Here is a 220,122-nt window from a genome sequence, read left to right on the forward strand (position 1 = left end):
AAAATCCTAGAAAAGCAAATTCACATTTTACAAAAGTTAAGAAAAGCCCACCAATGCCTCTACTTTCTCAGAAGAGGAAGGAAATTTGACACGTCAGCTACAAGTCTCACCAGATGCACCATAGAAAGCATTCTTTCTGGTTGTAGCTTGGTATGTCTCCTCTTCTGACCAAGACCTCAAGAAACTACAAAGAGTCATGAACGAAGTCCGGTCCATCAGTCAAACCAGCCTCCCATCCATTGATGCTGTCTACACTTCCCACTGCCTCAGAAACGCAGCCGGCATAACCAAGGAATACACACCACCCAGGCGTACACTTTCTTCCATCAGGAAAAGACACAAAAGTCTGAGGGCATCTCCACGTACTCAAACACAGCATCTCCAGTGCTGCCATCAGGCCTTTGAATAGACCTACCTCTCATTAAGTCTTTCTCAGCAAGCTACCTATGACTGTAGCACGTCATTCTGCACTCTATCATTTCCTTCTCTATGTGTGGTATGCTTTGTCTGTATAGCACAAGAAACAATTCTTTTCACTGTATACCAATACATGTGACAATAATAAATTAAGTAAAATCAATAATTTCCCGGGATGGGCAGCCACCTAATCCATCCCATGTGCTTTTCTGCATTCCCAGGGGTGACCATAGTTCCCAAAAACACCACCTGACCCTTCATTATTTTCACAATATTTTCTAATCCTGATGAAGGAAGGAGGGTTAGTAATCCATCGCACAATTAGGGACGTTTATCTCTTGTGCTTATTCATCTACATATTGGACTAAACACTCGGGTCGTGAAAAACTATTGAATCCTGTAGCGAACCAGCCCTGGGAAATGGGTGTAATTCTGGAACACCCGGGGGGGGGTAAACAGTTCCGTGTGTGCTGTTGGTTTTTGAAATTTAAGTGTGAATTTACATTGGTGCAGCTGATTGAAAGGAGAAGACCAGAACACATTGTTAATTCTTAAATCACTGAAATATAATATACCAGCTTTGACAAAAGGTCATCTGGACTCGAAACATCAGCTTTTTTCCCTCCTCAGCTGCAAGACCCGCTGAGATTTTCCAGTGTGTTTTCTTTCTGTGTTATATTCCAGCGTGCGCAGTAACTTATCTCATGAAATAATGAAAAAAAAAATTTATAATTAAAATAGACTTTAACCATATTCACATTTAATTTAACGTAACGACCTTAAAGTTTTTGCACTAAAATATATTTTATAACTTTAACACCACAAACAATAAAATCTTTTTCTGCTTTAACAAAACGGTTCCTATCATTTTGAAGATAAGATAGTAAGGGGGGGGGGTGCGGCTGGTGAGGGGTTTGAAATGAGGAACGGATGCAAGAGAGGGAAAGGGAGTGTTTGGACATATTAACTACAAATATTAAAAGCTCATTGTCCAAAAGCAGCAGCCGCCAGGTGATCTCGAGCTGCCCTTTCATCACCTGGACTTCCCCATCAGGATCCACATTCCCGTCACCCAGCTCTTCCATCTCCGTTGGCAAGTAATCATCTATGTGAATGTTCGGTGTCTGTTGGAGGGTAAAGTTGTGCAATGTACAAAACCCTACCACAATCTTTGTCACTGTCTCTGGTCCATACTGAGCCCCTGACTAGCCAGACATCGAAAACGAGACTTCAGTCCACCGATTGTCCTGTCCCCCACCTGACACATAGATACATGAGGACATTGTAACGCTCCTGTGTTTGATTGTTGGACTTGTGGAACGATATAAGTCACGTTCTCAGCGTGTATCCCGTATCACCCAGTAACCATCTTGTATTTCCAGGTGCTGTTATTTTGGTAAGAGATAATTCTGAACTCTCAAGAAAGGATGAGTCATAGCCTTGTCCCCAGAGTTTGCCTTTACTCTGAGGATATTTATTTGTGCATCAAACGTTATCATAACGTTTAAACAATGGAATCCTGTTGATAACAAGACAGTGTCATCTTTTGTTGTCTTCAGTGCAATATGGTGTTCCATCAATTGCTACAATTACCTTTGGAAAATCAACAATCCCATGGAATGCAACTGATTTCTCCTTCATCTTTGCAGGGACTGTGTCAACAATAATAAACTCAGAAGATACATGAAAAATCACGTTTATTACCTGGTGAATGGAAATCCTCGCAGCATTTTATGAAATTTACAAATGCCACTGATGGCTAGCTGAAAGGATACAGATGGAAAACAATCAGTGCTGCTATGATTTTCATCTCCACTGTTGAGGCAATGCAGCAGTTAGAGTTGGGCTTCAGGTCTTCTCAAAGGTGTCCCATTGCCTCCTTGCTGAAGTGCAGTCACCTGGCACACATCTCCTCTGGCATCATTTCATACAATGTCCTTTGCCCGTACACTCTCACAGGTGGATTTGCTTCTTCGTCAGGTAAGACATAGCCTGGCTCCTCACTGATGAAGTCTGTGCCTACGCTGAAGTCGCAAAAGTGTAACAGTGATTCTGGAGCTCATTCTAATAGTCTGAGGCTGGAATGCCTGTGGGGTATGACTCCAGATTTACAATCTGCCTAGGATTCTACATTCTTGTCAGAGAGATGTTCACATCAGAAGATTTGCAGACATCAATTAAGGCATTAAACTTTTCTAAGGCATTGAAAGAAATTACTTAGGTGTGAAAGAATCAACAGAAACTACATTATTACGTTATTTATGTCTTTCTTTACTGAGGCTTCTAAGAATCAACATAAACTACACTGTTAAATTATTCATGTACTTTGCTACTGAGGCTTGTAAGAATAATAACATTTTTAAATTATTTATATATTTTGTTATTGATGTTTGTAAGAATCAACATAAACTACCTCATTAAATTATTGATATATTTCATCACTGAGGCTTGTAAGGTCATACAGTGGAACGTAAAATAAATTACTTTTCTTATATCACTGCTGAAGCTTGTGAGGATTAACATAAACTACAGCACTTAAAATGTTTTCAAAACACACTAACCTCAAAACTGTTCTGAAAGAGATCTCCTGCTTTGGTACTCATAGATTCTAGATCAGAAAAAATTTCTTAACATAATACCTGACATAACATCCAGGCAAGCAGGCCAAGTTTGCGCTGCCTCGTTAAAGTATATTGTGCTGCTCCAGCGCAACGCTAACCCATCAGAGGTTGCATCAGAGGTTTTAAAAAACACATTTTCAGCACACGTGTGCATGCACCGGGACATCCGTGACGTTCCACGGGGCCTGTCTGGCGCTCAGTCAGCGGAACGAGGCATTTTCAGCCAGAAATTACGACCCAATTTTTTAATGAATCTACCCTGTTTAATCCCCTCTCACTCTAAGCTCCAATAAATATAACACTAACCGGTTTAGTCCCTCCTCATATGACAGACATGCCATCCAAGGAATCAACTGGTAAACCTTTGCTGCACTCCCTCGGGAGCAAGGACATCATCCCTCAGATAAGGACATTAAAAACTGCACACAATACTTCAGGTGTGATCACACAAACGCCCTGCAGTAAAACATCTCTATTCTGATAAATAAACCTACTCATTATGAAGGCCAACATGCCTTTTTTTTTACTGTCTGCTGTACCTGCACACTTACACGAGGACATCAAAGTCTTGCTGAGTATCCATCTCTCCCAATTTATACCCATTCAAGTAATAATTTATCTTCCTATTATTATTACCCAAATGGATAACCTCACACTTATCCACATTATTCTGCATCTGCTATGCATATGCCCACATTCTCAGCCTATCCATGTCACACTAAAGCACCTTGCCATCCTCCTCACAGCTCACCTTCCCTACCAACTTTGCATCATCTGAAAATATGGAGATAATACACGTTGATCCCTCTTCCAAATCATATATAATGTTTACAGTTGGGTACCTAGCACAGGTCTGTGCGGAACCCCACTAGCTACTGTCGGCCAATCAGGAAACAAGAGCAATTTATGCCAAATCCTTGCATCCTTTCTGCCAACCAGCTTTCTATCTATCTCAAGGCACTACCCGCATTCCAACGCACTTTAACTTGCAAACTAGTCTGTTATGTATTTCCTCCTCCCATTTCTCCCCCTCATGGGGAGGAGAAAATGATCAGCCATGATTAAATGGCGGAGCAGACTCGATGGGCGAATGGCCTAATTCTGCTCCTATCTCTCATGGTCTTGTCAAATGCTTTAAGTAAGCCTAAATGAACCACATCCTTTGGTTCTCCGTGATCAACTTTACTCAACACATCCTCAAAGAATTCCAATAAATTACTTTACCATGATTTCCTCTCGGATAATGCATGGTGGCTTTGTTTGATTACGCCACTGCTTTCCAAATGCTGAGCTGTGAATCGTTGAAAATGGGCACTAGAATCATAGAATCCCTACAGTGCAGGAGGAGGCCATTTGGCCCATCGAGCCTGCACTGACTACAATCCCACCCAGGCCCTATCCCCATAACTCCATGCATTTACCTTATTCATCTCCCTGAAGCTAAGGGTTAATTTAGCATAGCTAATTCACCTAACCCGCATACTTTTGGGCTGTGGGAGGAAACTGAACACCCGGAGGAAACTCACACAGACACAGGGAGAATGTGCAAACTCCAGACAGATTCCAAGCTGGGAATTGAACCCGGGTCCTTGGCACTGTGAGGCAGCAGTGCTAACCACTGTACCACCATACCACCCTAGCAGCTTCCCCAGTACTGGTGATAAGCTCACTAGTCTATTGTCCCCTATAGAGGACTTACACAAGCTGCCTTCCAATATGTAGGAAATAATCCTGAGTCCAAATGACTTTGGAAAAAGACCACCAATGGACCTACTATTGACAGGGTCACTTTCCTAAGTACTCTGTGAGGAAGATTATCAGGACCTGGAGATTTATCCAACTTTATTCCCAACAATTCCCCCAAAGCCAGTGGTCTACTAAAGCTGATATCCTTCAGCTCCTCACTTAAAAATATTTCTCACAAGACACAGAGAAATAAGCATCTGTACAAATAAATACATGTGTGCACACATGCAAACAAATGACACACACAAACACAAAAAGACACATGCATTAAGACACAAACACACATACGCAAATGTACAGACACATGTATTACAGGACAAGCATTCCACTGAGCTCAGATTCACTGTCATGTTGTATCTTTACGTATGTTATTGATAAGGTGAGGAGATGTCGAGGATATTTTGAGTCAGATTATGGTAATCTATGGAATTCTTTGCCTCAGAAGCTGTGAAGCCCAGGTCATTGAATGTGTCTAAGACAGAGATAAATGGGCTCTTTATTGGTAAAGTTTTCAAAAGTGACGGGGAAAAAGCTGGAGAATGCGTTTGACAAACTAATGATTGAACAGCGAAGTACATATGATGGGCCTAATGGCCTCCTTCTGGTCCTACATCTTATGGTCTTATTCATTTCTATACACAATACATTGATTCCTCTCATTGTCTTTCTGCATTGAACATAACTGTTAATTATTTAAGAAGCTGGATTTTGACACAATGCCACTTAAAATCAACATTTAACAACACGGCAAACTACACGCTTCCTGCAACATCACTACAGCTGACCCCACCCTACACACACAAACATACACACACATAGACACACACACACACCCACCTACACACACACACATAGACAGATACACACACGCACACACATACACACCCACCTACACATAATCACACACACCTACAACACACACACACACACACACACCCACATCCACACACACACACACCCACATCCACACACACACACATCCACACTCACACACACACACTCGCACACACACACACACACACACCCACATCCACACTCACACACACACACACACACACACTCGCACACTCAGATGCAGCCAATCCTCCTTCACAGTGTTGAAATGTTCACCGATTCTGTGTAAATGTCTGAGGCTTACGTAAAACATATTTTTACTGCAATCGCGTTTACAAGCTGAAAGTTTCGCTATGGTAAACTGGTGATATAATTTTCAAGAGTTTGTCCTATGAGATAATTTTATTTATGGATTCGTTATCAAAGGGTCTGTAAAAGTTTTTTTGATCTAGAATGCAGAGTGAACCAAAAAATTGATTCTGTAACACTTAACCCAAAATCATAAAACTGTGGCCTACATATTGTAAACTACTGAGTATCGCCCATGACCAAATACACCAAATAATCAAAGACAACAACATTTAAAGATCCAAATGTGTTTCTTGTTTCTCATTTGCAAACCCAGAAGAAACAGACTGTTTCCACTAACCTAAATTTAATTTCATTCAGGAAAGAAACAATCTTATCTATTCTCTCCCTTAGATCAATGTTGGGAAGGAGTTCACATCTCCCAGTTGAAGTTCCAGAGGAACTGTTATTATTTTCTCCCTGTTGGGAATGATAAATAATATGAAAACCGCATTATCACATCATATGTAATGTTTTTCACTACTTTAGTTACAGATTTCAGATAACTGGTATTTAAAAGTTAAAATGCAGTTCCTGATCTCAAAATTGCAAATTGAAGGGGTTAACCAAACTTGTTTGTTCAATGAGTGTAATTAATGTCTGTCTCCCCGGACACAAACTGTGTCACTGGAGGTTTCCCCTGTCAGTTTATAAGTGACAGAAGTTAATCTGCTACACCTTGGTCTGACTGAGTCAATCAGCCCAGACACAAACAGAGAGCAGCAGCTCAGAAGTGACAAGAAGTAATGGACATGCATGTGATATTCACTGTAATCGTGGAGATAGAAAAGGTTTACTATCTCATCCTGGCTGTGGTCGGAGTTTCTGGTATGTTACTATATCCTTTTAATCTTTGCTGAAATGATCAAACGTGTAGCCATGTTTTTTTTCCATGATGAGTTCACATTCAATAATTCATCCACAGCTCTGGTATTGCTTTGGGACAGACAATGTTCTATGGTGTGATATGTGATCATCTCATTCTTTCATTTTCTGACAGTCATCATTTGGAAATCTCCTCGGTCATTATTTTTCTCCGTGTGAAATAGTCAAATTTAGATTAAAAATGTTGTTTGTTCTTAAAATCTGAGCTATGACCAATTGTTAACACATAGAAATCATAGAACCCTACAGTGCAGAAAGAGGCCATTCAGCCCATCGAGTCTGCACCGACCACAATCCCACCCAAACCCTACTCCCATATCTTACCCATTAATCCCTCTAACCTACACATCTCAGGGCACTAAGGGGCAACTTTTTAACATGGCCAATCAACCTAACCCGCACATCTTTGGACTGTGGGAAGAAACCGGAGCATCCAGAGGAAACCCAAGCAGATACGAGGAGAATGTGCAAACTCCACACAGACAGTGACCCAAGACTGGGAATCAAACCCAGGTCCCTGGAGCTGTGAAGCAACAGTGCTAACCCACTGTGCTACCGTGCCCGCCCAAACATATAACAACTTTTATGAATTGTGCCTGGTATGAACATTTACATACAGTAAGAAAGGTGGACAAATTGGATCATGGAATATATCATCGGGTACTCTAATCCACCTGGCAACAATATAATAATGATGTGGAGATGCCGGCGTTAGACTGGGGTAAACACAGTAAGAAGTCTCACAACACCAGGTTAAAGTCCAACAGGTTTATTTGGTAGCACAAGCCACTAGCTTTCGGAGCGCTGCCCTTTCATCAGGTGAGTGGGAGTTCTGTTCACAAACAGGTCATAGAAAGACACAACCTTATCAAACACTTTACTGAAATCCATATACACCACACCAACTGCTTTACCCTCAAAAAGATTTGTGTTATTTGTATTACAAAATACAATATACAGTGAATGTATAACCTTCTGCAAACTGACATTTTATCATCCCTTGCTGCAAATGAGACTTATTTCTGACTGCTTAAAAATTAAAAATAATGATTGGAATGCACGTCTTCACAAGTAATCACGTCTTAAAGGTACATAGAACATAGAATGTAGAACAAGATGATCAGAGGATTAGATAGGGTGGACAGTGAGAGTCTTTTTCTTCGGATGGTGATGGCTAGTATGAGGGGTATAGCTTTTAATTAAGGGGTGATAATTATAGTACAGGCCCTTCGGCCCTCGATGTTGCGCCGACCTATGAAACGAATTTAAAGCCCATCTAAGCTACACTATTCCAATATCATCCATATGTTTATCCAATGACCATTTAAATGCCCTTAAAGTTGGCAAGTCCACAACTGCTGCAGGCAGGGCATTCCATGCCCTTACTACCCTCTGAGTAAAGAACCTACCTCTGACATTTGTCCTATAATTATCACCCCTCATTTTAAAGCTATGTCCCCTCATGTTAGCCATCACCATCCAAGGAAAAAGGCTCTCACTGTCCACCCTATCTAATCCTCTGATCATCTTGTATGTCTCTATTAAATCACCTCTTAACCTTCTTCTCTCTAATGAAAACAGCCTCAAGTCACTCAGCCTTTCCTCATAAGACCTTCCTACCATACCAGGCAACATCCTGGTAAATCTCCTCTGCACCCTTTCCAATGCTTCCATATCCTTTCTATAATGTGGCGACCAGAACTGCACACAATACTCCAAATGCAGCCACACCAGAGTTTTGTACAGCTGCAACATGATATGATGGTTCCAAAACTCAATCCCTCTACCAATAAAAACTAACACACCGTACGCCTTCTTAACAACCTTATCAACCTGGGTGCCAACTTTCAGGGATCTATGCACATGTACACCAAGATCTCTCTGCTTATCTATACTACCAAGTATCTTACCATTACCCTAGTACTCCTGTTACTTCTTCCACAGTGAATCACCTCACACTTTTCCGTATTAAACTCCATTTGCCACCTCTCGGCCCAGCTCTGCAGCTTATCTATCTCCCTCTGTAACCTGCAACATCCATCCTCACTGCCTACAACTCCACCGACTTTAGTGTCATCAGCAAATTTACTAACCCATCCTTCTACACCCTCATCCAGGTCATTTATAAAAATGACAAACAGCAGTGGCCCCAAAACAGATCCCTGAGGTACACCACTTGTAACTGAACTCCAGGAGGAACATTTTCCATCAACTACCACCCTCCAGCTTCTTTCAACTAACCAATTCCTGATCCAAACCGCTAAATCACCCTCAATCCCATGCCTCCGTATCTTCTGCAATACTTACCATGGGGAATCTTATCAAACACTTTACTGAAATCCATATACACCACATCAACTGCTTTACCCTCATCTACCTCTTTGGTCACTTTCTCAAAGAACTCAATAAGGTTTGTGTTATTTGTATTACAAAAATACAATATACAGTGAATGTATAACCTTCTGCAATCTGATCCAGCTCTAGCTAGCAAACTGACATTTTATCATCCCTTGCTGCGTAAGAGACTTATTTCTGACTGCTTAAAATAAATAATACAGTGCACGTTTATTCAGTAAGATCTACATACAGCTGTATATCATTAACTGAATTTCTACTGTATCACTTGAAAGAAATAATATCTAGATTACAAGCTCTAAGCGCATGTCAGGAAATGGCCTGTAGCAGATCTGTCCCAGCCACATTTAGCACCGTGCAACTGATTATTGTAATGGTCACTTGCGTTAATACAAGTGAGATCAGCTATTAATTAATTTCACTACATCAAGTCAACTGCTCGATGCAGTTCAGCAACAGTTTTGGCATTGCAGGTTCCATGGGGCGGCACAGTGGCAGAGTGGTTAGCACTGCTGCCTCACAGCTCCAGAGACATGCGTTCAATTCCCAGCTCAGGTCACTGTCTGTGTGGAGTTTGCACGTTCTCCTCGTGTCTGCGTGGATTTCTCTGGGTGCTCCAGTTTCCTCCCGTAGTCCAAAGATGTGCAGGTTAGGTAGATTGGCCATGCTAAAATTGTCCCTTAGTGTCCTGGGATGCGTATTTTACAGGGTAAAATATGTAGGGATATGGGGGTAGGGCCTGTGGTTGGTGCAGACTCGATGGGCCAAAGAGCCTCATTCTGCACTGTAGGGTTCTATGATTCTATACCTTGTGTTAAGTTGATCTTTCTCTATATTCTAGCTATGACTGCACTCTCTTGTTTCCTTCTCTGTGAACGGTGTGTTTTGTCTTTATAGTGCACAAGAAGCAGTACTTTTCACTGTGTTAATATATCTGACAATAATAAATCAAATCAAATCAAATCTAGTTGATTAATGCAAGAAAGAATAAGTTATGCTGCACCTTATGAAACTATCAACGGCCAATATTGGTGCAATGGGAGTATGGTAAATATTGAGAGATTCCTGACAGAGGAGGATGTTTTAAATTGATTTGCTTTATGCTTCCTGATGGATGCATGGTAGGTACGTGGTGTGAAACCAATAACATTTGTTATGAAAATGGAAACAAGCCAATCAGTAGAGCACAATCTTAGAAAGTGTGAGTGCATTCATTTTTTACTGACAGAACATGAAAGCAAAATATTTTTAAATGTGAAAACAATCATTTCTAAAAGGAAAGTGTGAATTATAAACACAGGATTAAAGAAACATGATTAAGGCACAGAAAACACCATTCATTCCATGCACCAACAAACAGTAGAAATGTCTTGGAGGAAAATATCTGATTAATCTGATTAGTAATTTGGCGGCCAACATAATTTTTTTGGATTTTCGGATAGTGAAGAGTATTGTCAGATACACGTAAGATATAGACCAGTCGGAACCTTGGGTGGAGGAATGGCAGATGAAGTTTAATCTGGACTGATGTGAGATGATGCATTTTGGAAGGTCCAATGCATGTTGGATTAATACTTCGGAGTACTGGCAGGCAGAGTGATCTAGGTGTGTATGTCCACCAATTGCTGAAAGTGGCAAATGCAGGTGGATAAGGTAGTCAAGAAGGCAGACGGCAGGCTTGCCTTCATTGGTCGGGGCATTGAGTATAAAAATTGGCAGGTCGTGCTGCAACTGTACAGAATTTTAGTGAAGCCTCATTTGGAATATTTGCGTACAATTCTGGTCACTGCACAACCAGGACGATGTGAGTGCGTTGGAGAGAGTAGAGGTTTACCAGGATGTTGCCTGGTCTGGAGGTTATAAACTATGGGGAGAGGTTGGATGAACTCGGTTTGTTCTCATGGAAGTTGAGGGCCAGCCTGATAGAGAGTCACAAGGTTCTGTGTGGCAAGAATAGAGAGAATAGTCAGGTTCTCTTTCCTAGGGAAAAAAAGTCAAGTACTAGCTGACATAAGTTTAAGGTGCTTGGGAAAATTTTAGAGGAGATGCGTGAGGCATGTTTTTATACAGAGGGTGGTGAATGTCCAGTAATCACTGCTGGGGAGATGGTAGAAGCAGGACTATTCACAGCCTTTAGGGATCATCTAGCTGAATACATGAATAGGGTGCAAATGGGAGGACGTGAACTCGGTAAGTGCATGCAGTTTTATTTTAGCAGACATCATGAATGGTTCAAGCCTGGAGGGCCAAAGGGCCTGTCCCTGTGGTCTTTGTTCTTTTTTCTATAGAACGATGAGCACAGCCCTGAACATCAAACCCACGGAACGTCACAGCAAGCAGCTTTCCGTTCACAAAAATAATCCATTAATCTTTGCTTCCTGTAACTAATCAGATTCTGGATCAGTCGCACCACTTTGCCCTGAGCCTGGATTTTGAGCAATTACCATCTGGGAATTGTCAAGTTGCTCACAAAATCAATACAGAAACTGTCCACGCTGCTACTGTCCTCATTCCACCATTTCATTTCCTGTAAATGCCCAACTAACGTATGATATTCTCCCATCTGATAATTCCTGATCAATTAATCATGTTTTCTAAGTCACCGTTTCTTTCCTCAGTTGATCACAAATACTTGCCCACTAACTAAATTCAGATTGAAAGGTGTATAATGATCCTATCCTTCGGGTGCTGATGCAGTGATCGATTTGGAGGGGAAATTGCATTTTGGTCTTTATTGCAGGTTTTGGAGAACAGCTTTTGTTTTTCAAACTTGTGGGGATTCTCTAGAATGACACCTGAATATTGGACCAAGTTGCAGTTTCTGTATCCAGGAAATAACATGCATAATTTGAGACACCAGAGAACGAGTCAGTAAATTGGTTTTGATTGCTGACTTTGTTAAGAGCTGTCTATCGAATATCAGTTACCCTCTTCAGTTTCGACAAATGAATGGCAGGTGACCACATTGCAGCACAGGGATGTAATGGGCAATTATTTGAGCGTTAGGTGCGAAGATAGTTCTTCACAAAATTGTTCTCAAACTTTGGAACCTCCCTTCCCACTCCCTCTGTCCCCTCCCCCCTCCCCCATCCCCACCCCCAGCGAATGGTATGGTCGTTCCAATGTTCAACGTGTTATGGCTGAGATCAGTTCCTATCTGACAGGCAAGGAATGTGGGAGTTGGGAAGGAACTTGAGTTAAAAGATGAAGCCGACTGCTAAAGAACAGGCTGTAGGCCATGACTGCCTCCTCCTCCTCCTCCTCCTGGGGCTGGACCCACACGTACTAATAATTCTGACTCCTCTAAATGCCATCACCACACATTTCTGGATGTTAAGATCAGCCTGCCACTTTACCACCACTGCACCAGTCCACCATTATCGTTTTAAGATCAGATTTTTTTTTAATCGTGCCCCACACATTCCCAGCCAAATTGCTAACTTGTACCAAAAACAACAAACGTCCCAACACGAAACCTTGTGGGACACCCACTTGAAACAACTTTCCGATCTCAATGCATCCATCCACCATTACCCTTTCGTTTCCTGTTACTTAACCAAGATTTGATCTAGTTTGCCACACTTGGGTGGCAAGGTAGCACAGTGGTTAGCATTGCTGCTTCACAGCTCCAGGGTCCTGTGTTCAATTCCCAGCTCGGGTCACTGTCTATGTGGAGTTTGCACATTCTCCTCGTGTCTGTGTGGGTTTCCTCCGGGTGCTCCGGTTTCCTCCCACAGTCCAAAGATGTGCGGGTTAGGTTGATTGGACCGTGCTAAAATTGCCCCATAGTGTCCTGAAATGCGTAGGTTAGAGGGATTAGCGGGTAAAATATGTAGGGAAATGAACAGAGGAACAACATAGGGCCTGGGTGGGATTGTGGTCAGTGCAGACTCAATGGGCCTCTTTCTGCACTGTAGGGGTCTATGATTCTCGGTATCTCATGGGTCTTTAAATTTTTTTACCAATCTGCCATGTGGAACCTTCTCAAAGGTTCTAAAATCCATGCACATAACACCCACTGCTCTATCATCAGCCACCCTTCTCGTCACTTCCTCAAATAATTGATTTACGTTTGTGAAGCATCATCTTCCTTTACCAAATGCTTGCTGACTGTGTCTGATCGGTCGATGTCTTTGTCCGTGACACTTACTCCTAATTTTCAGAATTGATTCCACTACTTTGCCCACCATCGATGTAAGTCTAAGTGATAATTGGCTGGTATTTTCTTTGATCCTTTTTTTAAAAAATGGAACTTTATTTGCATTCCTATAATTCTCCTTTACCTCTGTTGAATCTAGTGCGGTTTGGAAAACTAACCTGAAAGCATGTTCTGACTCCTCTCTCACCTCCTTCAGCAGCCTTGGAAATTGAGTTTATGTTTTTTTATAAGAACAGAATCTGTGCGATCTTTGATCACTGGAGCAGTGCTGACTAAGAAATTATAGTAAAAAGTCTGACAACACCAGGTTTCAGTCCAACCAATTTATTTGATAGTAAACTCATAAGCTTTCGAGGTTTGTCCCTTCGTTCACCTGATGAAGGGACAAACCCCGAAACCCAGTGAGTTTACTATAAATAAATCGGTTGGACTGAAACCTGGTGTTGTCAGACTTTTTACTGTGTTTACCCCAGTCCAACGCCGGCATCTCCACATTAAGAAATTATACACAGGCTCACTGTGACTATTGGGTTTGATTACATTCTATTTCCTCATTTTGACGCTTGTGTTTTATTTTAATTCACAGTTAACATCGTGACCATCACAATATTGTCTCAGGGAAAATGTGGACTTTCTGGTTCAACCACACGCTACCTGGTGGCCATGGCAGGGGCAGATCTACTGATAGTTATCCTGGACCTGATTTTAAGGCAGATTCCCATTGCGTATGAATTATTAATTTTGCGGTCCATTCCAGTTTGTAATATTCACGCTGTTCTGCTCTATGCAGCCACTGACTGTACCGTCTGGTTCACCATCACTTTCACCTTTGATCGATTCATTTCAATCTCTAGTCAGAAGCTGAAAAGTAAATACTGCACCAATAAAACAGCGGCCTTGGTGCTGGGGACAGTGGCTGTTTTGTGCATTTTAAAGGACACCACTTGGTATTTTATGTTGACCAAGTGGTACTGGTTGAACAACAGCCCTTGGTTTTGTTTCATGAGCGTCCTTGTTAAGGTCTCACGAGCTTGGGGAGCTGTCGAGTTATTCCATAATATTTTCACGCCAGGGATCCCATTTGTTCTGATTCTACTGCTCAATGTTTTAACCGTCAGGCAAATTTTAGTAAGCAGCAGAGCCCGCAGGAGACTCCGGGTTCAGGTTAACGCAGCCAATCGCAAGGACCAAGAAATGAAAATTCGAAAGAAATCCATAATTTTATTATTTGCTATATCAGGGAATTTCATCATCTTATGGTCAGTATTCATGGTGTATTCAATATGGTGGCGATTTTTTAATATTGGTTTTTATCTTGTAGACATGCCCTTTTATCTACTAGAAATAGGCTTCATGCTGCAGCTACTTAGTTGCTGCACAAACACATGTATTTATGCTATCACACAGAGAAATTTCAGGCAGCAGTTGAGAAATGTAGTGAAGATTCCCCTTTCCAAAATAGTATACTATTTTAAAATGTTGCATATATAATAATAAATAGAATATTGTTATCCAAATTCATAAAAAATGTCTTTCAGTTCTGGATGTGTGGATTGCTCCCTCTGATTTGTGGCAAGAATGGACAGAATACTGTTAGCTCAGAATCCATCCATTGTTCCTGCAAAATTGACACACAGAGAGACCGGTTGAAACAATACAGAGGATTGAACTACATACAGCAACGTAGAGAACATAAAGATAAAATAGAGAAACTGTGTAAGTGAGGCATGAAATAAATAGAGAAATTTTATTCTTCATCCAGCTAATGCATTCCGTGCTTTCCATGTGTTTGATGGGAAAATTTCAGTGAAAATTGTATTATATTGGAACCTTTTCTTGAATCTGCCCTGTGTGGCTTGGTGATGGATGACATCTGGATATTCATAATTCCAACTCATGATGTTATGCCAACACTGCATTCTGTGGATACATATCCAAATTCTTTTAACACATACACTCTGCCTGTTTCAGCTGGAAATGTGTGGGGCACATCATAATATATATATATATAAACGGATCTGTCTTGAAAATCATGTCATGGTTTTTCATGGTATTTTCAACCAGCTTCTGACACACCAGATGATGCCTTGTAGAGGAGACAGGATGAGCCTTCCTTCATATAGACCCACCTACTGCATTGGGAATAAATAATAAACGTGTAGAGAAGGTGTTTAATCTGTATCTACCATGTACTTTATATGTCCTGCGCTTGTTATCTTGGAGAGTGTTGAGTAGCTAACTTGTACTGCGTATTATTGGGCCTTAATTACACAATTTGGATGCAGTTTTACTGACTATCCAACATGAACTATACCTGGCATGGCAGGTTCCAAAGGACTTGTCACGATGGAGTTAAATTTTGATCATCTCACCCACTTAGCATGCTCTTGGAAATATTGTACCAGACAACATTTGCTGTACGGGAAAGGAGAGAGATCGACTCCACATAATCCAGCTTGGTAGACGTTCTGAATGTTGATTTTTTTTTAAAACAGAGAACCAGAGTTAAAGCAACTTCAGGAAGTCTAATACTGAGATTGCCTCGTGAATAGAAGAGTGTTGCTTGATGTAAGTGAAATATTGATGAAATGCGCAATGTCACCTCACACACTCGAAAAAAATAACATGCAGCAGTGTTGTGCTATGCAATAGAGGCACATATTGACATATGTAAGAGCTAAACTCCCAATATGAGAGCCAGGCACATTTCACAAATACACATAATACATGTACCAAATCCACACTGGAAAATGTACACACATTTGAACAAAGAACAACACAGCACAGGAAACAGGCCCTTTGGCCCTACAAGCCCGTGCCGCCCATTTTAACACTCAGTGAGTGCCTTATTCCAATCCTTCTTCTACCTATGACTTTTGTCTACATCTAGAGGACTTCACAATAAAGGGGGTGCAAATTTAGGGAATTATATGTGCGCCAGATTAAGGGAGGTCTAATTTTTTTTTGTTTTTTTTAAGGGAAAAGGTAGAGATTTATTTCACTGTAATTACAGTCAATTGTCAGAATAGCTGTTCAAGAAGGAACAAAAACTGCAACAGTTAAAAAAATACAAAAGTTAAATGCCTTTCACCAAGGAAAGGGCAACAAAATCCCAGGAGACAGGCAGCCTGGGGTAGAGGAAAGTCAAAGTCCTGAGGGTGGGGGTGCGATGGTGGAGAAAGCGGGGCCTGATCAGCCTCTGGACTTGCAAGAGAATCCCCCGCGTTTAATTCTTTTTCTTTAAATTAAGCCGGATTCTTCCCACTTGGATAAACCCACTGCCCAAATGTCCCTTGCTGCCCAAAGTGTTGAAGTACTGGTCACATGAGATGCTGAGGTCCAGGGGGGGAAGCTGAAGAGGGGAGCTTTAAAAACAAAATTTGAAGACCGATCCCGGTGATACAGAGTAGATGCTGCAGGACAGTTGATGCCATCGGCCAATACGCCACCCCACTCAACTCTGGAAGGTATCGGTCAGTATCTTCCCGTCGGGACGGTATTGAAGATGATCAAAAAACAAACTATGTACAACATAAGAACATAAGAAATAGGAGCAGGAGTCGGCCATCTAGCCCTTCGAGCCTGCCCCACCATTCAATAAGATCATGGCTGATCTGAAGTGGATCAGTTCCACTTTCCCGCTTTCTCCCCATAACCCTTAATTCCCTTGTCTGTCAGAAACCTATCTACCCGTGACTTAAATATATTCAGCGAGGCAGCCTCCACCACTTCAACGGGCAGAGAATTCCAGAGATTCACCACCCTTTGAGTGAAGAAGTTGCTCCTCAACTCCAATCTAAACTGCACCCCCCCTTATCTTGAGGCTGTGCCCTCTAGTCCTGAGGGCAAGAGCAAGGCACTGGCAGAGGGGCATTATCATCAATAATGGAGAAGACTTAATAATGGAGAAGAATAGTGGAGAAGACTTGCATACAATATGGAGAGTTTGCCAGCAAATCGTACTTCCCTGTTAGAGGGACGTACACAGCAAGCAGAGGCAACTATTGTGCAGTTAAGTACGCAGAGACAGGAAGGAAAGTGAAGATTTCCAGTGAGATGGAGGTCCAGTGGGGATGTCATTGAACTCCTGATCCAAGGACCAAAAGGTGATACTTTTGGGTGTTGGGTGAAAATGCCACTAGGATGTTACCTGGGATGGAGTATTTCATTCATGATGGGAACTTGGATAGGTTTGCTTTATTTTCATTGGAGAGTGAAGATTGAGAAGTGTAGATGCTCAAGATTGTAAAGGATATGGATAGAATGGATAGGGAGCAGCTCTCCCCCTTAGTTGCAGGTCAGTCACGAGGGGAAGGAGCTTCAGGCTGAGGGGCAGGAGGTTTTGGGGGATGTGGGGAATAGGGTGGTGGTGGTGATCTGCCTGGGAGAGTGGGAGGTAGTATACCGATGGACACATTGCTCTCCATAATGCATTCAGCATTACTTACATAGACCCACATATTAAACACCTGATGTTTTCAAATGTTAAATTGTTTTACTCAGAGGGTGGTGACAATCTGCCTGGGAGGGTGGTAGAGGTGGGTTGCCTAACATCCTTTGAAAAGTACCTGGATGGGCACTTAGCATGTCATAACATTCAGGGCTACAGGCTGGTAAATGGGATGAGGTTAGGTGCTCAGGTGTTTCTCACGCGATTCACATTGCACAGTGCAATTCTCTGATTCTGTGGTATCTGGTGGACACGAAGCTCACTGACATTTGGTCTTGTGTCTAAAATAATTGGAGGTCAGAGGAACAATAGTGATTTGAAAGTACATGAGTCCAGATTTGACCGAACAGATGCTGTTCTGTTCTGTGTCAATCAAATAAGGTGCCTCCAATTTAAGATGTGTAAGAGAAACAAAACTTCCGCACTCACTCAGCTTTGTAATTCCCCACCACAAACAGACAGAATTTATTCAAGCATATATAGGGAGGGTGCAACTTCAGTGAATTCTGAAGTCAACGCTGATGTTTAAATGAAACCTACATTTATTAATACCTGCCTTGCGTGTACACAGACATATTTTAAATCTCGATCTGACAACATAGATAGGTTTTATATGGCAAATCTTGCAGTCATAAATTTAACCTTGTCCATATCACAGAGACTTCTAATATATCTTAGTACCGCAGTCATCTCCTTCTGTCCGACTTTTCGTTATCACTGAAAAGCAAGGTCAGGGTGATTGGAATTCTGCTGAATTTAAGATACTAACATTCCTATCAGAGGTGAAGTTGGCTTTCTATAGGCAAGGAACTTTATCCATAATCATGTTAGAATTGTCCTATTGATCATTAATTTTCAAACATCATTACACAATCATATTCAAATCTGAAACATTGTTATTTCCAGTCGCTCACTCTCAATGCTGCCTCTTCTTTTTTACTATGTTGGCCTAGCCCAGGGTGATCAACTCAAAAGTTCTGACTGTTCCCTTTACCTTCTACACCATGGGAATTGGCCAGGTATCCAGTTGAGGTTTCTAAAGGTATGCTATCAGATAATCTGTATTAAATTAACTTTTATGACATCAACCATTAAATCTGTCATGTAGTATGCTGTTCCAATATGGAAAAGTTAGACACATTATGTATGTAATCAATATGATTTGGATTATGACCAGGATATAGGAGAGAATGTGAATCCATGAGTGTATTTGTATGTTTGAAGGTCAGTTGCACTTCGCAACTGTGTCAATTTGATCGTTATTGTACAGGAAGGCACAGGCCTGTTTCTCAATTGTGTAATACGCATTATATGCTTTCAGCTCGGTTTTGAACCATTGTTCATGTGGCAAATCTGATTTAACCCTTTGTCAAAATGTCCATTAAAATTTTCTGTACAGTTGTAGATCAACTATCCTCTCTCTTGTATAATTCTGTTTATTCCACCTCCCCTATCATTGCATGTACTAATGAGTTGAAATAGATTAATGGAACAACATAGAACAATACAGTACAGGCCCCTCAGCCCTCAATGTTGTGCCGAGCTATGTCCGAACCCAAGATCAAGCTATCCCACTCCCTATCATTCTGGAGTGCTCCATGTGCCTATCCAATAACCACTTGAAAGTTCCTAAAGTGTCCGACTCCACTATCACAGCAGGTAGTCCATTCCACCCCCCCAACCACGCTCTGAGTAAAGAATCTACCTCAGATATCCCTCCTATATCACCCACCATGGACCTTATAGTTATGCCCCCTAGTAACAGCTACATCCACCCGAGGAAATAGTCTCTGAACATCCACTCTGTCTATCCCCCTCATCATCTTATAAACCTAAATTAAGTCTCCTCTCATCCTCCTCCACTCTAAAGAGAAAAGCCCCAGCTCCCTCAACCATCCCTCATAAGACCTACCCTCCAAACCAGGCAGCATCCTGGTAAATCTCCTCTGCACTCTCTCCAATGCTTCCACATCCTTCTTATAATGAGATGACTACAACTGCACACAATATTCCAAATGTGGTCTCACCAAGGTCCTGTATAGTTGCAGCATAACCCCACGGCTCTTAAACTCAAACCCCCTGTTAATAAATGCTAACATCGTGGGCCGAAGGGCCTGTTCTGCGCTGTAATGTTCTAACACACTATAACCCTTCTTCACAGCGCTATCCACTTGAGTGACAACCTTCAAAAGATCTGTGGATATGAACCCCAAGATCTCTGTTCCTCCACATTCCACAGAACCCTGCCGTTGACCCTGTAATCTGCATTCAAGTCTGTCCTACCAAATTGAATCACCTCGCACTTGTCCGGGTTAAACTACATCTGCCACTTTTGGACCCAGCTCTGCATCCTATCAATGTCTCCTTGCAGCCTGCAAGAGCCCTCCACCTCATCCACTAATCCACCAATCTTGATGTCATCAGCAAATTTACTAACCCACCCTCCAGCCCCCTCTTCCAAGTCATTGATAAATCTAAAATACAAACATGCAAGAATTGCAATAATCAATTCCAATTGCGTGTCTTAAGACTTAGTGGCTTTTAATAATCAGATACTCATTTGTAGCTGTGTCAGCAATAGATTCGCATAGCAAATACTTTTCTAGCTTTAACATCCCAGCATGTAGATTAACTGTTCTGAACATATCTGACAATTCAGAAATTAATTCCCAATTCAGTTAAATATAAATATTTCTTCAGATGTTAATTGATATGAATTAGTTCTCTGGTAGTTTGTAAAGGGGTGGTGTATATGTTCTCAGGTGGGCATCCTTATTCAACACTCATCTTTTATGTTAATTTAAGAAGAACACAGTCTGGAACTCATTTTTTTAGTTAACCATCTTTCCTCTTGAAATTTTTCTTCAGCGTACAAACTCAGGAATTTCCTTTCTGGTCGTGCAAATTGTGTCAGGAATAAACCTTTAAAACTGACAACTAAAATGAATTCTGTCAGGATTTCTGTAATTAAAAACTCAAGGCAAGGGTAATTCTGAGAAATATAATCCCAAAACAATGGTAACATAAATCAGTAAACATAGTTTACGAATGTAAATCAACAAGACTCATTGGCCAACGAGGGTCGTGTGAGGGCTGCTCTTGGAAGTTGCTTCGAGAGTTGCCTTGTGCTTCACATCGTTAGTGTACGCTTAAACTGGACCAACTGACGGGCAACACGACAGCTCAGTGACTATCACTGTTTGCTGTGCAGATTCAGGGACCTGGGTCGGATCTCCGGCTTGGATCAATGTCTGTGGGAGTTTGCACATTCTCCCCGTGCTTGCGTGGGTTTTCTCCGGGTGCCCCGGTTTTCTCCCACACTCCAAAAACGTGCTTTTAGGCTGATTGGCTTCAATAAATTGTCCCTAAATTGGATCTCCCTCAATCTGGCGCACACATAATTCCCTAAATTTGCACCCCCTTTATTGTGGAGTCCACTAAATGTAGACAGTTGTAGGTAGGAGGAGGATTGGAATGAGGCACTCACGTTGTTAAAAATGGGCGGTGCGGGCTTGTAGGGCTGAAGGGCCTGTTTCCTGAGCTGTGCTGTTCTTTGTTCTTTGATCCTCACAAGTCATGTATTTCACCATTAACTTGCAGCTATAGCTTATTGAAGAAGCAGAACACTACGGACTCACAGTGCCTTTACTAACATTAAATGAGCAGGATCCTCCGTTGTCCTTCATTATAACTAAACGTGTTCAAATGCCTGATTTTAGAGACATCACCCACTACAGTGGTGTCGTCAGCAAACTTGAAAATTGAGGTGGAGTGGAATTTGGCAATACAGTTGTTGTAGTGTCTGCATGGTCTCCCCAATGTACCATGCTTCGGGACATCCTTTCCTGCAGTGTATCAGGTAGATAACGTTGGCCGAGTTACAAGAGTATGTACCGTGTACCTGGTGGATGGTGTTCTCACGTGAGATGATGACATCTGTGTCAATGTTCTGGCATGTTTTGCAGAGGTTGCTGTGACAGGATTGTGTGGTGTTGCGGTCACTGTTCTCCTGAAGGCTGGGTAGTTTGCTGCGGACAGTGGTCTGTTTAAGGTTGTGCAGTTGTTTGAAGGCAAGAAGTGAGGGTGAGGGGATGGCCCTGGCGAGATGTTCATCTTCATCAATGATATGTTGAAGACTCCGGAGAAGATGTCATAGCTTCTCCACTCCGGGGAAGTACTGGATGACGAAGGGTACTCTGTCCACCGTGTCCTGCGTTTGTCTTCTGAGGAGTTCGATGTGGTTTTTTGGCTGTGGCGCATTGGAACTGTCGATTGATGAGTCGAGCGCCATATCCTGTTCTTATGAGGGCATCTTTCAGCGTCTGGAGGTGTCTGTCATGATCCTCCTCATCTGAGCAAATCCTGTGTATACGGAGGGTTTGTCCATAGGGAATGGCTTCTTTAACATGTTTAGGGCGGAAACTGGAGAAGTGGAGCATTGTGAGGTTATCCGTGGGCTTGCGGTACAGTGAGGTGCTGAGGTGACCGTCCTTAATGGAGATGCGTGTGTCCAAGAATGCAACTGATTCTGGGGAACAGTCCATGCGAATCTGATGGTGGGGTGGAACTTGTTGATATCATCATATGTGACTGTTCACCATGAGTCCAAAGGAAGAAAACGTCATCGATGTATCTGGTGTATAGCATCGGTTGAAGGTCCTGTGCAGTGAAGAAGTATTGTTTGAATCTGTGCATGAAGATGTTGGCATATTGAGGTGCGAATTTGGTCCCCATGGCTGTTCCGGGTGTCTGGATGAAGAACTGGTTGTTGAAGGTGAAGACATTGTGGTCCAGGCTGAAGCAGATGAGTTTAAAATTGCATCTGGAAACTGGCAGTTGTCGGAGTTGAGTACGAGGCAGTTGTAGCAATGCCATCATCGTGGGGGATGCTGGCGTAAAGTGGCGAGACATCCATTGTGACAAGGAGTGTCCCTGGTTCAACTGCTCCATGTGTGCTGAGTTTCCGTGCAGACGCTACAACAACAGATTAATGAACATCGGCTCGACGATCATCAGGCAAGACTGTTCCCTTCCTGTTGGTGAACACTTCAGTGGTCACAGGCAAATGGCGTCTGATCTTCGGGTAAGCATTCTCCAAGGCGGCCTTCACAACACACGACAGCGCAGAGTCGCTGAGCAAAGACTGATAGCCAAGTTCCGCACACGAGGACGGCCTCAACCAGGATCTTGGGTTCATGTCGCACTATCTGTAACCCCCGTGACTTGCCTGGGTTTGCAAAACCTCACTCACTGTCCTGTCTGGAGACAATACACATCTCTTTAACCTGTGCTCAATGCTCCTTCCACTCACATTGTCAGCCTCTTTAAGACTTGAACAGCAGGTTAGGTGTAAAGATTCGTATTCTAATCAGTAATCTGTAAACTGTCTGTGCTTTATATGCTCTGTGTGAGGCCAGAACTCTCCATTCACCTGACGAAGGGGGTAACCCTGAAAGCTTGTGAGTTTACTATCAAATAAATCAGTTGGACTTAAACCTGGTGTTGTCAGACTTCTTACTGTGTTTACCCCAGTCCAACGCCGGCATCTCCACATCATGATCCGATATTCCAGGGATGAAGGTGTGAACTCTCTAACCTCATGCTCAAAACAGAAATAGAATGCATTGAGATCATTTCCCTTGCAATTCCTTATAGTTCCTCAGACCTCCTAGAATTTTCTAAACCCCTTTTCCGTGACTAATCCAAACGCTTCCGCATCTCCATTCACCGCTGGAACTATGGAGACCATCCTACATCTCTCTTGCCATTCCTCTCCTTTATTCCTAACACTCATCCCAAACTTTCAATACAGTCCCTATTGAAAGTACCATCAGGTGGAAAAGGCTTCTCCTTATCCTATGTGTACTTCACCCATTCCAGGACGTGGCTCGTGTTTCCTGGCCCATGATGCACATTACATATATACACTGTGTGTTCCCCTTGGGGGGCAGGGGGGAGCTCATGTACCTTCCCTAATGAATTTCTCATGATCAAAGAGGCGATGTGTTCTAACTTGCCAGCTGGCATGGGACATGGGTACACATAGACAGGCAAAGACAACAACAAAAACAGTTAAGACCAACAAGAAAACTGTTAAGGCACTTAGGATTCTAGCAGAGTGAAATCATCTGGTCCAGAGCACCATCATGTGGCAGAAAAGGGTATTCATGATGTGGAAATGCTGACATTAGATTGGGGTAATCACAAGTCTCTCAACACCAGGTTAAAGTCCAACAGGTTTATTTCGTAGCAAAAGCCACTAGCTTTCGGAGCGCTGCCCCTTCGTCAGGTGAGTGGGAGTTCTGTTCACAAACGGGGCATATAAAGACACAAATTCAATTTACAAAATAACAATCGGAATGCGAATCTTTACAGATAATCAAGTCTTAAAAGGTACAGACAATGTGAGTGGAGAGAGGGTTAAGCACAGGTTAAAGAGATGTGTATTGTCTCCAGACAGGACAGTAAGTGAGGTTTTGCAAGCCCAGGCAAGTCCTGGGGGTTACAGATAGTGTGACATGAACCCAAGATCCCGGTTGAGGCCATCCTCATGTGCGGAACTTGGCTATCAGTCTCTGCTCAGCGACTCTGTGCTGTTGTGTGTCGTGAAGGCCGCCTTGGAGAATGCTTACATGAAGATCAGAGGCCGAATGCCCGTGACCGCTGAAGTGTTCGCCAACAGGAAGGGAACAGTCTTGCCTGGTGATTGTCGAGCGGTGTTCATTTACCCGCTGTCATAGTGTCTGCATGGTCTCCCTAGCGTACCATGCTTCAGGACATCCTTTCCTGCAGCGTATCAGGTAGACAACGTAACCCCCATGACTTGCCTGGGCTTGCAAAATCTCACTAACTGTCCTGTCTGCAGACAATACACATCTCTTTAACTTGTGCTTAACGCTCTCTCCACTCACATTGTCTGTACCTTTAAGACTTGATAAGCTGTAAAGACTCGCATTCCATTATTTTGTAAATTCAGTTTGTGTCTTTATGTGCCCTGTTTGTGAACAGAACTCCCACTCACCTGACGAAGGGGCAGTGCTCCGAAAGATAGTCGCTTTTTCTATGAAATAAACCTGTTGGACTTTAACCTGGTGTTGTGAGACTTCCTACAGAAAAGGGTATAGCAACACGAAGAAAAAAAGCAGAGAAACTGGAGTGCAATTTTGGACAATTTGGAATTTAATTAAGCAATCAAACTGTGATCATGGTAACAAAGAAACATACTCAGGGGGACTTGAATCCCAGCAAAACCGTTCCTATACAGGGAGTCCAACCCTTAGGGCACTACCCCCCAAACCTTTATGCTGTACGCTGCGCACCTTGGTAATCTTTAACAGGATAGTGTGTGCATTCCCCAGTCAAGATGTCTCGATGCCCAAAACCAGGAAGCTGTGGTCTCTGAGCCGTTGGTCAATGAGGCCCCACACTTTCTTCCCGTGTAGAGACTCCAGGGGTACCTCCAAAAACTCGGAGATCCTAGGTACCTTAGGCACTCTTAATCGACTCGAGTATAAACAGCATGAGATACCATGCGTAATCCAATGCAAGGTCTTTAATGACTTGTGTACAGGGAGAACCACACTGCAGCAGTCCTGAAAATGTTTCTAACGTTACAGAAAAACTACTTAACAATTAGTCAGTTACAGCAAATCAGAAACAAGCAATTTTTCTAATCCTTCATTTACATACATATTCACCAATTAAATCCTGACTTTCCACCCTCTTTCATGCGATGAAAAATTGACTTCTGCCAATCCTTCATTTGCATAACGTATCCCCACATATATTAGAGCCCTGATGAATGATATGAATGTAGCTGAGGAGGTCACTGGGGTGAAGGGGTGTAAAATAGAAAGTATTGTAGTTGATACAGAGGATGTGTTGGATATTCTAGAAGGGTTGAAAATAGATAAGTCCCCTGGTCCTGACGGGATTTACCCTAGGATTCTATGGGAGGCAAGAGAGGTGATTGCAGAGCCACTGGCTCTGATCTTCAGGTCATCGTTGGTCTCTGGTATAGTACCGGATGATTGGAGGACAGCGAATGTTGTCCCATTGTTTAAGAAGGGGAGCAGAGACTTCCCTGGGAATTATAGACCAGTGAGTCTTACTTCTGTAGTGGGCAAGGTTTTAGAAAGAATTATTAGGGATAGGATTTATAGTTATTTGGAGAGTAATGAATTGATTAGAGATAGTCAGCATGGTTTTGTAGCGGGAAGGTCGTGCCTTACTAACCTTATTGAGTTTTTTGAGAAGGTGACCAAAGAGGTGGATAGGGGTAAGGCAGAAGATGTGGTATATATGGATTTTAGTAAGGCGTTTGATAAGGTTCACCATGGTATGCTTCTGCAGAAAATGCAGATGTATGGGATTGGTGGTAATTTAGGTACTTGGATCAGGAATTGGTTAGCAGATAGGAGACAGAGGGTGGTGGTTGATGGTAATTATTCATCATGGAGTTCGGTTACGAGTGGTGTGCCTCAGGGATCTGTTTTGGGGCCACTGCTGTTCGTAATCTTTATTAATGATCTGGATGAGGGTATAGTTGGGTGGATTAGTAAGTTTGCTGATGACACCAAAGTCGGAGGTGTGGTAGATTGTGAGGAAGGGTGTCGAAGTTTGCAGGGTGACTTGGACAGGTTGCAGAGCTGGGCCGCGAGGTGGCGGATGGAGTTTAATGCGGAGAAGTGTGAGGTAATCCATTTCGGTAGGAATAACAGATGTGTTGAGTATAGGGCTAACGGGAGGACTTTGAATAGAGTGGAGGAGCAGAGGGATCTAGGTGTATGTGTACATAGATCCCTGAAAGTTGGGAATCAAGTAGATAAGGTTGTTAAGAAGGCATACGGTGTCTTGGCGTTTATTGGTAGGGGGATTGAATTTAGGAGTCGCAGCGTCATGTTGCAACTGTACACAACTCTGGTGCGGCCGCACTTGGAGTACTGTGTGCAGTTCTGGTCCCCACATTACAGGAAGGATGTGGAGGCTTTGGAGAGGGTGCAGAGGAGGTTTACCAGGATGTTGCCTGGTATGCAGGGGAGGTCCTATGAGGAGAGACTGAGGGATTTGGGGTTGTTTTCACTGGAAAGAAGGCGGCTAAGAGGGGATCTTATAGAAACATATAAGATGATTAGAGGTTTAGATAGGGTGGATGGTGATAGCCTGTTTCCTCGGATGGAGAAATCTAGCACGAGGGGGCATGGCTTTAAATTAAGGGGGGGTAGTTATAGGACGGATGTCAGGGGTAGGTTCTTTACCCAGAGGGTGGTGAGGGACTGGAATGCCCTGCCTGCTGCAGTTGTAAATGCGCCTAGTTTGGGGGCGTTTAAGAGATTGGTGGATAGGTTTATGGACGAAAAAGGAGTGGTTTAGATTAGTGGGTCAATGTTTTTTTTTAAAAATAAGACTGGTCGGCGCAACATTGTGGGCCGAAGGGCCTGTTCCGCGCTGTAATGTTCTATGTTCTATGTTCTATGATGAAGGCTTATAGTGTGTTAGCGCTTATTAACAGGGGGTTTGCGTTTAAGAGCTGTGGGGTTATGCTGCAACTATACCAGACCTTGGTGAGACCACATTTGGAATATTGTGTGCAGTTCTGGTCACCTCACTATAAGAAGGATGTGGAAGCACTGGAGAGAGTGCAGAGGAGATTTACCAGGATGCTGCCTGGTTTGGAGGGCAGGTCTTATGAGGAAAGGTTGAGGGAGCTGGGGCTTTTCTCTTTAGAGCGGAGGAGGATGAGAGGCAACTTTAGTTTACAAACATCATCTTATAAACGATGTTTATAAGATGATGAGGGGGATAGATGGTCTCTGCATGTCCACTCTATTTCCTTGGATGGTTGTAGCTGTTACTAGGGGTCATAACTATAAGGTTCGTGGTGGGAGATTATAGGAGGGATGTCCAAGGTAGATTCTTCACTCAGAGTGGTTGGGGTGTGGAATACACTGCCTGCTGTGATAGTGGAGTCGGACACTTTAGGAACTTTCAAGCGGTTATTGGATAGGCACATGGAGCACTCCAGAATGATAGGGAAGTGGGATAGCTTGATCTTGGGTTCAGACATAGCTCAGCACAACATTGAGGGCTGAAGGGCCTGTTCTGTGCTGTACCGTTCTATGTTTTACATCTCGCCTTCGGTATTTGTTATTGAAAACTCTGGTCTTGCTCACCCTCTGGTGAAGGTTGAAAAGTATGCTAATCTTCACTGACTCCTTTGACGGTCTCCAAACTGATAAGCATTTTCCACTACCTGTTACAGAGAAGGCATGAAACTTTAATTCGGACAGTCCAGCTTCTGCACAGTTTAGCTCCCAAGCAATCAAACGTCAGTCTGAGCATTTTAACTTCCACAGCTGATGCCCGGAGAAGCCGCCTGGAACCCGGCCACCAGCTGCGAATTGAGCCCTTAGCCTTATACCCAATCACCAGCTGCAAATTCACTCATTATCCCCACGATCACCTCTCAGAAACAGTCACAACCAACACACCACATCGTCTATGGCACCCCTCAGACTGGACACGGCTTCAAATCACACTGTTAAGTGTGCATTAAGACCCTAACTTAACACCATCACTGGCCTTATTATGAAAGCTCATACCTGGGGAAGACACATGCAACCTGTCCGCTGACTGCACATTCCCTTCTCCCTTTCCTCATAGCTGCTGCTCAATAGCACTCACAATGTACACCCCAGGCGCTTTGGGGCACCCCTTGGATTGGACACGGCTTCAAATCACACCATTAGGTGTGCATTAAGCCCCCTCACCTAACACCATCACTGCCCTAATCTGAAAGCAGATGCCGGGCAAGGCACCAGCCGCAAATTCCATCCATCCCCAATGCTCGCTGCTCAATAGCGCTCACAACTGACACACCAGGATACCTCCGGCACCGCTCGGACTAGACATGGCTTCAAATCACACCATTAAGCATGGATTAAGCCCTTAGCCTAACACCAAAGTGCATACCTCGATGAGTTAAGCATTTTGAGTAAATTCACACTTGTTTCCAAAGTTTCTCTCAATGCCATTGAGTCTTTCTCAGCAAGAAGCTGATATAATGCAAAGTCCAACTTAGAGAGGAATCAACAGAGGAACTCCAAAAGATTCCGAAAGCCATAAACCTGGCTGTATTTTTGAGAGTGACCGAATTCTAATATAATTTTTTTGGGTTAATGAATGATTATTATATTTATTTGAACAGCATTCCATTAGAATTTTATTTTATTTGGTATGTTACCTGTTTAGTTAAAGTTCCCTGTTAGTTGTCTCTGTCTGATCCTGCCCCTGCTTTCTAAATTTTCTGTTATAAAGTCCTTGATAATGGATTGGAGAATTTTCCCCATAACCGATATTAGGTTTACTGGTCAATGCCCTGTTTTATCTCTACCTCCCTTTTTGAGTATTGCAGTGGCATTCGCTACCCTCTAATCTGCAGGGACTGTTCCAAAGTCTATAGAATCCTGGAAGATGACCACCAATGTATCCACATTTCTCGAGCCACTTGCTCAAGTACTCTGGGACGTAGATTATCAGACCCTGGGGATTAATCCACCTTCAATCCCATCAACTTTCCCAGAACCATTTCTCTACTGTTATTGATCTCTGTCAGTTCTTACCCCTCACCTAAATCTTTCATTCTCCAACATTTCTGGTATCTAATTTGTGTCTTTGAACCACAGAACGCTACAGCACAGAAACAGGCCTTTTGGCCCTTCTTGTCTGCGCTGACCCATTTTTCTGCCTAGTCCCACTGACCTGCACCTGGACCATATCCGTCCACACCACTCATCCATGTACCAGTCCAAGTTTTTCTTAAATATTAAAAAAATGAGCCCACGTTTGTGAAGACAGAATGAAAGTATATTTTCAGTTGCTCAGCCTGTTCTTTGTCCCCTCCTATACATTCCCTCATTTCTGCCTAAAGGGGACCTACATTTGTCTTCACCAATCTCTTTTTCTTCATGTATCTATAGAAATTCTTAGTGTCAGTCTTTATGCTCCCTGCAAACTTATGTTCATGCTTGTATTTTCCCCTGCTTAATCAATCCCTTGGTTCTTCTTTGCTAAATTCTAAACTGCTCCCAATCCTCAGACTTATTTTTCTTGGTCAATGTTCATGCTTCTTCCTTGGATTGGATACTATCTCTAACTTCCTTTGTAAGCCATAGATTGGCTTATAATGTAAGCAAAATATTGCAGATACTGTAAATCTGAAAGACAAACAGAAAATGCTGAAAGAATTTAGCAGGTCTAGGTGCATCTGTGGAGAGAGGATCAGAGTTAACATCTCTTCTTCAGAGCTATGTATAGTTTTGATCTCCATTTTTAAACAAGGATATAATTGCAGTAGAAACATTGCAGAGATGGTTCATTCACCTGATTCCTGAGATGAAGGGTCCATCAAATGAAAGGTTGGGCCTGTATCCACTGGAGAATGAGAGATGATTTTATTAAAGCATAGGAACTTGAGGAAACTTGACATGGTTGATGTTAAAGGTTGTTTCTTCTTATGGGAGAAGAAATAGAAATAGGGCACAGTTTAAAAATATGGCATCTCCAATTTAAAACAGGTGAGAATTTGTTTTTTTTTAGGAAGTCCATAAGCCTGTGAAATTCACTTGTTCAGATAGCAGTGCAAGTTGGGCCATTGAACATTTTAATGGCCAAATTAGTTTTACTTCTTGGTTAATGCTGGGTTAGATTGGCTCCCTGGTCAATCAAGAATCTATGGGCCTGAAAGTAGAGACCACATTCAGTTCAGTAATGATCTTCTCAAATGGGAGAGCAGACTCAAGGGGCTGAATGGCCTACTCCTGCTCCTAATCTGTATATCTGCATTCATGTGTTTTGATGATGCAACCACCCACAGCAGCAGTGTTGGGGTCTCCTCTTTCTGGAATTGAGGATTCCACCTCCCACATTCAATCCAGTTGACTAGTGCTAACCTGAAAACGCCATATTTCATGCACTTTTGCCCTCACTCCTTCCCCTCCTGGAATAGGGCTCCCCTCATCTTTACTATCCACCTCACTATCTTCAGTTTATAACAGATTATTTCCTGCCATTTCTGTCACTCCAGTATGATACCACCAGCAAACTTATCTTCCCAGCCAATGACAGCGCAATTGAAGCCAAGAATGTGTAAGAGGTTTTTTTATTTATTCGTGGAACATTTGTGTCACTGACTGACCATCATTTATTGCCCATCCATAGTTGTCCTTGAATTGAGTCGCTTGCTAGGCCATTTCAGAGGGCAGTTGCGAGTTATTGTGGCTCTGGAGTCACATGTAGGCCACACCAGGTAAGGACGGCAGATTTCCTTTCCTGAAGGTCATTAGTGAATCAGATGGATTTTTTCCAACAATGGTTTCATGGTCATCAGTAGATTCTGAAATCAAATTCCACCTTCTGCTATGGTGGGATTCAAACTTGGGTCCTCAGCACATGAGCCTGAGTTTCTGGATTAATAGTCTAGTGTTAGTACCATTAGGCTGTTGTGAGATAGATTTACCTTTGCTTAACAAAAACTCTAAGGGCAGTGGAACTGGAGGAGTGCCAAGTACAGTTAAGATGTAGATCAACTGAGATACAACAGAATAGCCTCTCTTGTTTCTTATTCCTGAACTGATGATGCACATAGCAGGAGTCAAGTTTCTAGAAGTCACTTCGATAGATCCATCTGACGGATGGAAACATCAGGAGCAGTATTCCAAAACCATTCCCTCCAAAAGGCAGCAGCCTGACCATAACATGACTGTCAACCAAAGACAACAGTGTTCATTTTGCCATTTAATCTTTATTTCAGACTCATTATAAAAAAAGTCCACACGGAATAATAAAACCCATCAAGTTTACTTAACAGAACATCAGTACATGTGAATTATTCCGATTCAAATGTTAAAACACTTGTCATAGGAACCCATCCCATTCATTTAGCTGCAACAACTTACAATACTGGTAGGGACTTGCAAATATGCTTACAGATGCTTAATTCAAAAAAAACATTTAAAATTTCTGAAGCTCTTTTTCTTATGGGGGCAAGAAAGAAGAAAGGGGTGTGTTATGATTTATCTTAATATAATACAATGCACTAAAATAATGATGGTCCCTGTTAAGTGTCTTTAGCAGACCATTTATAAGGCCATAGAAAAACATTACATTGTTATCTCTGTCTAGAAGTGAACAGCTTTATGCAACATGATACCATCATGAGCACAAATCATATGCGCTGAATTATCACAAACTTACTTGTGCCACACGCTGCATTTCACAGGACCAAGATTAAAAATAAAACACTGAAGTAGTTTATTAAGAATTAACAATAATAAAGTGCAGCCCTGAAAACAGTAATACTGCTGCAAATATGCATTTTCTTCTATAGTTAAGTCTCTTGTAAACCATACACAATGATCCTTTTGTGAAATAAAGTTACTTCAGTAAAATCCACAGGGAATAGTCTTTCTTTACGATAATTAGTATCTGTACTGCAAGCCAACCCCCAGTTTTGCAGTCTTACTGTTACAGTGTTGTGAATAAGTTCACAATAAGAAAGCATTATTATCAATGCAAATCGTTTCTTTTAGAAACCTCACTCTTGCCATGCGGAAAGTGAACTTCCTACGGCCTTCTGCGATGTATTTACAATTTAGCATAGCTACATTTAAGAAAATAGCAAACATTTTATACATCATAGCATTTACTCCAGCGTACTGCTGGGTCAAGAAGCACATCTGATTTAGTTGTTACAGGCTGGAGAAAGTTGTACTCGGAGTTGGGGATGTGTGTGTACATATGTGTGTGTGTATATAGGTGTGTGTGTACATGTGTTTGTGTATATGTGTACATGTGTGTGTGTACATACACACACACTAACACACACATCCTTACAGCAAAGGATTCCCAGTAAATACTTGCTAATCAAATGAAGTAATATCTAAGACACCTGAGATGCAACTGAAATTTGACATGTGCTCTTGACAATAGCCAGTTTGTTTATTTTAAAAAATTAAATAAAAAAATTAGTCCAATGTTATTAAACACACTTTGAAATTGTAGAAGGCGATCCCAAGCATGCTGCTGCAGTTTGACAGATGTAAAAAGCATGCCTCAGATACGCTGCTACCACCACACAATGCGCAAAGCTATGGTTTGAAAGAAGCAGTCAGCACTCTAACGCACCAGCAGTTAGTGCACACAGGCCATGGTGCTGTAAGAGAAAGCCGCTTGAATCTGATTACGCAGTTTACAATGCATCAGATGAGGCGGAGGCAGTTAGTGTCTGGTAGCAAGAGGCAGTTAAAAGTGAAAATGCAACATATAAAGGGGCTGTCCATAAAGTAAATATGTATACCAGTAGGAGGATGAGATTTCAGATGTCCTGCACAGGGGTGAGGAGAGGCTGATCAAGGTGACATGGGGCAGTCACTTAAGGGGAGTTTGAAAGAGGGATTGGTAATCAGAGTCAGTCTGGGATAACCAGAGGCACCTCACTCACAATTAATACTCACAACCAGTCACAAATCATTTATACTCCTGTTGCTGTCTTTAAAATGATCTTCCTTCCTTAACCTCCATCCTACTCCTCCAAAATTCATTCTCACATTATTTAAATGTTTCGCTGTTCTTAATTCCACTGCTGTGTCTCTGAAAGTACGGATCCCTGGCCAACGGACAAGCCCATAAGCATCCTGTGGCACTGTAAATGTGAGAGCCCTAGACAGCTAGTCAGGCTATTTAGCCACAGGGACCATCATACTGAACCTTAACTTGTCTTAAATCTTGGCTGATCTCCCATTGACTAAGGGATACTGACTGAGTCCCACTGTGGCACTCTTGCAATTGGCTGAGTGGTTACCTAGGGTAGGTGGCACAGCAAAAGGAAAGTTTCACTAAAACAATCAAGTCAGCAGTCAGCTGACCAATTTTTACCTCAGAGTGTTTGATAAAATAAAGAACTGTCTAGAGATCCCACAGTAGTCCAGGACCGCATGTGCTATTACTTATAATATCCATTTTCTGCTCCGGTTAAGTCAAACCCTGTTACCCAAAATAAAACAACATGGGATTCAAATCTATTTGGGTTTGGTGAAGTACAGAGAGGGGAGGGATGAAGAGGGATCAAAAGTGAAAGTAATTTTGGGGTACTTCTGGAAAGCGATACAAGTGGCCAACAAGTTTTTGGGAGGGACAGCAGGAAAGTAATTCCTGGCATACATAATTTACAGATGGCTCCAGACACAGACAACAGTTTTCACAACAGGCAATTCAGGTTAAAATTGACACAAATTATTCCTGCATTTCCAATTTCCATTTTCATCACTGATGATGATGAATGGGAGGGGGAAGAGGGAGGGGAAGAGGGGGAGGAGAGGGGGTGGGGGAGGGGAGAGAAGAACACTCGAGTGTGTACCTGCACAGCCCGCTCAGTAAGACCAATGGGTCACCTGCAAACAGCGAGCTCTCAGCAGCAGAAGGTGGAATTTATTTCAGAGGCTGATCAACACTGCTTTCAGAGAAGCAAAAAAAAGGTTGCTGCAGAGTCTGTCATTATAAGTCCGTCAAAGCAACGTACATCGGAAGAAGCTGCTTTTCTTTGATTGATTCTTTGCGGTGATTTTAACTTGCCCACTGCTTCCTTGAGGACTGTTTTCATTCTAACAACAGAGAAATGCATAGGCATAAATATATTGAAGCAAGTTATTAACACATGAAGATAGGATTAGTAGAGTGCACATCAAGAATAATCTTGACTGGACTTGTGCAATCACCTTATTACATTGTTTATTTCCAAGTCCTGCACTTTCCCCAAGTTCTCCAAGACAAAATTAAGTTAAAGTTAAATTATTTTGATTAGAAAATGTGCACTGTTCAGATTACACCAATGCCCATTTGTCATCAGCGTGGGTAGGAAATGAAACCAATAACTTGGGGAATGAAAACTAGAATCATTGGGGCAACCTGAAGCTAGCGGATATTCAGATTTCAGCAATTCCAGTATGCCTGCTCAGGTACACTTTAAGAGAATTTAGCATGGCCAACGCACCTAACCAGCAAGTCTTTCCGACCGTGGGAGGAAACTGAAGCACCCGGAGGAAACCCACGCAAACACGAAAGAACATGCAGACTCCAGACAGTGACCCAAGCCAGGAATCGAACCTAGGTCCCTGGCACTGTGAGGCAGCAGTGTTAACCACTGTGCCACCCTATAAGTAGGCAGCTCACAAATTAACTAATAATGAAGGAGGAAACCAATGAAGTGTAATCGCACAGAAAGATTACTATCGATGGTTTGTAAGCTCATCTGGGGCCAATGCAAACGCACATGAGGACACTGTTCAGCTCACTGTTCACATGAACAAGTCAACCTTCTTGGAGAACTGAAAATGGGACTTAAATCAACCACCAGCTTATGTTCACACTCCAGCACCGAAGGAAGCCAGAGAAAAGTCTGGAGACCTTCATTTGTGGCAGGACATGTAATAGAATCAGGAAAGATGGAGGAAAAACCATGAAGAACATATAAAGTTTAGACAAAAACTTACCAGATGATTGTTATTTACAGGCACAAAATGAAGAGTCATTGAGTTTTACAGGACAAAAAGAGGCTCTTCAGCGCGTTGTGTCTGTGCCAGCCAAACGTTATCTATTCTCATCATATTTTCCAGATCTTGGTCCATAACCATGACTTTTCAACTGCTCATCTAAGTGCCTCTAAATATTATGAGGGTTCCCGTTTCTACCACTCTTTCGGGTAGATTGGTGGGTTCATATTCCCACCACTCTAAGTGAAAATGTTATTTTTCAAATCCCCTTTGAATCTCCTGCTCCAGACCTTAAATCTATGTCTCCTCGTAACTAACCCCTCTATTAAGGGGACACATTTTTTCCTATCTACCCTATGTCCCTCATACTTTTGTACACTTCAATCAGGTTCCCCACCCCAGCCTTTTCTGCTCCAACAACCTCAGCCTCTCTTCAGCTGACACACAGCCAATTCTCAAACTGCATCTGGAAACCAAGCTCTAAAAATTTTAAGACTGCTGCTTTAGAAATATTTACATACCATTTTCCTGTTCAGCTTTGTCATGATATCTCGTGCAAGTGTGATAAATGCCTGCAAAGAAAAAGATGAATCATTAATATGTGTGTACTGCTGTTCAATGTGCCTGTTACTCAGGCAATGGAGTCAGGGTACTTCATACCACAGCCCAAAAAAAAGACAAGCTATGGTTTCCTGACTGTTCATCAGGTTATTGTGCTGTGAACTATATACTTTTCCCACTCAGTTAAATCCAGAAACAGTACAAGTAAATGTTTTCCCCAAAATCAAGATCTCACCGTGAAAGCTGCATTCTGCCTGCAGGTGATAAGGGTCAAAATGGTTAATTTCACAGTTTTCTCCACGTGATTTTACAGAAAGTGTTCAAATTGTTGTGCAAGGTGTTAACTCCAGAAGCTTGGGATCCACCAACATAACAGCGATATTTCTTTACAAGCTTAGTTTCTTCCTCAAAAATAAAACAAGTTTCCTGGACAGAAAACTTTTGACTGAAGTGTTCAGAACATACGAACAATTCAAAGGCACATTTAGAATTATTTTCATGCCCACCCTGTGCCTCAAAGTTAGAAGCAGTTGTCAGGGTGATTCTCCCACCTCGCCACGCGAGTTTTCTAGCGCAGCGAAGTCTGGGCATGCGTGCGATTTGCATTCCATTCCCGTTGCACGCGTATCTCCTGACACCAGATTCCCAGCGCCATCGGATCCGCACTGGAAACTGACGGGAACACCCGGTAAGTAATTTACATCTATTTTTAATGTCATTTTGATGTAATGAACAGCCCTGGGACTGAATTCTCCAGGCCTACTAGCCTCTACCCCCCAGAGTGTTTCACTCCAGCTGAGTTTACAGCTTTCTGGGAAATATCAGGACAACCTCTCTGGAGTGAAGAGTGGGGGGTGGGATGGGGTGGGGGGGGGAGAATCAGGGCCTCCTGCAGGATTGGATGGGGATGATGCCCACTAGGCATGGGCACAGTGCCAGCCTGGCCCCCAACATGCCCAAGGGTTAAAGTGCCCATGCCCAGGACGCATTTTGGTACCACCCAAAAGGGGCAGGGCTTAGGGGACAGTGGGGGTGGGGGATCCCACTGCCACGCGGGAGGGGGATCAATACTCCACTCGGGAGGGGGCAGGAAAGAGGCCAATGATCAGTGGGAGGGGGTTAAGGTCAGCGCAACAATCGGGCCTTGTGGAGTGGGCAGCACTGTGGGGTTCCCAGGCTGGTTACCTATTGAGTCAGCATAGGTTAGAGGGTTTAGTGGGTAAAATACGTAGGGAATTGGGAGTAGGGCCTGGGTGGGATTTTGGTCAGTTCAGACTCGATGGGCTGAATGGCCTCTTTCTGTACTGTTCTCTTGACCAGAAACCGAATTGGACTAAGCATATAAATACTCTGGCTAAAGAGATCAGGGGCCAGGAATCGCAGGGCGTGCAACTCACCTCCTGGGGCAGCAAGGTGACACAGCACCAAGGACCTTGGTTCAATTCCTGGCTTGGGTCATTGCCTGTGTGGAGTCTGAATGTTCTCCCCATCTATCTGGGTTTCCTCCACGGTCCAAAGATGTGTGTGTTAGGTGCTAAATTGCCCCTTAGTGTCAGGGGGACTAGCTAGGGTAAATATGTGGTTACAAAGATAGGGCCTGGGCGGGATTGTGGTTGGTGCAGACTCGATGGGCCAATGGCCTTCTTCTGTAATGTTGGATTCTATGATGCAAGTCAGGAATGTGATGGAATACTGTCCAGTTGTCTAGATGAGTGCAGTTCCAATAATACTGAAGAAGCTCTTTGGTTTATCCATTAACAAAGAACTGTTCTAGCAGTTTTTGGACACAAGAAAAGAAAATTTTCCTGGATGCTTATACACTGGCGATGATATTGCAGGGATGGACAAAACTGCAGGAACAGCATGACTGAAATTTACATTCACCGATGGCAACAGCTGTTTGTAAAGGGTTGGTCTTCAACGGCAAGGTATCAGGTGATAGCAGAATCTTTTTTGGCTCTACTTATTCAAGTTCCAGGATTTGTTCTGACCCCGGTAACCTCAAAAGATGCAAGGCACATGCCTACTCTCCAGGACAGAGGATTTGCAGGAATGTCTCGGATTCTTCAGCTTAGTGCCACAGATGCCCACTGATCAAACACCATCACTGGAGAGTTAAGTAAGGATGTTTTGTGTGATTGGAGAACCATCAAGATGTATTTGACTCACTTAAACAAGCATGATCAGAACAAAAATGCATTCTATCATATTACAACCCAAGAAAGGAAGTGGACTTACAGCACTTCAAAGGATTATGAGTGTGCAGTATGCATGCATTTGACTCCAAATGTCTAATGAATTGAAATCCAATCATTCAAATGAAATGCAAGACACAAACTTTGGTATTCAGTACCACAAGACTGCACACATACCTATTTGGTAAGCTATTCATTGTGGAAATTAATCACAACCCACTGGAAATTATCTGAAGCAAGTCACTGATGCGTGCACCACTCGGACTTCAGCGATTTCTAATAAAATACGTGGATACGACTTCGAAATCGGTTACAAAATGGATAGCAAAATCTTCACTACAGATACACTGAGCAGATTATTCAATCCAAAAAATATGGACATTTTGAGAGACTTACAAGTAGACATCCAAGTAGAAGATGTACTCAGTGTTAATCTGATGAGTTTTGGTCAACATACATGCAATCAACTTCAGTTGGAAACAGCAAGTGCTCCGCACCTGAAGGCATTATGGAGTCATTGTAGAAGGTTGGCCTGTTATGACACAAGTGTCAAGACATCCTTGGGTGATTTTGGCTGTACGGAGGTGAGCTAGATATTTCAAGATGCGAGAGTTTCAAAGGAAAGCAAATGCTTTTATCTGAAGCTCTTCACCAGTAACATATCGTCACAATTACACCAGGGACAGAGTGAACAAGACACCTGGACAAGATAAACTGAGCATTGGCCAGATATCATAAATAATATTGAAAAGGTAGCAAGGATGGGCAGAGCTTGCACCAACTGTCACTAACTGCAATTCTTTTCCTCTCAAAATTCCATCACACCCTTGGTTCAAATTACAATTGATTCATTTGACAACTTCCTCCCAGTCACTGATTACGTTTCCAAATCTGCAATCACTAGATAGTTGAAGGATACTTTGGGTGTGTCTGTGGCAGACACTGAGCATAATATTTAATTTTTTTTGAAGCCCTGAGTCTCAGTCCCCAATGGGTAACGTTAAGGAGAAACGGAAGCCAGGATTAAGGAACTATACAATTGTATAACACGTAGCAATCTAATTACATAGAACATAGAACATTACAGCGCAGAACAGGCCCTTCGGCCCACGATGTTGCGCCGACCAGTTACAGAAACAATGGCCCACTAGCCTATACCAATCCCTTTTCGTCCATAAACCTATCCAGAGATCTCTTAAACGCCCCCAAACTAGACGCATTTACAACTGCAGCAGGCAGGGCATTCCAATCCCTCACCACCCGCTGGGTAAAGAACCTACCCCTGACATCCGTCCTGTAGCTACCCCCCCTTAATTTAAAGCCATGCCCCCTCGTGCTAGCTTTCTCCATCCGAGGAAAAAGGCTATCACTATCCACCCTATCTAAACCTCTAATCATCTTATATGTTTCAATAAGATCCCCTCTTAGCCACCTTCTTTCCAACGAAAACAACCCTAAATCCCTCAGTCTCTCCTCATAGGACCTCCCCACCATACCAGGCAACATCCTAGTAAACCTCCTCTGCACCCTCTCCAACGCCTCCACATCCTTCTTGTAATGCGGGGACCAGAACTGCACACAGTACTCCAAGTGCGGCCGCACTAGAGTAGTGTACAGTTGCAACATTACACTGCGACTCCTAAATTCAATCCCCCTACCAATAAACGCCAAGACACCGTACGCCTTCTTAACAACCTTATCTACTTGATTCCCAACTTTCAGGGATCTATGTACACACACACCTAGATCCCTCTGTTCATCCACACTATTCAAAGTCCTCCCGTTAGCCCTATACTCGACACATCTGTTGCTCCTACCAAAGTGAATTACCTCACACTTCTCCGCATTAAATTCCATCCGCCACCTCTCGGCCCAGCTCTGCAACCTATCTAAGTCTCCCTGCAGACTATGACACCCTTCCTCACAATCTACCACACCTCCAACTTTGGTGTCATCAGCAAATTTACTAATCCACCCAACTATACCCTCATCCAGATCATTAATAAAAATTACAAACAACAGTGGCCCCAAAACAGATCCCTGAGGCACACCACTCGTAACTGTACTCCATGATGAATATTTACCATCCACCACCACCCTCTGTCTCCTATCTGATAGCCAATTCCTGATCCAACTTCCTAGATTACCCACAATCCCATACATCTGCATTTTCTGCAGAAGCCTACCATGGTGAACCTTATCGAACGCCTTACTAAAATCCATGTATACCACGTCAACTGCCTTGCCCCCATCCACCTCTTTGGTCACCTTCTCAAAAAACTCAATAAGGTTAGTAAGGCACGACCTACCCGCTACAAAACCATGCTGACTATTTCTAATCAATTCATTACACTCCAAATAACTATAAATCCTATCCCTAATAATTTTTTCTAAAACCTTGCCCACAACAGAAGTAAGACTCACCGGTCTATAATTCCCGGCAAAGTCTCTGTTCCCCTTCTTAAACAGTGGGACAACATTCGCTATCCTCCAATCCTCCGGGACTACACCAGAGACCAATGACGACCTGAAGATCTGAGCCAGAGGCTCTGCAATCACCTCTCTAGCCTCCCAGAGAATCCTAGGGTAGATCCCATCCGGACCAGGGGACTTATCTATTTTCAGCCCCTCAAGAATTTCCAGCACATCCCCTTTATCAACCGTAATACTGTCTATTTTACACCCCTGCAACCCAATGTCCTCCTCAGCTATATTCATGTCCCCCTGCGTGAACACCAAAGAGAAACATTGGTTCAATACTTCTCCAATCTCCTCCGGTTCCACACACAACTTCCCCCTGCTGTCTGTAACTGGCCCTAATCTTGCCCTGACCATCCTTCTGTTCTTGACATACCTATAGAACGCCTTAGGATTCTCCTTAATCCTATCAGCCAAAGTCTTCTCATGTCCTCTTTTAGCCCTTCTCAACTCACTCTTCAACTCCCTCCTAGCCAATCTAAAGCTTTCTAGTGCACTATCTGAGCCCTCCAATCTCATCCGAACATAAGCCTCCTTTTTCTTTTTAACCATCGACTCAACTCTTTTAGTGCACCACGGTTCCCTAGATCTACCAAATCCACCATGCCTGACAGGGACATACCTATCAAGGACTCGCAGTAGCTGCTCCTTGAAAAAACTCCACATTTCAGACGTTCCCAGTCCCTGTAATCCCCTAATCCAATCCATGCTTCCTAATTCACTCCTGATAGCCTCATAATCGCCCTTACCCCAGCTAAAATTGCTGACCCGAGGTTCATGCCTATCTCTTCCCATCACTAAGGTGAACGTAACCGAATTGTGGTCACTATCACCAAAATGCACACCAACTTCCAAGTCTAGCACCTGGTCTGGCTCATTTCCCAGCACCAAATCCAATATAGCCTCACCTCTAGTTGGCCTGTCTACATACTGAGACAAAAAACCTTCCTGCACGCTTTGTACAAACACTGACCCCTCTAGCGAGCTAGAACTATAGCAACTCCAATCAATATTCGTAAAGTTAAAGTCCCCCATAACAATTACCCTATTACTTTCACTCCTAACCAGGATTGTCTCCGCAATCCTTTCCTCAACCTCTCTAGAACTTTTAGGAGGTCTATAAAAGACTCCCAACAGGGTGACCTCTCCTCTCCTATTTCTAATCTCCGCCCATACTACCTCAACTGACAAGTCCTCATCAAACTTTCTCTCCGACACTGTGATACAGTCCTTGACTAGCAATGCTACCCCACCCCCCCTCTACCTTCTTCTCTACTCCGACTAAAGCATTTGTACCCCGGAACCTGCAACATCCATTCCTGACCCTGCTCTATCCATGTCTCAGAAATGGCCACAACATCAAAGTCCCAGGTACTGATCCACGCTGCAAGTTCATCCACTTTATTGCGAATACTCCTCGCATTAAAGTACACGCATTTCAAACCCTGCTCCGCCCCACCCCCACTATGCCGTGCCTTGCATTCCCCAACTATGCCCCCCTCACTTTCACCCCCTTTCCTCACTATCCCTCCCCCCCTCCGAATCAGTTTAAACCTTCCTGCATCGCTTTTGCAAATTTACCCCCCAGGATATTGATTCCCCTCTGGTTCAGGTGTAGACCATCCCTCTTATAGAGGTCCCACCTTCCCCAGAATGAGCCCCAATTGCTCAAGTACCTGAACCCCTCCCTCCTGCACCATCCCCTCAGCCACGAGTTCAAACTTTCCCTCTCCCTATTCCTCTCTAAACTATCCCGTGGCACAGGCAAGAGTCCAGATATAACTACTCTTTCTGACTTCGCCTTTAGTTTCCACCCCAACTCCATAAATCTTTGCTTAATATCCCCTTCCCTTAATCTCCCTATGTCATGTCTCCACATGAACTATAACTTGGGGTTGATCTCCCTCTCCCCTAAGAGTCCTGAATACTCTGTCCGATACATCCTGGGCCCCAGCCCCTGGTAGGCAACACACCAGCCCAGAGTCCCTACCCTTACCTCCAACTCTCCTATCCGTCCCCATAACTGTGGAGTCCCCAATCACGAGGCCCAATCTCTTACCCCTAACCACCTGAGGCTTGCCAATAGGCTCACCCCCAGAGACCTGCTCCCTTTGGCTATCCCCAGTTGATTTCTCCTCAACTGTAGCCTCCAGGACCGAAAACCTATTTTGGAGGGGAACAGCCCCAGGGGATTGTCCCCCCAACTGCTTTTTGCCCCTCTTCCTGGCAGTGACCCAAGACTTATTCCTAGGAGTGACTATCTCCTTATAACTCCTTTCTATGTCCTCCTCCACTTCCCGAATTATACGGAGCTCCTCTAATTCCCCTTCCAGCTCCTTTACACGCTCCTCCAGAAACTGCAATCTAACACACTTCCCACAAGTAAAATCACCTGAAACACTGTGGGAGTCCCTCACTACATACATCCCACAGGAGATGCAGCTTACAGCCTGAACTGCCATCCCTGAATCAATTACCAGCAGAAAAGTAAAAATATAAAAAAAAACTTCCCTCACACTTATAATTAGGTTAGAGGAGGTGGAAGGGTGGGATTCTCTACCAGTGTAGAGAATCGGGAATCCTCTCTGCACTAATTTATAGTGTTAGGGGCACGAGAAAAAAAAACTACAACTACCGGTAAGCGTCCTAGTGACGACTTCCGGTTTCTAACTAATTTAAAAATTTACCTCTTAAGCATATGCAACGATGAACTCCAAAAGTGAAACTGGCGAAGAACACAACTGAAGTAATTGAGCACTGATAATAGTCAATGCCAGAACACATACAAGTCAAGAACACTGAAGTAATAAGTCTAGATCTCAGGAAGTCTGCCCTATCAAGATCCAGGAGGATTAGTAAGCCACCTGTATGTCACACAGGTACTTGAAATCTCAAATGATGATGTTGTTGTCTAAAACGTTTTTGCATGAACAGATTTCACAACCAGCCTGCTGTATGAATTTTTATTGTTATTGTATTGTACATTATCATGGAAAAGGGGGGGGATGTTATGATAGCAGTGAGAATGTGGAAATTATCATAGGAGCCAGGATGTAAAGCAGCATGTGACCAGCAGTCTGTTAATGGTGTATGAGTGGTTAGAGCTGTTGCTGTGAGCAACTGTGGGTGCTGAATCCCGATAAAGGAACCAGTCTATAGCAGTAAAGGTGAGGAAAACAGATTGGTGTTCACTCTATTTTTCAGGATGGGGTGGGAACAGATGCAGCGGCCAAGCTGGAGGGCATGGAGCAAGATGAAGAAGCAGGGGAGAAATGGTGGATCAGTAGCTGTGAGGGAATAAGGAAGCTGTTGGGAAAAAACTGAAACTGACTGCAGATCTGGCATTTGTTGTAAGTTCCCAAATGAAGTCGAAAGGGAGATCGCCAATGTAAAAGCCAGGGTTAGGTGAATCATGTTGTGGACATACAATGTGACAGTATGAGCTAAGAGAAGGCATGTCTGGTAGAAATGTCCAAGTAATTCTTTATTTATTCACAAGACATGGGCACCACTGGCTCAGCCAGCATTTATTGCCAATCTCTAATTTCCCTTAAGGCAGCGTGGTGCACTGCTTCTTGAACCACCCCACGTGTAGGTACACCTACTGCAGTATCTTGATCTAGTTGCAGTGGAGGGTTGCTGCAACAGTTCCAAGTCAGGTTGGTGTTCCCATGCATCTGCTGCTTCTGTCCTTCTAAATGGTAGAGGTTGAGAGTTTGGAAGATGCCGAAGGAGCCTTGGTGAGTTGCTGCAGTACTTTTACTACCACTATGCACTGGTGCTGGAGCAAGAGAATGTTTTAAAGTGGTGGATGTGGTGCAAATCAAGCAGGCTGCCTCATCCAGGATGATAGTGTTACTGTTGCTACACCCATCCTGGTAAGTGGAGCTTATTCCATCAAACTCCTGAGTCGTGCCTTGTAGATGGTGGACAGGCTTTGAGTCGTCAGGATCTGACCCAGCAAGTGACCTGATCTTGTCGCCACATTCAGTTTGGCCAATGGTAACACCCATAGGGGTGACCCACTATGGGCATTACCACATCCATATTTGAGTACTACTTTGATATTAACAGAGACAAATTAATTTTGCATTCAACAATGATTAAACCAGTGGCTCTGAAACTCGTGTGGGAACCTCAGATGAATACTGTCAATGATCCCTATTCTAATTTCCAATACAATTATATCTCAGATAAACAGAGATATAATTAAGAAAACTATATTATAGAACAAAGATAAATTAAGTCAAATATTAAAAGTTCAGCAAATCTGATGATCTTCTTAATCTGCCAGAACCCATTTGAAGCTATTCAGCCTTCTCCACTTTTGCAACGGAGGGACTCCCAGTGAGATGTGTGAAGGTCTGCTGTCTCATACAGAATTATGAGCAATTTTGTCTGAATTTTTTTATTGTTCTATAGCGAATTCCTGTCTTTAACTGGAAAATTTGTTGGCCCTCAGGTTACAAAGCATTGCATAGGATAAATTCATAATAAATACCCAGCCATCAGACTGGAAGGATAAGATTTGTTTACATGAGGATGATTGAAGAAATTGTTCCAATAATCCCAAAATTAAACACTGCCAGAGTCCTCTGTAAAAAAAACGTATACACAATTTTCATCACAAATGTTGAAATTTAGAATGGGAACAGCCTATGTAAACTTGTCAATCCCACTACACTTTAGAATTTCAGAGGGTCATACAGCACAGAAACAACCCATCAATTCTACACCTACCACTGGAGGTGCGCTAATCCCATTTTGTTCCATACCCTTGAATGTCAAGATATTTGAATTGTTCATCCAAATATTTTTTAAAAGTTAGAAAATTTCCAGCCTACACTATCATCCCAGGCATTACATTCCAGATTTTCAGCACCTTCAGTGAAGACACTTTTTCTCAAACCCCCCTGCCCCTCACTCTAAAACTATGCCCTTTTATGAATGACCCCTCAACCAAGGGGAGCAGCTGCTCCCTACTCACCCTGTCCAAACCCCTCAATCTTATATACTACATCATGTCCCCCCTCAGCCTTCTCTGCTCTAAACCAAATCCAAGCCTATCCAGTCTCTCTTTATAGTTCAAATGCTCCATCCCAGGCAACACCTTGATGAATATCCTCTGTACCCCTTCTAGCGCTATCACATCCTTCCTATAGTGAGGTGACCAGAACTGCACACAGTACTCCAGCTGTGCCCTAACCAATGTTCTGTACAACTGCAACATTACCCTCTTGCTCTTATAGTCTATGCCACGATTGATAAAAGCACTCTCAACTATCGTATCCATGTGCTCTGATGGCTTCAGGGATCTGTGAATAAGTACTCCAAGATCAATCTGTTCTTCTGAGCTTCCCAGTGTACTGCCATTAATTAAATACTCCTTTGTCTTGTTTCTTCTTCCAAAGTGCATCACCTCACATTTATCAGGGTTAAATATCATCTGCGCTCCTCATCTGACCAGCTCATCTATATCTTCCTGTAACCATCTTCTTCACTATTAATCATATTCAATATAAACTAATTGGTTTAGTTCAGACTGCGTAAGGTGTGTAAACTTGTAAGCGTGCTGATCAATACATGAATAATTCTTCAGAATTCTTACCTCTTCAACATTTATGCTGGATTTTGCGCTGGTCTCCAGGAACTTAATCCCATAATCTATCGCTAACTGGAAAAGCAACAATAATGATTATAAAACCTCAGGTAAAAGTCATAAACTCAGTTATAACGTTGGGGCATTGGGACTAGTTCGGCGGGTGGGGGAGACACCAGTACAAACCATCGACAGGACTAAGACAATGTCTTGGTGGGAGTATTTGCTCGAGTGGCTGAGATGGGTTTAAAACTAAAATATTAGGGGGATGGCAACCTAGGTTAGAAATCAGAAAAGGGTGAAATCAAGAGCAAAAAACAAATACAGAGAAGGGAACAACATAAGTAATAGGAAAAGAAATTAAGGACTAGATTCAAGCAGGGCCTCAGTAAAAAAATAATGAGAACAGGACCAGTAGTAATGTTAAAAAGATGAGCCTAAAGGCTTTGAGTCTCAATGCATGGAACATTCGCAATAAAGTGGATGAACTAATTGCGCAAATAGATGTAAACGGGTATGATATAGTCAGGATTATGAACACACGGCTGCAGGGTGACCAGGATGGGAACTGAACATCCAGTGGTATTCAGTATTTAAAAAGGACAGAGGAAAAGGTAAAGGCAGTGCAGCTGCATTGCTGGTTAAAGAGGGAATTAACACCACACAGGGGAAGGATATTAGCTCCAACAATGTGAAATCTATATAGAGTATGGGACAAGTACTGGAAAATGGGATTTCCACAACTTTAATCATAGTTATTGTAGGTGCAGACTCAATGGGCCTTTTCTGCACGTTAGAACTATGTATAGGGCTAAGAAACACCGAGACATAAAAAACTTAGTACAGATTGTGCACGAACCACCAAACTGCAGTGCTGTTGGGGATAACATTAAGCAGGAAATTAGGGATGCATGCAATGAAGGAACATCTGCAACCATGGGCGATTTTAATCTACATATAGACAGAACAAATCAAATTAGTCACAGTACCAAAGAAGTACTGTGGAGGGCAGTATGGTGGCACAGTGGTTAGCACTGCTGCCTCACAGTGTCAGGTACCAGGGTTCAATTCCAGCCTCAGATCACTAACTGCGTGGAGTTTGCACGTCCTCCACGTGTCTGTGTGGGTTTCCCCCAGGTGCTCCAGTTTCCTCCCACACTCCAAACATGTGCTAAATTGCCAGCAGTGGAAATACACAGAGTTGCAGGGACAGGGTCCGAGTGGGACTGTTGATGCTGTAGGCTCGCTGGGCCAAATAGCCTCTTTCTGCACTGTAGGGATTCTGATCTTACATCGGATGGTTTCTGGACCATTGTGGAACCAACTAAAGAGTAGGTTATTCTGGACTGGACCATTCTAAATAGAACTTTTCATTAAGATGAAGAGTGACATAGTTGATTCTGAGACTAGAGTTCTGAGTATTAGAAAAGAAACTACAATAACATGAGGCACGAGTTAGCTTGAATAGACTGGCAAACATTACTTATAGGGATGGATTGGCAATGGCAAACATTCAAGTAATGCATGGGTGAAATGTAACATTTGTTTATTCTTGTCTGGCACAACAGTAGAACTGGAAAGTAGAACATAACCATGGCTTAGAGGGAGATGGGTGCCTGGAACACACTGCCAGTGGAGGTGGTGGAAGCAGGCACATTAGTAACATTCAAGGCATATCTTTTAACATCCATGTTAAAAGATTTTAACATCCATGTTAAAAGATTTTAACATGGATGTTAGGCAAACAAAGAGATAGAAAGCAGCGCAGGATTGATGTGCTGAAGGGCCTGTTCACGTGCTGTGTTGTTCTTTGTTCTTACAAGGGAACGTATAAATTAGCCAGAAAATACAACAAGACACTAGGATTGGGAGCAGTTTGAAATGCATTGAAGGAGTTCCAAAGGACTGATTAAGAAGGGGAAAATAGAATATCAGAGTAAGCTTACATGGAAGATAAAACCTGACTGTGAAAGTTTCTAAAGGCACGTGAGGAGAAAGATGAAGGAAGATTGTAGGTCCCTTACAATCAGAAGCTGGAGAATTTATAATGGGGAACAAAGAAATGGCTGACCAACTGAATATACATACTTTGGTTCTGTCTTTGCAAAGGGGGACACAAATAAGATACCAGAAATGTTGGGGAACACAGGGTTTAGTGAGAGGAGGAACTGAAGGATATCAATATGCTGTTGGGGAAATTGATGGGGATGAAGGCTGATAAATCCCCAGAGCCTGATTATCTACATCCCAGAATACTTAAAATAAGTTGCCCATGAAATTGTGGATGCATTGGTCATCTTACAAGATAGAAGTCTCACAACACCAGGTTAAAGTCCAACAGGTTTATCTGGTAGCACAAGCTTTCGGAGCGTTGCTCCTTCATCAGGCCATATACTCTGGAACAGTCAGTATAGGTTGGAGGGTAGCCAATTTAACCCCTCTATTTAACAAGGGCAATAGAGAGAACACAGGAAATTATAGACCAGTAAGCCTGACATCATTAGTGGGGAAAATTCTAGAATTGACTATCAAAGATTTTATAGAAAAACACCTGGAAAACAGTGACAGGATTGGAAAGGGTCATCATGGATTTATAAAATCTAGATTATGCTTGACAAATCTACAGAAACTATTTGAGGATGCAACCAGTAAAGTTGATGAGAGTGAGCCAATAGATGTGATTTACTTGGACTTTCAGAAGGTTTTCAACAAAGTCCCACATAAGAGATTAGCGTGAAAAATTAAAGTGCAAGGAGCTGGGGGTAATGTATTGACACAAAGAGAACTGGTTGACAGACAAGAAACAGAGTGGGGACATCCCGGCCTTTTTTCAAGTAGCAGGCAGCGACTACTGTGGTCATACTGGGACTCCACCTACTTAAACTATGTATAATGATTTAGATGAGGGAACTAAATGTAACATTTCCCAATTTGCAGATGATACAAAACTAGGTGAGAGGGTGAGCTGTGAGGAGGGTGCAGAAATTCTTCAGTGTGATTTGGACAAGTAGAGTGAGTGGGCAAATGAATGGCAAATGCAGTAAAATTTGGAAAAACGTTAGTTATCCATGTTGGTAGCAAAAACAGGAACACAGGTTTCTATCTGAATGGCAATAAATTAGGAGAGGAGAATGAGACCTGGTGTCCTCGTACAAAGCAAGGGTAAGCATGTAGGTGCAACAGGCAACAAAAATAGCAAATGGTTTGCTGGTCTTCATTGTGAGAGGATTTGAGTACAGCAGCAGGGATGTCTTGCTGCAATTATACAAGGCCTTGGTGAGGCCATACCAGGGGTAGTGTGTACACTTTTGGTCCCCTTATCTGAGGAAGTTCTTGCTCTGGAGTGATGGAGAGAAGATTTACCAGACTGATTCCTGTGATGTCAGAACTGACACATGAGGAAAGATTGAGTTGGTTAGGATCATGCTCATAGGAGTTTCAGAAGAATGTGGTCTCATAGAAACCTATAAAATTTTAAACAGGACTAGACAGGGTAGATGCACAAATGATGTTCCTGATTGTGACTGTGTCCAGATCCAGGGGCCACGGTCTGAGGAAACAAGGTAGACCGTTTATGACAGACATGAGGAGAAATTTCTTCACCCAGAAATGGTCATCCTGTGGAATGTGCTACCACAGAAAGTAGTTGAGGCCAAAGTATCTAATATTTTGTTAGATTTAGCACTTGAGGGCAAAGGGGATCCAAAGATATGGGGATGGGGAGGGTTGAGGAAGGTTAGAGTTGGATGATCAGCCACAATCAGAATGAATAGTGGAGCAGACTTGAAGGGCTGAATGGCCTCTTCCTTCCCCTATTTTCTATGTTTTAAGGGTGAACAATTTCTTGCAGCCTTACCTTCTCTCCTCGCTCTTTTGAAACCTGTCTTTTCTCATTCATATCACACTTGTTGCCCAGTATCATCCTTTCCACGTCTGAAGATGCATGCTAAAAAGGTATAAAGACACTTTGCTTGTAAATCTTTAACAGCAATTCACCTCAATCAATTTTCAATCCTCCAATCTGTTGCAATTAAACCAATGATAAAGGGGCTGCATAACGGCAACTTACATCACAAATACACAGCTATTTCAGAATACACATGCAATTTCAAAATATTATTCCCCCACCATCCCCTCAACCACCAATTGGGTGTCTTTTGCCCCATCTGCTTTCACCAAGGCAGGGCCAGTTCACACTACCTCAGTCGGTGCCACCGCACTGTCACAAAACCCAAAGCAAAAGAGGAAATGACTCATCTGACTATTTCAAGTCAGAAATGTCTCTACACTGATGACAGACTGTTGCTATACCAACGAGATGGCAACAAACCATTCTCTTGCCCCTCTCGGCCACTCCTGAAGAAAATGTGGCAAAAATTTATGTAAAAATGTATCACGGTAATGCTCTCTTAATGTTTCTGTGTTAAGAAAACTGAGCTTGAAACCGCACAATTGCTCCGCAGCAAACTTAATCATGCACAGTTCATATTGTAACGTGCTCAAAAGTTGGTCATCTGAAATAGAATCACCCCTATCCAATTTGTGGCATTAAAAAAGGATGCTCATTTACAGAATTGCATCTCTTTGTTAGGAAGCAGAAAAAATGTGAGCAACATGAGACCTAAATATACGAATACCATATTAAACGTAGAATATCACAGGTTAGGCAAGAAACCAAAACATGGGGATCCAGTTTGGGAGGCTCCCAATGCTGACTTACATGTTCAATTTATTATTTTAAATATTGTGCTTGCTTATTCTGGTGAAAAAATTACTTTGCAGTGATCCTGCACAAGTTCAACACTAACTGGACCTCAGTTTGGGAGCCTCCTTCAATGCTTCACGTCATATTCTTGCTTAATACATTGACCAGAAATACAAAAGGATCCAGAGGGACAATTTTTTCAGAGGGTAGTGACCATCAGGAACAAGCTGCCAGAGGTAATAGTAGAGGCAGGCACAATTTTGTATTTCAAAAAGCATTTAGACAGTGACATGGTAGGATGAATATAGAGGGATAGGACCAAACGCAGGCAATCAGGACTAGCTTAAAAAAAGGCGACATGGGCAAGTTCGGCCAAGGGCCTACTTCCATGCTATGAACCTCTATAACCCTAAATTCTGAACCACCACACCCACAACAGGAAAATTAGTTATTAAACAGGTCCAAGCATTATAAGCGGAGGTTGATCCCCCCTCTGAGAACACCGAAACGCACAAATCTACGATTCTCTCTCTCTCTCTCTCTCACTGGCACTCATAGCTCCATCTATGTCTTAGAGAAAGCATCATCTCAAGAGAGAGAGAGTTGAGAGCTGATGGCTCTGGTAGTTGCTCTACTTCTTTGTCTCACTGTCCCTTTCTTTTGTACCCATGATGGCATATCAATATATCCCACAATTGGGATTGGTCCTATGATGTCAAAACCATCATATCTAAATTTAATAGGTTTCTGGTATCTAAGTGCCTGATTCAAACTGATTGACTAAGTTCAAAAGCCTGTTGTTGTCCTCTTGATAAAAAGTGCTGCTTGGTCTTTCCATGCGAATGTTTCAGTTGGAGCTCCCTATGTACTTGCTTTTTTTTAAACTCTCTAAGCACATAAAAAGCACCACCTTTTAAAGAAGCCATGCAATGCTTTCTCCCCTAGCATTTTACAAACACCAAATCTAAATTCCTACCTTCCAACCCTTTTTTTTAATGTCTACAACTACTCTACCCAACTTCGCAACACCTCCCTCCATCCTCTTGGGTTTCTTTTTCACATGTGGTGAACTGTTCCCAGTGTGATCTACTTTGTTTTTCATTGAAGGATCTCTCTCTTTCCCAGTTTCTATTCCTCTGGAATGAAACTGCAGTCACAAGTTAGATTTCAATTTACGCAGTAATCATAGAATCCCTACGGTGCAGGAGGCAGCCGTTCGTCCCATTGAGTTTGCATCAACCACAATCCCACCCAAGCCCTATTCCTAAAACCCCACATATTTACCCTGCTAATCCCCGACACTAGAGTCAATTTTAACATGGCAAGTCAACCTAACGTGCACATCTTTGGATTTGGACTGTGGGAGAAAACCAGAGCGGACATGGGGAGAATGTGAAAATTCCCCACAGGCAGTAGCCCAAAGCCAGAATTGAACCCGGGTCCCTGGCGCTGTAAGTGCTAACCACTGCGCCATCATGCCATGTATATTCAACTGCCATCTCTGCAGCTCTTCTTGCTGTTTTAACTTTCTGTTCTGCAACATGAGTTCTTCCACTTCTGGAATTGAGAACTCGTCCAGCAGAATAACACGTGCTTATGGGATTTAGGGTTTTAGGTGGCCTAGTAGATAGGGACATGATCAGCGCAACTTGTGGGCCAAAGGGCCTGTTTGTGCTGTGGTTTTCTATGTTCTAAGTGCTTAATATGTCTTTTCTATCCTTAATGCTCTCACCCATCTATCAAAGCTGCTCGGTTTAATTTTTTCAAACTCAAAACAAGTCTGACCTGGCTCCTTTCATACATTCCTGAATCATTGTCTATACGCTTCTGGTACCAATTTGTAGGCATTCAACAGAGCCCTTCTTGCTTCTTTGCATTTTGCTGACACCTCCTCCGACAGCGCTGCAAACACCTGAGTAGCCCTGCCTACCAACTTGGTCTGAATGCTTCTTTCCACCACCCACCCGCTCCACCTCCACCAACTCCCCCCACACACCGCACCCCCCCCCCCCCCAACCAATTTGCAATTTTATCATTCTTACAAACATAAAATTCAAACGTCGTACCTCCCAATCTATAATTACTCTGCCCAACTTCACAACACAAGGAAGATATGAACAAATTACACTTCTTTTACACGTAAGTGAACCGCTGTGCTCAAACTCAAGACTGTTAACGTGATGAAATTGAAGGCTTTTTCATTGTGTCCAAGGATAGCATCAAGTAAATAGGGCCACTATTGAATAAACCAAATTCTATTCTGCCTAATGGAATTCTCACTACCATTTGGGGATTGTGCTGTATGTTGTTGTATTTCTCTTTGCTGGGTTAAAATCCTAAAACTCCCTCCCTAATACCACGTGGACTATGGGTAGTTCAAGAAGGACAATAATAGATGGGCCATAAAAATGCTGGGCTGGCATTTATGTAGAGTTGTGTGTTTTTTAAAACTAGTGTTTTAGAGATCATATTCCACAATTTAATCTATTTTCTCTTAAGGGCACAAGATGAAAAACTGAGAGAAGCTCCTTTCACTCTGCGCTTTAATTTTGCAGGCCCAAAGCTGGGAATATTTCAAACTCACAAACCTGCAGAGAGTGGGACTAAACAGTCGTTTGCCAGTTTTACGTTATTGATTCTCAAATTCAAGCAACTAATTTCATGAAAGACCTGGTGCATCATTCGAAAAGTATGACATGATGTGTACCAGAAGTCAAAACTGTAAATAATAGCATGTTGTCACAATGCTTATCGGTCCATTTACTTTAAAATCACGCTCACATTTTGACTACTTCGTCACTCACTGATAACAATCCATCAACGGCATCTTAAGTGGCTCATCAGTTAAATTCAAAATGCATTAATTAACCTGTAGAACCCTACAGTTTGCAATTGCCATGTGAATAATGCTGACAAATCTTAATGCCTTCAATAAAGCACACTCACCTCTTCAATATTCCTTATCCAGTTCTTTATATTGTCGAAAGACTTCTCATTTGTGATGTCATACACCAACATTATTCCCTATAAACAAATGAGAGATCACCACCTTCTGAAGGGCAATTAGGCAGTTAGACATTGATTATACTCAGTCCATTTCTACTCTCCTTCCATCTAAATCAGAATATTCAGTATCCTTAATGTAGTAACATTTCCCAAGCTGCTTCACAAAAGTGTTACCAAGTAAAATTTGCCACATAAGGAAATATTCAAACAGGTGACAGAAGTTTGGCTTAAGAGTTGAGCTTTAAGTTGCCGTAAAAAAAGCTCAGAAAGGGAGAGATGCTTAGGGATGGAATAGTTGCACATGAAGCTGTACATTTAGCAGCATCGCCTTGCTTTTCTTTGGTTGGTGACTAGTGGAGTGCCCCAGGGATCGGTGCTGGGGCCTCAGCTATTTACCATTTATATAGATGATCTGGAGGAGGGAGCTGAGTGTAGGGTGTCGAAATTTGCCGATGACACAAAGATAAGTGGAAAAGCAAATTGTGCGGAGGGTGTAGAAAGTCTGCAGAGGGATCTGGATAGGCTAAGCGAGTGGGCGAGGACCTGGCAGATGGAATACAATGTTGGCAAGTGTGAGGTTATCCACTTTGTCAGGAATAATAGTAGGAGGGACTACTATTTAAAGGGCAAAAAGCTGCAGCATGCTACGGTGCAGAGGGACCTGGGGGCCCTTGTGCACGAGTCGCAAAAACCCAGCCTACAGGTGCAGCAGGTAATCAGGAAGGCAAATGGGATGCTGGCCTTCATAGCGAGGGGGATTGAATATAAAAGTAGGGAGGTCTTGCTGCAACTGTACAGGGTACTGGTGAGGCCGCAGCTGGAGTACTGTGTGCAGTTTTGGTCGCCGCACTTGAGCAAGGATATGTTGGCCTTGGAGGGAGTGCAGAGGAGGTTCACTAGGCTGATACTGGAGTTGAGGGGATTGAACTATGATGAGAGGCTGAATAGACTGGGCTTGTACTCGTTGGAGTTTAGAAGGATGAGGGGGGATCTTACAGAGACGTATAAGATGATGAAGGTGATGGATAGGGTAGAGGTTGAGAGGTTCTTCCCGCTTAGAAAGGACAGCAGGACTAGAGGACACAGCCTCAAGATAAGGGGGGTCAGTTTAGAACGGAGTTGAGGAGGAACTTCTTCACTCAAAGGGTGGTGAATCTCTGGAATTCTCTTCCCGTTGAAGTGGTGGAGGCTACCTCGCTAAATATATTTAAGACACGGGTAGATAGGTTTTTGGTAGGCAAGGGGATTAAGGGTTATGGGGAGAAAGCGGGAAAGTGGAACTGATCCACTTCAGATCAGCCATGATCTTACTGAGTGGTGGGGCAGGCTTGAGGGGCTAGATGGCCTACTCCTGCTCCTATTTCTTATGTTCTTATGAAACAATGGTGCTATAGTCTGTCGATTATATACTGAAAATAGTGTTATACTGATCAAGATTATTAAGGGCAAATTCAGAAGAAATATTTATCTGGAAAGATTGCAGTTTACTTTCAGCCCCTGTAAAGGACAGTTATTCCACCAACAAAGATTAGTGGGGGGAAAACCTAATCAAAAACAGGATTATACACAATATTTAAAGAAATTAATGTACACCTTCTAGTTTAAAAAGGCCTGGCAGGCAGCCTATTCAAGACTTCAGTGAATTCCATTCAATAACTAGCTGCTAGTGAAAGAATAGAGCACTCACCTTACACTGGTAACCATCAAACAGTTAGCGGAATGCAATGTGCAGAAAGCACAGGCATGAACTTGCGTTTTGTCAGGCTAATGCACTTTACAGCAGAAGCCTTCAAGAAATACGGGGCCAGATATTTGAATTGTACCAATCCATTTTCTCCCCCCACCCACATTTGGAGGGATGTCCAACCCAAATATTAATTAACATTCTTATGAGGGCCCTTGTAACAAGCACATGGACTGTGCCTTCTTTTCTTGCATTAAGCTGATGCCCTGCCCAGGAACCATCAGAAAGTGATGAGTTTTATCACACGCAAAGCAACTGCCTGCATCAAGCAGATAAACTATTTTTAACCATGACACAGCTCCACTAGACTCAACACTTCAAATGGGATGCAATATTTTTTAAAAATAATCAGCCAGTGGAAAATGGTTTCCTATTAGTCTAGAAATCAAAATTAAGTATAAATTTATTGTTTTGTGAGGAGACACTAACTTAGAATCCAGCAGGCTGTACATACTTACCATAGCTCCTCTGTAGTATGCTGTTGTGATGGTGCGGAATCTTTCTTGACCAGCTGTGTCCCTGAAGTGAAAAAGTAGATAAAATGAGAATAGAATCATCAACTATTATATCACTGTTCCTTCACAGTCAGTGGGTCAAAATCCTGGAATTCCCTCCCTAACCACAGTGTGGTCAACGCACAGCACATGGACTGCAGCATTTCAAGTGGCAGCTCACCACCTTCTCAAGGCAACAAGGAATGGGCAATATATTGCTGGCCAGCCATAAGGCCCAAGTCCCACAAATGAATTAATTTAAAAAATGGAACCTCAACTTCTTGCGTTCCATCCTGTGCTGATTATCTAGTTACTGACAGGATGGTGATAAGTCAGAAGTCTGAGCTAAAACTGATGTCAACCTAGAGCTCCCCTACCTATCTGTCTGTGACTCTCCGTTTAATATCTGCTACATTGCTGAGTTGGCATTGCATATGCCCCTCACTCAAAGCAGTAACTTCAGCTTCTGTCTGTCAGCAGGATTGCTGGAGATGGTTGCATACTGTCTCTAGTACTCATTTCTGGAACACGTGAAGCAAGAAGACTCTAGTAGGTAGGGATATGATCAGCGCAACTTGTGGGCTAAAGGGCCTGTTTGTACTGTAGTTTTTCTATATTCTGTGTTCTATGTAATGGCAAGAGGTTATTTGCAACCAGTGCAAATTGCCCCTTAGTGTCTAGGGATGCGTAGGTTAGAGGGTTTAGTGGGTACAATGTGTAGGGATGTGGGGGTATCCTGGGTGGGATTGTGTACGGTGCAGACTTGATGGGCCGAAGGACTTCTTTCTGCTCTGTAGGGTTCTATGATTCTATGTAAAAAAAAGCGTGTTTGAGTCTGGTAGCTGAGGTCATGAAAGGCCGTGATCACAATGACTCTGTTGATTGTTTTTTTTAATGCTGATGAGATTTAATTTACTTGAGCTTGTTTGATTGGTACTGCTATTGTTCAACAAACTGAACGTAACAAACTTTACTTCCTGGTACTGTCTGTTTAAACCATAAAGAACTCTTCTCAGTTGGAGGGAGCATTTTCATCATCTAGAGATTGTGGTGCCGATGGCTCAAGTAATTAAGTTAATTAAGTTTACTTATTACTCACAAGTAGACTTACATTAGCACTGCAATGAAGTTACTGTGAAAATCCCCACTCCCCAGCGCCTGTTCAGATACGCTGACAGAGAATTTAGCATGGCCAATGCACTTAATCAGCACCCTTTTGAACGGTGGGAGGAAACCACAGCACCTGGAGGAAACCCACGCAGACAAATGGAGAACATGCAAACTCCACATAGACAGTGACCCAAGCTGGGAATCAAACCCGGGTCCCTGGTGCTGAGGCAGCAGTGCTAACCACTGTGCTGCCCCTTCATTTCTTCACCACTGCTGATTATAGTCTGTGAACAAGTGTCTTCTAATCCAGTCGTAACCAGGTTTCTGATCTTTAGTTGAAATTTCCAACTCAGGAGCTTTGTCAGTCGTTGGTTGATCTGAAGGTTTAGACTGTTTCCTTTTTATAAGTTCATCCTGCTATGCCTTGGCTCTGTTATATGTAATTCATCACCTGTGCCTTCCTTCCCAATGTCATGCAGAAGCTGTTTCAAAAGTTACTGAGTTTAATAGTTACTGCGACTGAACGTGAGCGAAGGTGAAGCTCGGATCTTACTGCTAATAGGGGACAGGGAGTGCCACAAGAAAATTTGCTGCGTAATCCAAAGCCCAACATCCACCAATGTCTACACTTCACACCCCTAACCAACCACTCATTCCCCTCTAAGGAGGGATGTTCAAGGCTTATCAATTTGTACTGTTCTTTTATTCATCCTGCTTAATTTGGTCATGGGTCAAATTTGCACACTGGTAGCAAATGTCTCACATGCCAAGTGGCTTTATTCTATTCAGCATAATTCTGACAATTACAACACAAAAGCGTTTTCATACCTTTATCCTTCCATCAAGACCATGGCATTTTTCTCTCTCTATTCCCATAAACTCAGGGCATGGGTGGGTACATGGGACTGGGATATTATAGCTACTACCAAAACATGTCTAATAGCTCAACGTTCCAGGGTACATATGCTATAGGGAAGATCGAACAGGAGGTAACAGGGAGAGTTGCACTTTTGATTAGGGAAAAACATCACAGCAGTACTGAGAGGGGATTTCTGAGGGTTTGCTCACTGAGTCTGTATGTGTAGAACTGAGAAATAAGAAGGGAGAAATCACTTAGATAGGATTGTATTATAGGCCCCCAAATAGGGAAATTGAGGAGAAAATATGCAAGGAGTTTACAGAAAGCTCCAAGAAAAATAGGGTGGTAAAAGTAGGGGATTTTAACTTTCACAACATTGACAGCCATGGTATTAGGGATTTTGATGGAGAGAAATTTGTTGAGTGCTGAGGAGGAATTTCTCATTCAGTATGTGGATGGCCCAACTAGAGAGGGGGAAAATTTGACCTCCTCTTGGGAAATAAGGAAGGGTAGGTGACAGAAGTGTTAGTGAGGGATCAATGACTGTAATTCCATTAGTTTTAAGATAGGTATGGAGAACAATAGATCTGGCCCAAAAGTTAAAATTCTAAATTGGAGTAAGGCCAATTTTGATGGTATGAGACAGGGACTTTCAAAAGTTGACTGGGGGGGGTTTGCTGGCAGACAAAGGTATAGCTGAGGAGGAGGAGGAGGAGGAGGTACATGACATGCATAGGCAGCTGGGATCTAGTGGATCCCTTGAAAAGGTATAGAGGTGTAGAGTTAAGAGAAATCAGGAGGGCAAGAAGGGAATAGGAGATTGCTTTGGCAGATGAGGCAAAGGAGAATCCAAAGAGCTTCTACAAACACAAAGGGCAAAAGAGTAATTAGGGAGAGAATAGGTCTTCCTAAGGATTAACAAGGTCATCTATGTGTGGATCCACAAGAGACAGGCAAAATCCTAAATGAATATTTCTCGTCAGTATTTACTGCTAAGAAAGGCATGAATGTTAGGGGACTTGGGAAATAAATATTGTTGACTTCAGGAACGTACATATTGCACAGAAGCAGGTGCTGGAAGTCTTAAAGCGCATCAAGGTAGATAAATCCCCTGGACCTGATGAAGTGTATCCCAGAATGTTGTAGGAGGCCAGGGAGGAAATTGCGGGTCCCCTAGCAGAGATATTTGTATCATTGACAGCCACAGGTGAGATGCTAAAAATTGGAGAGTGGCAAATGTTGTGCCTTTAAGGAGGGCTGAGGGAAAAGCCTGGGAACTACAGGCCAGTGAGCCTAATGTCTGTAGTGTGTAAGTTGTTATAAGGTATTCTGAGAGACAGGATCTACAGGCACTTAGAGGGGCAAGGACCGATTAGGAACAGTCAGCATGGTTTTGAAAACGGAAAATCACATCACACAAATTTGATTGAGTTTTTTGAAAGGGTAATCAAAAAGGTGGATGACGGCAGTGCAATTGCTAGATTCACTGTTATTTGTCATTTATATCAATATTTGGATGAGAATTTAGGACGCATGGTTAGTAAGTTTGCAGATGACCAGAAACAAAGAAAGAAAATTACAGCACAGGAACAGACCCTTCGGCCTTCCAAGCCTGCACCAGCCATGTTGCCCGACTGAATAACAAACCCCTACTCTTCCAGGAACAGTATCCCTCTATTCCCATCCTATTCAAGTATTTGTCAAGACACCCCTTAAAAATCACCACCGTATCTGCGTCCACTACCTCCCCTGGCAGTGGGTTCCAGGCACCCACCACCCTCTGTGTAATAAAAAAACTTGCCTTGTACATCTCCTATAAACCTTGCCCCTCATACCTTAAACCTGTGCCCCCGAGAAATTGACTCTTCCACCTGAGAAAAGCTTCTGATTATCCACTCTGTCCAAGCCCTTCAATCCTGTAGACTTCTATCAAGTCGCCCCTTAATCCCTGTCGCTCCAGTGAGATCAAACCAAGCTTCTCCAACCTCTCCTTGTAGCTAATACTCTCCAGGCCAGGCGACAACCTGGTAAATCTTTTCTGTACTCTCTCCAAAGCCATCACATCCTTCTGGTAGTGTGGCGACCACAATTGAACACAATTCTAAATGCGACCTAAGGTTCTATAAAGCTGCAACACGACTTGCCAATTTTTAAACTCAATGCCTCAGCCAGTGAAGACAAGCATGACAATGCCTTCTTGACTACCTTCTCCACCTGCATTGCCACTTTGTGACTTGTGCATGTGTCAACGCAGATACCTGACCATCAATACACTTAAGGGTACATTTCTGAATGGAGGGCTATGACAAGTGGCATTCCTCAGGGATCAGTACTGGGACCTTTGCTGTTTGTAATACATTTTCCTCCAAATCATTGGTTTGATTAGCATGTTTGGGGATGACACAAAGTTTGGTGGAATTGTGGAGGGCATAGCAGGATATAGATTAGTTGGAGCATTGGGTGGAGAGATGGCAGATGGAGTTTAATCCGGACCAATGTGAGGTAATGCATTTTGGAAGGTCTAAAAAAAATAGGAAATATGGCAGTGTCACCAAGATTGGTGGCACAGTAGGTTAATACTGTTGCTTCACAGTGCTAAGGACCTGGGTCTGATTCCAGGCTTAGGTTACTGTCTGTGTAGAGTTTGCACGTTTTCCGTGTCTGCGTGGGTTTCCTTCGGATGCTCCGGTTTCCTCCCACATTCTCAAAGACGCGCTGGTTAGGCGCATCGACCCGGACAGGTGCTGAACTGTGGCAAATAGGGGAATTTCACTAATTTCATTGCAGTGTTAATGTAAGCCTTACTTGTGGCTAATAAATAAATCTCATTTCACTTTATAACGGACAGTGAAGGTTATCTAGGATTGCAATGAGATCTTGATCAATTGGACTAATGGGCTGACGAATGGCGGATGGTGTTTAACTTGGATAAACGTGAGGTGATGCATTTTGGTAGATTGAACCAGGGCAGGACTTATTCAGTTAATGGTAGGGCATTGGAGAGAGTTACAGAACAAAGAAATTTAGGGGTAAAGGTTCATAACTCCTTGAAAGTGGAGTCACAGGTGAACAGAGTGGTGAAGAAGGCATTCAGCATGCTTGATTTCATTGGTCAGAGCATTGAATACAGGAGTTGGGATGTCCCGTTGAAGATATATAAGAATTGGTAAGGCCACACTTGGAATACTGTGTACAGTTCTGGTCACTGTATTATAGAAAGGATATTATTAAACTAGAAAGAGTGAAGATTTACCAGGATGCTACCTGGAATTGATGGTTTGAGTTATAAGGAGAGGCTGGAACTTTGTTCCCTGGAGCATAGGAGACTTGGAGGTGATCTTAGAGTCTATGAAAATAATGAGGGGCATAGCTCAGTTAGATAGTCAACATCTTTTCCCCAAAGATTGGGGTGTCTCAAATTAAATATAAAATGGGTCCAGAGGGGCAATTTCTTCCACACAGAGGATGGTGAGTGTCTGGGACAAGCTGCCAGAGGTAGTAGTAGAGACCGCTATCATTTTGTCTTTTAAAAAGCATTTAGCAGTTAGGCGGGTAAGATGGGTAGAGATGGATATGGGCCAAACACGACCACTTCCATCCGGAAGGACAAGGGCAGCAAATAAATGGGAACACCAGCACCAGCAAGTTCCCCTCCAAGACACTCACCATCCTGACTTGGAACCATATCGCCATTCCTTCACAGTCACTGGGTCAAAATCCTGGAATTCCCTCCCTAATGGCATTGTGGGTCAACCCACAGAACATGGACTGCAGCAATTCAAGGTGGCAGCTCACCACCACCTTCTCAAGGGCAACTAGGGATGGGCAATAAATGCTGTCCCAGCCAGCGAAACCCATGTCCCAGGAATGAATTGTTTTTAAAATTGGGACTAGCTTAATGGTTAAAAAGCCAGCATGGACAAGTTGGGCTGAAGGGCCCATTTCCATGCTGTAAAGCTCTATTACGCTATGACCAGAACCAGCTTGTTTCACTTGTATTCGCTTTATATATACACACAGTGAATTGTTTAGCTGGTTAACTTACAATTATCCATTTAAACACTCCTCGATCGTTTACTTCAAAATTTATTTCCACCACAGACCCAATTCACAATTGTGCTATGTCATTGTACCAACATTCTTTTTGACCTTCCATGCTCCATCTTACTGTCAGCAAGTGGATAAAGCACAGAAGAAATGGGAATCTGTTCAACCTCCACCAGCTGCAGGCCAAATCCAAGGTCATCCCCATCCTCTTTCACTGTACTACAGTATCAGACGATGCTTCCATCTGTGCACATCTGGAAGCTGAGCTCCAAATCACCAACACCATCTTCAGTGAGGCATATATATGAGCCTTACACATCTTTAAGACAAAAGTCCCTCACCCCCACCCTATACTTTGGAGGCCTACTATCAACAAGGATAGAAATCAATGGTGAGATTCAGGGCCACCTTCAGCACGTCAGCACAGCTTTCGGCCACCTGACAGGACCTCCGACTTAGCGACACGTTCAAACTACAAACCAGGCCTATACGGTTCAGAGATATGAACTGCATACAGCAGACACCTAGAGATCCTGGGGAAGTACCACCAGCACTCAGTCTAACATCCCCCGCATCGAAGCATTAACCATGCACGATCACCTCTGCTGGACCACATCGTCTGCTTGCCTGACATGAGATTCCTGAAACAAGTGTTCAATCCAGAGTTTTGACATGGCAAGTGAACCCTAGGAGGCAGAGGAAATGCTTCAGGAACACCCCCCACTGTATCCTTACCACTGACCCAAAACCACTCAGAGTGGAGGAAAAGCATCTGAGAAGGCGCTGAAACCTCATATTCCATCACCAAGAGCAACTGAAGTCAAGCATTAACAGTGAAAGGAACACATTGCAACCCAGGCACTAGAACTGGCTCGGTCATAGAAAACACAGTGGAAGGATGTGTTTTTATAGATGCATACATATGACTTGGAGGAAAATGCAATTGGTTTGATTAGCAAGTTTGCGGACAACACAAAGGTTGGTGGATTTGTGCATAGCGATGAGGGCCATCAGAGAATACAGCAGGATATTGTAGGAATTCTATGATACAGATTGCTTGGAAACTTGGGCGGAGAGATGGCAAATGAAGTTTAATCGTGACAAACGTATTTTGGAATGTCTACTATAGATGGGAAATGTACGTAAATGGCAGAATCCTGAAGAGTATTGATAGACAGAGGGATCTGTGTACAGGACACTGAAAGTGCCACCACAGGTGAAGAAGGTAGTGAAGAACATAGAACTCTACAGTGCAGAAAGAGGCCCTTCAGCCCATCGAGTCTGCACTGAACACAGTCCCAGGCAGGCCTTGCCCCCATATCCCTGAATATTATACCCACTAATGCTTCTAACCTCTGCTACCCTGAACACTAAGGGGCAATTTCTTAGCATGGCCAATCAACTTAACCCGCACATCTTTGGACTGTGGGACGAAACTGGAGCACCCGGAGGAAACCCTTGGAGACACGAGGAGGATGTGCAAACTTCACACAGACAGTGACCCGAGCCGAGAATCAAACCCAGGACCCTGGAGCTGTGAAGCACTGTGTTACCATGCCACGAAGAAGGTAGTCAAGAAGGCATAATGCATACTTGCCTTCATCAGCCACGGCACTGAGTTTAAAAATTGGCAAGTCATGTTGCAGCTTTATAGTTAGGTCACACTTGGGATATAGTGTTCAATTCTGATCGCCACACTATCAGAAGGATGTGGGGACTTTGGAGAGGGTACAGAAAAGATTTATCAGAATGTTGCCTGGTATGGAAGGCATTAACTATGAGGAGAGATAGGAGAAACTTGGTTTGTTCTCACTGGAACAACGGAGGTTGAGGGACAACTTGATAGAAGTCTACAAGATTATGAGGGGCATGGACAGAGTGGATAGTCAGAAGCTTTTTCCCAGGGTGGAAGAGTCAATCACTAGGGGACATAGATTTAAGGTGTGAGGGGCAAGGTTTAAAGGAGATGTACGAGGCAAGATTTTTTTTTTACACAGCGTGGTGGTGCCTGGAACTCGCTGCTAGGAGAGGTAGTGGAAGCAGATATGATAATGACTTTTAAGGGGCACCTTGACAAATACACGAATAGGAATATTATCCCTGGAAGAGTAAGGGGTACTGCCAGGGATAGTGGTGGAGGCAAATATGACAGGGGCTTTTAGAGTAGGACATGAACATGCAAGGAATAGAGGGATATGGACCCAGGGCAGGTAGAAGGGATTAGTTTAATTTGACATAAGAACATAAGCAATAGGAGCAGGAGTAGGCCATCTAGCCCTTCGAGCCTGCCCCGCCATTCAATAAGATCATGGCTGATCTGAAGTGGATCAGTTCCACTTTCCCGCTTTCTCCCCTTAACCCTTAATGCCCCTATCAGAAACCTATCTACCTGTGACTTAAATATATTTAGTGAGGTAGCCTCCACCACTTCAACGGGTAGAGAATTCTAGAGATTCACCACTCTGAGTGAAGAAGTTCCTCCTCAACTCTGATCTAAACTGCGCCCCCCCCCCCCCCCCCCTTTATCTTGCGGCTGTGCCCTCTAGTCCTGCTATCCTTTCTAAGCAGAAAGAATCTCTCTACCTCTACCCTATCCATCCCCTTCATTATCTTATACGTCTCTATAAGATCCCCCCTCATCCTTCTAAACTCCAACAAGTACAAACCTAGTCTATTCAGATGGAGTACAATGTTAGCAAGTGTGAGGTTATCCACTTGGCAGAAATAATAGGAGGAGGGATTACTATTTAAAGGGCGAAAAGCTGCAGCATGCTACGGTGCAAAGGGACCTGGGGGTCCTTGTGCATGAGTCGCAAAAACCCAGTCTGCAGGTGATCAGGAAGGCAAATGGGATGCTGGCCTTTATAGTGAGGGGGATAGAATATAAAAGTAGGGAGGTCTCGCTGCAACTGTATAGGGCACTGGTGAGGCTGCAGCTGGAGTACAGTGTGCAGTTTTGGTCACCGCACTTGCGCAAGGATATTTTGGCCTTGGAAGGAGTGCAGAGGAGGTTTACTAGGCTGATACCCGAGATGAAGGGGTTGAACTATGAAGGGAGGCTGAATTGACTGGGTTTGTACTCGGAGTTTAGAAGGATGAGGAGGGATCTTATAGAGACGTATAAGATAATGAAGGTGATGGATAGGGTAGAGGTAGAGAGATTCTTCCTGCTCAGAAAGGATAGCAGGACTAGAGGGCACAGCCTCAAGATAAGGGGGGGCAGTTTAGAACGGAGTTGAGGAGGAACTTCTTCACTCAAAGGGTGGTGAATCTCTGGAATTCTCTGCCCGTTGAAGTGGTGGAGGCTACCTCACTAAATATATTTAAGACACGAGTAGATAGGTTTTTGGTAGGCAAAGGAATTAAGGGTTATGGGGAGAAAGCAGGAAAGTGGAACTGATCCACTTCAGATCAGCCATGATCTTATTGAATGGCGGGGCAGGCTCGAGGGGCTAGATGGCCTACTCCTGCTCCTATTTCTTATGTCTCTCTTCATAGTCCACCCCCTCAACTCTGGTATCAGCCTAGTGAACCTCCTCTGCACTCCCTACAAGGTCAATATATCCTTCCGCTTGGACATCATGTTTGGCACAAAATTGCAGACTGAAGGGCCTGTTTCTGTGCTGCACTGTTCTAAGTTCTATGCTTTAATGGAAGATATAGGGGGTTACAGTATTGAAATGCCACAGAATCATGGTATAGAATTCCTACAGTGAAGCCAACTTCCATCTTCAATTCTCTCAATTCAAGTTTTCACTGGACTTGGAAATATTTTCAGGTTGCTTAGAACATTATAGCTAGAAAAAGGCCTTTTTGGCCCTCGTCTGTGCCGAACCATTTTTCTGCCTAGTCCCACTGACCTGCACCTGGACCATATCCCTCCACACCCCTCTCATCCATGTACCTGTGCAAGTTTTTCTTGCATGTTAAAAGTCAGTCCGCATTCACCACTTCATCTGGCAGCTCATTCCACACTCCCACCACTGTGTGAGGAAGCCCCCCTAATATTCCCTTCAACTTTTCCACCTTCACCCTTAACCCATGTCCTCTAGTTTTTTTCTCCCCTAGCCCCAGTGGAAAAAGCCTGCTTGAATTCACTATCTATACCCATCATAATTTTATACACCTCTATCAAATCTTCCCTCATTCTTCTACGCTTCAGGAAATAAAGTCCTAACCTACTCAACCTTTCACGTCCTCACAACACCCTTGTAAACCTTCTCTGCACTCTTTCAACCTTACTAATATCCTTCCTGTAATTAGGTGACCAAAATGGCACACAATACTCTAAATTCAGCATCACCATAACATTCCAACTCTTATACTCAGTACTTTGATTTATAAAGGCCAATGAACCAAAAGCACTCTTTACGACCCTATCTACCTGTGATGCCACTTTTAGGGAATTATGTATCTGTATTCCCAGATCCCTTTGTTCTCCTGCACTCTTCAGTGTCCTACCATTTACCTTGTATATTCTACCTTGGTTTGTCCTTCCAAAGTGCAATACCTCACACTTGTCTGCATTAAACTCCATCTGCCATTTTTCAGCCCATTTTTCTAGCTGGTCCAAATCCCTCTACAAGCTTTGAAAACATTCCTCACTGTCCATTACACCTCCAATCTTTGTATCATCAGCAAATTTGCTGATCCAATTTACCACATTATCATCCAGATCATTGATACAGATGACAAACAACAATGGACCCAGCACTGATCCCTGTGGCACACCATTAGTCACAGGTCCCCACTCAGAGGAGCAATCCTCCACTACCACTCTTGTGTATTGATAAACTGGCGACGTAAGAGGTCAGTCCTGTATTCTTGCTGAGGCCACGTGAGGCATACATTTCAACTCACTGCAAAGACTGTAGGGTTCTACGATCTATGATCACATTGAGACTTTGGGACGTGTGTTAAGAATAAAGGAGAAGATAGATAAGAGAGATGTGGGGTAGTATGCCTATTAAAAAGGGCGGCACGTTAGTACGGTGGTTAGCACTGCTGCTTCACAGCTCCAGGGTCCTGGGTTTGATTCCTGGCTCGGGAGTTTGCACATTCTCCTTGTGTCTGTGTAGCCAAACAGGCCGTCTAAAATGGCGATTTGTAAAGCACTCTGGGACAACTGGGCAAGAAACTAAACCGACAGGCTGCAGTTTAAAAACAGAGACAAACAGGCTGCAACCCTGACGAGTAAATAAACAGGATATGGGTCATCTCCAGGATGAAAAAGACTTTCTGGTCACACTGAGTTGTGTACCAGACATCGGGACACCACGAACCCTTATTTAGGAGGAAGGTATGTGACCTGTGCCTCCAACACCTACAGACATGGCCGTTGGGGACACACCAGAGATCGGTGTGGTAGCACCTGATTGGCTTCTTATTCATCTGGGATCAAGTCCTGATCAATTGATTGGCAATGGGCAAAAAGGGGCATGAAACCAAACAGGGTATAAAGGGTGCTGCACAACCAGGAATCTCTCTCTCTCTCTGACCCCACGAACAAGCTACAACAATGGTGAACATTGCCACATCCAAGGAGGAAGGAAGGAAGACCAGAGCCAGAGTGCCAAACCAGACCAAAGGACCAGACTACGCAGACGACTACCGAGACCAGTGCACAGATAAAGGCCAATATCTGCTTGGGTACTTGCCAGTCATGCAAAGTCAAGTCAAGGTCTTGTACTGGACTTCAATTCTAGTATTTTCTGTAAGATAACTTATTGTTGGTCGGGTGGGTGATTATTGATTGTGTGGGGTTAAATAAATATTGGTTGTACTAATAAGACGTCTACTCAAAGTTATTTGTCCACCATATAAGGGTTAAAACAGTCTGTGTGGCAGTCAACATCTGTGTGCGTTTCCTCCGGTTTCCTCCCACAGTCTAAAGATGTGCGGGTTAGGTTGATTGGCCATGCTAAGAGTTTGCCCCCTTAGTGTCCAGGGATGTGTAGGTTAGAGGGTATTAGTGGGTATAATATGTAGGGATACGGGGGTAGGGCCTGGGTGGGATTGTGTTCGGTGCAGACTCGATGGGCCGAAGGGCCTCTTTCTGCACTGTAGGGTTCTATGATCTATGACTCATCAACTGCTTGTGTTTGGCAGATATGGTGAGTGATTGACCAGGCACCAATAGAATCTTTACACCGCACAAACAGTAGCTACACCCTCTTTTTCTATCTATCAATATCCTTTTTCAAACTTTGTCAGCATCATCGGTGCAAAACCAACGGGCTTTTCAGATCTGTCTTCCATTAAGTGAAAAGTATTGTCCCCACACCAAAGGCAAGGCATCACACAAAATGATAATTTCCCTGTCTGGATCAAAGATTAGCTAACTACAGCAGTGCTTTCATATCCTTAAAAGCCTTCTTCTATGGAGATTCTCACTTCTATTTGGTTTCTTTGTGCAGCACGGTAGCACAGTGGTTAGCACTGCGGCTTCACAGCTCCAGGGATTTGGATTCGATTCCCAGCTCGGGTCACTGTCTGTGTGAAGTTTGCAGATTCTCCTCATGTCTGCATGGGTTTCCTCCGGATGCTCCTGTTTCCTCCCACAGTCCAAAGATGTGCAAGTTAGGCCATGTTAAAAATTGCCCTTAGTGTCCTCAGATGCGTGGGTTAGAGGGATTAGTGGGTAAATATGTAAGGATATGGGGTTTGGGCCTTGTGGGCTGGTGCAGACTCGATGGGCCGAATGGCTTCTTTCTGTTTCTAAGTGTTTCTAAGGGTTTCTAAGTGTAGCCAATGCTATAAACGGATCCGACAAAAACTTTCCATAACAGTTCACTAAGCCCACAAAATGACCACAGCTCTGACACATGCCAGAGCTTCCTTAATTGCTCAGATTTTCCATTCCACAGGAGGTGTGTCTCGTGTGATGATTCTGCAGGCTAGATACTCTACTATTTGTGTCTGGAAAATGCACTTGCTCCTTTCAGATGCAGTCATAGAAACATTAAAAACAAAGAAAAACTACAGCACAATACAGGCCCTTCAACCCACAAAGTTCTGCCGAACATGTCCCTACCTTATAAAGGGTTATATGTCAGCTTAGTAATCTCTCTTACTAAGTTCCATGTACTTATCTAAAAGTCTCTAAAAGTCCCACACTGTTAAAACTTGAGTCAGGTTGCTGAGGTGCCCTTCGTCTTTTCTGTAATGGAAATGTCACCCAAGTAGACCGCAACCCGAAGAATACCTTTTAACAGGTCATACTTGAATGATCGCCAGACTGGAGAATGTGCCAAAAATCAAACAATTGTACCCGAAAACCCATTTATGCCTGTTGATGGTCATGTACTACTTTAAATCTCCTCAAGCAAGTGTTGTTGATCTGTCTGGCTCATGTTGAGTTTTAAAAATGGCTTGCCTCCTGCAACATTTAAAGCAAATCTTCCACCCCAGGTAATGGATAGGCAGCTAACTTGGAAACCTGGTTAATGGTGAGCTTGTATCACTACCTATGTGTACCATACCAGCATTTTTTTTTGTTTTTCATTGCAATTCAATCAAATCAAGTCCAATTCAGAGTTTCAATAAGTTGAGACATTCCCGATCCAAGGTGACAAGACAGGGCTCTCACCTCCTGTCTTGGGCTTGATCTACATGATCCAAGCTGATTGAACTAGGCATAGCTCCTCCTCCAAGGCTTGATCTCATTTGCATCTTAGCCAAAAGGCCGAGATGCAGCTTTTAAAAACTGCTTCAAATGAAGCTAAAATGTAACCTAATGACGTCAACCAAGGACAGCATGTCAATACTACATTTAATCTTAGCCAAAAGGCCAACACGTGAACAATTGGAGCTGCCTGAGAAAACTGAATACACTCAATAATTTCAAGTCTTTGCAGCTGTTCCAACTCCTCCTCCACCTTCCTTCTCAAGGCATAAGGCAACTGCCCTGAGCTTGGAAAAGTGAGTCGACTGAGGATCTGAGTAAAACTTCACTGTGGTACCACGCAATATACCCAGGTCATTCTTGAACACGTCCAGATACTTCTTGACAATATGATGAAGGGGATCATCAACAGCGCTACCAAGCAATGATGCCCAGTTTGGGTTTGCCAGCGTTACTCAGCTCCTAATCTCAATGCTGCCTAATTCAAACATGGACAAAAGAGCTAAATTCCAGAGGTGAGGTGACTGAAGGATGCTCCGTGTCCACCACTGTCGTAAAAATAGGCTCTGCTTGTGCACTCATTCACGTTAAACATGCCATAACATGGCTCCTCCGCTTGTTATGAGCTGTTAGATGATGTGTAGCCAATTGAGATTTCTTCAAATTTAAATTTTCTGGCTCAGCTTTCATTTTACTCTTTGTACCCCTGCATTTCTTCGCTTAATGCCCATTCTTGCTGCAATGGTGACAAATAACAGCCATAAATTTGATATGATTCGCACAGTGTGGCCCACCACTGAACTGCTTTCACCTTTTTGTTTGCATCCTCTTTCTTCATTTGATGCAGCGCCCTGCCTGGGCACCAATATTAGCCTTCTGAATACCTTTAGCATTACTGGCAGCTGTTTTCATGCCCTGCAAAATTTCTGGAACCTTTTTTAAAATCAGTGTGGTTTGCTCCAACAACTGACACTGAGCACTGTCCCCCTTAATGCCACAATCAGCTCTGAGCACATCTTCTAAAACTGCTTCAAAATCACAAGCGATCTGAAAGCTGCCATAATTCAGCCATAAAGTTAGCCACCTATACCAACTGACCTGCCACTGGAAAATGGTTATGAAATTTACATCTTTGAAAATTCAGCGAGAGCTCAGGTTATGGTGATTTCGGACCAGAGCAATTAAATCTGCAAATAAAATCTCCCCTGGCTTCCACGGTGTGGCCAGATTCCTCATAAACCATGTCTTCGCCCCACACACACAGGAGAATCGAACGCTGCTTCACCTCACCATCTATTCGTTTCGCTAAAAAAAAAGCTGCAACTTTCTCCACATATTGAGCCCACCTTTGCTTCTCTCATTGAACTCGCCAACCATCCCTGCCAACTTGAAATGCCACTGAACAACTCCAGATGAAAACTAGCTACTCAAGGTATGCAACCTCATGTTGCCATGCTGAACACCGAAAAACTTATTTTCTTGCTGTTTTCTCCTCGTCACCAAAAGGATGTAGTGAGTTGAGACCACAAATAAGCTGGTCAAATACTTGTTTAAAAGTAGGAACTTCTTTACATAACTAATGAAACTTAACAATAATAATGCGCAGTACAGTGGTTAGCACTGCTGCCTCACAGCGCCAGGGACCCAGGCTCAATTCTCGGCTAGGGTAACTTTCTGTGTGGAGTTTGCAAACTGGTGCTCTGCTTTCTTCCCACAGTCCAAAAGACTTGCTGGTTAGGTGTGTTGGCAGTGCTAAATTTTCCCTCACTATACCCAAACAGGTGCTAGAGTGTGGCGACTAGGGGAATTTCTGGAGTACCGTGTGCAATTTTGGTCGCCGTACTTACGCAAGGATGTTTTGGCCTTGGAGGGAGTGCAGAGGAGATTTACTAGGCTGATACGGGGGTTGAGCTATGAGGAGAGGCTGAATAAACTAGGCTTGTACTCGTTAGAGTTTAGAAGAATGAGAGGAGATCTCATTGAGACATATAAGATGATGAATGGGATGGATAGGATAGAGGTGGAGAGCCTCAAGATAAGGGGGGGGGGGGGGGGGCGCGGTTTAGAACGGAGTTGAGGAGGAACTTCTTCACTCAAAGGGTGGTGAATCTCTGGAATTCTCTGCCCATTGAGGTGGTGGAGGCTGCCTCGCTAAATATTTTTAAGATGCGGGTTGATGGGTTTTTGATAAGCGAGGGGATTAAGGGTTATGGGGAGAGGGCGGGAATGTGGAACTGAGCCACGACAGATCAGCCATGATCTTACTGAATGGCGGGGCAGGCTCGAAGGGCTAGATGGCCTACTCCTGCTTCTATTTCTTATGTTCTTATGTTCACAGTAGCTTCATTGCAGTGTTAATGTCAGCCTATTCATGACTAATAAACACACTTTAACTTTTAACAGTAACTCATTGGAACAGCAATAACTATGAAAACAGGAGCACTACTAAGACAAGTCTTGCTTATAGGTCAACCTCTCGAAAAAACTGCCAAAGCCTGTACGTGCTCAGACCCTCAACAGATGCCAGTAAAACAATTACATAAAATAAAGATAAGAGAAAGGATACACACTGTACCCAAAATGACACTTTGTAATAGTCAGGTCTATCTCTGATGAAATGTTATCTTGTTTCCATTCTGTAATTCTCTTGTTGCTCTTCTATTTTCTTCAGACTTCAAATAAAACAGCTGTCGGGCCCCAGCACTGTCATCAATAATCCATTTTATCCTCATCGCCAATGTAATACCTACAGACTTTATCAGGAACACTAAGTATTTATTAATTGGGAAAAACTGTACAGAGGTTAGCAGCCCCCCACTGGCTGCCCCAGTCTCTAATATATACCTTCCAAATGTTTTCTCTGCCTAAGAGAGTACACAACACCCTGGGGTAATTACCCACTCAGTCCCAATTGGTCCCTCAAGCCAGGTGAATCTCTTTTGCTGTATTATCCTTAAAGGGACAATCCTTGCAATAGGCAAATGGAAAGTTGGTATTTATTGCAAGCGGAATGGAAATACAAAGGTGAAAAGTTATACTGCAGCTGGAGTGGCCTTGGCAAGACCAGATCTGGAAGTGTGTAAAGTGCTTATGTCCTTATTTTAGAAATATATATAATTGCTTTAGAAGCAGTTCAGAAAACGTTCATTAGACTTATGTTTAGAGGATTGAGAGTTGATTTTGTTGAACCTAAAAGATCCTGAAGGGATTTGATAGGGTGGCTACCTGGAGGATATTTCCTTTTTTGAGGAAAACTAAAGACGGTTTAAAAATCAGAGGTTTTAATTTTAAAGACAGAGTAAAATAATTTCCTCCTGAAGTGCGGTTGGCGTGTGGATTTCTTTCCCCCAAGTAATAGCAACTGAGTCTTGAATTTATTCAAGGCTGAGCTGGACAGATTTTCTAACAGAAAAGAAAACGAGTAAGAGTTATTTGGGACAGTGAGGAAAGTGGAACTACGACCACAATGAGATCAGCCATGATGTTAATGGATGGTGGAGCATGCTCGAAGGGCCAGATGGCCTATTCCTGCTCCTATGTTCCAGTTTCTTGAATTCAGTCTGACTGGACCTCAATTCAAGGCACCTTTTCTAAATCACTAACTTCTGCCACTGACCAGAAAGGAGTCTGGAACAGATGTGCAAACGAAATTGGCCCAGACGACTGCAGCCATCGACATGTACTCAACTGCATAACTGCCTTTATGATTGAAGGCAAGTATTTGGAACTACAATGCTATGTATCTCACTGCATTGAAATATGTAATGTAATTTCCCATAGCAATTTAAATGTTATCAATATCTACATCTGTACATGTTGCCAGTAATACCATGTGGAATTATAATGGGAATTCAAACTTAGCATTTCAGCGTAGCGTTGTAGTACACAGAAAAAATATGCTGCTAACAATTGATTCCTGATCATACTCTGCTTCCAGAGATTTTATGTTGATACTGCCTCCTTAGGCTAGATGCAATGTGTTCTGACTTTATGCAGGGAGTTTCTACAAAGTCCAAGTATTTCAACGCGCGGATAATGAAATTCTTAATCCCAGGGGCATCATTTTAAGCCCCACTTTAGGTAATTAAAATTTTCTTCAATATTTCAGTCAAAATAGTTTACCAAAACGTGTCCTTGCGCTAAATATTACAAACACTTTCCCACATTGGAAGATGAAAATCTCCACACTGGAAATTGAGAATCTTATTTGATGATCTGCCATCATGTAATCATGTTTTACAGAGGGAACTGCTGCTAAATGATAAGTGAACTAAATGCAAGAAATTGGTGAAGGACCACACAGAACGAAAAATGCCGAACTATTGTTCGCTTGCGTCAAGCCAACTTATTTGTTTGAATACAGCCTGTTGACGTACAAACTTAGTTGGCAACAACTAAGTATGTGCGGGAAGTGTTCCCCTTCACATTCCAGCACAAACACAATCTTTCCAATTCAGAGGATAAAGGTCATTAACCTGAAGTATTCACTCTTTCTACTTCCACAGATGCTGCGAGACTCTTGTCAACTTTTTCAGATTTTCTACATCCACTGCATTTTGTTTTTGGAGTATGAAAACTTAGTTACACCAACCAGATTGTAATAAGCAAGCATCATCTTATTTTGAGCCCCAGGATAACAGTAATCAACAGCAAATCTATCAGAATGCTGAAAAAAAAGCCATCAACATGTTAAAAGCATTTTTTTCTTCAAACAAATTGGCGAACCTGCTGAACAATTACAACATCGTTTTAAAATCTAAGATTATACAACTTAATTTTTAGATTTAGATCAATAAATCCAGCATTTGATTCATGAGCTTGACCAAATGTTGCGAACTATGAGTACTCACCATATCTGTAATTTGATTTTCTTTCCATCCAATTCTACTGTTCGTATTTTGAAGTCAATTCCTGTAAAAGAAAGTGCCAAATGAATACAAAATGCTTCACAATGGAAGTACTCCATGTTTGCCTATGGTATGTTAGCCTTTATAGGAAGGGGTATAGAATATAAGAGCTGGAGTCTAATGTTGCAGTTGTATAGAACATTGGTTAGGCCGCATTTAGACTATGCGTCCAGTTCTGGTCGCCTTACTACCGGAAGGACATGGAGACCCTGGAGAGAGTGCAGAGGAGGTTTATCAGGATGTTGCCTGGTATGGAAGGACTAGGTTATGAGGAAAGATTGAGTAAATTGGGGCTGTTTTCCCTTGAAAGATGGCGACTGAGGGGGGATCTAATAGAAGTATATAAGATTATGAAGGGTATAGATAGAGTAAACAGAGGTAAGCTATTTCCTATGTTAGAGAGACACAGTACGAGGGGCCACGGGCTTAAGGTGAGGGGGGAGAGGTATAACAGATATTAGAAGGAGGTTTTTCACAGAGGGTAGTAGGGGTATGGAATGCTCTGCCAAGTAAGGTGGTGGAGGCAGGCACGCTGGAGTTGTTTAAGAGAGTAACTTAGTCAGGCACATGAGTGGGTTGGAGACGGGAGGATATAGGAGATTGTTTTAAATAAGGTTCATCTGCATTGGGATGTCCCTGGTAATGTAAAAGGATACGGTATGATAATAATGTTTTTTCTCTTTTAATTCACAGGTTTTAAGTCGGTCTGCCTTGTTGTCCAACGAAGGGCATACACGCGATGGGTCATACTTGGGCTGCTCTTGAATGTTCGAGATTGGCCGAGTGCTTCATGTCGTTAGTGTGTGCTTAAACTGGGCCAGATGCTGGGCAATACGACAGCTCAGTGACTATCACTGTTTGCTGTGCAGACACATGGATTTGGGCCGGTGTCTGTGGGAGTTTGCGCATTCTCCCCGTGCTTGCGTGGGTTTTCTCCGGGTGCTCTGGTTTCCTCCCACACCCCAAAGATGTGCTATTAGGCTGATTGGAAGTAATAATTTGTCCCTAAATTAGTTTCCCTCAATGTGGATTGCCATAAAAACAATAGATAAGGGTCATGGGTGGAGGGGGGAGAACTGGTAATACTAAAATGGCGGCACGGGCTCGTTGGGCCGAAGGGCCTGTTTCCCAGGCTGTTTTTGTCCTTTGTTCTTCACTCAAGTAGAATCTTTCTACATGCAACCTCACAAAAAGTATCCTGGCATACAGGTCACAACACTCAGTAAATCTCAATGAAATTTCAGTAATTATTGAGTCACGATTGAGATCTACTTTTAATGACCAGCGATAATTTAGTATTCAGAATCACACTGAAGCTTACAACCCAAGCACTGGATGAAGAAAGCATTGTGGAACTACAATGGAAATTGTTAAATGGTTGTTTTCAACATGAGATGTTTGAAACGTGGTTAAAAAAAATCCAGTTCAGGTCAGTTCAAGGTTGTCATAGAGTCATGGATTGACCAGACTGTGAACTGATGGCAACTGGATTCTACGGGAAACAACAGATTAAGGGCCAGTGGCGCAGTCGTATTGTCAGTGGACGAGTAATCCAGAGACTCAGGGTAATCCTCTGGAGACCCAGGCAAAATCTGAATTCAATTAAACTCTGGAATTAAGTATCTGTTGAAACCATTTACAAACTCATTTGGTTCATAAACGTCCTTCAGGAAAGGAAATCTGCTGCCTTACCTGGTCTGAAGCAATGGCCACTCTTAATTGGCCTAGCAAACCAACAAATTTTGGCCCAACCTGCACAGCCCATGTACCAGGAATGAATGAAAATGGGCAATTTCTACTGCATTCACCCAAAATCCAGTAGGGACTCTCAGTAACCAGTTAACTTCAGCTGGAACCAGGTCACCATTGATAATTTCATGAGAACCAGTACAGCAGTGAAAACCCCTTTCTCATCCCTTCCCTCTCTTCATAATCTTTATTTTGTACTGCCTCTCCTCCAAATGCACTAGCTTTCTTCTGTTCCTCTCCTCAACTCTCCTCCCCCACCCACGCTCATTGCAGCACCTGCCCCAGTTCTCCTTGCCTACCTACCTCTAGTGCCGCATTTCTCCCCCCACCTTCCCCCTGGAAAAACACTCCCCTGCTCTCATTAGGGTGCATTTCAATGGCAAAAGTGTCTAGCATGCAGGAAGTGTCAAATCATTGGTGGAAACAACAGTGAAGTATTTAGACTGGGTGGAGGGGGAGGGGGAGGCAGGAGTCGAAGCTGGGAGTGCCTTGGCTGATTGGTATCACTCAGGTCCAATTCTGAAAGAGGGGTGCTTCATATTTGTGTAGCTAGGCTGAAGACTGGGGTGGGGAGCAGGGTGTTTCACCAGTCAAGTGTTCCTCATTTTATACTCTATATTATACCAGAGAGTATAATTTGCTGGAGTTGGCATAAGTAGTGGAGAAGGTGACAGCATTCTTGGAAGCAGAGGAAATGGCAGCAGAATCAGCAACAGTGACAAAGGAGGCAGCGGCAGCGAAAGAGGAAGCAGAGACTGAGACGGTGAAGGCTGTAGCAAAAGCAGCAGAGACAACAGCAGCAGTGGCAGCGAGTTGCCAACGGAGGCAGATTCCACAAGAGTGTAGGCAACGGTACTGGCAACAATGATGGAGGCAGGCAATGGAGATGGTGGCAACTGAGATAATGGAGGAGGCAGAGACATCTTAAGCAGATGGGGGAGTGGCAAAGGAAGGCCAGGCACAATAAAGGAGGTGGGTGGTATGGCCGCGACTGGGGCCAGACACCATGATGTAACTGGTAGGCCACAGCCGGGGCGGAGAATGAGAGTTGGTAACAGTGATAGAGGTTATAGCAAGACAGGGCACTTGGGGCTCAGAGGAAGATGTCAAGCACGAGTGACTATTTTGTATCTATGCCATCATGTCAGAAACTGCTGCCTGATTATTGGCTTATTTAGGTTTAATGGCTACCGACAAAGAGAAATTCTTACAGCCGTAAAGGCTTGGTCTAGATTTATGTAACAATAACTTAAAGTCTTCTGCAACGTCATCTTCAATGCTGACCATCGCAGCAGCACTCTGATCATGAAAAAAAAGTACAGGGTGGAATTTTTAGGTGACTGATTCTAAGTGTTCAGCTAGCATGAAAATGGGAGAGTTGCAGATTTTTTTTTTAGGTGAGTTTTCACATCCAATGCGTAGACAGTGCATAGGAAAATGGTCCAGAGCATTTCTAGCTGCTGCAGGCAGTAGGCTGGGTTTAATCTGTCAGCCAGCCTGCAGAGAGCTAGTGTACATGCACAATAGCAACCGCAGAGGGAACTATTGGGCATGCGTAGGCCTCATTCTGCCCATGCACAATTCCAACAGCAGAGTTCTGACAGACAGGCCTCTGTTTCCCATTCATGGGGGACAGGTGTTTTCCTCGCCGGAGAGAATCTCTCCGGGCAAGGCCATCAAGGCAAGCGAGCCCGGGCATTTGAGCACTGGGCTTGCCAAAGCTATTTCAATGAGCACTATAATGAATTAAATTTATTTAGCCTCTCACCCTTTCTGGTGAGAGGCTGAAGTTGCCAGAAATCCGGCTCTCATAAGATGGTGAAATTGGGCACAATCCTGATTTCTCGACTTTCATGCTTTGCCCATCAATGGAGGGGTGGGGATCCAGCAAAATCCTAGCCATAGATTTATTGGGGTTCCACATATGACCCTCAAACTCAGATATAAAAACAAACTTTTATTTTTGCTTCCAGTTGCAGAGGGTGGCATCAGCCTCTCCCTAAATTGCCACCCTCTCAGTATGAATATTGCCTTGGCACACTGTAAATGTGTCTGTATTTTAACTGCGTGTGTATGTCCCCTTTTCTTCCCCCACAACTGAATTTGCAGTTTTTACTCCAACTTTTATTCAGTGTTACATCTAGACATATTTAAAGTTTATTTAAAAGAGTCACAAGTAGGTTTACATTAATACTGCATTGAAACTACTGCGAAAATCCCCTAGTCGCTACACACTGGCTCCTGTATGGGTACACTGAAGGAGAATTTAGCACAGCCAATGCTCTTAAGGAGATGTAGCCTCAAAATCTACTGCATCACATTTATTTGTTCAGGGCACCTTCATTCACATACATGTTGGAAAGAATGCATATTTTTAGCTGATTACTGACATCAGATGATCCTCAAACCTGCAACATAAAGGTGTACCAGAAATAAATGCATTTCATGAACTACCACCTGACATACTGGGAAATTAACGCAGTTCAGTCCAATACTATTAGTTATTTCGTACCTCCTCTGGGCTACGATTTGTGAACTTCAATTAATTAACCACTTCAATTACCAGTCCCCAGTTGTACAGTAAAGTCCACAACCAACTAGATAATGTAACTGTTTGACTACCCTTCCCTCCACAAAGCAAGCAGCCACAGGGTAACTGCTGCAGCACGCCATGAGTACTTAAATGGGTGACTCTGCCATTTTCAGTTTTTATTACAAGGAGCTAAGAAGTCGGGAAACGAGAACACAGGAGTAATTAATGTATTGGTTATACATTACAATGTTGGTTATGCAGAATAAACAGGTTTGATTAATAAGGTCAGAGCTAAAGTTATGGAAGTCAATGTACAGACAGGATGGTTACAGGAAGAGTAAGATATGGGGGGCAATTCTCCCATCCAGCTGTGCTGATTTTTTAAACACAGGAGGATAGAAGATTTCAGTGGGGTGGGATTAGCATGACCCACTGAAAACAAAAGAGCGATTTACTCCAATTTTCATGCAAATCCGACACTTAGATTTTTTTTTAGGAGAATCCCAGCCATGGTTTCTCTCAGTTTAGTGGCCTCATATTCTGTTCCAGTGAAACTCAATGACAAAGATGTCAGAGTAAAAATGAAAGAGGAATTAACATTTGCAGACAACAGAAGCATTACTCAGGATTGTTCTCTGGATTTTTTTTTAAATACTAACATTGTTCTTTTCCCCTTTAATTACATTGACAATTGCCCTTCTCATTTTCAGCTTTAAAGAGCTTGTACTTGAAACATTAAACATATGCTCCCTCCATCAATGTTGCTTGACCTGTTCCTCCAGCATTGTTTGGTTTTTATTTTTCCAGCATCTGCATTATTTTGCTTTCTAAAATTATATTGCAAAATCTTTATTTTCATCACAATAATTTTTTTCTCCTCTCTTTAAAACCTTGAATCTTTCTTGGGAATGGTTCAACCAGTAGGATCTCTTACCCGCCAGTACCTCACTCAATTCGTCAGTACTAATCTCACACACAAAGAAAAAGCACAGTGCATGACATCTGAGTTGCATTGTTACCTGACACCCAAACACATGTGGTTTGACTGGTTGCTGGATGGTGCCTCAGAACAGGAAGTCTGACTACTCCTCAACCTCATAAGCAGCAAAGTCAAATGTATCCTCGCAACAATTAAGATCAGCACATATCTTCAAGTTAGCCGCTCACAGGATAAACCAGATCACTAACAGCAGTTGACATTTTATTAATTCACTCAATTCATTTATTTAAAAGAAAAGCAACAATAGAGGACTGTGCCTGGATTTGCATCTTGTGGATGATTAAATGGTTAAGGATCAGATCAGAACCTCCAAGGAATATTATGAAGTTACACTAGACTCCAACTTTTTTTTAATTTTTGGCATTAGTGTGAGGGAAAGTGTTTCATGGCTGGTGTGACTTATTGACACATTAGGAAGTTTATAACAAAGCAAATTTTATTTAACAACACAGTTTAACTATAACTAAATAATTTGGCTTAGCATTTAACAACTGAATTTCTTACCTGCTCACTGATCTCTATTAGTTTCAATTTAAGCAATATTCCTCTTATATACTTAAATTCCTCTTCAAAACCAGTTAGCACACAACACAGACTTGCATGTTTTTACCTGTTAATACTCCTAGAGCCTTTGAATACCTCTGGGGAGGAGGGGGGAAGCACGCACGAGAGAGAGGGAGAGGGGGAGAGAGAGAGAGAGAGAGAGAGAGAGAGAGAGAGAGAGAGAGAGAGAGAGAGAGAGAGAGAGAGAGACGCCTGTCTCTAGAGACTTCTTGCTTCTTTTAGGATCATACAGAAACTGCTCGCTCTTCCCCGTAAGGTTAGTTCCTTCCATTAGCACAAGACTCTGTCTCTTGTCAATCAACCGAATCAAACCCAACTGAAACTCCAGGTCAAAAACCCAAATAACCAAAAATGCATTCGCTCAGATTAAAACAAGCAGCCTAACATCTAGGATCAATTATTAGTCTGCATCCTCAGCACGTGATCTGCCTGGTACACATAAATCAACACAGTATAAACAGAGCTGAATCTTAAACATACCTCTTACAAGAAAGAGGATATAAATACATTTCTTAAAGGCAAAGTATCACCACAAAATCTACTGAAGTTTGTCACAATGAATTGTAACAGGCTTTGTTTTTTTTTTAAAAAAACGAAGCCCCAATCACTGGCAGGTAGTTCCAAAGGCAGTCTTTCATCTATTGCATTTAACATAACAGAAGAAAATAAGAAAACAAACCACATGATATGGCTGTGGACAATAATTCTCATCAACGTGCCTTCCTTGATGCATTTGTCCATGACTGTATCAGTAGGTGTGACAAATTGTAACCTCATAGCAGGGCATGGACACCCCACTATCTTACCACCAGCCCAGGAGGTCAACTCTGGTTCAATGAAGAACATAGGAGGGATGACAGAGCAACATCAGGCATATTGAGAGGGTGCAGAGGAGATTTACAAGGACATTGCCTGGATTGGGTGGCATGCCTTATGAGGATAGATTGAGGGAGCTAGGTCTTTTCTCCCTGGAGAGACGAAGGTTGAGGGGCGACCTGACAGAGGTTTATAAGATGTTCAGAGGAATAGGTAGGGTGGATTCTCGGAGGCTATTTCCCAGGGCTGAAATGGTCGCTACGAGAGGGCACAGGTTTAAGGTGCTGGGGAACAGGTACAGTGGAGATGTCAGGGGTAAGTTTTTCACTCAGAGGGTGGTGAGTGAGTGGAATCGGCTGCCGTCGATGGTGGCGGAGGCAAACTCGTTGGTGTCTTTTAAGAGACTTCTGGATGAGTACATGGGATTTAATTGGATTGAGAGTTATAGATAGGCCTGTTAGGTACGGATATGATCTGCGCAACTTGTGGGCCGAAGGGCCTGTTTGTGCTGTACTGTTCTACGTTTTATAAGAATAAGAACATAAGAAATAGGAGCAGGAGTAGGCCATCCAGCCCTTCGAGTCTGCCCCGCCATTCAATAAGATCATGGCTGATCTGTCGCTGCTCAGTTCCACTTTCCCGCCCTCTCCCCATTACCCTTAATCCCCTCTCCTATCAAAAACCCATCAACCCGCGTCTTAAAAATATTTAGCGAGGCAGCCTCCACCACTTCAACGGGCAGAGAATTCCAGAGATTCACCACCCTTTGAGTGAAGAAGTTCCTCCTCAACTCCGTTCTAAACCGCCCCCCTTTTATCTTGAGGCTGTGCCCCCTAGTCCTATTGTCTTTTTTGAGCGGGAAGAGTCTTTCCACCTCTATCCTATCCATCCCATTCATCATCTTATACGTCTCAATGAGATCTCCTCTCATTCTTCTAAACTCTAACGAGTACAAGCCTAGTTTATTCAGCCTCTCCTCATAGCTCAACCCCCTCAACTCCGGTATCAGCTTAGTAAACCTCCTCTGCACTCCCTCCAAGGCCAAAATATCTTTCCTCAGGTGCGGCGCCCAAAAATGCACACAGTACTCCAGTTGCGGCCTCACCAATGCCCTATACAGCTGCAGCAAGACCTCCCTACTTTTATATTCAATCCCCCTCGCTATGAAGGCCAGCATCCCATTCGCCTTCCTGACCACCTGCTGCACCTGCAAGCTGGGTTTTTGCGACTCATGCACAAGGACCCCGAGATCCCTCTGCACCGTCGCCTGCTGCAGTTTTTCGCCACGTAAGTAATAGTCCTTCCTACCATTTTTCCTACCAAAGTGGACCACCTCACACTTGCCAACATTAAATTCCATTTGCCATTTCCTGGCCCATTCGCCCAGCCTATCTAGATCCTTCTGCAGACTCTCAACACCCTCCGCACAATTTGCCGTTCCCCCAATCTTGGTGTCATCAGCAAATTTCGACACTCTACACTCGGTTCCCTCCTCCAGATCATCTATATAAATGGTAAAAAGCTGAGGCCCCAGCACCGACCCCTGGGGCACTCCACTAGTCACCATCCGCCAATCCGAATAGCACCCATTGACCCCCACTCTCTGCCTCCTATTTGATAACCAATCCTCTATCCACGCTATCACCCTACCCCCAACTCCATGTCCCTCGACCTTCTGCAATAACCTCTTGTGAGGCACTTTGTCAAATGCCTTCTGAAAATCTAGAAAGACCACATCCACCGGCTCTCCTCTATCCACCGCCCTAGACACATCCTCATAGAACTCCAGTAAATTTGTCAGACACGACTTCCCTTTAATGAAACCGTGCTGCGTCTGCTCTATCAAGCAATTCCCTTCAAGATGCTTTGCAATTTCCTCCTTAATGACAGATTCTAACATTTTACCTACCACAGACGTTAAACTAACCGGCCTATAATTCCCCGCCTTTTGCCTGGCACCCTTCTTAAACAACGGCGTAACATTAGCCGTTTTCCAATCATCCGGCACTTCCCCGGAATCCAGCGACGTTTGGAAAATAACCACCAAGGCATCCACTATCACCTCCGCCATTTCTTTCAGAACCCTCGGATGCATTCCATCCGGTCCTGGGGACTTGTCCACAATCAGCCCCTCCAGTCTGTCGAGCACCGCCTTTCTAGTAACAGTAATGTCATTAAGACCCTCCAGTCCTACCACCTTTCCATCGCTAACACCCGGCAAATTATTCACGTCCTCCTCCGTGAAGACAGAAACAAAAAAGTTATTCAAGACCTTAGCCATATCCCCATCCCCTACCACTAGGTCCCCTTTCTCATCCTCTAAAAGGACCAACATTCACCCTAGCCAGCCTCTTCCTTTTTATATATTTATAAAAACTCTTGCTATCCTTTTTTATATTAAGCGCTAGCCCAGCTTCATAGTTTCTCCTACCCTTCCTTATCAACTTCTTTGTCAATCTTTGTTGACATTTAAACCTCTCCCAATCCTCTTCTCGCCCACTACTCTTAGCTACTCTAAATTCCTCCGCTTTTAGTTTAACACTTTCCTTCATCTCCTTTGTTATCCACGGCTTATTACCTCTCCTCCTACTATCCTTTTTGACCATCGGAATAAATTTCCGTTGAGCACCAAGAAAGATCTCCTTAAAGATCCTCCACTGCTCCTCAACAGACCCTCCCTCCAACGCGCTCTCCCAGTCCACATTCGCCAATTCTTCTCTCATCCTACCGTATTTCCCTCTATTCAAACAAAGGACGCGTGTCTGGGAACCTACTTTCTCCTCCTCCATCTGCACCAGAAACTCCACCATACAATGATCACTCTCCCCAAGAGGATCCTTCACCACAAGGTCCCTAATTCTACCCGCTTCATTACATAGCACCAGATCCAAGATAGCTCGCTCCCTCCCTCGTCGGCTCCAACACACACTGTTCGAGGAAACTATCCCGGCAGCATTCCAAGAACTCTTCCTTGAGCCCCCCACATCCAACATGGGTCGACCAATCAATATGCAGATTGAAATCCCCCATAACTACGGCCGTCCCATTCCTGCACACCGCACTTATTTGCGCGTTAACAGCCCGCCCCATCTCCAGATCATTATTCGGGGGCCTATAGACGACACCCACCAGCGTCTTCCTCCCTTTGCTGTTCCTAATCTCCACCCACAACGATTCCACCCTCTGCTCCTTGGCTCCAATATCATCCCTTGCTACCACCGTGATGCTATCCTTAATCAGTAGAGCTACGCCCCCCCCTTTTCCCTCCTGCCTATCCTTCCTAAACACTTGATAGCCCTGTACATTCAGCTCCCAGTCCCTGTCACCCTGCAGCCACGTCTCTGTAATGGCCACCAGATCGTATCCATTTGTGTCGATCTGCGCCATCAGCTCATCCACTTTATTCCGAATGCTTCGTGCATTCAGATAAAGTGCTTTCATCCCAGCCTTCACCTGGACCCTATTTGCCGCAACGCCACCAACTATACTCACGCCCCCTACTCCCTCTATTATTGGGACATCCTCGGCCTCTTCCCTTACATGTACACTCTCCTTAACTTTAGACCTCGTAAGGTCACCTACCCTCACACCCTCCCCCCCCCAATTAGTTTAAAGCCCTGTCTACAGTCCTCTTTACTCGATTCGCCAGCACTCTGGTCCCAGCACGGTTCAAACCAACCCCATCCCTCCCGAACAGGTCCCACCTACCCCAATACTGGTGCCAATGTCCCATAAATTCAAACCCATTTCTCCCACACCAATCCCTGAGCCACCCATTCAATTCCTTAATCCTGTCAACCCTACGCCCATCTGCACACGGTTCAGGCAGTAGCCCAGAGATAACCACCTTGTCGGTTCTACTTTTTAATTCCATTCCAAGCTTTTCATACTCCCTCCCCAGATCCTCAGTCTGCATTTTGCTTACGTCGCCGGCACCCACATGTACCACAACGACCGGATTCTCACCCTCCCACTCCAGGTTCCTCTGCAGCCCAGCTGCGACATCCCGTACCCGAGCACCAGGCAGACAACACACCCTTCTGTGCACTTTGTCATTGTGACAAAGGACAGTGTCAATGCCCTTCACCCCACTATCCCCAATAACTACTACGTTCCTTTTCCCTTTCTCTTTGCCTATGTCCTGCTGCAGCACTGTACCGTGTGCAGCTTGCTCACCAACCTCATCTGCCTCGTTCTCGTCCAACTTGGAAGCAAGAACCTCAAACCTGTTATGCAGATTAAGAGGCTGAGGCCTCCGCTCCTCACCCCCCTTCCTCTTCCCAGTAGCCCCCTCTTGTCCCTGACCCTTAGAGTTAGCCAGTCTAGGGGGGGTGGATGTCACTTGCACCCCATTGACAATGGCACCCTCTCTCCCCTTGATGAGCCTCAGTGTCTGTAGCTCAGAGGCCAGCTCATTTACCCTGAGCTGGAGCTCCTCCAGCAACCTGCACTTACTGCAGACATGGTCACTGGGATGAACCCTAGGGTCCACCAGTTCCCACATCATACAGAAACCACACATCACATGCCCCTCCATTATTTACTGTAGTAGTTTTGAAAAAATTTTTTTTTTTTTTTTTTGTTTTTCAAACGAACTCACCTGGCCTTTTTTCTTTCAAGCCCTTTTTGATATTAAGCCCAAGTAGCTCACTCTGCTTCCCTCTCACTCCGCTGCCCGCTCAGACGCTGCCCGCTGTCTACACCAGGCCTCCTTTTAAACCTGGCGCTGATTTAAATCTGATGGCCCACAACTGCCTGTTAACCACTCCCTCAGAATTCTTAAAGCAGTAAATACAATAAATCAATGCTTTAAACAGTTCTACAAAGAACAAAGTGTTTTAAACTTATTTTAAACTGGTTTTTAACAGGTAAATTCTTAGCTCTCTCTCTGCTCCTTCACTCGTCTGCTCCAGCAAACAATGTTCTATGTATAAAAATGAGATTCAACCTGGTGAAGCTACAACACAAGATTACTAGCATGTCGAACAGCTTAAGCAGCAAGGAATAGAAGAGCTAAACAATTCCACAATCAACAGATCAGATCCAAGCCCTGCAGTCCTGGCACAGGCATGGTGGTGCACAATTAAACAACTCATTGAAAGTAGGCTCCACAAATATCCCCATCTTCAATGATGGAGGACTCCTGCACATCAATGCAAAAAATGTGCAACAATCTTCATCCAGAAGTGCTGAGTGGATGATCCAACTTGACCTCCCCTAGAGACCCCCAGCATCTCAAAATAGTTCTCAGCCAATTCAATTAACTCCACGTGACATCAAGAAAGGCACTGGATACCATAAAGGCAAAGATCTCAACAATATTCCAGCAAAAATACCAAGGGTTGTGCTCCAGAACTTGCTGTGCCCTAGCCAAGTTGTTCCAATACAGCCACGACAATGGCATCTACCCAGCAATGTGAAAAATTGTCCAAGTATGTGCTGTACACAAAGATCAGGCACAAACCCAACCCAGCCAATTACTGTCCCCTCAGTCTACTCTTGATCACCAGTAAAGTGATGGAAGGGGGGTCATCAACAGTGCCATCGAGTAGCACCTGCTCAGCAATTTGGGTTTCGTAAGGATCACTCAGCTCCTGAGCCCATTACAGCCTTGGTTCAAACATGGACAAAAGATAGAAAATGCTGCAAAATCTCAGCAGGTCTAACAGCACCTGTGGAGAGCGAGAATAGAGCCAACATTGAGTCAGGATGGACCATCAGAGCCGAGGACGAGGAAAGTGGGACATGATTTATATTGTGAAGGTGGGAGCCGTAATTGATAGGAATGGCATAGATATATATGTCAGAATTCTGCTGCCCCGCCCACCAGAGAATCACAGCAGAGGGGCAGACACCGGAAATGTCTGTTAACCCCGTCCGGGATTTTCCGATCTCGGGTCGAACGACGCCATAAAATCTCATCCCTAGTCTTTTTGTCATTGGTGGGAATGGCATAGACAACGCCACCATGGCAACCATATAATTCTTGTCCTCTTGGCTTTATTCTCTCTCCACAGATGCCGTCAGACCTGCTGTGATTTTCCAGCATTTTCTGCTTTTGTTTCAGATTTCAGCATCCACAGTAATTTGCTTTCATCTTATGAACAAAAGAGCTGAATTCTAGAGGTGAAGTGAGAGTGACAGCCCTTGCCATCAAGGCAGCATTCGATCAAGTGTAGCATCAAGTCTGTCCTCCATCAACAAGGCACAAGTGCGATGGAGTGCTCCTGGATGAGTGCAGCTCCAACAACACTCAAGGAGCTTGACAGCATCCAGGACAAATCAGCCCATTTGATTGGCACCATTTCCACAAATACCAACTCCTTCCACCACCTCAGTAGCAGCAATGTGTAAACCTACACAATGCGCTGCAGAAATTCACCAAAGATCCTTATATGGCACCTTCCAAACCTACAACCACTTCCATCTAAAGAGGACAAGGGCAGCAGACATATGGGAACACCGTCACCTGCAAGTTCCCCTCTAAACCACTCACCATTCTAACTTGGAAATATATCGCTGTCCCTTAACAGTCGCTGGGTCAAAATCCAAGAATTCCCTCCCTAACCCGTAGCACATGGACTGAAGCGTTTCAAGGAAGCAGCTCACCTTCTCAAGGGCAACTAGGGATGGGCAATAAATGCTGGCCACCAGCAACATCAATGTCCCATGAATCAATAAAACAAAGTTGTGGAAGATGTTAACAGCGCTATCAAATAGTACTTAGCAATAACTTGCTCATAGATGCTAAGTTTGGGTTCCGTCAAGGTAACTTCAACCTATTAAAACCTTGATACAAACATGCATAAAAGAGCCAGGGGTGAGATAAGAGTGACTGCCCTTGGCATCAAGGCAGAATTTGGCATAGCGTGACATCAAGGACACTAAGCAAATCTGGAATTGAGGGGAATTCGCACCGGGGGTGGAGGTTTTATCCTCTGCTAGTTGGAGCCATATCAGGCACAAAGGTTGATGGCTGCAGAAGTTGAAGGTCAATCATTTCAGTTCCAGAACATCAATGCAGATGTTCTTTACGGTAGTACCCTAGCCCAACCAACTTCAGCTGTTTCATCAATTACTTCCCTTCAATCATAAGGTCAGAAGTGGGGATACTTGGTTCCCCCCTGCGAACTAACACTTAACCACTCAGAGGAATGCCTCCCTCAATCTGTTAAGTGTGAGAGAAGTGGTAATATCTGCGCTTCAACTTTTAGTGGTTAAATCAAAACAACTCCCTGAGACACACAAACACACACACACACACACACACACACACACACACACACACTAAATGAAAGTCAACAAGTAACTATTTATTTATCTAACAGTGAACAGGTTAACTGAACTATTAACAAACCGAATAACACGATTCTAATGGAACGCTTAGATTTAGATACACACAATTCCCACTTATTGACAAAGAAAAAAATAAAATTTTAGTCACCTTCTAAATTACAACCAGGTTTGTCGTATCTTTGCTATTGTTGTGCAGTGTTTGTAAAATTATAAAAAATGCTAAGAGTTGTAAAATTGCGTTCTCAGTTTGGAAAAGTTTGCAACAATTGAGTTTAAAAAATTCATGCGCAAATGCAAATGAGAAACCCAAGTGAACCACTGTATCGCGAGGCTAGGCAATAATTGCTGCCAAGACGGCAGATTGTTTTTAAAGTTTGCCCAATCAATTAGATGTTGCAATGCCAGTGTTGGACTGGGGTAGGCACAGTAGGAACTCTCACAAAGTTAAGTCCAACGGGTTTATTTGGAATCAGGAGTTTTAGGAGCACTGCTCCTTCATGTGAGTCCTGATGAAGGAGCAGTGCTGCAAAAGCTCTTGATTCCAAATAAACCTGCTGGACTCCAACCTGGTGTTGTCAGACTTCTTACTGTGATCAACTTGAAATACGCATTTGAATAGTAGCAGTCTATCGAATTTAGGTTTGATGTTTTGATAGCCTGTAAACCAATCCTATCGTGAGGGATTTTTGGTATGTCATGGGGGTATAAAGGTCACAGCTCCCAGCTCCAAACTGCCAGAAGACCGCCTACCAGTGACTGCCACAGATCACAACTGGAGGGAGAGAGAGACAGACAGACAGACAAACAGTGACTGTTCTTTGCCAGTGTAATAACCATATTTATGTCTCAAAAGGTACCAACAGAAGAACTGAAAAAGTCAGCAAAGACAGAAGATTCCGGAAGACAACAAACTAGATGGCACTTTTGAGTGTGACTCAAACTTCTATTTCCTTTGATTAATAAATGGGAATTGTAATTATCTAAACAGCATTCCATTAGAATAGTGTTATTCGGTTTGTTAACTGATTAACTTTGCTGTAATTTAGAAGAATAAAGTGTTACTTGTTGCTTTTACAGATAGTGTCTCAGGTAGTTATTTTGATTTGACCGCTAAAAGCTGCTGAAATGCAAATAATCCCCCTTCTCTCAAATTCTAACAGATTAAAGAGACAAGCCAGGGAACTACACACCAGTGTGTATCACACCTGTGGTTGGGAAACTACTGGAGAAGATTCTGAAGGAGAGAATCTATCTCCATTTGGCAAGGCAAGGCTTGACTAGGGATAGTCAGCATGATTTGGTCAGAGGGAGGTCATGCCTACAAATCTCATTGAATTTTTTAAACATGTAACCAAGTGTGTGGATGAGGGTAGTGCAGTTGATGTGGTTTACATGGATTTCAGCAAAGCATTTGACAAAGTCCCACACTATTGGTCAATGAGTGTCTTTAAGACAGAGACAGATAAGTTATCGATTAATAAGGTGGTCAGGGGTTATGGGGAAAACACAGGAGAAAGGGGATGAGAAAAATATCAGCCATGATTGAATGACGGAGCAGGCTTGATAGAACATAGAATCCTACAGTGCAGAAACAGGCCCTTCGGCCCATCAAGTCTGCACCAACCACAATCCCACCCAGGCCCTATCCTCATATCCCTACACATTAACCCGCTAATCCCTCTAACCTACACATCCCAGGACACTAAGGGGCAATTTTAGCATAGCCAATCAACCTAACCTACACATCTTTGGACTGTGGGAGGAAACCGGAGCACCCGGAGGAAACTCACGCAGACACGAAGAGAATGTGCAAACTCCACGCAGACAGCGACCCGATCCGGAATCGAACCCAGGTCCCTGGAGCTGTGAAGCAGCAGTGCTAACCACTGTGCTACCGTGCCGCCCATGGGCCAAGTGGTCTAATTCTGCTCCTATGTCTTATGGAGACTGTTCTATTAAGGAGGTTAATGCGCTTGGGATACAAATACAGGGTGATCTGATAAGGTGGATTCATAACTGGCTTAGCGGAAAGAGACAGAGGGTGACGATAAATGGCTGCTTTAGTGGCTGGAGGACAATGATTAGTGGCATACCACAGGATCTGTGCTGGGCCCCCTATTGTTTGTCATTTATATAAATGTCATAGCTGACTTCGTGGGCGGGGAGGGGTGTGTGTGTGTGTGTGTGTGTGTGTGTGTGTGTGTGTGTGTGTGTGTGTGTGTGTGTGTGTGTGTGTCTGTGTGTGAGAGAGAGTGAGTGAGAGAGAGACCACTAAGTTTGCTGATGACACAAAGATTGGCCAGGTGGTTAAGTGAGGATGAGTGTCTTTCATTACAAGATATAGACAACATGATCAAATGGGCTGATAAGTGGCAGATGTAATTTAACCCTGAAAAGTGTGAGATGATACACTTTGGAAGGAGTAATTTGACAAGGAAGTATATACAATGAAAGGTCTGACACTGGGAAGTTCCAAAGAACAAAGGCAGCTTGGCATGTTTGTCCACTGATCTCTGAGGCAGAGATGGTGAAAGAGGCATATGACACACTCACCTTTATCAAGATATAGATTACAAAAGCAGAGAGGTCATGATGGAGTTGTATAGAACTTTGGTATTGTGTACAGTTCTGGCCACGTTATAGGAAGGATGTGAATGCACTGGAAGGGGTAAGGAGGAGATTCACCAGGATATTGCCAGGGATGGACTTAGCTTATAAACTTACATTTAACTTATAAAGAGAGGTTGGATAGGCTTGGGTTGTTTTCTCTGGAGCAGAGAAGACTAAGGGGTGACCTGATTGAGGTGTTCAAGATTACGAGGGACATAGACAGGATGGAAGGGGAGCAGCTGTTCCCCTTGGTTGGAGTCAGTTACGAGGGGACACAAGTTAAAAGTGAGAGGTTTGGGGAGGATTTGAGGAAAAAGCTTTTTACCCAAAAGGTGGTGACGGTGTGGTATGCACTGCCTGGGAGGGCAGTAGAGGTGGGATGCCTCACACCCTTTAAAAAGTACCTGGGTGAGTATATGACATGCCATAACAGTCGAGGATATGGGCCAATTGCTGGCAAGTGGTATTAGGACAGCTGGTCAGGGCTTCTCATGCGTCAGTGCAGACTAGATAGGCCAAAGAGCCTCTTCTGTGCTGTAGTATTCTGTGATTATGAAGGGAAGTACTTCTCTTTTAGTGATTGAGTGTTAGTTCTCAGAGGAGATCAACCGCCCCTTCATAACACTATCTAGATGAGGCTTTAAGACATAAATGAAGCCATGAGAGATCTGAGTTGAACTAAGCTGTTACTTGGCAGGTGGCAATTGCTTTTCTGCTTATTGTCCCACTGATCATTCTTTTCTTTCTGTGATGACATATCCACATCCTCTCCAATATGACTGGCCCTAGATTGTCAACATCAAATTCAAATCGGATAGTTTGCTGGTAGCTGAATGTCTGATTCAAATTTGATTGGCTAAATTCAAAACATTCAAATTGTTGAAGCCTGTTACCAAGGCAACCCTGCTGCTTGGCCTCTGATACAATGTTTCAGTCTGTATACTGGCAACATATGCATTTGCATGTTTTTTAATTTTCTAAGCACAGCAAGAACACCACCTTTTGAAAGGGACCAAGCAATACTTTCACTTCTTAGCATTTTACAATTTTTTAAATAATTTTACAAACACCAGTCCATAATTACTTTACTCAACTGAGTAATAATGATGACCCTTGACCACATTCAGTGAGATGAGTAAAAGAACAGAACAACTTGGAAGTTTCATAATGAATCATCTTGTTTACAGATGATTGTGGTCGATGCGGCGGGGGGGGGGCGCTCAGGTAAGAGAGTATAAATTGGTAGACTGTTGGGCTCTGGATTACACGGCTGATTTTTTTTGTGGTACAATGGCTATGACAAATTCTACTGGCTATGATAAATTCTCCTTTAGTGCACCCCAACAAGTGCTAGCATAACTTCAATACAGTGTGACTGTAAGCCTACTTGTGACGAATAAATTAACTTTAACTTTGATCTACCCACAATCACAAGATCAGAAGTAGGGATGTTCATTGATGATGCACAACGCTCAGCACCATCCACTCTTCCATGTCTATGTTCAAATACAGCAAGACCTGGACAATATCCAGGTTTGGGCTGAAAAATGGCAAGTAACATTCATGCCATACAAGTGCCGGGCAATGACCAACTCCAACGAGAGAAAAGCTAACCACAGCCCCTTGACATTCAATGGCATTTTCATTGTGGAATCTCCCATTAATATCCTGGGGGGTTACCATTGACCAGGAACAGAACTGAACTAGTCATACAGATAGTGTCACTGCAAATGCCGCAGTGAATCACTAAGAGTTGAGTTAAGTGGGGGAGGGAGGTATTGTTGAGCCTCGTGTTCCTTACTATCTCCACAGGTCCAATGGAGGCAACAGTAGACTAAACTTGGTGTTTGTACACCAAGTTCAGAAAGTGACGCAGAGCCATCAGGAGCAGCTGACTGGTCCAAACAATATAAAATTGAGGTCATTGTTTAAAGCTAGGGAATTACTGATTTATTTCTTTTTAAGAAGACTTCTAAAGTTTTAAAAGCAAAAGGAGAGCACAAAGCCATGGTTTGCTCTTCTTGCTCCGTGTGGGAGGCTGGGCACAATTCCAGCCACGATGTGGATATGCCGGCGTTGGACTGGGGTAAACACAGTAAAAAGTCTGACCTGGTGTTGTCAGACTTTTTACACAATTCCAGCGCCTGGGCCCAGCATGCGCGTAGGAAGTGTGTCCAGCTGCAGTTCCAAGAAAAACAAGCAGGTAGTTTAGGAATCCCCTAGGTATCACTCGCAAATCAGTGCTCCATTTCAGAGACTGATGAGGGCACTGATTCCTCCAGGGAATACAGACAGAACCAAGCTTCTGGCACCAGCTTCTGTTCACTGGAGCGGGGAGAAGGTTGCACAGAGTAAAGGTAAGCGATTACCTTTGTAAAGAATTTCGCAGGCTTTTTAACGGTATTTCTGCTTTAAAAGTTAGATAGGAAGTGGGCCACGGGGCTTTGCGGGAAGGGATTTTTTTACCTCTCGAAGTATAAAGGGAGGGTTGCAGTAGACAGCAGGCAGCGTCGGAAGCAGGCAGCGGAGTGAGAGGGAAGCAGAGTGAGCTATAAGGGCTTTGGATCACAGGGCTTCAGAGAAAAGGGCAAGGTAAGTTTAAATTCTTAACTGTGTATAGAAATCACTAGGAGACTGGGATGGAGGGGCATGTGATGTGCTGTTTCTGTATGATGTGGGAGCTGGTGGATCCCAAGGTCCTTCCCAGTGACCACGTCTGCAGTACCAGCTGGTTGCTTGAAGAGCTCCAGCTCAAGGTAGATGAACTGAACTCTGAGCTTCAGACACTGAGGCTCATCAGGGAGAGGGAGTGTAAACTGGATAATGGGTTACAAGAGAGATTCACACCCCCTAGACTGGCTAACTCTGAGGGTCAGGAACAAAAGGGTGCTCCTGGGCGAAAGCGCGGAGGGAGGAGCGGGGGGGGCAAGCGCGGAGGGAGGAGCTGGGGGGGGGCAAGCGCGGAGGGAGGAGCTGGGGGGGGGCAAGCGCGGAGGGAGGAGCTGGGGGGGGGCAAGCGCGGAGGGAGGAGCAGGGGGGGCAAGCGCGGAGGGAGGAGCTGGGGGGGGCAAGCGCGGAGGGAGGAGCAGGGGGGGGCAAGCGCGGAGGGAGGAGCAGGGGGGGGCAAGCGCGGAGGGAGGAGCAGGGGGGGGCAAGCGCGGAGGGAGGAGCTGGGGGGGGCAAGCGCGGAGGGAGGAGCGGGGGGGGCAAGCGCGGAGGGAGGAGCGGGGGGGGCAAGCGCGGAGGGAGGAGCAGGGGGGGGCAAGCGCAGAGGGAGGAGCAGGGGGGGGCAAGCGCGGAGGGAGGAGCGGGGGGGGCAAGCGCGGAGGGAGGAGCGGGGGGGGGGCAAGCACGGAGGGAGGAGCTGGGGGGGGCAAGCGCGGAGGGAGGAGCGGGGGGGGGCAAGCGCGGAGGGAGGAGCAGGGAGGGGCAAGCGCGGAGGGAGGAGCGGGGGGGGCAAGCGCAGAGGGAGGAGCGGGGGGGAGCGCAGAGGGAGGAGCGGGAGGGGGGAGCGCAGAGGGAGGAGTGGGGGGGGAGCATGGAGGGAGGAGCGGGGGGGGAGCGCGGAGGGAGGAGCGGGGGGGAGCGCGGAGGGAGGAGCGGGGGGGACCCAAAGGCCTCAGCCCCTGAATCTGCACAACAGGTTTGAGGTTCTTGCTCCCAGTGGGGACAAGAATGAGGGCTGCAAGGTTGACAAGCAAACCGCCCACGATACAATGGTGCAGACAGACACAGGACAAAGAGGAAGAAGTAAAGAGGAATGTAGTGGTAATTGGGGACAGTGTAGTTTGGGGCACAGACACTGTCCTTTGTGACAATGATAAAGAATACAGAAGGGTGCATTGTCTGCCTGGTGCTCGGGTCCAGGATGTCTCATCTGGGCTGAAGAGGAACCTGGATTGGGAGGGTGAGAATCCGGTCGTTGTGGTACATGTGGGTGCCAACGACATAGGCAAAATTGGAACTAAAGGATCTGCAGAGGGAGTATGCAAAGCTGGGAATCAAATTGAAAAGCAGAACCGACAAGGTGGTTATCTCTGGATTACTACCTGAACCAGGTGGAGATGGGCGCAGGGTAAATAGGATTAAACAGATGAATGGGTGGCTCAGGGATTGATGTGGGAGGAATGGGTTTGAATTTATGGGGCATTGGCACTAGTATTGGGGCAGATGGGGCCTGTTCAAATGGGATGGTCTTAGTCTCAACCGTGCCGGGACCAGAGTCTTGGCGAATCGTATAACGAGGACTGTAGACAGGGCTTTCGACTAATTGGGGGGGGGGGGGGGGGGGGGGGGGGGGTACGGGCGCAGGAAAATGTTGAGGATGTCCCAATAATAAAAGGAGTAAAGGGCATGAGAAAGCTAAGTAGCATTCCTTCAAATGAGGTCCAGAGAAAGGCTAGTATACAGATACTTTAACTAAATGCACGAAGCATTCGGAACAAAGTGAATGAGCTGATGGTGCAGATCAGCACAAATGGATATGATCTAATGGCCATTACGGAAACATGGTTACAAGGTGACAAGGACTGGGAGCTGAATGTCCAGGGGTATCAAGTGTTTAGGAAGAATAGATGGTAGGAAAAAGGGGGTGGGGTAGCTCTGCTGATTAAGGATAATATCAGGGCGGTAGTAAGGGAAGATATAGGCTCCAAAGAGCAAAACGTGGAATCGTTGCGGGTGGAGATAAGGAACAGTAAGGGGAGGAAGACGCTGGTGGGTGTGGTCTATAGGCCCCCAAATAATAACTTTGAGGTGGGGCGGGCTATAAACAAGCAAATAAATGATGTGTACAGAAATGGAACGGTGATAATTATGGGTGATTTCAATCTGCATATTGATTGGTTGACCCAAGTTGGACACGGTGGGCTTGAGGAAGTGTTCTTGGAATGCTGTCGGGATAGTTTCCTTGAACAGTATGTGACGGAATCAACGAGGGAGCAAGCTATCTTAGATCTGGTGTTGTGTAACGAGGCAGGTAGAATTAGGGATCTTCTTGTGAGGGATCCTCTTGGGACGAGTGATCATTGCATGGTTGAGTTTTTGATGCAGATGGAGGATGAGAAAGTAGGGTCCCGAACCTGTGTCCTCTGTCTGAACCGAGGGGAGTACAATAGCATGAGAGAGGAATTGGTGAATGTAGATTGCGAGCGCAGATTGGCTGGTAGGACGGCTGAGGAACAGTGGAGGATTTTTAAGGAGATCTTTTTCGGTGCTCAGCAGAAATACATTCCAATGGTAAAGAAGGAAGGTAGAAGGGATAACCAGCCGTGGTTATCGAAGGAAATAAAGGAGAGTATTAAATTAAAAGCTGATGTGTTCAGAGTGGCTAAAAGTGGTGGGCGATTAGAAGATTGGGAAAAATTTAAAAATCAACAAAGAATGACTAAGAAGGTGATAAAGAAAGGAAAGATAGACTATGAAGCTAAACTAGCACTAAATATAAAAAAGGACAGTAAAAGCTTTTACAAATATATAAAGAGGAGGCTGGCTAGAGTGAATGTTGGACCCTTAGAGGATGACAGGGGGGATTTAACGGTGGGAGATGAAGAAATGGTTGAGGCTTTAAATAAGTTTTTTGCCTCAGTCTTCACAGAGGAGGACACGAATAGTTTGCCGGATCTTAAAGATAGAAGGATGGTATGGGTTGAAGCCCTAAATGCGATTACTGTCACTAGAGAGGTAGTGCTTGATAGACTAACGGGACTGAAGGTGGACAAGTCCCCAGGACTGGATGGAATACATCCCAGGGTTCTGAAAGAAATGATGTGGATGTGCCGGCGTTGGACTGGGGTAAACACAGACTTCTGTGGAGAACTCTCCATTCACCTGACGAAGGGGCTAACCTGAAAGCTAGACTTCAGTGGAGAACTCTCCATTCACCTGACGAAGGGGCTAACCCGAAAGCTAGTGAGTGTACTATCAAATAAATCGGTTGGACTTAAACCTGGTGTTGTCAGACTTTTTACTCTGAAAGAAATGGCAGAGGATATAGTGGATGCCTTAGTAATTATTTACCAAAGTTCGCTAGATTCCGGCGAAGTGCCGGAAGATTGGAAAATGGCTAATGTTACGCCGCTGTTTAAAAAAGGTAGCAGACAAAAGGCAGGGAATTATAGGCCAGTTAGTTTAACGTCTGTCGTTGGAAAAATGCTTGAATCCGCCTTCAAAGAAGAAATAGCGAGGCTCCTAGAAAAGAATGGTTTGATCGAGCAGACGCAGCACGAATTCATTAAGTGCAAGTCGTGTTTGACAAATTTATTGGATTTCTATGAGGATGTGACTAGTGCGGTAGACAGAGGGGAACCAGTGGATGTGGCGTTTTTAGATTTTCAAAAGGCATTTGATAAGGTGCCTTATAAAAGGCTGCTACAGAAGGTTAGGGTGCACGGAGTTGGGGGTTAGCGTGGATAGAGGATTGGCTGTCTAATAGAAAGCAAAGAGTTGGTATCAATGGGTGCTATTCTGATTGGTGGTTGGTGACTAGTGGAGTGCCGCAGGGATCGGTGCTGGGGCCTCAGCTATTTACCATTTATACAGATGATCTGGAGGAGGGGGCTGAGTGTAGGGTGACGAAATTTGCTGATGACACGAAGATGAGTGGAAAAGCAAATTGCGTGGAGGGTGTGGAAACTCTGCAGGGGGATCTGGATAGGCTGAGTGAGTGGGCGAGGACCTGGCAGATGGAGTATAATGTTAGCAAGTGTGAGGTTATCCACTTTGGCAGAAATAATAGTAGGAGGGATTACTATTTAAAGAGCGAAAAGCTGCAGTATGCTACGCTGCAGAGGGACCTGGGGGTCCTTGTGCACGAGTCGCAAAAACCCAGCCTGCAGGTGCAGCAGGTGATCAGGAAAGCAAATGGAATGCTGGCCTTTATAGCGAGGGGGATAGAATATAAAAGCAGGGAGGTCTTGCTGCAACTGTACAGGGCACTGGTGAGGCCACAGCTGGAGTAGTGTGTGCAGTTTTGGTCACCGCACTTGCACAAGGATATATTGGCCTTGGAGGGAGTGCAGAGGAGGTTCACTAGGCTGATACCGGAGATGAGGGGATTGGACTATGAAGAGAGACTAAATAGACTGGGTCTGTACGCGGAGTTTAGAAGGATGAGGGGGGATCTTATAGAGACGTATAAGATAATGAAAGGGATGGATAGGGTCGAAGTAGAGAGATTCTTCCCGCTTAGAAAGGATAGCAGGACAAGAGGACACAGCTTCAAGATAAGGTTTAGATCGGAGTTGAGGAGGAACTTCTTCAAAGGGTGGTGAATCTCTGCCCGTTGAAGTGGTGGAGGCTGCCTCGCTAAATATATTTAAGTCACAGGTAGATAGGTTTTTGATAGACAAGGGAATTAAGGGTTATAGGAGAAAGCGGGCAAGTGGAGCTGATCCACTTCAGATCAGCCATGATCTTATTGAATGGTGGGGCAGGCTCAAAGGGCTAGATGGCCTACTCCTGCTCCTATTCCTTATGTTCTTATGTTCTTACCACAAGTAGCCTATCAGTATAGGAGGTGAAGAAGGGAGAAAGAGAAATATCAATAAGGCATTCTGCAGCCATGAGAACATATAGGCACTACTGTGGCCACCAACATGACTCCAGGATCGTGTGTTGCCTCCCTGGTGCTAGGTGGGTGTCACTGAATGGCTGCAGGGCATCCTGAAGGGGGAACGTGACATGGTCAAGGTACAATGACAAAGGTAGAAAGAGAGATAAAGTCTTGCATCAAAAGTTCAGGGAGCTAGGCAGTACACTAAAAGGCAGAACCTCTTGGTTTGAAATCTCTGGATTACTCCCAGTGCTACTGACCAAATACACAGGAAAACAGTGCAGTTGAAAGTGTGCTAAAGAGTTGGTGCAGGAGGGAGGGTCTTAAATTTCTGGATCACTAGGACCATTTCTGAGATCTATACAAGCGGGGACAGTCTACATCTGAACCACAGCAAGACTAATAACCTTGTGGAACATTTTGCTAATTCTGTTGGGAGAAATCATAGCATTCCTAATTTGGCCGCTCGAGTCTGCACTGAATCTCCTACCGAGCATCTTGTCCCAACTCCCATTGTAACCCACATATTCACCACACAATTCCCCTAACCTTGGAACACTGAGGGGCAATTTAGCTAGGCCAATCCATCTAACCCGCATATCTTTAGACCGCAGGGGGGGGGGGAACCAGAGCCCCCAGAGGCAACCAACATAGACAAAGAAAGAACGTGCAACAGTTTGCCACATTACCCTGTATCCCATGGGCTTTCATTTTTTTGACCAACCTGCCACTTGGGACTTTTTCAAATGCCTTGCTAAAATCCACGTACACAACATCCACTACACTACCTTCATCAACTGCTGCAATTGTTTAAGGCATTGGTGAGGCCACACCTGGAGTGCTATGTGCAGTATTGGTGTCCTTATCTGAGGAGGGATGCCTTGCTGTAGAGACAGTACAGTGATGGTTTACCAGGCTGAGTCCTGAGTCATGACAGGTCTAGGATACGAGGAAAGACAAAGTCTAAAAAAAACATAGAACATAACAGCACAGTACAGGCCCTTCGGCCCTCAATGTTGTGCCAAGCTACGTCCAATCCCAAGATCAAGCTATCCCAGTTGAGGCCATTCTCAAGTATGTGGAACTTGGCTATCAGTCTGCGTTGTTGTATGTCATGAAGGCCACTTGGAGAACGCCTACCCAAAGGTCAGAGGCTGAATGCCCATGATCGCTGAAGCGTTCCCCAATAGGAAGAGAACGCTTTTGCCTGGTTATTGTCGAGTAGTGGTCATTCATTCATTGTCGTAATGTCTGCATGGTCTCACCAATGTACCATGCCTCAGGACATCCTTTCCTGCAGCGTATCAGGTAGTCAATGTTGCCGAAGCTGCAAGTGTATGTACCACGTACCTTGTGGATAGTGTTCTCACATGAGATGATGGCATCTCACCACCCAGCCTTCAGGAGAACAGTGACCACGAGCAACTTATGACATTACTGCTTCCGCTACAGAAGTCAAGGCACCCTGATCAGCGCCTACGCCCCCACAATGAACAACCCGGACGAGATGAAAGACAAGTTCTACGAAGAACTAGACAGCCTATTATCAGCAGTGAGCAGTACCGACAAGCTGATCTTGCTTGGCGATTTCAATGCAAGAATAAGGTGTGACTCTGCAATCTAGCAGGAGTCATTGGGAGGAATGGAGTGGGCAAGTGTAACAGTAACGGCCTACTCTTAATGAAGACCTGTGCAGCACATACCTCCTCATCACCAACACAACCTTCCGTCTGCCTACCCGTAACATCACCTCCTGGATGCATCCCCGCTCTAAGCATTGGCATCTTATCGACTATATCATTGTCAGGAGAAAAGACAGGCAGGATGTCAGAGTGACCAGGGCCATGTGTGGTGCTGACTGCTGGACAGATCACAGGCTCATTGTCTCTAAAATGAGGCTCCGCATCAGACCCAAGAGACATAGAACATAGAACGCTACAGCACAAACAGGCCCTTCGGCGTACAAGTTGCGCCGATCACATCAATACCTACCAATCCATAGACCTATCTATAACCCCCAATCCCATTAAATCCCATACCCTCATCCAGAAGTCTTTTAAAAGACCCCAGCGAGTTCGCTTCCACCACCACTGACGGCAGCCAATTCCATTCACTCACCACCCTCTGAGTGAAAAACTTACCCCTAACATCATCTCTGTACTTGCTTCCTCTTGTAGCGACCATTTCAACCCGGGGAAATAGCCTCTGAGAATCCACCCTATCTATTCCTCTCGACATTTTATAAACCTATCAGGTCACCTCTCAACCTTCGTCTCTCCAGGGAGAAGAGTCCCAGCTCCCTCAACCTATCTTCATAAGGCATGCCTCCCAATCCAGGCAACATCCTTGTAAATCTCCTCTGTACCCTTTCAATAGCTTCTACGTCCTTCCTATAGTGAGGCGACCAGAACTGCGCACAGTACTCCAAATGAGGCCTGACAAGGGACTTATAAAGTTGCAGCATTACCTCCCGACTCCTAAACTCAATCCCTCAATTAATGAAGGCCAGTACACCATACGCCTTCTTGACCACATCCTCCACCTGCGAGGCCGATTTAAGAGTCCTGTGGACCCGGACCCCAAGATCCTTCTGCTCTTCAACACTGCTAAGACTCCTGCCCTTGATAGTGTACTCGTTCATCCCACTGGTCCTGCCAAAATGGACCACTACACATTTACCCGCATTCAAGTCCATCTGCCACTTCTCCGCCCAGTCTTGCATCCTATTTATGTCCTGCTGCAACTTCTGACATCCTTCCAGACCATCCACAACACCACCTACCTTCGTGTCATCGGCGAACTTACTAACCCATCCCTCCATTTCCTCATCTAAGTCATTTATGAAAATGACAAACAGCAAGGGTCCTAGAACAGATCCCTGGGGCACTCCACTGGTGACTGACCTCCATGCAGAAAAAGACCCATCCACAACCACTCTCTGCCTTCTGCAGGCAAGATGTGGGTATGCCGGCGTTGGACTGGCGTAAACACAGTAAAAAGTCTGACAACACCAGGTTTTAGTCCAACCTATTTATTTGATAATATACTCGCAAGCTTTCGGGTTAGCCCCTTCGTCAGGTGAATGGAGAGTTCTGGCCTCAGACAGAGCATATAAAGCACAGACAGTTTAGAGATTACTGATTAAAATGCGAATCCTTACACCTAACCTACTGTTCAAGACCTGAAGTGGCTGATAATGTGAGTGGAAGGAGCGCTGATCACAGTTTAAAGAGATGTGTATTGTCTCCAGACAGTACAGTAAGTGAGGTTTTGCAAACCCAGGCAAGTCACGGGGGTTACAGATAGTGCGACATGAACCCAAGATCCCTGTTGAGACCGTCCTCATGTGTGCGGAACTTGGCTATCAGTCTCTGTTCAGCGACTCTGCGCTGTCGTGTGTCGTGAAGGCCGCCTTGGAGAATGCTTACCCGAAGGTCAGAGGCTGAATGCCCGTGACCACTGAAGTGTTCGCCAACAGGAAGGGAACAGTCTTGCCTGGTGACTGTCGAGCGATGTTCATTCATCCGTTGTCGTAGCGTCTGCATGGTCTCCCCAATGTACCATGCTTCGGGACATCCTTTCTTGCAGGCAAGCCAGTTCTGGATCCACAAGGCCAAAGCCCCTTGGATCCCATGCCTTCTCAAGAAGTCTTGCATGGGGGACCTTATCAAACGCCTTGCTGAAGTCCATGTACACCACGTCCACTGCACTTCCTTCGTCAATGTGTTCAGTCACATTTTCGAAGAACTCAACTAGGCTCGTAAGGCACGACCTGCCCTTGACAAAACCATGCTGACTATTTCTGATCGTGCTAAACCTCTCCAAATGCTCATAAATCTTGTCCCTCAGAAGCCTCTCCATCAGCTTACCAACCACTGAGTTCAGACTCACCAGTCGGTAATTTCCCGGGCTATCTCTGTTCCCTTTCTTGAAAATAGGAACTACATCCGCAATCCTCCAATCCTCCGGAACCTCTCCCGTCTCCATCGACGACGCAAAGATCATCGCCAGGGGCTCTGCGATGACCTCCCTCACCTCCCACAGTAACCTGGGGTACATCCCATCTGGTCCCGGCGACTTATCTATCTTGACAGAATTCAAAAGTTCTAACACATCCTCTTCCTTAATATCCACATACTCAATCTTTTCCATCTGCTGCAAACCTGTAGCAAAATCTCCCAGATCAGTTTCCACCGTGAATACTGAGGCAAAGTACTAATTAAGCACCTCTGCCATTTCTTCTGGTTCCACACAGACCTTTCCCCCTTCACCTTTTATAGGTCCTATCCCTTCTCTTCTCATTCTTTTACGTTTCACATATTTGTAGAAGGCTTGGGATTCTCCTTAATCTCACCCGCCAAGGCCTTCTCATGACCCCTTCTGGCTCTCCTAATTTCCCTTTTAAGCTCCTTTCCACAATCCTTATACTCCTCTAGATCCTTAACATCTCCTAGCACCCTGAACCTTTTGTACACCTTCCTTTTCTTCCTGACTAGGTTCACCACAGCCTTCGTGCACCAGGGTTCCCGCGACGACCACAAGGAAGCAAGAATCAATGCTGCCAAGTTAAAGAACCCCACATAGCTTCAGCACTGACTGAAGACTTAGAAATCAAGCTTGCTGACCTACACCTTGCAGGCAGTGCTGAGGACGACTGGGAATGCTTCAGGGATGCTGTCCATACATCTGCGCTGAAGACACTCGGGCCCTCTACCCGCAAGCAGCATGACTGGTTTGGTGAGAATGATGAGGAGATACAGGCGCTACTTGTTGAAAAGCACCAACTTCACTGGGCCTGTCAGAACGACCCATCTTCAGCTGCCAAGAAAAATGCTTTTACCAGTGCTCGCAGGACAGTCCAGGATAAACTGCATAAAATGCAGGATGCCTGGCTGAGCACCAAGGCAGATGAAATACAGGGACACGCTGGCAGAAATGATTTGAAACGGTTCTACGAAGCCCTCAACACACTTTATGGACCTCAATCTCTCGTGAGGTCCCCCCCTCCTGAGTACAGATGGTACAGCTCTCATTAGAGGGCTCAGATCCTGCAGAGATGGACTGAATACATTGAAGCTGTCCTCAACCGACTGTCATCTATTAACGATGAGGCAATAGACAGGATTCCCCAGGTCTATATCAACAACGCCATGGATGACCCACCGGTAGTAGCCGAAGTCATGAATGCTGTCAGCCAGCTATCCAGTGGCAAAGCCCCAGGGGTAGACGCCATACCCGCAGAGATCTGACAGGTCTGCTGGTCCTGTACTTTGAGAAGCTCACCGAGTAGCTCCAGTCCTTTTGAAAGCAAGGATCCATTCCTCAGGAACTTAAAGATGCTTCCTTTGTACACCTCTACAAGAGGAAGGGCAATCGGCAAGTATGCAACAACCACCGAGGAATCTCGCTGCTCTCCCTCACAAGAAAAACCCTCGCAAGGGTCCTGCTAAATCGTCTGGTCACTCATCTGGAGCTGGGCCTGCTTCCAGAGTCACAGTGTGGCTTCCGCAAAGGTCATAGGACTATTGACATGATTTTTGCTGTGCACCAACTTCAGAGAAGTGTCAGGAGCAGAATCACGAGCTCTACACAACCTTTGCTGACCTAGCTAAAGTCTTCAACACTGTAAGCCGACAAGGTCCGTGGAGGATCATGTCAAAGTTCGACTGCCCCCCAAATTCATTCAGATGGTACGCCAGTTCAATGACGGCATGACGGCCAGAGTACTGGATGGCGGAGAATCCTCTGAGGCATTCTCAGTCACCAATGGAGTCAAACATGGCTGTGTGCTCACAGCTACACTGTTCAGCGTGATGTTTACTGCCATGCTGAATGATGCCTTCCAGGACACTGTTTCTGGAATCAGCCTCAAGTACACAGAGTGGATGGGATGAAACCTGAGGAGACTTCAAGCTATTATCAAAGTGAAGGAGACTGTTCTGAGAGACTTCCTCTTTGCCGATGACTGCGCCGTGTATACTGGCTCACAGCCAGAGATGCAAGTCAGTACGGACAAATTTTCTACAGCTTGCGACAACTTTGGGCTCACCATCAACATTAAAAAGACTGAAGTCATGCACCAGCCTGCTCCTCATGCACCGTACACAGAACCCACAATCAGAAAGGGCAGAAATTACTGGCAATGGACCAGTTCACTTATCTTGGCAGCGCCCTCTCCCAAGCAGTAACTATTGATACAGAAGTTAACTGCAGAATAGCAAAGGCAAGTTCTGCTTTCAGTAGACTGCACTCCACTGTATGGGAACGTCAAGGAATCAGCCCAGCAACAAAACTGAAGGTCTACAGCGCCATGGTACTCACTACCCTCCTGTATGCCTATGAAACGTGGACTGTGTATCAAAGGCATGCAAGACAGCTCAATCATTTCCACATGACTTGTCTTCACAGAATAATATTCATCAGATGGCAAGACAAAGTACCAAACGGTAAAGTTCTCTCTAGAGCAAGTCTACCATCAGTCCACACACTGCTGATGAGCGCGCAGACCTGGTGGGTAGGTCATGTCATCCGTACACCAGGCGAGCGCATACCCAAGCAGCTCCTTTTTTGGGGAACTCTCTACGGAAGATACTCGCACGGACGGCAGAAGAAATGTTTCAAAGACACACTCTCAAGGCCTCCCTGAAGTCGTTTAACATTGACACAGCCACCTGGGAAATGCTGGCACAAAAACGTCCTACCTGGCACTGCCTCATCCACAAAGGCTGTCAACCTTATGAAGCAAGATGAATTGCTGTAGCACAACTTAAGCGTGAGCTACGCAAGTCCAGAGCCACCAGCGCAACAACTACAGTGCCTACACAAGTCTGTCCAATATGTACCAGGACATTGGGCCTGAATTGGCCCAGTCATCTTTGGACACACCGCATCCAGCCTCAAAATGACTAATGGTGTCGAGGTCCTCATCGATGGCGATGGACAAACAACAAGCACGACACCACACAACCTAAGACGTGCCAGATCATCGACAGAGATGCCATCACCTCACGTGACATCATAACGTAGAGTCGCTGAGCAGAGACTGATTGCCAAGTTCCGCACACGTAAGGACAGCCTCAACTGGGATCTTGAGTTCATGTCACACTATCTGCACCCCCACGACTTGCCTGGGCTTGCAAAATCTCATTAACTGTCCTGATTGGAGACCATACACATCTCTTTAATCTAAGTCTCCACTCAGATTGTCTATAACTTTAAGACCTGATTACCGGTAAAGACTTGCATTCCAACCATTATTTTGTAAATTAAGTTCGCAAATTTATAATGCCCTGTTTGTGAACAGAACTCCCACTTACCTGATGAAGGAGCAGCACTCCGAAAGCTCGTGCTGCCAAATGTTGGATTTTAACCTGACATTGTGAGACTTCTTACTGAGTTATCAACATGGCAGACTTATTAAAAAAAGGCAAATGCACGTCAGATATAAGAAAATGTTAAGATGCATTTACCTAGCCCCAGCATGCCTTGACCTTCCCATTTCAGTGGATATTTCCCACAATGTGAGCTGACTAGAATTTGCAACTCCAGCTCAATTCCGCACACTTTTCCGTTAGGTTCAGCTGCTATTTATTATCGCATTGGTCTCAGTTCTTTTCATGATACTAGGGATGAAAAGTGAGTGTGTGGCTTGTGACATAGCCTCTAGTCTTTCCTTCACTGAACATTTTCCATTCACAGACTGCAAAACAAAGACAGTTCAAACGAGCAGCTTCTCATTGGCTGAATGACTCTAAATAATGAAATCATATACAGATTTTAAAATTGCACTGTACACTGGAAATATAGCATGTACACTGCAGTGCTAGTTACATTGGAAGTATACTATCTGACACCATATCAGTGAAGTCACCCACATCAAGCTAAAAGGTTGGTTCCATTGCGACTGAATATAATTCAATGGAATGCTTTTTTTTTTCCTTACATTGCATATATTCTATGAATAAATTGTTGACAAGCTATTTCACAGCATTCCTACACTGCTGACTACCAAAACCGATCTAAGCTACAAAGGTCAAGCACAATGATTTACAGATCTGACTCTGCTACACAAAGAACAAGACGCAGCAAACTATTTCTGTATCAAATGCTTACAAAGAGACTGTTAGAACAAGTCTCCGGAAAACTCGTGACAGTCAGCTGCTCTGCTGTGAGAAGCCACTCTGCGTTTTCAAGTCTTTCACAGTTCAAAATGATCAGCTGGAGCATGCCATTACAACTTCCATGTCATTTTCTCACAGCTCACGGGCCAGCTTCCTACTGCTTCAGCAGCAAGTCTCTGCTTCATCACACTCCCAAATTCCCAGCTGAAACCACAATTCTTCAAGGGTTTTTGTTAGAAACATGGATTACACTCAAGGAGTTATTTTGCTAATCACAGCCAGTTACATGCTACAAGTTATTATAAAAAGAAGAACAGAACCAGTTTGAAATGGTAATCCTTCACAAATAAGGAAACCTAATTGCCGAACAGTTTAACGTTCTACAGATAGAATCCCTACAGTGCAGGAGGAGGCTGTCCAGCCCATCGAGTCTGCACCAACCATAATCCCACCCAAGACCTAACCCTATAACCCCACATATTTATCTGCTAATCTCCCTGATACTAAGAGGCAATTTAGCACGGCCAATCCATCTAACCAGCACATCTTGGGACTGTGGGAGGAAACCCATGCAGCCACGGGGAGAACACACAGACTCCGCACAGTGACCCAAGCCAGGTATCAAACATGGGACCGTGGAACTGAGGCAACAAGTGTTAACCACTCTGCCGCCCAAGCACCATTTGACATTAATACATTGATAATATCACTTTCCACATAGTCAGGATGTCAGTGTTCCATAACAAATGAGGTGCAGTTACTGTTCTGATGTTTACTTGTAATGATGTTTAGTGGTCTAATCTAAATGATTAAGGTAAAGTTTCCCAAATTAAAAATCAGCGATTAAGCCTAGGCTGGAGTATTGTAGGCAATTCTGGAACAATGTCACGGCCTTAGAAAGCGCATAGTATAATGGTAACTGGAACAAGGGACTTCAGTTAAGTGAAGAGACAAGAGAAGCTCGGGTTATTTTCTTTACAGCAAGAAGTTTAATGGGAGATCAAATAAGCTTTTCAAAATCATGAAGGATTTTGATGGCGTAATTAAAGCAAAGATCATATTCTACATACATAATATTCTATAGCAAGAGTATACAAAGTTAAGGGAACTGACAAAGGAATCTGAGACAAGATAAAGAGTTAATTTTTTAAAAATATAACTTTAGTGAATTTGATCCAATAGTGTCGGCAGTAGTAGTAGAAGTAGATTCAATATGAACTTTTTAGAAGGAACTGGGTTAATTGAAGGCAAAAATACAATCACAGGGCTACAGGAAAAGACAGCAGAGTGGAAGTAACTGGGTGCCTCATTCACAGAGCCAACAGACACAATGGACCAAAAACCATCCTTCTGTGTTGTATACTCTAATACTGTGAAATTATATCCATTGATAGCTAACTGACGGAAAATTGAGTCACTGATGAAGCAGCGCTCTGAAAGTCATGATTTCAAATAAACTTGTTGGACTTTAACCTGGTATGAGATTTCTTATGATGGAAGATTGAACAGTCTGAAATGCTTTGTTTCACATTTAACATTAAACAAATTGTCTACATCCAGCCTGAGCTGAACTGCTGAGCATATTATTCTTATAATATGAGTTATATAATATTCTTATAATATAATACGAGTATAATATGAGTTCTTCATATTACTGTAATATGAAGAACTGAACTACCTCACACCTGTTCAGTTCTTCATATTACAATAACCTGTAACATGTAACAGGCTGCATTGCCGTTACCAAAAATAACACCTGAGTCAATGTAATCTATGTTTCAAACAAAAACCCCAGGAGAATTGTGGTCTGGGCTGTGAATATGGAAGTGTGATGGTAGAGCCTGAGTAAAATATCCAAGACGGTTATATTTCATTACCTGATCAGAATACAAGTTCTCTTTCAGAGATGGTTTCAGCCATTAAAATAATGGACTGGATTGGTCACAGTTAGTCACAAAGTTTCAAATCTGAACTTTTACTTTTGTCCAGGCTTCTGGATTACTGGCCCAGTAACTACTTCAGGAAAAATGTAGTGGCTTTAGGAGTGCAGGTAGGCTTTACGAGCATGAAGTTTCTCATCTGTCAACCAGTTGCCTGTTTGAGCACAGTGATGGAGAATTTAGCATGGCCAATGCACCTAAACCGCACGTCTTTTGGAACGTGGGAGGAAACTCTCACAGACACAGAATTTGCAGACTCCGTAGACAGTGACTCCAGCCGGGAATTGAATCGAGCTAACAGTGCTAACCACTGTGCCACCGTACTGATGTCTCTAAATCTCTTTAGATAGGAGAGGTTTAAGAGGAGTTTTGACAGATGTGTTCACAAGAACATGTACAGAAATGTGAAGTGATATGGGGAAAGGGTGGGGGAGCGGAACTCTCTCTCTTGCAATTCTATGATTCTATTCTATTCATAAGTTGCAGCCAAACTCAATTTTCTTTTTACAAGTTAATTTCTTGCACAAATCACTCATTAATGTAGCACATTAATGACCTGGGTACCATGAAAATTTAAACTGATTACATTTTTGGCTCAAGATAAAGTCTTGGGAAAAGGAAACTTCCCCATTTCAGGCTCACTGCCATCACTGTTGGCACTCCTCAGTCAGGCAAAACACTTCAACATAATACCCCTCATCTCTACCTCAACACCATTTCCTAAACCCAAACTCTGCTTCAAACACAACCCTTTCCCTTGTCTACACCACTGATCTCTGAGCCCCGCTGACAACTTAACAAAAGGACAATTTGATCATTCAAAACTATGGACCCAGATGGAAATACATAAAACTTGAAATATTCCTGCTGGCAGGAAACATCATTTGAGAAATACATTTTAAATTCTGCTGCTCCTACAAAGTAAAATTAAATAAACAAGCAAATGTGTATAAAATAAATCCACAATAAGAAATACTGGATGAATACATCAAAGAAAAAAGAACTTCAGAAAACAAGGGAATAGCAAAGTACTGCCAAATATTGGTAGTCCTTAAGCAAATGGAACCAGATTCTGAGAGATGTTCCATTGGAGGACAAAGAGGCTAACCTCCTTCTTATTTAACATCACAATGGCCCTGCACAACTTAGCATCAACCCAAAGGTCATTCCTACGCCTAAAGTAGTCCTTTTCTCCACCTCCCACCCCAAGATAGTGACATACTTGAACTGTCGACGATGAATCACAGTTCACTGCCTGCAGATTACTGAAATTCCATTTCTAATCTTGACAATTGCACGCGTCATTATGTTTTGCAATCTCATACTGGACTTGACTACAAACATATTGCAATACAGAGGGCAGTGCTAGCCCCATCTGGGAATAATGTAATATGCAGAACTTATGAGCTCCCTTTGTCTGGAACCAATATTTTTTATGAAAATTCCCATGGAGTGTGTATTCCAATTATTCAGCAGAAAGCACTGGCAAGGTCAAAAATAAAGGAACTTGTATATTCGCAGACACGCGCTACAGATTAATGCTATGTCATACATTTGGCCTCACACACATATGCATACATAGATACAAGAGGACTGGATACAGATATGATAGCACACCTTTACAAATTACAGTTAATTCAGTCTCTAATTTATATCTTCAGTCTCCCACCTGGCAGGCCAGATTTTTCCTAAGTAGTTTAAAATTATGGGGAACATAGAACATAGAACATTACAGTGCAGAACAGGCCCTTCGGCCCACGATGTTGTGCCGACCAGTTAAAAAACAATGACCCACTAACCTAAACCAATCCCTTTTCGTCCATAAACCTATCCACGGATCTCTTAAACACCCCCAAACTAGGCGCATTTACAACTGCAGCAGGCAGGGCATACCCCTGACATCCGTCCTATAACTACCACCCCTTAATTTAAAGCTATGCCCCCTCGTGCTAGCTTTCTCCATCCGAGGAAAAAGGCCATCACTGTCCACCCTATCTAAACCTCTAATCATCTTATATGTTTCAATAAGATCCCCTCTTAGCCACCTTCTTTCCAGCGAAAACAACCCCAAATCCCTCAGTCTCTCCTCATAGGACCTCCCCTCCATACCAGGCAACATCCTGGTAAACCTCCTCTGCACCCTCTCCAAAGCCTCCACATCCTTCCTGTAATGTGGGGACCAGAACTGCACACAGTACTCCAAGTGCGGCCGCACCAGAGTTGTGTACAGTTGCAACATGACACTGCGACTCCTAAATTCAATCCCCCTACCAATAAAGGTCTTGTAAAATGAAGGATTCACAGTAGATCATATGGGTTCTTGTTGCTGAATGTCTAAAACTTTGGTTCTCAGGTAACCTTTGAAACCGGAACAGTTTTTTTTGAAAAGTTATTTATTAGTGTCACAAGTAGGCTTACATTACAATGAAGTTACTGTGAAAAACATCTAGCAGCCACACTCGAGTACATGTTCGGGAACAGTAAGTCTCAACACCAGGTTAAAATCCCAACAGGACCATTTGGTAGCACAAGCTTTCAGCGCACTGCCCCTTCATCAGGTGACACTCACATTTGGATAAATGGTGAAGGTGACATTCGGCATGCTTGGTTTCATTAGTCAGAATATTGAATAAGGGAGTTGGGACGTCTTGTTAAAGTTGTATAAGACATTGGTATGGTCACGCTTGGGGTATTATGCACAGTTCTGGTCACCCAATTATAGAAAAGATATTAAACCAGAAAGAGCACAGATGCTACTAGACTTGATGGTTTGAGTTATCAGGCGTGGCTGGATAGATTAGGACTTTGTTCCCTGGAGCATTGGAGACTTCGGGGTGATTTTAGAGATCTATAAAATAATATGGGGAATAATCAGCTGGACAGTCAACATCTTTTCCCAAAGGTAGGGGAGTCTAAAACTAGCAGGCATAGGGTGGTGAGTCTCTGGAACAAGCTGCCAGAGATAGTAGTAAAGGTGGTACAATTTTCTTTTGTCTTTTAAAAAGCATTTAGACAGATCCATGGGTAAAATGGGTATAGAGGGATTTGAGCCAAATGCGGGCAATTGGAGGTGACTGGTTTTACACAAAACAGTGGTCTGGCCAAGTTGGGCCAAAAGGCCTGCTCCCATGCTGTAAACCTCTATGACTCTATGAACACCACATAAATAATAAGAAACCCCCGATTTCATATTGTAACCGCTATTTTACCAACTATAATGCTTAGCAATGCAACCAGCTGTATTCAGGTGTTACCTCTTGATTATGCCAGTTACAGAAACAGCTCAACTAAGCAGGACAGGAAATCTCATAGAACATAACAGCGCAGTACAGGCCCTTCGGCCTTCAATGTTGTGCCGACCAGTGGAACCAATCTAATGACCCTCTAACCTAAACTATTCCATTTCTGGACTTTTCACATCAATGCACAATTGATATAAAAATAGGAAAGGTCATTTTGTACAGATCACTGGAAATTAATCAATGGAAAAAAATGATGATAACGAGTACGTTTTAAATCCTGGCATGGAGTGATGGAATTAAAATAGTATTTCAATTAACTAAGGGCTATTCATTCAGCCATGACAATTTGGTGTACTTCCTCATTAAACTGTGAGCTTTAAAGCAAGAAATGGGATGAGGAATTGGTTTTAATCTGCATGGTATAAACACAACTTCTTACATAAATTCTCTATGGCTGTGTTGCATTGGAATTTGCATATAAATTATCCAATTATCTATTTTGATAGAGTATTTTATATTAATTTCAATGAAATGTGTTTAATAACTTTATTTGGATAAGGATTTTGTCCTGAATGAGAACAAATACGCGAGTATTTTACAAAATGTTGCGACTGAATTCTTGATTCAGTTAGCATGAATGTGACATTCACTGAAGCTGAATCTCACTGCATTGTAACCTTCCACAGATATCGTAATCTGTCAGAATGTAACCAGGTTAATATGCAACTTGGACAAAGTATTCATTTACCAAGAGCACGGAGCTTAGTTGACAGGATACAATATGATGGCAGAAGTACAGGAAGTGGTAAACTCTCAGACTTCGGACGCAAGTGCAACTCACCACTTCCTGTAGATGTAGCTATGTATTTTTACATTTCCAACTCCTTACCTCCGCAAGTCTAACATCTTGCATCATTTAATGAAACAAATTCAGTCTATTTTAGGCAAAACTTATTTGAAAACAGGTTGCATTAAATTGTAATACATCAGAAATTCAGAAAGTGTGAAGCTTGTTCTCTGTAAAGCCAAGGGCTGGAAAAAACTAATACCTGATCTCTAAAATAAAGCTTGCATGACGCTGATATTTTGATATTGCTGTAGTTCTACCTCTCACTTTATGATGATAAGAAATGGCAGAAGCAGACCATTCTGCCCTTTGAATCTGCTTCATTACTCAATAAATCAAGGCTGATCAGATTTTGGCCTTAAATCCACTTTCCTCCCTGCCCCCAAAACCTCCAACTCCCTTGTGGATTAATCCGTCTCACTCAGCCTTGAATATATGTAATTCTGTTTATTATCTTTGGTATCAATTTCATGAAGTATAGAACATGCTTGACCAACCACAGCACACAGGTCATAGTCAGGCCCACCAACCCCCTGTATCAGTTCCACAGAGTCACTGTTATTACTATGGGTAAATTCAGTTAAATATTTTAGAACTCAGAACAATACAGCACACTACAGGCCCTTCAGCCCTCGATACTGTGCCAAGCCATGTCCAAACCCAAGATCAAACTATCGCACTCCCGTTTTTTTATTCATTCTTCTTCATTGCCTCAGCTAGCATTTATTTTCCATCCCTAATTGCCCTCAGGAAGGTGGTGGTGAGCTGCCTTTTTGAACTACTGCAGTTCCTGTGGCATAGATACAGGTTTAACCTGGTGTTGAGACTTCTTAATACATAGATACACCCATAATGCTACTGGGGAGAGAGAAATTTATACTCAGCGACAGTAAAATAATAACAATATATTTCCAAGTTAGGATGGTGAGTGGCTTGGCAGGGAATTTCCAGGTGGTGGTGTTGCCACGTGTCTGCTACCCTTGTCCTTCAAGATCAGGGAACTGGCGAGCCGCTTGCAACCCTTTCCTTAATCCTCAGATCACACTGTGGAGGACTGAGAAAGGAATGAGTCAGTCCAAGGAGAAACGGGAAAAAAAATTGAAGATTTCAGCCCACTCACTACTGGAGTCTCATATTAGATACAGTGGAGTAATTGAGAGAGGTGGTGGTGCTGAGTGTTGTGGAATGTTCTGTGGGAATGGGAGAATGACAGAAGTAGATTGAAACTTTTAGCTAGAAGGGACTTTTGGTAACTTAAACAGTAGTTGTTTACTTTGGTTTAGGGATATTTAGGGGATTATCATAGTTTTACTTGTCATTTCTGAGTTGGAGTTTTTGGACAAAAATATTGAGGGATTCCCAGTTACACACTGTTTAAGTTAAATGTACATAATTCGGCTTAATATTTCAAATCCTTTTTCTGTCTCTGGAAATAAAAACATCAATCCTTATATTGCTCTGTCATAGAGTCAGAGGTTTACAGCGTGGAAACAGGCCCTTCGACCTAACCTGTCCATGCTGCCCATTTTTTGTTTAAACCCTAAGCTAATCCCAATTGCCTGCATTTGGCCCATATCCCTCTATACCCATCATACCCATATAACTATCTAAATGCTTTTTAAAAGACAAAATTGTACCCACCTTTACTACTACGTCTGGCAGCTTGTTCTAGACACTCACTACCCTCTGATTTAGTTTGATTAGCGGCAAGCAAATAAGGCCTTAGAGGTATCTCTACATTACTGCCAGTGCCAATTGAACACATAGAACATAACAGCGCAGAACAGGCCCTTCGGCCCACGATGTTGCGCCGACCAGTTACAAAAACAATGACCCACTAGCCTATACCAATCCCTTTTCGTCCATAAACCTATCCAGAGATCTCTTAAACGCCCCCAAACTAGACGCATTTACAACTGCAGCAGGCAGGGCATTCCAATCCCTCACCACCCGCTGGGTAAAGAACCTACCCCGACATCCGTCCTGTAGCTACCCCCCCTTAATTTAAAGCCATGCCCCCTCGTGCTAGCTTTCTCCATCCGAGGAAAAAGGCTATCACTATCCACCCTATCTAAACCTCTAATCATCTTATATGTTTCAATAAGATCCCCTCTTAGCCGCCTTCTTTCCAACGAAAACAACCCTAAATCCCTCAGTCTCTCCTCATAGGACCTCCCCACCATACCAGGCAACATCCTAGTAAACCTCCTCTGCACCCTCTCCAACGCCTCCACATCCTTCTTGTAATGCGGGGACCAGAACTGCACACAGTACTCCAAGTGCGGCCGCACTAGAGTAGTGTACAGTTGCAACATGACGCTGCGACTCCTAAATTCAATCCCCCTACCAATAAACGCCAAGACACCGTACGCCTTCTTAACAACCTTATCTACTTGATTCCCAACTTTCAGGGATCTATGTACACATACACCTAGATCCCTCTGTTCATCCACACTATTCAAAGTCCTCCCGTTAGCCCTATACTCGACACATCTGTTGCTCCTACCAAAGTGAATTACCTCACACTTCTCCGCATTAAATTCCATCCGCCACCTCTCGGCCCAGCTCTGCAACCTAAGTCTCCCTGCAGACTATGACACCCTTCCTCACAATCTACCACACCTCCAACTTTGGTGTCATCAGCAAATTTACTAATCCACCCAACTATACCCTCATCCAGATCATTAATAAAAATTACAAACAACAGTGGCCCCAAAACAGATCCCTGAGGCACACCACTCGTAACTGAACTCCATGATGAATATTTACCATCAACCACCACCCTCTGTCTCCTATCTGATAGCCAATTCCTGATCCAACTTCCTAGATTACCCACAATCCCATACATCTGCATTTTCTGCAGAAGCCTACCATGGTGAACCTTATCGAACGCCTTACTAAAATCCATATATACCACGTCAACTGCCTTGCCCCCATCCACCTCTTTGGTCACCTTCTCAAAAAACTCAATAAGGTTAGTAAGGCACGACCTACCCGCTACAAAACCATGCTGACTATTTCTAATCAATTCATTACACTCCAAATAACTATAAATCCTATCCCTAATAATTTTTTCTAAAACCTTGCCCACAACAGAAGTAAGACTCACCGGTCTATAATTCCCGGCAAAGTCTCTGTTCCCCTTCTTAAACAATGGGACAACATTCGCTATCCTCCAATCCTCCGGGACTACACCAGAGACCAATGACGACCTGAAGATCAGAGCCAGAGGCTCTGCAATCACCTCTCTAGCCTCCCAGAGAATCCTAGGGTAGATCCCATCCGGACCAGGGGACTTATCTATTTTCAGCCCCTCAAGAATTTCCAGCACATCCCCCTTATCAACCGTAATACTGTCTATTTTACACCCCTGCAACCCAATGTCCTCCTCAGCTATATTCATGTCCCCCTGCGTGAACACCGAAGAGAAATATTGGTTCAATACTTCTCCAATCTCCTCAGGTTCCACACACAACTTCCCCCTGCTGTCTGTAACTGGCCCTAATCTTGCCCTGACCCACCTTCTGTTCTTGACATACCTATAGAACGCCTTAGGATTCTCCTTAATCCTATCAGCCAAAGTCTTCTCATGTCCTCTTTTAGCCCTTCTCAACTCACTCTTCAACTCCCTCCTAGCCAATTGAGAGTGACTATAGAAAGAGGAGGATAGAGCAGATGAACACATGGTGCAGAAGGTGGGTGCTTTAGATTCAAGGGGACCAATGTCATAGAATCCTTACAGTGTAGGAGGCCATTTGGCCCAGAGTCTGCACCAATGACAATCCCAACCAGGCCCTACTCCCGTAATCCCACCTATTTACCCTGCTAATCCCCCTAACACTAGGGTCGATTTAGCATGGCCAATCAACCTTTGGACTGTGGGAGGAAACCGGAGCACTTGGAGGAAACCCACGCAGACATGGGGAGAATGTGCAAACTCCACACAGTCACCCGACGCTAGAATTGAACCCGGGTCCCTTGGGTTGAGAGCCAGCAGTGCTAACCATTGTGCCACTCATTGTGGCAGGTCTATCATATGAGGAGTGAGAGAGATCGCTTGGAAACTTATAAAATTCTAACAGTTAGACAGGGTAGATTCAGAACGAATGTTCCTGATGATGGGGAGTCCAAAACTGGGGGTCATAGCTTGAGGATAAGGATTTAGAACTGAAGTGAGGAGAATTTTTTTCACCTGTAGATGATGAACGTGTGGAACTCACTGTCACAGAAAGCAGTTGAGGCTAAACTATCGTCTGATTTCAAGACGAAATTGGATAAAAGCGCTTGAGGCTAAAGGGATCAAGAGATACAGGGTCAGGGGGAATCAGGGTATTGAATTTGATGATCAGCGATAATCGTAATGAATGGTGGAGCGTTAATGTTAACGTTGAGTTCGTTGAGTTCGTTAATCACAGATATCTTAAGCTTGTCATCTCAAAATCAACTCACAGCAGCATGCGATATTTAATCCCATGATGTATCAAATGGACTGAAGGGGCAGTTATTGGCCAATTGGATTTGTTTGCTTTTTTTTGTGGATAGCATATACCAGGGCAACGTTCCACAATTACTGGGTAGATGCCAGTATTGGAATGCTTGGTTAGAGGTGTGGCTAGTCCTGGAGCGCATGTCCTTGGTGGTATTGTGTACAGTTCTGGTGTTCTTATCTGAGGAAGGATGTCCTCGCTATAGAGGGAGTAGAGCAAAGGTTTACCAGGCTGATTCCTGGGATGGCAGGACAGAAGTTGTCTAAATTAGGCTTACAATACCTCTGCATAAATGCTTGGTAAATCAGATTGGTACAGTAGAGGACTAAATACCTGGGAATGTGTGGCGATAATGGAGACCGTTTAAAAAAAGAGCAGGACTGCTTACAAAATGTTCCTAGATATGAGGTATTTAGAAAGCTAGGGAAAAGGGAAGAGGGGGGTTAATTGTAATGATTGAGAACATTAGAGAGAGGATGTCCTGGACAGATGAGGACAGAATTTATTTTGGTTAAATTTAAGAAACGATAGAGGTACCATTTTACTACAAGATGAGCGTTATAGGCTATCAACTAGTGGTAAAGATATAGCGAAATAGATCTTCAGGGAATTGAGAGAGGGTGAATAGTGATAACAGGTGACTTTTATTATCCTGGGTTAGTAATAGTGGGCAGAGAGTTTCTGCAATAGGTTCAGAGGACTTCTCTTTATCGGTGTGTTTCTTCAACAAAGCAGGAAGCGTAGAAACTGAGAAACTAGAAGCAGGAGTAGGCCAATCAGACCTTCGGGCCTGCCCCACCATTCATTACGATTATTGCTGATCATCAAATTCAACATCCTGATTCCCCCCTGACCCTATATCTCTTAATCCCTTTAGCCCCAAATGCTTTTATCCAGTTTCTTCTTGAAATCAGATGACAGTTTAGCCTCAACTTCTTTCTGTGGCAGTGAATTCCACACATTCATCATCTACAGGCGAAAAAAATTCTCCTCACCTCAGTTGTAAATCCTTATCCTCAAGCTATGACCCCCAGTTTTGGACTCCCCATCATCAGGAACGTTCTTTCTGAATCTACCCTGTATAACTCTGTTAGAATTTTATAAGTTTCCAAGCGATCTCTCTCACTCTTCAAAACTCCAATCCTAACCAGCTTGGTCTCTCCTATGATAGATAGATCTGCCATCCCAGGAATCAGCCTGGTAAACCTTATACTCCCTCTATAGCAAGGGCATCCTTCCTCAGATAAGGACACCAAAACTGCACACAATAGCACCGAGGTCAGTCACCAGTGGAATGCCCCAGGGATCTGTTCTGGGACCCTTGCTGTTTGTGATTTTTATAAACGACCTGGATGAGAAAGCGGAGGGATGGGTTGGTAAGTTTGCCAATGACACGAAGGTCGGAGGTGTTGTGGATAGTTTGGAGGGATGTCAGAAGTTGCAGCGAGACATAGATAGGATGCAAGACTGGGTAGAGAAGTGGCAGATGGACTTCAACCCGGATAAATGTGTAGTGGTACATTTTGGCAGGTATAATGGAATGAAGGAATATAATATTAAGGATAAGACTCTTAGCAGTGTGGAAGATCAGAAGGATCTTGGGGTCTGGGTTCATAGGACTCAAATCAGCTTCGCAGGTAGAGGATGTAGTTAAGAAGGCGTATGGTGTACAGACATTCATCAATCGAGGAACTGAGTTTAGGAGTCGGGAGATAATGCTGCAGCTGTATAAGACCCTGGTCAGACCTCATGGAGTACTCACGGAGTGCTCAGTTCTGGTCACCTCATTACAGGAAGGATGTGGAAGCCATTGAAAGGGTGCAGAGGAGATTTACAAAGTTGTTACCTGGATTGGGTGGTATGCCTTATGAGGATAGGTTGAGAGAGCTCGATTTTTTTCTCCTTAGAGAGACGAAGGATGAGAGGGGACCTGATAGTGGTGTATAAGATGGTGATAGGTATTGACTGGGTGGATTCTCAGAGGCTTTTCCCCAGGGCTGAAATGGCTGCCACAAGAGGACACAGGTTTAAGGTGCTGGGGAGCAGGTACAGAGGAGATGTCAGGGGTAAGTTTTTCACTCAGAAGGTGGTGGGTGAGTGGAATCGGCTGCCGTCGGTAGTGGTGGAGGCAAAATCTTTAGAGTCTTTTAAGAGATTTCTGGATGAGTACATAGGGCTTAATAGGATTGAGGGTTATAGGTAAGCCTAGTAGGTAGAGATAAGATCGGTGCAACTTGAGGACCGAAGGGTCTGTTTGTGCCGTAGTTTTCCAATGATTCTAAAACTTCACATTTCTGCGTCTCAAAAAAAACACTAACTTATGAAGAGTTCATTTGAAACCTCTGTAGATCACATAAGTTTATTAATTATTGTCACAATGAACTTGGTGAAAATCCTCTATGATGTGTTAATATTGATTTTGTCTTTAAATATGAATAAAAATCTTCAAACATTTATATCTGGGTCAAGATCATTTACAGCAGTCATTCTAGTGACAGTAATACTGTACACCTGATGAGACATAACTGCTCAGTTACTGGAAATAATGACTGCTACAAAGTAATTTGGGAAAAGTGCACTAAAAGGTTTTTGGGATTTACATTTGTTCCATCACATATTAGAATTCCTCAAATCTACAATACTTTTATCATGAAGGATTGTATTGATCTAAAATCTTTCACAATTTGCCTGGTTTTTATCAGTTCTTTAATTTGTTTATTCAGAATTTGAACCAAATGCACTTGTTAAAATGCAGTCAGTCAAAATATCATTGTCAAAGCCAAGCTATTCTAAAATGCCCTGTTTAAGCTTTTTGACAGTGTGGAAATGAATGCATCCTGAACACATTTCCTGGTATAAACATTAAAATGAAGCCACTGTTATGGACAGAATTAAGTATTGGTAACTTTACTTAAGTATTACAATTAACTCTGCGAATTGATGGGTTGCTAAAACTACCCAAACACTTTACTGCTGAATAAAACTCTTAACCTTTAATAATTACTTCTATCATCAGGTTGCACTACACATGTAACAAAGCTCAACCATTCTAGTCACAAACCTAAATTAAATCTGCACTTATATTGCATGTATATTTTGTGAACATGTCAAAATGTTGCACCCAACTGCGGTGGAAGGTAAAGCAAGTAGCCCATGGGGTGATGGCTGAAGAAACAAGTGAAATTTGGGGAAACGTGATGAAACATAGCAAGACAGAGGGATTCTCTTCCCAAATTCTCAGATTTGGGTTTGTATTTGAAGATATAGCAGCAACATAGACAGCATCTTTTTCTCTAGCACTGACTGATGTAGTGGTTAAGATGATGTAGGGGATGTATTCCTTCATTGGCTGAAGCACAGAACACAAGAGGGAGGTTACACTGGAACTATAGCATATTAATAGAGTGTGGGTGCAGAGGAAATTTAAAGCATGGTGTCAGGAATGGAATATTTTAGCTCAGAGGAAAGACTGAATAATCTGGGTTATTTTCTTTGGAACAAAGGGTATGAGGTGAGTTTTAAGTGAGGGAGGTAAAAGTATGTGAGACAGAGACAAGTGGTTAGAAAGCGCCTATTTCTGCTAACAGGTCATTAACCAGGGAGCATAGATATAAAGCAAAAGAGTTGATGTGCTAGTTAGGTGTAGTAGTCATACTAAATTCTCCCACAGTGTACCCGAAAAGGCGTCAGAGTATGGTGGCTAGAGGATTTTCACAGCAACTTCATTGCACTGTTAACGTAAGCCGACTTGTGACACTAACAAAATAAACTTAAAAACAACTGGAGCACAGCTGTGGTTTTTGCTACGAAGGAAACTGGTCTCCCCTCTTATTGTCACTACTTAAGGACAGCCTGTGAAGAAGCATTTTAAATAGGTAGATTAGAGGCTAATTTCTATTGCTTGGGAACATTTTTTTCCTAGGCTGGATGATATTTGAATGTTTCTTGGGAAGGGGTTAGATTATAAAAAAAAGTCAGGTAGGCTTTACTGCTTAAAACAATTCAATTAAACAAATTCTTTAAGAATGCCATTAAAAGCTATTACAAGTCTGACACAAATTTTACACTGATAACACTAACACTGAGGGCACAATAGATGCAGACTTGATTTTGTGTACAAAAAGTCTTTAAGAAATTAACATGCAAAAGCATTCAGCTATGTGCGCCTTAGCCATGCGTTGGTTCACGAATATCACTGCTCTGTTGGCTACCCATTGTCTTGGATTTTCCTCTGCTTCAAGTACCTACACCAAATTCTAACACACCCAAACAAGTTTCCTGAACAGCTCAGCTGGGACTAACCAAGCAGTGACAAACTGATTATTCCAAAAGCTTTCCAAGTATAGAGGCTGAATTCCAATCTTTGACAAATTGAATGAAAACAGAAAATGTTGGAAATACTGAGCTGGTCTGGCATCAGCATAGAGAGAGGAACAGATGTTTCAGATCAATGACCTTTCATCAGAATTGCAATTCCAGCATTTTCTGTCTTCATTTCAGATTTCTATCACTTAACACAGTATTTTATGAACTTTGCCAAGTTAAAAATATGTTTACTTCTAAAGGACCAACATTGGAACGAACATTCAAAAGTGTGATAATGAAAATAATGGAAGCCAGACAACATAAGAAAATGCAACATATTTTCTAAAATTTGCTGGTAAGATTAAAATCACAAGAATTGAACTTACTTTCCATTAAAAGTATTGGGACTAACTTCTGACCAACTGATCACAGCTGTCTGGTGATTACTCTCCATTGTATCTTAATGTGACTAAACCGTAACATTCAAAGGTGGTAAATGACCTAATAGAAGTTTATAAAATAATGAGGGGTATAGGTGTATAACCCTTAGTGTTAACAAGGGTAAATACATGGGGTTACAGGGATAGGGTCTGGGCGCAATTGTGGTCAGTGCAGACTTGATAGGCCAAATGGCCTCCTTCTGCACTGTAGGGATAAATATAATTGTGGCTAACACAAGGGGACATAGCTTTAAATTAAGGGGTGGTAATTATAGGACGGATGTCAGAAGTAGGTTCTTTACTCAGAGGGTAGTAAGGGCTTGAAATGCCCTGCCTGCAGCAGTTGTGGACTCGCCAACTTTAAGGGCGTTCAAACGGTCAGTGGATAGGTATATGGATAACATTGGAATAGTTTAGGTTAGGGGGTCGTTAGAGGTCGTTCCATTGGTCAGCACAACATTGAGGGCCGAAGGGCCTGTACTGCGCTGTAATGTTCTATGTTCTATAACTCCGAAGACAAGTTTAATTTAGTTTGATGGATGCCCAGTCCATTAAGTTTACTTTATTCAAAAATAATTATTTTAAAACGATTCTGCAACTTTAAAATATATAATGTAGTGGACTCTTTTTTTGGGATATTACTTATTTCAACTTGCTTAGCATTATGGCTTATTCTTGTAAACAGGATTTCAATCATACTAACAGTCCAGTAATAAAGTCAGCAAACAAGATTCAAGAAAATCCTGTATTTAGCTCACTGGAATTGCCATGAGCATCTGGGACTGCAAAAGGAAACCTATCATGTGGGTTTATAATAAAAGGCAACAAGTACCCAGCAGCAGAAGACAACTCAATAGTTTGCGCTGTTTTTACTAACATACACTTCCTCAGTAGGTACGCCCACAGCACAGAAAGGAAACCTGAATCTGAATCTACAAATAGCTCATTAGACCCAGGGGATATTTTAATTCCCAGAGAAATTGAAGCTAACTGTGAATTGTTGTGAAGTTGGTGCTTGTAAAATTGTTAAGAAAATGTTTTTTTTAAACTGAGCTTAGAGTTAAGAGATGCAGAGGTCCATGCAATACACAATCTGAAACATTGGGCAGTAGTGTTGCCAAGACAACAGGCTGTTTTTGAATTTTAATCAATCAATTTAAAATAGGCATTTGGAGACAGCGAGGTATAAATATTGACTGAGGAATAAATATTGGCAAGGACAACATGAACCCTTACTCTTCTTCATAATAGTCACGGGATATTTTCAAGTCTATCTGAGATGACATATGGGACCTTGTATATTGGAACACAAACAGAAGCAGGAGTCAGCCATTTGGTCTGTCCAACCTGCTCTACCATCCAATAAGATCTTGGCTGAACTGATTGCGGCTTTAATTGCACTTTCTAACTTTCTCACCTTTGACTCCCTTCTAGATCAAAAATCTGTCTAACTCAACCTTGACTGTATTCAATGACCCAGCAACTATTGTTTTGAACTATTGAACTGTTTTTATTTTGAAACTGGGTCCCCTAATTCTTGATTCCCCCACAATGGTAGACATCCTGTAGTCATTTACTCCATTGCACTTCTCCAGAAGCATATATGTTTCAAAACAGTCACTCCTCATTCTTCTAAACTCCAATAGGCCCAAGAAGCTCAACACCTTCATCCCAGAAATCAATCCAGTGAAGCTTCTCTGAACTGCCTCCAATTCAAGTATCTCTCCTTAATTAAGAGCAAAATCTGTACATGGGAACAAAGAAAATAGAAGTGGAGTGGCCCTCTTGACCCTTTGAGCCTGCTCCTCCCTTCTTTTTGATGCCCTAAATAAAGAAGAGTTACAGCTCCTGTGGCAATATCTAGGTAAGTGATAGCAAAAAATGAGTTTTTAGAGAATTATCATGGGTGGGTCATTTTTTGACAGGATGAGAAGACAAGAAAACCAGTTTGTAGAGAAATATATCATGGAATTTGATGAGGGCTGTAACAGATTAATAGAATTTAATTTGGAGATTCCAGGTGTGGTATTAGCCTTTAAGTTGTTGGACAGTGCATGCCTGTTTCAATAGATAGTCTTCTGGTAATGACTGGAGTACAATGCAAGAGAACAGAGCCCCTCTTTGACCAAATGGTATCATTAAAAAGTTTTTTGGGAAACAATCATTCCCTTTGTACTTGAGTGGGTTTCTTCCGGGTGCTCCAGTTTCCTCCCATAGTCCAAAAGATGTGCAGGTTCGGTGCATTAGCTAAAATTCTCCCTCAGTGTACCTGAACAGGTGCCAGACAGTGGCAACCAGGGAATTTTCATAATAACTTCATTGCAGTGTGAATAGAAGCTTAATTGTGACTAATAAACAAACGTTAACTTTAATAGACCTGATGTTGAAAGCAGATATAACTGATTTGATAATGAGATAGAAAATGCACATGGAAGGGTGATATGTTGTGAAGTTAGTGTAAAATTATAGAAAATTTAAAATGCTAAGAGTTGTAAAATTGCATTGTCTGTCTATTTTAAAAAAGTCACTTTTTGATATGCTTAGAGAGTTAAGAGATGCAGATGTGAATCCAGTACCAAGACTGAAAAAGTATATCAGACGCAAAAACAACAGGATTGCTCTGGTAACAAGCTTTAGGCATCTGGATCAAAACGTTTTTTAAATTTTAACCAATCAATTTGAAATAGGGTGCTGCTATTTGAATGCCTATCAGATTTGAATTTGATAACCTGTAAACCAAACCTATTGTGGGGTATTTTGGTATGTCATCAGGTATATAAAGGTCACAGCTCCCAGCTCCAAGCAGCCAGAAGTTGCCACAGATCACAGCTAGAGAAAGACACAGACAGTAACCGTTCTCTGCCAGTTTAACAGCCACATTTGCCTTAAAAGAAAGCCTCATCTCAATTGTAAAGGTACCAACAGAACACAAGTTAGCAAAGAAGACAGAAAATTCCAGAAGGCAACAAACCTATTGCATTTTGTGCGACTAAAAATTATTTTTTTTTGTTAAATGGAAATTACCTAGCTTAGTGTTTGTAAATTATCTAAACAGCGTTCTGTTAGAATAGTGTTTTATTAGGTTTGTAAATAGTTTAGTTAATCTGTTTACTGTTAGTTAGCTAAAATAAAGTGTTGCTTTACAGAGTGTCTCAGGTAGTTATTTTGATTTGACCACTAAACGCTATTGAAGAGCTGATAATCCCTTCTCACATACACTAACAGATTTTGAAGGGAAGTACTTCTCTTTGATTGGTTAGCTCTCGGAGAGGAGATCTAGCTTCTCCTTTGTAACAGATTACAAATGGTGAATTACTGTTGTCAGTGCAATTTCCCTATATCACTATATCATGAATTGTTCAAGAAGAAGAAATTGTGTTTTTAAAGCTACACATGAAACAGAATATGTAGAGAGGAATAGATAGGGTGGATTCTCAAAGGCTATTTCCCCGGGTTGAAATGGTCGCTACGAAAGGACACAGATTTAAGGTGCGGGGAGGAAAGTACAGAAGTGATGTTAGGGGTAAGTTTTTCACTCAGAGGGTGGTGAGTGAATGGAATCGGCTGCCGTCAGTGGTGGTGGAGGCGAACTCGCTGGGGTGTTTTAAAAGACTTCTGGATGAGTATATGGGGTTTAATGGGATTGGGGGTTATAGATAGGTCTATAGATTGGTAGGTGTTGATGTGATTGGCGCAACTCGTGGGCCGAAGGGCCTGTTTGTGCTGTAGTGTTCTATGTTCTATGAAACTAACAATGAGGAGGAGGACCAGGAACGCATTGTTTTGGTCACAGAAAAATTGAGCCCAATAACAATTGTGCTGATAGGCTTTCAAAGAATGTGACAGTTTCATGTATTTTTGATTTAAAGGTAATAATATTTTAACTTCTTCCAAAAGGGTGGTATTCCCCTCAAGAACTGTAGGGACCAGCTTGTTCATAAGTACAGATGTTGTTCCAGGTGGCATAGCTTTGTTATTAAGCAGGTCTGCTACAAAAAAAAGCGGTGACAAAGCGGTGGTATTTGGAAGATGTACAGATTTACATTTACAAGGTCAGGCCACCACAAAAAGACTACTGTGGGCAAAATTATGACTTTTGTATGATATATGGGTGTTTTTCTGGTTGGCAATCTGTGACTAGAGGTGCGCCTCAGATCAGTGTTGGGCCTGCAATGGTTTAAAATTTACAGACATGATTTGAAGTTGGGGACCAGTGTAGTGTTCAACTTGGAGATGACACAAAGATAAGTGATAAAGCAAAGTGTGCAAAGGACACTGAACATCTGCAATGGGATACAGATAATTTGAGTGGGCAAGAGTCTGGCAGATGGAGTGCAATGTTGGTAAATGTAAGGTCATCCACTTTGGTAGGAACAACAACAAAATGGACAATTACTTAAATTGTAAAAAATTGCAGCATGCTGCTGTGTAGAGGGACCTGGGTGTCCTTGTGCATGAATCACAAAGTTGGCTTGCAGGTGCAGCAAGTATTAAGGCAGGAAATGGAATTTTGTCCTTCATTGTTAGAGGGATGGAGTTTAAAAACAGGGAAATTATGTTGCAGCTGTATAACGTGCGAGCGAGGCCATACCTGGAGTACTGCGTACAGTTTTGGTCTCCTTGAGAAAGGATATGCTAGCAAGAGGGTGCAGAGATTGATTCCAGAGTTCAGGAGAGACTGAGTAAACTGGGACTATATTCATTGGAATTTAGAAGAATGAGGGGGAATCTTTTGGAAACATAAAATTAAGAAAGAAATAGATAAGATAGAAGCAGGGAGGTTGTTTCCACTGGTGGTTGAAACCACAACTAAGGGGCCTGGCCTCAAAATAAGGGGGAGCAGATTAAGAACCCTGCTCTGCTTGTATATATTGAGGACCTAGATCTTGGTGCATAAGGTATAATTTTTAAGTCTGCAATAACACAAAACTTGAAGGATAATTTGAAAGTTAAGTATTTTGGAAGGATAATCTACAGAAGGGTAATACAGAACTTTTATGCGGAGAAATGTGAAGTGATTCATTTTGGCAAATAGAATACAGACAAATGACAGGGTATATTCTAAAGAAATTGCAGCAGCAGAGGAACCTGATTATATGTGCATAGATCAAAGGTGGCAGGACAGGTTGAGAGCCTGGCTAATAATGCATTTAGCATCTCAACGCTCACCAATAAGGGCACAGAATACAGCATCCAGTTCTGGGCATGATACTTTAGAAAAGGTACGAAGGCATTAGGAATAAAAGGATGCATGAGAGAAGTCCCTCATATCAGAAAATTTGGGACTGTTCTTGGAGGGGGAAATTTGGTAGGAGCATGAGGGATCTTGACAGAGTCGACACCAATTAGTGGAAGAATCAGGAACTAGACAGCACAGTAAAACCTTTTCATTCCTGAGTGGTTAGGGTTTGGAATGTGCAGCTTGAGGGTATGGTCGAGGTAGAGTCAACTGACACTTGCAAAAGGGAATTAGCTCATTATCTGAAAAGGAAAGATTTGCATGGCTCTGGGTAAAGAGCAAGGGAGTGAGTCCAGATAAATTTCAGTCAGCAGAGGGTCAAATAGCCCCCTCCATAATTATTCTGCTTTGGTTATTAAATGTTTAAATTAAATTAGAATTTAATTTAAAGTAAATTAGAACCCAAGGAAGTAGGTGACATCCTAAATTAATACTTTGTATCAGTATTCACGAATGAGAGGGGCATGTTGATTGGTAGTATCTCAGCGGGATGCACAGACCCATTAGAACAAATCACAATTACAAGGGAGGAAAGTGTTAGGTGTTTTAGGAAGCATTAAGGTAGACAAATTCCCAGAGCCAGATGGCATCTGTCCTAGATTACTGAGAGAGAGAGAGAGAGAGAGAGAGAGACAAGAGATGAAATTGCTGGGCCTCTGACAGAAATCTTTGTTTCTTCATTGAACACAGGTGAGGTCCCAGAGGATTGGAGGATAGCAAATGTGGCCCCGTTATTTAAGGAGGGTAACAAGGATAACCCGGGTAATTATAGGCCAGTGAGCCTGACATCCATGGTAGGGAAATTGTTGAAAATTCTTAGAGATAAGATCGATACACATTTAGAACTGAATAGTATCATTAGCGATAGACAACATGGTTTTGTACAGGGGGTTATGCCTCACAAATTTGCTTGAGGTTTTTTGAGGTGACAAAAATGATTGACAAGGGAAGGGCCCTCATGGCACACTGGTGCAAAAAGTTAAATCTCACGGGATCAAAGGTGAACTAGCTAGATGGCTATAGAACTGGCTTGGCCATAGAAGACAGAGGGTAGCAGTGGAGAGGTCTGTGACGAGTGGTGTTCCGCAGGGCTCTGTACTGGAACCTCTGCTGTTTGTGATATATATAAATGATTTGGAAGATGTAGCTGGTCTGATTAGTAAGTTTGCAGATGGTGTAAAGATTGCTGGAGTTGCGGATAGTGGTGATGAACATTGTCAGAGAATACAGCAGGATATAGATAGGCTGAAAATTGGGTGGAGAAACGGCAAATGGAATTTAACCCAGATAAATGCGAATTGATGCATTTTGGTAGATCTAATGCAGTGGGGGAGCTACACGATAAATGGCAGAACTATCAGGAGTATAGAGACACAGAGGGATCTGGGTGTGCAAGTACACAGATCCTTAAAGGTGGCAGCACAGGTGGAAAAGGTGATAAAGAATGCACATGACATGCTTGCCTTTATTGGACAGGGCATAGAGTATAAAAATTGGCATGTGATGTTGCAGTTATATAGAACGTTGGTTAGGACACATCTGGAATACTGCTTCCAGTTCTGGTCGCCACAATACTGGAAGGACGTGGAGGTTTTGGAGAGAGTGCAGGATATTGCCTGGTATGGAGCGTATTAGCTATGAGGTGAGATTAAGTAAACTAGGGTTGTTCTCCCTGGAAAGACAGAGGTTGAGGGGCGACCTAACAGAAGTTTATAAAATTATGAAGGGCATAGATAGGATGAACAGTTGGGAGCTTTTTCCCAGGTCAGAAATGGTAAACAGAAGGGGCCACAAGTTCAAGATGGGGGTGGGGGAGGAGGAGGAGGAGGCGGCAAGGTTCAATACAGATATGTGGGGGACGTATTTTACACAGAGGGTGGTGAGGGCCTGGAATGCACTACCAAGCAAGTTGGTTGAAGCAGACACGCTAGAATCATTTAAGACTTATTTAGATAGCCACATGGGAATAGAGGGATACAAACGGATGGCCTTGTTAGGAACACACGATCAGTGCAGACTTGGAGGGCCGAAGGGCCTGTTCCTGCGCTGTATTGTTCTTTCTCTCTTTGGTTTTGTACAAAGCATTCATGACTTTTGTCTGCGTAAATAGTTACACTTCCTGTTTTGGATGCAAAGCCATATGTGAAATGAAACAAAGATATTATATGCTTGCGTCTCTAGAAACCCGAGAATATTTGTGATTTATTTTTAAACAGTTGGTTCAAAAACAGTGAAAATATTAAATTTTTATTTTCAAATTAAATTTGCCATTGATGCTACCTAGCTTCACTCTCCCCTCTCAGAGAGGAGTCTTCCACAGCCTCATCAATGCTCTAGGGCGAGCCAACCAGAGGAGACCTCACTCATAAGAAGCCTCTATTCTTTCACTCAGCCATTAGAATGCAAGGTTACCAGCTAAACAGTAGTAAAACCTAAATGCAGCATGTAACAGAGTGGGCCCACAGGGTTCTAAAATACATTTTTGATCTTGTCCACATTATCTGGAAGGAGGCAGTACAAAAAAAATGCTATCATTGACAAATAAATTGGGCAAGCACTCTTAAAGTGAAATGAAATACAGAAGTTCAAATAATATCCAGCAGACCAATCTGCTATGCAACATATTTCTCCCAGTTCAACCTCAAAAGCCCTGAGTCCTTCTAAATGAAATGGTGAGTTGTTGTATAAGAACTCTAGAAATAAATGATAGTCATGATGTGGAGATGCTGACAGTGGACAGAGGTGGGCACAATAAAAACTCTCTCAACACCACGTTTATTTGGAATCACAAGCTTTCAGAGTGCTGCTCCTTCATCAGGTGAGTTTCTCAAGGAGCAGTGCTCCAAAAGCTTGTGATTCCAAATAAATCTGTTGGACTTTAACCTGGCGCTGAGAGACTTCTTGCTACGCTAGAAATAGAAGTAGCAGGCCATATAGTCTGTCAAGTGTGCTTTGCCATTTGATATGATCAAAAGCTTCACCTCCATTTTCCTGCCATTCCCCATACCCCTCTATTCCCCGAAACACAAAATCTATTCATCCCAACCTTAAATGTATTCAATGGCGAAGCATCCACAATACTCTTGGGTAGAGAATTCCAAAGATTCTCAACCCTTTGGAGTGAACCAATTTCTCCTCACCTCAGTCCTTATTAATCAGTCCATTCTCATGAGACTGCTCATGTTTTAGATTCCCAGACAAGCAGAAAAAAATCTCAACATCCACTCTATCAAACTCCCTCAGAATCTTGTAGGTTTAATAAGATTATCTTTCATTCTTCTGCTTATCATAGGGAAATGGATAAGGATATTGTCCTATCACAATTCAAGCATATCTACAGCACACAGCAAGATTCCAAGCAGTGGTGTTGCCTGTCTAGTGTCAAGTTTCAAGACATTTCCTCAGCTGGAGAGGAACTTGGTGGTAGCGGGAGGATCCAGTTGTCATAGCAATGACACAGACAGGACAAGGAAGTTCTGAAAGACAGATGCCTGGATTATCTGAGCGACGTTCAAATCGGCAGAGAGCAAATAAGATCAGAAATGAATATCATAGAAACCATACCAGTACAGAAAGAGGCCATTTGGCCCATCAATTCTGCACTGACCACAAACCCCAGGCCCTACCTCCATATCTGTACATATTTTACCCATTAATCCTCTAATCTCTGCACCTTCGATCAGTTTAGCATGGCCAATCACCTAACCTGCACGTCTTTAGACCATGGGAGGAAACCGGAGCGCCAGAAGGAAACCCACGCAGACACAAAGAGAATGTGCAAAACTCCACATAGACAGTGCCCCAAGCCAGGTATCGAACCCAGGTCCCTGGAGCTGTGAAGCAGCAGTGTGCTATGGTGCTGTATGTAGATTGTGGATTGAAGATTGGTGTAGAGAAATGGGTTCTAGTTCATGGTGCATTGGTCCTAGCAAGTGGAGGTTCTCCATTTGGGACAATCTACACCTGAACTGCAATGAGGCTGGTGTTCTAGTGAGCAGAGACAGTATTAAACTATACAGCGGGGTCAGGGATCTAATTTGAAAAGATGTGGCACATCAGGTAACATTCACATCACCACTCAAGTGCCAGATAATGATCATCTCCAATCAGAATCTAACTATTGCTCCATGACATTCAACAGCATTACAATCACTGAAACACCCCCACTATCAACATCTTGAGGGGATTTACCATTGATGCATTCAAATAATGGGTCAGGCTATGAATTGCAGGTGAGGAAATGTTCACATACAGTCGATAGGTCCTCTGATGGGGGGAAATGGGGAATCTTATGCTGGAACCTCACTAAATGACATGGTAGAGTTCAGAATGTTCAATTATTGTGACAAACAAGAGTGGCCGCAACAGAGCTTTTTGAAATAGCTGACAAGTTAGGGGGTAAAGCTGTATAGGAGGCTACACAGACAGTTGAGGGAGTTTGGTGTATATTCAGAAGTCTCAAATAGGCATCGTCCAACACGTGGAAAAGGTCCCATTGGATGGTACTAGTTAAAGACACCCTGAGACTAGGTTAGTGGCCAAAGGATTTGAAGAATGGTTAGCAGATATAGAAAAAGTGGGCTCACGCACAGCAGGGGAGGTAATCTTAAAAATGGTTTTGGCGCTTTTGACTATGTTTTGATGAGGGTGTCCATCAACAGATAGGAATGCTGCATTTCTGTAGGGGATCACATCCAGAGGCAAATGTTTCTTAAACCACCCAAGGCACAGAGATGGAGGCAAAACTTTGGAATTTGAATAAGTATATTGTTTCATAGAGGTAGAGGTTTACAGCGGAAACAGGCCTTTCGGCCCAATTTGTCCATGCCACCTTTTTTTTTAAAGTACCGAAGCTAATCCCAATTGCCCCCACATTTGGCCCATATATGCTATACCCACCTTACCCATATAACCACCTAAATGCTTTTTAAATAATAAAATTGTACTCACCTAGAACATAGAACATAGAACATAGAACATTACAGCGCAGAACAGGCCCTTCGGCCCACGATGTTGCGCCGACCAGTTACAAAAACAATGACCCACTAGCCTATACCAATCCCTTTTCGTCCATAAACCTATCCAGAGATCTCTTAAACGCCCCCAAACTAGACGCATTTACAACAGCAGCAGGCAGGGCATTCCAATCCCTCACCACCCGCTGGGTAAAGAACCTACCCCTGACATCCGTCCTGTAGCTACCCCCCCTTAATTTAAAGCCATGCCCCCTCGTGCTAGCTTTCTCCATCCGAGGAAAAAGGCTATCACTATCCACCCTATCTAAACCTCTAATCATCTTATATGTTTCAATAAGATCTCCTCTTAGCCGCCTTCTTTCCAACGAAAACAACCCTAAATCCCTCAGTCTCTCCTCATAGGACCTCCCCACCATACCAGGCAACATCCTAGTAAACCTCCTCTGCACCCTCTCCAACGCCTCCACATCCTTCTTGTAATGCGGGGACCAGAACTGCACACAGTACTCCAAGTGCGGCCGCACTAGAGTAGTGTACAGTTGCAACATTACACTGCGACTCCTAAATTCAATCCCCCTACCAATAAACGCCAAGACACCGTATGCCTTCTTAACAACCTTATCTACTTGATTCCCAACTTTCAGGGATCTATGTACACACACACCTAGATCCCTCTGTTCATCCACACTATTCAAAGTCCTCCCGTTAGCCCTATACTCGACACATCTGTTGCTCCTACCAAAGTGAATTACCTCACACTTCTCCGCATTAAATTCCATCCGCCACCTCTCGGCCCAGCTCTGCAACCTATCTAAGTCTCCCTGCAGACTATGACACCCTTCCTCACAATCTACCACACCTCCAATTTTGGTGTCATCAGCAAATTTACTAATCCACCCAACTATACCCTCATCCAGATCATTAATAAAAATTACAAACAACAGTGGCCCCAAAACAGATCCCTGAGGCACACCACTCGTAACTGTACTCCATGATGAATATTTACCTTCCACCACCACCCTCTGTCTCCTATCTGATAGCCAATTCCTGATCCAACTTCCTAGATTACCCACAATCCCATACATCTGCATTTTCTGCAGAAGCCTACCATGGTGAACCTTATCGAACGCCTTACTAAAATCCATGTATACCACGTCAACTGCCTTGCCCCCATCCACCTCTTTGGTCACCTTCTCAAAAAACTCAATAACCTCTACTATAATCTCTGACAGTTTGTTCCTGATAGTCACCACCCTCTGAAAAAATTGCCCCTCTGGACACTTTTGTATCTCTCCCCTCTCACTTTAAATCTATGCCCTCTAGTTTTAGACTCCCCTACCTTTGGGAAAAGATGTTGACTATCTAGCTGATCTGTGCCCCTCATTATTTTATAGACATGTATAAGATCATCTCTAAGCCTCCTACTCCAGAGAAAGTCCCAGCCTCTCCTTATAACTCAAACCATCAAGTCCTAGTAAATCTCTTCAGCAGTCTTTCTAGTTTAATGATATCCTTTCTATAATAGGGTGACCAAAACTGTATCCAGTATTCCAAGTGTGGCCTTGCCAATGTCTTGTACAAGACATCCCAACTCCTGTATTCAGTGTTCTGACCAGTGAAACCAAGCACGTTGAGTGTCTTCTTCACCACTCTGTCCATCAGTGACTCCATTTTCAAGGAGCTATGAACATGTACCCTTAGATCTCTGTTCTGTAACACTCCTCAGTGCCCTACCATTAACTGACTAAGTCCTGACCTGGTTCAATCTACCAAAATGCACCATCTCGCATTTATCTAACTCCATCTGCCATTTGTCCAGCCCACTAGCCCAACTGATCAAGATCCCATTGCAATCCGAGATAACTTTCTTCACTGTACACTATGCCACCAATTTTGGTGTCATCTGCAAACTTACTAACCATGCTTCCTGTATTCTCATCCAAATCATTTATATTAATGACAATAACAGTGGACCCAGCACTGATCCCTGAGGTACACCGCTGGTCACAGGCCTCCAGTTTGAAAAACAACCTGCTACAACCACCCTCTATCTTCTGTCATCAAGCCAGTATCCATTTAGATACCTCATCCTGGATCCCGTGAGATTTAACGTTATGCAACAACCTTCCATGCGGTATTTTATCAAAGGCCTTGCTAAAATCCATGTAGACAACATCAACTGCACTGCTCTCATCTACCTGCTTGGTTACCCCTTCAAAAAACTCAAATTTGAGAGACATGATTTTTCACTCAAAGCCATGCTGACTGTCCCTAATCAGTCCTTGCATCTCTAAATGCCTGCTGATCCCGTCTCTCAAAATACCTTCCAACAACTTACCCACCATACAGCCTGCAGTTCCCAGGCTTTTCCCTATAGCCCTTTTTAAACAAAGGCACAACATTTGCCATCCTCCAGTCTTCAGGCATCTCACCTGTGACTATCGATGATTCAAATATGTGTACTAGGGGACCCAAAATTTCCTCCCTAGCCTCCCACAATGTCCCGGGGATTTATCTACCTCGATGCGCTTCAAGACTTCCAGCACCTCCTTCTCTGTAATACGTACATTCCTCAAGGCACCTCTATTTATTCTCCCAAGTTCCTCAACATACATGCTTTTCTCAACAGTAAATACTGATGAGAAATATTCATTTAGACTCTCACCGATTTCTTGTGGATCCGCACTTAGATGACCTTGTTGATCCTTAAGAGGCCCTACTCTTTCCCTTATTACTGTTTTGCCCTTTATGTATTCTTGGAAGCTCTTTGTCTTGGCAGATAAGGCAAAGGAGAATCCAATTTTGCCCTCCTGATTTCTCTCTTAACTCTACTCCTACACCCACTATATTCTTCAAGGGATTCACTTGATCCCAGCTGCCTATACACGTCATATGCCTCCTTCTTCTTGACCAGGGCCTCAATATCCCGAGTCATCCAGCATTCCCTACTTCTGCCAGCCTTACCCTTCATTCTAAGAGGAATGTGTTTACTCTGAACCTGGTTAACACACTTTTGAAAGCCTCCTACTTTCCAGACATCCCTTTGCCTTCCCAAGACTCCCCCAATTAACTTTTGAACATTCCTGCCCGATATCATCAAAATTGGCCTCGCCCCAATTTAGAATTTTAACTGTTGGGACAGACTTATCGTTCTCCATAGCTATCTTAAAACTAATAGCATTATGGACACTGATCCCAAAGTGATCCCTCACTAACATTTCTTCCCAACCTTATTTCCCAAAAGGAAGTCAAATTTTGCCCGTTCACTAGTAAGGCCATTCACATACTGATTGAGAAATTCCTCCTGAATACACAACAAATTTCTCTCCATCCAACCCTCTAATATTATGGCTGTCCCAGTCAATGTTGGGAAAGTTAAAATGCCCTACTGTTACCACTCTATTTTTCTTGGCTCTATCTGTAATCTTACATATTTGCTCAACTTCCTGCTGACTATTTGGGGGCCTATAGTACAACCCTACCAAAGTGATTTCCCCCTTTTTATTTCTCAGTTCAACTCATACAGGCTCAGTGGCCGAGCCTTCGGATATATCCCCTCTCACTGCTGTGTTGCTTTCCCTAATCAAAAGTGCAACTCCCCTTCCTCTCTTACCTCCTGTTCTATTTTTCCTATAGCATCTGTGCCCTGGAACATTAAGCTACCAGTCCTGTCCCTCCCTTAACCAAGTTTCAGTAATTGCTATAATATCCCAGTCCCACGTACCCATCCATGCCGAGTTCATTTCCTTTGCCCATCTGGCTTCTGGTGCTGAAGTAAATGAAATTTAATCTGGACTTCCCTTGCTCTCTGTCTTAATTTTGCCTGATCTGTCTGGTACTAGGATTACTGTCACTGCCTTTACTTAATGTGCTCTCTAACTTCTATACTGTCCTCAACCTTCTCCTCGGTCTCCTTACTGCTTTAGATCTACTCCCCTGCCTACTAGCTGAAACCCTCCTAAGTGGCTCTAGCAAATTTTCAACCAGGATGTTAGTCCCTTTCCAGTTCAGGTGTAACCTTCTCTCTTGAACAGGAAACCCCTTCCCCAGAGAAGATCCCAATGGTCCAAAAATTTAAATCCCTGCCCCCTGCACCAGCTCTCAAGCCATGCATTCATCTGCCGAATCTTCCTATGCCTGCTCTCACTGGCATGTAGTACTGGTAGTAGTCCAGGAATTACTAACCTCGAGGTCCTGCACTTTAGCCTTCTGCCGAATATCAATATTTACAACCACCTCTGGCTGCTCACCCTCCCCCTTAAAAATGTCCTGCAACCGCTCAAAGACACAGTTTAAAGAAAACTTTTAGAGTGTGAGACTTTTGAGTTCGATCAGAATTGTTAAAGTTGAGGCATCGCTAAATGAAGGCGAATTCGGCCATGTTTTACTGGTACCATGGCAGGAAACTTGTAGGTATCTCCTTGAGACACACTAATGACTTCCTGTGAATTTCAAACAGTTATTGACAGGATTAAAACAAACTTTAAGGTTGGAAGTCAGGCTAATAGGGCCTTTAAACATATTGGGTTAGAAATAAAACTACAGGTCTGAGGTCTGAGGTTGAGGGGGTTGAGCTATGAGGAGAGGCTGAATAAACTAGGCTTGTACTCGTTAGAGTTTAGAAGAATGAGGGGAGATCTCATTGAGACGTATAAGATGATGAATGGGATGGATAGGATAGAGGTGGAAAGACTCTTCCCGCTCAAAAAAGACAGTAGGACTAGGGGGCACAGCCTCAAGATAAAGGGGGGGCGGTTCAGAACGGAGTTGAGGAGGAACTTCTTCACTCAAAGGGTGGTGAATCTCTGGAATTCTCTGCCCGTTGAAGTGGTGGAGGCTGCCTCGCTAAATATTTTTAAGAAGCGGGTTGATGGGTTTTTGATAAGAGAGGGGATTAAGGGTTATGGGGAGAGGGCGGGAAAGTGGAACTGAGCCACGACAGATCAGCCATGATCTTATTGAATGGCGGGGCAGGCTCGAAGGGCCAGATGGCCTACTCCTGCTCCTATTTCTTATGTTCTTATGTTCTTACTTTCATCAGCAATTGTATTTCAGAAGTGTTAGTCTTACTGCAGTCAGATGGGCTAGGTCTTTGCAAAAGGTTTGCTGATACTTCCAAGGGTGGAACAAAGTGGCAATGAAATTTCATTGGTAATTAAATGGCTGGGCACTCAGACGATGAAGTTTTGATCTTGAACTGAGGTCCAGGATATCTTAATGGCAAGCAAAACATTAAAAACATTTAATAAGGAGACACGTGTACTCCAGTTTCCTTCTTTGGATGACCATAAGAATATAAAATTGATTGTGTTAAGTGACACCTCTCATGCGAATCTTGATGGGTTTTTAAATGCAACAGGTTTTTAATATTTCTTGTGGGTGGAGTAAGTGTTCTTCCTTGACTTGAAGTCAGGAAGATAAGGCGACTAGTAAAAAGCCCCCTGACTGCGGAGGCTCTTGCATTCATGAAGGTGGTTTATAGAATGTATTATCTAAAACATTACAGGAACTATCACTTGGGGAAAATTGTGAAGAAAATGTCCCGAGTGTTATATTTGGGATAACAGATACACCAGAGTGCAAGTGAGAAAAGACTGCCAATTAAAATTGCAAGTCTAAAAGAAATGGTCAAGAGAAAGGAAATCTAAGCACCAGTGGATTGATACGTCAGACTGTTGCACCGAACTGGGTGCTTGTAATGGAAAATTGTTCGGAGGTGGGGAGGGTGAATTAAAAATTTACCTCCAGAGTGGGAGATTTTGAAAACGAGCGATCTATTTTCCTATTTTGTTTTCTGAAAAAGTAACTTGCCTGAAAAAAGATAATTTGTTAATATTGATTTGTGCTGCAAACTAACAGACTTTAATTTTGCAACCAGGCAGAATTGGGGAAGGATTAAGGAATCTTGGGACTCGCTTAATGGTTTTAAAAAAAAGGTGGCGTGGACAAGTTGCGCCGAAGGACCGGTTTCCATGCTGTAAACCTCCAAGACTCTGACACCATGGAAAATAGTGTTTCAGGTTGGAAAACTCACTTAACCATCAGCAGGCTTTCATAACACCATCTTCATTCTACCAAAATGAATTGCCTAGCATTTCATCTGCCACCTGTCCACCTATTCTATCAAATTAGATATGTCCTTAAGTTCCAAGTCATCCTCTTGCACAGTTCACAAGGCCTCCAAGTTCAAATCATCCATAAATTGTCCTGCACTCAAAAGTATAGGTCATTAATACACATCAGGAAAGCAAAGGTCTCACCACTGATCCACTCCATAATACTTCCTCTGTATCAAAACATCCATGAGCTTTACTTTCTCTTTCCTCTTACTCAGCTAATACTGCATCTATGTTGTCACTGTCCTTTTTATATTATGAGCTGTGTGGCACTGTATCAAATGCCTTTTGGCAGTCTATGTACACATCAATAGCATTGCTCTCATCAACTCTGTCACCTGATCATGATTTTCCCTTGAGAAATTTATGCTGGCTTTCCTTCCTTAACACAGATTTGTCCACATGACTCATAAGTTTTGTCCTGAATTACTGTTTCTAAATTTTCCCAAAGTGAAACTGAAATAAGAACACTCAACTATTTTATACCTATTGAAGCTTTGGGGTTTCCTTATGCGAGCTGCCAGACATTTTTTATGCTCCCTCTTTGCTTCTGCTCCCACAGATTGGTTTTCAATCGTATCTTCTACTTGACATTGAAAATAGGTGCAGTCATTCGACCCCTCAAGCCTGCTCCTCCATTCAACGTTTACACAATCGATCGTCTATCTCAATTTCATACTCTTGTTCTCTCCCCATATCCTTTGACACCTTTGGCATCTAGAAGTCAATCTATTTCTTTCCTAAACTTAAACAAGTGACTTGAACTCTACAACCTTGTGAGAGAATTCTACAGGTTCACCACTCTCTGTATGAAGAAATTTCTCCCCATCTCCACTAAATGGCCTCCTCTGTATACTGAGACTCTGACCTCTTGTTCCAGACACCCTGAGCCAGGGGAAACAACCTTCCTGCATCTGGTTCATGCAGCCCTGTCATAAGGACACTTTTTGTTCTTCTACCTTAGTTTCCATTTCTTGTATCATCCAGGGAGCTCTGGATTCGATGGCCTGCCTTTTCCTTCAAGGGAATATACATTTACAGTGCCCGAATCATCTCTTTGGTAACCCACTGATAAGCCAACCTTTGACCCATTTTATTCAGCCCAGATCCATTTTTACTCCATTGAGTTTGACTTTCCGCAGTTAATTTTTCTTACTGACTTGTTCTTTGCCCTTTTCTATAGCTGGCCTAAAATGTACAATACAATAAGGGATATAGAGGGATCTGTGGCAATGTAGGTGGAGAAGGAAGTCAAGAAAGCATGCTTGCCTTCATTGGCCAGGGCACTGAGTTTAAAAATTGGCAAGTCATGTTGCAGCTTTATAGAACCTTAGTTAGGCCACACTTAGAATATAGTGTTCAATTCTGGTCACCACACTACCAGAAGGATGTGGAAGCTTTGGAGAGGGTACAGGAAAGATCTATCGGAATGTTGCCTGGTATGGAAGGCATTAGTTATGAGGAGAGGTTGAAGAAACTTGGTTTGTTTTCACTGGAAAGACAGACAGTTGAGGGGTGACCTGATAGAAATCTACAAGATTGAATGCACACAGAGTGGATAGTTAGAAACTTTTTCCCAAGGTGGAAGAGTCAATTACTAGGGGGCATTGGTTTAAGGTGTGACGGGCAATGTTTAAAGGAGATGAACAAGGCAAGTTTTTTTTTTAAACAGAGGGTGGTGGGTGCCTGGAATTCACTGCCAGGGGAGATAGTAGAAGTGGATACAATAGTGACTTTTAAGGGGCGTCTTGACAAATACATGAATAGGATGGGAACAGAGGGATACGGTCCCTGGAAGGGTCGGGGTCAGGGCGGTGGTTAGTTAAGTCGGGCAGCATGGTCAGTGCAGGCTTGGGGGGTCGAAGGGCCTGTTCCTGTGCTGTAATTTTCTTTGTTCTTTGATCACTGCTCCCAAATGTTCTCCTGATGACACTTGGTCTACATAGCCCAATTCATTTTCAAAAATCAGGTCTAGTTGTGCCCCCTTGCTTGGTAAACTTGAATCATGCCCAAGAAAATTTTCTTGAACACATTCTAGGAATTCTTGCGCCCTCCCCACACTACTGCTATTCTAATAAGTAATCTCAATACCAGGTTAAAATCCAACAGGTTTATTTGGTAGCACAAGCAACGCTCCAGAAGCTCATTTCAGTCCAACGCCAGCAACTCCACATCATTACTGCTATCCCTATTTGGATAAGTATTCCATAATTTCTGCACCTCGCTGTAATTTCTTTGCAAATTTGTTCTACTTATAGCATTCCCATTTGTGGGTAGCATGTAAACTACCCTGAGCAATCAAGTTGCAACTTTTTTGATCCTGAGCTCCAACCAAATAAATTGGCCCTTTAAAGACATGCTGTTTCTCCAGCACTGTTATGCTCTCCTTTACCAAAACCGCCTTCCTTTCCTATCTTTTCTGAATCCAAGAATATTATACACCAATCCCTTTCTTCTTTGAGCCAGGTCTGTGTAATAGCCACAACACTATATTTCCACATGACAATCTGCATTTGTAACTCACCAGTCTGATTAAACCAGTGGTGCCCAAGACGTCCATCACAAACTAAAATGGGATCAGAATACATCAAGTGGTTGATGGCTGGCACAGATATGATGATCCAAAGGGCCCCTTTCAGTACTACCTAACTAATTTCAAGTAGGCTGCATCAAATTCTCAAACCAAATTATTGATCTCTTTGTTGTATAGGTCTCCAACTCCCCTTCAACAGTTACATTTTAGCTCCTGTGCCCTCTGCTTTCCACTGTAATAAGCTTGCTGATGCTGTAGCTGCGCATGTTTGATAGCCACACTGTATGTTTTTACAAACTGTCATTGCCACATACCATTTGCAGGTGCTTGTTGAAAGCGTCAGTGCATTAAAGCTGGAGGCTGAATTTACTCTGGCAACAGCGACTGTCACAATTAAAACCTGATTTACTTACCTTTACTAATTTTGACATTAACATTAGTGCAGTACCAAAAAGCTAAAATCTACCACTTTCACAATGAGTGGGAGGAAAAATATTTTTGTACAATGACAGTGTGTCTGATCTGCCATATGATTTCCAAGAAACACAATGTAGATAGGCATTTAGAACCACAGAAAAGTTAAAGCTCCAAAGGAAGCCATTTGGTCCCTCATGTCCCATGCCAGCCCAAGGACATACAGGTACCCTTTCTAATCCCACCTTTCTGCACCTGGCCCACAGCCCTGTAGCTTACAGCACATGGTTCAGATCCAGTTTAGGCTCTCTGCCTCTAATCTGCTGCGTCTGCTTCCAGACACCTACTGTCACTTATCTTGAAATTTTGCCCTCAGGTTCTAGAATTCTCCATCAAGGAAAACAATTTTATCCTGCCCACTATCTTTTCTCCTCATCATTCTGTACACCTCGATCACCTTCTTTGTTCCAATGAAAATAACCTCAACCTTCCCAATTTCTCTTCATAGCCACACATTCTTGCCCTGGAAACGTGTGTAAACCTCCTCTGCACTTTCTCCAGAGCAAGTGTCCTTCCTGTAATATGGTGACTGCACAGAATATTCCAGTTGTGGCCTCACGAGTGTTTTGTACAATTCCAACATTATATCCTTATATTTATATTCCATACTTCTGCCAATGAAGGAGAGCATTATATATGCCTTCTTTACAATCTTGTCTACTTGAACTGCTGCCTTCAGGAATCTGTGTACTTGTATGCCAAGATCTCTCACTTCATCTACCTTTCTTAGTATTTCCCACATTTCAAGAGGTCTGAGTTCCTCTGAAAGAGAGAAATGTTAATGAATTTTATGCCCACTAGTTGATCTTCACAAGGCTCAACTCAATCAAAGGCAGCAACAATGGCATCACTTTGGTTTGAGTCACATACTTAAAAAATATTAGTGCCATTTCCAGAATGAAGGAATGATCAGAGGCCCTTTTAGAGGCACAGTCTAATATTAAAATAAATCATGAAGTGTCCACCATTAGGAGGTCCAGCTGTCCGGAAACAGTGACATGGGCGAACAACTGGGAAAAGAAATCAGTGTGTTCTTTTGACTTTAATTTGAGTCTACAGATGTGATTAACACATCAGTTATCCATTTTTATTAAAATGTTGTTTGATGACATGGCTGCAAAAGAGGCAATGCTCAAAATCATATCTTGAACCATAGAACATGGTACAGTGCAGAAGGAGACCATTCTGAAAAAGCATCTTACAGGCACACCTCCCCACCCTATCCCCATAACCCAGTGCAGTTTTACCATGGCTAAATCACATTACCTACACTACTTTGGACAGTAAGGGACAATTTAGTATGGCCAGTCCACCTAACCTGCACATCTTTGGACTGGAGGAAGAAACTGGAGCACCCAGAGTCTCAGGATACAGGGAAGGCCATTGAAGACTGATATGGGGAGAAATTTCTATGTACATTCTGAATTCACTCAATCTAACCCTGTTAGAATTTTATAAATTTCTATGAGATCCCCTCTCACTCTTCTAAATGCCACTGAATATAATCCTAACCAACTTAATCTTTCTTCTTAATGAAAACCTGCCATCCCAGGGATCAGCCTGGTAAACCTTCACTTTGTTCCCTCTAGAGCGAGGACATCCTTGCTCATAAAGACAACCAGGTGCTCCGGTTTCCTCCCACAGTCAAAGATGTGTGGGTTAGGTTGATTGGCCATGCTTAAATTGCCCCTTAGTGTCATGAGATGCATAGGTTAGAGAGATTAATGGGTGAAATATGTACGTATTTGGATGGGACTGTGGTCGGTGCAGACTCGATGGGCCGAATGGCCTCTTTCTGTACTGTAGGGCTTCCATGATTCTATGATTTATATGATTCAAAACTGCACACAATACTTCAGATGTGGCCTCATCAACACGATATACAATTGAAGCAAAACATCCTTTCCTATCCCTATACTCAAATCTCTCGCTATGAAGGCCAACACACCATTTGTCTTCTTTACTGCCCACTGTATCTGCGCAATTACTTTCAGCGACTGATACACAAAGACAACAAGGTCTCACTGAGTACCCACCTCTCAATTTACACCCATTCAAGTAATAATCTGTCTTCCCGTTATTGATACCAAAGTGGATAATCTCACATTTATCCACATTATACAGCATCTGCCATGCAGATGCCCCCACACACAGCTTGTCCAAACCACACTGAAGGATCACTGCATTCTCCTCAGCTCACCCTCCCACCGAACTTTTTAATCATCTGCAAATTTGGAGATAATACAATATGTGACCAGTTGGGGTCCCAGCACAGATCCCACTAGTCAGACTCCCAATCAGAAAAAGAACCATTTATGCCAACTCTTTGCTTCCTATCTACTAGCTAGCTTTCTATCCATCATGACACTACTCACAATCCCATTTACTTCAACTTTATATAGTAGTCTGTTATGAGAGATCTTTTCAAAAGCCTTCCAAAAGTCTAAATAAACCACATCTCCTCAGTCAACTCTACTAGTTACATCCTCAAAATTCCAAAAGACTCGACAGGCAAGATTTCCCTTTTGCAAAGCCATGCTGACTTTGTCTGATAAAACCATTGCCTTCCAAATGCCAATTGTTGCACAATGACGTCAGATGGTTGAGTAGAGGTAAATTCCTGCAGAAATTTGAGACCTATTAGCTGAAATTAAGGTGTTTTTGGCCACAAAAGTGCAAAATACAAGAGTTAGATTTGCCTTTTTTAAACTGACTATTAAATTAACTAAATTTAGAGCTGCAGGGTAAAGACAAAAATGTGGTTGACTTGATTAGCTCTTAAAACACAAATTCTGTCCACACAGCTGCAGCAACATGAATTCTGGAATTTCAGAACAAGTTTCAGAAACACTAAGTTTGAGTTAGAACGTCACAAGAGGAAATATGCATCGCTCAACATGTTGAACAGCTGCAACAGGTGCTTTAAAGCCTTTGCATTACTCAAGCCTGTAGTGACATTTGTGTTTCCCATTTGATGAAACTACACCAAAGATTGCACAGTTGTTTCATGCAGACAAAACTATAGATGAGTATAAAATTTTGATTTTGCAAAACATCCAAATGAAATCCAGGGACTTGATGATCAAGGAAAAATATCCAAGTGTGTGAGAAGAGGGGACAATACAGCGTTTTTCAGATCTACCTACCTTTGAGTCAACTTTATCTTTAAGACATTAAATCCAAATACAAGTTCACTCTGCCACATGACCACTTGGATGCCTGCTCAAGATTAGCAATCAGCTGCTACTGTCCTGATTATTCAAAGCTTGCTGACACCAAGCTGTGCAAAGCATCACATTCAGTAAGAATTATTCATTATAAAAAAAGTAAAGTCTAACCAATATCACCTGAACACCTGATAACAAATGCATAAGATAGACCTAAACAAAGTAAGGATATTTATCAGAATTTGCATAATGGTGCACATTTTTGTTGCACTCATTATTTTTATCCATAGACAGGGAGTATAAGGTTGTATTGTGCAACATGTTTGAATGTCCATTGATTGTATTAGGATGACTGCTGAAAAAGTAGGCCAAGACACTGAAGTCTGGCCATGCCTGCATTAAACAGATTAAATCTTTGAATTGTTGTGATAGATAGGCTGCCCATCTGGACTCAAAGCGCAGGAGGCAGCTTTTCAGCCCATTGAGTGTGCTCCAACTCAGAGCAACTCACCCAAACCCCCCATAATGCAACCTCGTAACCCTGCATATTTGCTATGGCTACTCCACCAAACCTGCACATCTTTGGACTGTGGAAGGAAACTGGAGCAATTGGAGGAAACCCACACAGACACAGAACATGGAAACTGCACGTCACCGACCCGGGGTGGAATCTAACCCGGTCCCTGGCACCATGAGGCAACAATGCTAACCATCATGCCAAATATGCACTGTCCTGTCAGCTACAAGGTAGCAACATAAGACACTGTCAAGATCAGCAGCGGCGTAAAGCAGGGTCCCAAAACCAAATCACTTGAGTGCTGCTAACGTACGAGTGAATCAAATGGTGACGTCCACCTGAATGCCACAATGGACATGGATGACGTGGCAAGATTCTGCACCAAATGAAAATGCATAGAACATAGAACACTACAGCACAAACAGGCCCTTCGGCCCACTAGTTGCACCGATCACTTCTATACCTACTAAGCCATAGACCTATCTATAACCCCCAATCCCATTAGATCCCATATACTCATCCAGAAGTCTTTTAAGAGACCCCAGCGAGTTCGCCTCTACCACCACTGACGGCAGCCGATTCCATTCACTCAGTCAACACCCTCTGAGTGAAAAACTTACCCCTAACATCTCCTCTGTACTTGCTTCCCTGCACCTTAAATCTGTGTCCACTCGTAGCGACCATTTCAGCCCTGGGAAATAGCCTCTGAGAATCCACCCTATCCGTTCCTCTCAACATCTTATAAACCTCTATCAGGTCACCTCTCAACCTTCATCTCTCGAGGGAGAAGAGTCCCAGCTCCCTCAACCTATCTTCACAAGGCATGCCTCCCAATCCAGGCAACACCCTTGTAAATCTCCTCTGCACCCTTTCAATAGCTTCCACGTCCTTCCTATAGTGAGGCGACCAGAACTGCGCACAGTACTCCTAGTGGGGTCTGACAAGGGTCTTAATGATCTAGTTTGCAAGTTACTGTTTGCTAAAGAACTACCTGGCATCCCACTCTGCAGCTCACCTGCAGCAGTTTTCCCATGCCTAGAAAGCATTTGGACTGCCAATCAACATGTGAAAAACCAAAGTTATGGGCTAAGGGGTAAAAGACTCCATTTTCCATTAATATTAAATAGCTTCATATACCTTGGATCAACAATTACCAGAAACAAAGAAAATTACAGCACAGGAACAGACCCTTCGGCCCTCCAAGCCTGCACCAGCCATGCGGCCCGACTGAACTACAACCCCGTACTGTTCCAGGAACAGTATCCCTCTATTCCCATCCTATTCATGTATTTGTCAAGACACCCCTTAAAAATCACCATCGTATCTGCTTCCACTACCTCCCCTGGCAGTGGGTTCCAGGCACCCACCACCCTCTGTGTAATAAAAAACTTGCCTTGTACATCTCCTATAAACCTTGCCCCTCACACCTTAAACCTGTGCCCCCTAGAAATTGACTCTTCCAACCTGAGAAAAAGCTTCTGATTATCCACTCTGTCCAAGCCCTTCAATCTTGTAGGCTTCTATCAAGTCGCCCCTTAATCTCTGTCACTCCAGTGAGAACAAACCAAGCTTCTCCAACCTCTCCTTGTAGCTAATACTCTCCAGGCCAGGCAACACCCTGGTAAATCTTTTCTGTACTCTCTCCAAAGCCATCACATTCTTCTGGCGACCACAATTGAACACTTTATTCTAAATGCGACCTAAGGTTCTATAAAGCTGCAACACGACTTGCCAATTTTTAAACTCAATGCCTCAGCTGGTGAAGGCAAGCATGACAATGCCTTCTTGGCTACCTTCTCGACCTGCATTGTCACTTTTAGTGACTTGTGTACACGCAGATACCTGACTATCAATACACTTAAGGGTTCTGCCATATTTCCCATCTTTTTTAGACCTTCCAAAATGCATTACCTCACATTTGTCCGGATTAAACTCCATCTGCCATCTCTCCACCCAATGCTCCAACCAATCTATATCCTGCTGTACCCTCCACAATTCCACCAACCTTTGTGTCATCCCCAAACATGCTTATCAAACCAATTATATATATGCAAAAATGATTTGGAGGAAAATGTATTACAAACAGCAAAGGTCCCAGTACTGATCCCTGAATAATGCCACTTGTCACAGCCCTCCATTCAGAAATGCACCCTTCTGCTGCTGCCCTCTGTCTTCTATGTCCGTGTCAGTTCTGTATCCATCTTGCCAGCTCACCTCTGATCCTGTGCGACTTCACCTTCTGTACCAGTCTACCATGAGGGACCTTGTAAAAGACCTTACTGAAGTCCATGTAGACAACATTTCCAAGTGGGAGTAAGCCCTGTCCCGAAGAATCCTCTCTAATAATTTCCCTACCACTGATGTAAGGCTGACCAGCCTGTAATTATTTGGATTATCCTTCTTAAACAAGATAATGGTTGGAATGCGAGTCTTTACAGGTAATCAAGTCTTAAAGGTACAGACAATGTGAGTGGACAGAGAGTTAAGCACAGGTTAAAGAGATGTGTATTGTCTCCAGCCAGGACAGTTAGTGAGATTTTGCAAGTCCAGGCAAGTCATGGGAGTTACAAACAGTGTGACATGAACCCAAGATTCCGGTTGAGGCCGTCTTCATGTGTGTGAACTTGGCTATCAGTCTCTGTTCAGCGACTCTGCGTTGTCGTGTATCGTGAAGGCCAGATGATCAGAGGCCAAAGGCCCATGACCACTGAAGTGTTTTAGCTTGATTACCTGTAAAGACTCGCATTCCAACCATTATTTTGTAAACTGAGCTTGTGTCTTTATATGCCCTGCTTGTTAACAGAACTCCCACTTACCTGATGAAGGAACAGCGCTCTGAAAGCTAGTGGTTTTTGCTACCAAATAAACCTGTTTAGACTTTAATCTGGTGTTGTGACACGTCTTACTGTGTTTACCCCGGCATCTCCACATCATGTCTATCCCATAAGCCCAAACATTTATCCCACTAATACCCATAACCTACATATCTTTTGAGAGGGGACAATTCAGCATGGCCAATCCACCTAATCTATGCATCTTTGGACTGTGGGAGGAAACCTACATAGAGATGAGGAGAACACATAAACCCCACATGAACAATCACCCAAGGCTGGAATGGAACCCAAGTCCCTGGCACTGAGGCTACATCATTAATGTAATAACATCGATTGAAGACGGGTGCCCACATCAAGTCAGAATTAGATCTGATGAAGTTGTAATGTCCCTGCATTCAAATAACCTTGACTGCACTGACAGATTAACAGCAAAGTACTAGAGGGTTTAGAACCTTATTACAGTCAGGGTTGAGTTAAGGGAAACTGCAGATGCAATTAGAGGGGGAAAAAAAAAATCACTCCTTTAAAGACTAAAAATTCACCAAAATATAGTCTAATGCACAATCCTTTGTCACAAACCATTGCCGAATAATAGTTAATTGCTTGAAAGCAAGGACTATGAAATAATATTTAGTAATTATGAGAATGATTAAGCTAGCTAACCACAGAAAAACACTGGCAGATTTGATCTGTTGAGCAGTTGTAACCATGTCGGAGAAATCAAACGTTCAATCTGAACATTTCTCGTAGCACTTCAGAGTTTTAAAAGTAATGTCTGCATAATAAAAATCACTCAGAAGCAGCTTCTAAACACTTATGGGAAGTTTTTAAATACATAGTGTTTGGCTTACTTACTTCTCCACATTCAACAAATCTAAAAACATAAGACATTCTGCCGAATCACACATCTATTTGGAAGTAACACTCCATCACATAAAACAGATTAAAGAACAAAAAAAACAACAAAAACTTGTTCAGTGGATGCAGAGTGAAAAGCTATATTTTCAAAACAATTTATCCTGTGGTTGAGAGAACCTAGTTTGTGTTCAAATAGTGAAGTAAATGGGTTTCAATCCTTGGCTCAGCTACACAAGCTATTTCGCTCACCACCCCCACCAAAAAAAATTCAAATACTAAAATACTCATCCAGCTGATGAAACAGAATTGTTAACAATAAAATGCTCAAGCCCGATGGTCTACAGAAAACCTCCACTGGCCAATAGTTGTCATAACTTTTTTTTGCAACAAATTGCTCATAAGTACAACCTAAGATTACTTTAGTTTCCATATTAATCAAATGTTGCAGGACAGGTTGTGCAACCAGTTAGACAAGTTAATTATGTGCCTTTTAGTCATTTCCCCTTATTGCTAATTCATCCCTAAGTGTGGATTGGTCTGTCATTATAACTGCAGTATAGCTTACAATGACCTCATTAGAATCTCAGTAACATGCATTACAGAACCTGCAATTTCTACTCAAACTCAAATAAATACTGACATAATTACAAATTCTCTCCACCCTAACATGAATGGTAATATTATCAAAATGGAAATACCAACAGCTGTAAGAAAGAGTGAACCATTTGCAATGCTAAATTAAATATATTACTCACTGTATCTTATTGCCACAAATGTGTTTTTCTCTGTGCATAACAATAGTCAAACTCCCACATTAAAATCAACTCAAATTCTGTTGTTCAAAATCACCACAAGTTTTGTTGTTTAACCATGCAATAAACGTTCATAAAAACAATGACAACATGAAATATTTTAAATTGAAACGTAAAATATATGTATGCATTATAGTCAATTAATGAATGCCTTCCGGTCCCACGTTATCTATAAATTACAATTCTCTTTAATCCTTCTCTGCAGCATAACATATTATCTAATTTTAAGGAAATATAAAGAACAGTTTCCAAACTCCCTTTTCCCTTCACTTACACAGAATTAGCTGCTGCCAATATACCTGCAACTGTTCTGCTTGTATGGAACCTCTAAGTGCATCCTAGGCATTTAGAGGATGGGGAGAACAGAATCTGTACATTTGGAATGCACCTTCAGCTAACTTAAAACATTAATGTCTAGTTTTCTTTTTTCAAAGAAAAATCAGCTTTATACAATAGAGTCATACTCCATCCACATCCTGTCTGCCATCAGATGAAACCCAACTTTGAATTTACATTGCAACTGCAGGATTTGTACAAACCACAGGTAGTTAAGTGTCACAGTATCTTAAAACAGATCTGAAGTGTGCAGCCAATGTACATCAAATTTAACTATCAAATTCATGCTTGTCTATTCAGAACTCCTAGTGCCACAAGAAACTGCAGGAGAAATAATCGTCAACTTAATACACTAACATATGTACATCTAACATTTTAAATTAATTACTTCTAAACGCTTTTGTCATCGTCAGCATCTAGACAAACCAAGACATTTTTCCCGGATCAATTGGACAAATTATGAAAACACTATAGTTTTTTTATGGTAATTTACTGTTTAGCATACACATTTTGCTCTATCAACATGGTATGTATGTATTTCACATTCGAGAATCAGAAACTATAGTCCACACCAAATGAGCAATGCAACTTTTACATTGAAAAATTAAAATTAACCAATTATAATTTAGAATTTAAGTAACAGTAAAGTGGGAATTAGCATAAAAATGTTTTATCAAATGGCGCCATTTTAAACTAATGACTTTTTTTTCATAATTTTCAAACATTGCAATGAGATTTCCAGAGTCTGAAACCAACCCGATCAAAATGTACATATGGAATATCTGAATAATACAATTACGTCTATCATTAAAATACACTACAAAGCAATGAATGTGCTCTTCTGTAAGTAGTTAGCCCTGATTAAAACATTAAGAGGAGATCCTCAAATTTGTACAATAATATAAAACTCTAAATCAAGTAATCCAGACAGCTGCAGCTTTCACCTTAATATTTCCAACTCATTACATTAGTATCATCACGCATTTATATTTCAAAATATATTTAATTCAGGTTATTGCTCAACTTCTAGCAAATGTCTTACTTAGTGTCCAAATGTGAAATACGTCTCAGGGTGGCACTCTCGTCTGAATCTCAAGGTTTGAACCCAACTCCAGAGACCTGAGCATATATCCTACACTGACGCTGTCGTTTTGCCCCAGAGGTTCAGTCTCTTGGATGAGATTTTAAACGAAGAACCAGTTTTCCTTCCAAGATGGACATAAAGATTCCAAAAGGACAGCAGCAAGACTTTTCATCAGCAAAGAGAGAATTAAAGACAGCATTACAGTGCTAAGAAAGAGGATGTCCCAGTGGAGTCAAGGGCAGAATCTATTTGGCTAGAGCTAAGGAACAAAGATGCTGCAATTACGTTGCTTGTTGCCTGTCGAATCATAGAATCCCTACAGTGCAGAAGCAGGCCACCTTCTAGCCACAAAAGTATTGGGAAGGATGCAGAACAACAAATTTGCAAGGAAATCAAAGAACTGAAAACATTTAAGTTAGTTAGATACTGGGATAGTTGTTGTGTAAAGAGCAGAGAGGAGCAAGAACTCCTAGCGTGTGTTCAGAAGAATTTGTTAGAGCAGTATATGTTCAGTTCAACAAGCCTTTCTTATTTCACTTGTTTCAGAATGAGGTCAGCGAAATGGATCACGTATCAGATACTGTCCCTAAGACACTTAAGGACAGTGATCATTGCATCAAAAGATTTAGAATAACTACAGAATAGGGCAAAGAATTAACTAGGGAAAAGCCAACTTCAATAAGTAACAATGAAATCTGGCCAAATAAATTGGAGTCAAAGTGGCAGGAAAAATGGTAGCTGATCTGGGCTATCCAAATAAGAGACGGTTTGAACACTGTCAAAACATATTCCCTCAAAAGGAAAATTAAGAACAATCAGACCCAAAGCTCCCTAGACGATGGGACAAAAATTAAAATAAAAGAGAAAGTGTGCTTATGACAAATGACATGTAGAATATACAATTTAAAACCTGGTTAAGTATAGAGGGTTCAGATGGGAAGTGAAAAAGCAAATGAGAAAAGCAAAAAGACACTGGCAAACAACAAAAAGGAATTCCAAAGTCTTCAACAGACATAAATAGTAAAAAAGTGGTAAAAGGAAGAGTGAAGTCAATTAGAGACCAAAAAGGGGATTTTGACACGATGAGAACATGGCTAAGGTATTAAATTAATACTTTGTATCTGTCCTTAGCAAGGGAGAAGATGATACCCAGATCACTGTGAAAGGTGATAACCCAGACCAGAACGGTTTAAAATTGACATGGAGGTAGTATTGAATAGATTATGGATAAGGCACCATGACCTGATGAGTCGCATCCAAAAATGCGCAGGAAAGTGAGTGTGGATATTACAGAGGCAATGGCCACATTTTTCCAGTGTTCCTTGGTCTCAGGCGAGGTCAGTAAGAAGTCTCACAACACTAGGTTAAAGTCCAACAGGTGACTTACCTGACAAAGGAGCAGCGCCCCAAAAGCTGGTGGCTTTTGCTACCAAATAAGCCTTTTGGACCAGGTTAAACCTGGTGTTGTGAGAATTCTTACTGTATTTATCCTAGTCCAACACCGGCATCTCCACATCGTGACTACCGTCGGCACCGCAGGTGAGGTGCCAGAGGTCTGCAGAATTGCAAATGTTACATCTTTATTTGCAAAAAGGGTGTATGAATGAGCCAAGCAACTACAGAGCAATCAGTTTAACTTTGATGGGATGCAAAAATTCAGAACAAATAGTCACATGGACAAATATGGCTTAATTTTAACAAGCCAGCATAGTTTTCTTAAGGGAAGATCACATTGAATTAATTTGCTTTTTTTAAAAAGACAGAACAAGAGGGCTGCTGAGATGATGTGGTATACACGAACTTCTAAAGGCATTTGGTAATGTTACATAACAGACTTCTGGGCAAAGTTATAGCTCATGGAATAAAAAGGGCAGTGGCAACATGGATACAGAACTGACTGCATGACAGGAAATAGGGAGTCATGGCTGGAGTAAGGTTTGCAGTGAATTTTCCAGAAGTCCTTATTGGTTCATTTGCTTTTCTTAATATATGTCAATGTCTCAGACCTTGGCACCTAGGTCACAATTTCAAAATTTGCAAATGATATGGAATTGTGTGAACCATGGCGAGGATAGTATAGAACCTCAAAAGGTTATAGACAAATTGATGCACAGGTGACAGACGAAGTTCAATGTGGAGTGATTCATTCTAATGGGAAGAACATGGAAAAACAATGCAAAAGGAAGGGCACAATTCTAAAGAGTGCAGGAGCAGGGGGATCAGGGTGTATGTGTAGAAGTGTCACTGAAATTAGCAGGACAGGTTGAGAGCATAGTTAATAACATGTGGCAGCCTGGGCATACTTATTGAACTTAAGAGTACAAGAGGAAGTTATGTTAAACTTAGATAAGACACTAATGCAACCGTGTTCCAGTTCTGGGCACCTCAATGTAGGAAGGATGTGAAAGGACTGGAAAGGGTCCAGGAAAGATTCAACAGAATGATTCCAAGGATGAGGAACTTGAGTTGTGAAGATGGATTGGAGAAGTTAGGATTATTTTCCTTGGAGAAAAGCAGGTTGAGGAGATTTGATGGAGGCATCCAAAAACATGAGGGATCCGGACACAGAGGATGAAAGAAATTATTCCCAGTTGTGAAAGGGGAGAATAATAGACCACAGATTTAAAGTAATTAGTAAAAGAAGCAAACGCAGCAAGTGGAAGGTCTGGTTGACACTGCCTGAGTGTGTGGTGGAGGCAAGTTCAAGTGAGGCATTCAAAAGGGAATTACCTAAAATAAGAGAATGTGCAAGGTTACAGGAAGATGATGGAAGAAATTCACTAACTGAATTGCTCATTTGGACAGCCAATGTAGACACAATAGATCACATGGCCTCCACCTGCACTGTAACAACTCTGTGTCCTCACAACATTTATCCCTCAACCAAAAACATTAATTTTGTCTGCTTACGGGACCTCGTTGCATTTGTCTACTTCACAGCAATGACTACACTTTTGGGCAGGCCACAAATCAACCATCATCAGACTGAAACAGATTCAGAAGGTAAGTTATCCACTCCCTGGTGCCTATACTGGGATGCACTGAGATTGTGGGTGATACTTTATAAATGAAGGCTGATTAACAACCAGGAGCATTAATTCTGACTCTCCCAACACTGATGCTGCGAGATGTTTCCTCTTACAAATGTAGGTTCACTTCAGCGTGGCCCCCTCCCCTCCCCTCCTCAGCCGATGAATGCAAAATTCAGACAGTGACTCCCTTCAATGGGAACCCCCTGTAATCTTCACACTGTGAGCTGGGGAGGGGGAGAGGGCGCCAAGATGCAGCCGGCCCGGCCCGGCCCGGCCCGGCCCGGGGGTGTGAGCCCTCCCTCCCCTCCAGGCCCCGAGCCCGCTTTCTCCCCTCACTCACCTATGGTGGAGATGAAAGTTGTGTTGAAGGCGTCCTCGGAGAAGCGAAAGAGGAGGCAGGTTTTCCCGACCCCGCTGTCACCGATCAGCAGCAGCTTGAAGAGGTAATCGTAAGTCTTGGCCATGGCGGGGCGAGCCGGGCGGGCGGAATCGGACTGCTACCAGCGGGGCCCCGGGAGGGTGGGAGAGCGAACTGCGCGTGCGCCGGGAAGAGGGCGGGAGGAGGGCGGAGCTTACTGTCACCCCTGACCCGCCAGCTGATTGGCCGGCCTCTGACGTAGCGGAAAGCGCCGCGCTGGCTGCCGGGAACTGTAGTCCTCACCCCGCCTCCCAGAGGAGGGCGGGGCTTCCACAGGCAGCAGTGAGATGGAGAGGGCCAGAATTGGACTGGGGGTGGGCACAGTGTGGGGTCCCACCACACCAGGTTAAAGTCCCAACAGGTTTATTTGGAATCATGAGCTTTTAGTCTTCTTGGAGATCCTCTCCACATCCGAAAGCTCGTGATACCAATTAAGCCTTTTGGACTTTAACTTGGTTTTGTGAGACTCCTTACTACGCCAGAAATATCACAACACCAGGTTAAGGTCCAACAGGTTTATTTGGAATCATGAGCTTTAAGTCTTCATAGAATCATAGAACCCTACAGTGCAGAAAGAGGCCCTTCGGCCCATCGAGTCTGCACCGACCACAAACCCATCCAGGCCCTACCCCCATATCCCTACATGTTTACCCGCTAATCTCTCTAACCTACACGTCCATGGACACTAAGGGGTAATTTCTTAGCACGGCCAATCAATCTAACCTGCACATCTTTGGGCTGTGGGAGGAAACACAGTAAAAAGTCTGACAACACCAGGTTTTAGTCCAACCTATTTATTTGATAATATACTCACAAGCTTTCGAGGGACACCCTCTTGACGAAGAGGGTGTCCCTCGAAAGCTTGTGAGTATATTATCAAATAAATAGGTTGGACTAAAACCTGGTGTTGTCAGACTTTTTACTGTGTTTACGCCAGTCCAACACTGGCATACCCACATCTGTGGGAGGAAACCAGAGCACCTGCTGGAAACCCACGCAGACACAAGGAGAATGTGCAAACTCCACACAGACAGTGACCCAAGCTGGGAATCAAACCCAGGCCCCCGGAGCTGTGAAGCAGCAGTGCTAACCACTGTGCTAACGTGCCGCTCTTCTTGGAGATCCTCTCCACATCCGAAAGCTCTTGATACCAAATAAACCTATTGGACTTTAACTTGGTTTTGAGAGACTCACAATACCAGGTTAAAGTCCCAACAGGTTTATTTGGAGTCATGAGCTTTCGGTTTAAAAAAAAGACGATATACACAATCTTCTTGGAGATCCTCTCCACGTCCGACAGCTCATGATACCTATTGGGCTGGTTTTGTGAGACTCCTTACTAACCTGGTTTTGCAAGAAGTCTTACAATGCCAAGTTAAATTCAAACCGGTTTATTTGATTTGATTTATTATTGTCACATGTTATCATACAGTGAAAAGTATTGTTTCTTGCGCACTATACAGACAAAACATACTGTTCATAGAGAAGGAAATGAGACAGTGCTGAATATAGTGTTACAGTCATAGCTAGGGTGTAGAGAAAGATTAACTTAATCAAGATAAGTCCAGTCAAAAGCAGGAAAGAAACTGTTCTTGAGTCTGGTACGTGAGGTAGCACAGGCTTTCAGTCCTTAACTCTCTCTCCACCCGCATTTTCTATATCAGTAAAGATTGATTATCTGTTAAGACTATTAAGATTAAGACTGTTAAGATTATCTGTTAATTCCAACCATTGTCTTGCAACTGAGACTGTGTCTATATATGCCCTGTCAGTGGACCCAATTCTCCACTCACCTGTTGAAGGAGCAGCGCTCTGAAGGCTTGTGCTACCAAATAAACCTGTTGGACTTGAACCTAGTGTTGTGAGAATTATGACTGTGCATGGCCCCAGTCCAACACCGGCATCTTCACATCATAATATCAACAATGGGGAGATGGATCTCACAATTTTTCTGGCAGTTCCCCAGAACATATGGCACCACAAATAATTGAAAAGCCCTTCACAACTAGATTAGTTGATGTTTACAGCACAGAAGAAGGCCATTTTTATTATGTCTATGCCAGTCAACAAAGATCTGATTACATTAATACCATTTTCCAGCATTTGTTACATAGCCCTGGAGGTTATGGCAGCACAAGTGAATATCGATGGCCTAGTGGTATTATCACTAGCTGAGTTTCTGGATTAGTAGTCCAATATTCTGGAGATCCAGGTTCGAATTCCTCCAAGGGTCCCCAGAATATTAGCCCACTAATCCAGAAACTCAGCTTCAATAAAAATATCTGGAATTAAGAATCTACTGATGACCATGGAATCATTGTCAATTGTCAGGAAAAACCCATCTAGTTCATTAATATACTTTACGGAAGGAAATCTGCTATCCGTACCCGGTCTGGCATACATTTGACTCCAGAGTCACAGCAATGTAGTTGGCTCTCAAGTGGCCTTAGGCCAAAGGGATGGGCAATAGATGCTGGCCAGCCAGTGATGCACATGTTCCATGAATGAATAAAAAAAACTTCTTACATGCTACAAGAGTTTCTGACTCAAACACCCTTTAAGGCAGTGAGTTCCAGATTCCCATCAACCTTTGGGTGAAAATGTTTCTCCTCAATTCCTCTCTGAGCTTTCGACCTTTTACCTTGAATCTATACCCGCTGATTATTAACCCCTCTGCTAACGGGAAAGAAAAGTAGAGCGCAGGAACAGACCCTTTGGCCCTCCAAGCCTTCACTGATCATCACTGCCAATACTAAAACCATAATCTTCCATTTCCATCCTATTCATGTATTTGTCTAGTTGCCTCTTAAGTGGCCCAATCGTACCTGCTCCCATCACCTCCCCGTGCATTCACCATCTTCTGTGTAAAAAAACTTGCCTCATGCATCTCCTCTAAACTTTTCCCCATGCACTTTAAACCTACGTCTCCTAGTATTTGATTTTTCCACCCTAGGAAAAAGCATCTGACTATCCACTCTGTCCATGTCACTTATGAACTTGTAAACGTCTATCAGGTCACCCCTCAACTCTGTTGTTCCAGTGAGAACAAACCGAGTTGATGCAACCTTTCCTCATAGTTAATACCCTTTCTATTCACACTATCTATACTCCTCCTGTATCAGGTCCTCTCTAAACCTTTGTTGCTGCCTGAAAAACAGCCCCAGCCTATTCAACTTTTCCTTCTAACTTAGATCCTCTAGCCTGCATTCTGGTAAATCGCCTCTGCACACTCTCGTGTAATCACAGATGTGGTAAGCTAGGTTCCTAGAGTAAAGTTCAACTTGTATCTAGACTGATCGAAATAACTAAAGCCAAAACTAGGATATATTAACCAGCTTCCCCAAAAAATGAGTTTTGCATTCAGGAGATGCGAGAGACTGTGTGATTGTACCCCACTCTGGTGTAGTACTGAGCTGTTCTTCCCCATGTCTCTCAGTGAGAACTTTTATCTGGAGCTGCGCCACCTGCTGTATATCCTACACTCTTGTGGCATGCTGGCCTTCATCAGTCAGGGCTTTGAGGGGAGGTATTGGAAAATCATGTATTTGATTAGGCCGCATTTGGATTACTGTGTACAATTCTGATTGCTACACTGTCAGAAAGATGTTGATGCATTGGTGCAGAAGAGAGTTACCAGAACAATGCCTGGTTTGGAGGATATTGACTTGGTTGAACAAACTTGGATTGTTTTCATTGGGGAGCGAGACGAGGGGCCGATAGAGGTTTACAAGATTACGCCAGGCATGGATAAAGTTGATAGTTAGATTCTTTTTCCCAGGGTCAAAGGGTCAATTACTCAGGGGCATAGGTTGAGAGAGGGAAAATTTAAAAGAGACGTAAGGGGCAAGTTTTTCACACAGAGGGTGGTGAATGTCTGGAACGCGTTGCTGAGGGAATGTGGTGGAAGCAGATTCTACAACAAGAAGCATCTGGATCCATAGATGCACAGGCAGGGAATAGAGGGATATGGACTGCATAGGGCAAAAATATTAGATTAGAGGAGCATCTGTGTCAGCACAGGCTTGGTGGGCCGAAGGGCCTATTCCTGTTCTGTACCATTTTTTGCTCTCAGAGAGCTCATGGTTGCAAAATATTGTTGTCAACACCACATCCAGGAGAATGGTCCATGCTGATCTTCCAAGACTCCCTGGAGCACAAACCCGCTGGAGATATCTCTCTGGGGTCAGCTATCAATCACCATCCTATCAGCACTCAATTTACATCCTAGTTTCATCAGGATTTTGCTACCACCTTGTTCCCATTGGTTTACATGAAAGGTTATCCAAAAAAGGAAAAGCTGAAAACCCAATAATATTTGAACAACTTTGAAAAAAAATTGTCAGGACTCTGAGATAGTTAATGAAAATCCAGAACTGTCCTGGTAAAACCGGAGACTGGTAACCCTACTCCTTCACTCATCCATGATTTCATCATCAATTAGCCTCCCACAACAGTCAGAAATTATGAAGACAAGAAGTCAGGTTGATAGGTTTGAGGGAGCTCGGTCTTTTCTCCCTGGAGAGACGAAGGTTGGGAGGCGACCTGATAGAGGTTTATAAGATGTTGAGAGGAATAGATAGGGTGGATTCTCAGAGGCTATTTCCCAGGGCTGAAATGGTCACTACGAGAGGACACAGGTTTAAGGTGCTGGGGAGCAGGTACAGAGGAGATGTTAGGGGTAAGTTTTTCACTCAGAGGGTGGTGAGTGAGTGGAATCGGCTGCCGTTGGTGGTGGTGGAGGCGAACTCGCTGGGGTCTTTTAAGAGACTTCTGGATGAGTACATGGGATTTAATGGGATTGAGGGTTATAAAACATAGAACATTACAGCGCAGTCCAGGCCCTTCGGCCCTCAATGTTGCGCCAACCAGTGGAACCAATCTAATGACCCACGAACCTAAACTATTCCAATGTTATCCATATGCCTATCCACTGACCATTTGAACACCCTTAAAGTTGGCGAGTCCACAACTGCTGCAGGCAGGGCATTCCATGCCCTTACTACCCTCTGAGTAAAGAACCTACCTCTGACATCCGTCCTATAATTATCACCCCTCAATTTAAAGCTATGTCCCCTCGTGTTAGCCATCACCATCTGAGGTAAAAGGCTCTCACTGTCCACCCTATCCAACCCTTTGATTGGATAGATAGGCCTGGTAGGCAGGAATAGGATCGGCACAACTTGTGGGCCGAAGGGCCTGTTTGTGCTGTAGTGTTCTATGTTCTATGTCACCTTTTTCTCTGATTAAGAGATGTGAAACATTGGCTCTATTCTCTCTCTACTGATGCTGTCAGACCTGCTGAGGTTTCCCAGCATTTCCTGTGTTTGCTTCAGATTCCAGCATGTGCAGTAACTTGTTTTAAGGCAAGAAGTCACTTGTAGGGATGGTGTATAGACCCCCTCGCAGTAACCACACACAATGTAAAAAACGACATGACGTGGGATAGCCAGAAGGGCATTGAAATAATCACGGGGAATTTTCATTTACATATAGACTGGAAAATATTTTTTTAAAACCCCAGAAGTGTTATTTGAACGCTATGCTCCTGGAGTCAGTAGTTCTTCTGTGAACCTTTTCTGTTTACACAGCTCTTTACCACCAGCACATAACACTCTCAGACTGCTGATAACTGAACCTTGAAAGTCTTGTGTCTGTTTTTTCACTCAGCTTCCATTTCCCTGACATATACTGAGGTTTTTTTTCCCCCAGAAGTCTGGTGTCACAGCCAGAAACTGAGGGTTAGACCTCAATCATTCCACATCCCCACCCCAACCTTCCCCACAATTTCCCAGACCCTTGTTTCTCTTTCCAGTTACTGATTGGTTTCGAGGTTTGTATTTTTTTTGATCCAAAGCAAGTGCTGGCAACATATTGCTGACAATAGATTTTATTGCACTGAGGAAGGGATAGCATTTAAACCTCTGGATTCCTGTTAGGCAGCACAGTGGTTAGCACTTCTGCTTCACAGCTCCAGGGTCCTGGGTTCGATTCCCGGCTCAGGTCACTGTCTGTGTGGAGTTTGCACATTCTCCTCGTGTCTGCATGGGTTTCCTCCGGGTGCTCTGGTTTCCTCCCACCGTCCAAAGATGTGCTGGTTAGGTTGATTGGCCATGCTAAGAAATTACCCCTTAGTATCCAGGGATGCGTAGTTTAGAGAGATTAGTGGGTATCATATGTAGGGATTTGGAGGTAGGGCCTGGGTGGGATTGTGTTCGGTGCAGACTCGATGGGCCGAAGGGCCTCTTTCTGCACTGTAGGGTTCTACGATTCTACATGTCTCAAAATTTGTGGATGTCTGATAAGTTTGTATTGCAAGCTGTGAAGAGGATACTAATAATCTTCAAAAGAACATAGTAGCAGATGAAATTTAATGCAGAGAAGTGTGAAATGTTACATTTTAGTAAGAAGAATAAGGAAAACCAATAAAAAAATGAAGGGTGTCATTCTAAGGGGGATAATATGAGCAGAGGGGGTATATGTGCACAAATCATTGATGTTGGCAGGGCAGCTTGAGAGAGCAGTTAATGAAACACACATTATCCAAGGCTCTATTAGTGGCATAAAATATAAAAGCAAGGAATTTATGAAACTAGAAATAACTTAGGACAAAAAAGCAAAGATATGGATATTAATTCACATGAATGTCAGAGTCCAGTAAAGGTTTCTTCATGTGGGAGTTAAAATTCAGGCAAGTTTAACAAGCTGAGAACAGGAGTTGACAGATTCCTTCCACGTTGGTAATGACACAGTAAGATGTGACCGATATTCAGCCACTGCTGCACAGGCATTGATAGGCATCTTGCAGAGAACCAGGTCTCAAGGAGGTTTTTGAGCTATGAGGAGAGGCTGAATAAACTAGGCTTGTACTCGTTAGAGTTTAGAAGAATGAGGGGAGATCTCATTGAGACGTATAAGATGATGAATGGGATGGATAGGATAGAGGTGGAGAGACTCTTCCCGCTCAGAAAGGACAGTAGGACTAGGGGGCACAGCCTCAAGATAAAGGGGGGGCAGTTTAGAACGGAGTTGAGGAGGAACTTCTTCACTCAAAGGGTGGTGAATCTCTGGAATTCTCTGCCCGTTGAAGTGGTGGAGACTGCCTCGCTGAATATATTGAAGACGCGGGTTGATGGGTTTTTGATAAGAGAGGGGATTAAGGGTTATGGGGAGAGGGCGGGAAAGCGGAACTGAGCCACGACAGATCAGCCATGATCTTATTGAATGGCGGGGCAGGCTCGATGGGCTAGATGGCCTACTCCTGCTCCTATTTCTTATGTTCTTATGTTCTTATGTTTAGACTGTTGTCAGCCTGGAGTCCTGCTTTTGTGATGACAGATTGCGTTTAACAGCAGGCTGCCCTCGGAGTCCAGAAACGTAACACATACCTTTCCAAAGGCCAAAATGTTTGCCCAGTGATGAGTGTTACGATGGCCTCGAAGGAACATCAATAGATCTTCACACGGGCTTTGTGGAAAACGAGCTTCCTTATTGAGCGAGCAGAAGCTTGCCGAGTAAGAAGTGGACAACGGGCTGTTTAACCTGGACTGGTGTTGTAGGTCCCAAAGTTCAGATTATCTGGCTGTAAGCCACAGACACAACCCTTGTCTTTTGTAGACACAGAAGGATCATTGGTGATGGGAAACTGGCACTTGACGGAATTACTACATTGGTGACAAGAAGAAAATAATGTTTCCTCTCTCTCTCTCTCAGGACAATCTCTATAATCAAGAAGATTCTCCAGTAAGAAAATGATATTGTGCCTATTTTTGAGAAGCCTATGATACCAATGGGAAAGAGCTATAAAAATGCCACAAAAGTGGTCAGCACTGCTGCCTCACAGCGCCACGGACCTGGGTATCATTCCTGGCCGTGGGTCACTGTCTGTGTGGAGTTTGCATGTTCTCTCCGTGTCCGTGTGGGTTTCCTCTGGGTCCTTCAGTTTCCTCCCATGGTCTAAAGCTGTGCGAGTTAGGTTGATTGGCCATGCTAAATTGACCCTACTGACAAAGGGATTAGCAGGGTAAATGTATGGGACTATGGGAATAGGCCCTGGGTGGGATTATATTCGGTACAGACTTGATGGGCCGAATGGCCTTCTTCTGTACTGTAGGGATTCAATGATTTCTATGAAGATTGGGCCCAATTTACAAGATACAAATGTACATATTCCATGCTAACCACATTGAAGGAGGCAAAACAAAAGGTCATATTGTTTATAGCATGCAGAGTCCCAAATTTCAGCGTGTAAAAAAGTCTGACCTATTGGATGCCCCGACTTGAAAACTTTTAATGAGCTAGCAGACTTGAAGACAAACCGTTCAGACCTGAAGCCCTCTGTTATACCCCAGAGATATTACTTCAACATGGCTGGGAGAACTCCTGGGAAACCTTTCCCCGAGTTCCTGGCTAGGTTGCGAAAATTGTCAGAACATTGCAAATGTGCATCGCCTCTTAATGAAATGTTGCGAGACAGATTGGTATGTGGCATAAATGACTAAACTGTTGGCAGAACCTGATTTGAATTTTAAAAATAGCTATTAAAATAGTAATATTGAAATATTGAATAGCTGGAGCACTGTGTGAAGTTCTGGTCACATTGGAAGGATGTGATCACACGGGAGGGGGTGCGGAGGAGATTCACCAGGATGTTGCCTGGGATGGAATATTGAAGTTATAAAGAGAGGTTGGATAGGCTTGGGTTGTTTTCTCTGGAGCAGAGAAGACTAAGGGGTGACCTGATTGAGGTGTTCAAGATTACGAGGGACATAGACAGGATGGAAGGGGAGCAGTTGTTCCCCTTAGTTATAGGGTCAGTTTCAAGGAGACGCAAGTTAAAAATGAGGGGTGGGAGGATAAGGGGAGATTTAAGGAAAAGCTTTTTTACCCAGAGGGTGGTGACAGTCTGGAATGCACTGCCTGGGAGGGGAACGAAGGTGGGATACCTTTAAAAAGTACCTGGATGAGTTTTTGGCATGTTATAACATCCAAGGTTATAGGTCAAGTGCTGGCAAATGGGATTAGGTGGACAGGTCACGACCTTTCATGCATCAGTGAGGATTCGAAGGGCCTCTTCTGAACTGTAATATTGCGATTCTATGTAATCAATCCTCAATGGAGAGTGCTCGTGTTTATCAGGTATTAAAGGACCCCTTTCAATATATCACCACCAATCAATTAAGAAAAGGGAGTGACAGCTTCAAGAACAGACTGTCAAAGGACATAGCCAAGCTTCAGGGTCAGGAAAAATGTGTGCTGCTTAATAAAAAAAGCCAAGGAAAATACCTGGACGTACCATACAGCTATCTCCTCCTCCAGAGGCAGGGGCATTACAATTGAATCATATCATCACAACCGAAGTTACCCCAATAATGATAGAGTGAACTGATTGGAGATCTTTAGGCTAGAATGTGGATTCCTAAATGGCATGCAATACTCTAGCTGTACCCTAACCAACATTTTATGTAGTTCCAGCATATCTTCCGTGCTCTTAAACTCTATGCCTCAACTAATAAAGGCAAGTATACCATAAACCTTCTTAACCACTTGATCCCTCGTAATAAATGGAGGTTTCCCCTGGGAGTTTATTTTTGATTAGGGGAATGGAAGCTGGAGTTTTGTTTAGGATTATGTGATAATATCGTTAATGGGATGAGTTAGTTTTGTCGCATAGAAAGAAAGTGTTGTGTTTCAGTTGCTGGTGGGGCTGTTTAAAGACTGCAAACTGATCTCTCTGCACAGTCTCCCTGACAGCTTTAAAACTTTCTACACTAATTTAGAACAAATGTGCTTGGAATTGCTAACTGTAGTTAAGGTGGCATTTAAGTCTATAGGATGATGTACATTTGGAACTGAAATAGTGATAAGTTAGAAATTAGAGTTTTTTGTGTGTTTAAAGATTGTTCCGCTGACAAGAATTAAATGGCTTAATTTTGTTACAGTCATGCTTAAACTATGTTATGAATAATTTTTTTTGATAAAATATCTCTAATTTGTCAGTATAATCACTCTGGAGTGAAGAATCCTATCCCCAAAATTATGCCAAAACTTAAAAAAAAGTCTGGCTTCCTAATGTGAATTGTTGTTCTGGTCTGTGACCTGAACAAAAACTGGGGCTCTTATAGAGGTTTACAGCATGGAAACAGGCCCTTCGGCCCAACTTGTCCATGCTGCCCTTTTTTTAAAAACCCTTAAGCTAATCCTAATTGCCCACATTTGGCCCATTTCCCTCTATACCCATCGTACCCATGTAACTGTCTAAATACTTTTTGAAAGATAAAGTTGTACCCACTTCTACTACTACCTCAGGCAGCTTGTTCCAGGCACTCACCACCCTCTGTGTGAAAAAATTGCCCCCTGGACACTTTTGTATCTCTCCCCTCTCACCTTAAACCTATGCTCTCTAGTTTTAGACTCCCCTACCTTTGGCAAAAGATATTGACTATCTACTTGTCTATGACCCTCATTATTTTATAGACCTCCATAAGGTCACCCCTCAGCCTCCCAGGCTCCAGAGAAAAAAGTCCCAGTCTATCCAGCCTCTCCTTATAACTAAAACCATCAAGTCCCGATAGCATCCTAGTAAATCTTTGCTGCACTTTTTCTAGTTTAATAATATCCTTTCTATAATAGGGTGACCAGAATTGCACACAGTATTCCAAGTGTGGCCTTACCAATGTCTTGTACAACTTCAACAAGACGTCCCAACTCCTGTATTCAATGTTCTGACCGATGAAACCAAGCATGCCGAATGCCTTCTTCACCACTCTGTCCAGCTGTGACTCCACTTTCAATGAGCTATGAACATGTACCCCTAGATCTCTTTGTTCTGTAACCCTCCCCAACGCCCTACCATTAACTGAGTAAGTCCTGCCCTGGTTCAATCTACCAAAATGTATCACCTCGCATTTGTCTAAATTAAACTCCATCTGCCATTCGTCAGCCAACTGGCCCAATTGATCAAAATCCCGTTGCAATTGGCTCTTGTGGGAGTGAAAGATTTCTTACTGGAATGAGGTTATTAAAATCAAAGACAGTGGATGTTCAGGAACTGGTGCTTTTTCAGGTGTTGCGTTTGGTTAGCTTAAATAGGGAATGTCTTGTGAAAATGGCAGTTTCAGTTGCTAAAGACTTTCTGGAAGAGCGCGCTTGGGGTGGTTTACAATAGCTAGTTAAAGCAATGCTTTTAAATTTAGCATAGTGGCTGAAGTTGACTTTGCCTGCAAGGGTGAAGAAGGATGAGTGATAGCTCAGCGCTTAAATTTGCCAGAGGCACAGTCAGAATTGGAATTGGCCAAAATTCAATTACAAACCAAATAGCTGTTACAAGAAAAAGAATGGAAACACCTTCAACAGGAAAAGGAAGTGAGATAGCTTGGGTAGGGTTTTACAGCTCCGCTCATCCCAAAATGATTAGACCCTCCCTGAGGTCAATGGACCTTCCCATGGTCCACCCATGGCCCGCGGAGGGAACCAGGTCAGACATGTACAGAACATAGAAAAACTACAGCACAAACAGGCCCTTCAGCCCACAAGTTGCACCGATCTTATCCCTACCTGCTAGGCTTACCTATAACCCTCAATCCTATTAAGTCCCACGTATTAAGTACTCATCCAGATGTCTCATAAAAGACCCTATCGAATTTGCCTCCACTGCCACAAACGGCAGCCGATTCCACTCACCCACCACCCTCTGAGTGAAAAACTTACCCCTGACATCTCCTCTGTACCTGCTCCCCAGCACCTTAAACCTGTGTCCTCTTGTAGCGACCATTTCAGCCCTGGGAAATAGCCTCCGAGAATCCACTCAATCAATACCTCTCATCATCCTATAAACCTCTATCAGGTCACGCCTCATCCTTTGTCTCTCCAAGGAGAAAAGACCAAGCTCCCTCAACTTATCATCATAAGGCATGCCTCCCAATCCAGGCAACATCCTTGTAAATCTCCTCTGCACCCTTTCAATAGCTTCCATGTCCTTCCTGTAGTGAGGCGACCAGAACTGCGCACAGAACTCCAAGTGGGGTCTGACAAGGGTCTTATAAAGCTGCAGCATTACCTCCCGACTCCTAAACTCAATCCCTCGATTGGTGAAGGCCAGTACACCATACAGCTTCTTAACATCCTCTACCTGCAAGGCTGATTTAAGAGTCCTATGCACCCGGTTCCCAAGGTCCTTCTGATCCTCTACGCTCCTAACAGTCTTACCCTTGATATTGTACTCCTTCATCCCATTGGACCTGCCGACATGGACCATTACACATTTATCCGGGTTGAAGTCCATCTGCCACTTCTCCACCCAGTCTTACATCCTATCTATGTCTCGCTGCAACTTCTGACATCCCTCCAAACTATCCACAACACCACCAACCTTCGTGTCATCGGCGAACTTACTTACCCATCCCTCCACTTCCTCATCTAGGTCATTTATGAAAATGACAAATAGCCAGGGTCCCAGAACAGATCCCTGGGGCATTCCACTGGTGACCGACCTCCATGCAGAAAAAGACCCATCCACAACCACTCTCTGCCTTCTGCAGGCAAGCCAGTTCTGGATCAACAAGGCAACAGCCCCTTTGATCCCATGCCCCCTCACTTTCTGAAGAAGTCTTGCATGGGGGACGTTTTCAAACGCCTTGCTGAAGTCCATATAAACCACATCCACCGCTCTTCCTTTGTCAATGTGTTTAGTCACATTTTCAAAGAACTCAACGAGGCTCATAAGGCACGATCTGCCCTTGACAAAGCCGTACTGACTACTTTTGATCATACTAAACTTCTCTAAATGTTCGTAAATCCTATCCCTCAGGATCTTCGCCATCAACTTACCAACCACTGAGGTTAGACTCACTGGTCAGTACTTTCCTGGGCTATCTCTATTCCCTTTCTTGAATATAGGAACCACATCCGCAATCCTTCAATGCTCTGGAACCTCTCCCGTCTCCATCGATGACGCAAAGATCATCGCCAGGGGCTCGATAAACTCTTCCCTTTGAAATTATCAAGCAAAGTACCTTTTGATTGGTGGATAAGAGCATTGAAAATAGACCAAACTTATGATGCTCTTAGGGAAACTTATTTTGGTTTCCCTAAGAATGTTCAGATGTTCGTTAATAAGCAAGTGTCAGGTCTTTTTAAAGATTTTATTTGATTGAATAAGGTTTACCCATGAGCACATGGTGGAATAGGTAAAGAGGTTAAGATCTTAAAGGATGCAGGAGCAAGTCAATCTTTAATGGTGAGAGATGAGGAGATATGTAATTCAGAAAGACTATTACCAGAAAGGATGGTGATATATGGGATTAGTGGTGAAAGGAGTAGAGTTCTGTTATGTTAAATAAAGTAGGAGAGTCTGGTGAAAAGTGGTGAAATGATGGGAGGACTGATTTAGAAATGACCTTTTCCAGGGGTACTGTTTATCCTGGGTAATTACATAGCCAAGTCACAGGTGGGAGTGATGCCTACTGTGGTTGAAAAGTCCGTGGAAAATAAACAACCGAGGTGTTGCAGGAAGCATACTCTGAGATGGTTCCCGACTGTTTGGTAACATGATCGCAAAGCCACAGGTTGAGACTGGATAAGGAGAAATCAAAGAGAAAAGATAAGAAGGCTGAGGTTCAGTTATCAGAAGAGATCTTTGACCGAATAGTTGATAAGGAACAAGAACAGGTGGAGGATGAAGCAGTTAGATTTAGTTCAGGAAAATTGGCAGAATTGCAACAGGAAGATGCAAAGATAAAACAGTTGCATCAGAAAGCATACATAGAAGAAGAATCTGAGTGTTTATCAGAGTGTTATTGCATTAGAAATAATAACTTAATGAGGAAGTCATCAGAAATTGGGATAAGTTACTGAGCTACGTTCCAGATGAAATCATAATGACCTGAACGAGTTGCTACGACAACACAGAGTTATATGTGGGAACAAGCTGGGAAATACCAAAGTAATTGTGTGTGATGTAGTGGTAGGAAATGCTGTTCCAATTAAGCAACATCTTATGGATTCAATCCATTCAAGTTGGCACAGGTTCAAAAGGAGATTGAAAACATGTTCATGAATGGGCAGAATTTTCCAGCTACTCACGCCCACGGGGTTCTCCTATCTGGCCAATAGTGCATCCCCACAGTGTGGGATGACGTCAGTGGGAATTCCCATTGAGAACAGCAGGACCAGAGAATCCCACCACGAGCAACAACGTGCCACCACCTGCTGGAAGGAAACATGCAAGCGGGAGGCCAGAGAACCTTGCACAATATCACCAAAGGGAGTTGCAGTGAACAAAGAACAAAGAACAACCCAGCACGGGAAACAGGCCCTTCGGCCCAACGAATGATTGGAACTCACTCATGGTAACGGTACCCAAAGCAGATGGTACACAAAGATTATGTGTGGACTATAGAAAAGTCAAAATGGTTACAAAATCAGATTTGTATCCTATTCCTTGGAGACTGCATTGAAAAGATGGGACAAGCAAATTTTGTCACCAACTGGATTTACTTAAAGGATACTGGCAAGTTCTTTTATCAGAAAAGGCAAATGAGATTTTGACTTCTGTGATGCCAAATATTCGATATCAATTTATATTCATGGCATTTTAAATGAAAAATGCACCAGTCACATTCCAAAGAAGATCATTTCTGTGCAACATAGCTGTGCAGTTACAGAGACAATCGGGTGGTTTTCAGTCGGATGTGGAAGGAGAACTTCAACCATTTATAGCAATTGTTCATTTGATGATAGGAGGTGGGTTTAGTGGTAAAGTTGACAAAAAGTGAATTTGCAAAAGCTCAAGTCATGTTCTTAGGCCACACAATTGGACATGGACAGACGCACCATGGAATGGGAAAACAAGAGGCTTTGGGGAGTTCTCAATATCATCAATGAGAAAAGTGCTGAGATTCCGTGACATGAGTGGTTTCTACAGGAAATTCATGCCAAATTTTGGCATTGAGGTTGTTCCACTGCTTGAACTGCTGAAAAATTTCTGTGGGCATCTGAATGTCAAGAGTTGACAATCTTGAAACTGTGTTAACCACCGCACCAGTTTTGGTGACACCAAATTATGCGAAGCAACTCAAGATGGTCATTGATCCTAGCGATGTGGGCGATGGTGCTGTACTGTTATAAGAAGACAAAAGAATACAAAGACCTATTGGTTACTTTTCCAGACAATTAAATATTAATTGAGAAGAAGGCATTGGGAGTTTTCTGTCTCATCCATGATGGGAATTTTAGAACATGGGGGGGTTGGGGTTGGGGGAAGGGCAACATGTAAAGGTCTGTTGACCTCGGGTGGGATCTTCCAGTTTTGGGGCAAGCGGGCCAGAAAATTCTGCCCATTGAGTTTTGCATTGGCATTGCAACATCTTGTATACTGTAGGGATTCTATATTCTCTGCAATTCATCAGAGACAATTGGTTATGCTGACCATAATCATAGAATCACACAGTGCCACAGTGCCCATCAAATCTGCACCAACAGAATCCCCTTACCTTCCACCTAATCCCATCTACTAGCACTTGGCCCTGAGTGTTATGTTGTGCCAAGTGCTCATCCAGGTACCTGTTAAAGGATGTGAGGCATCCCACCTCTGCCACCCTCTCAGGCAGCACATTCCAGACCCTCACCACCCTCTGGGTAAAAAAACATTTTCCTCACATCCCCCCTAAACCTCCTGCCCCTCACCTTGAACCAATGTCACCTCATCACTGACCCTGTAACTAAGGGGAACAGCTGCTCCTTATCCACTTTGTCCATACCCCTCAAACTTGTACATAAGAACATAAGAAATAGGAGCAGGAGTAGGCCATCTAGCCCTTCGAGCCTGCCCCGCCATTCAATAAGATCATGGCTGATCTGAAGTGGATCAGTTCCACTTTCCCGCTTTCTCCCCATAACCTTGCATTCCCCTGTCTATCAGAAACCTATCTACCCGTGACTTAAATATATTTAGCGAGGTAGCCTCCACCACTTCAACGGGGAGAGAATTCCAGAGATTCACCACTCTTTGAGTGAAGAAGTTCCTCCTCAACTCCATTCTAAACTGCCCCCCCTTATTTTGAGGCTGTGCCCTCTAGTTCTGCTATCCTTTCTAAGCGGGAAGAATCTCTCTACCTCTACCCTATCTACCCCCTTCATTATCTTGTAAGTCTCTATAAGATCCCCCCTCTGCCTTCTAAACTCCAACGAGTACAGACCCAGTCTATTCAATCTCAGTCTCTCCTCAATCTCAATCTCTCCTCATATTCAATCTCTCCTCATAGGCTCCACCTCAATCAGGAAGCCCCTCAATCTTCGCTGCTTCTGTGAAAACTGTAATGACTTTAATGAGGCCCACAATGTCCTCTCGGCTCCACCCACACATTGATTTGTTTTATTATTGTCACATGCATTAACATACAGTGAAAAGTATTGTTTCTTGCGTGCTATACGGGCAAAACATACTGTTCATAAAGAAGGAAACGAGAGAATGCAGAATGTAGTGTTACAGTCACAGCCGGGGTGTAGAGAAAGATCAATTTAATGTGAGGTAGGTCCATTCAAAAGCCTGACAGCAGCAGGGAAAAAGCAGTTCTTGAGTCAGTTGGTACGGGACCTCAGACTTTGCCCCCTTGGTCCCTGATCTTTCTATTCTTTCCCAGCTTATCCTCTTCACATTGATATCCTTATAGAATATCTTGGGATTTTCCCTATTATTATCAGCCAGAGCTTTCTCACATTCCCTGTTTGCTTTATTAAACTCCATTCTGCACTTCCTGTACTTCATTAAAGCCGCCACCAATTTGGTCCCCTTGTAACTGCGAAAAACCTTTCTTTTCCTTCTCGGTGTATGCTGAATATCTCCGTTTATCCGTGATTCTCTGGGCTTGTTATTCCTTACACCCCAGAGGGAACATGTTGGACGTGTACCTTCCCCATTTCTATTTTTAACACCTCACACTGCTCTTTTTGTAGATTTGCCATGAGTAACTGTCCCGAGTCTGCCTTGGTCAGATGCTGTCTTATTTTACTAAACTCTACTCTCCCACAGTCCAAAACATTTTTTTTTGCAACTTGTCTATTTCTTTGTCTTATACAAGGTTAAATTGTACCATGTTGTGATCACGATCATTAAAATGCTGTTTCCCCTCCCCACCTGTCCATTTTCATTCCCCAGAATTAGGTTTAATAACATTCCTTCCCATGCTGGACTGTCTAAATATTAGAACAAATAAAAGCACAGTACAGGAACAGGAACTTTGACTCTCCAAGCTCGTGCCAATCATGATACCCTAACTAAACTAAAACCCTCTGCCCTTAGTCGGTCTGTATCTCTCTCTATTCCCTACTATTCATGTACCCATCCAGATATCTCTAATGTTGCTAATGCGCCTGTGTGACTAACTGGCCTATAGATCTCTCCTGTACACATTTCAAGAAATCCATTCATCCTTAACATTATTTCTATCGCACTTAATATTGGGGAAGTTGAAATTACCACTTGAGTTACCCTATTATTATTACACACCTCTACAAATTATGCGCATATTTGCCACTCAATTTCATCTGGGGCTCTATAATATACACCTAGTAGTGTGGCTGCCACATTTTATTTCTAAGATGTACCCACAAATCTCCATTTGAAGCCTCCTCCAAGACACTCCTCCACTTGCCGCAGTAACTGACTCCTGAACTAATAATGCAGTGCCTCTTCCTAGTGGCCAACACGATGCTATCATCTCACATGAGAACACCATCCACCAGGTACATACAATTGTAACTTGGCCAACGTTGGCTACCTGATACGCTGCAGGAAAGGATGTCTCGAAGTATGGTACACTGGGGAGACCATGCAGACGCTACGACAATGGATGAATGAACACCTCTCTACAATCACCAGGCAACAGTGTTCCCTTCCTGTTGGCGAACACTTCAGCAGTCACAGGAGTTCAGCCTCTGATCTTTGGATAAGCGTTCTCCAAGGCGGCCTTCACGACACACACAACGCAGAGTCGCTGAGCAGAGACTGATAGCCAAGTTCCACAGACATGAGGACGGTCTCAACCAGGTTCATGTCACACTATCTGTAACCCCCAAGATTTGCCTGGGCTTGCAAAATCTCACTAACTGCACTGGCTGGAGACAATACACATCTCTTTAACCTGTGCTTAACCCTCTCTCTACTCACATTGTCTGTACCCTTAAGACTTGATTACCTGTAAAGACTCGCATTCCAACCATTATTTTGTAAATTGAGTTTGTGAATACAACTCCTCACTCACCTGATGAAGGAGCAGTGCTCCGAAAGCTAGTGGCTTGTGCTACCAAATAAACCTGTTGGACTTTAACGTGATGTTGTGAGACTTCTTACTGTGTTTACCCCAGTCCAAGCCAGCATGTCCACACCATCCTCCTAGTGGCTCATTTGAATCATGCCTGGAGTGAAACATGTTAAACTCACGCATGCCAAAATCAAAGATTTAGGATGTAGGTTAACTTCACAAAACGCCTTGGAGTTTATGGCCTGGGTTTTAACAATGGATCGGGTGAGGGGGGTGGGCTATGTGGGATTTAAATCTATATTCCTTGTGTAGTTTGGGATTATTGAACTAAAGACAGTGGGTGGAATTTTCTGGCCATTGCTCGCTCCAAAACTGGAAAATCTTGCTCAAAGTCAATGGACCTGCCTGTGGTCCACCCCTTACCCGCTCCAACTGCGGTGGTGGGCAAATAAGGAATATTTGCCCCAATGAGTGGTGAGTATATTTGTACTTTTCAAGTGTTGCATTCAGTTTAAATAGTGAGTGCCTAATGGAATAATGGCTTTTTCGGTGGCTAAAGGTTTCCTGGATGTGGAAGAAGTCACTCAGGGTGGTTTACAAAAGGTGGTTAAAGCAAAGTGTTTGAAAGTGGCAAACAAGCTGTGGTTGACATTTCCTGCAGAGCTGAAGAAGATGGAGATAATTGCAGCGATAGAACAGCATTTAAAATTGCCAGAAATATAGTCGGAATCATTGAAAATGGCTAGAACTAAATTATAAATGAAACAGTTTGAATGGGAAAAGGAAATGAGAGAGTTTGAATTGAGATTAAAAGCAGAGGAGAAGGAATAGCGTATAAACTAGTGCCAGAAGCCTACAGAGGACGGTTTAGAAATCAAAGGAAAGAACCGGGTCAACTGCACATAAAATTTGAAAGGATTGTGTGCACCAGGAGGAGTAGGTAAATAAATTAAAATTTTAAGAGGCGTGGGGACAAGTCAATCTTTGCTGGCAAGAGATGAGGAGTTGTGTAGTTTGGAAGGAGTTTTGCCAGAAAAAGTGATAACAGGTGGAATTCAGGGTGAGAAAAGTTCCATTATAGAACATAGAACATAGAACATAGAACATTACAGCGCAGAACAGGCCCTTCGGCCCACGATGTTGCGCCGACCAGTTACAAAAACAATGACCCACTAGCCTATACCAATCCCTTTTCGTCCATAAACCTATCCAGAGATCTCTTAAACGCCCCCAAACTAGACGCATTTACAACTGCAGCAGGCAGGGCATTCCAATCCCTCACCACCCGCTGGGTAAAGAACCTACCCCTGACATCCGTCCTGTAGCTACCCCCCCTTAATTTAAAGCCATGCCCCCTCGTGCTAGCTTTCTCCATCCGAGGAAAAAGGCTATCACTATCCACCCTATCTAAACCTCTAATCATCTTATATGTTTCAATAAGATCCCCTCTTAGCCGCCTTCTTTCCAACGAAAACAACCCTAGATCCCTCAGTCTCTCCTCATAGGACCTCCCCACCATACCAGGCAACATCCTAGTAAACCTCCTCTGCACCCTCTCCAACGCCTCCACATCCTTCTTGTAATGCGGGGACCAGAACTGCACACAGTACTCCAAGTGCGGCCGCACTAGAGTAGTGTACAGTTGCAACATTACACTGCGACTCCTAAATTCAATCCCCCTACCAATAAACGCCAAGACACCGTACGCCTTCTTGACAACCTTATCTACTTGATTCCCAACTTTCAGGGATCTATGTACACACACACCTAGATCCCTCTGTTCATCCACACTATTCAAAGTCCTCCCGTTAGCCCTATACTCGACACATCTGTTGCTCCTACCAAAGTGAATTATGTAAGGTGAGGTTGGAAAGTCCAGTGACGAGTGGTGAAGTGGTAATAGGAGTAACAGCGACATTATCTTGTCCAGGGATACAGTTTATTCAGGTGAATGTAAATTGGGCAGAGGTTCATCAAGTGGCATCACCAGTGAGTTATAGAAAGGAAGTGTTGCAGATAGCGCATGAGGTACCAGGAAGTGGTTATGGGAGTAAGGGAAACTCAAACACAAGGACAAAAACATTTTTACTGGCGTGGACTGCATAAAGATGTGGTTGAATTTTGCCAGACATGTTATGTAGGTCAGGTAACAGTAAAACTACAAGTGGTGGTAAAACTGGCACCCATCTATTCCACCATTTGAGCAACTTTTTACAAGGGTCTTAATTGATTATGTAGGACTCCTTCCTAAAGCAAAAAGTGGGAGTCTATATATAAAACATAATGAATCGATTTCCTTACTCAATTTCCAGAGTCCATTCCATTGTGCAATATTACAACTAAAAGGCTTGTAGAGGAGTTTGTTTGTTCTTTTACTAGGTGTGGACTAACCACAAAAATACAGATCAAAGATCACATTTTACATTGAAGTTATTCAAGGAAGTTATGGATAGCTTAGGAATAAAACAAATTAAATCAACTGTGTACAATCCAGAATTGCAGGGAGCATTAGAATAATTATATCAAACTTTGAAGACCATGCTGAGGGCTTAGAGTCAAGATTATCCGGAGGATTGGGGCAAGGGAATTCCATTTACATTTTTTGCAATTAGGATTACGCCGAATGAATGAACTACATTCAGTCCATTTGAAATGATTTTTGGCCATGAGGCAAGAGGTAATTGATTAGAGAGAAATTAGTGATTCAGCATTTTGAGACTGTATTGTTGGGCGAGGTGGGAAGTTTTAGGGAAAGGCTGAGTAGTGTAGGTGAGTTTGCGAAATAACATTTAAAAGGGCCACAGCAAGCATAAAGCAGGTAGGAAATCAACAAGCTGTAGTTTCATTAGTGAGAATATTACTGCCAGTGGTAGGTGAACCTTTAGAAGTAAGTGGACCTTATCAAATTGAAAGGAAGTTAAGTAAGGTTGATAAGAAAGCCGATAGAAGGAAAACGCGGTCCGTCGTGTGAATATACTCAAACGGTATTTTTTATAGGGAAGGAAGTGGAGTAAAGAACCAAATCCAGATAGTTCTGAATTGGATATTCCTCAAATTAAATTGGATAATGAGGAAGTTATCAGAAATTGGAGTGAATTATTGAGTTACCCTCCTGTGGAAAATCAAAATGAACTGAAAGATGTGTTACAATCACATAGAGAGATATGTGAGATAGGTTAGAAATTAGTTATGCACGATGTAGATGTAGGAAATACTGATCCAATCGAGCACCATTCTTTTCAGCTTAACCCTCTCTTCAAAAGGAGATTGCAAGCATGCTTAAAAATGACACAGCTGAAGTGAGTTGCAGCAAGTGGAGCTCATCCCTAGCAGCTGGAGACATTACAGGAGGCCGTGTCATGGGTTTCCCACCATGGCCTCTCCGCATCTCCCAACCCAAGATTTTTGGCGGCATCATCTCCACGGAAGTGATTTCGATATTTAAATCAGTATTATCAGTGTAGAGTATAGGGCTAACGGTAGGACTCTGAATAGTGTGGATGAACAGAGGGATCTAGGTGTATGTGTACATAGATCCCTGAAAGTTGGGAGTCAAGTAGATAGGGTTGTTAAGAAGGCATACGGTGTCTTGGCGTTTATTGGTAGGGGGATTGAATTTAGGAGTCGCAGCGTCATGTTGCAACTGTACAAAACTCTGGTGCGGCCGCACTTGGAGTATTGTGTGCAGTTCTGGTCCCCACATTACAGGAAGGATGTGGAGGCTTTGGAGAGGGTGCAGAGGAGGTTTACCAGGATGTTGCCTGGTATGGAGGGGAGGTCCTATGAGGAGAGACTGAGGGATTTGGGGTTGTTTTCGCTAGAAAGAAGGCGGCTAAGAGGGGACCTTATTGAAACATATAAGATGATTAGAGGTTTAGATAGGGTGGACAGTGATAGCCTTTTCCCTCGGATGGAGAAAGCTAGCACGAGGGGGAATGGCTTTAAATTAAGGGGGGGTAGTTATAGGACGGATGTCAGGGGTAGGTTCTTTACCCAGAGGGTGGTGAGGGATTGGAATGCCCTGCCTGCTGCAGTTGTAAATGAGCCTAGTTTGGGGGCGTTTAAGAGATCCGTGGATAGGTTTATGGATGAAAAGGGATTGGTTTAGGTTAGAGGGTCATTGTTTTTTAACTGGTCGGCACAACATCGTGGGCTGAAGGGCCTGTTCTGCGCTGTAATGTTCTATGTTCTGTGTTCTATGTTCTATTTACCTCTGGCTCTACCAGGCCCAGGATTGAAGTTTCCGGGCCTACACGCGCCTTTCCCCTCCCCCCACTGTGCCAGGAGTATCCACTCCAGTGGTATTTACTCCTACTCCCTGCTAACAGGGAACAAATGACCAACCCCGCTGAAGGAATACAGGCCGAGGGCCCCCCCCAGGAGGTCAGGGATAAGGGGAGTATCTGATACTGTGCAGTATCAGCCTGGCCCTCTGGCACTGCCCACAAGGTATCAGGCAGTGCCAAGTGGTTGGAGCCAGAGGGGGTGGGGCCTAGAAGGGGGATCAGTAGGGATAGGGGATCCCACTGCTAACCTGCATTCAGGATTGTGGACAGAGGAAGGGAGGAACCATCAGGTAGCGGGGTGGACAGGGATGGCACAGTGGGTTAGCACTGCTGCTTCACAGCTCCAGGGTCCTGGGTTCGATTCCCGGCTCGGGTCACTGTCTGTGTGGAGTTTGCACATTCTCCTCGTGTCTGCGTGGGTTTCCTCCGGGTGCTCCGGTTTTCTCCCACAGTCCAAAGATGTGCGTGTCAGGTTGATTGGCCGTGCTAAAATTGCCCCTTAGTGTCCTGAGATGTGTAGATTAGAGAGATTAGTGGGTATAATATGTAGGGATATGGGGGTAGGGCCTGGGTCGGATTTAGGTTGATGCAGACACGATGGGCTGAATGGCCTCTTTCTGCACTGTAGGGATTCTATGATTCTATATGAAAGGCAGTTGGGGAGGGTTGGGACTGCCTGTGGGGTGGTGGTCGAGAGATCAAGTCTAGCCAGGGGTCGGGGAGATTGATGCCATGCGCCAATCTCCATGCTGACAGATTGGCACATGGGTAGTTGCCAGCTCAGTGCTGTGCTGTCAGCCTCTCCAGCCGGAATAAGCTGTGCCTCTGATTTCCAGAGTGAATCATGCTAGCGCACTCTGTGATGCACAGTGAGTTGGATATTCGTTCTGGAAATCCCGCTAAAGAAACCATCAGGAGTTTTCATGTGAATTGGGGACTTAAAATTGTTTTGGTAGAATCCTGGCCCATAACATTCAGAGACATGGGACAAGTGCTGGACAATGGGATTAGTGTGATTTTAGTGGTAATTATTGTTGGTGCAGGCTTGATAGGCCAAGAAGCCTTTGCTGTGCTGTATGTCTCTGTCAGTTGTCCTCCATCAGCCTTTCAAATAATTATTGAAACCTAGTCCTTGTTTCTATGATTATGAGAATGGAGGTTTGTATGCAATGACCAGTGTGCTGGAAACATGTAGAATCCATGTTGCTTTTGTGTAACTCTGCTTCCACTGGCTTTTGAGGAAGAGAATTCCAAAGATGAGAAATTTTTTTTTCAATTTCACAGAGTTGTGAGACTTTGGAACTCTCTTCCTCAGTTTCTGAATATTTTCAAGGAAATCTAGAGAGATTCTTTGTAAGAAAGTGAGTGATATGTCATTGGGTGGATGCAGATTTGAGGTTCCTATCAGATTGGCCATGATCTTATTAAATCGTGCAGCCAGCTCATCGGGCTCATCCTGCTCCTTGTTCATATTTCAGAGGAGATCTGAGCCCGTGTCAGTCATGACCATTCACACAGGAGGATAGAGTTTTGGACTCCTGAGTTAGTTGCCTTCACAGTAAGAAGTCTCACAACACCAGGTTAGAGTCCAACCAGTTTATTTGATAGTAATCTCACAGGCTTTCAGAAACCATGTTCCTTCATCAGGTGTGTGGAAGGTTCTGATCAGAGGAGGGCATATAAAGACACACACAGTTTACAGATTACTGATTAGAATGCAAGTCTTTACAGCTAACCTGCTATTCAAGTCTTAAAGATGCAGACAATGTGAGTGGAGATTAGCATAGGTAAAAGAGATAGAACATAGAACATAGAACACTACAGCACAAACAGGCCCTTCAGCCCACAAGTTGCGCCGGTCATATCCATACCTACCAGGCCTATCTACAACCCTCAATCCCATTAAATCCCATATACTCATCCAGAAGTCTCTTAAAAGACCCCAGCGAGTTCACCTCCACCACCACCGACGGCAGCCGATTCCACTCACTCACCACCCTCTGAGTGAAAAACTTACCCCTAACATCTCCTCTGTACTTGCTCCCCAGCACCTTAAACCTGTGCCCTCTCGTAGCGACCATTTCAGCCCTGGGAAATAGCCTCCGAGAATCCACCCTATCTATTCCTCTCAACATTTTATAAACCTCTATCAGGTCGCCTCTCAACCTTCGTCTCTCCAGGGAGAAGAGTCCCAGCTCCCTCAACCTATCCTCATAAGGCATGCCTCCCAATCCAGGCAACATCCTTGTAAATCTCCTCTGCACCCTCTCAATAGCTTCCACATCCTCCCTGTAGTGAGGCGACCAGAACTGCGCACAGTACTCCAAGTGGGGCCTGACAAGGGTCTTATGAAGTTGCAGCATTATCTCCCGACTCCTAAACTCAATCCCTCTGGAGATGTGTATTGTCTGTAGACAGGACGGTAAGTGAGATTTTACAGGCCCAGGCAAGTCATGGGGGTTACAGATAGTGCGATTAGTTGCCTTCCGCCAGTCATGCTCCTCGGAGGTATCCACCTCCCTCCCTCCACCCCTGCCCCTGACTGCAGCTCATGGCCAACTGCACAGGATGAGGGGCAGCTGCACACTTTGCTGGAGATTTCTATGTCTGAGAACCAGGAATTGGGAACAAATCTATTGAAAATGTGTCATGCTGAACCCCTCCCAGCCATCACCAGTCCCTCCCCCCATCAGTTTTCTCAAATATGTTTTTCCAACTGTTATTAATCATTAAGTGCACATCGATCTCCTTATCAGGTAAAGGACAGCCAAGAGGAACAGAAAGGTGTGTTCCTTCCATTCACCACAGAAGGGGAACTCAACTCAGCATCTTTGACATCCAGTTGTCTCATAATTATTACGGTGTCCCTCAGGTTGGACACTTCCGTTGACCTGGAACTCCATCCACCAGAAAAGACCCTCTTCCCATACAGAGGGATCTGATTGATTGACTAACTGTGGTTGAGGTTAGTTTGGGAAATGGTGCACATCGGCTTTCAAACTTACTCCATTACTGCGCATCTCGCCCTTCCCACCCCCCCACCCCCACCCCCCCCGTCACCTACTAACTTCCTCTCATCACCGTAGACCCGTATCGTCATTGTTCACCCTTCTGTCCCTCCTCGATGACCCTGAGCACTATCACAATCCACGTCCACAAACCTCCCCTCAGAGCCAACACAGTTCCCATGGCCCTCCCCGAGCCTACCCCCGCCCCCCCATTCTCTGAGCCACCTGTCACTCTCTGTGACCCCACCCCCCCAATTCAGTCGTGAAACTGAATATTCTAAATTATGGCTCAGTTTGGAGGGGACTGGGATTTCCCAGGTAGCTCCGTGGGATACGCGACCTGACTAATCCACCATGTAAGTTGGAAAAACAAGAGGGTGGTGGTGGAGGGAAAATTTTCAGACTGGAGGCCAGTTACCAGCAGTGTCCCACAGGGGTCAGCGCTGAGTCCTCTGCTATTTGTGATTTTTATCAATGACTTGGGAGAGGGGGCTGAAGGGTGGGTTAGTAAATTTGCTGACAACATCAAGATTGATGGAGTAGTGGATGAGGTGGAGGGCTCTTGCAGGCTGCAACGAGACATTGATAGGATGCAGAGCTGGGCAGAAAAGTGGCAGATGGAGTTTAACCCTGATAAGTGTGAGGGGATTCATTTTGGTAGGACAAACTTGAATGTGGATTACAGGGTCAACGGCAGGGTTCTGAGGAATGTGGAGGAACAGAGAGATCTTGGGGTTCATATCCACAGATCTCTGAAGGTTGCCACTCAAGTGGATAGAGCTGTGAAGAAGGCTTATAGTGTGTTAGTGTTTATTAACAGGGGGTTTGAGTTTAAGAGCCGTGGGGTTATGCTGCAACTATACCGGACCTTGGTGAGACCACATTTGGAATATTGTGTGCAGTTCTGGTCACCTCACTATAAGAAGGATGTGGAAGCATTGGAGAGAGTGCAGAGGAGATTTACCAGGATGCTGCCTGGTTTGGAGGGTAGGTCTTATGAGGAAAGGTTGAGGGAGCTGGGGCTTTTCTCTTTAGAGTGGAGGAGGAAGAGAGGCAACTTAATAGAGGTTTATAAGATGATGATAGAACGGACGTGCAGAGACTATTTCCTCGGGTGGATGTAGCTGTTACTAGGGGGCATAACTATAAGGTTGATGGTGGGAGATATAGGAGGGATGTCCGAGGTAGATTCTTCACTCAGAGAGTGGTTGGGATGTGGAATGGACTGCCTGCTGTGATAGTGGAGTCGGACACTTTAGGAACTTTCAAGCGGTTATTAGATAGGCACATGGAGCACTCCAGAATGAAAGGGAGTGGGATAGCTTGATCTTGGGATCGGACATAGCTCGGCACAACATTGAGGGCCAAAGGGCCTGTACTGTGCTGTACTGTTCTATGTTTTATCTTCTATCATTTCCCGCCATCAGGAAAATTATTCTTGGCTTCCTGACAAATTTTGCTCCCTGCCCATTACAATGCCCAGGAGCAGGAGATCCTATCTCACATCTGGAATACTGTAAACTGTTTTAGCCTCTCTATTTGCAACACAGTGTAAGCTGTGTAAGAGGAATTTTCGGAGGTGTCCCACTGGAGTGTCTTGTACTCAGTCGATCTCAGTCAATCAATACATAGGTTACAAAAGTCAGCATGAATGAAGTTAAAGAATGAAAAGAAATGTACTTGCTAATGCGCGCATCAGGAGGGTCATTGAATGCTGGCTCTCCTCTCTGGGATAACATTACTGCTCTGAACATTCCCCTATTCCCACCCAGACCTGTCATCCAAGCTGTCAGGTCCAATTACAATCTTACGCATTTTCAACTTTGCCAATAATGTTTCAGCTGTCACAGAGTTTACAGCATGGAAACAGGCCCTTCGGCCCAACTTGTCAACAGGAGTAGGAGATCATTAGCTCATTATCCCTGTAGGTTTCTCTCCGCCTTACCTAGGAAACCTAACCCACGTGAATCCAGTGTCCAAGGCCACAGCTAACATCTGCAAATTTTAATTGGCAAAAGAAGTCATTCTCTCACTCGAATTGGGGCCTCTTTTATTAGCTTAAGAGATTGCATCAGCTTCGCTACCCAGGAACAAATTTACTCCCATACATTCCAAGCCCCTGATTAAACTTGTTTTTATATATCCACTGTTTCCCATAGTACTGAGCAAACAGATCATTGCTTGGCCAAAGCTCACAAACACATTAAGAATACAATTTAACTTCATAAAACTTGGGGCAGCGCAGTGATTAGCACTGCTGCCTCACAGCACCAGGGACCCGGGTTCGATTCTCAGCCTCGGGGCGTTGTCTGTGTGGAGTTTGCATGTCCTTCCCGTGTCTGCGTGAGTTTCCTCCGAGCGTTCGGATTTCCTCCCACAATCCAAACATATGCGGGTTAGGTGGATTGGTCATGCTAAAATTGCCCCTTACTGTCAGGAAGACTAGCTGGGGTAAATGCCAGGGTTATGGGGATAGGGTGTGGATTGGATTGTGGTCAGTGAGACTCGATGGGCTGAATGGCCTCCTTCCACTCTGTAGGATTCTATGAAATTGTGGTTACACAGTTTCACCATACCTTTGCATATATTGTTCCAGGCAGATTGTGAATTCTCACTATATATAAGGCACTTTATTTTTACCTTAACCTAGTCTACTCAATGTAGACTAAATGAAAATTGGGTGGGGATATTGAAATGTTCAGAGCAGTACAACAAATCTAGTATTGTAATGTTATCCCAGAGAGGGGAGTCAGCGTTCAATAACTGCACTCCTTCCTAATGCGCGCATTAGCAAATACATTTCCTTTCATCCTTGAATTGGTCAGGGCATTGAGTATAAAAATTGGCAGGTGATGCTGCAGCTGTACAGAGCCTTAGTTAGGCCTCATTTAGAATATTGTGTGTCATTCTGGTCACCACACTACCAGAACGATGTGGATGCCTTGGAGATGGTACAGAAGAGGGTTACTAGGATGTTGCCTGGTTCGGAGGGCATGAACAATGAGGAGAGGTTGGATAAATTTGGTTTGTTCTCATTGGAATGATGGAGCTCACCTGATAGATGTCTACAAGATTGAGTGGCATGGACAGAACGGATAGTCAGATGTTCTTTCCTAGCGTAGAAAAGTCAAGTACTAGGGGGACATAGGTTTAAGTTGCGTGGGGAAAAGTTTAGAGGAAATGTGCAAGGCAAGTTTTTTTTACACAGAAGGTGGTGAATGTCTGGATGGTGCCGCCTGGGGAGGCGGTGGGTCCAGGTACAATAGTGGCATTTAAGGGGTAACTCACCCTTAATAGGACGGGAATAGGAGGGCACAGACTCCACAAGTGCATCTGGTTTTAGTTTAGGCAGACATCATGATCGGCGTGGGCTCGTTGGGCCGAATGGCCAGTTTCCTGTGCTGTGTTGTTCTTTGCCCTTTGAAGAACTTCTGTAACACAATTTCAGTTTACCCTTCTTCAGGCTGGCATTCTCTGGTCTTGTATGCCCCACTGCCACTGTCAGTGAGAACGGAAAATTTGCCACTCAGCTAAATCTCTGATCACAGCAGCGGGACTGGAGAATCCCAGCTGCAGAGAATTCCAGCCATAATTGCATTAGAAGCAATTCAGCGGAAGTTCACTTGACTCATTCCTGGGACCAAGGGCTTGTCTTATTGGGGAAGTTTGAGATCGATACTGATTGAAGTTAAAAGAATTAAAGGTGATCGTATGAGAACAAATACACTGAATATCTCCATCCTCATTAGCAGCTGGGATTTCCTGGTGCCACTGAAAATGAATCGAGTTTTTGCTGGAATACCAAATTTTTTGATTTGATTTATTGTTAGAATCATAGAAACCCTACAGTACAGATAGAGACCCTTCAGCCCATCGAGTCTGCACCGACCACAATCCCACCCCGGCCCTACCCCCAATTCGTACATATTTTACCCACTAATCCTCTCTAACCTATGCATCTACAGTCAATTTAGCACGGCTAATCAACCTAACCCACACATCTTTGGACTGTGGGAGGAAACCGGAGCACCCGGAGGAAACCCACGCAGACACGAGGAGAATGTGCAAACTCCACACAGACAGTGACCCGAGCCGGGAATCGAACCCAGAACCCTGGAGCTGTGATAGTAGATAGTACACACTGTTGCTCCTGAGCCTCGGTGGTGGAGGGAGTGGATGTGGTGCCAATCGTGCAGACTGCTTTGTCCTGGATGGTGTCAACCTCCTTGAGTGTTGTTGGAGCTGCAGCCATCCAGGAGCACTCCATTGCCCTCCTGACCTGTGCTTTGTAGACGGTGGATAGGCTTTGGGTAGTCAGGAGGTGAGATACCCGCCGCCCTATTCCTTCGTTTTACTGATGTTGAGGGAGAGATTGTTGTTGTCGCTCCAGTTCACCAGATTCTCTATCTCTTTCCCCCACTCCATCTCACATTCTCACTTGCAGCGGGGTAGTCACATATGAGATCGCAGAATCCAGCCCATAAAACCTGAGGGGGTTTGACAGGGTGGATAGAGAGAGGATGTTTCCTCCTGTGGGAGAGATTGGAATTAGGAGACATAAGGTGAAGTTTGTTTTCTCTGGAATCTGTTGATCTGCGAATTTTCTTCCCCAGAGGGCAGTGGGAGGTTTGGTCATTGAATTTATTCCATGCTGAGTTAATCAGTTATTGAAGAGACAGGACAGTGAGGGTTCTGAGGCAGGAATGTGAGGGGTAATTCTCCCAGAAAATGCTAAATGCCAAATTCATGTAAAAACTTGAGTAACTCCTGCTTTTATTTAGCGGGATTTTCAAAGTGGATTTCCCACACTGTGCATCACAGGGTGCCTCAGAAAGATTCACATTGAAAATCTGTGGGCAGGACCTACTCCTGCCCAAGAAGCTGGCAGTGTACTGCTTAGTACGCCACTGCACATGCGCCAATATGTCTGCCTGTGTTGCTGGCCTCCTGATCATTGGCCAGCCTCGTGGCCCTGTATTGTTGCCCCTCCAACCAAACCTTCCACCGATCGCTGGCCTCCCAGATGTCTCCGGGCCAGCCCCGTTGTCCCCTTCCCCCTGCTGGCCCCAATCTTCCTGCCCTCCCCACCCCCAGCCCCAATCAGCCTCTTCCATCGCTCTGACACTGATTCCAGCGCAAAGTGGCAGTGGGGTCCTCTGACCCCACTGATCTCCCCCGATAGGCCCTGCCCCCTCTGACCCTACCCCTTGGCACAGCCCGATGCCCAGTGAGTAATGCCAAGTTGCTCCTTGGCATTGTCAGTTTGCCCCTTGGTCAGTGCCAGGGTGCCAGGCTGGTACTCCCAGACTGGGACTAACCAGGGGGCATTCCCCTTAGCCCCAATCTGCTGTGGGGAGGGCTTCAATGGCCTCTCCTCACTCCAGCAGGATTGGGCTGCTAGCTTCCTGTTAGTGGGGAGCTGCTCTTGCTGGAGTGAACAACACCTGACAGTGGGGAGGGGGTGTGGGAGAGGGGGTGTGGGGGAGGGGGTGGGTGGGGAGGGAGGGCTTGTGGGCCTAGAGACTTCAATCCCCGGCCTGCTTATGGTATTAAAATGCAGATTTGAAAAGGGAAATCAGCTCCAAGCCAATTTCCAGCATGGAGCTGGTGAGCGTTTACTATCAAATAAACCTGTTGGACTGTAACCTGGTGTTGTGAAACTTCTTACTGTGTTTACTCCAGTCCAACGCCAGCATCTCCACATCAAATCCTGGCCCCGGAGACATAGAGCGTGGTGCTCAATGTGGAACTTGCTACACGGCAACCGCTGATGTCTCCAGTGGGCTGGGAGAATTACCCCCTCTGCGGAGATGAGACCACAGTCAAAACAGCCATGATCTTGTTGAGTGGCAGAGTGGACCCAAACCTACCCTCGCTGTTATTTTGTATGTTCCATTAATCACAAATCAATCCATTTTCACTGCAATGTGTTGTAATTCCTGTTATAAAACAGGCAATAAAGTCAGAAAAGCTCCTTTTAAAACAAAAGGGAGGCACAGCGGGTTAGCACGGCTGCCTCACAGCGCCAGGGACCCGGGTTCAATTCCAGCCTCGGGTCTGTGTGGAGTTTGCACATTCTCCCCGTGTCTGCGTGGGTTTCCTCTGGGTGCTCTGGTTTCCTCCCACAGTCCGAAAGATGTGCGGTTTTGGTGGATTGGCCGTGCTAAAATTGACCCTTAGTGTCGGAGGGGGGGGGTGGGTTAGGAAGGTAAATGTGTGGTGTTACGGGAAAATGGGTAGGATTGTGGTCAGTACAGACTCGATGGGCGGAATGGCCTCATTCTGCACTGTAGGATTGTTTGAGTATTCTGAGTTAGCAGGGATTTCCACAGTTATTGAGTTAGCTGCATCAGTAATAGGCACTGGAGTATTGAGAACACAGACTCAGTTCACATTATTATTCTATCAGAAGGGAATGCCAGTCCTCTGGACACACAGAAAGGAAGCGGAAGTTTCACATATTTACATCAGTTTCTGGAAGAGGAGAGTGAGTGTGTGCGATCTGAGTGTGTTTAAAGGAGAGTTTCTTGCCCCTGATCCTGGTGTGTGTGTGTGTGGACCATGCCGGTAAGTTGAGTGCTGTTACATTCCCCCGGATACACTGGGTGTCACTTTCAGACACAATGTAACCCTCCCAGCTTCAATCCCCAAACTCTGCCCAGCCCCGCTTTCTATCCCAACTGGAATCATTCCCAATCCTCCTTACAGGATCGGTGTTCCTTCCCCCATCCCCTCTCTCCTCCTGCTGGTTTCTCCCCAGGGTAATGGAAAAGGGGAGAGAAAACGAAAAGTGAAATGTTTCCCCACTGGGGATACTGTAAATCCAACTGCTGGACTGGCAACATACGTGGAGCGAGTCGCTCCTTCTGAACGGTTAGCTCAGACAGATCAAAGTCTGTTTCACTCCAGTTCTAACCCAGACCGGAGTGTGAATCAGCCCCCGGGTGGGAGTGATACTCTGGGCTGGGGACTCTGCCTTCCTTTCAACTTGTTTATTTGATAGTAAACCCACACGCTTTGGGGGTTTGCCCCTTGGTCAGGAGTGTTCTGGTCTCAGACAGTGTAACGGAAAAGGGGAGAGAAACACAACTTTTTAAGACACGTGTGAAAACGAAAAGTGAAATGCTTCCCACTGGGGATACTGTAAATCAAACTGCTGGACTGGCAACATATGTTTTATAACAGGAATTACAACACATTGCAGTGAAAATGGATTGTTTTGTGATTAACAGGACATACAATGTAAGAGCGAGGGTAGGTTTGGGTCCACTCTGCCACTCAACAAGATCATGGCTGTTTTGACATCTCCACAGAGGGGGTGATTCTCCCAGTCCACTGGAGACATCAGCGGTTGCCGTGTAGCAAGTTCCACATTGGGCACCACAGCCTATGGTCTCCAGGGCCAGGATTTGATGTGGAGATGCCAGCGTTGGACTGGGGTAAACACAAATCTTGTGGGTTTACCAACAAATAAACCTGTTGGACTTTAACCTGGTGTTGAAACTGTGTTTACCCCAGTCCAACGCCAGCATCCCCACATCATTTCCTTAAACTTTGTCAGACATCTGTTTTAAAATGTTCTTTTATTTTGTCTGTATAGCATGCAATGTTCTTTTATTTTCCATTTTGGTTCATATACTGATCTTGGTCTCCTCGTTTGATTTATTATTGTCACTTGTATTACTACACAGTGAAAAGCATTGTTTCTTGCGCGCTAGACAGACAAAGCATACCGTTCATAGAGAAGGAAATGAGGGAGTGCAGAACGGAGTGTTGCAGTCACAGCTAGGGTGTAGAGAAAGCTCAGCTTAATGCGAGGTAGGTCCATTTAAAAGTCTGATGGCAGCGGGAAAGAAACTGTTCTTGAGTCGGTTGGTACGTGACCTCAGACTTTTATATCTTTTTCCCAACAGAAGAAGGTGGAAGAGAGAATGTCTGGGGTGTGTGGGGGTCCTTGATTATTCTGGCTGCTTTGCCAAGGCAGCGGGAAGTGTAGACAGAGTCAGTGGGAGGCTGGTTTGTGTGATGGATTGGGCTACATTCACACATCTTGTAGTTCCTTGCGGTCTTGGGCAGAGCAGGAGCCCAGACCAAGCTGTGATACAACCAGAAAGAATGCTTTCTATGGTGCATCTGTAAAAGTTGGTGAGAGTTGTAGCTGACGTGCCAAATTTCCTTAGTCTTCTGAGAAAGTAGAGGTGTTTGTGGGCTTTCTTAACTGTAGCGTCATCTTAGAGAGACCAGGACAGGTTGTTGGTGAACTGAACACCTAAAAACCTGAAGCTCTCGACCATTTCTACTTCATCCCCGCTGATGTAGACAGGGGCATGTTCTCCACTATGCTTCCTGATGTCGATGACGATCTCCTTAATTTTGTTGACATCGAGGGAGAGATTATTGTTGTCACACCAGTTTATCCGATTCTCTATCTCATTCCTGTACTCTGCCTCATCATTGTTTGAGATCCACGATACGGTGATGTTGCCAACAAATTTGAAATCATGTACAGGACCAGGTGACTCTTTTTGGTCTTTAATTCTAATCAAAAAATCCAGTTCAAACTAAGTCCAATCATGGTCCCCTTATGAGGGACAAACCACATGACAAGACAAGACTTTTGCATCCAATCTTGGGCTCAATCAAACAAGACTCAAGCTGGCAGAATGAGACATTACCCCCTCCTGGAGTCGATCTAAAGCTTCATCTTAACCAAAAGACCGAAATGGCCTTCGAGAAATTGCATCAGGTAAAGCCTCGGACCTCATTGGACATGTTCTCTACCTGAGCCTGGGCAAGCCACGATCACAGGCCTCAGCACACCCCAAGTGCAATGGGCTAGACTTGTCCCCAGCCTGGTCATGGTTTCACCCCTTGTTTGGGACAAAGATTCTTGAAATGGGAACAATGACCATTCATGAGCTCAAAACTAACTGAAGTTAACAATCAGTTCCACTCTCTCAGAGTTGCACCGATTTGCCAGATTATATGCCCCAATCACCCGGCCTCACACATTCATTTTGTATCGTGTTCAGCATCCTGCTTTGGAAATCCCCAAATACTGTCTGAGGACGAATATTTTGTGCCGAATGGGCACCTTTCCAAAGTTTCATTTTCAGATCTTCACACGCAGTATCTAATTTAAAACACAACATTTATTTAGAGCCTCCTCGGAATTTCCGGCAGTGATTGCTTTTAGAAGTGCAGCCACTCCAGCCGTCTGGGCAAATATGATAGACACAGCAAGATCCCAATGAAACAGTTAGTTTATCTATGATGGCTTATGGGCGAAGAGGAAGGTGTGCTAATGTGATTACTCAAACTAATTAATATTGATTGACATTGGCATTAGTAATAAAATCAGCAGGGGCATCTCACAGGAAGAAAAATCAGGTTGAAGCAGATCAGATCGCGAGGCAAAGAATGTTGGTACTCATCAAGCAGGTTTGGGCACATTGGGAGCATAGAGTTCAGTTGCATACCTAAGAATTTTCTGTACAGTTAGGTAGTCTTTGGGTGGCCCAGTGGTTAGCACTGGTGCCTCACAGTGCCAGGGACCCGGGTTCGATTCACAGCTTGGGTCACTGTCTGTGTGGAGTTTGCACATTCTCCCCGTGTCTGCGTGGGTTTCCTCCAGGTGCATTGACCCAAACGGGCGCCTGACTGTGGTGACTCCGGGAATTTCACAGTAACTTCATTGCAGTGTTAATGTAAGCCTTACTTGTCACTAATAAATAAACTTTAACTTCAGTCGGAGTCTGGCAGCTAGTACAACGCCCACAGCTGAGAGACATAAGCTGATGACGGAAAATGGTGGCATGGACTGTGGGCCTGTGTATATTTATTACCCTGACTATCTGTGTCCACTGCAGCATGGTCATTCTGAAACCAGCACACTCATACCTAGTACAGGGACATCATGTTAGAAACTTTCAGAAAATACTTTAAAAGTTGGACAGGTTGTTCAAATGGCTGCCACAAATCATGTGAGTTTTGACATATGGACTTTAGACTTTAGGTAAATCCTAATTAAATATTGACATTCACAGCCATCTGGGGAATTCACACATCTCCAATCTAACATGGAATCAGCACAAAAAGAATATGGATTTACCTGACTGTCTGTCCCCATGTTTCACACTGCCTAAAGGGAAGATTAAAATTCACTTGGTGGCAGATGGATGTGAGTGGTCCAAACTAGACCGGGTGAGCCTCAGAAGTGTTAGCCCACAGCACAAGATATGGAATCAACATGAATGCCATCCTATATTTGGAAAGGAGGCTGAACTTGTGAAAAGCCACATGGTGGAATAGCCACATTGTGTTTTTTGATCAGTTCAGAGCTGTTTGTAGTCAGAACCCCCTGAACCATCCGTTCAACCAGACTTGGCATTCAGCTGCAAGACGTAAGCAGCCAAAGCACAATAACCTGTTCCAGTTTTCAAAGTTCACTTGAGAACCTACCTCCTCAACATTGGACACACAACCTAATGTGAATCCTTCACTTTACAAGTCTCCTCACTTCAATTTTAAAATATCAAATCTATTCAAGAAACCACAATCCTGCCATGTGGGAGACTGGAGGTCATCACCGCCATGGTGGCACAGTGGGTTGGCACTTCTGCCTCACGAGGCCAGGGACCTGGGTTCGATTCCCAGCTCGGGTCACTGTCTGTGTGGAATTTGCACATTCTCTCCGTGTCTGTGTGGGTTTCCTCCGGGTGCTCCAAGTTTCTCCAAAGATTTGCAGTTTCGGTTATTTGCCCCTGAGTGCCAGGGGGATTAACAGGGTAAATATGTGGGGTTACGGGGAAAGGGCTTGGGTGGGATTGTGGTCAGTGCAGACTCGATGTCCCGAATGGTCTCCTGTAGGGTTTCTAAAAAAATCAGAGATGGAATTACCTGTAACCTGTAAAAGCGTTACCTGTATCTACTTTTTGTGTATGTGTAAGAATGGGTAAATGAGATGTTGCACTAATTTAGTGTAAGTATGTGAGCATAAATATCTTTTTGTATGTTTTAAAATCACGAAGCTTGATGATTAATTATTTAATTGATATACACACTCCTTCCACACAAAACATACTGAACACAGACATCACACATATGTTCTGTCCATGGTAACCTGATAACCTCCTCATGTGCAGTACTTCTGGCAGAACCTGCCCTTCGCAGATCTGAAAGTCCCCCCATCACCAATAGATTTGATTTGCTGCAATTCCATCATATGTCGATGGAACAATGGCAGCGACAATGTGTTAGAGCCACAGAGACGTTCTGGCATAGTAGCCCATTCAGCCCATCAAACCCATGCTAGCTCCCTGCAGAGTAATCTAGTTACTATGTATCCTGCCTCAATTCTGTATCCCAATAAGCTCATTTGCCTCAAGTGGCCATCCAATATCCTTTGATCATCTCCCCTTCCACCGCACTCATGGCTAGTAAGTTTCAGGTCGTGACCACTCAATGAAAAAAACACTTCGTCACATTCACTAGGCATCTTATTTTCAAACAAAATCTGTCTGCCCAGACAGATGTTTCGCTGATGACACGAAGGTCGGTGGTGTTGTGGATGATCTGGAAGGATGGCAAAAGTTGCAGCAGGACATAGATAGGATGCAGGACTGGGCGGAGAAGTGGCAGATGGACTTCAACGCGGACAAATGTGTAGTCGTCCATTTTGGCAGAACCAACGGGATGAACGAGTACACTATCAAGGGCAGAAGTCTGAGTAGTGTTGAGGAGCAGAAGGATCTTGGGGTCCGGGTCCACAGGACTCTTAAATCGGCCTCGCAGGTGGAGGAGGTGGTCAAGAAGGCGTATGGTGTACTGGCCTTCATTAATCGAGGGATTGAGTTTAGGAGTCGGGAGGTAATGCTGGAACTTTATAAGACCCTTGTCAGGCCTCATTTGGAGTATTGTGCGCAGTTCTGGTCGCCTCACTATAGGAAGGATGTAGAAGCTATTGAAAGGGTGCAGAGGAGATTTACAAGGATGTTGCCTGGACTGGGAGGCATGCCTTATGAAGATAGGTTGAGGAAGCTGGGACTCTTTTCCCTGGAGAGACGAAGGTTGAGAGGCGACCTGATAGAAGTTTACAAAATGTTGAGAGGAATAGATAGGGTGGACTCTCAGAGGCTATTTCCCCGGTTTGAAATGGTCGCTACGAGAGGACACAGATTTAAGGTGCGGGGAGGGAGGTTCAGAAGTGATGTTAGGGGTAAGTTTTTCACTCAGAGGGTGGTGAGTGAATGGAATCGGCTGCCGTCAGTGGTGGTGGAGGCGAACTCGCTGGGGTCTTTTAAAAGACTTCTGGATGAGTATATGGGGTTTAATGAGATTGAGGGTTATAGATAGGTCTGTAGGTTGGTAGGTGATGATGTGATCGGCGCAACTTGTGGGCCGAAGGGCCTGTTTGTGCTGTAGTGTTCTATGTTCTATGTTCTATGTTCTATACTTGAACCATCAGCCAATAGGATTAACTTCAATTTTAATGTATCAAATTCATTCAAGAACCCACAAGCCTGCCATGTGGGAGACTGGAGATTATCACCGGCACGGTGGCACAGTGACTAGCACCACTGCCTCACAGCGCCAGGGATCCGAGTTCTATTCCCGGCCTCGGGTCACTGTCTGTGTGAAGTTTGCACGTTCTCCCTGTGTCTGTGTGGGTTTCCTCCGGGTGGACCCTTTTATCTCCTTATCTGAGATTGTTATAATCTCTTTTGCACCAAAGGAAATAACTCGAGCTCCTACAACCTAATTTATAGCTGAAATCCTTCATCCCTGGAACCATTCTATTAAATCTCCTCTGCGCCCTCAGTCAGACCCTTACATCCCTCCTAAAATCTGGGCCAGAACTGGGCACATACTCTAGTTGTGACCTAACTGGAGCTTTACAAAAGTTCAGCATGACTTCCCTGCTTTTGTCCTCAATGCTTTTATTTATGAAACGCAAGATCACATGAAACTCTCTCCATATTTCCTTTGACCTTCAAAGATCTTTATAGATCCCTCTGTCTGCAGACTCTTTGGAGCTGAAATTAACTCAGTGTTGCCTTTCTCTATCCCTTCTGCCGAAATGCATCGGAATTCTGTGGCCAATTTCACCTCTTACTTGCCTGCCCATTCTGCCAGCCTATCCTGTCATCTCACTCTCAGTCTTGCCACTCCTGATATTTGGTATTATTGACCGATTGTAAAATTTCACTCTGGATGCCAATATTCAGATCATTTATACATATATCAGAAAAGCAGTGTTCCTTGCACTGTGGTTTGCTATCACTGTTTGCTGTGCAGATACATGGATTTGGGCTGGTGTCTGTGGGAGTTTGCACATTCTCCCCGTGATTGCGTGGGTTTTCTCCAGGTGCTCCGGTTTCCTCCCACCCCAAAAACATGCTCTTTGGCTGATTGGTGTAACAAATTGTCCCTAAATTAGTCTTCCCTCAATCTTCCCCAATAGACGTAGACAAAGGTCATGGGTAGAGGAGGACACTCACAATGTTAAGATGGCGGCGCGGGCTCGTTGGGCCAAAGGGCCTGTTTCCCGTGCTGTGTTGTTCTTTGAGAAAGGTAACCGCCTACTATCCACCAACTGGATAAAGACCCTTTTGCCATGACTCACCGTTTTTGCTCCTTAATCCATCTCGGAGAAATCCTGGAGCCTCCGTTAGGTTAACCAATCTTTTAGATGTCAGATGTTTTCTCAAAATTTAAACATACAACCTCCATTTCATTTCCTTCATCAATCTTCTCTGGTACTTAATAAAAATGAAATTAGATTACTCAATTTTACAAATCTCTGCCAGCTTTCCTCAATTAGCCCATAGCTCTCCAAGTGTCTGTTGAGTTTTTGCCTTATTGTTTCTAAACCCACCATTAGGTCAGTTGCTAAGGAAGCCAAATGTGTGCCTGGCCGCTGATTAGAGACCAAATCCGTCACTTTTGTTTGCAGTGTTAGTGGAAATATGCCCTGAGTTTGCAGTCTGGGTCACTGACCAAAGTGAAGCAGGGCTGCTTTTGGAGAAAGATCAAACATTGGAGTCAGCTCCGGCCCTCACACCCAACTTAACATCACACCTGAATGTAAAACCTCATTCTGATATGAAATGTGTGTGAACTCACTGTCTCACACTGTTAAACCATTTTTCGGACATCTGTAGCGTTGATACTGAATGACAAGAACTGTAAAACATTTCAGCAAGTAACCCGGAGCATTACAAGTCAAATAAACAGTAGATAATTACGTATGTCACACAAACACTAACTAAATCAGTGAAAGTATTGATGCTCTGTCTATACCCTGATGTGCCTATTGGTCACAAGAGTTGGGCATCACCTTCTGGATCTCCAGGGCCACTGGAGCACAGACAAAGCAGAGACATTGTCAGCCATTCAGATGGAAGTCGCCGATCGGAAACATTGGGCGGAATTCTCCCAAAAAATTTCTGAGTGTCGAATCTGCATAAAACTGGGAAAAAAAATCAAGCCTTTTTTCAGCAGGAGTTCAGAGAAGAATCTCCCGCACTCTGTGCGTTGTAGCATCAATCACAATAAAAATCAATGGGCGGAGCTTATTCCCACTGGGAGGCCGGCAGCAGAGTGCAGAGTGAGCCACTGCACATGCACCGATCTGTCAGCATCGGGATTGGTGTATGTGCAGTGATCCCCGTCTGCTGGCCAGCCCGTAACCCCCGCAACACCGTCCATGCCATCCCCCACTGCCCCCCCCCCCCCTCCCCAACAACCCTCGGGCCCAGCCCTGACCTCATCAGCCCTGACCTTCTCCCCCCAGTGTCAACATCCCCTGTCGCTTCGGCCCCTCCCCCAGCAAACCCCCACCCCCTCTCAGTGTCCAGCCCCGATCGCTAACCTCCCTCCCTCTTCCTCCGATCCCGACTGCAGACTGGCAGCAGGACCCCCTCCCCCAACCCTACTGATTGCTCCCCTAGAAATCCTGCCCCATCAGCCCCTCTCTCCCATTAGGCCCTGCCATCTTGGCAGTACCCATGCTCGGTTGGCAATGCCAGGATGCCCCCAGCAGTGCCGTTGCCCAAGTCTGTACTGCCAAGGTGGCAATGTCCAGGGGCCTGACTTTCCTGGGGGGGGGGCCTCACTTGCACCCCCCATTCATCTCAGCAAGATCAGGGTGAGTGGGGAGAAGTCTGGAGGTTTAAATCCTGGGCCTGCTTATAGGATTCCATAGGATGGGCGGCACGGTAACACAGTGGGTTAGCACTGCTGCTTCACAGCTCCAGGGACCCGGGTTCGATTCCCGGCCTCGGGTCACTGTCTGTGTGGAGTTTGCACATTCTCCTCGTGTCTGCGTGGGTTTCCTCCGGGTGCTCCGGTTTCCTCCCGCAGTCCAAAGATGTGCAGGTTAGGTTGATTGGCTAAGAAATTGCCCCTTAGTGTCCAGGGATGTGTAGGTTAGAGGGATTAGTGGGTATAATATGTAGGGATATGGGGATAGGGCCTGGGTGGGATTGTGTTCGGTGCAGACTCGATGGGCTGAAGGGCCTCTTTCTGCTCTGTAGGGATTCTATGATTCTATTCCAAATACATTTAAATGAGCTGCTGCATAATTTATTAAGGTTGGCGCTGATTTCCGGTGTGGAGCTGACGGGTGCTGGAAATCTGGCTCTGGGAGGCGTGCGGAGGTCTGGGTGCCCAGCGTGAATCAGCCACCCCTCTGTCTGTGGCCCACTGCACTGGGAAAGCAGTGCAGCAGGATGGGAGAATCACTCCGATTCTCTCCGATGCTGCCTGAGCTGCTGCAGAGTTCCGGAATGGATTATTTTCATTTCAGATTCCCAACATCCGTGAAATTTTGTAAATTTATTGGCTGTTATTTTTTTTCCATCTCTGAACAGTGAGGGGTTTAGGTGCTGACATCCCCAAAACTGATAACAAAGGGTTTGCCTGGTGTTGTGTTTCCGTGGTGCTGGTGATCAGAGGAGACTTGTTCAACTGGGCAGCAGGATTTTTGGTCGAGGAGTGATGTGGCGCGAGAGGCTCCGTATGTTCACCTCACTTCCAGAGTGCATGAAGTGACGTAAACTCTGGACCAGGTTTTCTCTGGTTGGTGGGGAGTCGTGGGGGGGTCTGTGGTTGGTGGTGGAGATTTTAGTAGGCAGTAGATGGTGAATAACAAGTTGGTGATCACATGAGCCGCAAACATTGACCACTGAGCCTATCTGTGTGTCAGCGATACATAGAATCGTAGAATCATCGAACCCTACGGTGTAGAAAGAGGCCCTTCGGCCCATCGAGTCTGCACCGAACACAATCCCACCCAGGCCCTTCCACCCCATATCCCTATATTTTCCCCCCTAATCCCTCTAACCTAAGCATCTCAGGACACTAAGGGGCAATTTTAGCACAGCCAATCAACCTAACCCGCACATCTTTGGCCTGTGGGAGGAAACCGGAGCACCCGGAGGAAACCCACGCAGACACAAGGAGAATGTGCAAACTCCACACAGAATGCCTGATTCAAGTGGAATCACAAACTAGGATGTCAACTATGTGGCAAATTATTCCCTCTAACTCTTCCAGGACACATGTCATTGTCTGCTGAGATATTCCAGATATGGAGATATGATAATAAAAGGTAATCTGCTAAAGCTGTATCTCCCAAATGATGTAATTAAAGTTGGAAGTAAATTAGATTATTCTTCTACGGGTAATTGCCAAAAGCCACAATTGGTGTCTATCATAATAAAATTAAACTCTTTCCAGCTTCGCCAGACTCTTATCCTCAGACAACATTGGATAAATTTCCCTTTCAATAGATTTATTACTCGTCCAATCTGAGCAGGCAATTCTCGCTGTTCTGGCCAGTTTTTATCCTTCAGCCAAAGTCACAAATTGCTTGTGTTTCCTGTGTATAAGTGGATGGTGGATTGGCTGGGAAGAGCTTTGGGACATCACACAGGCTGTGAACGGTGCACTGAAAATGGAAGGTTCGTTTTCTCCAGAATACCATAATCCCATGGAAAAATTCAGGAATGTTGAGTTTCTGTAACGAAGGTTATTGTGTCTGTTGGAAAACCTGGCACCTCACTGTTTTAAAATCCCACCTGGTTCCAGTATCTCTTTCCCCTTTGGTATGAATTTGTTTCTCTTCTGCCGTTTTGAAGTTAACACGTCGTCTGCTTTCTGTTACAACTTGCAGTTGGCCAAGGACTTGCTGAACCCGTCTCCTGAAGAAGAACGGAGGCGGCACAAGAAAAAACGCTTGGTGCAAAGCCCCAATTCTTATTTCATGGATGTAAAGTGCCCAGGTACAGTCCCCGTTCTCCCCGACAAGCTGTGATTATAACCCAGGAGTAGAAATCATTGTCTTCTCACTTTCCTGTCCCTCTCACCTTCTTCAATTCTGCTGATAATTTTACGTCTGCCTTATTTAATTTAATTATGAACCACTTTGTGTTTCTGGAACTTGCATCTGAACTGTCAACCCTCTAATTTAGAAGCACAAATTATGAAGCTACCAAACCCGTCTGCTGAAAGCATTTAGTGAGGCTAGTTCAGCAAAATAATTACAGCTGGGGCTCAAAGTTATTGAAATAACTTGATCAAATAAAAATGCGTTGCCATGGTTAACAACGTGGTCTTTTGATAAGACTTGTACACTAATGCTGTCAGGTGGAAACATTACCGTTGGCTGATATTGCTAGGGAACGAGGGGGACTCAGGACGCAGCCACTAGTTTGCAGCTGGAGATATCGAGGAGCAGGTTAGTCATGTACTTTGATCCAGCTACATCAGCAGGCAACCTAACAACTCCCAGCTCTTTGTTAAAAAGTGGAGTTACACGAGAACTGGCGATTCATTATGGTTGATCTGTATCGCAGATCTTTTATCCATCTCTGTTCCAGATTCCTTAATAACCTCATGGAAGAAATGAGCTGAAATTTTTCACTGCCAGCCCACTCTCTTCCTGCATCCACAGCCTCTTTGGGAAGAGAATTCCAAGATTCTCTCTGATATCAATCCTGGCATGAATTTTAATATTATACCTCCTTGTTCTTGACTCCTTCCTTCCGCTCACACCTCTTTATCATTTTAACCAAATTGATCAGATCATAGGATCCCTACAGTGCTGAAGAGGCCATCTAGTGCACCGACTGACAGAGTATCTTACCCAGGCCTCTCCCCCGCCTTGTTCCTGTAACCCCACACACTTGTCATGGCTAATCCATCTAACCTACAAACCTTGGGACACTAAGGGACAATTTAGCATGGCCAGTCCATCCAACCTGCACCTCTTTGGAGGAAACTGGAGCACCTGGAGGAAACCCACGCAGACATGGGGAGAACATACAAGCTCCACACAGACACTCATCCAAGGCCGGAACTGAACTGGGTGCCTTTGGCCCTGTGAGGCAGCAGTGCTAACCAGTGTGCCACCACAGCGCCCTTCAATCCTCAACCATCTAAATTCCAAAGAAGACAAGCTGATGCAATAGTGATCATTAGCTGTAAAGAGCCTGTTTACTTTGGACTTTCACCTTAAGTAAGATAAATGATGCATAAAAAGCTCAAACGTGTCATGTGTACTTGTGAATGTTAGTCAAACACTATTACAACAGAGCAATAACTAAGTCATTTTAAGTGATTAGTCAGACTCGTTTCTGGTTGAGCAAGCTCTCTCAGTGACCTGTAACTCCAGCCCTGACCCGAATTTTAATTGAAAACTGGATAAAAGACTCGTAGCACATGGCTGTGGTGGCTACAGGCTATCTGGGAACTCAACCAGGGAGTCAACAAGGTCACCCACTAAACCATTTCTGTTTGGTAGGTTCAATCCAGCTCTGTGATAGGAGGAAACCACAGTGTAAATGTTTAAACATTGCCCTTTGCCACCCCCTCTGCAAGATAGAACACAAATCCCCACACACAGCACGGTAGCACAGTGGGTTAGCACTGCTGCTTCACAGCTCCAGGGACCCGGGTTCGATTCTCGGCTCGGGTCACTGTCTGTGTGGAGTTTGCACATTCTCCTCGTGTCTGCGTGGGTTTCCTCCGGGTGCTCCGGTTTCCTCCCACCGTCCAAAGATGTGCGGGTTAGGTTGATCGACCATGCTAAAATTGCCCCTTAGTATCGTCCGAAGGGGCTAACCCGAAAGCTTGTGAATTTACTATCAAATAAATTGGTTGGACTTAAACCTGGTGTTGTCAGACTTTTTACTGTGTTTACCCCAGTCCAACGCCGGCATATCCACATCATAATGTTTTATGGCCATCCAGATTGCGGGAAACTGATTTAGGGACAATTTATTCCTGCCAATCAGCCTAACAGCACTTTAATATGAGTCAGAACCAATGGCCATTGTACATAAACTCAGGCAGTGATACTTCAAGTTAAAAAAAAGTAAATTTCACTTTAAAATCGAAACAACAAAAATATGATTTACACAACCACAAAGTACATTTTTAGTCTCTGATAGAAATGTGGCTGCACAGTTCCACAATACGCTGCTCTTTATTCACACAGACAAGGTCCGGGATCCTATCAGACAATAGCTGTTACCTTTGAGTTCATTGCTGTGGTAATCATTAACCAGAGACACGTCTCCCAACCCTCTCTCCATCAAGCCATGGTGGTGTATCTTTCTAGAATTCCTTTTGCAAATAACACCCCAATTCATAGATTTGGCCACTTTGGGAAGATACTAGCTGTTTAGTGTCTCCAAGATATTCACATAGATCTCCAACTTTTAGATCTTTTTAGCCTGTTTACGTAGTACATACAGCTAAAAAACTCTTTACCATACAACCATAGAACCGCCACAATACAGAAGGAGGTTATTTAGTGCAATGAGCCTGAACCAGTATCAATCCCACCAAGGCCCTATTCCCTTAACCCCACGTATTTACCCTGACACTATGGAGCAATTTAACATGGTCAATCAACCTAAGCCACATATCTTTCGACTGTGGGAGGAAACCAGAGCACCCAGAGGAAACCTGTGCAGGCACAGGGAAAATATGAAAACTCCACACAGTCATCCAAGGTTGGAATTGAACTTGGGTCTCAGGTGAGACCAAAACTCCAGAGTGATTTTTTTTCTATTTATTTTTCATGGGTTGTGGGCACTGCTGGCGAAACCGACACTTATTGCCCATCCCTCATAGCTCTTGACAAGATGGTGGTGAGCTGCTTTCTTGAGCAGACGCAATCCATGTGGTGTAGGTACACCTAGAACAAAGAACAAACAAAATTACAGCACAGACACAAACCCTTTAGCCCTCAGAGCCTGCACTGACCACACTGCTCCTCTGAACTAAAACCCCCGACCCTTCCCAGGGCCATATCCATCTATTCCCATCCTATTCATGTATTTGTCAAGACGCCCCTTAAAAGTCATTATTGTATCTCCTTCCCCCGGCAGTGAGTTCCAGGTACCCACTACCCTCTGTGTAAAAAAACTTGCCTCGTAGATCTTGGTTAAACCTTGCCCCTCGCACCTTAAACCTATGCTCCCTAGTAATTGACTCTTCCACCCTGGGAAAAAGCTTCTGACTATCCACTCTGTCCATGCCTCTCATAATCTTGTAGATTTCTATCAGGTCTCCCTTCAACCCCTGTCGCTCCACTGAGAACAAACCAAGTTTCTCCAACCTCTCCTCATAGCTAATGCCCTCCATACCAGGCGGCATCCTGGTAAATCTTTTCTGTACCCTCTCTAAAGCCTTCACATCCTTCTGGTAGTGTGGTGACCAGAATTGAACTCTATATTCCAAGTGCGGCCTAACTAAGGTTCTATAAAGCTGCAACATGACTTGTCAATTTTTAAACTCAGTGCCCTGGCCGATGGAGGCAAGCATGCCGTATGCCTTCTTGACTACCTTCTCCACCCGCATTGCCACTTTCAGTGACCTGTGTACCTGTACATCCAGATCCCTCTGCCTATCAATACTCTTAAGGGTTCTGCCATTTACTGTATATTTCCTATCTGTTTTAGACCTTCCAAAATTCATTACCTCACATTTGTCCGTATTAAACTGCATCTGCCATTTTTTCGCCCAAGTATCCAACTGGTCTATACCCTGCTCTGTCTTCTGATGGTCCTCATCGCTATCCACAAATCCACCAACCTTGGTGTCATCTGTAAACTTACTAATCAAACCAGTTACATTTTCCTCCAAATCATTTATATATATTACAAACAGTAAAGATCCCAGCACTGATCCCTGAGGAACATCACCTGCCACAGTCCTCCATTCAGAAATGTACCCTTCCACTGCTTCTATGACAACCAGAATTATAGATAATATTCTAAATGAGGCCTATCTAAGCTTCTGTATAGTTGCTGTATGACCTGCCAATTTTTATACACAGTGTTCCAACTGATGAAGGCGACCATGCTGTAGGATTTCTTGATCACCTTCTCCACCTGCATTGCCACTTCCAGTGATCTGTGGACATGTATGCCCAGATCCCTCTGCCTGTCAATACTCCTAAGGATTCTACCATTTACTGTATAATTCCTACTTGCATTGGACCTTCCAAAATGCATAACTCACGCTTGTTCGGATTAAACTCCATCTGACATTTCTCCACCCAAGTCTCCAACGGTCTGTACTTTGCAGAGAATTGTATCCCCTGACAATCCTCTTCACCATCCGCAACTCCACCAATTTTTGTGTCGTCTGCAAACTTACTAATCAGACCAGCTACAGTTTCCTCCAAATTATTTACATATATTATGAACAACAAAGGTCCCAGAACTGATCCCTGTGGAACACCGCTAGTCACAGCCTTCCATTCAGAAACACACCCCTCTACTGCTACCCTCTGTCTCCTATGGCCAATCCAGTTCTGTATCCGTCTTGCCAGCTCGCCTCTGATCCCGTGTGAATTCACCTTGCGTGCCAGTCTACCGCGATATACCTTGTCAAAGGCTTTACTGAAGTCCATGCATACAACATCCACGTCACGGTGGCACTGTGGCTGGCGCTGCTGCCTCACGGCGCCAGGGAATCGGGTTCGATTCTGGCCTTGTGCCACTGTCTGTATGGAGTTTGCACATTCTCCCCATATCCGCGTGCATTTCCTCTGGGTGCTCCGGTTCCCTCCCACACTCCAAAGATGGGTTAGACGGATTGGCCATGGTAAATGTGCGGGGTTATGGGATAGGTTGGAAGGGAGGGCCAGGGTGTGATGCTATTTCTGAGAGTTGGTACAGACTCAGTGGGCTGAATGGCTTTCTTTTGCACTGTAGAGATTCTTTGAGAGACAGAATTTATGCTCAGACATCTGGAGTGGGGTTTGAAAATGATGTTATCCACTGAGAGATGGCTGACACAGTGCGGGAATCACTCAGAGCTGGAAGGAATGTCTGTGTGGTCCTTTATCAGTAACACAGTGACAGCATTTGTGTGTTTCCTTTTCCAGGCTGCTACAAGATCACGACAGTGTTCAGCCATGCACAGACTGTTGTATTGTGTGTCGGCTGTTCCACGGTTCTGTGTCAGCCCACTGGGGGCAAGGCCAGGCTCACAGAAGGTAGGTGAAGAACATTTGGGTCATAGATGCTGCTCTTTTTCACATTAGAAGCCGCTGAGACTGATGGTTTGGTCAAAAAATATTTTTTGAGTAATTTGAAATAAAAATCAATTCCTGTTCACTTAGAAAGGACAGCAGGACTAGAGGGCACAGCCTCAAGATAAGGGGGGGACAGTTTAGATCGGAGTTGAGGAGGAACTTCTTCACTCAAAGGGTGGTGAATCTCTGGAATTCTCTCCCCGTTGAAGTGGTGGAGGCTACCTCGCTGAATATATTTAAGTCACAGGTAGATAGGTTTCTGATAGACAAGGGGAATTAAGGGTTATGGGGAGAAAGCGGGAAAGTGGAACTGATCCACTTCAGATCAGCCATGATCTTATTGAATGGCGGGGCAGGCTCGAAGGGCTAGATGGCCTACTCTTGCTCCTATTTCTTATGTTCTTATGTTCTGTAGCCTCTTTCATATGATAGAACCTCCCGGCGTGTTCCACACAAGTGTAAAAATGTGGTAGCAACCCTCAACTCATTAGAAGGGTGCTCCATCAGATATCCTGTCAACTCCAGGGCTACAAACCAAGTACTCAGAATGAAATTAGATGAGTTTCTTGATTTTTGGCCAGCGCAGACACAATGGGCAGAGTGGCCGCCTTCTGAGCCACTCATCTCTCTACGTTCTTGAAATATCTGAAAAAGCGGAATGTGCTGGGATTTGAGTGGTAAACGCGGGGTCACTTTTAACATTTAAGAAAAACTTAGACAGGTTCATGGATGAGAGGGGTGTGGAGGGATAGGGTCCAAGTGCAGGTCAGCGGGACAAGGCAAAAAATGGTTTAGCACAGAGAAGAAGGGCCAAAAGGCCTGTTTCTGAGCTGTAAATTTCTATGGTTCTATGGGGACTGTTTGTGAACTTCCCCTCTGGAGGGGCAGCATAGATACACTGGGCCAAGTGGCCACCATCAGGGCTGTAACAATTCTGTGACTGTATCCTAAATCAGAAAATGGGTGACTCTGAGGAGACGTCAAGACATTTGTCTTCAGAGCGTTAGATTTGGATTACGAAATGGTGGAGGTGGTGGGGAGGTGATGGTATGGTCACTAGACTAGTAATCCAGAGAGCCCAGCGTAATGCCTTGGAACCTGGGTTCAAATTCCACCATGGCAGCTGGAATTGAAAGTTAGTTTCGGAAATAAAATCATCGATTGTCATAAAAATGCCCCAATGTTCACTAACGTCCTTTAGGGAAGGAAATCTGCCATCCTTACCCCAGCCTGGCCTACATGTGACTCCAGAGCCCCAGCAATGTGGTTGAGTCTGAAATGACCTTGCCAAGTGTTCAGCTCTAGGACATTAGTAATGGGTAATAGATACCAGCCTGGCCAGCGACACCCACTGTCCAGGTATGAACTTTTTAAAGTGGGTGCAGTAAACTTCAATCTTTTCAGTTTGTTTCCCTGTTTGTTAAATAAGCAAAGAAATAGCCCAAATAACACAAATGTGGGGTTGGGTTACGATCAGATCAGTCACGATCTTACTGAACGGCAGAACAGACTTAAAGACCCGTATGGTCTCTTCTTACGAATTTGTGTGTACTCCATGCAGGAAATCTACTCTCCTCACCACTCATACCCACCTCATCTCCATAACCCAATGCTGACCTCATCTATGTGCTGACCCCAGTCTCTGTGACCCCCAAGTGACCCCAGTCCCAGTGATAAAGGGGGGCAGTTTAGATCAGAGTTGAGGAGGAACTTCTTCACTCAAAGGGTGGTGAATCTCTTGGATTCTCTGCCCGTTGAAGTGGTGGAGGCTACCTCGCTAAATATTTTTAAGTCACGGGTAGATAGGTTTTTGATAGGCAAGGGGATTAAGGGTTATGGGGAGAGGGCGGGAATGTGGAACTGAGCCACGACAGATCAGCCATGATCTTATTGAATGGCAGGGCAGGCTCGAGGGGCTGGATGGCCTACTCCTGCTCCTATTTCTTATGTTCTTATGACCCCAGGCTGACCCAGTCCCCATGTCCCTGAGCTGACCCCAGTCCCAGTGACCCCGAGCTGACCCCAGTCCTGATGACCCCGAGCTGACCCAGTCCGTGACCCTGAGCTGACCCCAGTCCCAGTGACCCTGAGCTGACCCCAGTCCCTGTGACCCCGAGCTGACCCCAGTCCCGGTGACCCCGAGCTGACCCAGTCCCAGTGACCCCAAGCTGACCCAGTCCCGGTGACCCCGAGCTGACCCAGTCCGTGACCCTGAGCTGACCCCAGTCCCAGTGACCCTGAGCTGACCCCAGTCCCTGTGACCCCAAGCTGACCCCAGTCCCGGTAACCCCGAGCTGACCCCAGTCCCGGTGACCCCGAGCTGACCCAGTCCGTGACCCTGAGCTGACCCCAGTCCCTGTGACCCTGAGCTGACCCCAGTCCCTGTGACCCTGAGCTGACCCCAGTCCCTGTGACCCCGAGCTGACCCCAGTCCCGGTGACCCGAAGCTGACCCAGTCCCAGTGACCCGAAGCTGACCCAGTCCAGTGACCCTGAGCTGACCCAGTCCGTGACCCTGAGCTGACCCTAGTCCCTGTGACCCCGAGCTGACCCAGTCCGTGACCCTGAGCTGACCCCAGTCCCTGTGACCCTGAGCTGACCCCAGTCCCTGTGACCCTGAGCTGACCCCAGTCCCTGTGACCCCGAGCTGACCCCAGTCCCAGTGACCCGAAGCTGACCCAGTCCCAGTGACCCCGAGCTGACCCAGTCCGTGACCCTGAGCTGACCCCAGTCCCAGTGACCCTGAGCTGACCCCAGTCCCTGTGACCCCGAGCTGACCCCAGTCCCGGTGACCCCGAGCTGACCCAGTCCGTGACCCTGAGCTGACCCCAGTCCCTGTGACCCCGAACTGACCCCAGTCCCGGTGACCCCAAGCTGACCCAGTCCCAGTGACCCGAAGCTGACCCAGTCCCAGTGACCCGAAGCTGACCCAGTCCCTGTGACCCCGAGCTGACCCCAGTCCCGGTGACCCCAAGCTGACCCAGTCCCAGTGACCCCGAGCTGACCCAGTCCCTGTGACCCTGAGCTGACCCCAGTCCCAGTGACCCCAAGCTGACCCAGTCCCAGTGACCCCGAGCTGACCCAGTCCGTGACCCTGAGCTGACCCCAGTCCCTGTGACCCTGAGCTGACCCCAGTCCCTGTGACCCTGAGCTGACCCCAGTCCCTGTGACCCCGAGCTGACCCCAGTCCCGGTGACCCCAAGCTGACCCAGTCCCAGTGACCCCGAGCTGACCCCAGTCCCAGTGACCCGAATCTGACCCAGTCCCCGTGACCCCGAGCTGACCCCAGTCCCAGTGACCCGAAGCTGACCCCAGTCCCAGTGACCCTGAGCTGACCCCAGTCCCTGTGACCCCGAGCTGACCCCAGTCCCTGTGACCCTGAGCTGACCCCAGTCCCTGTGACCCCGAGCTGACCCCAGTCCCGGTGACCCCAAGCTGACCCAGTCCCAGTGACCCGAAGCTGACCCAGTCCCAGTGACCCGAAGCTGACCCAGTCCCAGTGACCCCAAGCTGACCCAGTCCGTGACCCTGAGCTGACCCCAGCCCCTGTGACCCCGAGCTGACCCCAGTCCCGGTGACCCCAAGCTGACCCAGTCCCGGTGACCCCGAGCTGACCCAGTCCGTGACCCCGAGCTGACCCAGTCCCAGTGACCCCGAGCTGACCCAGTCTGTGACCCCAAGCTGACCCCAGTCCCAGTGACCCCGAGCTGACCCCAGTCCCGGTGACTCCGAGCTGACCCCAGTCCCGGTGACCCCGAGCTGACCCCAGTCCCGGTGACTCCGAGCTGACCCCAGTCCCGGTGACCCCGAGCTGACCCCAGTCCCGGTGACCCCGAGCTGACCCAGTCCGTGACCCCGAGCTGACCCAGTCCCAATGACCCTGAGCTGACCCCAGTCCCGGTGACCCTGAGCTGACCCCAGTCCTGGTGACTCCGAGCTGACCCCAGTCCCGGTGACCCCGAGCTGACCCCAGTCCCGGTGACCCCGAGCTAACCCCAGTCCCTGTGACCCTGAGGTGACCCCAGTCCCTGTGACCCTGAGCTGACCCCAGTCCCTGTGACCCCGAGCTGACCCCAGTCCCGGTGACCCCGAGCTGACCCAGTCCGTGACCCTGAGCTGACCCCAGTCCCTGTGACCCTGAGCTGACCCCAGTCCCTGTGACCCTGAGCTGACCCCAGTCCCTGTGACCCCGAGCTGACCCCAGTCCCGGTGAATCCGAGCTGACCCAGTCCGTGACCCTGAGCTGACCCCAGTCCCTGTGACCCTGAGCTGACCCCAGTCCCTGTGACCCTGAGCTGACCCCAGTCCCTGTGACCCCGAGCTGACCCCAGTCCCGGTGACCCCAAGCTGACCCAGTCCCAGTGACCCCGAGCTGACCCCAGTCCCAGTGACCCGAATCTGACCCAGTCCCAGTGACCCCGAGCTGACCCCAGTCCCAGTGACCCGAAGCTGACCCCAGTCCCAGTGACCCTGAGCTGACCCCAGTCCCTGTGACCCCGAGCTGACCCCAGTCCCTGTGACCCCAAGCTGACCCAGTCCCAGTGACCCGAAGCTGACCCAGCCCCAGTGACCCCGAGCTGACCCAGTCCGTGACCCCGAGCTGACCCAGTCCCAATGACCCTGAGCTGACCCCAGTCCCGGTGACCCTGAGCTGACCCCAGTCCTGGTGACTCCGAGCTGACCCCAGTCCCGGTGACCCCGAGCTGACCCCAGTCCCGGTGACCCCGAGCTAACCCCAGTCCCTGTGACCCTGAGCTGACCCCAGTCCCTGTGACCCTGAGCTGACCCCAGTCCCTGTGACCCCGAGCTGACCCCAGTCCCGGTGATCCCAAGCTGACCCAGTCCCAGTGACCCCGAGCTGACCCAGTCCCGGTGACCCCGAGCTGACCCAGTCTGTGACCCCAAGCTGACCCCAGTCCCGGTGATCCCGAGCTGACCCCAGTCCCGGTGATCCCGAGCTGACCCCAGTCCCGGTGACTCCGAGCTGACCCCAGTCCCGGTGACCCCGAGCTGACCCCAGTCCCGGTGACTCCGAACTGACCCAGTCTGTGACTCTGGGCTGATCCAGTCCCGGTGAGCCCCGGGCTGACTCTGTCCGTGACCTTGAGCTGACCCCAGTCCGTGAGCCTGAGCTGACCCCAGTCCGTGACCTTGAGCTGACCCCAGTCCGTGACCTTGAGCTGACCCCAGTCCGTGACCTCGAGCTGACCCCAGTCTGTGACCTCGAGCTGACCCCAGTCTGTGACCTCGAGCGAACTCAGTCCGTGACCTCGAGCTGACCAGTCCATAACCTCGAGCTGACCCCAGTCCGTGACCTCGAGCGAACCCAGTCTGTGACCTCGAGCTGACCCCAGTCCGTGACCTCGAGCGAACCCAGTCCGTGACCTCGAGCTGACCCAGTCCCAGTGACCCTGAGCTGACCAGTCCATGACCTCGAGCTGACCCAGCCCTAGTGACCCCAAGCTGACCCAGCCCCAGTGACCCCGAGCTGACCCAGTCCCAGTGACCCCGAGCTGACCCAGTCCCAATGACCCCCGAGCTGACCCAGTCCCAGTGACCCCGAGCTGACCCAGTCCCAATGACCCCCGAGCTGACCCAGTCCCAATGACCCCCGAGCTGACCCAGTCCCAATGACCCCCGAGCTGACCCAGTCCCAGTGACCCCGAGCTGACCCAGTCCCAATGACCCCCGAGCTGACCCAGTCCCAATGACCCCCGAGCTGACCCAGTCCCAATGACCCCCGAGCTGACCCAGTCCCAATGACCCCCGAGCTGACCCAGTCCCAATGACCCCTGAGCTGACCCCAGTCCCAGTGACCCCTGAGCTGACCCCAGTCCCAGTGACCCCGAGCTGACCCAGTCCCAATGACCCCTGAGCTGACCCAGTCCCAATGACCCCTGAGCTGACCCCAGTCCCAGTGACCCCTGAGCTGACCCCAGTCCCAGTGACCCCGAGCTGACTCAGTCCCAGTGACCCCCGAACTGACCCTAGTCACGGTGACCCCGGGCTGACTCTGTCCGTGAGCCTGAGCTGACCGATACCTGGCAGTATTTGTGTGCTGCAGTGTTGTTCTCTGTGTTGGTGAAAGTTAATGATAGAAGATTGCAAATACAGTGAGTGAGGCTCTATGTGAGTGAGGATATGAGAGAGTGCGTGGGTAATGGAACAGTTGAGTTTACAATTATGACTAAACTGACTGACGGTCTCGGCACGTAGAAAGCACGATCAAATCTTTCACCCGTGAGGGGCAGATGTTGTGGGATTCCAGAAAACAACAAAATCAAATGGAGCAAAAAATTTGCCCAAATCATTTTGGTGCAAGGATTGTGTAATCAGCTTCCCAATCCAACAGAACCATGGACCATCCAACATATTTCATGGCTCACTTGTCTTACTTCTGAGCTTCTCGGGATTCTGTGAATGTTTGTATAAGTTTTGCATGTTTATTGATGTCTTTTAATCCACAGATGATTCGGTTCGCCTTGTTGTCCAACGAGGGGCATACACGCGATGGGTCGTACGAGGGCTACTCTTGGATATTCGAGAGAGTAGCCTAGTACTTCATGTCGTTAGCGTGTGCCTAAACTGGACCAGATACTGGGCAAGACGACAGCTCAGTGACTATCACTGATTGCTGTGCAGACACATGGATTTGGGTCGGTGTCTGTGGGAGTTTGCGCATTCTCCCCATGCTTGCGTGGGTTTTCTCCGGGTGCTCCGGTTTCCTCCCACACCCCAAAAACGTGCTTTTAGGCTGATTGGTGTTAACAAATTGTCCCTAAATTAGTCTCCCCTCAATCTGGTTATGGTTCCTTTATTGTGGAGTCCAATAAGCATAGACAAAGGTCACAGGGAGAAGAGGGCACTCACAATGTTGAAGTGGTGGCGTGGGCTCGTTGGGCCGAAGGGCCTGTTTCCCGTGCTGTGTTGTTCTTTATTCTTTGTAGAACAGAAACAGGCCAATCGGCCCGAGTTGTCTGTATTTTGTAACGAATCTCTTTTCTCTTTGCTCTAGGTTGCTCATTCCGGAGAAAGCAACACTAAACAGAATCAGTCGGAGGCTCTGGGTTCATCACTGCCTTGTCTTCCAGTGACCACAGTTCCTGGGATACAGACCCTGTCATTTCATTGAATGCAGTTAATGTGATTGTATACATAGCCCCTGATTCAGATGGGTATTTACAGTGTTTAACTGTTGTGAATCCACATTGTCTAATTAATAAAACCAGACTGTGTTCACAGTCCAAACTGTGAGGCAAAAATCATCACTCTCCACAGTTCTTATGTTTTCCACTCAAAGCTTGAATTTGACTCATTGCTGTTTCCCTGGGGATATCGGGAGCTCTGACCAGACTGGTGTCTTGGAGATAATAGCCCAATCCTTAGCTCCTCTTTTCAAACGTGGATGGCACTGTGGCACAGTGTTCAACACTGCTGCTTCGCAGCACCAAAGCCCGGGTTCGATTCCGGCCTCAGGTCACTGCGTGCTATTTGCACATTCTCCCTGTGTCTGTGTGGGTTTCCTCTGGGTGCTCCGGTTTCATCCCACAGCCCAAAGATGTGTAGGTTAGGCGGATTGGCCACGCTAAATTGACCCTAATGTCAGGGGGATTAGCAGAGTAAATGTGCGGGGTTACGGGAATAAGGCCTGGGTGGGATTGTGGTCAGTGCAGACTCGATGGGCCGAATGGCCACCTTCTGTACTGTAATGGATTCTGTAAATCAGTTTGGTACAGCTAGGTGGCCACTTTAGGAAACAGTTCAGAGACATGACATCGGGATCATGTTTATCTGTAAGGACATCAAGTTCCTCTTCCTGAAAAATATCAGTGAATCCAACTACCATAGAACGATAGAAACCCTACAGTACAGAAAGAGGCCCTTCGGCCCATCGAGTCTGCACTGACCACAATCCCACCCAGGCCCTACCCCCATATCCTTACATATTATACCCACTAATCCCTCTAACCTAAGCATCCCAGGACACTAAGGGGCAATTTCTTAGCACGGCCAATCAACCTAACCCGCACATCTTTGGACTGTGGGAGGAAACCACAGCACCCAGAGGAAACCCATGCAGACATGAGGAGAATGTGCAAACTCCACACAGACGGTGACCCGAGCCGGGAATCGAATCCAGGACCCTGGAGCTGTGAGGCAGCAGTGCTAACCCACTGTGCTACCGTGCCGCCCCATTAGGTTTTTATAACATGACAAAAACAGAAAATGCTGGAAAATCTCAGCAGGTCGAGCAGCATCTGTGGAGAGAGAATAGAGCCAGTGTTTTGGATCTGTATGACCTTTCGTCAGAGCTGGATAATACATCAATAGCTCATGATCATTTTTAGACAGATGCTCCAACTGCAGTGCCATTTTCTAATGCTATAGCAGGATTTGAACCCACAGATTATAACAAATTGAGATTTCAGGGGTACTAGGCTAGTGAAATAACATTAGGTTTCCATAGCTAGAATGCAATGCTGTGTGCTTTCCAGGCTATGTTGGAACAAAGCTTTGAACAAGGTGAAATTTCACCTTAAAATAAAAGGCGATAAGGCTACAGGGATAGAGTGGGGAAATGAGACTGGTTAGATTGTTGTAAAGAAAGCTGGTACAGATTTGACCAGCCAAAGGGCCTCCTGCACTGTAAAGAGTTTAATTTTTTCACAGAATGTGGGTATCACTGACTCAGCTAACATTTGTTGACCCCATTCCTAATTGCCCCCAAGAAGGTGATGGTTAGCTGCCTTCTTGAACCAGTGCAATCCATGAGGGTGGCACAGTGGTCAGCACTGCTGCCTCACATTGCCAGGGACCAACGTCCAATTCCGGCTTTGGGTGACTGTGTGGAGTTTGCACCTTCTCCCTTGTTTGCACCTGCTCCAGTTTCCTCTCACACTCCAAAGTGCAGGTTAGGTGGATTGGCTATGCCAAGTTGCCCCTCAATGTCAGGGGGATTAATGTGGGGTTACGGGGATAGGGTCTGGGTGGGATTGTGGTCGGTGCAGACTCAATGGGCCGAATGACTTCCTTCTGCACTGCAGGGATTCTGTGATTCTGTGTGGTTCAGGTACAGCCACAGTGCTGTTAGGGAGGGCATTCCAGGATTATGACACAGTGATAGTGAAAAAATGGTATATTGCCAAGTAAGTCTCACAACACCAGGTTAAAGTCCAACAGGTTTATTTGGTAGCACAAGCCACTAGCTTTCAGAGCGCTGCTCCTTCATCAGGTGAGTGGGAGTTCTGTTCACAAACAGGGTATATAAAGACACAAACTCAATTTACAAAATAATGGTTGGAATGCGAGTCTTTACAGGTAATCAAATCTTAAAGGTACAGACAATGTGAGTGGAGAGAGGGTTAAGCACAGGTTAAAGAGATGTGTATTGTCTCCAGACAGGACAGTAAGTGAGATTTTGCAAACCCAGGCAAGTCACGGGGGTTACAGATAGTGCGACATGAACCCAAGTTCCCTGTTGAGACCGTCCTCATGTGTGCGGAACTTGGCTATCAGTCTCTGCTCAGCGACTCTGCGCTGTCGTGTGTCGTGAAGGCCGCCTTGGAGAATGCCTACCCGAAGATCAGAGGCCAAATGCCCGTGACCACTGATGTGTTCGCCAACAGGAAGGGAACACTCTTGCCTGGTGATTGTCGAGTGATGTTCATTCATCTGTTGTCGTAGTGTCTGCATGGTCTCCCCAATGTACCATGCTTCGGGACATCCTTTCCTGCAGCGTATCAGGTAGACAACGTTGGCCAAGTTGCAAGAGTATTTACCGTGTACCTGGTGGATGGTGTTCTCACGTGAGATGATGGTATCCATGTCAATGATCCGGCATGTCTTGCAGAGGTTGCTGTGGCAGGGTTGTGTGGTATTGTGGTCACTGTTCTCCTGAAGGCTGGGTAGTTTGCTGCGGACAATGGTCTGTTTGAGGTTGTGTGGTTGTCTGAAGGCAAGAAGTGGGGGTGTGGGGATAGCCCTGGTGAGATGTTCATCTTCATCAATGATATGTTGAAGACTCCGGAGAAGATGTTGTAGCTTCTCCGCTCCAGGGAAGTACTGGACGACGAAGGGTACTCTGTCCACCGTGATTGTCACAAGACATGGTGGACAGCAAACATGGGACACCGCAAACAGAGTGCCCTTTGTCGTCCGGTACTTCCCGACAATCATCAGGCAAGACTGTTCTCTTCCTGTTGGCGAACACATCAGTGGTCACGGGCATTCGGCCTCTGATCTTCAGGTAAGCGTTCTCCAAGGCAGCCTTCACGACACACGACAGCGCAGAGTCGCTGAGCAGAGACTGATAGTTAAGTTCAGTATTCATGAGGACGGTCTCAACAGGGATCTTGGGTTCATGTCACACTATCTGTAACCCCCGTGACTTGCCTGGGTTTGCAAAATCTCACTTACTGTCCTGTCTGGAGACAATACACATCTCTTTAACCTGTGCTTAACCCTCTCTCCACTCACATTGCCTTTAAGACTTGATTACCCGTAAAAACTCGCATTCCAACCATTATTTTGTAAACTGAGTTTGCGTCATTTTTGCCCTGTTTGTGAACACAACTCCCACTCACCTGATGAAGGGGCAGCGCTCCGAAAGCTAGTGGTTTTTGCTACCAAATAAACCTGTTGGACTTTAACTTGGTGTAGTGAGACTTCTTACCTTGTTTATCCCAGTCCAACGCCAACATCTCCGCATCATGATACATTTCCGAGATAGGATTGTGAGTGAATTGGAGGGGAACTTACGGATGGCTTTCCAATATATCTGCTGTCCTTGTCTTCCCGGTTGGTAGAGGCTGTGGGTTTGGAAGTTGCTGTCGAAGGAACCTTGGTGAGTTGCTGTCACTGTGGATGGACTCCAATCACACTGTGCATAATCAATAGTTCCCTGAGGCTTTGCTTTGAAAGATTGGCAATCTATTGTCTGCAGGAGACGTGGCTGGACTTTAAGATCTACAGATCCTCTTGTACAGAGTTTGCTGGGCCATTCAGGGACGGCTAAGAACCAACCACAATGTTGTGGATCTGAAGTCATACAGAAGGACACTTTCTTCCCTAAGGGACATTCGGAATGAGATGGGTTTTTACAGTAAGCGCTGCTTCATATTACTGAGTAAGAAGTCTGACAACACCAGGTTTTAGTCCAACATGACGAAGAGGGAGTCCCCTCGAAAGCTTGTGAGTTTACTATCAAATAAATCGGTTGGACTAAAACCTGGTGTTGTCAGACTTTTTACTGTGTTTACCCCAGTCCAACGCCGGCATCTCCACATCATATTACTGAGACCAGCAGAGGGCAGCAGAGGCCAAGCTGATTGGCTGTTGGGGTGAAAAACTGCATCTTTGGAGACATGGAGTTGAGAAAGTTTGCGAAGGGACTTTGACAAAGTCTGTGAGCAGTTCAACCTTCTGGAAAATTATTTTCTTTTGAGACTTTGAAAATCAAAAGAAGTGTTGGGCCTCAGTAAAAGAAATTAGAAATCATTAGATGCCAGTTTGTGTCTAATGTACAGTATTACACCACTGAGATCTTTGGGGACATTAGCAGAACTAATCTATAATTGTATTGATGAAATTGAGCTCGGATTTGCAATCAAAGCAGGAACGATTAAAGGAGGTTTTCCAAAGCAAGGAACAGCAGAGAAAACATCCTTTCTGGTTGTATCACAGCTCATGGCTCCTGTTCTGACCAAGACTGAAATAATCTACAAAGGATTGTGAACGATGCCCAGTCCATCACACAAACCAGCCTCCCATCCACTGACTCTGTCTACACTTCCTGCTGCCTCAGAAAAGCAGCCAGCTTAATTAAGGACCCCACACACCCCTGACATTCTCTCTTCCACCTTCTTTTGTCAGGAAAAAATATACAAAAGTCTGAGATCATGTACCAACCGACTCAAGAACAGCTTCTTCCCTGATGCCATCAGACTTTTGAGTGGGCCTACCTCACATTAAGTTAATCTTTCTCTACATCCTAGCTATGATTGTAACACTACATTCTGCGCTCTCTTGTTTCCTTCTCTCTGAATGGTATGCTTTGTCTGTATAGCATGCAAGAAACAATACTTTTCACTGTATGCTAATACATGTGACAATAATAAATCAAATCAGATGAACCCAGTCTTGCATGTTGCTGGTTCATTTTCCTTTAAGTGGAGGTGTGACAATACTGTGCCTTTAAGAAATGCATTTGGCTAACTTCATAACATTCCTTGGAGTTTTTGATCTGGTCCCAAACATGGGACAGTCACTGATGAAGCAGCTGAAGATAACCTGACCAATAACACTGTCCTGAGATGTCCTGGGACTGGACTGATTTTGGCCTCCAACAGCCACAACCGTCATCTTTCGGGTTGGATATGATCCCAACCAGTGGGAAGATCTATCAGGTGTCCATTGGGTCCAGTTTTGCTAAGATTCTCTGATGCCAGAATGTGTCAGATGTTGCCTTGATGTCAAGGGCAATACTTTCAACACTCACCTCCAGAATTCAGTTATTTTGTCCTTGTTCATATCAAGGCTGTAATGAGGTCGGGGGCTGAGTGTCCCTCAGTGAGACTAAATAGACTAGATTAGGTCTGTACTCATTGGAGTTTAGAAGGATGAGGGGGGATCTTATAGAGACGTATAAGGTAATGAAAGGGATGGATAGGGTAGAGGTAGAGAGATTCTTCCCACTTAGAAAGGACAGTAGGACTAGGGGGCACAGCCTCAAGATAAGGGGGGGACAGTTTAGAACAGAGTTGAGGAGGAACTTCTTCACTCAAACGGTGGTGAATCTCTGGAATTCTCTGCCCGTTGAAGTGGTGGAGGCTACCTCGCTGAATATATTTAAGACGCGGGTTGATGGGTTTTTGGTAGGCAAGGGGATTAAGGGTTATGGGGAGAGGGCGGGAAAGTGGAACTGATCCACTTCAGATCAGCCATGATCTTATTGAATGGCGGGGCAGGCTCGAAGGGCCAGATGGCCGACTCCTGCTCCTATTTCTTATGTTCTCAGCAGAACCCAAACTGACCGTCTGTTTATTGCTGTATAAATGCCATTTGGCAGTTTTGTCAAGGACGCTATGATTGAGATACAGCAGTAATTGGCCAGATTGGATTTATTTTGCTTTATGTCAACAAAATGTAAGCGGACAATTTCCACACAACTGGATCAGGCAGGAGCGCTCCTCTTGGGAATTAAAATAGCTGGAAACTGATATCTGTGCTGATGTGAAACTCCAAAGGAGACTGAGATGGATCATCGCTCAACACTTCTGGCTGAAGCTGGTTGTAAATGCTCCAGCCTTGTCCTTTACACCAACACGCTGGGCTCCTCCATCATTGAGGATGAGGTTATTTATGGAATTTTCTCCTCCGGCTGTTTATTTCATGGAGCAGAACTACAAAGTCACATTCATTGGCTGTCGGATGACTTTGCTCTAATGCAGGCTGACTCCACTATTCCTCATGTATGTTGTCTTATGTTGAGCTTAGATGGTTGGCACCTCATTTTTAGGTCTTCCGACCAAAATTTCCTACACATCTCGTTGTATTCTGCTTGATTACGTCCTGGTGAAATGGTAGGCTGAGGGATATACTGCCTTGTGAGGTTACAGAATGTGGTCGAATACATTTCTGTTGATGCTGATGGCTCACAGTCCCTCAGGTTTGAGCTGTTAGATTTGCTCTGAATCTATCCTACTTAGCAGGTATTACTGACACACAAGAACATAAGAAATAGGAGCAGGAGTAGGCCATCTAGCCCTTCGAGCCTGCCCTGCCATTCAATAAGATCATGGCTGATCTGAAGTGGATCAGTTCCACTTTCCCGCTTTCTCCCCTTAATTCCCCTGTCTATCAGAAACCTATCTACCCGTGACTTCAATATATTCAGCGAGGCAGCCTCCACCACTTCAACGGGCAGAGAATTCCAGAGATTCACCACCCTTTGAGTGAAGAAGTTCCTCCTCAACTCCGTTCTAAACTGCACCCCCCCTTATCTTGAGACTGTGCCGTCTAGTCCTGCTGTCCTTTCTAAGCGGGAAGAATCTCTCTACCTCTACCCTATCCATCCCTTTCATTATCTTATACATCTCTATAAGATCCCCCCTCATCCTTCTAAACTCCAACGAGTACAGACCCAGTCTATTTAGTCTCTCTTCATAGTCCAACCCCCTCATCTCCAGTATCAGCCTAGTGAACCTCCTCTGCACTCCCTCCAAGGCCAATATATCCTTGCGCAAGTGCGGCGACCAAAACTGCACACAGTACTCCAGCTGCGTCCTCACCAGTGCCCTGTACAGTTGCAGCAAGACCTCCCTGCTTTTATATTCTATCCCCCTCGCTATAAAGGCCAGCATCCCATTCGCCTTCTTGATCACCTGCTGCACCTGCAGACTGGGTTTTTGCGACTCGTGCACAAGGACGCCCAGGTCCCTCTGCACCGTAGCATGCTGCAGCTTTTCGCTCTTTAAATAGTAATCCCTCCTACTATTATTTCTACCAAAGTGGATAGATAGTATCCTCAGCCTGAAGACTGATCTTTGACGCCAGGTGGGCTGTTTGGTGATTACTCTTACCAACACTGTCATGGACAGATTCTTCTGCATTTGGCAGGTTAGTGAGGAGGATTTTTGCCCCTTGATTTTTTCCTCTCAATACCCACTGCAGCCCCAGTCCAGCAGTGAAGTCCTTTAGCACCCGGCCAGCTTGGTCTGTGGTGGCGTTTTCGAGCCGCTCTTGGTGATGGACATCGGAGTTCCCCACCCAGAGTACATTCTGCGCCTTTGCCACCCTCTCAGTGCTCTCCCCAACTGATGTTCTAGAGGGTGGAGTACTGATTCATCAGCCGAGGGGCGATGGTACGTGGTAATCAGTAGGAGGTATCCTTGCCCATGTTTGAGCACACGTCATGAGACTTGAAGGGATCCAGAGCCAACTTTGAAGATTCCTAAGGCAAATCCTTGCCAACTCTAAGTTTGCCAGTCAGGCAGGACACACCCAGGAATGGTGGTGACAGAGGAGACTGGGAGGTAGGTTATTTGGTATAATTTGTTAAGTATGGCCAATCAGCTGTTGTTTAATTAGTCTGTGGGATCCTGCTATTCCTTTTTCAACAAGCTCCCTGCCTCAAGTAAGGAGGATTTTACAGGGTTGACTGGTTTGGTAATATAATCGTTTTAAAGCCGATTAAATTGAATATCTTAAATTAAAGAATTGGGCAGGGCAGATACAAAGACACAGGAACATGCCTGGGCCTGGTGCATCAATCACCCATCGAGGATTGTTGCACCCAGCAGGAGATCATTGAACCCCATTGAAATGCACCGGCCTATTGTTCGAAACCCAGATTGGACCAGACTCCCTGTGACCGCGAGCTCCTGCAGTTACCTTATCGTAAACAACATCATGGAGATGGACGCCGGAGGTGGAGGGGGAAGGGGTGGGCCCCGGCCTCCTGTCAGGCGGACGTCAAGAAACCCACTGGGTATTGCAACCCCCTCCTGGGACCTCATTGGTCGAAAGCCAGAGAAGTTTCTGGAAAGGCAGGCAGACGGCGGGGGATAAAGGGGCACATTTGAAACATACCAGCGAAGACTCAAAGAGGGAGACGACTTTGACCATCCGGTATACTGACCGGAGAAGGAAGGGGGAAGCTGCCATCGAGACTCACCTTCGTGACGATGGGTCAGAGGGACTCCGAGAATCAGGGCTGCAGTTTAACCAAACCATCGTTACAGAGAGGATACTTGAATCTGGGGTATCCTATTGTTCTTTGTGGGTAATTTAAGGGTTAGTAGGTATTAATAGTTATTAATAATAATTATATTATTATTATTAATAAGTTTAATGACTATCACTGATTGCTGTGCAGACACGTGGATTTGGGCCGGTGTCTGTGGGAGTTTGCGCATTCTCCCCGTGCTTGCGTGGGTTTTCTCCGGGTGCTCCGGTTTCCTCCCACACCCCAAAGATGTTCTGTTAGGCTGATTGGAGGTAATAAATTGTCCCTAAATTAGTTTCCCTCAATGCGGAATGCCATAAAAACAATAGATAAGGGTCATGGGTGGAGGGGGGGGAACTGGTAGTATTAAAATGGCGGCGAGGGCTCGTTGGGCCGAAGGGCCTGTTTCCTGGGCTGTTTTTGTTCTTTGAGTTAATAATAACTCATTAAACTTATTAATAAGTTTAAAGTTTAATTATTAATAAGATGGAACAAGGGCAAACACAAGTAAAGGTTTGTTAATAAACTTATTAACAAGAAGGAGGCTAAGAGAGGACCTTATTGAAACATATAAGATGATTAGAGGTTTAGATAGGGTGGACAGTGATAGCCTTTTTCCTCGGATGGAGAAAGCTAGCACGAGGGGGCATGGCTTTAAATTAAGGGGTGGTAGTTATAGGACGGATGTCAGGGGTAGGTTCTTTACCCAGAGGATGGTGAGGGATTGGAATGCCCTGCCTGCTGCAGTTGTAAATGCGCCTAGTTTGGGGGCGTTTAAGAGGTCCGTGGATAGGTTTATGGACGAAAAGGGATTGGTTTAGATTAGTGGGTCAGTGTTTTTTTTTTAAGAAAATCTGGTCGGCGCAACATCGTGGGCCGAAGGGCCTGTTCTGCGCTGTAATGTTCTATGTTATTCAACCTTTACTTGTGTTTGTCCTTTGTCCATCTTGCACCAGGGTAAAACTTTTAAGTAAACTGCTCGAAAGTATCTGAGAATTCCAGGTACAACACTGGGCTGGGTATTCTGTGGTTGTTTTTTGGTATCTAGGATTGGTATAAGGTGGCTCCCAATGAACTGAGAGCCTTGCCAGGCCATTTCAGAGCCAACCACATTGCTGTGGGTCTGGAGTCACATGTAGGCCAGACTGGGTAAGGACGGCAGATTTCCTTCCCTAAAGGACATTAGTGAAACAGGTGGTTTTTATAACAATCATTTCACAGTTAACATGACTGATATTTTTCCCCAGATTTTTAAAATGAATGTAAACTCTCCAAACTTTCCTAGTGGAATGTGAATCCCTTTCTCCGGAATATTAGCTCTGCCTCTGGATAAAGATTATTCAATGGCTTCTTTTAATGGGGTCCATGAATCCATCAATTCTATCCCGTTACAATCTGCTGCCAGCAACAAGAATGATGTGGAGATGCCAGCGTTGGACTGGGGTAAACACAGTAAGAAGTCTCACAACACCAGGTTAGAGTCCAACCGATTTATTTGATGATTATTTAAAAATTTATTTGAAAATAAATTGGTTGGACTTTAACCTGGTGTGAGACAAGAACAGCAGACCAAGAATCAAGTTCAAACCTCAATGCCCTGAACATCCTGAGATTGGGGTCACAGCTGTCAGTTCAAACTTCTAAAATCCAACCCAAATGGTGGGTTTAACCTCCTGATATAATTTGGTGTTTATAAAAGTGTTTAA

The 220,122-nt window shown here is 44.3% G+C and overlaps 2 protein-coding genes across 2 annotated transcripts; one reads left to right on the forward strand and one right to left on the reverse strand.

The window, feature by feature from the left end:
- Nucleotides 1-31,596: 31,596 nt before the first annotated feature.
- Nucleotides 31,597-154,703, reverse strand: LOC145360632 (ras-related protein Rab-8B). The gene is made up of 8 exons (XM_080215980.1): nucleotides 154,510-154,703; nucleotides 74,634-74,694; nucleotides 56,108-56,168; nucleotides 53,846-53,923; nucleotides 50,051-50,140; nucleotides 46,204-46,269; nucleotides 35,883-35,933; nucleotides 31,597-34,473 (listed from the first exon to the last, which is right to left on the reverse strand). The coding sequence occupies exons 1-8, from the start codon at nucleotides 154,631-154,633 to the stop codon at nucleotides 34,378-34,380; spliced, it is 627 nt and encodes a 208-aa protein (XP_080072106.1). The 5' UTR covers nucleotides 154,634-154,703; the 3' UTR covers nucleotides 31,597-34,377.
- A 31,893-nt stretch (nucleotides 154,704-186,596) lies between these two features.
- On the forward strand, nucleotides 186,597-209,957 carry LOC145360630 (small ribosomal subunit protein eS27-like). Its single transcript, XM_080215979.1, has 4 exons — nucleotides 186,597-186,705; nucleotides 197,315-197,423; nucleotides 202,544-202,654; nucleotides 209,708-209,957. The coding sequence occupies exons 1-4, from the start codon at nucleotides 186,700-186,702 to the stop codon at nucleotides 209,734-209,736; spliced, it is 255 nt and encodes an 84-aa protein (XP_080072105.1). The 5' UTR covers nucleotides 186,597-186,699; the 3' UTR covers nucleotides 209,737-209,957.
- The last annotated feature ends 10,165 nt before the right edge of the window (nucleotides 209,958-220,122 follow it).

Source organism: Carcharhinus amblyrhynchos, chromosome 32 (assembly GCF_965287045.1).
Source record: "Carcharhinus amblyrhynchos chromosome 32, sCarAmb.v2.hapA, whole genome shotgun sequence".
In the NCBI taxonomy this organism is placed as follows: Eukaryota; Metazoa; Chordata; class Chondrichthyes; order Carcharhiniformes; family Carcharhinidae; genus Carcharhinus; species Carcharhinus amblyrhynchos.

Coding starts and splice junctions, on each gene's coding strand:
- LOC145360630 (XM_080215979.1), top strand. Junction 197,424..202,543: donor CATGGATGTAAAGTGCCCAG/GTACAGTCCCCG, acceptor TTCCTTTTCCAG/GCTGCTACAAGATCACGACA. Junction 202,655..209,707: donor CAAGGCCAGGCTCACAGAAG/GTAGGTGAAGAA, acceptor TCTTTGCTCTAG/GTTGCTCATTCCGGAGAAAG.
- LOC145360632 (XM_080215980.1), bottom strand. CDS start 154,633: ATGGCCAAGACTTACGATTACCTCTTCAAGCTGCTGCTGATCGGTGAC. Junction 56,169..74,633: donor AAAATCAAATTACAGATATG/GTGAGTACTCAT, acceptor TTTTCACTTCAG/GGACACAGCTGGTCAAGAAA. Junction 46,270..50,050: donor CAAAAGAGCGAGGAGAGAAG/GTAAGGCTGCAA, acceptor TTGCTTTTCCAG/TTAGCGATAGATTATGGGAT.